Source organism: Equus asinus, chromosome X (genome assembly GCF_041296235.1).
Source record: "Equus asinus isolate D_3611 breed Donkey chromosome X, EquAss-T2T_v2, whole genome shotgun sequence".
NCBI lineage: Eukaryota > Metazoa > Chordata > Mammalia > Perissodactyla > Equidae > Equus > Equus asinus.
The window spans coordinates 120,552,070-120,840,427 of record NC_091820.1 but is presented as its reverse complement, the minus strand read 5'-3'; the positions used below and the strand labels follow the sequence as shown (position 1 = coordinate 120,840,427).

The 288,358-nt window shown below is 38.8% G+C and overlaps 1 long non-coding RNA gene across 2 annotated transcripts; it reads left to right on the top strand.

The window, feature by feature from the left end:
* The first annotated feature begins 114,366 nt into the window (after positions 1-114,366).
* LOC139042686 (uncharacterized) lies at positions 114,367-272,943 on the top strand. 2 transcript variants are annotated; one of them, XR_011499716.1, is made up of 4 exons: positions 114,369-115,026; positions 131,831-135,030; positions 186,238-186,298; positions 270,655-272,943. It is a non-coding gene; the product is annotated as an uncharacterized lncRNA (long non-coding RNA). The 2 variants fall into 2 exon arrangements; XR_011499715.1 differs by lacking the exons at positions 186,238-186,298; positions 270,655-272,943 and having other exon boundaries at positions 114,367-115,026; positions 131,831-154,598.
* Positions 272,944-288,358: the final 15,415 nt, after the last annotated feature.

Here is a 288,358-nt window from a genome sequence, read left to right as displayed (position 1 = left end):
TCTCAAGAAAACAGTTCTAGTCAAAGGTGGCAGTTAAAAACAGGAAAAAAAAACTGGCAGTTGAGACCAAATAGGAAGTGACTATGCCATCAGCTCACACTGAGGAAAAGGAAGTTGTTGCCAGGACCTCTAAGAAAGGCAGTTGTGTAAAATTACCACCCTTCAACTCGCTTGCTGAAGTTCTGTGGTAAAAGCTGCCATAGTTTTGTTGCTGCTGTACTCAAGAGAACGTGAAAAGAGCAAGGGACTAACAGGCACCCCTTGCAGGACTGTTATCAGGCACCACCAGAAGTTTCTAGGGGCAGAAACAACAGTGTAGACAAGCAAAGCTCCCACCCTACTCATTTTTTTCCTGTGCCAAATCAATATTTTAAGATTAGTTAAAATTCAGTGTGTTTATACCATAAGGCCCACTCCAAGGGTTGAACTGTAGACTGTAACAGAATTTTTGCTGAGAAACAGAAGACAGAATGTCATTTTATACTTTCACTTGGGCCCCAGAGCCAGTCTAGGCCACACTACCTTTCCCCTTTTTCTTCCCTTTCTCCTCCCTTCGTTTCTTTCTCACATATTTCTTGAGCACAGTGCCGGGAACTCTGCTAAGTGCTGGGAATACAAAGAAATGCAAGGAGTTTGCTTTCTCGCAGGAGAACACCATAAAAAACAGGGGGCACTCAAAATGACCCATGATTATAGTAGCAGGATATTACAAAGTGCTACAATAGCAGGCACCAGAGAGCAATTCATTTCACCTGTGTAGATCCTGGAAGGCTTCACAAAGGAGGTGATATTTGAGCTAAGCCTTGCAAAATGGGTAGGAGGTTGCCAGGTAGAGAATTGGGGAAAGGGAGTGGAGAAGAAAGGGCATTCCAGATATAAGGAGGAGCATGAACAGATGCCTAAGCCAGGCATGTGTATCCCCTATCACCTAATGACCTGATTGAAATAGATACTGTGCTCCATTTGTACAGATTCTGATTTTGTAAGTCTGAGATGGAGAAAGGGCATTTGCATTTTATTAAAAAAAAAAAACTCCCAAGATGATTATGATGTGTCCTCTTGGTTATGAACCACTAGCTTGGAGAAATGACAAGCTTTCTTTGAGGACTAGCTGGTAGTTGGTTTAATAGGCGGAAACGTATAGTACATGAGGCATCCCACCAATGAGGTTGGAAGAAGCGAGGGGCAGACTGTGAGCCTTGTATGCCATACTGAAGACCTTGGACTTGATCCTGTAGGCTCCTGGGAGTACTAAGTGGTTTTAAGGAAAAGAGTAATTTGCTCCAGATTTGTATTTTCAACAAAACAAAACAAAACAAAACACCCAACACCAAACTCTGGTGTAGAGGATAGATTGGATATGGGAGCGACCGGAAGCAGAGGGACCTATAAAGAGGCCATTGTGAAAGTACAGGAGAGGGCCTGAACTAAATTAATGGCTATGAGAATGAAGAGAAGGGGATAGATTCCAGAAACAATTTGGTTGATTGGATATGGACCAGAGGGAGAGGTTTGAAATGCCAGAGACATCTAGCTTAGGGAAATGGGTAAATGTTGTTGCCTGGAACTGAGCCAGGGAATACCGAAAGAGGACCAGGTTTGGGGAAAAGATAAGGAGTTCAGTTTGGGTACACTGAGTTTGAGGTGCTTATATGACATCTAAGTGGAGATGTCCAGAGGCAGTTGAAAATGACAAGAGGTCAGATTGCAAATATAGATTTGAGAATTGCAGAGAGAAATCCTTTGTAACCTCACCGCAAGGTGTCAATAAAGGACATAAAAAATAGAAACCAAGTTGGAACCATTCACTTCTTATTTAGAAAATCACTTCTTAAATAATTGTCCTATGTTTTGGTCCGGTCAATGCTGGCTGTGCCTGCTGACATCATATCTATCTGCAGAAAGCATACCATTTTCTTCAAAGTCATCATTGTTAATCTCATGTCTATAAGATTGTATTACTAGATATTTCTGCTGTGTTCCCACATACATAGATGGCCCTTTGAATGCAAGATTATGACAGTAAAGAAAGGAATGGAGTAAGGGACAGAAATGATGTGAAGAGATCTGCATGCTGTGTTGCCAGGTTTTCTGGGATGGTTTTCTTGCATGCAACTGTAAAATAGATTATTGTGCACCAGAGCAGTTTGTATTATATTTCCCCTCCTACACTCAAAAGAAAATGAGGTGGGAGATGACATGCATGCCTGGTTTCATGAAGCCAAGTTAGTGTCTTCTACAATGGAAAGAAAAACAGGAACAATTTATTGCAATCTAAAGCACAGATTACTGGCAAAGTCATGATATTTGCCTGCTGTGAAAGTACACAGCAACTTTAGTTAATATTTCTTCAATTTTTCGGAGTAATTCATACTGTTCTGGTTCTTCCATTCTTTCTGTGCTATTGACCTGTTATGAAACTTCACACATCCCTATAGTTTACCATGTGTGAAGGTAAGCATTCAAATGGCTAAATGCCAACTTGAAATTAACATAGATAAATCATGCTTTTCACATAAATTGTGAAAATAGTGATAGACATTTACAATCTGAGATCATGAAAGCAGATACAAATAGATTATATTTTAAATGTTTTGCACAACGCATTTTATTATGTGTTTGGGTTTTTCTCAGGTGTTACAGGAAACTGAAATATATCAGCTCTTAAATTTTCATGTTACTTTTGCATCTGACAATATACAGATTCCTGCTATGCAAATATAAAGAAATGAGTGCTTACTGTGTTGTGAAGGATAGATTTAGTTCATGAAATATATACTTAAAAAAGATATTTTCTCATTTTCTTCCAGACTCCCAAAGCATAAAAAGGTTATTGCTGTATGGAAAGGTAATTTATATGAACAATAACAAAAGAAACTGTGTCTAGGTTGTAAAATGCTGAGTTGTTGAATATGTTTCCTAGTGAAAAAGTGAGGTATTCAATGTAAGTATGCTTAACAATACACTTCAGTATCGCTCTTCTGCGTTGGTTCTGCACATAGTAAATGAGGTATAAAGTAATTCTTTCGTTGTCCTTCTTAAAATGAAAGCCCAAGCCAAACTCATATTAATATAAATGGAGGAATTAGGTAATTATAAGAGCTATGATTTATATTGTTCTTACTCTGTGTCAGGCATGGTTGTGATTTACATATATTCTCATGTCATCCTCTCCAGAACTCCATGAGCTAGGTACTACTATCATAATATCATTCCTGTTTTACAGTTGACAAAACTGAGGCACAGAGATATTAAGTAACTCATACAAAGTAGGATTGTGAGAGAAAATACAGGATGCCCAGTAAAATTTGAATTTTAGATAAGTGATGAATAATTCTATGTGAGACATACTTATACTTTCAAAATTTTATGTATCCGAAATTCAAATTTAACTAGCTCTCCTGTATTTTTATTTACTAAATCCGACAACCCTCAAGCCAAGGGCATATAGTTATTAAGGGGTGGAGCCAGAATTTGAACCCGGGGTGTGTGACATCAGAATTCATGCTTTTAGCCACTATACTTCTACTGATTATAAGGAAGGGAGAGTAGAGTGCTTCATTGTCTATATCTGGAATACTGAAAAAAATCATGACTAATGAATATCTCATTGGTAGGATCATAGGTCTATAAGTTTGAATTTCTTTTAATTTAATAGTTAATATCATTTGGTCACAGTACTTTGGTGAGAACTTTTGTTTTAAAAGTGATAAGATCTGTAACATTTTTGAAATAATTTTTCTTTCAATGCTCTCCCAGGAGAGAGATTAAAGAAAAAGTGCGATTCACTGTAATGAGTGGAATTAACTGATCAGTACTGTTGTTCAAAACAACTTTCTCTTCCTTCACAATGCAGCTTTGTGTTGTTTGTAAAGAGTAAGAGCTTTCTTTTAGTAAGAGCTTTTTAAAAGAAAAATGTGTATTTACTCACACTATTTTCTTCTCTCTTCCTTTGATATTTTTACTGTAAAACAGGCAAAGGGGCATCTACTTTTTGAGAGGTAGTGCAATTGAATGGAAAAAACATAGGTTTTGGAGCCAGACAAACCTTGTTAGCTCTGTGAACTTGATGTCTGAGCCTCATTTTCCTCATCTGCAAAACGGGGATTATCAATGCCTCCTTCGAATGGTGATGGTGAGAATTAAATGAGATAATGAACATGAACTGCTCTAATGTGATATCTGGTACAGAAATGACACTTCACAAATAGTGAGAGTTCCTTTCCTCTGTCCATTTGCCTCTTCCTCTGAGCCTCTGCTACTCTCAGCAACCCTCATGAATCTTTGAAAATCTAACCCTTATTTATGAAAGCATTTTGACTTGCCCAGAAGTTACATAGCAATCGGAGGTATAGTCAATTGGAACCCAGAGTGCCTAAAATGTTTTCCTTCCTTCCGTTATCTTTTGAATCCCTAAAATGTTTAGGTTAGAACAAAAGACTACAGTATGATTTCTGCTCTTAAAGATTAGTAGAAGGAGTTTTAGGGTGCTTTTTTTTTTTACATTGAGAGTGTTCTTAGAGTTTCAAGTTGGGGTTTATATACTTTAGTTTCATGGGAAAACTCACCGTGGACATCTCTGAGGGACACAGGCATAAAAAGAGATGACAAGAGCAAGGAAATTATGTCATTACAGCATTTTTTTCTGTGTGTACGTGTGTGCATGTGCACTGAAGCAAGGGGTGGTGATATATAATGAGAGGAAATACAAAAGTAAGTACAGTTAGGGTCAAATACAAAGTCATTGTAAGATTGGAAAGCAAATATCGTTGGTATTTGAAAATATCAATTCTGAGAGGTGGTATGCAGTATGCTAATTAAGAACATGAACCGTGGAGCGAGACTACTTAGGTTCAAATCCCAGTCTTGTTTACATACTAGCTCTGTGATCTTCAGCAAGGTATTTAGTTCTCTGTACTTCAGTTTCCTCATATGTCAAATATAGGTAATAACAATACCTATGTAATCAAGTTGATTTAAGGGCTTAAAAGAATGTTATTTTTTCATTAAACGTTTACTGAAGTATGACATATATACAGAAAGTTGTGCAAATAATAAGCATCAAACAGCTCAATGAATTTTCTCAAAGTTAACACTCATGTATCTGTCACTCAGATCAAGAAACAGAACACCCCCTGCACCCCAGAAGTCACCTTGATGCCAAATGGATCCACTTCCTTGTCTTTGAACATTATGGATTCGTATTGTCTACCTTTGAACTTTAAATGAGGATCTATGTAATACACTTAGCACAATGCCTGGCACATGGTAAACATGGTATAAGCTTGACAATGTGATTTTAACAATAACAAGAAAGCAGGTATGTTTTGGGGGTAGAATTCTTAATAGGAATAACAAGATAAAAATCTAACTTGTGAGCTAAAGCATATGACAATAAAGTTAAATGTAACAAGCTTATTTTTTAAAAATGTTAGAGTTCTTAAAAATATTTTGCTTCTATAAATTATGTCTATTTTGTATTCCATGGTAAGAAAAATACATTTCATTTGAGCTATCAGAGAAAGCATATGCCCAAACATTTTACCACAATCCAGAATAAGAATTTTACTCAAATTGTTAAAAGACTAATAAATGAAAAACAATTTTGTCAGAAGGTCTCAGTTTCCTCAATGTAAAATGAAGAGAACTGGGCCATCTCTAAGGTTCGTGCTAGCACTGACATTTAATGATTATATTAAAAAAATTCTTAAAAAGCAAAATCTGGAAATCTCTGAACCATTGTTTTATAGCCAAATAATAAATCTAGAGTCACAGTCAAACATGACCTTTCAGAAGGAAGGCAGCAGGGTTTCTGTGAGGGAAAATCATGTCTGACTAATCTATTAGTGCTCCTCAAGAAAGTAAATAACATATGGACAAGGAGGAACCAGGGGATAGAATTTACATAGACTTTTAAAAAAGCCTTTAACAAGCTTCCACACTGTCAATTTTTTGTTGTTGTTAAATGAGTCCCTATGGGATTTGGGGAAGCTTTTTCTCATGGAAGGTGAGCTAACTTACAGAATGAGATGGAGCATAGGAAAAAGTAGGTGCTTCTCTGGATAGAGAACTGTCAGCATTAAGATTCCCATGGTCCCAGGGTTGTATAAGCGTAATAAGTGGTGTAAAATAAGCTATATATGGTGGTATTCCTGTGTTTGTAGCTGGCACTAAACTCTTCTCAGTAGTGAAATAGCAAGCTGGTAGAATAAATGGCAAGAAAATCTCTCAAAATTGGGAGAATGGGAAAAAAGGAACAATAAATTATCTCAGCAAGGTAAAGCATTTACAGAAAAAAAAAAAATCCTAACTACACAATACAAATAATAAGATCTGTTGTTACTTATGGCTCTGGAAAGAGATCTAGGAGTTGTAGATATTTCTGGAACAATTTCACCTCATTGTGCCATTTTGGGTGGAAAGGTCAACAAAATGCTGTGCATCAGTAGAAAACAAACTAGAAACAGGATACCACATTATCCTATTTTGGGGGGCCGGGAGTTGGGGGTAAGATTAGGCTCAGCTAGTGTCTGCTGCCAATCCTCCTCTTTTTCGTGAGGAAGACTGGCCCTGAGCTAACATCCATGCCTATCTTCCTCTACTTTATTTATTTATTTGTTTGTTTTGAGGAAGATTAGCCCTGAGCTAACTACTGCCAGTCCTCCTCTTTTTTGCTGAGGAAGCGTGGCCCTGAGCTAACATCCATGCCCATCTTCCTCTACTGTATATGTGGGACGCCTACCACAGCATGGCATGCCAAGCAGTGCCATGTCCACACCCGGGATCCGAACCGGTGAACCCAGGGCCGCCGAGAAGCGGAACGTGTGAACTTAACCGCTGTGCCACCGGGCTGGCCTCTATCTTCCTCTACTTTATATATGGGAAGCCTGCCATAGCATGGCTTGATAAGCGGTGCTTAGCTCCGCACCTGGGATCCAAACCAGTGAACCCCGGGGCGCCGAAGTGGAGCATACAAGCTTAACCCCTACGCCAGCGGGCCGGCCCCACACATTATCTTATTTTTGAAAAAAAAAAAAATTAAAACCTAGTGTGGCCATATCTGGAACATAATGTTTAATTCAGGGAGCCATAAATCAGAAAAGGCAAAATGAAGCTCAAGGAGGTGTAGAGATGGTCAGCAAGAATGAAGGAATGAGAGGGAGCTATGCTGAGACAGATTCAAAGTGTTAGGATTCTTTAACCCAGAAAGATGAAGATAAAGGCAATGGCCAAAGTTCATACTAATACTTGTACTACTCATAATCACCACTTACTTAGTACTCACTCTGTGCCTGGCACAGGTCTATGCACTTGACATGTACTCAATCATTCAATACCTGTTAACCCGATATGGTAGGTCCCTCATTATAAAAGCATCAAAAAGGGTGTGTACAGAGTAAATAGAGATCTAAGCTATTTACTGGCCAGAGCTCAGCGCAGACCCTGAAACTCAAAAGGGTCAAGTCCAGGACAAACAAAAGGAAGTGAGACTTTATACAGTGGGCAGTAAAACCTACAGAACTCACCACCTCAAGCAACAGTACAAGTTGAGCTGAAAAGACATTTGAGATAGATTTAAACTGTATTTGTAGAAGATAAAACCAAGACAGCTTACTAAGAGAATCTTGAGAAATGTCTTTAACCTTTGAAATTGTCATTAAGGAGGACAACCACACAATCTCCACTCCTACTGCCAACATGTCTACAGTCCGCCCCTAAAAATTCTGGGCTGGATGGACCAGAAATTTGAACAAGTCTGACTTTTCCTTTTTAATTATGACATAAGTAGAGGAATGGTATTTGAATTCCTTGTGGATATTTCAATATGGTTGTAATTTATGCTGTGCTTGAATCTGTTTTCATTGATAGCCTGAATTACACAGACTCCTGTTTAAAGCAAAGCTTTGCCCTGTAGAAATGGAATCTTTTTAAAAATTACTTGCAGAAGAATGAATTGCCACAAAGAGAACAGGTAGAGGGTTTTCCCTTTAACATCCATCTTCCAGTCAGCATTTGTTTGGGGTTATTTCATGGCCATATTTCTTTAAGAAATTACATTACAGAGAAAATACATTTCATACAAGGAAAAACAGGAAGGTTGCTTGAAAGAGTCTCCCTGTGTAAAAACCATCCCATGAAAATTTGCATAGTGCTTTTCTTGTCACAGCAATCCTCACAAAACCCAAGGACAGACCCATCTAGTGTTGCTTGTGGCTTCTTCTGTCTTGTTGGTGTAACACTGCTAGTTTCCACAAAATGCACCAATATCCTCACTTGGCTTGGTGACCTCCACCTTATTGAAGCATTGTATGTGCTCTGGGTACATCTTGAAAAAGAAACAGAAGAGAAGAAAGAGTAGGAGTGAATGTCTAGTTTACTAACCTTATCTGTGGGAAGGAAGTATGAAAAGAAAAATTAAAAAAATGGAAAAGCTGAGAAACAGAGGAAGGGGAAAGGGACAAATGAAAAGACAGGATTGTTCTGAAGTATATTATACTACAATTTAAAAATTGTTTAAAAAGATACAACTAAATGTGGATTTAAATGGTAATATGGATAATTGGGCCATAAGCAAAATGGTAAAGCTGCCCAACCCTTTGAACTCTCCTACTTCTCATAGTAGAGTCTCTGCCCTCTCTTCACTTTTCTCACCCTGACCCTGTGCCCTCTGGCTGCCCAAAGCCCATTTGGGCGGCTAGTGGCTAAGCTAGTACTCCCCTATGTTCTAGGCCATTGGTTCTAGGCCATTCCCACCCCTCTTGGTCAAAATCTGTGTTCTACCCATTTTGTTACCCTGGTCTGAGAACATTTTCATCTTAATAGAGAATACTTATTAAATATGGCTCTCTACTTCTAGTTGCAAGTAGAGATATTTTGGGAGGAGAGGCCTCCTTGCACCCTGAAATAACAGGTGGAAGGCCAACAGTTTTTGTCTAAGTCGGGCAACCACACTGACCTTATGTTTCCTCATCTGGAGAATGGAGATAATAATACCTTTCATTTCTATTGCAGTTGCCAACACTTTCATATACATTTACTTACTTGATCCTCACAGCCACCCTCTGAGGTGAGGAGTATTTCTCCATTTTACAGAAAAGGGAACTGAAGCTCAGTGAGGTTAAGTAACTTGTCCTGGGATATGTGAAAGGGTCAGTGCATAAGGAGACGAGTCAGCTAGCCAAGACAGTGAGTTGACAAGCTCACTATCTTGACAGAAGCTGCCTAGATGATGGTGCCTTGCATGGGAGCTATGTGGCAGTGTGGAGGCAGTATGGAGTCGAGGTTATGCGTGTGGGCTTTGGAGTCACAGACACCTAGGTATGAATTCTGGTCCCGCCCCTTATTTCCTGGCATCCCTTGGGCAAGTCACCTTCTGTGAGTCTGCATTTCCTCATTTGGAAGATGAAGATAATAATGCCCACCTTATAGAAGTGTTGTGAGGATTAAGTGAAACATTCACAGTGCAGAACACGTGAGAAACAGGCAAAAACTGTGGAAGTCCTGGAATGATTAGTAGTAGTAATACTTGGTGCACGTGCTAGCCCAGAATGTGGAGTCCACTGGCTGAAAGGTAGAGTTAGCCACTTGTGAGCAGGCCGTAGGCAAACAGAACCAAACATGGTTGACGCAAGGAAACAAAGAGGAGGCTAATGTACTCTGCAGGGGGAACTGTCAAGGCTGCCCAAGAGTAGGCTGCAGTTTCCTTAGAACAGTAGTTTTCAAACTTGAGCCTGTGTTAGAATCACCTAAAGGGCTTGTTAAATGACAATGGCTGGGCCTCATTCCCAGAGTCTCTGATTCAGAAGATCTGGGCTGGGGTCTGAGAATTTGCGTTTCTAATGAGTTCCCTGGTGTTGCTGATACCGTTGATCTTGGGAGCCCACTTTACATATCATTGTCTCAGAATAAAGAATCCTGTCCAGTTCTAGCCATCAGAGTTTCCTTGCTTTTGTTTCCTTCTTAGTAAAAATCCACTTAAAAATGCCAACCCTGTTCTGGTATAACAAGGGGAATTGCCCACGACTGGTTCAGGAGAGCTAAGGCAATCAGAAGCCTGCTGGAAACCTGGGATGGTGGTGGCAATGACTGCCTCAGCTAGAAGGCTGGGGAGATGCCTTGGAGCAGAAGAAAATGCAAAACTCAGACGGGAAAGAGTCAGAGACAGCTGTGATTTCTGAGCCTTTCCCAGCTTGGATTTTCCCTCACAAGCTTTTTTGTGCTTAAGCTTTTTATCCCTTTTATTACTACGACTATATTTTGGGGGGTGGGGGAAAGATTCACTGTATTTTCCTTTTGCACTTTTCCTACTCCCTTGTTTTACTCTTTGTCAATCACAAGGTCAACATGAGCTTCTTGGAGAGCCCAGAGCAGAAAGCACAGATTATAGCAGCCTGAGCAAAAAGTTGAGCGATACGAAATTAGACATCTCTCTTGAAGTAAAATATGTGCTCTGTGCTCTGTATCATGTTACAGCAAATTTGAAAACCAAGGGCTGTGTTCCAAGTCACCGCCTGGCAGTTGTCAGTAACTAAGCCTCTGCTACCTGTTAAACACAGTTAATGAAGCAGTCTGTGTTTATAAATGAGAGGATTTGTCTTTGAAAATAGTAACCTGATAGAATGAGAAAGATCGCCTTGGACTTAGACTTCTGGATTAGAAATCATCTGTCCCATGAATTTCAAGGGGGAGAAAGAACTTGTGGTCTTACGTATTGGAAATATGTATTTCTATGGCACATTTTAGGAAACCGAAACAAAAATAGGAAACTGCTATAATTATAAGAATGTAAGTTTCCTTAGCTCTTGAGGCAGAGATACTTTGTATTAGGGACTCCACATAGGGTGTCTAGGCCTGTTTAGTGCCTTTAAGCTATCAGGTATTTGCCTGTACCAACCTGCCCACGCTGTGTGAAAACAGGCCTCCCTCATTCTTTCAGAATTCATGGCTTCTGTCCTGAACCATTCACCCCAGCTTATCTCATATTCTTTCCTGACTCTTCCTCAGTCTGTTTTAATTTCTGACCTCGTGACTCATTTTTCCTCTCACCACCTTGCCTCACCCTAGGTCCTGGCACTTGGTATTACTTCTCCAACTTGAACTTTTTGCAGTCCTCGTTGGCCAATAATCAAATTCCCCACTTGGCTAGACTGCTGTTGGCATTCACGGATGAGTGTCCCACTGGGACCAACCTGCTCCCTGGGATCTAATACTTTTACACAGGCCCCTGGAAGGCAGCGGCCTGATACACCAAGTCCTGGGAGCAGAACTCAGACTTGAGAGATTTGTGGCTCCTTGATACTGCTCTCAGAAACAACAGGAAAAAACATGGAAAGGAAAGAGTTTGATTGCCCAACGGCTATATACAGAGGAGCCAATTGAATTTCTATATTGTCCAAAGTAGAGAAGGAAAAAAAGTGATGGTTTATAGTATATACTATTTAGTAATTCTTAATTCTCAGACATGAAGAATTACTATTCATTTTTTCCTTTCCTTCATATCCACCTCCCCTCAACAGCCCACCCACCGATTAACTGCCAAGACTTATTAATTCTACCCTCCATAATGTCTCTTGAATCCATCACCTCTTGCTTGAGCTGTTTAGTAGTATCCTAATAACTGGTCTCCCTGTGGCCAATTTCTCTTTCTCCCCTGGTCCCACTCTAACATGCTCCTCATCCCCTGCCAATTCAGTCTCCACATTTCTTCCAAAGTAATCTTTCTAAAACCCAGCTCTGATCATGTTACTCCTCTTCTTAACACTTTTCAGTCCCATGCATGTGTCGGATTGTTATTGTATATATGATTCTTATTTTCTAGAAGAAAGACTTTTCTAATTATGACAATAGTATTCATCTGCTATGTCTGTATTGTGCTTTAGAGTGTTGTCACTGCTATTATATAATTTTTAACAGTAGTCCTATGACATAGATATTATTTTATCTCTATATTTGAGGAGACAGTACAACTTTTATGCATAGTGAATGGTGTATAGTATGCAGTAGATATATTAAAAATTAAATATGTATTGGATCTATTTGGCTGAGTAGATTAGGTACTCCTAAAGAAAATTCAAACTTTTGGTTCCAGAGAATGAATTTGTTAAATATTATTCGAAAGCTGGCAAATCTCAGTTGTTTAGAGCATGCAATTATGGAGGTCAAAGTTGGTGGTTCAATTCCCATTTGTTTAAGTTAGCCTCATTCAGTTTCATGGACATAGTTTGTAACCATAACCTCAGCCAGCTATTTCACAATTGCAGGTCCCAGTGGAACATGGGTAACAGAATATGGATAAATCTACACCATGACTCCATCCTTGTTACTTGAAAACTCAAATATAATGGTAACTCCTCAGTGTTATATAGATTTTTGTGTATGCAATTAAACAAAGAAATTTTAGTAATCATCATCTAGACAAACAGACAGTGTGATTTTCCAAAATGGTACTTTGAGGACCCTAAAGGATGCTCCATAAATATCTCGTTCCAATAGTAGTTTCCTAATTATGCAATTCCTGTCTAATAATGCTAGCTCAATCTCTACTGGTGACTTAGGTAACAATTATTAAGGTAAGTTCAGATAAATCTTATAACAATTCCACTTATTAATTTCTACATTCTCTCTTAAATGAATAACAAAATATTGTACAGATTATACTTGCTTTTTTGTTCACAGAGATGTGATGAGCATCAGGCTGTACATATGGCATTACAAATTACCTATATAGTAGCTCTGAAAAGACCCTGACCTGAAATTTTCAGGTCCCCTCTTATTTACTCTGGGTTAAGGATCCATTGTTAATACGGAACAAGAATCCTTTGTTAAGATGCAAATATCTCTGAAAGGAGTAATAAATTATTGTCAGTCATTAGCACCCAGGGATGAATTAATTTGTCAGATCCCTTCCACCTAACACTTAACTAAAAGAGATGCCTTAGGGAAGACACCTGACTGGAATATTTTGATGGTAAGATAGTAGAGGCAAAGGTTCATATTCCCAAAGAGCAGACTTAGGTCAGATACCGAGGACATATGAAGGCACAGGATGGGACTCATGGGGGTGCAGTAGGGATGTTCCTAGAAGAGAGAAGCAGAACAGTACCCGAAGGCAAGCTTCCCTTCCATTCCTGTTTAGCTTTAAGCCAGCAGTAATAAGAATACATGAAATGGTATGGTATTAACAGCATCCTTAATGGTTAGAAACCAAATTCTGGCATCAGACAGACTTGGGTTCAACTTATAGTTCTGCCACTCTCTAGCTGTGTGGCCTTAGGCGGTTTCCTAATTGTTCTGAGCCTTAATTTGCTGATCGTTAAAAGTAATAATAGTACCTACCATACAGGTTTGTCTTGAGAATTAAATGGGATAGTTCATTTATGGGAAATGGTAAGTGATCACGAAATGTTAGCTATTACTATATAAATAAAAATTTAAAGTTGCTTATTCTCACGTATATATAATATATTCTCAGTGGAAGACTACTTTAGTGGAGTCACATTTATACCACCTCAAAATAAAAACTCAGGCAAATTTCTTTGATGCTGGAAAGAAATAAACTTGATTCAAATAACATAAGAAATAAGCTCAAGAAATACATGGGGATGGAAGGGTCCCTGTGTTCCAACAGAGACCCAAAAGCCATACTTTGGAAGGATAAGATCTAATCAAATGTATATAGTTGGCAAGTGAATCAGTACTGTGGGAACTCAGATCAGTGTACAAGGTTAGCAGATGAAACAAAGCTGGAAGCAGAAGCAAACATTACCCATTCACCTAGAAACTGTGTATGATCTCTGGCCAACCTGTAAAAACAAGACATAGTTTTCTTTATAAAAACAATTTCGAGGAAGAGAATGAAGATGCAACTCCTTTTCATGATGGGAGTTTGAGGGCAAGACATCCCTGATGACCAATTCAAAGGTCATGTTTATTATTATTTATGTAGACTTTTAATTGACAGTTTAGAGAAAATAACATTTGTGTTTGTGTCTTCCTTGGGCCCAAGTACATTTTTTTTTGGTTCCGAATCCGCTGACTAGCTGGTATAAACAAATCTCAAATCACCAAGTTACAACTGTTGCTTTTTTAGGACATAAACAATGAGTCCTTACCTATGTGACTAAAAGCAGGCCAAAACACTAGGTTTGATGGAATGTTAAAAGTGTGGCTGTTAACTGTCACCTGTACAATAACCCCTGACAGCCATTTCCTGCTTGGCAGCATAGGAGAGACGGCTGTGGAGTGTGGGTAGCTGACTTGTCATTTTGACTCGTCATTATGACTTGAATAATCCCTTCTGCCTACGTGTCCTACACAAGCAACGTTTTCTTTAATTATGAGAGACATAGTGTCAATAACTGGTTCTAAGGAAAAACATCATGGTCTGGTTCTGCTAGATTCAAGAAATGTGAGTTTTCAAGTTAATGGAATAACAATTAACATTTGTGTATAGCACCTTCCAACATATAAAGCATATTTTCATACATGATTTTATTTAAGTCCTACAACAGATCTGTGAGGTAAGTCATAGCTATTTTTGCTTCTACTGTGAAGAAACTGAGTTTCCACGCTGAAAAGTCTTGCCCAAACCTTACAGCTGATAAGTGATGAACGTTCTAGCTTTGACTCCAAATTCTAAGCTCTTGACATCATGATCTCGATTAACACCATTACCATTTACCAGGGTTCCCAGTCTATAATCCTTTTGTCTGACCTCTCCTTCTCCAAACGCTTTCTTCTAGTTGTCATGAGATGCTGTTCATTTTACCTCCGTAATGCTTCTCAAATCTATACACTATTGAATTTCCTATCTGCACTCTCATGGCCCTAGCCCAAGCCATCATTATTTCTCATCTGGACTTCTGCAATTGTGTCCTAACTGGTCTACTCATGACCTTCTGATCTGCCCTACATGTTGCTGCTAAAGTGGGCTATTTAAAAGTGGAAATCTGAACATGATACTCACCTGTTTAAAACCCATCAATTGCTCCTCAACACCTTCCGAATGAAATCCTAATTCCTTGGTGTGGCCTTCCCTCATCGTTTCCTCTCCTTCTTATACACCCTATGCTCTGGCTAGAACTAGCTCTCTTCTCCTCCTTGAACCTCTCATAACTTTTCTTGTTCCTGTGTTTTTCATTCTATTGGAAAAATTTATTCTTCTTGTTGTCTACCTTATTATGTAGGAGCAGCCTATAACAAATGTCTTTAGTGAGATATTCTAATCCTGATGTAGTGCTCCCATTCATCTTCATATAAACTCCTGTTATGACGTTTAACAAGTTTGGTTGTAATTATTGATTTACATGTTTATCTGACCCACTAGACTATGAGATGAGGGCCAAAGACTTGTATTATGAAACATATACCCAGCCTTTTTGCCTACCACAGTGTTTGGAACATAGCAGTGAGTAAAAAATGTTTATTGTGTGAAACTCATAAGCAATGATTAATTATCTACCATATACCCAACTCTATAACACATAGGGAGGTCCTAGTTCCAAGCCTTACTGAAAATAGAAGAATTATGTAATTCATTCTGCTAAGGAACCACATAAGATATTTTATAATTGAGATATTGTGTGGTACTGACTGAAAGTGGTAGTTCAGAAGAAGATTTGAAACTAGGGAGGCACCTCTTTCCTTTAGAAATGATGACTTATGAAGGGCCAACAGCTATTGAATATTTGCCATCTGGCAACTGTCACAGTGCTCATTGTAAATCAGATTTAATAAACCTAAGTCCTTTTAAAGATGAAGGTGTTTTGTGTTATTTAGGGAGAAATACCATCCCCCAGGAGACTGACTCAAGGAAAGTACTTAGAGACTGAAACTGAATTCCTCCGAGTGTTAGCAGGCAGAATTCTACCTGGCTGGGATGTGATGTGGTTGGAATACCTTCTTTAAGGGAATTCATTTCCATTATTTTCTTGAGGAGAAGAAAGCACACTTGCTTTTCATGTAACCAAAGTTTGAATAAATCAGGGTGGACATTTGATGCTACCCATTGGGTTGCCTTTCCCAGGCCAGCACTGACAAGTCTCCCCTTACACTCAAACAGAATGTGACGCCAGTGGTATTCATGTTTCTGGCTTGCACTCTCTGTAATAATGTAGCACAACCTGTAGAAATGTTTCTCTCCGCTATCAGCTGGCTAACTGGAAAGCTACATGTCTTCCCTTAAAAGTGATTTTGAACAGCCCCCCAACCCCCAATACAAAGAGTTGCAAGTAGTTGTTTTCATTTATAAATGTGGGGCCTTAAGTATTTTCCCAGTAAAGTTGGAGTAAATTGAAATTGTCTTTAAAACACAGATGTGCATTATGGAGCTCTAAATGGGGGATATTATTCAAAAACCCAAATCAAATTTTTATTGAATATTGGCTATTTGTAAAACCCTGTGCTTATTGCTTTGTAGGACATGTGGAAGCATAAACCGTGGTCCTTGTTCTTAAATTGTTTAGTTAGGTGAGAGTGATCCCTTAGCTAGATCAGGGATGGGAGGCGGTGGTAAAGTTGACCTTCATTTGGTAAGTCATGAAGAATTAATCGTGGCATTTTAAGAAAACTAACAGAGTAGACAAGCTATGATAGGAGAATGTGGGCTGGGGGACAGAGATTGGCTGAAGAGGTAAGAAAGGAAAAAAGGAAGATCCAAAGCAGAGGATCCCAGATGCATGGGGTGGTTAATGCAGGGCAGAACCTCCTAAGACAGAAAAGTACATAGAAAAGTTCATGGAGAGAAGAAGGCCTATGCCCTGGGCTGGGGCAGAGAGGTAAAAAGAAGCAAAATTCATAGAGCAGAATAGTAAGAATGTATCAGTTGTGTTGGTGATGAAGGTGCAGACTGTATGCACAGAAATGGGTTCTACCAGAAGCAAATGGCTTCCACCTAGAGTTCAAACAAAACAGAACCTTACTCCTCCAGAAACCAGAATGAGAACCAAAGATAATAGCTCCACCCTCAACTGGAGGGGGGAAGTAAAGTGAACCAACCAAAATCCCGTCACTTTAAGAAAAGATCTGTGGATTAAAAAGTAATGCCAGCAGATGGATCCTGAATAGAATCCACCCATGGCTTATATCTGTGCAAAGTGAGTCAAATGAGCTGTACTTCGGAGAAAGTTTATGGGCACATAATACATAGCTTGGAATTTCTTTATGTTGGAAGGAGATTTTGTTAGATGTTTAAATTACTTGAGCTGGTCCTCAGTGGACAGGGTGGAGGGAGAGGAATGCTCCTGGAAAATCCGGACAGTCTGGTGAAAATGGGGAACCTATACCTGAATAAAGAAATCTCCAGCCTCATCACAAATAGCATCTTAAGAACCTGAGATATGTCAAATTGCGGAAACCATGCCTCAGGGTCTGAAATTCCCACCATTAGATTCTATCTTTCATGGCCTTGTGGAAACAAACACTTTAATTGAACTACGATATTGTTACCTGGGAGGAATAACACTTTATCTGATTCATTAGTTTTGTCTCCATTCTTCAACAAACATCGAGGGCCTGGCAGAGTGCTAAGGGATGCACATATGTGTAAAACCTAATCCCTCCCATCAAGAATCTCACCGTTTAGCTGAGCCCAGGCCTTACATGAGGACGGCATAGGAAAATTCGTCTTATGATTAGGTGTAAGTGGGATGAGGTTACATGGGAGAGAGAGAGAGAATTTGCAGGGGGCCAGGAAAAGTTCAGTGGCTGGAGTTCTGTGGGGGATGACAACCTAAGTGACTGGGGAGGTGTAAAGAGGATGATAGCAAAAAAAAAAAAAGGGCTTAGGTGGGAGGATGGTAAATTCTATGGATTGGAAGACAGATAAGAAAGAGAGAAAAAGAAGCCCAAACTGGAGGAAACTAAGTTTTCTGAGTCTAAGTTTCTGATGGATAGAATGTCTATCATTTCAATATAATTCCTCTGGGGTGTGTGTGTGTGTGTGTGTTTGTGACAGAGAGAGAGAGTGAAACAGAGACAGAGAGGCAGAGAGAGACAGAAGAAGACAAAGAGAGAGAGAAAGAACTGGCGATTCTGTCAGCCTTTTGAACCATTGGTAACAGGGTGGAGACTGTAACCACTAAAACAAAAGCAACTAGATCAGTGAGCCTAAATTGAACTTTAAAAAAGAGGAAGTGAGGAAAGTTTGTTTGTGAGCTCTGGTGGCAGGAAATCCTGTGACTAACCTTATTTCACACATCTCAGATTATTCAAAGGGATCTTAACTTTCTTAAGAACAGTAACTTAAAATGGAAGGGGTTGTCTCAGAGGCACTGATGTCTGAGAAGAGCTGACACCCTTGCTAAATAAACTAATCCAATTTGAGTTGCCCTTTACTGTGTGAAGTGATGCTTTAGGGAACACGGCCCCCTGGTATTTCCAATCAATAGAGTAAGGCAGCATTAACAAATGGGATTTGACTGTATTGAAAAAAAAAATGCCAACACGTTGGAAACAAAATCAACAGATGATCTTCTTTTTACATGTGGAAATGTTTTTGTAGAGCTGAAAGCGACCATTATATATGTGCTATAATCATTTTAAATAGCGTTGGTGGAAGTATGGACTATGATAAGGCTGCAAGGGGCTGAAGAGCTGGTGAGGAGGGGAGAAGATGATGGTCAGAGTTAGGCAATTACAAAACAACAAGCATCCAGGCAAGTGATGACATGTGCTTCTGCAAAGGCACAATAATGGAAAGGAGCCCCTATGCTGGGCCAGGCTGGCCCATTAGCAGGGAGAGTTAGGGTTCCAACCACCTGGAGCTTTCATTTCCAGCTGAAGACGTAAGTGGAGCAAGAAGGGAGCCTCAGACTTATCTTTCATCAAACATGAGTGAAAATGTACCTTAGGCAAACACAGAAGCACTTTGCTTTTTTATATTCTGGAAGTGTATATAAAGCATGCTCAGTTTTCTGAAAACAATAAGAGAAGAAAGTGTGAAAATTGTTTACAATATATGCTGACGGTTGATATGGTTCAGGACAACTGACTGGATTTTCTAAATAGCCGGTAGGACCCTCTTTACAATACATCACATCATTGCTGTCCTTGATGGAGTCAACAGGACTCTCACCAAGAGTCTAATCTCTCTTTCAAATAGAATCACATATCTAGAGGTGCAAAAACCATGTCAATACTCATCTTACCACCTCCTGTCTGGGCCATGTTTCTCTGTGGGGGTGTGTTGCAGGGCTGCATATCTCTACAGAATCCTGTTTACAGGCCTGACTTGCCATTTCACTTATGGACTGATGAGGGCAGGATTTTTTCTGTGCTATCAGAAATCATTTGGGGGAAACTGCTGTGTTCAAAGAACTCAAAGAAAAGGCAGGATGAATGAATAAGTTAGATATTTGCAGGCACACACTGGAAACCAGGCATCCAGCTGACACAGACATGCTGGTGGTGACCTCTCAGGGCTCTCTGCCTCCTTATCAGGCTCACACTGGCCAGACACCAGATCTGAGGGGCCAGGTCAAGGTTGGAGACCCTAGTAGGCTGAAATAAATACTCCCAGCTGGTATGGAGAGCAGAGACTGGAGACTGGGGCTGGAATTACATCTGCACCTGGATCAGGAAAGGTTCAGGAATCTGAGACAAGAGCCAGGCAGAAGCCAAGACATGGGGGAGAGGGGTATCCTGGACCAAGGGAATACTATGAACAAAGGAAGAGTCAGGAAGGCATGGAGCACTTCTGAGGAATAGGGAAGATCTCTTGTCAGCACCCAGGAACATAAGAGGAGATGGAAACTTGAGGACCTATGAATCAAGCTTCAAGACCCAGAAGAACACCTTGAAAATTGCCCATGGCTAGGGAGGGAGGGTCAAGGAAAGAGTGTCTCATCATTGACTTCAGAGAGGAGAAAGCAATTATTTCAAATCCTGGTGATTGGGTTGATTATAGTTTCAAGCTTAAGTGAGGGCCTTGGGGCTGGAAACCAGTCAAAAGGAAACTTGGGACTCAATTCAATTCATTTATTGAAAGCCTACTATGTGCAAGGCACTCTGTTAGGTTCTGATTCAGGAATGTGATAATTTGGAACTCGAAAGCTATATCAAGAGTGTAAACCATGCCAGATTTGATTCTGTCAAAAAGTCAAGCATATGGAATCTACAGGTCTGATTAGACACATGATGTGCTGTTGACTCATTATGAATGTGACAGCTATAATTTATGAATCCCAGATCAGACACGTGATCTGACTAAGGATTTATTTCTCACGATGAATTTATTTACAGTTACTATAAATTATTATAAAGTTTAAACATTATATCACATTTAGTCCTACATTTTACAGTTGATCTTTATTGAAAGTAATAAACACACATGAAGAAAAATACAAACAGCAGCAATAAAAATGTATATGAGTGAGAAGCAAAGAGGTAAATTAGAAAATGCATACACTTTGGAGTATAAAAACCCTAGAAGACTTGTTCGGCCTTTCTGTGCCTCAGTTTCCACATGTGTAAAATGGGGGTAGAAAATAATACCTTTTAGAGTTATTGCGAGGATTAAATAAAATAATGTACATAAAATATTTAGTGAATTGTCTATACTTAAGTAAGTGCTCAAAAAATTTTTATTTGTGTTGATTTTGTCACCCATCTATTGTTGAAGCTAATAGCATATTGTTCCATTTATATTTTCTTTTTAAATGTATTCAGCTCATTCCAGAAATCTGTATCCTTAATTTTTTCAAACAATTTTTTCAAACAAATCTTGGCAAGCATTTGTGTGTTCGTTGGGATTATTCAGAGAAAGTTTACATTTTTTAGTGATCAGGAGTAGCTTTTCCTAATCCCCTTAATTTGCCAATTTGTGAAATTGACCCTTGGTCCCAATATTCCTACTCCATAGTAAAATGATGATTTTCCACATCACTTACATTTAGAAAGTTTGATCTTCTCAAGAGGAAATTATTTAACCATATTATACTACATCTGATCTATACTTACTCTATATCCCATTTGGCTAGTAAGTTCTCATTAGGCTATGATTTAAGAACCAAAAGTTCATTATAGAGATTAGTGTCAGACAAGATAGCAAACACTTTGGGAAAGATGCTATCTCATTCGGGGCTCTTTATTAACTGACTCAAGGATAATCATGGAATCTTAGCTTGGGTTCTCCAGAAATCAGACCCTGAGACAAGGATTTGAATGAAAGTAGTTTGTTTGGAATTGAAGATAACACCTGTAAGGGAACGGGATAGTTATAAAGGAAATGAAGGCAGCCAATAAAGAGTGTGTTATTAAGCCAGCTACCACAGTGGTGGACTGACACTTGATCATATGAGGAAACTATGGAAAATGGTATAACACACATACTTCAGAATTGTCCTACCCAAGGGGCAAGGGAGCTGAAGTATTTATACATCAATTTACGAGCCACATCTCACCTCTCCTGGGGGGGTGTTACTTCATTGGCATTTTTTAGATTGTTGCACATGTAGACAGCACAGAGATCTGCAGTTCTGAGAAAAGAGTCCTCAAGCAGTCACACCGATACTGGCAGTTGGAACTTGGTCTGAGCACATGGAAAGGTCCACTGGACATAGGTGGAGCTCTAACAAAATCTGTTATAGCAAGAGAATCTCAAATGGGCTTTTATTTTGTGAGAAGCAGGGCTACTGGGCTAAGGTTTGGTCTAAGCTCTGACTCTGATTCTTTCTGTTACTCTGATGCCTTAATCTTTTAATCTACTTGCCACTGGCTCACATGTATTTTCTTGCTACCAGAGTAGTAATATGTAAAATTGAGGATAATCTTAGGGGGCAAAGATGGAAAGGGAGATTCAGAGAATCAGAGCAAGGGTATTTTCCCCTATACCTAGAACCACTAGCCCCAGTCTTTCTGCATCCCTGCCCTCTTCTTATCTCCTTACCTCATGGAAGGAATCAAGCCAAAAGAGAGAGAGAGAGAAAAAAAGAGGGAGACAAAGAGAACAGAGCTGATACCTGTCTGACTTCATGGAATCAAGCAACTGCTTGGAGAGGGGATCCCAAGAGAGAGGCAGACTCTTAAACTCCTAGGACAGTGGACCAACACAGTGTCCTAGAATTCAATGACTCTATTGCTATGCTACTTTTCTTCAGTACGGATGGCAGGTGTTGGGAGAAGAGAGAAGTTGGTCAACATTTATTAAGATTTGTCTTCCTAAGGTCTAGGTCAGTAGTTTTCACACTACCCTCCCAGGCATAGTAGACATTTGCCATCATTTGGCTATCCAGCATATCCTCCTTCTTAATAGTGCCCCAGTCTCTCTTTTAGGGAAATTTCCCATTGTATGGTCTTAGTGCGAGGCAGTGCTTACCTTTCATCACAGTATGCCAAGGGCCAGAGCCTTGCTCTCCACAACATTTTACAGCCATGGAACAGGCATGTAACTGTCAGAAAATTCCTGGAATTAATTTGCACAACTATGGAAGACTTGGGGCATAGGATAGCAACTGAAATGAATCTATAGTCTTAGAATCAAAGGTTGAAAGAAAGAAGCTTCTTTACTTCCATGGATATTATAAGTGGAATGTTTCAGAGTTAAACAGAAGGAACTTTCTGTATAAGGGTCATCTGGACAGTTTCATCACACTGGAGCAGGAATAATGCTGCTGCTGCTGCTGATAATGTTGGTGGTGGTGGTGATGGCTAACGTTTACTGAATGCCTATTCTGGGTCAGACACTTCACATGGGTGATAGCATTTATCCTTACAACAATCCTGTGATCTAAGTGCTATTATGATCTCCATCTTCCAGAAAAGGAAACTGATGCTTGGAGAAGTTGAGTAACTTGCCAAAGATCATACAGCTAGCAAGTGGGCTTCAAATCCAGTTCTGTCTGATGCTAGAGCTTGACCACCTTGCCATCATGCTGGGCTGCTGCTTCCCATAGCCAGGAATTCAAGTTGTTGGAATGAGTTTAGGTGAAACTCATGAACAGAAGAGTCCAAGGTAGCGAGGAGTGTACCATTAAATTAGCTGACCACAGAGTGTGACCTGGGAAGGGAGGCTGTTGTGACTAAATCATGTGGTCATAATTCAAATGAAACAGGAGGTACTGAGTGATTAGATGTTGTAGGGAGGGTGAAGAACCGGTTTAGTGACTACAAGGAGTAATGAAGAAAGCAAGGAAGAATGATGAGAATAGACATGGAGAGTGCTGTGTGGAAAGCGGCATGTGCTGTTCCATGGCTTATGTGAATTTAAAGGAGGCAGCTCCTCTATCTCCTGCCATTATCTCCTTCAATATTCTGTTAATTTCCTGATTTTACAAAACCCACTGGAGACTTGACTTCACAGTTTTGTTCTCCTCCTGGTCACTCAAGTACGATTTACAGTAAGTTGAAATCTCTGTTTTTAAACATTCTCCCATGCAGTTCTGAGTCTCATTGGGACAAAATTCAGGTAATGATTTGGGGTGAGTGTGTGTGTGTGTGTTTGTGTGCATGTGTGCACATGCCTCCTTGCATAGTGTGTCCCAGCTTATTTCTCTTTGTTTCATATATCTGTATTAATAGGGAAATTATATTCAAGGATGCTCAGTTCAAATATATGTGATACTGCATGCTTGAGGGGTTCTAATAATGGTGATTTGCATATTTCAAATGTAAAAAAAGTGACTTTTGAGGTTCTTTTTTTCTTTTGTCTGAGAGTTTCTAAAGATTTAGAGAAGCTGCTTTTGGGTATGGCATGATAACTGTGGCCTTATGCTGGTGTGTGTGTGCGTGCATGGGTACACGTGTGCATGTTTCTCCCCAACCCTGTGCTTTGCTGTGATTGAAACATCACAGGGAAGCCCAGAGCAGGAAGCTGGCAGATACCCTGAGGGCTACTAGTAGTGTGATATTCTCAGAGTTGTGAAAAAGAAACTTGAGAAATCATGTTGAAAAAAATATTTTTCATCTACTTGAGCCTTAGGGGGTATAATAATATGGATGGATATAAAATTCACACAAGTATCAACCTTCAGCATAAATTGGAAAAGATGAGATATAATACCCCTCCCCCAACATACTCCTCACAAACACTTCCCAAGGGCCTTTATTTACATTACTTATTGGGGAAATGTGCTTTCACATGAGGGGCAGAAAGGGTTGGAGGAGAAAGAGTGTGTGTTCAGGTGTCTCAACAGCTGTGTGGGGGTCATACTTGCTTGTGAAAGTCAGTTGTTTGCCAAAGTCCAAGGCTCCTACATATATCTAACTATACCTCCCCCTCCCCTGCTGCTGTGAAACTCCCCGCTGGTGAGAGTAAGCCTGGCAGGCTTGCAGACTGGCTAAGCCCCAAATCAGAGCTTCATTATTGTTGAAAGGAACCATAGAGTTTATCCAAATTACTGAGACAAGGGTCATAATGGGAACCAAATCCAATTTTCTATTTTGGGAACTTTGTGATAAGAAGGGTAACCTACCAGGAGTCTTATTTGCATAAGGGCACGTAGGCCTCTTGGGGTAAATGGTGAAGGCTCTCAGCATAGCAGGATTAAAAATGTGGACAAAGAAGGGGAGACAAAGACTGTTCCAACTTCAGGCATTGACAGGAACTCACTTGAAAGTAGGAGAGAAGTGAGGTTCCTGGGCTCATTCCTGTGACACCAGTTTGAGAGTATTGAGAAATGCCACTAATGGGATGCTGGAGGGCGACCCTCTCATGCCCTCTGGCCTGATCCTTTGGACCTTATTCCACAGCAAAGGAAAGAACAAAACCTAAATAGTCAGGATTTCCTAATACAGGATAGTATGCATATGAGAACAGATCACATTAGGCTGGCCAAGAGAGTGTTACTGAAAGGAAGAGATGCTCCCCATTGGGAACCCCTGTAGAAATTGTGGTGGCAGCAACTGTGGCGGTGGAATGGTGACAACCGCATTAACAGAGTGCTGAAAGCAGTTAGTGGTGTGCCACAAGTATTAATAGTAGTAACTAGCACTTCTTGAGGCTTACAATGTATCAGGCCTCTTTCACACGTTATATTAATCCTATGGAGTAGGTACTAGCTTATCACCGATTTACATATGAGAAAACAGAGTCAGAGAGGCAGCCAAAATTCAAAGATTTTAACCCCAAACCCCATGTTTTTAATTACTGGGCTATACAGTAGTAAGAGTTGCCAAAAAGCATGAACTTCCTGGTACTAGACTTGGAGTCCCACAACATTTCTGATTGGAAACTCTAAGTGGTCTCCTCTGCAAGGCTGCAATGACCCGACGAAAGAAAGGCAGCGTGATTTGATCCTTCCTTTCTCTGGGGGCGCATTTGTCCATGAGGAAACTGAGATCGGGGCAGAGCAGTGGTTCTCAACAGGGCTAGTACTGCCCTCTAGAAGAGGTTTCGGAAATTTGTTGGGGCATGTTTGTCTTCTGGTGTATTTCTGCCCACGTCTTTACATATAGAAATAAATCTTGTTTTATAATAGATTACTTTCCCTCCTTTATATCAAAGGACATTAATTTTTTTAACTTTCTGTTTATTTTAAAAATTATTTTTACAAATGTGCCTTTTAGTTTTTAATTACATGTGTAGGCAGGTGGAATCACCTATGTTTTTCATTTCAGGATAATGGGAGGAGTTAATTATTTTTATTAAAAAGAAGCATTAGGCTAAGAACCACTGTTCTAGAAAGTTTATAATAACCTCTCCAGTTGTGATAGCCTATGGTTCAAAATCAGTCTTGGGGCAAGTGAAGCAATGCAGTGCCCAGTATCAGAAGTATTGGGATGACCCGACAGCCAAGGCCGGCCTCCCTGGTGTAGATGTACCTGGATCGCCTACACCCAGGGCACCCTGCAGCTAAGGTTCTCCTGCTACCATCTAAGGTCATAGAGGTTCCTCCACAAAAGATCACATGGCTTTGGGCGTTGGCCTCTTTTTTCCTCTCCAGTACTAGCCTCTGGCTGCATCACGAGGTTACAAGGAGGACGGTCTTCTTTGCTACTTTGGGCCAGAAGGATGGGATGACAGAGGAAACCCATTAAAATAAGTTACAAGTGTTTCTCCTGACTTCTCTTAGTTTAGCTCAGGTCACGCTGATCAGGTTCAGACCATAGATTTTCTGTTCTACGCACCTAGCTCCACCTCTCTAATCCATCCTGGTGGGCTGTTCCTTACTCCTAATTTAGGGGACTCGCTATCCTTTCTTCTTAGTCCAGCCCCAGCTATAACCCTTGAGTTTCAGTCAAAGGTTTCAACCCTTGAGTTTCAGCTCATTAGACAGGCAGCTAAACTCAACTCCACAGTCCTTCCAAGGCTTTGGCTGGCATCTCTTAACAAGTCTCTCCTTAGAGCCTTCCTGCTAGTCTGCCAGAGTTGCCTCCAGAAGCTACTTCCTCTTCCAAGGCCTTTCTGAACGACTCCTAGCTCACTGCTTCCCCGAGTCATTCCAGCCTGAATCAAGTCCTTGATGGAGTTATGTGACCTCAGTTTCTCTGCACAGCATGTTTTCTCTCTGGCATGGTCTCTGTTGAGTTCAGTCATCTTACCTCGATCATCCTCCCAAACAGAGGGCGTCTCAGTTGTCTTACTGGTGATGAACATGCTAAACAGGCAATTCCATGAGGATAGGGATGCATCTGTGATACTCACTGTTATATAACCCAAGTCTACTAGCACAGATCCTAGCACTGAATGGGCACTCAGTTAATGTATTGTAAGGCATTGACTGACTGCAAAGTGCATATTTCCTTTTCTTATTAAGTGTAATAGGGGCCATGGTATCTGCTTGGTCCCTAAAACACTATTACATCTCAGAATGTTCTATGAGGAGCTATGGATACTGACCAGTACTGGGACCCTGTATGGTCCTCACCAGGGGCCTAAAAATCTCGTGACCTAAATTCACAAAATCTTTGCCCTAGATCAATTTCTAGAGAGTTCCACAAATCACAAAGAATAGTTCAGCCAGGCCCACACGAAGTATTTGCGAGAAACAGCTTGACTTGTAGTGGAGTGAGAAATGAGAAGGGGCACTCCTCCATTTTCATTCCTGTCTCTCCCAGGCTGCAAGTAAAGGCCAGCTTAGACCTTCATTGCCCTGGTGTTTCAGAGCTGCCCACAGCTTGGAATTCAGTTTAAATAGGTCTCTCTAGTTAAAATTTGATTCAAGCCACACAGTGTCTTTTTCTCCTCAGAAAATGGGAAAATAATACTGGCCTGTGAGTCATATGTGGAAAGTGTTCATCATGATGCCGTGAAAAACTATTTCCAAAGGGCGTCCAGATATTGCTGTTGTTTCCACTCTGCCCCAGTGGCCAAGGAGGGTGATGTGCACCCTCAGAAGGAGACAGCAAAATTTCCTACTATGTAGGACCCTGCAGGGCTTGGCAAGGTCCTCACTCTGCTTTTCTAGCGTATACCAACAGGAAAGTAAGGGAAACCTGTGACCTTGGGCAAGGTCATACATGCTCTGGGCCTCAATTTCTTCATTTTTTTAAAAAGGGAATTGGACCTATTGAGGTCTCAGTTTCCCTCAAAGAGATAATATGGAGAACATATGGGCTTTGAAACATAAATATAAATAATAAAGATAAATGTAGATTTCATTCACGTTTCTGCTACTTCGTGGCTGTGTAATGCTAAGCAAATCAATTAACATCTCTCAACCTCAGTTTCCTTATCTGCAAATTGGAGATAAAACCTATTTCATTAAATGAGAGAGCATAAACGAAAATACCAAGTACAGTGCTAGAACTCAGCAAATATTACTTTCCTCCTCATCTCCCTTCCTTCTTTCTTCCCTTCTCTGTGGAGCCAAAAATTACTGTCAATGGAGTGTTAAAAAAGAGCATAGTGATGCCACCTCCCTGTGCAGTGTCTGGAGACTCAGAGTAAGGCTGCTTCCCTTCGCTGCTGAAAGGGCAAAGAACAGTGCATGCTCCAGATCACGAGAATATTATCCTCTGGAAGCATCTGGCCATGAACCCAGCAGCATTAGCAGGATTCCTGCCTCAGTATGTTTTCTTAGACACAGTACAGTATATCTCATTTTCAGCTGATCAAAGCCATAAGATTCGGATTTGCCCTCTCAGTGGCTGGTGTTTTATAAATTTTGGAGATTAGAATTCACTTTATTGACTGAACGTGAGAGGTCAAAGTCTCCCTTAAGTCCATTTCAAGAATTTCTATTTCTGGGCCTATCCAACTAGGAAATATAGAGTGAGTGTCAGCAACTCTATATACTTACATAGTCTCATCATCCATGGAATGTACATTCTTGGTGCTTAGAGTAGATTGTAAATGCCATCAAAAACCAGGGCTTGTTTCGATGGATTTCGGTAATTCCCTATGGTATGTGCTTTGGTGCTCTTGCTGTAACTAGGAAGCATATAGTGCCTGCTCAATTGCTGACTGTTGGGCAGTAGAATTTAATGGTTAAGAAGGCAGCCCTGGGATCAGATTTCCTGAGTTTGAATTCCTGCTCTGCCATCTGACTAGTTGTCTAATCTTAGTCAAGTTAATTAACTTTGCCTGAGTTCCTTCACCTCTAAAAGAGAGATGATAATAGCACTTGCCTCATGTAATTGTTGTGGGAATTAAGTGAGATAATACAGGTGAATCACTGAAAACAGTGCTTGACCTAAAGCAAGCACTCAATAAATGTTAAGTCTTAACTAAGATTGTCGTTAGCATTAACATTACTATTATTATTAAGACCTTTTACGAGGGTATAGCTAATTCTCTATTTATTTAGACTCCATCCTGTTTTATAAAGTGGAGTTGTGGAAAAATACTTTATAAATTTTATTTGCAATGAAATTTTTAGCAATGAAGTAAAAATTTACCCCCAAGTGTTTGTTCGTAGCCAAAATGAAGCTTGTAGTAGCTATTGGGCTGGTTGGACTGCTATCCCTACCTCTGTACAAAATCCATTCTGAATGAGCACCCACTTGTTTCAGGCAGATTTGTAATTTTCGACTTTATCATATAGTTATATAGTTTCACAATTTATGGTTCTATTTCCCATCACCTTAAATAGTATTATTTTAAACAACATAACACTTGTATTGGGGTTTGAGGGAACTAATAAATATCTCTGTGCTTCCTATCTGAGGTTAGAACCAATGGAGAAATAGAGCCAGGGGTCAGAAAAATGGAAGTCAAAATAATCAGCTTTACTACTCATACAGTTTATGGGTTTGAGGACTTGACCAATACTACTTGCCGTGCCCTTAATTGAAACTATCCCCCACAACATTTCAGGTCTACCTAACGGGGCCATAGCCTGCCCCATCTAGCCTATGGGAAAGTGGAGCAAGCTGACCAGAAAGCACCTTCCTGTGCAGGCAGGCAGATCCCAAAAGAGAAGAGAGGAGGAGGCCAAGGCAAAGATGCCCAGCTCTTCATCCAAGCTCACCAATTAATTAAATCCCTTCTCCAATAAGGAACGATGAGTAAGAGGTGAGGAAAGTAGCCAGGAGTGATTAAGAAATCTCTTCACATGGAGCCGTGAAGGGTGGGAGATGAAGTGTGCCCTCAACTTTCCTTTGCTTTTTGTTTTATTAATCATTAAACGTGTGGCTAACCAGGGATACAGCTCTCCCCTATGGGAAAGGAGATCAGTGGCCTATTGAGATTCTCTCTTTCATGAAGCCACTTTCTCAACCACTTCTCTCTGGAGGTATCCTACTGGATTAATGGTGAATGATGTTGATTTTTTTGCTTCTAGAAATGGTTAAGAACCATACATTAATTATATGTAGCCTGAAATCTGGATGAACGTGGCTGGAGAAAAACACACAACCCTGGGGGATTATCTCACTTATTCATGGCAATGAACCTCAAATGGGCCCTTACTGCTGCTGCCAATTATAATACATTTCCTTAGTCCATTCGTCTCTCCCACCTCCTAGAGAACTATTTCATACCTTGTCCTCTTTCCTCAAACTCCAACATCTTTCCCATCCTCACTCTTAGCTGATGGTCTTGCTTGTTATTTCACTGAGAAAATGGAAGCACTCGTAAGAGATTTCTTATAGGCTCATATAATTCTATGTACCTATCTACAGGCATCTGTACCCATTATACTCTACCTATTTTCCTGTTACTGCGGATGCACTGTGCATGCTCCTAGCAAAGCCTCTCTCCTTGTACACTAGGGCCAATGCCCTCTCTCCTATTTAAGGATATTACTCTAACAATTCTTCGTACTCCTACATCATCAATTTTTCTGTCTTTGATGGAGGCTTCCCATACTCAAACATCTCTCCTATCCTAAAATCGTAAGAAAGCAAAAATCTTCTCTCTGTTCCTCCCTCTATTTACTGCCCTCTCTCTCTCTCTCTCTCGCCTGTTTACAGAAAAACTCCTTTGAGGAGTTATCTATATTCCCTGTCTCCAATTCCTCTCCTCCTGTTCTCTCATGAACCCATTCAAATTAGTCTTTAGCTCTTATTCCTCCATCGAAACTGCACTTATCAAAGCCATCAATGACCTCCTCATTGCCAAACCCAATGATTGATTCCCAGTTCTCATCTTATTTGTCCTATCAGCAGCATTTGACGACATTTATTACTTTCTCCTCCTTGAACTCTCTCTTCACTTGACTTGCAGGACACCACATTCTACCTCTCCTGCTGTTCCTTCTCAAACACCTTTCCTATTTCCACCATATTTTCCTAATCCCTAAATTTTGGAGTTTCACAGGGCTCAATCTTGGGACCTCTTCTCATATGTAAGTGCCAAACTCGTGCTAATAATTCTTACATTTATATCTCCAGCCCAGACCTCTCTATGGAACTCCACACTCATATATATCCAACCACTTCTAGATATCTCCACTTGGATGTCTAATTGACAACTCAGACTTAACATGTCCAGAACTCCTGATCTACTCCCCTAGAAACTGCTTTTCCTAGTCTTCTCTATCTATCTCAATAATACCAACTCCATTCTTTCAGTTGCTCAGGCCCTTTATATCTTGGAGTCATCCTTGATTGCTGTCTTTCTTTCATGATCTTAAAAAAAAAAAAGGTTTATCAGCAAACCCGATTGGCTCTACTTTCAAAAGATATCCATAATCCAATCAATGCTTACCACCTCTTCTGCTTCTACTCTAGTGGAAGGCATCATCATTTCTTGCTTGCTTTATTACAATAACCTATTAGCTGGTCTTTATGCTTTTTCTCTTGTCCCTCATCTTGTCCCCAGAGTTTACTTTCCACATTGTAGCCAAAAGTGATCTTGTTAAAACTTAAGTGATGTCATGTCACTCCTTTGCGTAATCCCTCCAATGGCTTTCCATCACCCCCAGAGTAAAACATAAAGCCATCTCTCCAATTCAAGGCCTACATGATCTGGTTCCCCATTACCTCTCTGCCCGCATCTCCTACTGCTCCTCTTCTTGCTCACTCCTCTCCAGCATCACAGGACACTTGGCTGTTTCTGAAACTCCCTAGGCCTCATCTCAATGCCTATGCACTTATTGTTCCCTCTGCCTGGGTCACTCTTCTCCCATTTATCTCGATGGCTTGCTTTCTCATCTCCTTTAGATCTTTACTCAAGTGTCACCTACTCAGTGAGGGCTTCCCTAACTACTCTATCCAAAATATAACCACCCCCCCATTCCTTATTTCTGCTTAGCACTTACTACAATCTGACTCACTGTGTATTTTACTCATTTGTCTTGTTTATTAACATTCTCTGTCTCCTCCTCCCAAAATATGTTACTTTAGGCATGAGGGCAGGGATTTTTGTCTGTTTCTTCACTACTCTATCCTTACTATATGGCATATAGTACATATTTAATAAATATATGTTTTATGAATGAACTCAAAGCTTAAAACCCCAAGACCTTAAAACTTATTCTTTTTCCCCTAAAAATTTTTATCTAGCCAGGTTAAGCAATATAGTTTACCAGAGTTTCTACAATGAGATTAAACATCGAAATGAAGAGCCAACAGCATAGAGATGCTCTGAACTGAAATGCAAATATCCTTCCATTTTGAAGATTCTAGGAAAAATTAAAGTCTAAAAAGTAAATATGCTTGTTAAAGTACACAGAAATAAAAGTCCAGAAGAATTAGAATTAGACATCAAATTCATTTTCTTTTGTGAGTTAAAATCTAAAGAAATTAGAGTTCCACGACCTATGAACTTAAACCCAATTGGGAATTCAAGTTCTGACCAAGATGGAGTAAAGGGGTTCAGATTTACTCTCCTGCTTGAAACAACTAAAAAAACCACACAAAGTATATGAAACAATGTTTTTCATGAGACTGAGTATCAGGCAACAAAGAACAGGGATCTCTGAGATAGGGGAAACAAGTAAGGTAAGCCATATGATATCCCCAACTTGCTGCCTTGACAGAAATTCCAGATGGTGCCAGGACGGGCAACACACCAGAACCTTGCAGACTCCCCGAGTTGAGGAAATGGAGCTTAGATTCCTGGGAGACCATGATGGCAGGGCAGAGTACTGGAGAGGAGAGAGCTGCGGAGAGAGAGAGAGAGAGAACCATTGAGATCTTCAGAGGGTCTTCCTCATGTATTCAGTAGAGTATCTATCAGCGCATGCATATGTGGAAAGTAACCAGGGCCAAGGAAAAAACCTCCTGAAAGGATTAGAAATAACAGTGCTTGGCTGTCACACAGGGCCAGGATCGTACCTGTTCTCAACCAGTCAGACTAGAAAACTTCATAATTCACAGGGCATTGAGTAGAGGTACCCAGAAGGGTCTTGCCTCAGCAGTGGGGAAGAATTAGCTCTAGACTAAACACTGCTCTGGATCTGCCCAACAAATCATAAAAGCAAGACCCAAAAGGATAGTTGAATTTTCTCCTTAAGTTTTTCATTCTTTTCAACATCGCTGTGTGCTGGATCTGAGTGCCTTGCTTCCTTTTACTTTCTTTTTGCTTTCTGACTTGGACATTTTTAAAAACACACTCTTCTAGGTTCTTTCTTCTTGGGTCTTCCTTAGTGAGACATGTAGAACATAAATTGAGGTTCTTCCAAAAGCATCCACTGTGCAGATCTTGTCCACCTTTACCTCCTTAAATTGTATAGTCCCACTCAGGAGTTATTTTCCCATCAAAACCAGACTCTATTATTGCCCTGGCTGGATCCCCTTTAATATGACTCATCTTTACAATGCCTCTCCTTAGAGCCATAATCTCAAATTTTGATAGCATATTTCTTTAGGATACAGTTAATCACTTCCTGTTGTCTACAAAACCTTTGTCATCCTGAAACTTACCCAGTAACTCTTGGGGTATTTGATGCTAATCCTCCTTGTCTTTTCCTCTCAATTCAGTCCAAATTTTCTGAAATCACTTCCTACAACCACCCTTCTCTTCAGTGATGTTTCCCAATTCTTTTATGGTTGTCATGCAAGTTGCTATAGCACTAGTAACACACATTGTAGCTATGATAGAATTTATTGAGAATATAACTTACACTCAAAGAAGTAGCAGAACTCACAGGATCCCCTGGGCCCCCATAACTATGGAATATCTATTCCATTGAAGGATGTGTCTGAGCACATAAGAACTGGGAGATACTAGTAGAGGAAAATTTGCTGTCATGCATGTGTTTGTTTGTTTTTTTAACATGTGTATAGGCTTGGATGAAAGGGAGTCTTTTTTTAATAGAACAAAATGGGGCTTCCTGGCCCTGGAAGTATTTTTGAGTAACCTCTGAGACTCAACTAGGATGTTTGCATACCAACCTTGCAGTATCATCCTCCAGATTTCTCTTTAAGCTAGCTCATTCCTTCAGAACCAGTTCACCTTGCCAGGTAAAGATGATAGAAGACGGTAACTTTGAAGAACAAAGATCTGTCTCTTCTCAACAATGGACTCACTAGTTAGACCTGGGTGCATATCATTTTTCCCTTTATAAATGTCTCATTTTCTCACACACACATGTATATCGCCTATGTTCTAAGATCTCAGCCTTTTTTAAACAACGTTTTTCTTGTCCTTTAGCTGAAATCACTCTATCTTTTATTCATCTTCTGTTTTTCTTTTACTTGATTTTAGGACTGAAGCATATATTTCAGACCATGCTGGGTCCTCATTGATTTCATGAGTGAAACTGATTTACAAAAGTAGAATATTCCAGGCACGGGCTTTTTGTTTTTTGAATATAATTAAATTCATTTTTTAATTGTCATACAGTGAAACTAACTTTTTTGGTATGCAGTTCTGTGAGTTTTGACACAGGTAATTCATATAGCCATCACTACAATCAAGATATAGAACAGTTTCATCATCACCCAAAACTCCCTTGTGTTATCCCTTTATAGTCACACCCTCCCCTCGCCACTAATGCTGGAAACCACTGATCTGTTCTCTATCCCTGCAGTTTTGCCTTTTCTAGAATCAAGAATGTAATATAAATGGAATCATTACATATATGACATTTTGAGATTGTGTTCTACTCAACCTAGTGCCTTTGAGATTTGTCCAAGTAGTGTGTATCAATTGCTTGTTCCTTTTATGACTGAGTAGTATTTCATGGTCTGGTTGTACCTACCACAGTTTGTTTTTCCACTCACCCACTTAAGGACATTTGAATTATTTCCAATTTTTGGCTATTATGAATAAAGTTGCTATAAACATTCAGGTACAGGGTTGTTTGTGAACATAGGGGTTGGTAAGACATACACAGGTATATATTTAACTTTATAAGAAACTGCCAGACTGTTTTCCAGAGTGGCTATGCCATATATATTAAAGCATTTCCACCAGCAATGCATGAGAGTTTCACTGGCTCAGCATCCTTGCTAGCGTTTGGTATTAGTAATTTTAATTTGAGCCATTCTAATAGGCACATAATATTATCTCATTGTTGTTTTAATTTGCATTTTTTATGCTTAATGATGTTGGACATATTTTCATGTGTTTATTTCCCATCCTTATATCCTCTTTGGTGAAATGTCTGCTCAAATCCTTTGCCATTTTTTCAGTTGGATTCTTTGATTTCGAACTATTAAGTGTTGAGAGTTCTTTATATATTCTGGATATACAATATTCTTTGTTGCATATATGATTTGCAGATATTTTCTGTGGTCTATAGTTTGTCTTTTCAATATTGTGTCGGTGTCTTTTGCAGAAATAATGTTATTTAACTTTTTTATTGTGGTAAAATACATATAAAATTTACCATTTAAGTATTTAAAATGTGCAATTTAGTGGCATTAAGTACATTCAGAATGTTGTGTAGCCATTACCATTATCTAGTTCCAGACTTTTTCATTACCCTAAATGGAAACCCATCAACCACTTACTCTCTATTGCCCCTCCCATCAGCCCCTGGCAACCATTAATCTGCTTTCTATCTCTAATGGATTTACCAATTCTCAATATTCCATATAAATGGAATAATACAATATGTTGTCTTGTATTGGGCTTCATTCACTTAGCACAATGTTTTCAAGGTCCACTCATAAGGTAGCATGTATCAGTACTTCATTCCTCTTTTTGGCTGAATAATATTCCATTGTATGGCAATACCATATTTATTTATCCATTCATCCATTGATGGAAATTTGGGTTGTTTCTACCTTTTGACTATTACGATTAGTGCTTCTAAGAACATTCATATATTAAGTTTTTGTTTGAAACCTATTTTCACTTCTTTTGAGTGTATACGTGGCCATCCTAGTGTGCAGGAAGTGATTTCTCATGGCGGTTTTGGTTTGCTTTTCCTTAATGACTAATGACATTGAGCATCTCTTCATGTGCTTCTTGGCCATTTGTGTATCTTATTTGGGGGAATGTCTATTCAAGTCTTTTGTTCATTTTTAAATTAGGTTGTTTGTCTTTTTTTGCTGAGTGTTAAGGGTTCTTTTTATATATTCTAGATAGTAAGCCTTTATCAGATATATGATCTGAAAATATTTCCTCCCATTTCATGAGTTGTTTTTCACTCCCTTGATAGTGTCCTTGGATGCACAAAAAACTTTAATTTGTTAATGTCCAGTTTGATATTGCTTTTGCTGCTTGTGCTTCTGGTGTCAGATTAAAAAACCCATTGCCAAAACCAATGTCATGAAGGTTTACCACTATGTTTTCTTCTAAGCGTTTTACAGTTTTAGCTCTTCCATTTAAGTCTTTGATCCATTTTTAGTTTTTGTATATGATTTGATATAAGTAAAATTTCATTCTTTTGCACGTGAATTTCACTTGTCACCATTTGTTGAAGAGACTATTCTTTCCCCATTGAATGCTTTTGATATCCTTGCTAAAAATCAGTTGACCATTAGTAGATGGGTTTATTTGGACTCTCACTTATATTCCAGTGATCTATATGTCCACCTTTATGTCAGTACCATACTCTGGATTACTATAGCTTTGTAGTAAGTAACAATAGTAAGTTTTGTAAGTAAAGGATGTAAGCAGCAGTAGTGACTTTTGAAATAGGGTAGTGTGAGTCTCCAACTTCGTTCTCTTTTCCAAGATTATTTTGGCTATTCTGGGTCCCTTGCAATTCCATATCAATTTTAGGATTGGCTTTTCCATTTGTTCGTAAAAGGCCTTTAGGATATTAACGAGGATTGCATTGAACCTGCAGATTGATGTGGGGCACATTTCAATCTTAACAGTATTAAGTCTTCCAATCCATGAACATGGCATGTATTTCCATTTAATAAGTTTTTGTTAATTTATTTAAACAATGTTTTGTAGTTTTCAGGTATAAATCTTGCACCTCCTTATATAAATTTATTTCTAAGTATTTTATTATTTTGACGCTATTATAAAGGGAATTGTTTTCTTAATTTCCTTTCGGATTGTTTGTGGCAAGTGTGTAATGTATATTGTATGCAGCCAATATTTGTGTGTTTATTGGTACCTTCAACTTTGCTAAATTTGTTTAGTAGCTCTGTTTGTTCTGTGGATTATTTAGGATTTTCTGTTTATAAGGTCATATCTCCTGTGTATAGAGAGAGTTTTATTTCTTCCTGTATAATTTGGATACCTTTTATTTCTTTTTCTTGCCTAATTGCTCTGCTGGGAACTTCCAGTTCAATGTTGAATAGAAGTGGCAAAAGTGGTCATACTTGTTTTTTTCCTGATCTTACAGGGAAAGCTTTCAGTCTTTTACCATAGAGTATGATGTTAGCTGTGAGTTTTTCATATGTGCCCTTTTTCATGTAGAGGAATTTTTCTTCTATTCCTAGTTTGTTGAGAATCTTTACCACGAAAGGGTGTTGGAGTTTTACAAATGTGTTTTCTGCATCTATTGTGGTAATTATGTGTGCTTTTCCCCATTATTCTATTAATGTGGTGTATTACAATGACTGAATTTCTTTTTGTTTGTTTTTTGAGGAAGATTAGCCCTGAGCTAACATTTGTCACTAATCCTCCTCTTTTTGCTGACAGAGATTGGCCCTGAGCTAACATCCATCCCCATCTTCCTCTACTTTACATGTGGGACGCCTACCACAGCATCGCTTGAGAAGCTATGCATAGGTCCACGCCTGGGATCTGAACTGGCAAACCCCGGGCTGCCGAAGTGGAGCATGTGAACTAAACCACCATGCCGCTGGGTCGGCCCTATACAATGACTGGATTTCTTATGTTGAACTACCTTTGCATTCCTGGTTAAATCCCACTTGGTCGTGGTGTATAATCCTTTTAATATGCTGATAGATTTAGCTTCTGGTGTTTTGTTGAGGATTTCTGCATCTATATTTGTAAAAGGTATTGGTATGTAGTTTTCTTATGATGTCTTTTATTTATTTATTTTTACCTTTTTTTTTCAAGGAAGATTGGCCCTGAGCTAACATCCGTACCCATCTTCCTCTCCTTTCTATGTGGGATGCCTGCCACAGCATGGCCTGCCAAGCGGTGCCACGTCCGCACCCGGGATCCGAACCTGCGAACCCTGGGCGGCTGGAGCGGAACATGTGAACTTAACCACTGCGCCTCCAGGCTGGCCCCAATGTCTGACTTTAGTATCAGGGTAATGCTGGCCTCATAGAATGAGTTAGGAAATGTTTCTTCCTCTTTTTCTGGGAATAATTTGAGAAGAATTGGTATTAATTCTTTAAATGTTTGGTAAAACTAACCAATGAACACTTCTGGTCCAGCACTTTTCTTTGTGAGTAGTTTTTATATTATTAGTTCAATCTCTTTACTTGTTATAGATATGTTCAGATTTTCTATTTCTTTTTGAGTCAGTTTTGGTTATTTGTATCCTTCTAGGAATTTGTCTCTTTCATGTAGGTTATATAATTTATTGGCATGCAACTAACTGTTCATAATATTCTTTTATAATCCTTTTCTGTTTCTGTTAGGTCAGTTGTAAAGTCTCCTCTTTAATTTCAAATTTTAGTTATTTGTGTCTTCTCTCTTTTTCTTCATCAATGTAGCTAAAAGTTTCTCAATTTTGTTAATATATTCAAAGAATCACCTCTTGGGTATGTGGAGTCTCACTATTGTTTTTCTATCCTCTATTTTGTTTATCTTTGCTCTAATGTTTATTATGTCCTTCTTTCTGTTTGCCTTGGATTTAGTTTGATCTTTTTCTGGATCTTTAAGTTTCAAACTTAGGTTATTGATTTTAGATCTTTCCCTCTTTCTAGTGTAGGCATTCACAATTATAAGTTTCCATCTGAGCACTGCTTTCACTGTGTCCCATTAAGTTTTTGTGCATTGGGCTCTTGTTTTCAGTTGTCTCAAGATGTTTTCTTTTTTTAATTTTATTTATTTATTTATTTATTTGGAGGAAGATTGGCCCTGAGCTAACATCTGCTGCCAATCCTCCTCTTTTTGCTGAGGAAGTCTGGCCCTGAGCTAACATCCATGCCCATCTTCATCTACTTTATATGTGGGACGCCTACCACAGCATGGCTTTTGCCAAGCCGTGCCACGTCCGCACCTGGGATCCGAACCAGTGAACCCCCGGCTGCCGAGAAGCATAACGTGCGAACTTAATTGCTGCGCCACGGGGCTGGCCCCTCAAAATATTTTCTAATTTTCCTTCTGATTTCGTCTTTGTCTCATTGGTTGTTTAAGAGCATATTGTTTCATCTCCACATATTAGTGAATTTTCCAGTATTCCTTCTGTTATTGATTTATAGTTTCATTCCATTGTGGTTGTGGAAGAGAGTTCGTATGATTTCAGTTATTTAAAATTTATAAAGACTTGTTTTGTGACTTAACATTTCTTCTATCCTAGAGAATGGTCTATGTGCACTTGACAATAATAGGTAGTCTCCCTGTTGGGAGGACTGTTGTGAACATGTCTGTTAGTTCTAATTGGTTTATAGTGTCATTCAAGTGTTGTATTTCCTTATTTATCTTCTGTATAGTTGTTGTATCCAGTAATGAAAGTGGGGTATTGAAGTCTCTAGCTAGTATTATAAATTTTCTATTTCTCCCTTCAATTCTGTGAGTTCTTGATTCATATATTATGCAACTCTGTTGTTAAATGCGTATATGTTTATAATTATTTGTTCTTCATAGATTGATCTTTTTATCAATATATAATGTCCCTCTATGTCTCTTGTGACAGTTTTTTACTTAATGTTTATTTTTTCTGAAATTTCTATAGCCACCATCACTTCCTTCTGGCTGTTGTTGGCATAGAATATCTTTTTCCGTGCTCTCACTTTCAACCTATTTGTATCATTGGATCTGAAATGAGTATGTTGTAGACAGCATATAAATAGATCATGATTTTTAATCCATTCTTTTAATTGGAGTATTTACTCCATTAACATTTTAAGTACTTATTGATAAAAAAGGACTTCTGTCATTTGTTTTCTATATGACAATTTTTTATTCTCAATTCCTACATTATTGCCTTCTATTATATTTTGTTTGTTGTACTGTACCATTTTAATTCCTTTTTCGTTTCCTTTTGTGTATTTTTGAGTGGTTTTCTTAGTCATAAACTGGATAATTACATTAACACGTTAAACTTAAAATAATACAGTTTGAATTAATACCATCTTAGCTTCAATAGTATACAATGACTCTGCTTCTGTATATTTTCATTCATCTCTCTCCCTGTGTGTTACTGTTACAAATTGCACCTTTATACACAACAGACCTAATAATGCATATGTTTAAGTATTGTTTTATACATTTGTCTTTTAAGTCGTATAGGAAAAACGAGAAGATACAAATTAAAAGTATAAGACTGGTTTTATATTTACCTATGTAGGTACCTTTATTAACATTCTTTATTTCTTTGTATGGCTTCAGCTTACAATCTAATGGCCTTTTATTTCTTTTTTTTTGTTTACTGAACAAATATATATATTTTTTATTTTTAAATTATTTGTTCAAGTCATTATATTCACAATCTCATCAGAAAAGGTAATCATTGTTGTTCTATGAGAAGTCCCTTATGGTTTTGTTTTGTTTTCTTTATTATTTTTACTGCGGTAACTTTGGTTTATGACGTTATATAAATTTCAGGTGTACATCATTGTATTTCGATTTCTGTGCAGATTACATCGTGTTCACCACCCAAAGACTAATTACCATCCATCGCCACACACGTGTGCCTAATCACCCCTTTCACCCTCCTCCCTTCCCCTTCCCCACTGGTAACCACCAATCCAATCTCTGTCTCTATGTGATTGTTATTGTTTTTATCTTCTACTTACGAGTGAGATCATACAGTATTTGACTTTCTCCCTCTAACTTATCTCTCTTAGTGTAGTACCCTCAAGGTCCATCCATGTTGTCACAAATGGCCGGATTTCATCATTTCTTATGGCTGAGTAGTATTCCTTTGTGCATATACCACATCTTCTTGATCCATTCGTACCTTGATAGGCACCTAGGTTGCTTCCAAATCTTGGCTATTATGAATAATGCTGCAGTGAACATAGGGGTGCATGTATCTTTATGCATTCGTATTTTCAAGTTCTTTGGATAAATACCCAGCAGTGGGATAGCTGGATCATATGGTAGATCTATTCTTAATTTTTTGAGGAAACTCCCTACTGCATTCCATAGTGGCTGCACCAGTTTGCACTCCCACCAGCAGTGTATGAGGGTTCCCTTCTCTCCACATCCTCTCCAACACTTGTTGTTTCCTGTCTTGTTAATTATACCATTCTGGCGGTAGTGAGGTGATATCTCATTGTAGTTTTGATTTGCATTTCCCTGATGGTTAATGATGTTGAACATCTTTTCGTGTGCCTGTTTGTCATCCATCCATATACCTTCTTTGGAGAAGTGTCTGTTCAGATCTTTTGCCAAGTTTTTAGTTGGGTTGTTAGTTTTTTTGTTGTTGAGATATATGATTCTTTGCATATTTTGGATATTAAGCCGTTATCAGATATATGGTTTACAAATATCTTTTCTCAATTGTTAGGTTGTCTTTTTGTCTTGTTGATGGTTTCCTTTGCTGTGCAGAAGATTTTTACTTTGATGTAGTCCCATTTGTTTATTTTTTCTATTGTCTCCTTATGTTTTCTTCTAGAATTTAATGGTTTCAGGTCATACATTCAAGACTTTAATCCATTTTGAGTTGAGTTTTGTGCATGGTGTAAGATAATGGTCTACTTTCATTCTTTCGCATGTGGCTGTCCAGTTTTCCCAACACCATTTATTGAAGAGACTTTCCTTTCTCCATTGCATGTTCTTGGCTCCCTTGTCGAAAATTAGCTGTCCATAGATGTGTGGGTTTATTTCCTGGCTCTCGATTCTGTTCTGTTGATCTGTGTGTCTGTTTTTGAGCCAGTACCATGCTGTTTTGGTCGCTATAGCTTTGTAGTATATTTGGAAATCAGGGAGTGTGATACCTCCAGCTTTGTACTTTTTTTCTCAGGATTCCTTTGGCTATTCAGGATCTTTTGTTGTTCCATATAAATTTTAGAATTCTTTGTTCTATATCTGTGAAAAATGTTGTTGGAACTTTGATAGGGATTGCATTGAATCTGTAGATTGATTTAGGAAATATGGACATTTTAACTATATTAGTTATTCCAATCCAAGAGCATGGAATATCTTTCCGTTTCTTTGTGTCTTCTTCAATTTCTTTCCACAATGTTGTATAGTTTTCAGTGTACAGATCTTTCACCTCTTTGGTTAAGTTTATTCCTAGATATATTATTCTTTTTGTTGCCATTCTAAATGAGATTGTATTCTTAACTTCTCTTTCTACCACTTTGTTGTTAGTGTATAGAAATGCAACTGAGGGGCTGGCCCCGTGACCGAGTGGTTAAGTTTGCGCGCTTCGCTGCAGGCGGCCCAGTGTTTCATTGGTTCGAGTCCTGGGCGTGGACATGGCACTGCTCATCAAAACCACGCTGAGGCAGTGTCCCATGTGCCACAACTAGAAGGACCCACAGCGAAGAATATGCAACTATATACCAGGGGGCTTTGGAGAGAAAAAGGAAAAAAATAAAATCTTTAAAAAAAAAAAAAAGAAATGCAACTGATTTTTATATTTTGATTTTGTATCCTGCAACTTGGTCATATTTGTTTATTACTTCTAGAAGTTTTTTGGTGGATTCTTTAGGGTTTTCTATGTATACAATCATGTTGTCTGCAAATAGTGACAGTTTCACTTCTTACTTTCCAATTTGGATCCTCTTATTCCTTTTTCTTGTCTGATTGCTTTTGCTAAGATTTCCAAAACTATGTTAAGTAAGAGTGGTGAAAGTGGGCATCCTTGTCTGGTTCCTGTTCTTAGAAGGATAGCTTTCAGTTTTTCTCCATTGAGAATGATATTAGCTGTGGGTTTGTCATGTATGGCCTTTATTATGTTGAGGTATTTTCCTTCTATATCAATTTTATTCAGAGTTTTTATTCTAAATTGATGCTGTATCTTGTCAAATGCTGTCTCTGCTTCTATTGAAATGATCAGGTGATTTTTATTCTTCATTTTGAGATTGTGGTGTATCATGTTGATTTATTTGCTGATGTTGAACCATCTTTGCATCCCTGGAATGAATCCCACTTGATCATGATGTATGATCTTTTTAATGTATTGTTGTATTCGATTTGCTAGTGTTTTGTTGAGGATTTTTGTATCGATGTTCATCAGCGATATTGGCCTGTAATTTTCTTTTTTGTGTGTTGTCCTTGTCTGGTTTTGGTATCAGGGTAATGTTGGCTTTGTGGAATGATTTAGGAAACTTCCCCTCCTATTCAATTTTTTGGAAGAGTTTGAGAAGGATAGGTATTAAGTCCTCTTTGAATGTTTGGCAGAATTTACCAGGGAAGCCATCTGGTCCTGGACTTTTATTTTTGGGGAGGTTTTTGATTACTCTTTCGATCTCCTTACTGGTGATTGGTCTATTCAGCTTCTCTATTTCTTCTTGTTTCATTTTTGGAAGGTTGTATGTCTCTAATAATTTATCCATTTCTTCTAGATTATCCAATTTGTTGCCATATAGCTTTTCATATTATTCTCTTATAATCTGAGGTGTCTGTTGTAGTTTCCCCTCCTTCATTTCTGATTTTATTTATTTGAGCCTTCTCTCTTTTTTTCTTGGTGAGTCTAGCTAAAGGTTTGTCAATTTTGTTTATCTTTTCGAAGAACCAGCTCTTGGTTTCATTGACTTTTTCTGTTTTTATGAGTCTCTATTTCATTTGTTTCTGCTCTGATTTTTATTATTTACTTACTTGTACTGATTTTGGACTTTGTTCTTCTTTTTCTACTTCCTTTAGATGCAATGTTAGATTGTTTATTTGGGATTTTTCTTGTTTGTTGTGGTAGGCCTGAGTTGCTATAAACTTCCCTATTAGAACCACTTTTGCTGTATCCCATAGATTTTGGCATGTTGTATTTTCATTTTCATTTGCCTCCAGGTTTTTTCTTTTTGAGGAAGATTAGCTCTGAGCTAACCTCGACCATCATTCATCCTCTTTTTGCCAAGGAAGATTGGCCCTGACCTAAATTCTGGGCTCATCTTCCTCTATTTTATATGCAGGACACCCACCAGAGCATGGCTTGATAAGTGGTGTAGAGATCTGCACCTGGGATCTGAACTGGCAAACCACAAGCCACTGAAGTGGAGTGCGTGAACTTAACTGCTACGCCACCATGCCAGTCCCTGTCTTCAGGTATTTTTTTATTCCTCCTTTGATTTCTTCATTGACCCAATTGTTATTCGGTAGCATTTTGTTTCATCTCCACATATTTGTGGCTTTTCTGATTTTCTTCCTGTAGTTGATTTCTAGTTTCATACCTTTGTGGTCAGAAAAGATGCTTGGTATTATTTCAGTCTTCTTAAATTTATTGAGACTTGTTTTGTGGCCTAATATGTGATGAATCCTGGAGAATGTTCAATGTGCATTTGAAAAGAATGTGTATTCTGTGGTTTTTAGATGGAATGTTCTATATACATTCCTCTGGTCTAATTTGTTGTTTAAGACCAGTGTTTCCTTATTGATTTTCTGTTTGGATGATCTATCCATTGGTGTAGGTGGAGTGTTAAAGTCCCCTACTATTATTGTGTTACTGTCTATTTCTCCTTTTATGTCTGTTAATAATTGCTTTATATATTTAGGTGCTCCTTTGTTGAGTGCATAGATATTTACAAGTGTTATATCTTCTTGCTGGGTTGTTCCCTTTATCATTATGTTTGCCCTTCTTTGTCTCTCGTTACAGTTTTTGTTTTAAAGTCTGTTTTGTCTGATATAAGTATTGTTTCCCCAGCTTTCACTTCATTGCTATTTGCATGGAGTATCTTTTCCATCCCTTTGCTTTCATTTTGTTAGTGTCTTTAGGTCTGAAGTGTCTCTCTTGTATGCAGCATATATATGGGTCTTGTTTTTTTATCCAATTGGCCACTATATGCCTTTTGATTGGAACATTTAGTCCATTGTCATTTAAAGTAGCTATTGATAAATATGTACTCATTGCCATTTTGTTATTTCTTTATGAGTGTTTTAGTAGTTATTCTCTGTTCCTTTCTTCTACCCTTGCTCTCTTCCCTTGTGGTTTGGTGGCTTTCTTTAGTATTATGTTTGGGTTCCTTTCACTTAATTATTTGTGTATTGATTATAGGTTACTGGTTTGTGATTACCATGAGGTTCATTTATAATAATCTACATATATAGCAATCTATATTGAGTTGATGGTCTCTTTAGTTTACCTCTTGCTAAAAATTCTACTATCTTACTCCCCTTCTCCCACATTTTATGCTTTTGATATCATATCTAACCTCTTATTTTGTGTGTGTATCCGTTACCGTCTTATCATTGAAATAGGCAATTTTAGTACTTTTGTCTTTTGACCTCCATATTAACTTCACAGGTGGTTGATCTGCTACCTTTGTTGTATTTTTGCCTTTACCAGTGATTTTATTGCCTTTTTTGGGATAATTTTCTTATTCCTAATTGTAGTTTTCTCTTTCTCACTAAACAAGTCCCTTTAACATGTCCTGTAAAACTGGTTTCTTGGCAATAAAGTCCTTTAATTTTTACTTGTCTGGGAAACTCTTTATCTCTCCTTACATTCTGAATGATAATCTTGCTGGGTATAGTATTCTTGGCTGTAGGTTTTTCCTTTCAGCACTTTGAATATATTGTGCCACTCCCTTCTAGCCTGCAAGGTTTCGGCTGAGAAGTCAGCTGACAGCTTTATGGGGTTTCCTTTGTATGTCACTTATTGCCTTTCTCTTGCAGCTTTTAGGGTTCTCTCTTTATCTTTAATTTTGGACATTTTAATTACAATATGTCTTCGTGTGGGCCTCTTTGGGTTTCTTGTTTGGTGTTCTCTGTGCTTCCTGTATGTGGATGTCTGTTTCCTTCTTTAGGTTAGGAAAGTTTTCAGCTATTATTTCTTTAAATAGACTCTCTACCCTGTTGTCTTTCTCTTCTCCTTCTGGGACACCTAAAATACGAATGTTAGAACACCTGATGTTGTCCCAGAGATCCCTTAGACTTTTCTCCTTCTTTTAAATTCTTTTTTCTTTTATCTGTTCAGCTTGGGTCATTTCCTCTAGTCTTTTGCCCAGCTCACTGATCTGTTCTTCTGTATCATCTTCTCTGCTATTGAGTCCCTCTAGTGAATTTTTCATTTCCAGTATTGTGTTCTTCATTTCTGTTTGGTTCTTTTTTATATTTTCCAATTCTTTCTTGACATTCTCAGTGTGTTCATCCAATCTTATTGCAAGATCAGTGAGCATCTTTATGACTTTTTGTTGGAACTCTTTGTCAGGTAGGTTGTTTATTTTTGTTTCATTTAGTTCTTTTTCTGGGGTTTTCTCCTGTTTCCTTGCTTGGAATGTATTCCTTTGCCTCCTCATTTTGCTTCTTATATCTATGTATTAGGTGGGTCAACTATGTCTCCTGATCTTGGAGAAGTGGCCTCATGTAGGAGATGGCTTTTGAGGCCCAGCAGTGTGCTTCCCTCTTGTCAACAGTTCCAAGTGTTCCAGGAGTGACCCCTGAGTGGGTTATGTGTGTCTTCCTGTTGTGGCAGGGTTGCTCTTGCTGCAGGTGCCCAGGGAGTCTAGACTGCCCCCCTGGCTGGCTGGTTGTAATGTTCAGCTGCGTATGGCTGCTATGGACCCTTCAGTCACATTGTCAGGTTTGGGGAGTCCTAGCACAGTTGGCTGCAAGGTCTAATATCGCCTTCCTGTTGCAGTTTTTCTGTTAAGTGAGTAGGCTCCCAGTGTGGCTGGTTGCTAGGCTCAGGGACTTATAATTTCTGTAGGCCTCCAGCCTGCAAGGCTGTTGTCAGCTCTCTCAGGATTGCAGCTGAGTGGGGCTGGCCCTAGGCATGGGAGCACCCAATTGTTTCAGGCTTTGGAAGGTGGTGCACATCCCATATGTGGCTGTTTGTGAAGCACAGGTCTGTTGCTGATAAGCCCCACAGCCCACAGGTCCACACACACTGTGAACATAGTCCTGGCCTGTACACACGTCCCTGCCCCCTGGAGCGTGCCCAGTCGCCTGAATACAGAGGCCTCCACACATTCCACCCATTGCCCCACCCACTCCAATGCTTCTCACACATGCCTGGCCTACAGAGGTGGGGCACCTTGCCTGCCTGCAGTGGATCCAGACACCCAGTGTATGCTGGTTGAAAAGTTTCCCAAGGGGTTGCTGATGGGTGGGGCCAGTCCCTAGGGCAGGTTGCCTATCCTGGCTGAGCTGGATTAAATTGGCACTCTAATGGATAAGGCACACCCCTGGGCTAACAGGCCAGGGGAAGAACTCCAATGGCGTCTGTCAGTGTCTGTGTCAGCAGCCCTGTACTACGTCACAACAACGGCCACCACCAATTTCTCAGTCCCCGGAGAGGTCTCACCTCTCACCAAGATGCACCCATAGCCTATCAAGTGAGTCTCTTTTCACCAAAGGACTGTGCACCTTTCTGTTGATTTTAGATTGCTTTCTAAAACTGGTGTATTTGTGGGTAGGCTCTTGAAGAGCAGCTTTTATTCCCCTTTGGTCTGATAGCTTTTCTAGGGGTATTGCCTGTTCTAGTTACTAGCCAGGAAAGCCAGATATTATGAGACTCGTCTCAGTTGTGCTGAGTCTGAAGGATGCTTATAGCAGTAATATTCCCCAGTTCAGGTCCCTAGTTCTCCAGGGAATGCTTTGTACCTTAAGGTTGCTCCCACCTGGCTGTGAAGCTCCGCAGCTTGCCAAGGTGGCTTTTTTTCTCTCCAGAAGGAATGTCTGCCTCTTCTGCCTCAGTCAAAACTGTCCCTTGATGCAGGACTTCTTTTTATGCAGCTTTCACCTCTCTCTGAGGATAGTTGTTCCAAAAATAGTTGTAGGTTGGTTGTGTTCGTGGGAGGTGTGTTCAGAGTCTGCCTACATCGCCGTCTTGACACCAACCTCTTGACCTTTTATTTCTGACTAAAGGACTCCTTATAGCATTCCTAGTAGAGCAGATCTACTAGCAATGAATGATTTCAGCATTTGCTTATCTGGGAATGTCTTAATTTCTCCTTCATTTCTTTTTCTTTTTGAGAAAGATTATCCCTGAGCTAACATCTGCCGCTAATCCTCCTCTTTTTGCTGAGGAAGACTGGTCCTGAGCTAACATCCATGCCCATCTTCCTCTAATTTATATGTGGGATGCCTGCCACAGCATGGCTTGACAAGCAGTGCCATGTCCGCACCTGGGATCTGAACCGGAGAACCCAGGGCCACCAAAGCAGAATGTGCAAACTTAACCGCTGTGCCACCGGGCCAGCCCCTCGCCTTCATTTTTGATGAATAGTTTTGCCATATATAGAATTTTTGGCTGACAGTTTATTTCATCACTTTAAATATGTTATCCCACAGCATTCTTGCTTTTATGTTTTTTAAAAAGTATTTTATTGAAGCAATTACATTTATTTTTTAATTGAAAAATTATTTTATTTTTTCCCCTAGCTATATTGAGGTATGATTGACAAATGAAAATTCTGTACATTTAGGTTGTGCAATGTGATTTTTTTAAAGGTATACAACATCCTGATTTAATATACATAAACATTGTGAAACGATTACCACAATCAACTTAGTTAACACATCCATCACCTCACATAGCTGCATGTTTTTTGTAGTGAGAATGCTTAAGATATATTCTCTTAGTAAATTTCAAGTATACAATATAATGTTATTAACTATAGTCACCATGCTGTACAATAGATCCCCAGAACTTATTCATCTTATAACTGAACTTTTGTAACCTTTGACCAACATCTCCTAATTTCTCCCAAACCTCAGCCCCTGGCAACAATCATTCTACTCTCTGGTTCTGAGTTCAACATGTTTCAATTCCATATATAAATAAGATTATTTGGTATTTGTCTTTATCTCCCTGGCTTATTTCACTCAGCATAATGTCCTCCAGGTTCATCAATGTTGTCACCAAATGGCCAGATTTCCTTCTTTTTTAAGGCTAAATAATATTCTTTTGTTAAATATACTATGTTTTCTTTATCCATTCATCTGTTAATGGACATTTGTTTTCCGTATCTTTGGCTATTGTGAATAATGCTGCAATAAATAAGCGTGGATATCTCTTCAATACCCTTAAATACCCTGTTTTCATTTCCTTTGGATATATACCCAGAAGTTAGATTGCAGGATCATATCGTAGTTATATTTTTAATATTTTTGAGGAACCTCCATACTGTTTTCCGTAATGATGTGTCAATTTACATTTCCACCAACAGCGAACAAGGGTTCCCTTTTCTCCAAACCTTCACCAACACTTGTTATCCCTTGTCAGTTTGATAATAGCCATCCTAACAGGTGTGAAGTGATAATCTCATTGTGGATTTGATTTTCACTTCCCTGGCGATTAGTGATGGTGATCACCTTTTCATATATCTGTTGGCCATTTGTATGTCTTCTTTAGAAAAATGTCTCTTCAAAAAAACATATAGAAACAGAGATTTGATTGTTGGTTACCAGAGGGGAAGAGGGGAGGGAGGAGGGCAAAAGAGTTGATTAGGCACATGTGTGTGGTGATGAACTGTAATCAGTCTTTGGGTGGTGAACATGTTGTAATCTACACAGAATTCAAAATATATTACGATGTACGCCTGAAATTTATATAAAGTTATAAACCAATGTTACCACAAAAATATTAAATAAATATTTAAAAAAAAATAAAAATGCCTATTCAGATCCTTTGCTCATATCTTAATCTGGTTAGTTATTTTTTTGCTATTGAGTTGTGTGAGTGCCTTGTATATTTTAGTTATTAACCTCCATCACATATATGTTGTGCAAAATTTTCTCCCAATCTGTACATTGCATTTTCATCTTTTTTGTTGTTTCTTTTGCTGTGCAGAATCTTTTTAGTTCAAAGTAGTCTCGTTTGTTTATTTTTTCTTTTGTTGCCTGTACTTTTGGTGTAATATCCAAAAACTTATTGCCAAGAACAAATCAAGAAGCCTTATCCCTATCTTTTCTTCCAGGAATTTTTGCAGTTTCAGGTCTTACATGTAAGACTTTAATCCATTTTGAATTGATTTTTGTGTAAGATTATGGTATAAGGAACCAGTGTCATTCTTTTACATGTGGATATCCAGTTTTCTCAACACCATTTATTTGAAGAGACTATCCTTTCCCCATTGCGTATTCATGGTGCCCTTGTCAAAGATCAGTTGACCATATATGTGTGACTTTATTTTTGGACTCTCTGTTATGTTCCTTTGGTCTATGTGTATATTTTTATGCCAGTACAGCAGTGTTTTGATTACTATAGCTTTATAGTATAGTTTGAAATAAGGAGGTGTGATGCCTCCAGCTTTGTTTTTCTTTCTCAAGATTACTTTTGCTATTCAGGGTCTTTTGTAGTTCCATACAAATTTTAGGATTGTTTTTTCTATTTCTGTGAAAAATGTCATTGAAGTTTCGATAGGGGTTGTGTGGAATCTGTATATTGCTTTGAGTAGTATGGGCATGTTAACAATATTCATTCTTCCAATCCATGAACATGGGACATATTTCCATTTATTTGTGTTTTCTTCAATTTCTTTCATCAATGTCTTAAGTTTTCAGGGTACAGATCCTTCATTTTCTGATTAAGTTTATTCCTAAGTATTTCATTCTTTTTGGTGCTAATATAAATGAGATTGTCTTCTTAATTTATTTTCCATATAGTTTGGTGTTAGTGTATAGAAACAGAACTGAATTTTGTGTATTTATTTTGCATCCTGCAACTTTGCTGAATTTGTTTATTGTTCAAATAGCTTTGGTAGCATCCTTAGGGTTACCTATGTATACAATCATGTTATCTGCAAACAGAAACAATTTTACTTCTTCTTTTATGATTTGGATGCCTTTTCTTTTTTTGCCTAATTGTTCTGACTAGGACTTCCAGTATTATGTTGAATAGAAGTGGTGAGAGTGGGCACCCTTGTCTTGTACCTGATCTTAGAGGAAAAACTTTCATCTATTCACCACAGTATGATGTTAGCTGTGTGCTTGTCATATGTGACTTTTATTATGTTGAGGTACATTTCTTTGGTACCTAATTTGGTGAGATTTTTTTTATCATGAAAGGATGTTGAATTTTGTCAAATGTTTTTCTGCATCTATTGAGGCAATTATGTGGTTTGGTGTTTTATTCTGTTAACATGGTGTATCACATTGATTGATTTGCATTTATTGAACCATCCTTGCATCTCAGGGATAAATACCATCTGATTGTGGTGTATGATCCTTTTTATGTGTTGTTGAATTAGGTTTACTAGTATTTTGTTGAGTTTTGCAGATGTGTAGACAAATTCCTTTCAGGGGAGAGCTGGAGACTTGGTTTTATCATTGGGGCAAGCTCAGGGGGAGAAGATTTAGGTTATTTGCATACACCCATTCAGGCTCCCAGATGACTATAAATTATGTACCCCTTCAACTCCTAGGTGCAGGCTAATGAGAACCTTGACTCTCAGGCATCACTTATAAAAGTATACGGTCAAACCTCTTCCAGGGAGAAATTGAGAGCCTTGCCTATCTGCCTGTTCCCTTTGTGCTAAGCCCAGGAGGATAATTATGGGAAGTACTTGCACTTCTGTATTAAACCATCTCTTGGTTTAATGTGGTCCCAGGGGACTCAGAAATACTGAGCCCTGTCAGCTCTCAGTGCTAGGTGATTTGGGGGCCCATTCTTCAGGTGGCATCTATAAAAGTTAGGGTGCTAGATGTGTGTACAAGCTCCTTCCAGGGAGGAACTGGGGGCTTGGTTTCATTGTTGGAGCAAGCCGGAGGGAGAAGGCAGGAGAAGTGCCCACAGGCTCATTCAGGCTTCTTGGAAGAGCTTGGTCAGCACTCAGATACAGGCTGATTAGAAGTTGGACACTTGGGTTTCAGCTGAGAATGTATATAGTCATGCTCCTTCCAAGGAGAAACTCAGACATGGGCATTTTTGCCTGTTCCTTCTGCAGTGAGCCCTGGGCAAGAGCTGTGGGAAGTGCTCTCGCACCCTTTTAAAAACTGCATCTTTGTCTAACGTGGTCCTAGGAGACTCACAAATGTCAAACCCTGTTGGCTCTCAGAACTAGGTAATTTGAGGACCTGTCTATCGGGTGGCAGCTATAAAAGTTGGGCCACTAGATGTGTGGAGATCTCCTTCCAGGGAGAAGTTGGAGGCTAGGTTTCATTGTTGGAGCAAGCTGGAGGTAGAAGGTGAGGAAAGTGCCTACTGGCTCTTTCAGGTTCCTGGGAGGATCCCAGTCAGCACCCAGATGCATGCTGATTAGAAGCCAGACCCTTGCGCTCCAGCTAGGAATGTATGCTGTCAAACTCCTTCTAGAGAGAAACTGGGAGATGAGCATTTTTGCCTGCTCCCTCTGTAAAGAGCAGATGATTCTTTTGAAATGATAGGCTCTCTTTGTTCATTTTTGAGGAAATATCTGCAAAGTACTCAAGTCTGAATAAACCATAGTTTTCCTCTCAATTATTCTTTCAATCAAAAAGGACATTTTCTGAAAAACGCTAGTTCGACTTGCAACTCAAAAAAATGCACAATGCTTTTCTTCGATTCAACCATCATGCTTTAATATGCATCAGAAGTACTTTATGTGAACTCCTTATTTTGTCACACAGAATATTTAAAAAGATGTGCATTCACACAGAATATTTAAAAAGATGTTAATATTAGTAAAATTAACTTCTTCATCAAGGATAATCTTAACTGAAACAGACTTTTTCTTCTTTCAAGTGTGTGGTAAAGAATACCGTGACTAGCTAGTGCGATTTGATGCTGCTGCCTTGATTTGTGCTAAGGCAGCAGCAGTTTTACCCACCATTGCTTTTGTACCATCAGTGCAAATGTCAACACAGTGAAAAAGGAAATTGACTTTGTACTATTATTATGAAGAGAGTCTGGACCTTGTGGAGCCCTGAAAGAGTCTTGAGAACTGTCAGAGATCTATAGACCACACTTTGAATTCCACTATTCTAGTATTACCATTAAAGGAATAATAAAAGAATGGATACCTAATAAACTGACAAAGGGGTAAAGAGAAATAATTTTTAAAATACTTAATAAGGCAAGAAAAGAGAGAAAAATGAATGCGCATAGTAGAACACATAGTACAATGGTAGATTTAAACTCTTAAGATCAGTTCTTTTTTTTTAGATTAAGGTGGGTTTTATTTTCTCTCTTTTTTTAAATTTATTTTTATTGCAGTAACATTGGCTTATAACGTGACACAACTTACAGATGTACATCGTAATATGTTTCGAATTCTGTGTAGATTACATTATGTTCACCACCCAAAGACTAATTGCAATCCAAAGATCAGTTCTTTCCTTGGTCTCCCATATAAGTAGAACCCAACAGGTACTCCAAATCATTGTCCCAATGTTTTCAGACAGACTTGTGTCTTAGACAGACTTACACTACAGTTTAGCCTTAATCTGAGACTTCTGCTTCAAATGAGCAGAATGAATGGTAGAACTAAGATCGCCATTTAAAGACACTTGAGCAACAGGTTTAGAAAGGAATATGTTGTAAAATAACCTTTACTTTGCTAAATGAAGACAGCAACTCATACCAATTTACTTGAGAATGTAGATTCAACCCTGCAGATAAAGATGCGCACAGAGTGTGTTAAAGAAAGGAAAATCGTTTCAGTAACATAGTATCTAAGCTTGAGGAGAATTTTGTGATTGGCATATTCATTTGCTTTCTATTTAAAAGCAAATCCAAGGACAAACAGAAGGAGGTAAAGAAACATCCTCTAAATTCCCCTTCCCCAAAGACAACTATCTAGTTCATTGGACTGGAAGTTGCTAGGAATTCATCAATAGTGTCTTCACCGTCCATCTCCATTGCACAAGTGTGTCTATCTCATTGATTGGTTGTCCATCAAATCTGAATCTAATCTATCTCATTGATAGGCCTTGTCTCTTACAATATGCCTTCATTAGTTTGTTGAGTGGTGTTTGTCATTTATTTTGAGCTGAATCACAGATCCATCATAGAATTATAAAATAAAAGAATTGGAAGTGACCTTTCCAGTCATTTCTTCTAACCTTCTACCTGGTGGAGAAATCTCTCTACAGTATGCATGCCTAACAGTCATTCAGCAGGTCCTTAGATACTTCTGATAACAAGGAGCTCACTTACGTGTGAAACAGGCCATTTTGATTATAGTCAGCTCTATTTCTTAGTAACTTCTTCCTTATATTGAACCAAGACTCCTTGGAATTTTCATCTCAGCCTAGATACTCATCTGATGTTCACAGAATAAGAATAAGCTTACTGGTGTTTTTCCAGATAGCCTGCTACTTTAGAATTAATATAGAAAGTCTTTGGTTTTGATCCTATATTAAGATTTTCTTTGGAAAAGTAGGTACTGATGCTTCCAGTAGGTGACTTTGAAGAGTCTGTGGTAGGGCCTGAGGAAGAGAGATACACCTGCATTGATTAAACATCATTGTAGTGGATGTATGAAGATATACCATAGTTGGATGGCTATCTAGTATCCATTCTCACCCTTCCTATTTAATAACAGATCCCTGATTTTATTCAGATGTCCACCATCCACTCTGAAATCACACTAACCCAAGTGACCCAGGGGAAAGTAATCTTGTCTTCAGTTCTAGGAGCGAATCTTGATTATTTCAGTCAGTCTAGGTAATCCAAACCTCTTTGCTAGTGATTGGTTCAGAAATAAAGATTAAGCTAATAGTTGCATGACATACATCTAGCAACTATTATTGATACAGGGTGGGCATGTGGTTTTGATCCAATAAAATTGAAGAAAAGTACTTTTTATTTTATTTCATTATTATTATTATTTTTGGTGAGGAAGATTTGCCCTGAGCTAACATTTGTTGCCAGTCTTCTTCCTCTATTTCCTATGTGGCTGATGAGTGGCGTAGGTCTGCGCCCAGGATCTGAACCTGCAAATCTGGACCACCAAAGCAGAGCACACTGAACTTAACCACTACGCCATGGAGCTGGACCCTACTTTTTTGTTATATGACCAGGGGAAAGATTTCTCTCTTTCTGTCATTGAACATGAACAAGGAAGTATATTTCCCCAGTGGATTTAGGCAGTCACCTTGTGACCATGAAGGAAGCTAGCCTGAGATCAAAGTGGACACACATAGAGGAAGGCTGAGTTGAAAAAATTGAGAGAAATTGAACTGGGGACCTGCTTGTACCATGCCCAGAGTGCACACCATTTTTGGACTTCCAGTCATGTGAGATAAAGTTTTTCTTATTGCTTAAGTTAGTTTATGTTGGCTTTTCTGTTACTTGTAGCTCAAGACACACAAATACAATCATCTACTTCCTCAAGGTAGAGTTTCTGACTCTGATGTAGAATTGGAGGGTTTACTCCACTGGGTTGGTGCAAGTGGGCTAGAAATTGAGGTAAAAGGAATGAGGGCTTTGTTTACAGAGGAGTAGAACCAATTGTAAATTTGGACTTTGGCTATAACCCTAGATTTTCTTTAGCCTAGTGTTAAGAAAGGAAACTAGCATTTGTTGAATGGCTATTATATGCCAGGCACCTTTCTATAAGCCAAGTCATGCAATCCTCACTGTGAAGCAGGTACAAGTTTCCATTATGGAATGTGAGGCTCACTGAGGTTAAACGAATTGCCCAGGATCACACAGCTAGTTGGTGGTAGAGTCAAGATCCAATCTTGATCTGGTTGCCTCCAAGTCCAGGGTTCTTTCCATTACATTCTTGGCAGACAATTCTTTCCAGACAATTCTAGTCCCTATGCCAGAGAAGCTGTTCAAAGTCTCAGACAAAGACTCTTCTTCTACAGTGGTAGTATTTTATAGTGGTTAAAAGTATGGAGTATGAACTCACATGGTTTGGCTCAAATTCTGGTACCAATTATTCAGTTCAATTTTTCATAAAGTTCTTCTGTATACTGAAGCAAGCCTACACCATTCACTATTTTTTTGATGTTGTGTGAGTTACCTTCTCTGAGCTTCAGTGTTTTTCCTTTGTAAAATTAAGATAATTAGCTCACAGTGTTGTTGTGAGGATTAATGAGGCAATGCCAATAATGTTCCTGGAATATAGTGGGTGTAGTGGTGAATCAAGAATGAGATGGTAGGAGTGGTCTGCTATAAAGCAGAAGAGTATTTTATAACTGAATTTGTTTAGAATTTTTAGATCACAGTGATAATAAAATGCATACCAAGTTTTAGTCAGTATTACTTATTTTAAATTCTCTACAGATAATTCACTCCTTTATTGCCTGCACTGGGGACATACCACTCTGAAAGCCCTGCTCTTGGTAAGCCCTTTAGTGAGTATATGACACCTATTATTATTTTTAAGGCCAAAATAGGAAAAATCTTGCAGTGAGGATAGGAACTTCAAACTTAGTCTTTGCAGTTTAGATTAAAATGCATTCATTCCATTGGGCATAGTTTTTGGCTTAGATTATTAGTTGAATTTTTAAAATATAAACTATATAGTTGATATAGTAGAAAGAAAGCACTGTGTATCAAATGAGTGTTATCTTCCCTCCCAACCGTGGGATCTTAAAGATGAGATTTGTTTAACATTCTCCCATGTTTAGAGTTTGGCCCTGTTTACAATGGCAGTCCCATTGCATGGGGCACAAGAATAATCATGTGGATTTACGTTGGGAAAGGTGGGCAGGGAGGGCTTTACATACATAATCTCATTGAATCTTCATGACAACACTGTGAAGTGACGGTTGAGGTAAGGGTATTATCTCACTTTCGCTGAAGAACAAACTGAAAATTGTGGATGATGTTTAAGCTCTTGGTAATAGGATAAGGGAATTTTATTTCTCTGATCTCTCACTTTCCAAGGTAGGGGAGGGCTACTAGTTTGCTTGAAACTCAGAAATGCCTTTAATTATATACTGATTAGAGGCATTATGTGATTCAGTTTAGCTGGGCCATCAAAGCCTGTGAAATAAGAGTAGATACTTGTGAACTGGTTTGAATAATTTTCTACTCCTAGTTCTTAGCTGCATTACCAGCTGCCTCCACTAAACAGTGAGGTCTTTCTGAGCCAGGGCCTATACTATTCATCTCTTTATTCAAATTGTTTAGTAGGATTTTGTATAGTGTCCATGGAAACATTAATCTTTAAGTGGAAGGGGTACTAGGTAGGAGAACAGAAATCTTTAGTTCATTCTTCAGCCTCACATCCCTCTAGTCTCTCAGATATTGGAGCCTCTCTAGGCATCAGTGAGAACCCAGTATGGGTCTATTTTTTCTTCTGTTCTCTATTTCATTTATGTCTACTCTAGTGTTTATTAATTCATTCTTTTTATTTCTTTGGATTTACTTTGCTCTTCTTTTTCTGGTTTCTTAAGTTAGGAGTTTGGCTGTTGATTTGAGGTGTTTCTTCTTTTATGCTGTAGCCAATTAAAGTTATATATTTTTCTCTCACCAATGTATTAGCCTCATTCCATAGATTTTGGTATGTTGTGTCATCATTTTTATTCATCTGAAAGTAATTTTCAAATTCTCATGATTTCTTCTGACCCATTGGTGATTTAGTAGTTTATTGTTTAATTTCTACATATTTGTGAACTTCCTAAATTTTATTCTGTTATTGATTTCTAATTTAATTTCATTGTGGTCAGAGAACATACTTTGTATGATTTCAAACCCAAAATGACCCTCCCCCTCTTTAAGGTGGACAGCAGAGGAAGGTGATAGCTCCTGGTCTTTTCAGCTTGCCCCTTGCTGAATGAATTCTCTGCATTATGAACAAACTGGGGCAGATGTGATTTGGGCCAGTATTATTGGCCTCCTACACCTAGAGTAGAGCTTACACCCTAGAAGTGAAGGCTGGGTAAGGGAAGAGACACAAAGGCCTCCCTGCCGTGCCTGCCTGGACTAGAGCTTCTGCAACATGGTGCTGGGAGAAATGAGAAACAGCAACCTGACATTATGGGTAAAAATATATCCTCAAACTGGAAGCTGGAGGAGAAGGAGCCCCTGTCTTCCTGGTTGCATTTGCCCAGGGTATACTTTCCATAACAGAAACTGGTAGAAGAGAGTGAGTAATGGAGTGAGTTGTGACTCAAATGCCACAGACTCTCACTGTCCCTACTGAGATTTAGTAGATTTTCTTGAATTAATGTTTTTCCATTTTCTGTATTCCCTTAGGAAAATTTTCAGAGTCTTTGTTTTTTAAAATAATTTTCATTACTTAAATTGTTGTTTGGCTATGGCTATGGAGAGGGTAAGCTGGACTCCTTACTGCATTATTCCAGAAGTCCTGCCTCCCAAATAATATTTTTAATACATGGAAAGTTACCTGAAAAGTTGTCTTCAACTTGTCAGCTTTCCTTATTTAGACAAGATTGAATATGCTTAGAAGGTGCCCACAGACCCATGCTCCCTAGAAGTGGTCTAGAAGTTCAGAGATCAGGTGATATGTATAGCAACCTCAGAAAGTGACTGTATTGTGTCAGTGGTAGTCCTATGAAGAGAACACTTTTTCCCCATTCCCCAAGGCCACGGAAGACAAAATTTCTATCAAATCTTCTACCTTTCAAAGATAGTTCAGGAGAAGGAAATCCTGCCCCTCTATCCATTCATTACTGGCTTCTGCCTAGTGAAGGAAGGATAACTAATATGATTGGTGATTGCCTCACATCCATTGAGCCACACTCAACAAATGGATAGAGTAATAGTGAAGAGAATACATTGCAGAAGAACATTTCTGCTATCCTATCTTCAACAGATATCCAAAACACACCCTGGCTCTGCTAAAAGTGAGGATTGAGTGGATGTTTAGAGCTAGTCCTCTCTCTAGAGTATGTCATTTGGTTTTATGGTTCTGGATGTGATTTTGAGATGAGTGTTAAAAGAAAGAAGTTTCTATCTAGGTTAGCATGGAATCCTAACAACCCAAAAGGATGAGCCAAGTCAAAACAGAGCTGATCCTCAAAAACTGAGTACCATAATAGTCATGAGACAAGATGTTTCCTCCAGGCTTTTAATATTGCCTTATGTTGTGTGAGCAATTCCTGCCTGCATCTATTTCAACCACAAACAGCTTCCATAATCAACATGCACTCAGACCCAGATATTTTTCCTAGGGATTCTCTTGCACAAAAGGATGGCTCACTGTGTTGTGTTTGAGGTATCTATCTCTATTCAGTAAGGGCAAATTAGATTTCAATGAAATTTGTTGAAGGAAGGGTTGAAGAGAATCTAGAGATATTTAAATGCCTCAATTGCTGCTGGCATCCAGCAGAAGTTGGAAGAAGTAAGAAAGTATTCTTCCCTAGAGTCTTTGGAAAGAGCACAGCATGGCTGGCACCTTGATTTTGGACTTCTAGCCTCCAGAACTGTGAGAGAGTAAATTGTTGTTTTGATCCACCTAGTTCTTGATACCTTTGTTACAGTAGCCCTAGGAAACTAATACAGAAAGCATGTACCCACTTTCCCAGGTAGAGTTCTGTGGAAGTGGCAAGAATGCAGAAAATAAACAACTGTATGGTATATCTAAGTGGAAGAGACCTTGACAGTCTCACAGAGTTCCTTGTGCATGGGAATGATTTCCCTGAACATGAGAATAGCACAGAATTTGGGGAAACAAGATGTGTTAAAAAAGTTGTGAGTGAGGAGTGACGTCAGCATCATGGTGACGTGAGCTCTTCCCTTAGACTCTCTCCCCTAAGATACAATGAAAAGGAACTTCATATAGCAACAGAGGACATTCACACAACACAAAAGACATCTGAGAGACCCATGCAGCCATAGATCTGAAGGTGGAGGTGCTGGACACCCCAGAGTGAGTAGAAGGTGGTAAGGGGATCTCCTCTCCCTCCCCCAACAGCAGCAACCCTGGGCTCCAGACTGTGCAGCTCTGAGAGGAGAGGGGGTAGGGGCAGCCCTCCATGGGAAATTGTTTGCTCTCCAAGTTGCCACACAGCCCCATGCAGAGGTGACTAAGCTATCGCAGGGTGTATTCATCAACCAAGCACCCCAGGAGAGCAGATAGTGAGGGGAGAGCAAGAATGCCCCTGGGACTGCATAGGTGAAAGAAAGCACCCCTCCCCCAACCCAGCACTTCAGCTCAGCCAGTCAGCCAGAGCGCCCACATGGATAGAAAAGCAGCAGCTATGTACGAGCAGGCTGCAGATGGCAGTGGGATCAGAGTACATAGCTCTTGACCCACACCCAGTGGCGGCAGGTGGAAGCTGTGACCAGATACTATCACTATGCAGAGGTGCAAATCCATGCCATCAAACAGTATGAAAAAATATATTAAATCTCCAGACTAGAAGGAAAATGACAAGCACCCAGAAATTAATCCTGAAGGCACAGGAATTTATAATCTAAATGACAGAGAATTCAAAATAGCTATCATAAAAAAACTCAACAAGTTAAAAGAAAATACAGATAGACAGTTAAATGAAATCAGGAACTTCTTCACAAAAGAGATTGAACCTATAAAGAAAAACCAATCAGAAATGTTGGAGATGAAGAACATAATGGATGAGATAAAGAAAAATATGGACTTCCTGGATAACAGAGCTGATATTATGGAGGAGCGAATCAGCAGTATGAAGGACTGAAATATAGAAATGCTTCAGATAGAGGAAGAGAGAGGACTAAGACTGAAAAGAAATGATGAAATTCTCTGGGAAATATCTGACTCAATTATGAAATGCAACATAAAGATTATAGATACTCCAGGGGGAGAAGAGAAGGGGAATGGAGCAGAAAGCTTCTTCAAAGAAATAATAGCTGAGAATTTCCCAAACCTTGGGGAAGAGCTAGAAATATAAGTGAAAGAAGCCAATAGATCTCCTAACTATATCAATGTAAAAAGACCTTCTCCAAGGCATATAGTAGTAAAGCTGGCAAAAGTAAATGACAAAGAAAAAGATACTAAGGGCAACAAGGCAGAAGAAAATAACCTACAAGGGAACCCCTATGAGGCTTTCAGTGGATTTCTCAGCAGAAACATTATAGGCTAGGAGAGAGTAGAATCATATATTCAAAATTCTGAAAGACAAAAATTTTCAGCCAAGAATACTCTATCCAGTGAAAATATCCTTCAGATATGATGCAGAAATAAAAGCTTTCTCAGATAAACAAAAGCTAAGGGAAGTCATTGCCACAAGACTTCCCTAGAAGAAATGCTCAAGAAGGCTCTCATACCTGGAAAAAAAAGGAGAGAGTTACAAAGACTTGAGTAAGGAGATAAATAGGTAGACAAAATCAGAAAATTGCAGCTCTCTATCAGAACAGGTTAGTAAACATTTAATTATAACATTAAAGATAAAGGGAAGGAAAATATCAAAAACAAATGCAATTTCATGATTTTAACCACAAACTCACAACACAAGATGGACTAAGTTGTGACAATAATAACTTAGAAGGGGAAGGGGAAAGGGATAGAATCAGCTTAGTCTAAGGAAATAAGAAGCTATCAGAAGATGGACTATCTCATCTATGAGGTTTTTTTAAATAAAAACCTCATGGTAACCGCTAAACGAATAATCAGAACAGAGACACAAATGATAAATAGGTAGTCCAAAAAACACAGGACCAGAAACAAAGGAAATGCAGAAGAACTGGAAAACAAGTGATAAAATGGCAGCATTAAGCTGTCATACACCAATAAGCATTCTAAGTGTAAATGGATTGAATTCTCCAAAAAAAAGACAGAGTGTTAGGATGGATTAAAAAACAAGACCCAAAAATATGCTCCCTCCAGGAAACACATCTCAGCTCTAAAGACAAACACAGGCTCAGAGTGAAGAGATGGAAGATGATACTCCAAGCTAATGGCAAACGAAAGAAAGTAGGTGTTGCTATACTTATATCAGACAAAGTAGACTTCAAGATAAAACAGGTAATGAGAGACAAACAGGAGTAGTATATAATGATAAAAGGGATCCTCCACCAAGAAGACATAACACATAAATATATATGCACTCAACAGAGGAGCACCAAAGTACATAAAGCAACTATTAACAAACCTAAAAGGAGATATCCACAATACCACAATAATATTAGGGGACCTCAACACCCCATTTACACCAATGGATAGATCATCCAGACAGAAAGTCAACAAGGAAATTGTGGAATTAAACAAAAAACTAGACCAGATGGACTTAATAGATATATATAGAACACTCCATCCCCAAAGAGCAGATTACACGTTCTTCTCAAGTGCACATGGAACATTCTCAAGGATAGACCATATGTTGGGAAACAAGGCAAGCCTCAATAAATTTAAGAAGATTGAAATAATATCAAGCATAGTTTCTGACCATAATGCTATGAAACTAGAAATCAACTACAAGAAAAAAGCTGGAAAAGGGACAAATATGTGGAAACCAAACAACATGCTACTGAACAACCAATGGATCATTGAAGAAATTAAAGGAGATAGCAAAAAATATCTGGAGAGAAATGAAAATGAAAATAAACCATACCAACTGATATGAAATGCAGCAAAAGCAGTCCTAAGAGGGAAATTTATTGCAATATAGGCTCACCGTAAAAAACAAGAAAAATCTGAAATAAGCAATCTCAAACTACCCCTAACAGAATTAGAAAAAGGAGAACAAACAAAGCCCAAAGTCAGTAGAATGAGGGAAATAATAAAAATTAGAGCAGAAATAAATGAAATTGAAACAAAAGAAGATAGTAGAAAAGACAAATGAAGCAAAGAGCTGATTCTTTGAGAAGATAAACAAAATTGACAAACCCTTAGGAAGGCTCACTAAGAAAAAAGAGAGAAGGCTCAAATATATAAAATCCGAAATGAAAGAGTAGAAGTTACAATGGATACCACAGAAATACAAAAATTATAAGAGAATACTATGAAAAACTATATGCCAACAAATTGACTAGAAGAAATGGATAAATTCTTAGACTCTTACAACCTCCCAAAACAGAATCAAGAAGAAATAGAGAATCTGAATAGAATGATCACAAGTAAAAAGATAGAAACAGTAATCAAAAACCTACCAAAAATAAAAGTTCCAAACAAGACATCTTCCCTGGAGAATTCTATCAAACATTCAAAGAAGATTTATTACCTATCCTTCTCAAACTATTCCAAAAATTTGAGGAAGATAGAACACTTCCTAACACATTCTACAAAGCCAACATCACCCTGATACCAAAGCCAGACAGAGACAACGCAAAGAAGGAAAATTACAGGTCAACATCGCTGATGAACATAGATGCAAAAGTCCTCAACAAAATATTGGCAAACCGAATGCAGCAATACATTAAAAATATCATACAACATGATCAAGTGGGACTGATACCAGGGACATAGGGATGGTTCAACATCTGAAAATCAATCAATGTGAAACACCACATTAACAAAATGAGAAAGAAAAACCACATGATCATCTCAATACTTGCATAGAAAGCATTTGACAAGATCCAACAGCCATTTATGATAAAAACTCTCAATAAAATGGGTATAGAAGGAAAGTATCTCAACATAATAAAGGCCATATATGACAAACCCACAGCCAACATCATACTCAATGGGGAAAAACTGAGCGCCATCCCTCTGAAAACAGGAACAAGACAAGGGTGCCCACTCTCACCACTCTTATTCAACATAGTACTAGAGGTTTTGGCTAGAGCAATTAGGCAAGAAAAAGAAATAAAAGGAGTCCAAACAGGCACGGAAGAAATGAAACTCTCACTGTTTGCAGATGACATGATTTTATATATAGAAAACCCCAAAGAATCCATTGGAAAACTGTTAGAAATAACAACTACAGCAAAATTGTAGGGTACAAAATCAACTTACAAAAATCAGTTGCATTTCTATACTCTAATAATGAACTAAAAGAAAAAGAACTCAAGAATAGAATCCAATTTACAATCACAACAAAAAGAATAAAATATCTAGGAATAAGTTTAACCTAGGAGGTGAAAGACCTATACAATGAAAACTATAAGACATTACTGAAAGAAATCGATGATGATATAAAGAAATGGGAAGATATTCCGTGCACATGGATTGGAAGAATAAACATAGTTAAAATGTCCATACTACCCAAAGCAATCTACAGAGTCAATGTAATCCCAATCAGAATCTCAATGACATTCTTCACGGAAATGGAACAAAGAATCCTAAAATTCATATGGGGCAACAAAATACCCCAAATATGTGAAGCAATACTAAGAAAAAAGAGCAAAGCTGGAGGCATCACAACCCCTGACTTGAAAATATACTACCAAGCTATTATAATCAAAACAGCATGGTACTGGTACAAAAGAGGCACACAGATCAATGGAACAGAATTGAAAGCCCAGAAATAAAACCACATGTCTATGGACAGCTAATCTTTGACAAAGGAGCTAAGAACACACAACGGAGAAAGGAAAGTCTCTTGAATAAATGGTGTTGGGAAAACTGGAAAGACACATGCAAAAGAATGAAAGTAGACCATTCTCTTACACCATGCACAAAAATTAACTCAAAATGGATCAAAGACTTGAAGGTAAGACCTGAAACCATAAAACTCCTAGAATAAAATATAGCCAGTACACTCTGTAACATAGGTCTTAGAAGGATCTTTTCAAATACCTTGTCTACTTGGACAAGGGAAACAGAAGAAAAAATAAACAAGTGGCACTTCAACAGACTAAAGAGCTTCTGCAAGGCAAAGGAAATGAGGATCAAAACGAAAAGACAACCCACCAACTGGGAGAAAATATTTGCAAATTTTATATCCAACAAGGTGTTAATCTCCCTAATATATAAAGAACTCATACAACTGAACAACAAAAAACGAAATCAAAAAATGGGCAGAGGATATGAACAGTTGTTTTTCCAAAGAAGATATACAGATGGCCAATAGGCACATGAAAAGATGTTCAACATCACCAATCATCAGGAAAATGCAAATCAAAACTACACGAAGATATCATCTTACCCCTGTTAGAATGGCTATAATCACCAAGACAAAAAATAACAAATGTTGGAGAGGTTGTGGAGAAAAGGGAACCCTCATACTGCTGGTGGAAATGCAAACTGGTGCAGCCACTATGAAAAACAGTGTGAAGATTCCTCACAAAAATTAAAAATAGAAATACCATATGACACAGCTATCCCACTACTGGGTATTTATCTGAAGAACTTGAAATCAACAATTCAAAGAGACTTATGCACCCCTATGTTCATTGCAGTATTATTCACAATGGCCAAAAGGTGGAATTAACCCAAGTGCCCATTGACTGATGATTGGATGAAGAAAATGTTGTACATATATACACTGAATTACTACTCAGCCACAAAAAAAAGACAAAATTGACTTATTTGCAAAACATGGATGGACCTTGGGGGTGTTAAGTGAAATAAGCCAGACAGAGAAAGACAAACACCATATGATTTCACTCATCTGGGGAAGATAAACAAAGACACAGACACAGAGGACAGTCTAGTGGTTACCAGGGGGAAGGAGATTGGGGGGTGGGCACAAGGGATGAAGGGGTGCATTTATATGATGACTGACAATAATGTACAACTGAAATTTCACAATGTTATTAACTTTTACGACCTCAATTTAAAAAAAAGAAAGCAGGGAAAAAAAGTTACGAGCTTCCGATAGCACCATAGTTTCCTATTCTTGATCATTGGAGCAACAAAAGAATTCTTAGGCATTGGAGAGGAAAAAGAAGCATCAGCGACAGTTGCCAGATCTAGAGGGTTTTTTAGACAAGCAGGCAGTCAGTTCAGCAGAACTTGAATGACAAAGGTCAACGGACCAGATGCAATGGTCAACATGTCATTGATGCCAGATAATACAGAGACAGATAATTCTGAAAACCAGATTCTCACTGTACCTCCCACCCTAGAGCCTTTGTACCTTGTACACCCCTCCAAACTTAAATATGACCTTTCGTGAAAGAGGAGGACACTCCAAATTAGTTCAGTTTGTGGTCTCAGGTCCATTTATTTATCTGTTTTTGGTGCATGGGATACCCTGAAGGAAGGTTGCGATGTGTCTTAGAGGGTATACAGGAGGAATACTCATGAGATCCCAAACCTCACTCATTTATAGCTCTTTGTACAGTTCATCTAAAAGGTGGTGAGAAACAAAGATATCATACCATGAAAACTCCAGTTCATTGTCTCTGATCATTCAGATGGAATGTAAATGAGTGAGCTATGAGCAAGCTCAGGAAAGGGTGGGTATAAGAAGTTGGGGGCTATATGTAAATAAATGAGGAGTTGGAAGTGGAAGATGATAGATTTTGTAACCTACTTGACTTGGAATGGACTGGGACTGGTACTTGAGTTTCCTGCAAGGTCAGATGAAGTGGATGTGACAGAATGATCTTCAGTCCAGCTCAAGCTTATCCCGTAGATCTTGTGGCTCCTCCTGATGCAGACCAGTGCTTGGTGTCAAAGTGATGCTGACTGGTGTGGAAACATAGGGGTGAAATTTGTAATGGGTTTGAAAGAGGGAGCTCCTTGTGGACAAGTGCAGGGAAATCTCTATGTCCTTCAAGTGCTATATTTAGTTCACACGCTTCCTCAAATCCCTCATGGATATTTAGATTTGAATTTGGAGGGCCTTAAAAGTCTATCCTGCAAGCCCAGGATAATTTCAGATGGTTCAATCTGATGCAAACTCTGGTCCAGTAAGAAATAGCCTAAATAACAAATGAATTACAAGAGCTAATGAATATGTGCTTGTAAGAACCAGAGTATTACATGTGGGTTGAAGGGTTAAGATCAGAAGGTGACAGAATATAAATGTGGAAAAGAAGAATTCATTGTCATGGAGGAATTGACCTATGCATTGGAACATTTTTAAACTTTCATTTTGACATAATTTCAGAATTAAGAAAAGTTGAAAAATGGTGCAAAGAATCTTCAGACTCCTCAAATGTTAATATTTTTCCACATTTGCTTTATCATTCTCCCTCCCCTGCATTCCCTTCCTGCTTCTGTTTCCCTCTTTCTTCCCCCCTCCTCTTCCCCCTCACACATCCATACATATTAATTTTTCTGAACTATTTGAGGGTGAGAGATATTTTTCCCTTTACCCTAAATACTTCAATGTATGTTTCCTAAAATCAAGAACATTCACATACAACTTCAATACAGATATCAAAATTAAGAAATTGACATTAATGCAATATTTTTAGCTAATGTATTAACCTTATTCAAAGTCCACCAACTGTCCTAATGATGTCCTTTATAGGGAAAGAAAATCACAGATCACAAGTGGCATGCAGTTTCCACATTCCTTTAGTGTACTCTGTTTGTGAATTCAAATTTAATATTCTGGTAAGGCTACCTAGAGCTGGTCCTAATATTTATATGAATGCCTCTTTGAAGCCTGATCATGTTGATGGCCTATGGTAAACAAGGTAGAGATACCTAAACTTTCTTGGAATGCTTACAAGGTTGGAATGGATTTAAAATCCTCCAAATGACTTTGTACCTTAGGAAGGCCAGAGGCCACTCCTTTAAGAAGGGATGCACTAGTGATAGAAGCACTAGTATCTTTGAGCTCAGTGATGGTTGTTTTCTGTTAGGCAGGGGTGCATAGCGTGAGATTCTGCCATGGAAATGGGCTCCATGATATCAATGTGAATGATGAGGTTCTGGAATTGCAGAGGCCAGTTGGTAACTCTGAGCCACCAACTATTATTAATACAATAAATAGCAAGGATAAAATGGTAATCATAATGCCTGGATGCACAGAAATCTATGGCAATCAAAATAGATCAAGGTGTTCCTAAATTGAAAGCCAACTAGGCTGTTGCCCAATTTCATTATAATTTAAAAAAAGGAAAGCTATTAATCAGAAGGTTGATGTCAGATGCCACAATGGAAATTGCACTCCCTCTGACAGTTTCCAGATTTAAATCAGTTCACAGACCTATTTATTCAAGGTGATGCAAGGTGATGCTGGTTCACCTCACATATAAACAGTGAATCTTCCTTTGATGTTTCCCCAGAAAGGCCTTCAGCCATTTTCCAGGATAGTTATATACTGGGCAAAAAGGAATATATAGGGTTTGAGCTGACACTGATCACAGAGGACCTAAAACATCATCATGTTCCTCTGATTAGTATGGATGCTCTCAGAATCCACATAAGAAAGGGAGTTTTGGCTCAAGCCCATCTCATTGTGGATCAATAGGTCCACACACCTATGTCATGGCTCTTTCTCTGGTCTCTGAGTATGTAATTGGGATACACCTTCCTAGATGTCAGAAGACTTCTGCCATTGTTTCTCTGACTTGTGGATTAAGAATCATTATAGTAGGAAGGACCAAGTGAGAGCCCCTCAACCTTCCCCTGACAGAAATTTAAATTTAAAAACTATCATATTCCTAGAGGCACTGCAGAAATTAGTGTCACCAAACAAGATTTGAAAGATGTGGTCTCTTCTCTCAGTGTTCTCATCTGGTCTCTGTAAAACCAGGTGGTTTGTGGCTAATAACAGTGATTACTGTAAACTTAACAAAATGGAAGCCCTGCTTGCAGTTGCTGTGCTGGATATAGTATCTTTATGAAAGCAGTTCAACCTAGTTTCTAGCATTTAGTGTACAACTATTGATTTGGAAGAATGCTTTCATCTTGATGCATCTCAGCAGGGAGGATTGAAAGCAATTGATATTTACGTGGTAAAGACAGCAGCTTTAAACTCTCTCTTGCCTCAGCACCATGTTAACTCATGCTCACTGACATAATATAGTCTTATAGAAACCTTGAATATGTCAAAATTCTTGAGAAGTTATTCCTGTCCACGTCATACTAATTGGACCTGCTGAACTACAGTGGCAATACCCCAAGATAACTGAGCAAGACATTTGAATGCCAAAAGGTGGGAGATAAACCCCACAAAGATTCACGGTCCTATCATACTGGTGAAGTTATAGGATGGTCTAGAACCTGCTGGGATATTTTTCCCAAGAGCAAACTGTTGCGCCTTACCTCCTACCACCAAGAAAGAAAGACATCACTTAATTTTACCCAATAAGAGAGTAACAGTACAGACCTCTAGGGCTCTGGAGCAAGATCATGCCATTCATAGCCGAGAAATGCTCTGTTCGAAAATAATTTCTGATATGCTACTGGAGCCTAATTGAAACTGAGTACAAGCTATCAAGACACTTTCAGATGTGCATCATGACCTGGGCATCCAGTTATTGAGATTCAATATGTTATCCGATCCAACATGTCATAAGCTTAAGTAGTCATAGCAGCTAGCCATTTCATCTCCTGTACGATGAAGTAATACATTTGGATTATTGGATGGGCTCAAGCAGGTCCTGAAGTTATGAACAAACTACATAAATAGGTAGCCCAAATGCCCACGTCACCTAACTTTGTTGCATTATTGTCTCTTAATCAACTCATTCCAAGCAATGATAAACATAAAATTTAGGATAGAGAGTTCAGAGCTACCAATTACAAGTAGATTTTAACTATGTGCCTTGCATGAGAACATCACATCTAAGGGGGAGCCATTTGCATAATAAACATCTTATCCTTTTGATTTTTTTCTCACTTTTCTTACAAAATTGTTGACTCCAAAACAGGCCATTTCTGTATTTATTATAATAATTATCCACACATTGAGGTAAATGCTCTTGTTCTAACAAAATCAGTATCTGTAAACAGTTGGTCTTCTTGTAATATGAAAGATACATATTGTTCTACTGAAATTTACAACTGAGAGTGAAGTTTGATGATGGAAAGACCTTGGTGACCTAATAACAACTAAAATATCCTCTGCGTCTAAACTAAGAACTTGTAAACAAGATATAGATTCTAGAATTCAAGTCCAATGTATAACTTCAAATAATATCCACACTTACATTTATTTTATTGGTAATAATTGATATGATGTTTTAAGTAAAATTAACATTAAATGAAAAATGATAAAGGAATAAAAATCCTCTGTGCATTATTCCTTTGAAAGCATCAAAAGAAGTAAATTATTCAAGAAAGCAATGGGGTATTTTTATGAAATTATATTCTTGATGCCAGACAAATTGCAGTCTCTTTTTTTTTTTTGAGGAAGATTAGCCCTGAGCTAACTACTGCCAATCCTCCTCTTTTTGCCAAGGAAGACTGGCCCTGAGCTAACATCCATGCCCATCTTCCTCTACTTTATATGTGGGATGCCTACAACAGCATGGCTTTTGCCAAGCAGTGCCATGTCTGCACCCGGGATCCGACCCGGCGAATCCCAGGCTGCTGAAGCGGAACGTGTAAACTTAACCACTGTGCCACCGGGCCAGCCCCTGCAGAGTCTCTTGATACTGATGCCTACTTCTCCAATGAAGGAAATACCAGAAAAAGAAGTAAGAAGCCTCATTTTGACCTCAAATTCCACAATCAGCCCCTTTATAATCCAAAAGTAAATGTCAAAATCAATTTATGTTTTTCTAAATTAGATATAAAATAGCATCTTTAAAACAAAGATGTACAATAATGTACTAATATTATGGCCTTTTTGATGTTCCGGACTAGTGATTTGATAAAATGAAGACTGTTGAAATTATATAAAAATTATACTTGAAATTTCCCAATGAATATTGTAAGGAATGTGATATAGCTTGAAGATCATTGTGTAAGGAACTAACTCTCTTACGTTGTATTCTAATATCTAGTATGATCGACCTGTACATTTTCAAATATTTTTGTGTCTGATTATATTTAATTTTTCCAATATTGGTCATCAGTGAAGAATATAGCACCTCAAAATTAATACTTAATAAAATAATTTTTAAAATATTACTTAAGGAATGCAATATTATAAGAAAGATTATAAGATCTATTGACCACTTCTATTGAAAATAAGATATTGGAGGGGCCAGCCCGGTGGCTCAGCGGTTAAGTACACACGTTCCACTTCGGTGGCCCAGGGTTTGCCACTTTGGATCCTGGGTGCGGACCTATGCAACGCTTGGCAAGCCATGCTGTGACAGGCATCCCACATAAAACAGAGGAAGATGGGCATGGATGTTAGCTCAGGGGCAGTCTTCCTCAGCAAAAAGAGGAGGATTGGCGGCATATCAGATGTTAGCTCAGGGCTAATCTTCCTCAAAAAAAAAAAAGAAAGAAAGAAAACAAGATATTGGAGCAAATAAGCTTCCAAATTCTCATATGATATTCAATTTCATGAAAGCAAGACGTGTTTTTAAAGAAATTTTTATGTCATAAAGAATTTGGTTTTCTAATAGCTATAATTAAAACTTCAAATCACTTCTGATTTCCTGATTTTTATTTAATAATTTGAAATAATTTTATTTATGTAATTTGTACTGAACACAGTCATATTGTTATTTTTGATAAATAAATTTGCTAACTGAAAAAACCTACTTGGGGAATGGACATCTCTTTCTAATTTGCATAAAAGCTCTAGTGCTTGGGCTAGTGGTGGCCTCGAGTGGTTACCTTTGGTGAGGAAGATAGGGGGATTGGATAGGGGAGAAGAACATGGGTAGATGTAAATTGCTACTAGTATTCTAGTTCTTTTCTTTTTATTTTTTGAGGAAGATTAGCCCTGAGCTAACATCTGCCGCCAATCCTCCTCTTTTTGCTGAGGAAGCCTGGCCCTGAGCTAACATCTGTGCCCATCTTCCTCTACTTTACATGTGGGACGCCTACCACAGCATGGCTTTGCCAAGCAGTGCCATGTCCACACCCGGGATCTGACCTGGCGAACCCTGGGCCGCGGAAGCGGAACGTGCGCACTTAACCACTGCACCATCAGACTGGCCCCTATTCTAGTTGTTGCAGTATTCTAGTTCTTGTTTGGGTGGTAGGTTTACTGGTGTTCAATTATAAGTAGACAGCTAATAAATAAATAAAATACATTCATGAACTAGTGATGATAAATTATCATGAACTAAAAATCATAATTCAGTTCTATGTACCGGAGATCTATCAAAAATATGTTTGTGGAGCAATATTAAAAGAAAATTTAGTCCATGTCCAGCAAGAGAAATGATATAGTACACAGGAAATTGTTGTATCAATCTTAAAAGTTTAGACTTTACCTTTCCCCTCCTTTTGCCCCAGTAGAGAAGGATCTAAATGCAGAGCAGTTTACAAGAAGCCCACCAAGCAGCCTGGGGGGATATTTATGGAATGTGGGTAGCTCACGGGCCTGTATCTGGCAGGCAAGGGAAAGTGTGCCAAAGGAGTGTCAAACTGGAGAGGTGAACTAAGAAAAGAGCCAAAGAGAGTAAGAAGGATTTGTGGATTGGTACCAGGACAACTAGACATAGGAACTAATTAATCTATTTCAGGGATGGCAATATGTGGCATATATATCTTATTCCCATGGCACGTATCATTAATCAATCATTGCATTTTTATCCCACTGAGCTTGAATGTGGCTTGTTAATTCTTTTCAATGTAATACGGCCACTAGCAATTGATTAGAGTTAGTAAATGAGATGTAACCTATTTGCCATCTTTAGTCTGTACAAACCATATCAGAGTATTACTCTGAAGAGATGATAAACCAAGCAGCATGCTAGCTAAATCTAGGATGTTGGAAAGTCAGGAAAATTACACAGAGCATCAAACTGGAGTAGTGTAGCAGAATAGGGGTCAAGGAGCAAGGAAAATTGGTTTCAATTTCGCTAAAGAAAAGGACTGGCAGAAATGGAAGTTTGGATATTAATTGGGACAAATTTAGCTTTAGCTCCCAAATCTTTGAAGTAGATTATAAGATCACGGGACCATGGTGGGTTAGTGCTGTGTATTGTTGTAAAAAGTTTTGAAATATAGAGGGCATGTGCAGGACTGAGAAGGGACCTGAAGATGATAGCCCTTCTTTAAGTGTGATCTCGTTGGGAATTCCTAAATGAGCCCAGTAATCTCCACTTGAGCAGTATCTTATCTTGTAAAGATTACATAAAATTCACGGCCACACTGAGGGAAAAGTATGACCTAGCATCAACATGTTTTCCTTCCTCCATCAAGAGAAGATGACTATCAGTTACTACTCTTCAGAGTTACACTGTTTATCCAGAATTAGGCTTATAACTACACTACACTACAGGTGCAGTTACAAGAATTCTCTAGAACCGTCTAGTACAGGCTAACTTATAAAGGAGATAACGTTGATCAGGGGAGGTTGAGGGTGTTAGAGGGGACATTCCTCAGTGAAAATGGCCAAGTGGGCAGAGCCTATATATATGTGTATATATTTATATCTATCTATCTATCTATCTATTGCCTCTATATATAGTCTCTCTCTATATATACATGTATATATATACATATATATATTACACATATTACATATATATATGTATATGTAATAGGGAATATATATATATATATGTAATAGAGAAGCTGAAACTCTGTAGCAGTGCTCTTCAACAAAACTTTCTGAGATGATGAAAATGTCCTATATCTGTGCTGTCCAGTATGATACCCACTAGCCACATATGGCTATTGAGTACTTGAATTGTTTCTAGTGTGACTGAGGATCTGAGGTTTTAATTTTATTTAATATCAATTTTAATTTAAATAGCCACCTGTGGCTAGTGGCTACACATTATTATTAGACAACACGGCTCTATAGAGAGTCATAACTAGTATCTTCAATCCTCTTCACTTTGATCACCTTTATCACCTTTTCCTAAGAGGACCCCGATGGGCTCTCTGGGACCACTAGGATTCTGGTAACTGAGTTATAAAATCACTGATGTGTACAAATATGCAGTGCCGTGTAAGTATTTTGATGATTTACTTTGCTTATCCCATGTTTTCAAAATGGTAGTCACCCTAACTATCCCTTCCCTTCAAGAGTATTCACAACTTCATGTTTAATTTATTCATCTTGATATTTCACCTGACAAACCTCCCAAAGAATGGTAGAAACTTTGCTGTGGCCAAGGCATTTTAGCAGCTATAGATGCTGCTTACCTTTTCTGCAAACCTAGCTCACGGTAACCTGTCTTTTCTACAAAGCAGAGACAGATGTCTCTAACAGGGAAGCATTGGTAATGTTTTTATAAGAGGATCTCTAGAGACTTCAATCCATGTGTGTATATCTTGAAGGAGCTGTTTCCAGCTGTAATCAACTACCCTGTATACGAATGGGAATTGTTGGTTCTAAAGATTGAAGGAACCATTTCTAGGAGGTTCAGCACTGGTGACCATGAAATCAGAAGACAGCAGCCTGGAAAACTTCCAGATATTGTGGAAGTTCAGCCAGTGCCAGATGTGGTAGACCCCATGTTTGAGAACCCCACAGCTGCTTTTATTCTTTTGAGCATGCTTTCCCTTCCTTTTGGTAGACTACCAGCTGTCTTATGTGCCTCAACTCAAGTTACAACAGCAAAATTCACTTCAGCTTTGGGAAACTGATCTCCCTTAGCAAGTCCATAGCAAATTCCTAAGGAGATGACCTCAATTACAAACTGTCCCAGTTAAAGTGGTCTTATTGGGCTTGCTTAGAACAAAACTGTAACGGCTTCCATTGCATCTGTAAATGCTGTAATTTGAGGAGGGACTTTTCATAGTGTGATTTCTGGGACTCTGATTCACAGAGTGTAATGAGAGGCATAGCCACCTACCCAGGGTTATTTGGAGGGCAGTCCCTGCAGGCACTAAGTGGCAGGTGTGATCTCAGTGACAGCTGCCCCTCAAATACACAGTGTCCACAAGACTATATGCATACTATTTAGAAATTTACTGAATGCTCCTCTTTGTTCTCCACTAAAATCTTAAAATTTGCCCGTGTTATCCTGGACATCTTCTTCTATGTTAATAATTGGAAGTCATTAAAGCAATCCCTCAAGGATGTTCTTAGGTCTTTAATTATTGTTAGCATACAATCTCACTCATAGAGATATTGTATATATCCACTCTGTACATAGTGAAGTTTGAGGGGCCTTGACTGCTAAGATTTTGCTTATGAAAGACTTGCTTTAGTGATGGAATTTGAGGGGCTTTTGTGAAATATGAGTCATAAGTGGGACTGGTGGGGTGGGAGAGTGGTTTTGTCTTTAGATTTAAAGGAAGCAGCCAGCCCCCTCTGCGTGAAATGCAGTTTGTGCCCAGTCCAGTAGGACCTATGTTAAAATTTGGAAATTATGGAGAACATTAGCATGTCCCCTATATCCACTGTACAATGTGATTTGGGGAGCACATGATGCCATGGTCTGGGTTCAGGCTAACATATAGAATATAACATTCTCTATACAGGCATACCTCATTTTATTGTGCTTTGCAGTATTATGTTTTTTACAAATTGAAGATTTGTGGCAACCCTGCATTGAGCAAGTCTATGGGCGCCATTTTTCCAACAGCATTTGCTCACTTCGTGTCTCTGTATCACATTTTGGTAATTCTCACAATATTTCAGAGTTTTTCATTAATATATTATATTATATTATATTATATATTATGATGCTCTGTGATCAGTGATCTTTGATGTTACTATTGTAATTATTTTGGGGCACCACAAACCACACCCATATAAGATAGTGAACTTAATCAATAAATGTGTGTGTTCTGACTGCTCCACTAACAGGCTGCTCCCCATCTCTCTCCATCTCCTTGGGCCTCCCTATTCCCTGAGACACAACAATATTGAAATTAGGCCAAGGAATAACCCTACATTGGCCTCTAAGTGTTCAAGTGAAAGCAAGAGTCGCACATCTCTCACTTTAAATCAAAAACTGGAAATGATTAGGCTTAGTGAGGAAGGCATGTTGAAAGCCAAGATAGGCCTAAAGCTAGGCCTCTTGCCCCGAACGGTTGGCCAAGCTGTGAACATAAATGAAAAGTTCTTAAAGGAAATTAACAATGCTACTCCAGTGAACACATGAATGATAAGAAAGTGAAACAGCCTTATTGCTGATATGGAGAAAGTTTTAGTGGTCTGGATAGAAGATCAAACCAGCCACAACATTCCCGTAAGCCACAGCTTAACCTAGAGCAAAGCCCTAACTCTCTTCAATTCTGTGAAGGCTGAGAGGTGAGGAAGCTGAAGAAGAAAAGTTTGAAGCTAGCAGAGTTTGGTTCATGAGGTTTAAGGAAAGAAGCCATCTCCATAATATGAAAGTGCAACATGAAGCAGCAAGTGTTGTTGTAGAAGCAAGTTATCCAGAAGATCTAGCTAAGGTAATTAATGAAACGAAGGTGGATACACTGAACAACAGATTTTCAATGTAGACAAAACAGCCTTCTTTGGAAGATAATGACATCTAGGACTTTCATAGCTAGAGAGGAGAAGTCAATGCCTGACTTCAAAGCTTCAAAGGAGAGTCTGACTGTCTTGTTAGGGGCTAATGCCACTGGTGACTTTAAGTTGAAGCCAATGCTCATTTACCATTCCAAAAATCCTAGGGTCCTTAAGAATTATACTAAGTGTACTCTGCCTGTGCTCTATAAATGGAACGACAAAGCCTGAATGACAGCACATCTATTTATGACATGTTTTACTGAATATTTTAAGTCCTCTGTTGAGATCTATGGCTCAAAAGAAAAGATTCCTTTCGAAATATTACAGCTCATTGACAATGCGTCTGGTCACCCAAGAGCTCTGATGGAGATGTACAATGAGATTAATGTTGTTTTCATGCCTGCTAACACAACATCCATTCTGCAGCCCATGGATCAAGGAGAAATTTTCACTTTCAAGTCTTATTATTTAAGAAATATATTTTGTAAGGCTATAGCTAGCATAGATCATGATTCCACTGATGGATCTGGGCAGTGTAAACTGAAAACCTTCTGGAAAACATTCACCATTTTAGATGCCATTAAGAACATTTGTGTAGGGCCAGCCCCTGTGGCCTAGCGGTTAAGTTCAGCATGCTCTGCTTCAGCAGCCCGGGTTCCATTCCAGGGCGTGGACCTACAGCACTCTGTTAGTGGTCATGCTGTGCTGGCAGCCCACATACTAAAAAATAGAGGAAGATTGGCACGGATGTTAGCTCAGGGTGAATCTTCCTCAGTAAAACAAAAAAGAACATTTATGATTTGTGGGAAGATGTCAAAATGTAGACATTAACAAGAGTTTGGAAGAAGTTGACTCCAACCCTCATGGATGACTTTGAGGAGTTCAAGACCTCGGTGGTGGAAGTAACTGCAGGTGTGGTGGAAATAGCAAGAGAACTAAAATTAGAAGTGGAGCCTGAAGATGTGACTGAATTGCTTCAATCTCATCATAAAACTAACAGATGAGGAGTTGCTTCTTATGTATGAAGCAAAGTGGTATCTTGAGATAGAATCTACTCCTGGTGAAGATGCTGTGAAGATTGTTGAAATGACAACAAAGGATTTAGAATATTACATAAACTTAGTTGATAAAGCAGTGACAGGGTTTAAGAGCATGCACTCCAAGTTTGAAAGAAGTTCTACTTGGGTAAAATACTATCAAACACCATCGCGTGCTACAAAGAAATTGTTTGTGAAAGGGAGGATCAATCAATGAGGCAAACTTCACCATTGTCTTATTTTAAGAAGTTGTCACAGCCACCCCAACCTTCAGCAACCCCATGCTGATCAGTCAACATGATGGCCAGACCCTACACCAGAAAAAGATTACAACTTGCTGAAGGCTTAGATGATGGTTCGCATTTTTAGCAATAAAGTGTTTTTAAATTAAGGTATGTACATTTTTTAAGACATAATGCTATTGCATACTTAATAGACTACAGTATAGTGTAAACATAACTTTTATATGCACTGGGAAATTGAAAAATTCATGTGACCCACTTTATTGTGGTTTTTGCTTTATTGTGGTTGTCCAGAACTGAACTCGCAGTATCTTTGAGGTATGCCTGTGTATGAGAATGTAACACATCCTCATATGACATGTAGAAAGATATGAGGTGCATTTGTGCATACAACATGATAACAGTTAACACGTGATCTAACAAGCACTCTCTCTGTGGTGTGGTTTTAATGGCTATCCAAATACGGCCTGGATTGAGGGATAGCCCCCGCCATTGGTATGAATCTAGGGAGAGCTGGCTCAATAGTGGGACTAGAAGCAGGGAGGATCCCTTATACCACACGACTTTAGTGTTTACAGGTGAGACCTAATTTCTGTATTTGGGGACATAGGACAAAACATGTACATAATGAAATCACAAGAAAACAACCTTTAGTTGACATTAGCCAGGTAAAAATAAGGGGCTTGGGGCATTCAGAAGGCAAGAGTTACCCACTTAGTTTAATATGGAAGCTTTTATACATTGGTGGGGTAAACTGATATGCAGTTACTTATACAGCAATATTTGGGGAGTCATCTGCCTACAATGACAATTAAGAGTTTGCCTGGTATGACTTCAATGAAAAAAAGGCAGGAGCATGCTGTGTCACTATGAAGGCGGTCCCAGGAGGGCAGGAGGGTCTGGCAAAAGCATTGTATGGGCATGCACAAGCAGCTACTATCTGTCTATTTATTTGATTTTCCAGCTTTAATGAAATATAATTGACATATTGTGTAGGTTTAAGGTGTGCAACGTGTTGATTTGATACACATATATTGCAATATGATTACCACCACAGCATTAGCTAACATCTCCATCAGGTCATATAATTACTATTCCTTTTTGTGGTGAGAACATTTAAAATCTACTCTCTTAGCAACTTTCAAGTATTTAGTAATGTATTGTTAACTGTAATCACAATGCTGTGCATTAGATCCCCAGAACTTATTCATCGTAGAACTGGAAGTTGGTGCCCTTTGACCAACATCTCCCCATTTCCTCCACCCCCTGCCTCTGGTAAACACCATTTTACCCTCTGTTTTACAAGTTCAGCTTTTTTAGATTCCATATATAAGTGAGATCACATAGTATTTGTCTTTTTCTGTCTGACTTATTTCGCTTCGCATAATGCCTTCAAGATCCATCCATGTCACAAATGGCAGGATTTCCTTCCTTCTCGTGGCGGAATAATATTCCATTTTATATATATATACTCACATCTTTATCCATTCGTCCATTGGTGAACACTTAGGTTATGTCCATATCTTGACTATTGTGAATAATGCTGCAATAAATATGGGAGTGCAGATTCTCTTTGATATCCTATTTTCATTTCCTTTGGAAGTAGACCCAGAAGTGAGATTACGTGATCATATGGCAGTTCTAGTTTTACTAAATTATTAAGGAACTTCCATACTCTTTTCCATAGTGGCTATAGCAATTTACATTCCCACCAACAGTGCACAAGGGTTCCCTTTTCTCCACATCTTCGCCAACACTTATCTCTTGTGTTTTTGATGATAACAGCTACCATTTATTGAGTACCAACTAGGTGCTGACATTTCATTTAATCTGCTATTCATTTGCATTTCATTTAATTTGCTTCCCCTCCATATTTGCAGCTCAACACACTTCCAGCAATTCAACCAGCTACCTTCTTTAATTCTCCATACCTGGGCTGCTAAAAACTACTTGAGAAAATTCTCAAAAACCTGTCGGTTGGTATTCAACCTCAGCTGAGTTCTCTTTACATATCCTGTTACATTTCCTGGCAATTGTTTTCTAAATCTCTCAGCCAGCGGGTCTCAAAATGTGGTCCCCTGGGCCAGCAGCATCAACATTACCTGGAAACTTGCTAGAAATGCTAATTCTTGGGCCCCACCTCAGACTTGCAGAATCAAAACTCTGGGGGTTGGGCCCCATATTTTCCTTTTTAACAAGTCCTCCCAGTGATTGTGATGCACGCTCAAGTTTGAGAACCCTGTGGTCCAGCTTAATCAACTGTTTTCCCCCTTTCCCTCAAAACCTATTTCAAACTTTCGTAAGTCTCCCCAATCTCCTTATCCTCAAAACTCCTTCTCTATTTTCTTAAAAAATGGAGACCTTCGAGCAGAGGATCCCACACTTTCTATCCCCATAATCACAGAATTTCTGTATTTGAAAATATCCTTTTCTCCTCCCCACTTTCCTCAGTGGAAGAAAACACCTTTCAACTACTCCCAAAAAATCCATCTATGTATATACTTTGAGTTCCACCTCCTCTTCTCTCCTCAGTGACCTTGTTTCATCAATTAACAACATTCGGATAAGCTTTGAATCTATCTATTGACTTTTGCTCCTCAGACCATAAATATTCTCCAGTCTCTCCTATCTTAAAAGATTCCCCTATATTCCCATGTCACAAAATCCTGTAACTTCTTCCATTTTATAGTCAAGAGAAGTACATTAGCTATTTCCAATTCCTCACCTGAATTTGATCCAAACTTCATAGCAATCTGACACTTTACCCCTATACTTCTTTGAAACTGTCTTTCCAAATCACCAATCACAAGAATGCCAAGGAGGGAGTTGCAGATTTTAAATAAGTTGTCAGGAAAAGCTTCACTGAAAAGGTGAAGAAATCTTTCCTCCTGTCTCTAACCACCTTTACTCATTCTGCTTTCTGAAGCAGTTCCTCTGCCTGATCCTTGAAGGTTTATGTTTGCCAAGATTCTGTGGTTGCATCCTCTTCTCTTCTCATTCCTTCCAAATTTTTATTGGTAGCTTAGGCCTCTTTCTAGAACTGTAGGCAAATATGTTGGTTCAATATAAAAACATTTGAGTACCTATTCCCTGCCTCAGTATGATTTCACTAACCTTAGCCCTAACCCCTGAGAGTCATTTTTGAAACTTCCCCCCCACCTTTTTTTTTTTTTTTTGAGGAAGATTAGCCCTGAGCTAAGTACTGGCAATCCTCCTCTTTTCGCTGAGGAAGACTGGCCCTGAGCTAACATCCATGCCCATCTTCCTCCACTTTATACCTGGGACGCCTACCACAGCATGGCTTTTGCCAAGTGGTGCCGTGTCTGCACCCAGGATCCGAACTGGCGGACCCCAGGCCGCTGAGAATCGGAACATGCCAACTTAACTGCTGTGCCACTGGGTTGGCCCCCTTCCCCCTCTTTATATCCAATATCCCCTTGGAGAGGAGATTTTGCACATTAGAGTTGGATAAGACATGAAGAAAATTCACAAAGGGGAATTAGGATAAAGATTGAGAAGGTCTGGTCAAGAAAGATAGCGTTCACTCAAGAAGAGACTGGATTAGTGTTAGGGAAAAAGGAATGGGATAGAGCGGGAAGGAAGAGACCCCAGTTTCAGGTAACCTGTGAATACGGCATGTCAGAAGTCATCGGGAGCTAGTTGGCCAAGACAACAGTGAAAAAGATTAAATAAGTTACATAATGTGTATGAGATCTCATGGGAAGAAGAAGAAAAGGAATCACAATCTTGGCCATGACTCTCAGGGAGAACAGAAATGCTAAACTCAGAAATGTGTACAAGGATTGAGAGCAAAATTGGCCAGAAGGGTTGCTAAAGCACACCATGAATGAGAAGGCAAAGAAACAGGAGCAGGGAAAGAATAACAATTTCAATTTATACTTTCTATGAAAAATTGATGTGATGGAAATTTAATATTTGTAAAAGCAATGTTTGAGAAAACACTTATTAATATTTATTATATGTAAAATACCTTAAAATAAGAAATCGTAAGTATAAACAAGAATAATTTATGCACTAGTACTTCTAAAATGATAAAGTATTTTCATTACAAAAGATAATTCTTATCATGAGACAGAATCACCTTAACATGGGATTTGAGGGTCTATTGCACATTAATTCAAAGAGAGTGGCTGCATATAAAATGAGATCCAAGGAAGAAGTCCTACATTATGGTAGCGTAAACCCTATCTTGTGTATTAATTCCATTCATCTTGTGTGACAAGTACCAAGAAGGTGTAGATCACAAAAAATTGCAGTTCATACCTTGAAGAACTTCTCAAAATGGGCTGCTATGGTGGTTCTACCCAGCACTATTCTTTCTCTGTGCACTATCTTGGGCACACTTGTGGTTTTAGGGCCTAAAGTGGTTTCCCAAAGTGCTTATATTCTGTGATTAAGCAAGATAAATACTAATGAGTTGCTTGTTCCATTCTATCCATGAGTTTCTAGGATTTGTAACACTGTGTTAGACTCTACTGTACATTTGTACAATTGCTTGAATAAAGGCTTCCTTTTCTTTTCAACTTAGAACCTAAGGAGCAAGGGAAAGCTGATAAAGTTGTTCAGGCTATCGGATTCTGAAGGAAGGTACTAAAACTAGGTTACATTATGTCAATATCTCTGGTCAATTCAATCGAACATATAATTAAATAGTCCTATTATTTTCATAAAATGACATAACTGGGTGATTGACTAAACCTTTGACAGAAAGAGGTAGCAGTTTTATCTTTGCATATATGCCATATCTCCCCACAAAATTATTTTGCCAGTTTTTAAATAAATTGGCTGACTAATCCATACGTTTTTGTAAATTTAAATTGAAACAACCAGTTATGATGTCAAGTGAATGTCTTGAATTACCTTTTTTTTTTTGGTGAGGAAGATTGGCTCTGAGCTAATTTCTGTTGCCAATCTTCCTCTTTTTGCTTGAGGAAGATTGTCCCTGAGCTAACACCTGTGCCAATCTTCCTCTACTTTGTATGTGGGATGCTGCCACAGCATAGCTTGATGAGTGGGGTGTAGGTCCACGCCCAGGATTCGAACCTGTGAACCTCAGGGCCACGGAAAAGAAGCATGCAAACTTAACCACTAAGCCACCAGGCCGGCTCCTACTTTTGCTTTTTAACCAGTTTTCCAGCTGTCATTTTAGACACATCCTAATATGTTAATTAAATTATCTATATGTTGCTAAACAACCAATCAATTCAGGGAAAACCAAACTAGTTAAAGTGGCATGAAATAACCAAACTTCTGATAGATTTACTGAATTCGCACTCTTTGCTCAATTGGTCTGCCATCTGTCTTCGATCGACAAAGACTTTACATATGTAGATCCTCCATCTCCATATAGGTCTAAGCAAAGTCTGATTAATCAAAATGACTTCACAAAGACAATGGTTACCAGAAATTATGAGGTAGGACTAGGCAAGTTTGGAGATGCCTGTTCCCAGAAGCCTCTAGAAAAAAGTAGGACAGACCCAATCAGTTTTGCACGATTTAGGTAGATAATATAACAGATAAATCATTGATGACTCTTTTAGTTTTAGAATTTTCTTATTTAGACATGGCATCAAATCTGTATAAGTTGTAGATAAATAAAATGTGGTGTGCAAAGGAATACTATTCAGCCATAAAGAGAAAGGAAGTTCTGATATATGCTATAATGTGGATGAACCTTGACAGCATTATACTAAGTGGAAGAAACCAGTCACAAATAGACACATAATGTGTGTTTCTATTTATCTGAAATGTCCATAATCAGAAAATCTATAGAGACTGGAAGTAGATTAGTGGCAGTTTAAGACTGGTGGGAGGATTGGTGACATGGAGGTGATAGTTGAATTGGACATCTTTTTGAGGCGATGAAAATATTCTAAAATTGACTGTGGTGATAGTTACACAAGTCTATGAAAATACTAAAAACCATTGGATGGTACAATTTCAAAGGGAGAATTGTATGGTATGTGAATTATTTCTCAATAAAGCTTTTATTTTAAAAATCCCTATAAGTTATATAGTTGTAACAACGCTTTGTCCAAGGGTGTTCTTCTAGGACTCCAGCGGCTTTATGGTCAAGTGGAGAAAGAAAACATAAGAGCTTTGCAGTCATTGGTAGCTGGTTTCTCCTACCTGCTCAGTTAGTTACTAACAAGCTGCACAATTTTGAAAAAGTCAATTTCCTCATATATCAAATGGGAATATCACATAACCTCTTGTAGGATTTCTCCAAGAATGAAATGAGATACTTTCAATAAAGAGCCTAGCACAGTGCTTGGCACATTTATAGCCACCCAAGAAATGCTAGCTCCTTTTCCATTTTCACCTCCCTGTAGAATTTCTCATCTGCTCAAATTTCATCCCTGTGAGCATGTGCCAAAATTTCATTTCATCCCATCCTGCCTTGTGAGTTTAGCATGTTACCGTCAAACAAAGCAACCTGAAGTCTTAGGTTTGAACAACTAAAGAAAACTTGACTGTGTAAGTCATTAATATTTATCTCTCTATAAGTGGGAAAGACAAAAAAAAATGATGAAAATGAGGACTGGAAGATAGCAAGGGAGAAGTGCACCTCATTCATAACAGAAACATTTTGCAGTTGGCGACACCCCCACAAATGACTAATCTCCAAGAAGAAATTTGATTCCTTCAACTGCAAGGAAAAGAACTTTAACACAAGCAGCTGTGGTAATAAATCTTCCTATCAGTTGTGGTTATATGGCTGGAAAATCTTGAGTTAACTGTGCTGGTGAATCATGCACATTTATTTCTACTTGTTTAAATATATTTTTCTTTTATGTACACAGAGCTGGCTTGTAATAAAGCTACCATTAAATACTGGTGTCATAAACTCACCAAAGAGAATTCATTTTCTAGCATCCATGATAATAATATAGATGCCAGTTTGTGACATGCAGTTTTCTTTTCTCTGTACAAATATTAAAATAATATTTCTACTTGCAGTGTTGAAGATATTGTTTCCCTGATCCAAGCCACAGAAAAATAGATTAAGGAGAGGACTTTCTGATTATATGTGCAAATTTTTAAGATATTCATATTTGCCAAAAATGTATAGTCTACTGAGAGACCCCAAATATTTAACTAGCTTAAAAAGAAAGAATCCACAATGTAAGTACAACTGTGGAAAGTCTTGTGGTGATTTCAAATCCATAGCGTCAGTCTCGAAGTAGTTCACACTGCAGGAACGTAAAGGAACGTGTTCTTGCTTCTCAATTCAGTTGCCTGGTGCAAACGGGTTGGGAGTGGGGGAGAGGAGAATACAAAGGCGGTGGAAGACTAGACAGTTGCTATGTTTACCGAACTAAAACTAATGTTCTCTTTCACCCTAATGTGTTTATTGAGAATTTCTGAGAATGGTTACTTCAGCAATGATTTGGGGAAAACAAGATCTGATCTTCTAAGAGGAATTTTTTTCTCTTTGAGTAGTTTTTGATTCATTTATTCTCTTCTCAGAGTGTATGTGTTTACGTAGTATGATGAGGAGGTTTTCTCTTTTTCTGCACTTTTTTCCAGCTTTATTGAGATATAATTGACATATAACTGTGCAAATTTAAGGTTTGCAATGTGGTGGTTTGATATATTTACATATTGCAAAATGATTGCCACCATAGCATTAACTAACCCCTCCCTCATGTCACCTGATTACCATTTCTTCTTTATGGTGAGAACATTTAAGATCTACTCTCTTAGCACCTTTCAAGTATGTTAATACAGTATTGTTAACTATAATCACGACGCTGTACATTACCTCCCCAGAACTTAGTCATCTTCTAACAAGAAGTTTGTACCTTTTGACTTCCCCATTCCCCCCACCCCCGAGCCCCTCTCAACCACCATTCCACTATCTGTGAGTTTGGCTTTTTTAGATTCCACCTATAAGTAAGATCATATAGTATTTGTCTTTTTCTATCTGATTTATTTCGCTAAGCATGATGTCCTCAAGATCCATCCATGTTGTCACAAACGGCAGGATTTCCTTGTTTCTCATGGCTGAATAATATTTCTATATATTAATTCTTCTTTATCCGTTCATCCATAGACAGACACTTAGGTTGTTTTCATATCTTGGCTACTATAAATAATACTGCAATGAACATAGGAATGCAGAAATCTCTTTGATCTTGATTTCATTTCCTTTAGATATATACCGAGAAGTGGGATTGCTAGATCATATAGTAGTTCTGTTTAAAATTTTTGAAGAATCTCCATACTGTTTTCCATAGTGGCTGTACCAATTTCCATTCCCACCAACAGTACACAAGGGTACCCTTTTATCACAGCATCACCAACGCTTGTTATCTTTTGTCTTTTTGATAATTGCCATTCTAACAGGTGTGAGGTGATAGCTCATTATGGTTTTGATTTCCATTTCCCTGATGATTGGTGATGTTGAGCATATTTCAATGTATCTGTTGACCATTTCTATGTCTTCTGTGGAAAAATTTTCATTCAGGTCCTCTTATTTTTTAATGATTGTTTCTCTTGCTATTGAATTATATGAGTTCCTTATATATTTTTTGATATTAACCCCTTATCAGATAGATGTTTCGCAATTATTTTCTCCCATACCATAGGCTGCATTTTCTTTTTTGTTGATTGTTTCTTATGCTGTGCAGGTGCTTTTTAGTTTGATGTAGTCCCACTTATCTAGTTTTGCTTCTGTTGCTTGTGCTTTAGGTGTCATTTCCAAAAAATTACTGCCAAGATCAATGTCAGATTTTCCCTATGTTTTCTTCTTGAAGTTTTATGGGTTCAAGTCTTATGTTTATGTCTTTAATCCACTTTGAGCTACTTTTTGTGAGTAGTATAAGATAGGGGTCCAATTTTATTCTTCTGCATGTGATTATCCAGTTTTTTCAACATCACTTATCAAGAAGACTATTCTTTCCCTGTTGAGTATTCTTGGCTCCCTTGTCAAATATTAGTTGACTGTATATGTGAGGGTTTATTTCCAGGCTCTCAATTCTATTCCATTGGTCCACATATCTGTTTTTATGCCAATACTATACTGTTTTGATGACTATAGCTCTGCAATATAGTTTGAAATAAAAAAAAATTTGATGCTTCCAGCTTTGTTCTTTTTCAGGATTTACAGTGGCTGTTCAGGGGCATTTGTGATTCTTTGCAAATTTTAGGATTTTTTTCTATTTCTGTGAAAAATGTCATTGGAAGTTTGATCAGGATTGCACAGAATCTATAGTTGGCTTTGGATGGTATTGACATTTTAACAATATTACTTCTTCAAACTGTCAATACAGGATATCTTTCCATTTATCTGTGTCTTCTTCAATTTCTTTAGTCACTGTTTTATAGTTTTCATTGTACAGATCTTTTACTTCCTTGGTTAAATTTATTTCTAAGTGTTTTACTGTTTTTTATGCTATTTTGAGTGGTATTGTTTTCTTTGTTTGTTTTTCAGATATTTCTCTGTTGGTGTAACTGATTTCTATATGTTGATTTTGCATCCCGCAACTTTATTGAACGTCTCTTCATTCTAACAGTTTTTTGATGGAGTCTTTAGGATTTTCTATACATCAGGTCATATCATCTGCAAACAGAGACTATTTTACTTTTTTCCTTCTGATTTGGATGTCTTTTATTTATTTTTCTTGCCTGTTTGCCCTGGCTAGGGCTTCCACTACTATGTTCCTGATGTTAGAGGAAAATTTTTCAATCTTTCAACATTGAGTATAATGTTAGCTGTGAACTTGTCATATATGACCTTTATTATGTTGAGGTACATTTCTTCTATACCCAATTTGTTGAGAGTTTTTATCATGAATGTATGTTGAATTTTGTCGAATTCTCTTTCTGCGTCAATTGAGACATCAATTATTCCTGACTTAATCAACAGAGTCTACAAAATCCAAGCCAAAATCCAACCAAGTTATTTTGTGGATATCAACAAACTGATTCTAAAATTTGTATAGAGTGGAGAAAGACCTAGAAGAGCCAACGTAATACTGAAGAAGAGCAAAGTTGAAAGACTGACATGACTCAACTTCAAGACTTACTATAAAGCAACAATGATCAAGCCAGTGTGGTATTGGTGAAAGAACGGAAAAATAGACAAGTGGAACAGAATGGAGAGCCCAGAAATCGACAAACACAAATATTGTCAACTGATCTTTGACAAAGAAGCAAAGACAATTCAATGGCGAAGGGATAGACTTTTCAACAAATGGTGCTCAAACAACTGGATATCCATGTGTAAAAAACACAATCTAGAGACAGATGTTATACCCTTTACAAAAAATAAACTGAAAATAAACCAAAGACCTAAATTTTAAAAATGCAAAGTATACAATTTCTAGAAGATAACATAAAAGAAAATCTATGTCACCTTTGGTTTGATGATGACCTTATAGATGCAATAGCAAAAGCATGACACATGAGAGAAAAATTTGATAAATTGCACTTCATTAAAAGTAAAACTTATGCTCTGTGAAAGACACTGTTCAGAGAATTAAGTGATAATACACAGAATGGAAAGAATCTTTGCAAAACACATATCTGATAAAAGACTTGTATCCAAAATATATAAATAACTCTTAAAACTCCGTGATAAGAAGTAAACAACCCAATTAAAAAGTGGGCAAAGGATCTGAAAAGACACCAAAGGAGATATACAGATGACAAACTTAAAAAAGATGCTCAACATCGTATATCTTTAGGAAATTGTAAATTAAAACAACAATGATATACCACAACATATCTATTAGAATGGCTAAAATCCAAAATACTGACAACACCAAATACTGGGCAGATAGGGAGCAACAGGAAGTCTCATTCGTTGCTGGTGGGCAGTGAACTATTATTTTGTATGATATTCTAAAGGTGATACACGACATTATACATTTGTCAAAATCCATAGAGCTGTATAATACAAAGAATAAAACCTAATGTGAACCATGATCTTTAGTTAATATATCAATATTTTTTCATCATTTTTAACAAATGTATCGCAATAATGCAAGATATTAATAATAAGGAAAATTGTGGGCCAGAGAGAAGAGGAATATGGGAACTCTCTGTATTTTCTGCTCAAATTTTCTGTAAACCTAAACCTACTTTTAAAAAATAGCCTATTAAAGCAACAACAACAAACATATAGCACACCAGATTTGGCCTGCAGGCCATAGTTGGTCAACACTGGTTTTAGATAATTCAGAAGCACCTTAAAAGAAATATTCTCATCCCTGTATATTTTAGTCCAGAAATACAGTTTCTGCCCACTACCCTTCCTTCTCCTCTGTTAAGTTTTTCTATTACTGAGCTTCAACACTATAGGTTGGAATTCCTTTAACCTTTCTTTTATCCTGGCTTCCTTTCAGGATTATTTCTTTCAAACGTTCTCTTTTATGATCTGGAACAGGGATTGGCTAACTTTGTCTGTAATCAGCCATATAAGGAAATTTTAGATTTTGCAGGCCACGAAGTGTCTGTTGCAACTACTCAGCTCTGCCATTGTAGTGCAAAAGCAGCCACAGGGATTATGCAAATGAATAAGCATAGCTGTACTCTAATAAAACTTTAGCTACGAAAATAGGCAAGGGGCTGGACTTGGCTCACATGCTGTAGTTTGCCAGCTGCTGATCTAGAAATGTGGTGATTACTCTTGAAATCATATTCTCTAGCCTGGACACCACCTTGCGTTTGTGTTTGGCATTATACTGATCATAGACCACCCATCCCCTACAGGTCACTGCAAACAGTAGTTCCTTAGGCATCCACAGGTCTTGTGTCCTATGTCTACGGGCACTCCTTTGTGGTTCTCTGTGCCCTCTGAATCCCTCACAGACCTAAGGCCTAGAAACATCCTGTTGATCGCACAGTCCCCATTCTCAGAGTCCTCTGACAGGGCTGCTTTTAAGCCTGCCAGTTTTCATATCTCCTGCCCCTGAAGTGAAATTTATGCCAATCTAATTACAAGGTGATAGCAATTAGCGGGAATTAGCACCCCTCACGTAAAGTTCAGATTTCCTCCAGTGAAACCAACTCATATCCAGACGCATTGACAGTCATCTGCCAAAACAGTCTAACCTCCTTTTGCACCAGAGGTTATGAGCATCCCTGGATGACTGAAGCCACTGTTGGCAGTGGGCATTTGGGAAGAGCAGATGACTGAGAGGAGCAACTAGAGAGTAGGGCAAGGGGGATCACGCAAGATGCTGAGTCCAACTGACTATTCTATCTAAAAGAAAGTGCAATCTAGCAAATGTATTAATTGTCCGCGTAAAACTGCATCTGTCCACTTGACTTTAGAATGACTGCTGGGTTTTAAATCGAACAGAATTCTTATTTTACCCAAATTTTAAATTACTTGAAAAATAAAACTCTAAATTCACATCATCAAAACAGAAAAAGACAAATACTGCATGATCTTACTTATATGTGGAATCTAAATAAAGCCAAACTCATAGAAACAGTAGAATGGTGGTTACCAGGGGCTGGCGGGAGTGGGGACGGGGGGGCGGCGGGAATGGGGAAATGTTGGTCAAAGGGTACAAGCTTCCGCTTATAAGATGGGTATTTTCTATGGATCTAATGTTCAGCGTGGTGACTATAGTTAACAATGCTCTACTTTATACATGAAAGTTGCTAATAGAGGAGATCTTAAATGTTCTCACCACAAAAAAGAAATAGTAACTACGTGACATGAGGGAGATGTTAGCTAATGCTATGGTGGGAATCATTTTGCAATATATGTATATCAAATCATCACATTGTACACCTTAAACTTGGACAAATTTATACAAAGTGTCAATTATATCTCAATAAAGCTGGGGAAAAAATAAATAAATCCACATCTTCCTCAAATCTGAATTCAAAGAACAATGTAGTCTAAAAGTCCTGAGGCCAGATTTCTTGTCCTGGTTTTGCCAGAATACACTGCACCTCAGTTTTCTCTTCTGTAAAGCAAATGAATCTCACTAGACAATTACTGTTTTTACTCAACATTTTTTTCCCAATCAATGGAGAAAACATGCAAGCTGCAGAAAACTATAGGTAATTGAACAAGAATCATAGAGAATCCCACGGTTTAATCATGACCGTTAACAACATTTGGGCTCTTTCCCTATTTGTATGCCTAAGTATTTTTGCAGTCATTATGTCACACTGTAGAAAATGTTGTGACCTGCCTTACCACTCAAGTATTTTCCTGTGGCATTAGACAATCATTCAGGACCCTTCTAGCTCTATGATTTCAGGTATGTTTGTTTTTTTATGATCCATATAAAGACCATCAAAAATCACAGTGAATATATTTGATTTTTTTACCATTAACAAGTTGATATAAAGCTTTTCATGGAAACTAAATGTAACAACTGTAAAAACAAATTACTTATAAACTTAGAAAGAATTGTTATAATTCTTTATTTATACTGGTTGGCCCTCAATTTGATAGTAGCCTAAAAAACAGTCCAGCATGGTGAATTGAAGAACCAATATTACCATTTCTTTTTCCCTCAGAAGAAGCATGTGGTCCACAGTCCAGAAGTTAGCTTTTATGAAAATTACTGGACATGAACAAATATAATAGTTTTTTTTTGAGACGGTTAGCCCTGTGCTAACTGCTGCCAATCCTCCCTTTTCGCTGAGGAAGACTGGCCCTGAGCTAACATCCATGCCCATCTTCCTCTACTTTATATGTGGGACGTCTACCACAGATGGCGTGCCAAACGGTGCCGTGTCTGCACCTGGGATCCGAACTGGGAAACCCCAGGCCGCCGAAGCAGAACGTGTGCACTTAACTGCTATGCTACTGGGCCGGCCCCAAATATAATGTTTTTAAAAAAACAAATTCCTCTGAATTAAAAAGTTAAGAATATAATTTTTAGCACCTGGTAAAATAGTGTAACAGTATTGTTGTGTGGAAAAGAATGAAGATGGCTGACTTTGAGAATGAATTATGACAGGCTTTATGTGACAATAAAACAGTATTGAAAGATCAATAAAGCAACATTGGAATTTCGGATGTTGGCCAAATATTGAACGAGCAGCTCTTACATACAAGGCATTGGCATTGGCACAAAGCATCTGAGGAAAATCAAAACACTGTTGTTGCCTATAGGAACTCATAGTTGGGTACGGGGGTGTGAGGTGACATTTGGACACCAACTGGCTATAAGTTTGGGTACAAAGTGGTAAGTGTCCTAGTAGACAGGCAGTTGAGGTGTTACAGGAATCCTTTCTTCTGTTGATCTGGAGCAGTGTTCCAACAGATCTTTCCAGCCGAGGAAAGAATCCTTGGGGTGAGTAGCGTCATATATCAACACAGAACACACAGTAGGCCTTTCCTTTCCATCCAGTAGAGACCTGATTTGAATCCAAATGTAACTAGAAAGGGGCAGCCCCTTTACTAAATGGAGAGAGGAAGATTCTCAAAGTCCATTTATTCGAAAGGCCCGGGAAGGAGGTGGAATCACACCTGCTAGGGGACACAGTATCAAAGGTTTCAAAGCTGCAAAGGGGAACCATTTCAAAGCCTCAAGGATCATGTTGAGAGAGGCAATGAGAAGGCCATTAACATGAAAGAGTTCAGAAGTACTTACAAGAACATGCCCAAGAGAAGGAGTTTGTTTCTAGATTATTAACACTAAAGTTGCTTTCCCCTTAATTAACTCTCTAGATCTTGGGAAACATAAAAGATTTCATTTCCTTCCTGGCAACTTTTGGCTCTGAATGCCCTGGGAATCCACCACACGTGCGTGTAAGTGGTACCAAATGCCAGGATAATAGGCAAGCAAATCTACAACAGTCACCTGGGTGATTCTAAATATCTGGATGGTTGATAAAAAAATTGTTTAGTTTGGTGCCAACATCACTTCCTTGGAGTAGCACACCTTGACTCCTCAGGTGGAACTGTGGTTCCCTGTTCTCATGCTCGCACTTATCCCTCTGTATTTTAATTTTCCGTTCACTTGCGTTTCTCTAGCACTGGGTCTAGTTTTGGAAGGAGAGACACTGTGTCCTTCTTGCTCACTGTTGTTTTCCACAGTATCTAGCGCAGTGCCTGGAACGTTACTACACTCTCAGTAAATATTAGAGAAGTGAAAGAACTCTACGACAACCCGTGGTGGGCCATCACTTAGTGGAGTGTGCTGTGGTAAGCAGTAGAGAGAGAGCTCTGCTAAGGGTCACCCAATCCCTTAGAAATTTGCCTAAGTGGGTTGCACAATGACTAGGGCTGTACGTCTGTGCAAGGACTTTTTCCTCATGTCAGTCGGGGAAGTTCAGGAATAGGGCTGGGGCAGCCACCTTTATATTCTGATACCATTTGTGTATCCGCTTGAAGACCTTGGAGCCCACCTGGTACAGCTCCCACATTTGAAAGATGGAGAAACTGTGGCACAGAAGGGAACAGCTGCTGTCCCTAAGGCACTAGCTGGCAGAGGAGACTTTCATACCTGTGTCTGCAGACATCCTGGTCAGTGCTCTTCCCTCTGCAATCAGCTGCCTCTCCTAGGAGCTCTGCAACTCAACAGGCCAGGGTTTCAATGGCAGCTCCACAAAGGAAAAGGAAGTAGCTGTGTGGCCGTGGGAGATCACTTCCCCCTTTTCCCACCTCAGTTTCTGCATTGGGAAAATCGGCTTTATACCATATGACTTCCAGGGCCATTGTGAGCTAGCCTTCGAGGAAACAGTGCATGTAATATTCCTAGCAGAGTGCTGTTACCTAATTCGTTCCCAGCTCAGCTCCCTTCTCTTCCTCCCGGGCATGTTAGGCATTTTAGGACAAGTAAAAAGGAAGTGTCCTTAGTGCTCAAGAAGTGTCAGCTATGCTGAGGGTCTCGGCTGCTTAGCACATCTCATCCCTCAGCAGATGAATTCAGCGCTCGACCCTGCATCGATGTGGTCTTGCTCTGGAGACTCTCCTCCCTGCTCACTCCTAACATCCCCCAAGGAAATGCAGCCTTCAAAACACAGACTTTCCAATTTTCCTAGTAAAATGAATGAAACAACCTTCTGGGGAATAAAGTGATTTCTTTTTAACTCCACTTGTTTACTTTTCCATAAGCTCCCTAGATGGCTTACATGTTAGCTGTTAATCACACCATCTGTTCAAACAGTACTTGAGTAAATGATTCAATTCATACTTTTCTTCTAAAAGAATCTTTTTAAGGACAGTGTTTATGTCTCTGTTATCCTTCATTTGGCAACGTAGCATGAGCTATTTTAATTTTTCTATCGTTGTAAACACATATTGAATTTCCCATTTCTTAACTGTGCAGAAAACAGGACAACTTCTCTACATTTGTTCCTCTTGACTCTAGGAGTGTGGTGGGGGTGGGAGTGTAACAAGACAGAGATTCTGTATTTTCTAAAAAGAAGTAAAGAGTAGGACAAGAAGTTACAGACAATATTTCCTCTGATATCTTGAATTTATATATAAAAGTAAGTAGGTTTAACTACTTGAGACTATTCAGGCCAACCAAAGTTGAACAGGGTATCCTTAGTGATTGGAAAAGGTCAGCTATGATGAGGGGTCCAGCTGCTCACATCCATGTCATCCCCCAGGAGTCAAAATCACTGGTTTAGAAGGACTTCTGGGAAGAAGGGCCTGGCCACCCACTCCCACCCCAGCAAATCCAGGCCCAAAGCTCTGGTGATCCCAGCCCTCGGGAGGAAGCAGAAGGGCTATTGTAGCTTTGGGCTGAGAGGCTGCCCTGGAGTTAAGTTTAGAAGAGTAGGAGAGTAGAGGTGGACTTCTTTTGCTGCTAGCTGTTCTGCAGATCTCTGAAGGCCGCATATCAATGAGAATGTCTGGGGAAGTCCACATAGCAACATGGATGTCCTAGCACCCGCCCATATGAATGCCACTCTTTCCTGCTTTCTAAGACCTTTAGCCACATAGGAAGCACAGTATTGTAAAGTCGTGTACAAAGAGTAAGGGGTTCACAAAGGAAGCAAATGTAATTCATACGTGGGGACCCTAATGAAGGAGGGACTGACTCTTCAGGCCTTCTTAAAGCTTTCCAAGATCTGGACCCAGCCCATGTGAATGGCCTAACCCTTGCTTATCCAGCCATACAAAATTATTGCTGTTCCCATAAACATCTCATTTATTTCCAACTCTGTGCACATGATTGATGTGGTGTCTGCAAAATACATGTGGTTCTTGACTAGTGGAATTCCTATTCAACCTTGGAAACCCGGCAAGAATTTCTCTTCTAATATGAGCCTGCTTCAACCCCCTTTACCTGGGCCTGAAGAATCAATGCCTCCTTCATCAATGTTCACAAATTGACCTATCAAATGCATTTGCCAGCCCCCTGATCCTCATCAACAGATAATAGGAAGTCCACCTTTGAGAGAACAGGAGAAACTGCTTGACTTCCTTTCTTACTATGTCAACTCTCCTGCTCTCTGTCACAACAGAGTCTAGAGGGGTCATCATAATTTTGATATCGCAGAGATCATTGCACAGGACTCTTACAGTGATGACATCATGCTAACTGGAGCTGATGACAGAAAGCAGAAGGCATGCTAGATACCTTAGAAAGACACATGCATGCCAGAGCATGAGAGATAAACCCCATCAAACTCGGGGGCCTGCCTCATTAATGAAGTCATTAGGGGTCCAGTGGCCTGAAATAAGTTGCCATGTCTTTGCAACACTCACAGCCAAGAAAAGAGCACAATACTTGGTAGGTTTCTTTGGATTTTGTAGAGAACAGACACCACATTTAGGTGTGCTGCTCCAATCCTTTACTAGGAAAGCTATAATACTGCAATTTTTGACTGGGGCCAGAAGGAAGAAAAGGTTCTGCAGCAAAGCCAGGCTGTGGTAAAAACTGCCCTTCTGCTTGTTATGATTCAGCAGACCCAAGGGTGTTAGAATTGGTGAAGTGTCTGTCACAGACAGGAATGCTCTGTGTAGCCTCTGGCAAGCCCCAGTTGGAGAATTATTACACAGACCCCTAGAGTTTTTGAGTAAGGCATGGCCTTCTTTGTCAGCAACTCTCTGTTAAAAAAGCAGCTCCTAGCTTGCTGCTGTGCCGTATTAGAGGCTGAACATTGGATTATGGAATACCAAATAACTATTGAACCTGAATTTCCTATCATGAAGTGTGTGTTGTTAATCCATCAAACCATAAAATTGGATATATATAGCAGTATTCCATTGTAAAATGAAAATTTGATATAAGAACAGAGCTGAATAAGTATGAAAGGTATTAGTGAACTGCATGAGCAGATGCCTCAGTCTTCCAGTGTACATGCTGCACCACTTTTCCCTCAGCCCTCATAGAGTTTCCAATGACCAGTTAACCAGGAAAGAAAAGATAGGTCTGGTTTACACATAGATCTGCATGGTTTGCTGGAACCAGCCGGAAGTGGATGGGTGGTGAATTGCAGCTTCACTCAGGGTTAGCCCAGAAAGACAGTACTGTAATAGTACTACTGGTCAGAACCAGTCCACTTGAAGGAGAAATGGCCTAGAATATGGATCTATTCATGGACAGTAGTTAATAGCTTGATTAACTTGTTAGGAACTTGGAAAGGGCAATATTAGAAAACTGGTACCTAGAAAGTGTGAAGAAGAGATATATAGGTAGACCTCTCAGAGGGGGCACAGAGTATAAGATATTTGTGTCCCATGTAAACGCCCACCAGAATATATCCACTTTAGAGAAGGCTCTCAGTAATCAACCAGACAAGGTGTGATAGATTGCAAAATGACCACAAATTATTCCCATTCCTAAATGCATGACTCTTAGCAATGTGACTTTGCCACTTTTCCCATCAAGAGATGGAGCCTATTACTCCTCTCCTTGATTTGAGGCTTGACCATGTAACTTGCTTTGGTCAGTGGTGCTTTAACAAATGTGATGCATTCAAAGTGCTAATGAATTGGTGCTTTCTCTCTTGCTGAGTTTGGAACCCTGAGAACATCTTCATGTAAAAGAGCCTGAGAAAATTTACTGAAGAGGCCATGTGGAGAACTGAGGTGCTTCAGTCAACAGCCTGCCAATCACTAGATATGTGAGTTAGGCCTTCCAAGATCATTCAGCCTCACTGCCAACTGACCTCAGAAACGATCTGAGGTAGCCCAAACCAGAAGGATCCCCTAACTAGCCCACTATTTTGTATAACTCTATGTAAATAAATTTTAATATATGGATAATTTTTATTATACTTCAACTTGCTAAGTTGACCCCAGTAGAGACAGAAAGTCTAGTAGGCCAAGTGCAAAGGAAAATTAAATAAATTTAGATGAAGATCTCCCTCCCTCCAATAAATGGTATCAGATTAAGAAGGCTTTTGTGAATTGTGCTGCAATGAACATAGGGGTGCATAAATCTCTTTGGATCATTGATTTCAAGTTCTTTGGATAAATACTAAGTAGTGGGATAGCTGCATCGTTTGGTACTTCTATTTTTAATTTTTTGAGGAATCTCCATACTGTTCTCCATAGTGGCTGTACCAGTTTGCATTCCCACCAGCAGTGTATGAGTGTTCCCTTTCCTCCACATCCTCTCCAACACTTATTGTTTTCTGTCTTGTTAATTATAGCCATTCTGATGGGAGTGAGGTGATATCTCATTGTAGTTTTGATTTGCATTTCCCGAAAGTACACCAGAAATTACACAATGTTGTAAACCATTACAATCCCAATAAAATTACTTTAAAATAAAAGGGGGGAAAGGGTGAAAAATGGTCTAGAATGAAGAAAAAAAAGAAGGCTTCATGGGGAATTCTACAAAACCTTCAAAAATAATATGATTTCAGTACTTCTTAACTTCAGAGCATAGAAAAATACTTTCATATTCATTTTTTAAACTTTTTATTTTATTTATTTATTTATTTTTTCTGAGAAAGAGTTGCCCTGAGCTAATGTCCATTGCCAATCGTCCTCTTTTTTTGCTTGAGGAAGATTAGACCTGAGCTAACATCTGTGCCAACCTTCCTGTTTTTGGTATGTGGGAATGTGGGACACCTCCACAGCATGTCTGGTGAGTGGAGTAGTCCATGCCCAGGATCTGAACCCACAAACCTGGGCCACCAAAGTCAAGTGCGTGGAACTTTAACCACCCAGCCACAGGGCCAGGCCCTAAACTTTCTATTTTAAAATTATCTCGCCCTGAAATTTTGCAAGAATAGTACAAAGAATTATCATATACCCTTCACCCAGACTTTCCAATTCATTGCCCAGGATCATGCATTGCATGTAGTTGTCATGTCTCATTATCTTTCTTTAATCTGAAACGGTTTCTCAGTCTTTGTCTCTTTTTTTTCTCCGCAAAGCCCCAGTACATAGCTGTATATCCCAGTTCTAGGTCATTCGAGTTCTTCTATGTGGGACACTGCCACAGCATGGCTTGATGAGTGGTGCGTAGGTCCACTCCCAGGATCTGAAGTGGTGAACCCTGAGCCAACTGAGGCTGAGTGTGCGAACTTAACCACTTGGCCATGGGGCTAGCCCCTCAGTCTTTGTCTTTTATGACTCAAATTTTTGAAGAATATAGGTCAGTTATTTTTCAGAATATTCTCTCAATTTGTGTTCATGTAGTGTTGCCTCATTATTAGATTCAGGTTGTCCTACCCTTTTATTGTTACTACTTTTTGAGTACCACAGAAGTTATTTTGTTTCCTTTTCATTACATAATATCAGGAGGGACATGATGTTTTGTTCCAATAATAATGATGTTCCCATTGAATGCTTGCTTATGATGATGTATGTCGTGCATTCAAATTGTCATGTCTCTTTACTTAGTCTCCTTTATTCTGGATCAATTCATCAGTTTTTCTTTGTCTTTAATAATCTTGAAATTTTTGAGGAGTACGTAGCAGTTATTTTGTAGAATGCACCTCAGTTTGGGTCTGTCTGATGTTTTCTCACGATTAGATTCTGGTTATGTAGTTTTGGCAGGTATGACAGAAGTGATATGTTCTTCTCAGTACATCATATCAAGAGGCAAAAGATGTGAATTTGTCCCATTACTGGTGTTGTTAACTTTGCAATCATTTTGTTAAGTTGGTGTCTGCCAGTTTTCTCCATTGTGAAGTTATAATATTCCCCTTTGTAAATAATAAATATCTTCTGGAAGGTATTTTTAGACTGTGTAATCAATCAGTTGTACATCAAATGTTTACCCCTAGTTTTAGCATCCACTGCTGATTCTTGCCTGAATAAATTATTATTATGATGGTTGCCAAATTGTGATTTTCTAATTCCATCATTTATTCTACACATTAGTTCATATTCCATTGTATGAAGGTTTTTCCTTCTTCCACAATTATTTATTTATTTCGGTATAATGGATTCTTATTTTTTTCAATGGATTATAATGTTACTGCTGTTATTCATATTGATGCTCATATTGTTAGTGGTTTGGCCATTGGTGCACACTTTAAGCTGGCTTCTCTGTCCTTTTGACATGTACCTACCATTCTTTGACCACTTTCTTTTTTTCTCAACAACATGGTGGTGAAAGCTGGTCATATACTTTTCCATTCCCAGCCCTGGGATCAGCCAGTTCTTCAAAGAACCTTGATTTCTTGTGGTAGAGAATGGTATTTCCGAAATAAGATCTGAACACTAAATATGCTCATTGCTGGGCTGGTGTCACGTTTCTAAGCTCTCTCCATGGACAAGGCTAGGAAATATGTGTATGTATATACATGTATATACATCAATGCTTGTATATGTAACTGTATATAAATGTGTATATGTTTATAGACATACATCTACATCGCTTTCTATATCTGTCATTCTATCATTCTATCTATCTATAGTTACTTCAAAATTGAATTTTGTGTAGGTATCCCAGGTACGTTTCTTTTTTACAGTTATGCATTATCAATTCTGAAACTACTTTCTGTGAATTCTAGTATTAAGGAAAAAAGTAAATATATTGTCGATAATGGAGGCCAGGTTTCTTATTGTCAGAGAAGGTCATTACAAATATGAAAAGGGGAACACTAAATAGAACCATGTTTTGTTAGATTGGGATTGGAAGTATTAGTATGAAATCATGGTTTAATAGAAGATAGATAGTTTCAATTGCTATCTTGTCTTTGAAGAGTTCACTAATCTTTTGTCACAGTTAAGATGATGTTAATCTTATCCAGTAAAGTCTTACTTTTTTTTTTCCTGAGGAAGATTAGCCCTGAGCTAACATCTATGCCAATCTTCCTCCATTTTGTATATAGGCTGCTGCCACAGCATGGCTTGATGAGTGTTGTAGGTCTGCGCCCAGGATCCGAACCGTGAACCCGGGCCACTGAAGCAGGGTGTGGGGACCTTTAACTACTCAGCCACAGGGCCAGCCCCTAGTCTTACTTTTAAATATTGTAGTTTTCATCTATAGGATTTTGATTTGGACTCTTTTTTTATCTTCCATGTCTCTTTTTATCCTTTTAAACACAGACATACAGTTATAATAGTCATTTTAACGTCCTTTTCTGTCAATATTAACATCTCTGTAAGATTCAGGTCAATTTCAATTGGTTTCTCCCTCATTATGGGTTGTATTTACCTGATTCTTTGTATGCTTGTAACGTTTTGTTGGATGCCAGACACTGACTTTTACCTTGTTGGATACTGGATATTTTTGTATTTCTAGAAATGCTTTTGACCTTTTTACTAGGATGCAGTGTACTTACTTGGAAACAATTTGATTCTTTAGATTTGTTGGGTAGCACCAGAATGGTGTTTATGCAAGAGTAATTATTCCCCACTACTGAGGCAAGACCTTTCTGAGTACTCTACCCAATGATCCTGAATTTGGATATTTTCAAGTCTGGCAGGGAGGAATAGGTTCTATTCTCGGCCCTGTATGAGTGCTGGGTACTGTTCCCTCTAGTCCTTTTGGATAGCTGTTTCCCCAGTCTTGGGTAGCTTCACACACCAATTATGTATCCCTGCAGATCTCAGTATTTTCTCTGTGCAATCCCCTTCCTGGTACTCTGTCTAGCAAACGTTAGCCGCTTCATTCTTCCCAACACTGCTTTCCATCTCAACTTAGAGAATCGCTAGGCTCTTCAGATGAGACCTGAAAACTCTTTCAAGGCAGTAAGTTGGGACAATTGTCTTTCAAGGCAGTAAGTTGGGGAATACTTGTCTGTTGTCTACCTTTAAGGGTCACTATCCCTTGTATCCTAGTGTCCAGTGTCTTGATAACTATTGTTTCATTTACTTGTAGTTTTTGGTTGTTCTAAACAACTTCTAGTTTAGTGAGCTCTCCAGTGGGCTGGTTTGGAGAAGGTGCCTAGTTCTGCGCTGAGGCTCTGCCCATGTGGGACTGACTTCATTCCCAATTCTCCTAGCTGTAATTGAACTAGGACAGGGAACAACTCAACACAGTTAACATACAGAGCATTTAAAACATTCCTGAATTTTTGGGTAGAAAAGTAGTTGAATGAGGGAATCTGGGAGCTGTGTAAGTGCTCGGTCAAATAGAACTGTGTACTTGAGTGGGTAGGGCACAGTACCTGCTGGGTGGAACCTTAACTTACTGTCCCAAGAAGAGTATTTTATGTATGGGCCCTAAAGCTATGCCCCTAGGGACAAATATTGACACCAGAGGGGAAGGGTTTTTATCTGTAGGTGGAGAGAGTTTCTACTTTCTCTCATGTATTCCCAGAGAACACTGAGACTCTAGTAATATACTGTCAGGCCTGTCTCAGTCCAGAGCATCACAGCAGCAACACCAACAACAGAGCTTTGTAGAAAACTAGGACCAAAAAGCAGTTAGTAAATGCCAGACACAGTTGATGAAGCCGAGGACAAAGTCTCTAATCAAAAACTAGCAGCCCAAATGGGAAATGCCAAAAAAAGGATCATTACTGAGGGTCCAAGATAAATTAGAATAGCTAACATGTATCGAGTCCTTAGTATGTGCCAGGTATTGTCACAAGTGTTTGAGAAATATTGATTCATTTCATTCCCATAATAGCCCCATGAGGTAGGGACTATTATAATCCTCATTGTATACCCGAGGAAACCTACGCTCAGATCAGTTACATAACTAGCTCATAGTCTCACAGCTGCTAAGATGTGACCCATATCCTTAGGCAAGCCTACTTAGTTGTTGGTTGGGTTATGCTGAGGTCAAAGGTGAATCTGGGACCACCAGTCCTCCACGACGTGGGGAAGGCAGACAGGAGGAATGGAGAACGCAGGGACAGCCAAAAACAGCTACATTTGCAGCACCTATCCTGTCCGATTTTATCAGCGGAAGTATCACTCATACTGTGTGATCCGGCAGGGGAGAGGATTGCGAAGGGAGAATGTCCCAGGGGTGAGCAAGGAGTGGTTTTCAGCCTTCGTTCACTCAAAGACGTGTGTGAAAGGCGAGGGGAAGATGTGGGGGTACTGCTTTGTCCTGAGTCCCAGTTTCACTCACCAGGGTGAGGACAAACTTGGCCTGTGAAAAGGCTGCCCTCAGCCCTAGAAGCTAAGGTGAGGCGTCCTGCCGGGATCTCTGTCGGCATCTAGCGGTCACTGGGGCACACGACACCCAACGCAGAAAGTGCGAGTGTGAAACTGCAGAGGAGAATAGAGAGCAGGGGTTCTTAACTTGGGGGTTCAGGGGATGGGCGGGGAAGTTCTGTGAAAATAAAACCCCTTGAATCATATGTAAAAGCAATTCTGGTGCATTTCCCCATAGCTGTCATCAGCTCCGCAGTGGGCTTTGTGACACACACAATTTAAGAACCACAGCTGGAGGGTCAGGAAGTGGTGTCCCAGAGAGGCTGGCTCCAGGCTGAGGGATCCTCTCATTGTGTCATAATTGGGGTAGAGAGGCCGCAAACGGGGCCCCAGCACTGTGCTCTCTGCTCACAAAGGAACGACGCTGGGTGGAACTGCACCAATGGGAACTTCTTGATGGCATTTAGTCCCTCTTGTTATTCAGAGGACAGAGGCAGGCCCGCCCTGACTGAGGCCTCTTGGTCGCCGCCACCCCCCCGCACCCCCCCCCCCCGCAACCGTCCATTTTCTGGTCCATCAGGGCCTGGCCTGGAAATCCTCAGAGCCTTTCTTCTGCGCAGCAGCCTGGGCCTGCTCTCAGGTCCAGCTGGTCCCTGTCCCCCGCCCCCGCTCTCCTTCCCTCCCGTTGGTGTAAGATCAGGACCCTGCCTCTTCCCCTTTCTGTAGCTGCCACCTCCTACCGCACTCTTTGGCTTCTCTTTGCCCAGAAGCATCGCTGCAGAGGGGGCTGCTGCCACCACAGCTCCTCCCTTGGGCCCAGATGGCCAGCACACTGACCATCCTGCTTTAAGGGCTTCACTCTGGATGGGGCAGGATACATTCAGGGCACACCCAGCAGGGCTAAGACACGCAAGAGCCACAAACAGCAAAGAACCCTCCGGTGGTCTCCAAGTCACCATTGCTGCTCTGCAGGGTCCTTCTCCCCTTGCCTCAGTGCGGATACCTGGAGGCCCACCTGGGCTCCTGCCCTCTGCTTTCTTCTCTGAGGGTTGGCTCACCATATCATCCCCTGCTTTAGTTTGCTGCCTCAAAAGGTAATCATGCCCTGGCTAGGATATCCAGACGGGATGCAAACTGGGTGCTACCTGTCTCCAGTGTGCAGTAGTTATCTCCGGTTTGGATGAAGGAAGACTCCAACAGCCCACAGGAATAGGTGGTTGAGACCCTGTAGGCAAGTGTCAATGAAACTAGAAAGTAATTGGAAGCAGGAGGCAGAAAGCGGGCATTAGGTTGGTGGTTCTCACCTGTGGAAAATTTTCTTAATACTAATGCCAGGACTCCATCCCAAACTAATAAAATTAGAATTTGGGGAATGGAGTAAAAGGCTTTGGTGTTTTTAAAAATCCCCCTGTGTGATTTGAAGGTACAGCCAGGGGCAAGAACCCTTGCCCTAGGTGATCAAATGAACCCTTAATTCAAGGTGTAGGAGGAGGTCTGGTTAGGGAGTTGTTGAGGGTCAGGGCACCCGAAGACATTGACATAGATCCTGAATACTATGACGGTATGGTGACCGGCGATACAGCTCTGCTCAACCCTTCTCTGAAGCCCTTTTGTAGTACCTCTCCCTTGGACACCCTAATGTAGAGCTTTGAGAGTGTCCATAATGAGTGTGATAACTGGGAACAGGAAGCTTCTTTGATATGTGGCAGCTTCCAAGGCCCATCCTCTTGGCCCACACACTGTCCAGTCTCCTAGGTGGTAACTTGATGTGCAAGAATACCTCTCAGTGTAATGAAAAGATAGAATGTTTTAAATGCTAGCAGGACATTTGGACTAATTGCAATGGCTGTATGTAGACTGCCACAGAAAAGATCAAATCACTGTATTATTTCTCTCATGATTATCAAGTAGTGTGACAGTCTTATCTCCCCTATCATACCCGTGTTCAGTACCTAAAGTTCAGCCTTTTCTCTATACCTTCCTCTCACTGCAGCTTCTACTCCATTCCATTTCCAAACCTTGACTTTACCTGAGGTGCCTACATCATCTCTTTGTAAAGAAATAAACAAAAACACTATTTTATTACTGATGGATGTGCAAAACAATTTTCCTAACACCTGTTCTTCAATCCTCAAGCCATACACGGGCCTCCCCCATGCCTCACCCTCGCTTTACCAAATATCTGCCCCTCACTTTGTCTCTGAAACCCACCCCATTCCTCATCCTATATAAAATGACTTTTTCGAGACATATAAACGAATAAGGTGTAAACCAGATATCCCTAAACCTGACGTTCAAGCTACCTATAATCTTCAGCATCTCTCTCACCGTCTACCCACTGAGTCCCTCGGCCTTTGGGTTGTCATTTATTTATTTTTTAAAATAGACTTTTAATTTTAGAATAGATTTATATTTACAGGAAAGTTGCAAAAATAGTACAGAGTTCCCAAGTTCCCTGCGTGCAGTTTCCCCCATTGTTAACGTCTTACTTTCATATAGTGCATTTGTCACAATTAAGGAACCAATTATGATCCATCATTATTCACTAAAGTCCACACTTTATTCAGATGTCCTTAGTTTCAACAGAATGTCCATTTTTGTTCCAGGATCCCATTAAGGACATCATATTACATTTAGTAGTCATGTCTCCTTGGGCTCCTCTGGACTGTGACAGTTTCTCAGACTTTCCTTGTTTTTGATGACCTTGATAGTTTTGAGTAACACTGATCAGGCATTTTGCATAATGTTCTTATATTGGGGTTTGTCTATTGTTATTTTCATGATTAAACTGAGGTGAAAGATTTCGAGGAGGAAGATCACAGAGGTAAAGTGCCATTTTCATCACATCATATCAAAGGGTCCATACTATCACCCTGACTTAGTGTTGAAGTTAACCTAATCACTGGCTGAGGCAGTGTTTGTCAGATTTCGCCACTGTAAAGCTACATTTTTTTTCTTTCTCTTCTATTGTACTTTTTGGAAGGAAGTCACTATGAGCAGCCCACACTTACAGAGCAGAGAGTTGTGCTATACCTCCTTGAAAGCTGAGTATCTACATAAATTACTTGGAATTCTTTTGCATGGGAGGTTTGTCTCTTTTCCTTCATTTATTTATTTATTCAATTATTTTTATCAGTATGGACTCATGAATATATTTATTTTATACTTTGGGATATAGTTCAACACTACTTCATTTTGTTGCCGATATTGTTCCAGCTTTGGTCATTGGGAGCTCTTTCTGTTGGCTCCTATGTCCCTTTGACAAACCTCCATCAGTGCAATTTTTGGGGAGCACTTTCTTACCCTCTGGCACTGCAAGATACTCCAGGTTCATCTTGTGTATTTCCTGCCCTGCTCCTAGAATCAGCCATTTCTCCAGGGAGTGCTGGTTTCTTTCATTGGAGAATAGCATTAAAGACCAGGATCTCGGTACTAGGTGTGTTCATTGCTACTAGACTGTTCACTTTATTTTTTTAACAAGTAATGCACAATGAAGATATCTCTGACCCTGACCTCAAACCATCCCTGACCCTCCATCTATTCTGTAATCTCATTCCAACGTAGACCCCAAGCCCACCCCTTATGTAAAATCAGTGCTTTCTACTACCGAATAATACAACAAACATTTCTGATACGTATTCCATCACTAAGAGAGTACCCTCTGATTATATGTAAGAACCTCTATATTTCATGGCCAAGTAGACACATATCCCCATCACTCCTTCCCTGACCCCACCCTATCTGTACTGTGTACTGTTTTTCTGACGAAGTAATTATAAAGTACTCATGCTTAGTACATCCCTTAATCTAAGGCTCTTTGCCCTCTCATCCACTGCTGACTTCACCTCTATCCCTGACTTCAATCCAGTACCTTATCCTATGTAAGATCACTACTTTCAATGATCAATTATATAGGAAATAGAAATCCCCCAACCCTCACAAAATTCCTGATCCATTCCATCCCTAACTCCTATCCTAATACTCATATAATAATCATCGTAATACAAATGCTGTTTTATGAGCAGCTAATATGAAAAATGGACATCACTGACACTCACTTGATCCATTACTCCGACCAAACCCCTTTTCAGCTATAGATCACTCTTTTTTGATGTCCAAGTAATGTTCAAAATAAACACCCCTGCTTTCATCACAGCACTGACCTTGATGCCAACCTTACCTTTCACCAACTATTTGACACACACGTGCTCCTTTATCCCCTGTAATTCTGGTGATTGTGTGATGAGCAAGTAATATGAGAAAGAAATATCCTTAATTTTGAATTCACCCCTAACCATCATCCTATTTAAAATTGCTCTTTTACTATTAGTAATGTTATAAACACAAATCTCTGATCCTCATTCATGCTATTGACAGCTGCTATGCAATTCTTTCATTTAAGTAAAACTACTACTTTATGTTATCAAGTATCCCCCCCAAAAAAGGTCTGTGATACGCACCATATGCACAATCCTTATCCATCACTATCCCTTAATCACATCTGTCACTCAGTTTTCCTGATCTTTATGTCATCTCTGATAACCCTGACATTCTATGGCTTATGTAAATTCCCTATTGTCCGAAATTACCAAGTAATGTAACGAACAGAAGCGATTCTTGTATACCTCGTGCTGACTTCATCCTAGCCCACATCATCCCTTACTAGAAATAAAATCCCCATAGTTTTAAAAGTTAAGTAATGTGAGAAACAAGCATTCCTGACCCTTACCACGTCTCCAAAACAAACGTGATCTTATACTCTCTGTAAAAATCACTTTTTTTTTTTTAAAGATTTTATTTTTTCCTTTTTCTCCCCAAAGCCCCCCAGTACATAGTTGTATATTCTTCGTTGTGCATCCCTCCAGTTGTAGCACGTGGGACGCCGCCTCAGCGTGGCCCGATGAGCAGTGCCATGTCCGCGCCCAGGATCCGAACCAACGAAACACTGGGCCACCTGCAGCGGAGCGCACAGACTTAACCACTCGGCCACGGGGCCAGCCCCTGTAAAAATCACTTTTTAAAATCAGCAAGGAAAATGTGAAACAGTCTTCCTCAACTCTTATTCAATCCCTGATCAATTCTCCTTTTCTGACACTCTTCATAGCTCTTCTTTATCATATCATTCTGCTGACAAAACCCCTCAACCTCATCTCATCCTTACTCAGAAACTCCTACCTAAATCCTCTGCACTATACCATATCTTACAGTATTAAAAAATTACTATTCTTAACTACCAAGCAGTTTGAGAAGCTGTCCTTGATACACACCTAATCCAAGACATTCGCCCTAACGCTGACCCTCTTACCTTGGAATAGTATTTGTTTCCAAAAATAAAAATAAGTATGAGCAAGGGAAATCTTTCATTCTATGAAAAATCCCAGTATCGTTACCAAGCAATATGCATTATAGTCCAGAGACTTGTAACGAGGATTATAACACGAGGTCCGAAGCAGTGCAGGTGCTCAGTAAGTGTTAAGTGAATGGAAATAAATAGACAACTGCACTGATGAAATGATTGATTTCATCCACTGGAGTCAAAGGTGGCACTTTCTGCAGAGTTCTCTGTTGGCATTTGTGATCATGGATGGACATAATTTAGCTACATAAACACGAATCAGAAAAAGAAAACAGATCACCCTGGGAGAATGTGGTTAGAGGTGTTAATGAATGTGTGTGTGTGTGTGCGCGCGCCTGTGTAGGGAGCTTCACCATTTTCTTCCTCTCTCCTTTCTCTTCCTCTCCTTTACACTTTTTTCCCCTGTAACTGCTGTTTCTAACTGTCCTTTGTGGTTCCTCACCCTTGTCTTCTAAAACCTGGCTGCAGAGGGAGGAACAATAGCTCGTCCCCACTCCTCCCTTCCCTGGGACCCTCAGATGACCAGAACCTGGACAATTATTATTTTAAGGATACGGCTATTGACCACGCTGGGAAACAATCAGGGCATAGCAGGGCTATCACTTGCAGAAACAAGAGATTTAAAAGAACCTAACAGAGTTCTGAAAATCGACATCCTGTTTCTGTGGTTCCCAGCTTCATTTTGACTCCATGATAGTCCCTGAACCAAGATCCCAGTGGTCTCTTGCATTCTCCTTGTTTTCCCCTCCTCTCAGCTTGCTGTCTTTTGAGAAACTAAGACCCGAAGATAGAAAGTAGTTAGAGCTCCAGGAGGTGCCCCTCGATTCTGTGTGATAGTGGTCCCAGAGGCTCTCCGGAAAGGGCGAGCTCCTACCCTCAATTCACTAGGCCTCTGCCTTTTATTCAGGAATGATTTCAGTTGGTTTCATGTAAGATCACATCATAGATAAGGTTATAACTTGTGCCTAGAGATCATTCTAATATACTTCTGGTGCCTGGCCTAACATAAATACTAGTCTGGACCATCACATACTTACTTCAGTGAAGCTATCCCCACCGAGAGGTAGTACACGTTTGACCACAGTGAGGTTTCTTGAAAATGCTCTTTCTCTAACTAGAAAATAATGTGGGTGAAGATATCTTCAGTTCTAGAGGTAGGGGTCAGCAAACTCTTTTTTTTCTTTTTTTAAAGATTTTATTTTTTTCCTTTTTCTCCCCAAAGCCCCCGGGTACATAGTTGTATATTCTTCATTGTGGGTCCTTCTAGTTGTGGCATGTGGGACGCCGCCTCAGCATGGTTTGATGAGCAGTGCCATGTCTGCGCCCAGGATTTGAACCAACAAAACACTGGGCCGCCTGCAGCGGAGCACGTGAACTTAACCACTCGGCCACAGGGCCACCCCTGCAAACTCTTTATGTAAAGGACCACATAGTGAATCATTCAAGCTTTGCAGGCCATATATGGTCTCTGCTGCATGTTCTTTATTTTTTTAACAACCCTTTAAAAATGTAAAAACTGTTCTTAGCTTTCAGGCTTTACAAATATAGGACACTGGTCAGATTTATTCTGTGGGCCATTGTTTTCCAACCCCTGTTTAAAAAATCAGTCTTATTTCATAAATCCATCAAAGCCCTCCACCCTTCGTGGGCTTTCCATAGTGCCAGTGCAGGTTTATGACGAATTTGCCTTCTCTGATGCCCTGAAAAGAGACTATGAGGGAGGAGTAAAGTTTCGTTTGTACACATGCATACCCAGTAGTCCCAAGATGCTTATTGAAAAGGCAGCCATTTCCCCATAGATTTGAAAGGCTACCACTGTCATATATTACTTGTCTCATTCAGATAGCTATGGATTTCTCATCAGTAAGTATGGAGGCTAGAAGACAATGAAACATACTCTTGAAAGTGCTGACAGGAAAAAAATATCAACCCAGAATTCTGTATCTATTGAAAATATCCTCCACAGATGAAGGTGAAATGAATATTTTCAGACAAAAGAAAACTAAGGTTTTTTTTGTCAGAAGCAGACATGCGCTGAAATAAATGCTATAGGACATTCTTCAGGCTGAGGAAAAAAGGACACCAGAAGATTACGAAGATCTTCAGGAGCCAATGAAGAACATCAGAAATTTTGAAAATCTGGTAAATACAAAAGACTGTATTTCTATTCAGTTACTTTAAAATACACAGGAATGATTAAAACAAAAATTATAGCATTATTCTGTGTGAAGTTTATAATGTATATAGATGAATTACGTATGACAATTATAGCATAAAGGATACTGGGGCATGGTAAATCGATCATCATTGTTGTCAGGATGCTATATTATGCATTAAGTGGTAAAATTTCAACTCTAGGTAGATTATGAAAAGTTAAGGACACATATTGTAAGTTCATTTTTTTCATTATTTGTCCATTTTCTAATTTATTAATTTTTGCTCGTATATTTATTATTTATTTTCTTCTGCTTACATTGGGCTCTTGATTTTGGAGCTCCTTAAGATGGAAGTTTCAATCATTGGCTTTAAAACATTCTATTATTCTAATATAACTGTCTTAGAGCTATACATTTATATCTGTATATTGCTTTACTTACCCCTCACAAATTTTGATGTATTTTTATTTTTTTCAGTTCAAAATATTTTAAAATTTCCCTTGTATTTCAATTTTTTACCCCATAAGTCACTTAGAAGTGTATTGACTAATTTCAAAATATTTGGAGATTTTTCCAGATATCTGTTTTTTTAATTTCTAATTTAATTTTGGTGTGGTCTTAATAATTTGGATCCTTTCAAAATTTATTGACACTTGTTTTTATTCCCAAATATATGGTCTTTATTGGTGATTGTTTTATGTGCACTTAAAGAGAATGCATATTTTTCCATTGTGTAGAGTGTTTCTATAAGTCCATTATAATGATTTGGTTGATACTGTTGTTCAAGTCTCCTCTATCCTTACTGATTTTCTGTCTACTTGCTCTTATAATTACTGAAAGAGGAGTATGAAATTGCCAACTATAATTGGGGATTTGTATATTTCTTCCTTTAGTTCTGTCAATATTTGCTTAATTTTTCATTTCATATAATTTTTCAGTTTTAGGATTTCCACTTGGTTCTGATTTATAGTTTCTATTTGTTTATTTAATTTTCTATTTTGCTCTGTTATTATGGTCAGATTTTCCTTTAAATACTTGAATGTATTTATAAGAGCTCTTTTATAATCCTTTTTTATTCACTCAATTTATTCAGCTATATCTGGGCCAGGTTCTGTTGACTAATTTTTCTCTTGGTTATGGGTCATATTTTCATGCCTCTATGTATAGCTAAAGTTTTGGATTGCATACACACACATACTCCTACAAACACATAAGGGAATCTTCTTCAGACTTCATAAAGACTAAACTCCAATCTCTATATCTCACCTCATTGATTTAGAGGAGAAAATCAAATTATCGGACCTTGGAGATCAAACCCTCTCAGGCTGCTAAGAAAAAGAAACAGAAAATGAAAGACTGTTTTCTCTACTTTACCTACAACCATAAACACATTTGATTCTGAAATGTGAATATGAACAAAGCGAAGTTTCTGTCTTCTAAGAAAATTACTAGTAGGATCTACTTCTCAAGAATACAAGGTAAAGCCTACATGTTTTAATTATGCCTGTCTTAAGGATCCAAATTTTGAAAACAAATATGTAAGTTTTGAAATTCACAGAAAATTAGAAAAAATGGTCTCAATATAAATTTAATGAAACTGCAAGTTATAAAGCATGATTTATTGGAAGACGCTATTTTTCCATAAAAATAGACACAGTTCTATGTACATGCTGGAATGATTAAATGTTCTACCTTTAATGGTCATAGAAACAAAAGCTGTGGGCAAATTATTACTTAACATTAAAATCCAGCCTTCTTAGGTGTATTTAATGACATTTGAAGTGGCCTTGCTATAAAAGACCTGAGAAAAGCATGGAAAAAGGAAAAATTTCAAACCACAAGAAAATCCCATATATAGATCATGTCAGTTGAAATTTATAACAAAACAACCCAGTGCACAAGCACAGAAACACACATATACACACACATACACATGCGCACAAACACAATGCATATAGAAGAAAGGGCAGAATGCAATAGATTGAAATATCAATTGAGTTTATGTCATCGAGAGTATCCGCTCTTTCCTGTTTTATAATTCCTGGGTTTATCATTTCTTTTCCAGATGCACATATTATCATTAGAATTTTTTTGTCAAGAACAAGGGAAATTTATGAGTATTCATTATCCAATGCTGAGTGAAGAAACAGTGACACAAAACTCCACCTACAGTATAACCAGGATATAATTGAAGAAAATAAATAATGATGTGTTGATCTATGGATGAATGTTTGTGTGTTTCTAGCACCTTGTGAGCAAACAGAGGAGTTTATTGATGAGCAGTAGGCTATATTTATTTAGTTAAATAATATCAGCTACCATGGATGGTCGTACATCTTGTTTACAACAGTTGAAGACATACACCCATTAAGGCTGCCGTAGTAGTTCCTTTGGGATAAATTGATTTGAGATGAAGTGTTTCCATATGTCTTTCAGAGATTTGTGTATTCTGCAAGATTCTTCACAATGTTTGTATTATATTGTAATTCAAGAGCAAATACAGAATAAATATGTGCAGAAAAAATGATTGGTGACAACTTGCTGTGTTGACCACACGAAACCTAAGGAATATGTATCTCTGAGCATGCGCAACAGGAGGACTGAAGATACGACAATATTTTACAAGTCCTTGTCTGTGTGAGGTGGCATTACCTGTGACTTCCTTGTACTTCTTTGTAAATGGCTGTTGTACCTCTACTTATTGTTAAAAAGCATGTCTGATTTTGAGAAATTTCAAATGTAAGAGGCTACTCTTTAAAAAATAACCGGTATTTCAAAAAATATCTAATGAAGTTGGGAAAGTGCTCTAGCCACAGTCAGTGCAGAAGATATATTTGAACCCTGGAGGTATGAAGGAATTTGAATTTTATTTTTTAAAAGTAGTGTATTATATAAGTATGAGGTAAGAATGAGATTTTAAATGTCTTTATTCTTGTTGGGATTGAATTGCCATTATTTTTGGCCTTATGATTTCTGAAAATTTGAACAGTTTGCCTGCAGTAGGTATTTCTTTTGTAAATCTCTTGGATCATAAGGCTCTTCCTACAGGAGAATAAAGAAATTCCAAGTTCTCCAAATATATATATGCATGGAAATACGTATATGGAAATTATATAAGATAATGACGAAGATTTTCTTTAAAACTACCTTCAGTATGCATTCAATTATGTTTAAAACGAAACAAACATACATGTTAGTACATTCGTATATATCCATCTATATGTGTACACGTGTCAAAATTATATATTTTAAATTATGGTGATTATTACAATAAGAGTGCAATTAAACTTCACCCAAACTGCACTTTTTGTGTCCATATATGCATGTGTGTGAGTTTGTGTTCTGTATGTATGTATCTGTGTTTGTACGTGTATGTATATATGTATTCATATACAAACTGGCATTTAGCGTCACACACAATGAGTTTACATTAAAATGGGATTTATTCAGGTGTCATGGTTTGGATCCTATTTTCACTTCTGTTTCCTGGACAGTTTGTCATATTCATGAAAAATTTTCAAGACAATTTTTAGTAAACAAATAAATATAAAGGGAAACATTGATGAAAGATTATTGGTGACTATAAAAAATCTGAATGCTTTCACCTTGAAGCTTTGCTAGAATACACACTTGGATCACAATGTTAGACATAAACCTTATCTAGACAGTAATGTAATCTGTTGTTATATTTTTTGATAATAAAATGTTGAGATTAAATTTTAGATAAAAATGTAGGTTACATTTTTGAGAAGGGGAAAAAACGTTATTTTCTGAAGCAAACATGGGCGGTTGTGATTCAATATTTGTTTAAGAATACATATGTACACATGTTAGCATAATAATGATTAGAAAATATAGGTCTTCAAATCATGATACCCAAAGAGTGTCATCATAGGCATTAAATTTCCAGTTGTTACATAAGTGTCTTATGAACTGTACATTTCTTCACTGAGATTCTAATATTTTTAGTGAATGTGGCAATCAAAAATCTCTTTGCCAATGTTTTATTTACTAAAAATCAGGTCTTGCAAATTTTTCATGAACGTATGGTCCAAACCACAACATACAAATAAATCTCATTTGAATGTAAACTTATGGTTGTGTGTGAAGCTAAATATACACATTTGTATGTGTACTTTGAAATGAGTGCATGGGGATATGGAAACTGAGTTTGCATGTGTATGTTGAAACATAATCCAAATGTTTATCAGTGGTCCTAACAGGTACTGTTTGTGACAGTGCTTACTCTTGATCAGCACATGATTATTTTCTGAATCCTTCGCAAGCACCGTGTCTTAGTTACTTATGAGAAAACATTGTATGACTGATTCCTAAGACATAATCAGTGACACACACACACACACAATAAAGTCATAGGAAGCCACTGAAGGTCCGTAATGATGTAGGTACCTGCCTGTTTTCTAATGTTACATGATGAAACCGTGAGGCTAAATCATGTCCCCTATGGCTGGAACTTATACATATTTGAGTGTTTGTATCATTCCAAGTGGGCACTGTATAGCACGCACTCTTGAGAACAATCTAGAGACTTCTCTTAGGGTTCCAGACAAATAGCTGCTTCTCTCTAAATATACCTAGGCCTAGTGCCCAGGCCAGAAAATGGAGGACTCCCAGGGAACCACGTGTACTGGTGCCTAGATTTGCTCTTCTCCAAGCCCTGAAACCATTTTCTTTTCCATCTTAGGTCTGGATCCCCCAGCTTTTCCCCTGATATCCCAAGACAATTGGATACCAAGAGAAAACACTGGCAATATAATGATGAGTGAAGAGAAAGTAGAACTGCACAGACTAGGTAAGTGTAAACTGAGTTCTTGAACCGAAAAGATGCCTGATGAGAATATAGGTTTAGATCCCAGTTTGACTGCAGATAGAAACCAAAAGCAAAATCACAATAGTGCGTGCAGGTTTCTTCAATCTGGGCAAGTAGCAAGGCAGCCATATTTCCTGCCGCCTCTGTCTCTTGGTCGCATTTTTTTCAGACCAGATGGGCGGGAGAAGAGGGCATGGGGGCAGTGTTAGATTGAATTTCTGGAGCAACACTGCCATCGTGAGGAAATCTCAGGAAAAAGCCCCAAGGATTCCTCTCTGAAACGACTTTTAGTTTGGAAAGGTCCATTCTGTGGGGAGGCTAATGGGCCAGGCCCCAAGCCAAAGGTCAGTGCCTCCTCCAGAGAACTACCTGGGGCTCTGGACAAAGTGTGGGATCCAGGTGTGGGAGCTTGCCAGTGGGGAGGCAAGACAGCCAGCAGCTGCCAGGAAGTCCAGGCACAGGAAGTCATGGGGTGGGGTCTTGGTATTCTCCCAGTGTGGGCGGGACCAGAGGAAACCACTTAGAGACAAAGTACTGGGCCTGTGAGTATTTTTCTCTCTCCCAGCCCTTCAGAGCACGTGGTGTTCCTGTGCTCTGGGACTTGGGCCCTTTTTGGTAGCAGAGTCTGAGAATAGAGGACAGGACAATTCCTGGTGGCTTATAGCAAGACCCAGTGTGCTTGCTGGAGGTCTCAGGTGCACCCAAATTGGACCTGGGAGAGCCTGAAGAGAAGTGGAATCACCCAACCAAGCCAAGAAGTACTTCTGCTAGGAGAGCAGATCTCGCACAAACAGACGGGAACCAAAAACAGGTGAAGAGGATTGAAGATGAACCTACATTTTAAAAGTCTGTCTGCCGGAGGTGGCATTACCTGTGACCTCGCTTCACTTCTTCATACATGGCTGTTGTAGCAGGTACATTGTAAAGAAGCATGATTATTTCTAGAAATGCAAAAACAGGTGGCAAAATTTTAAAACGTGTCAGAATTCCAAAGACTTTTATGATGCTTCAAAAAGCATTCAAGCTACAAGGTAGGAAGACTTGTTTTAATGATCAAAGAGAATTTGAATATTGTTTTTTAAGTCAAAGACATTTTTTAAGTGGTTATTTCTTCTGGTAGAGGTACCATTTGTTTTCTACTTTAGAATTAGTCAAAATTTGAATGCTTTGCCAGCAGCATGTATAACTTTTGTAATTTCTTGGAATAGAAAGATCTTTTAGAGTAAAATATAAAAACATTTTCAAGCACTCAGAAGTATATATTGATATGCAAGTATGCAAACGATATAAGGTTGTGCTGAAGACTTTTTGCAACACTGCACCCATTATGTGTCCAATTATGTTTAAAGAGAAGCAAACCTGTGTGTGTGTGTAAACATTTATATAGATATAAGTATGTATTTTTATATAATATGTATATATATGTAAACAGTTTCAAATGTTACATATTTACGATGATGGTCAGTGTTGTAGTGAGTATGCTTTTCAACTTGAAATTCTCAGTCGACTATTTATATTTAAAGGAGACGTTAATGAAAGATTATAGCTGCATGTAAAGGGTGTGAATGCATCCACCTTAAAGTTTTCTTAGGATACACATCTGGGTAACTGAATTTGAGAGATACCAATTTCAACCTTAATTTATTGAATTCTGTTTTCTAAAATAAAGTTTCCTAAACTTTAAGATAAAAATTGCTGTAAATATTGAGAAGTATAAAAAGGAAACCCTAATGTTCTGGGACATGAGTAGTTAGTGTCTGTTCCAATATTAGAGTATGTATATGTCATTGTATTAATGATTAGGTAAGGCAAATTTCAAAATCAAGATTCCTGAGGGTGGCATTATAGGTTTTTTATGTCCTGTGTATGAATTGAAAAAGATGAAGTAAGCTAATTAATATTCTTTAATTAATGGGTCAATCAAGTAGTTCTTTGCAAATGTTTTATTATGTAAAATCCAGGTCATGCAAATATTTCGTAATAATTTAAAGCTACCCCGGAATCAGAAGTGAAAATTTGGGATGTAAAACACGTTGCATTTATAAATCCAATTTAAATGTAAATTTATTGTAGTTTCTTACTGTAAATATAGAACTATGTGTGTGTTGAAAGAATGGGAGTAAATATGCAAAAGGTTATCAGTGCTTAATGCAATATTTTATGACAGCACTTTTTCTCTTGATCAGTACATGGTTGTTTTTTTTTAATCCTTTGCAAGCACCGTGTGTTGGTTACTTACGAGAAAACTGTAAGACTGATCGTTAAGACTTAATTAGTGGCATACACATACATAATAATAAAATCATAGGAAACCATTGAAGGTCATATAATCACAAGCATGGAAACATACTTGTGTTTCAATGTTAAATGATGAAACCATGAGACAAAATCATGTCCTTTCATCCTGGAATTTATATGTTTATGTATGTGTTACTCCAGGTGGGACATTGTATGGAATTCAGACTTGAGAGATATCTGGACCCTCCTCTTAAGGTTCCAGCCAAATCGCTGCCTCCCATTCATTACACAAAGCCTAGAGCCCACTCAGAAAATAGAGGACTCCCAGGGAACCAGGCAGTGAGATAAATCAAGAACCACATGGCCTGGTCCCTAGGTTTGCTCTTCTCCAGGCCCTTATTTCCATTATTTTCTTTACTCTTAGCCCTGGATTCGTGAGAATTGCCCATTGAAGCAAATAACATGGGAAAATGTTGGGGATCAAGGCTGAGTGAAGAAGAGCAGACCTGTGGTAGAATGGAAATGGAATTCTTGAAAAGAAAACATGGCTGATGAGGTTAAGTGGTTTAGGCCTCAGTTTGATTTCTAGGGAAACCAGGAGCAAAAGTACATCTGTTTGAGCAAATTTCCTGCAAACAGGGCAATTAGCTGGGCAGCTTTGTTTCCTGACTCCTTTGTCTCTTGGCTTTTTTTCATATTGAATGGGCGGGAGTAGATGGGAAGGGCTGGGTTAATTGGCTTTTCTAGAACAATACTGCCACCAAGAGGAAGTTTTTGACAAAACCCAAAGTTGTTAGAACTCCTATGGGGCCTAGCAGTTGATAAAGGTTTGGCCTTTTGTGAGGCTGAGTGGACGCTGGCCCTGAGCTGGGCCTCCTTCACTTCAAATCTGAAGCAGTTGGGTTTGGCTCTCCTCGAGGCCATTTTTGGTTAAGGGCAGCCAAAGAGGATTTGGAGACATCTGAGAAAGCATGACTCAATGGTCTGGTACCCTGTGAAGATATAAGGTGACCACTGACCTCTTCACCCAACTTCAGCTAAGCAAATAGCGAAGAAATCCTCTATCAGATGAGCTAAGCTGCCTACATTATTGTAGTAGTTTGATTTGACCATATTCTAGACTGGGGAGGCTAGATGTGTGAAGACAGTGCCCCACATCTGAAGTTAGAACTGTATGTGACAGAAGAGGTAGCCCCAGTCCTGGAACTCCTCAGGCTCAAGAATTTTGGGTTCACATATTTTCGTTTACATTAAGACACTACATTTGGCCAGGGAGTGGATGGATGCCTAACACAACAGCACCTTTCTGAGTCCCAGGAATTTAAGCATGACACCATGACCAGTAACAAGAGATTGTAGCTATTGCCAACCCTAACTACCGCTCAACCATTGACACTCATCTCAGATCAAAAGCTGTTTGAAAATGAAAAGTTAAAGAAAAAACCCACCCAGTAGGAAAGGTAGCAAAGGAAAGAGCAGACACTTCCCAGACAATAAAAGGCCGTGCAGCACAAGTCTATGAGCAGAGATTTTCAAATTCACCAGTACCAAAGTAAATTGCAATTCAACATGTTCTCCTATAATACCCTTCACTCTTCATCATAACCCTGAGCAAGCCTCTGAAAATGAAGCTATTAATATCACTCAGTTTGTGTAATGACTGTATAATTGGGCAAGCTGCTGCCAGGTGAGGAGCATTGTGAATTGGCTCAACTCTTTGGAGGTCAACTGGTCAACATCAGTTAATCTCTCACATGGGAATACCCTTTGTCCAGAGACTCTGCCTCTCAAAAGTGATCATACAGCCATATTCCCACAGTACAGCAGAGAGGTGGGGCCAAGGAAGACCACTGAGGTTTCCTTTGCCATAGTGGATAGTGGGTAAGGGTCAAGGGTCCATTTTTCTGGGTTCAGATTTAGCTACAGCAGGCAGTCTTCGTAAGCCTTTGGAAAGATTCAAATCCATTCTCTTGAGTCCTTATCAGGAGAGTTGTCCATACCTTTGACTCAGGGAAGAAAAAACAGTGTTGGAACTTTAGAATCAAACTATCCTAGGTGGCTAATACAAGGAAAATGAAATGGAAATATAAAGTCTGTCTTTCTCTACTTACTACATACATGCTTAATTCGAGTCGAACACACAAAAAAGTATGAATTCAAAAAAGTGAATAGGCACAAGGAAAGTATCTGCACAGCAAACAACCAAACAACTAACAGTGTCTAACTTTCTAGAGTGATGTTCCCAATGGCGTGCCTTCAAGTTTTAACCTTAGACTTGTCTGATCTGGAAATGTTCAAAGCGAGAAAAGCTTGCATTTGAAATTTTAAAAAAAATCAAGAAACCAACATCATCCCAATATGCAATTAAAAGAGTATATGTCTCAAGATCTATTTTTCTTTTAAAAATGTGTACAGGTCTATGTACCTGCAAGATTTAAAGGCTACACTCTTAATCGTTAGGAAAACAGAATGGTATTTCCAAATTCTGCTTAACAGACCATCCCGTTTTCTGAAGCATATTTAATATTATGTGAAGAGACTTATGTGATGATATAAGACCTAAGAAAACAATGATTGAAGGAAGCAACTCAAACTGCAAGGGTATTCCATATGTATCATGTAAGTCAAAATCCATAACAACAAACCCTGACAGCCTTTACGCATGTGCCCACATATGTACAATTATACAATAAACATAACATAGAAAAATCAGAATGCAATAGATCAGGCATCAATGATATAGCTATTGTGTTCCTATGAGTTAGAGTATCATTTCTTTACTGCTTTATATTTGCTCAATTTACGGATTCTTTTCCAGATGCATATTATTCTTATGATTTGATCAAGAATAAAGGAATGCTATGAGGTTTAACCATAAAAAACTATCATGTTGATCGTGAATAGTTAATGATATTGGCAAGTGCCCACTGTCCAGTGTTGACTCAAAAATTCGTGGCACCAAACTCCATGTGCAGTGTGACTAGGATGGATTTGAAGAAGAAAAGTGGAAATGTTTAGTGTGTGTGTGTGTGTGTGTGTGTGTGTGTTTAGCTCAGTGCTGAGGAATATAGGGAGTATAATGAGGACATGTAGACTAAATCTATTTAGTTCTCATGAATAGTTGTATATCATTGTTATAGGATTTAAACTGACATACACATCAAGCTGTTAATAGTGGGTCCCTTGAGAAAGAAGGATTTGGGATAAAGTGTTTCCATTTGTTCTTGATAGAGTTGTATTCCAAGAGATTTTTCAAGAAGCCAATAATATATTTGTAATTTGAGACACTCCCCCCCCCCCAACCACTCCCAGTAAAGTCATAGGAAAGCAATGAAGGCCATTTAATGATATAGGAAAGTGCTTGTGTTCCAAATGTTAAACGCAAGCATGAGACAAAACTCTGAGTAACCTCTGATGGTATATATATCCTGCGTGTGGGGCGTTGTATGGCATATAGTGATGAAAGCTATATGGGCCCTCCTTTTAGGGCCCCAGTCAAATGGTTGCCAACAGTTCAACACATAAGGCCTACATCTTTACCCAGAAAATGTAAGAGAATTCCTTGAGAGCTGTAGAGATGAGCCTGGCCAAAGACACATGGGTTAGTACCTAGAGATGCCCCCCTGGTTGAATTTCCAGCATTTTCTTTTTCTGTTTAGGCCGGGATCTTTGAAACTTGCTCCCAGAAGTAGACAACTTGGTAACTTGGGAAAATACTGGAGATGTAATGCTGAGTGAACAAGAACAGAACTGTGAAGACTAGGCCTCGTGGAACTGAATTCTTATAAAGACAAGATGCTTGATAAGGTTGGGTAGTTTTAGGCCTCAGTTTGATTTCAGATGAAAAGCGAAAATGCCACAGCGTGAGCAGGTTTTCTCAGCCTGGGCAAGATAGGCGGCAGCCATTTTTCCTGGCGCCTTTGCCTCTCGATAGCGTTTTTTCGGACAGGATGGGCGGGTGAAGAGGGCCTGGGGGGCGGAGAGGAACCTAGTTGTTGGCAAAGCTGATGCACTACTGCCATCGTGAGGAAATAGTTTAGAAACAACTTATACTGTTATTGTTTTGTTTCCATGAGGACTTTCGGTTTTAAAAAGTCCATTCACTGGTGAGGTTAACCAGGCGATAGCCCCAAATTGGGCCTCACTGGCTTCTCCGAGTTCTTCCAGGAGCTCTGGCCAAAGGCCTGATGCTGATATGACAAAGGTGAGGTCCAGGTATAAGAGCTGGCCAGTGGGGAGGCAGGACTGAGACATCAGCTGCCAGGAACTCCCGGCACAGGAAACTGTTGGGCGAAGCTTTGGTTTCCTTTCGGTGTGGGCAGGACTAGAGGAAGCCTCTCAGAGTTCACTGCAGGGCTTGTTGGCATTTATCTCCTGTCTCTGCCCCTCAGTGGATGAGGCAAGCCTGCCTACAGTGTCCTGCAGCCTTAGAGTCTGGGCTTCCTGTGGTAGCAGCATCACAGCACATAAAACAGGCTAATTTGAGGTGATAGAACATACACAGCAGCATATGTGCTTGCTGGGGGATCTCAGACACAACAAAAAGTCTGGAACCACTGCTTTGAGCAAGGAGGACAAAAGGAGAAGCATTGGGGGCCACTCTGCCAAGCCAAGAAGGGCCAAAACTTCTGCTAGGAGATCAGAGACATACACATAGAAGCCAAAAACTACAAGGCAGGCCAGAAGGAATTCTCTGAGCCCAGAGGCAGCAAAGGCAGTTGCTTGCATCTTATTTCTGAGGTTCTACTCTCATCTCAGATCTCTCGCTGGGGTTGCAGGTGGGCTTATATCTTTAGTTATTCTCCCAGAGGATGCTGAGATCCTTGAAGCTTAGCTATTCTCATACTTACACTTGTTCTTCTCTGTCACTGCTTCATAGGTTCCAGATAAAGATGCCTAGTAAGCTTGACAAGATGGCCACTGGGTGTTGAACACCCTCGGACCCATATTTCTTGCTCCCAAGATAGTGAAGGATGCCTAGAATTTCATGGATTCACTGCATACTTGAGGACCATCCTGGTGCCTCTCTACTTTCCACACTCTGTCAGCATTTGACCTCTTAGAGTAGTTGAAGGTGATTTTGTCTTGTGGTTGGATATGAGCTTCTTGTGACTAAATATATAATCATTTCTGTTTCTGTTGCATTTAAACCAGTAGTAAAATGGGTAAAGAAATTAAACAGGCAATTTATAAAAGAAGAAATCTAACTGTTTAATACATAAATGAGAAGATACTCAAATTTACTAGTTTTAGGGAGCTGCAATAGTCAACAAATATCATGTTTATGTATATATCATTAATTTATAACTATATGTGCCAATGTTTGTACATATTTATGCATACATATCTATGTTATATGTGTATATTATATATTACATATGTGTATGCATATTATACATAATTTTTACACACATATGCGCACACACAGTTAAATAAGTCTGTTCAATCTTTTTTCCCCAAGGCCTAGAGAAATGTCTGGGACTTGGTAGGAATTAGATAAGAAAATTTTGAATGAATATATGATTGTCTACACACACCGAGAGATCTAGAATGAAAAACACCAAAGTACAAATAGTAGTTGCCGTACTACCATATACTGTTAGGAATGCGTGTTCATGCCTCTTTTTTATTTAACATTTTTGAAAAGAAAGTGTGTGTTTTTAAAATTAAGAAACATCTATTGTTTCATTATACTTAAAAATAAAATTCTAGGTTATTAAATATCATAATAATGAGTCATTTTTTTAAATGCATTATCTATTTTACGCTTGTCTGTTTCTCTTATATATAAATTTTAACAGTTTTAAAAATTGTTTTGCATTTTTTAACAAGTTGTCTTCTGAAAACTAATAATATTGTGAAAAGTTAATGATGTCAAAAGAGAGTGTAATATATGAATTGAAATTCAAGACTGCCCCACATATAGTATACATGTAACCCACCCATAATATATAAAAGTGTAGAGCAAGACAAAACCCCTCAGTGCTTATATTGAGATTACAGGATCGAGGGTGTTCTTTGCTGCTTGGTAATAACTCATTTTATTATTCTCACGTTGCCTGTATTACATGTGCAATTTAGGCAAAAAGTAAAGCCATTTCCAAAATAAAGGGATAAAAAATTATCAACCTTATAAAGGGTATTACATGACTTAGGAAAGTACTCATGATACCATGATAAGGAAGTAACCAAGGTAAGATTTCCAGGTAATGTGGCAAGCTGAACACTGGCATCTAATTTTATTTTCTCCTGATTCCTTTCCAAAGTAGAGGCAAAGAGATTTTTCTAAAAGGTATAAAATCGCAGGACAGAAAAAATAAGAGAAGACACAACATCAACAATATTTAGAAGCGGAAAGCAGATGGAAAACAACAAATGAACAGTAGACAAGAGAAAAATTAGTCCTGATATAGCAGAAGGGAAAGTAGAGAACCACCCTGATTTAGAGCAAACCCCCATGCCCGAAGGCTTAGGAACTGGTTTCACCTGATACAGGGGTTTCTCCTGGTAATGGAGGTGGCACTAAAATGTGAAGGATTTTGGTTTTAAGCTATTTAAGAAGCCATCAGGGACTTGTGGCTTTGCCTGGGATGTAGAAAGCCAGAAAACGTGATATTTCCATCCTAACAATACAAAAAAAATAGTAGAACTGCTCACCTTAACGTAGTGACTTTAACTGTATTCAAATTATACCTCAACAAACCTAACAACGCCCTTCCCAAAGAAGGAGGAGGAGGAGGAATAAGAAGAAGATGAAGAAGGAGAACAGGTGGAGAAAGAGGAAGAAGGAATGAGACTCCCTAATGACCTCCTCCATTCTGTGCAGCTGGGCCACTACGCCTTCCCACCTAAACAAAATACAGGTGATTATTCTCCAAAGAGGCTAAAATAAGGATTCTCGGCACTGAGGACCAGCACATACAGTGGCAGGCAGGGTCACCCTACTGAAAACAGGAGATTAAGTGAAGATGTGCATACTGGATGCTAATAAAGCCAGCCCTCTTCCCCATTTGGTTTCCAGAACACTAGTAGCAAAGCTTTTGCCCTCCAGTGGGAGCGATTATAAATGCCTTCTCTGGGGAATTGAACTTCCAAGCCAGATCATTCCACAGTAGAGGCCGGAAGCATTATATAGTCACTCAGAGTTTCCAAACAGCATTTAAATCAATCTAGGATTGAGTACAAAACCGGATTTCCAGATCCTAAAGAGAGCCCTAACATCAAAGATAAAGCCCAAAACATAGAAGAACTATATTGGAAAAGACCAACTTTAAGGGAGAAGAGAACTTTAAAAAATAATTCTTATCAATATCAGACAAACAAGAGATAATATTGCAATTGTAATAGAAGAAAAGGATACAATGAAAAAGATAAAGTTACAATAAAAAAACACTACAATTAAAAATAACATAGCAGAAATACAAAACTCAACAAAGAGTTTGGAAAATGACTTTGCTTGTAAGGTAATACAAAAAGTGAAAAAGGAAGAAAACTAAGAAAATTGGAGTACATCTATCAACATGATTCATTGTCCAAATAATAAGATTTCCCCAAAATTCAGAGATGTGGAATATGTTATTCCAGATTGAAAGGGGCCACCAAGTTGCCAGCAAGGTGGATGAAGAGACCTCCCTGAGAACATTGTGAAGTTTCAGGACACTGGTCACACAGGGAAGATCATATAACAAGCATACAAATATGAAGACTCAGAATGACTGAACTTCTGAACATCAACACTGGAAACTAGAATGCAGTAGAACAATGCCTTCAAATTTCTGAAAAAAAATTATTTCTAACCTAGAATTCTATACACAAACTTTCAATGAAGTGTAAGGGTAAAGATATCCTCATATATACAAGGTCTTAAAAATTTACCTCCCATATAGCCCTTTTCAAAAAGTTACTTTTAGCCTGGCTTAAAAAAAAAGAAAAAGATTTAGAAACAATTAGAAAAAGGAAAATATAGATTTCATGAAACCAGAGATCCAACAGAGGAGATCTGAGAAGGGAATCTCCAGAATGTTGATGAAAGGAATACCAGAATGACAGTCAAGTACCAGACAAAGGGGAAACCAGGACACGGTGGAGGAGATCAGAAAATTATGAGAGAAATTTTGCCAAGTAGATGTAATGTTACAAATACTTAACATGAATAAGACTCTAGAAATATTTTAGACAGCTTGTATACTTCCATAGAAGAGTATATGACAAATTCGCTACACTCATTATGCATGAGCAAAATAGAATTTTAAGTAACATCTGTTTTTGTCATCATATATATGAAGTATGTGGATATTTCATAAATAACCATGATAAATTAATTAAACAGTTAATTAACGTCTAGAAGGCAAACCCAAGAATACAAAACATTTTGGCAAGATCTTTATTATACAATATGTGAACAAAGAATAATATAAAAGTATATATTAAATAGAAACCTAGTTTATCAATAAAAACTTCATATTATATCCACATGGGACAGAAAAGAGCCATTAAATTTAAAAAATTCTTATTATATATAAAAAGTAGAATTATGAAAATTGATTAATTTCTAATTCATAATCTTTAGTTTTGAATATTTTAAGGCAGCATGTATCACTTTTATATATGTAGGAAAATAAAGGTATTCTCATAGTAAAAAATTAAGAAATTGGAAATTATATAAGGATATGGGGCCATGTAAAATAATGTGTTAAAGATATAGGACAAAATTAGATTCAATATGATCCAACATATATTTAAAAGAACTCACATATAGTCAAACATAAACATATCCACTAAATAAACACATTTATATTTGCAGAATTATACAGTTGATACCAATGTGTGAAAACATATTACTAAACAAATATGTATGAAAAATAGCATTATACATAAAACGTAGTAGTTCCACCTGAAAAGCAGACATTGGAAACAACATGAAAATTCAAAATATAGACAGAAATACAATTGAAATCTTAAGGTCCAATAATATGTTCCCAAGATTCACTAGAAACAGAATAATCTGATATCTATTCTAAAATACGGAAGCAGAAATTAGTTCCTGCTATAGAAGTGATAGAATCATGGGGAAAATAACATATACAATTTTTTTAATTAAAAAATAAATATAGGGGCCAGCCTGGTGGCGCAGTGATTAAGTTCGCACATTCCGCTTTGGCGGCCCGGGGATCGCCGGGTTGGATCCTGGGTGCGGACATGGCACCTCTTGGCACACCATGCTGTGGTAGGCATCCCACATATAAAGTAGAGGAAGATGGGCACAGATGTTAGGGCCAGGCTTCCTCAGCAAAAAGAGGAGGATTGGCAGTGGATGTTAGCTCAGGGATAATCTTCCTCACTAAATAAATAAATAAATAAACAAATATAAAGGTATATTTGGTACTCCATGTAGGATGTGTCATAAACCAATAAGAGTTATATAGACCTCAAGAAAAGAATCTCAGGAGCTGAGGCAACCAATAGCCCTCCATCAAACACAAAAGAACTAGCGTGTCCTAGAAAATGGATGGAGGCTCCCTAGGAAGCTAGGAGGCCATACAGAAGACCTTGAGGACTAGTAACCAGAGATGGCCTCCTCCAGGCCTGGAACTTCCAGCACTTTCTACTATTTAGTCCTGATAGCCTGCGACTTGTCCCTAGAAGACAACTTGATAATTGTCAAAATGCTGGAGAACTAATGTCAAGTGAAGAAGAGCTAAACTGTTACGCCAAGATCAGGTGGAAAGGTAATGGCAAAAGAAGATGCCTGATGATGCTGAGTGGTTTAGGCTGCAGTTTGATTTTAGATGGAAATGGAAAACACTGTGGTGTCAGCAGGTTTTCTCAAAATGGTCAATATATGAGGCAGTTCTGTTTCCTGCTGCCTTTGCTTTTTGTTAGCATTTTTTTCAGACCGGATGGGCAGGAGAAGAGAGCCTGGGGGTTGGGACGGCAAGGCTGGTTGACATTTCTGGAGCACTACTGCCATCATGAGGAAATTGTTTGATGAAGCCCCAAGCTGTGGGTATTTCCTCCCAGTAGACCCAGAAGTTGAAGAATGTTGGACCTGCAGGAAGGTTGAGTATCCCTTGGCTCCAAGCATTGTGTCCTTGCCGTCATCTCTTAGGCTTTCCAGGATACGTGGACAAAGGCGTGAAATAGTTGTAAAAGCTGGCTAGTGAGTAGCCAGGACTGAACAGGCAGCTACCAGGAAGTCCAGGCACAGGAAGTCATGGGGGCGGAGCCTCGGTGTCCTTGGTGTACTCCCAGTGAAGGCAGGACTAGAGGAAGTTGGGGGAAGAGGGAAAGAATCTCACTGTTTATCATCGAGCATATATTGAAGAGTATATTTGGTGCTGAGAGGCCATAACTCATCATTGATAAGGTATCGTAAGCTCTCAGGAGCATCTTGGAGACATTTGGCAAAGCATGCCACAATGATCCCAGGTGCCTTGTGAAAGTGAAAAGTGACTGCTGACCTCCTGAAATTATTTCAGCTAAAAGAGACCAAGAGAAAAAGCCTGGACCAGATGTGCTGGGGTGCGTGCCTTGGAGCAGCACTTTGACTTGGCCATATTCTTGGAGTAGAGTAGACAAATGCTTGGAGACAGAATTGTGGACAACGCCAGAGGTAGCCTCAGCTCTGGATTTCCTCAGGCTCAAAAACGTTCCGTTCGTCTCATCCCAGCTGTCCTTAACAGAGGCCAAGTACACTGAGAGAGGATGGAAGCCTAAGGTAATAGCTTCTAGCTGAATTTCAGTGTTTTAGGCATAATAAGAACAGCAAAAACTGGAAACCAAGAACAACGATTTTCAGCGTTTACTGCCCTTCAACCATTGACATCCATTATAGATCATTAGCTGTTCCGAAATAAAAAGCTAAACGAAAACAATCTAGCAGGAAAGGGAAAAGACAATGGAGCATAAACTTCCCAGAAGAAAAAGGCCATGAAATAGAAAAGTCTATTGGCAGAGGTTCTCAAATTCCGCTGTACCCAAGTAAATTACAATTCAAGAAGTTCTCAACTATCTCCTCCTCCCTACGAATATATCCTGAGCAAGCTGCTGAAAACGAAGCCATCTATATTGCCTAGTTTATGTGGTCATTTGTAGAAACAGACCAGCTCCTATAAGTTGGGAAGCATTGTCAATTGGTTCAACTCATTGGAGGGCAATTGTGTGCATCAGTTAACCTTTCACATGAGCAAGCCTTTTGCCCAGAGACACTGCCTTTCGAAAGTGATCACACAGTCACATTCTTGTAGGAGACAAGAGAGTAGAGAAAGTAGGTTCATTGAGGAGGAGAAAAGGACCTATTGTTCTCAGACAGGTTGGCTCTCACATGGTTCAGCTATACCAGGTAGTCCTCTTAAGTCCCAGCAAAGACTGAATTCCATTCTCTGTGTCCTGATCAGGAAAGATATCTCACATCTTTGATTAGGGATTAAAACAAATTGTTGAATCTTTAGGATCAAACCATCCTAGTTTGCTAATACAAGAAAAGAGAAAGGGAAAAATGAAGTCTCTCCTTATTACATGTACTGTTACCTTAAAGTGGAATACATAAATATATGTGAATTCTAAAGAGTGAATATGCACCAGGGAAGGCTTCTAAGCAAGCTACTCATCATGTCTACCTTGCTGGAGTAATTTTTTTAAGGTTATACTATCAGGTTTTAATTTTATACATGTCTGAATCTGAAATATTAACAAGCCAGGTTTACATGTGAAATCAAGAAACCAAGGTATAGCCCTCAGGCTTTGAAATAGCCTCCAGTGTAAGATATTGTTTCTCTAAAAAGATTGTATAGTTCTATTTACATATGGGAATGAAAAAGGCCACTTTTTATAGTGAAGAAAACAAAATCTTTGGGCAAACTTCTAAGTAACGCAAAATCCAATCTTCTGAAGGATATTTAATGATGTGAGGTGGCCTTGTGATATAAGGACTGGGAAATGCATGATAGAAGGAAAACACTCAAAACCCAAAGATATTCTCACACTAAAGTCATACTAACAATCTCATGGGAGCTACAAACACACACACACGCACACACACTCGTGCAAACATTCAAATGAAATAGATTTAGAAGAGAGAGCAGAAGAAAGAAGATCAAAATACCTATGCTTGTTTCTATGGATTGCACAGCCGTTCTCTAAAGGGTTATATGCTAAAATCATCTCGGGTACAGAAGAGTGAGTGGCACTAAAAGAGGCAAGTGTTCAGGGGTCCCGATATGTTCAGCTTGCCAAAGGAGGATATCTTGTCAAGCCTACAAGGAATCTTCATCAGTAAAAGGCTAAGAAGCAGGCACAGAGAATAATACTTGCTGATATGAACAAACAGTTAGGTCCCAAGCCTCAAGGGTCTCATCTTCCTTAGGGGAAAGCCAACCACTAAAGAACCCAGTTCTGTCCCTTATGAGAGCTGAGATGAGAGCAGGTCCCTCTAAGTGGGCAGGCCTTCACACTGAGCTCTAGAAAAAAGCTGCAAAGTCACTACCTACTGGGTTCAGAAAATACCTCCAGGCCTTCTCCGTTCTTGGTTTCCATCTGCTTGTGTACATTGACACTCCTACTGATGTTCTGGAGTTTACTGGCTTGGCATGGCAGGGTGTCACACACTCCTCCTTAGGCCATCCTTGCTTCAGGCAATGGGGGCACCAGACTTTTGGGTGTCCATGAGAACTCCAGATTGTAGACTGGCTGCTGTTAGATGTCACATGGAATGAGATTTCCAACCCCAACCCTAACTCTGACCCTGTTCACACAGGGGGCCCAGGCCCCAGAGTACAAGGACACCTTGTGCCAGCCCAACTACCTCATTCTCTAAGGGGCAAGGACAGGAGACAAATGCCCAGAAACTCTGCAGAGGCTGTGAGTGGTTTCCTCTAGTCCTGCCCACAGTGGGAGGAAACTAAAGCCCTGTCACTGTCCTGCCCCTCTCAGCAACTTCACCAACATTCTTCCTTTGTCTGGAGTTCCTGGAAAGGCTCAGTGTTCAAGTAAAGGAGGCGCAGCTTGGTCAGGGCGCATTCAGCCTTTGAATTAGCCAAATCCTTCTTAACTGCTAGATTTGAGGGTAGTTCATGCTAACAGCTTTGACTTTCGTAAAACTACTTCCTCGTGATGGCAGTATGGCTCCAGAAAAGCCAACCAGCCCTGCCCCCAGGTCCTCTTCTCCCGCCCATCCAGTCTGAAAAAAACCGCCACCTAGAGGCAAAGGCGCGGGCAAACCTGGCTGCTTTGCCTCAAAAGCAGATTGTGGAAACCTGCCCACAGTGCTACATGTTTGCTTTTGGTTTCCATTTTAAATCGAAATGCGACCTAAAACCACCCACCCTCATAAGGCTTCTTTTCATGAATTCCCTTTCCACTAGACCAAGAATTTGCAGATCTCCTCTTTCTAAGTCAACATTCCATCTGTAGGATTTTCCGTGTTTGCAAGTTTTCTGACGCAGGGCTCAAGTTTCAGAGATCCATGCATGAGGAAAGAAAATTGCTGGAATCTCAAAGCTTCCAGGAGGCCATACAGATGGCCATACAGACATTAGACTTTGTGGTTCTTGACTTCGCTCATTTCTCAAGGTCCTATGGAGTCCTCCATTTTCTCACATATTTTAGAAAGTAACCAAAATGGCATCTCTTTCCAGATAGAGAGCTCACTCGTAACTTTCAAAATGTCTTTCCAGATGGCGATCTAGTAACTATTTCAGTGGTAACTATTCACTAGTAACTATTTCAGTGGCTCAAACATGATGCCCAAAATAAATATTCATATTTAGTTATTTTCATTTAAGGAAATTAGAGTCAAGCTCTACAGAGGTTTTGAACTTAGATGTTAAAACTGAACTTTATCATCTTTTTTTTGTATGTTTACACTTTTATGCCTCATATTCTTATTTTAATTTTGGCATAAGCATTAATGCTTCATAAGAATACAGAAATGATGCATTTTTAATAATGAATTTGGTGGCTAAGTAAAGAATATAAATTATGTACTCTACTTAAGGGATTATATAATTTATTGTCCAAGTTGGAAAACTGCTGTAAATTGTGACTTCCCAAGGCAAAGTAAGAGGAATGTTCACTTTACTGGTAATTCCACAATCTTGGGACAAACACTGATCACATCTTTATCCGTTCCCTACCATGTTTTATATTTACCTAAACATATTGATACATTTCAATTTACATATATACACACATGTTTACAATAATTGAGTATTTTCTTGCATATTTTTTCATTTTATACCCTTTTCCCTTTTGTATTTTATGAGCATTTTGACAGCATACTTTATCTCAAAATATGCTTTAAATATGAAAAAAGGTATTTTCCTATTTATGAAAAATAGCCTTTTTTCAGGATAGAGTATTTAGTTAATATGGAATTCAGATAAGTGAACACAAAGTGACCTATAATGTTACTATAATCTGTATGTATTTTTTCTTTTAATACAAGTTGGATAACAATGTATGTTGGAATTTTTTTTCTGCTGGCTATCTTTATTTCCTTCTCTCTATCCAGTCTTCATTTTTCTCCACTTCTTCCCTGTGCCTCAAATGGCTGACCTGTATTGACTACATAATCTGGTTACTTTGCTCTATGAGTCCTGGTTATGTCCTGCCATACAGTGTTCTGGTAGGATTTCAGAGATGGTTTAGGGTATTTACGTAATCAGATCTGTGGGTTTGGCTCCATCCCTTGGCCAAATATCACTGAACTCAACAGTATGCAGGAGGAGTAATGGAAACATTTGGTAAATAGCCAAGATGAATACCATGATAGCATACTGAAAAATACAGAAGTAATATCAACACACATGTACCCATATATACAATTAAACAATATCAACATTTTCCTGATTTTTGAAAAATTGGGATCTGAATGTGACTCCATTCCTCTCCACTCCCAATTCTAATTTATCTGCTCTTTCTGAGCCAAAGGAGTCCTTGGATCTACAGGTAGTGTAAGTGGGGCCGTTGTAGGAATTTCTTTCTTGGGCTGCTTAAGCAAAAGAAAATCAACTTACAGGGGCTTTGGGAAGTTTCAAGGCTTGCAATGAAAAGCAACAGATTGTGGAAAGGGCTTCACCTTAGAAACAAGTGAACTAATGACTGGAAGGTCAACCGAGTCTGTCTCCTTTTTACCCATTGTTCCTGTATGCCAAGATCCAAGATAGAACTGAACTTGTTACTTGAGTCCTTCCTGCACCTGAGGCTTGGAGAATGCAAGAGAACCAGGAAAACCTGGGAGGCTTCCTCATTGTGCCACTAAAGTGAGCTTACAGCTTACCTCCCATGTGCTTAAGGTTGTGAGCTCTGAAGTCTGGCTAATCTGATTTTAAAATTTTTCTCTAACTATCATTAGCTCTGTGACCTTGGAAAAGGTATTTAAACTTTCTATGCTACCTTTCCTCATTTATTAAGCGGCCAGAATCATACTAGTTATCCAGAGAGATGTTGTGAAAAATCAATGTGTCAATCCTTATCAAGATCCTTGGAATATTCACTGGGACATCTATTGTAAATACTCAGTAATTGTTAGCAATTGTTGTTGCCTAGAAATACCCTAATCCTGCTCTTGATTTTCCACAATTTTCTTCTTCCTCTTAGGCTTGGCTCCTTGAGACTTGCCCTCAGAAACAGGCTACTTGATATCTTGAGAAAATGCATGAAATGCAAAGCTGAGTGAAGAAGAGTCAAGTAGAAATCGAGTTCTTGCAAAAGAAGATGCTCGATCAGGATGAGTAGTTTAGGTATCAGTTTTGATTTCAGATGGAAACCAAAAGCAAAAGAACAACAGTGTGAACAGGCTTCGTAAAACTGGGCAAAATACAAGGCAGCCATGTTTCCTGGTAACTTTGTCTCTTCATGGCGTTTTTTCAGACTGGTTGGGCGGGGGATGAGAGCGCAAAAACAGGGCTTGTTTGCACATATGGAGCACTACTGCCATCGTGCGGAAGTAGTTTGAAAACAGCATAAACCATTACTTTACCGTGAAGCCAAAAGTTGAGAAAGGTCAGACCTATGGGAAGTTGGAACAGGCTTGGACCCAAGCTGGGGCTCCTTGCCTTCTTCTCTGAGGCCTTACAAGGGACTTGAACACTGGTGGGATCTTGGTGTACAACTTGGAGAGTAAGGAGCTGGAACTGAGCCAGCAGCTGCCAGGAGGTTCTGGCACAGGAAGTCATGGGCAAGGCTTTGTTTTCTACCCAGTGTGGACTGGATTAGAGAAATCCACTGAAAGACAAATGCAGGCTCTTGTGGGCATTTGTCTCCTGTTGTTCCTCCTTGAAGTGAAAGGTAGCAGGCTTTCAAGTGCTATCCTGGTGTTATGTGGCACGGATCTCTTGTGGCAGCAGTGTCAGAACACCAAGGATAGGCCAGTTCCAGGTGGCATATAACAGAGGCAAGAGTGCTTGCTGAAGTTCTCAGATACACTCAAATGTTTAAAGGCCCATTACCTGGAGTTCAGAGGGCCTGAAGAGGAGTGGGACCCCCAAGCCAAACCAAGAAGTGTTAAAACTTCTAAGGGAGCAGATGTAAAAAAACAGATAGGGACCAAAAGAGTGAAAAGGATTGAAAATAAATACACATTTTAAAATCCTTCCCTGCCAGAGGTAGCATGACCCACGACCTTGCTTTACTTCATGCACGTCTTTCATAGCAGGTACGTTGTAAAAAAGCATGACTATTTCTAGAAATGAGAAAACAGGTGACAAAAATGATGCCACTGAAGATGGTGAAGTAGGAAACTCTAGTGCTCCATCCCTCCACAAAAGCAACTATGAGCTGACAAAAACTGTCAGAAAAATCCAGAACTCTAGATCTAGTTGAAAACTTATGAAAACCAAGGAAGGCTTGGTGGAGAAAAAAGTGACTACTTTGCAGTGAGAGAGTGCTGTAGTATTTTAAATTCCCCATTTACCATCTCCCAGTCACCACACTGACTTAAAGATGGCCTCTGTCCTCCTGGTGAATGACGTTAGTGCCCAAGGGAGCAATACGGACTTTATTCTCAAAGAACTGTGGTTGTCCATTTTGACCTGTCTTGAGGTTCTCTCAAGGACTGGTGCAAGAGCTTGCCTTCAACTTACCTGGAGTGTTTCCAGGGCTGTTGTGTCTTCCAGAAAGACATTCACTAAAATAATTTAAAGACATAAGTATTGGCCAGAGCAGCCTGGAGCAAGGGACAATAGTCAAGACAAGCAACAGACAGATGGAAAAGCATAGGAAGGAGGAGACTGTGAAAGAAGATTTGTGGGAAAACAAGGAATTTTAAAAGTTCTTGCATGTACTGGAGAAACGAGAAAACCACAGACGTGTCCAGAGCTGGATAACTGCTCAGAAAATGTCTGAGGAGACCCTAAGCTCTCAAGTTCCACTAGTCCTTAGGTTCCCTGCAAGCTGGAAGTGAAGGATTAGGTAGAGTTGTGAACAGTCTGTATAATTGTTGAGACAGTTCCCCAATATAAAACCAATCTGCAAAAACTGAGAATATTTTTCTTAGGTTTCAGACGTTTAAAGAAAGTCTGTTAGAACATTAAGTGATCACTAAGCTAACAGAACATAGACTTAAGTGGCCAAACATGACAAAGAATATAGACTTTACAAAAATAATTGAGGAAAGTCACCAAACAAACAAGAACTCATAAGTAGAATCAACAAAACCTGTGGTAAGGGAGGTTAGAAATCTGATTTCCAGCATTAATACATTATAACATTCAACGTGCCTAGTTTGCAATAACAAAAAATGAGTCAGGCAAACAAGAGTATGGCCCATTCATAGGGAAAAAAGGAATTAATAGAAACTATCTAGAACAAAGCCTATGCATTGGACTTACTAGAAAAGACTTTAAATCAACTCTTAAATATGCTCAAAGGGAGAAAGGAAACTAAATACAAAGTAGTAAAGGAAACCAGAAGAACAATATCTCACCAAATGGAAAATATCAATACAGAGATAGAAATTATAAAAAAAAAGAATCAAATAGAAATTTTGGAACTGAAAAGTACAATAACTAAAATGAAAAACTAACTAGAATATTCAAACAACAGATTTGAACAATCAGGAGAAAGAATCAGTAAACTTGAAGCTAGGTCAGTTGAGATTGACCAGTCTGAGGAGCAGAAAGGAAAAATAATGAAGAAAAATAAACATAGCCTAAGAGACCGTCTAGTATATCATCTTACACATAATGAGAGTTACAGAAGGAGGGGAGAGACAAAGGGGCAGAAAGGATAGCTGAAGAAATAATGGCCCCAAATCCAAATTTGATAAAAGACATGAATGTACACATCCAAGAAGCTCAACAAACTCTATGTAAGATAAACACAAAAAGATCCACAATAAGGCACATTATAATCAATCTGGCAAAAGCCACAGCCCAAGCAAGAATCTTGAAAGCATCAAGAGGATCTCACCATATACAAACTATCTTCAATAAGATTAACAGTTGATTTCTCTTCAGAAACCATGGAAGCCAAAAGGCGTTGGGATAACATTTAGCATTCTAAAAGAAAAAAAAAACCTGTCAACCAAGGATTCCATATCCAGCAAGACTAAGTTTCAAAAATGAAGGAGAAACTAAGACATTCGTAGAAAAGAGAAACAGATGGAGTTTGGTCCTAGTAGACCTCCCATGCCAGAAATGCAAAAGGGAGGCCTCCAAGGTGAAATGAAGACACTAGACAGTAACTCTCACTCATGTGAAGAAATAAAGAACAAGGAAAAAGGTAGCTACATAGATACATATAAAAGCCAGAAGTGCTGTAGTTCTGTAACTCCTTCTTTGCCCTATATGATTTAAATGGTAAGTACCCAAGCAATAATTATAAATGTTAATGGGCATATAATGTTTGAAGATGTAATTTGGGAAAACAACATAAAAGATGTTGGAGCTGTAAAGGAGCAGGTTTTATATACTATCAACACTAATTTGTTATTTAATCAAAATGATTGTTATAGTGTTAAGAAATTAATTGTATTCCCCAGGGTAACTGTTAAGGAAAACATTTCAAATATATGGAAAAAGAAATGAGAAGGGAATAGAAATGGTACACTAGAAAAAAACCAATCAATCACAAAAGAACATAGTCATTGGAGAGTTGAGGAAAAAAATGTGTAAGACATATAAGAGAACAAATAGCAAAATGACATCTTTCATTACCAGTAATTACTTTAAATGTAAATAGATTAAAATCTGCAATTTAAAAACAGAGATTGGCAAAATGTTTCTAACAAACTATAGTTTGTTAGCATACAGTTTCCAAATATATGCTGTCTAAAAGAGACTCACTTTAGATCCAATTTACACATAAGTTAAGAATAAAAGTATAGAAAAACATATTCCATGCAAATAGTAAACAAAAGAGTTAATAACAGACAAAATATGCTTTAAGACAAAAATTGTTCCAGGAGAGAAAAAGGGACATTATATATTAATAAAAGTTTCAATCTATCAAGATGTAACAATTATAAACACACACACTTCATGAAAAAGTCCCAAAATTTATGAAGCAAAAACTGTACCAAACTGAAAGGAAAAACAGAGTTCTATTAAAACAGTTGGAGCCTTCAATACTCCACTTTAAATAATGGCTACAAACTAGACAGAAAGTCATTAAGGAAATAGAGAATGTGAACAATATTCTAAGCTAACTAGACTTAACAGATTATATATGAGCAAAATACACGTTTCTCAAATATACACGGAACATTCTCCAGGATAGACGGAATGTTAGACTAGAATACGTCTCAATAGAGTTAAGAAGATGGAAATCATACAACGTGTCTTCTCTGACTACAGTGGAAATCAGTAACATAAGGAAAACTGGAAAATACTGAATTAGACTTCTCCAGAGAAACAGACGAATAATATATATATATAGCATACACTATATAATATTAATACTGTATAATACTATATATAATACTGTAGTATATAACTATATACTATATATGTATTTTACCATATGACATTAAATATTATGTATAGTATTATATAACATATTATATATATTTTGTCAAGTAGAAATTGAAATTTGGAAGAGAGAAGATGCCTGATGAGGGTGGGTGGCTTAGATCTCGGTTTGCTATCCCGTGGAAACCGAAAGCAGAAGACTAAGAGGATGGGGAGGTCTCCTCAAACCTAGCGATATTTTCCAGGCTTCGTTTTTCTCTTCATGGCGTCCTTTTCTCTTCATGGCGTTTTTTCAAACGCGAAGGGCGGGAGGACAATGCGCGGAGCGGAGCCGGTTGGCTTTTCCGTGACCATACTGCCATCGTGCGGAGGTAGTTTGAGAATCGCAAGCCCTGAGTGGCTCCTCCGTGTGAGGCCTAGCTGTTGAGGGAGGTCGGGCTAGTGGGAGGCCGAAGAGGTCCTGGACCCAAGCCTGGCCTCCCTACCTTCTTCTCTGTGGCCTGCAGGAGCAGTGGATAAAGTCAGAGTCTCGGCGTAGTGTCTGGTAGGTAAGACGCCAGGACCCAGCCAGCTGCAGCCAGGAAGTCCAGGCACAGGAAGCAGGGAGGCGGGGCCTCAGTTTCCTAACAGTGTGGGCGGGGGTTAGAGCCGCTTGTGGACCCGGAGGGCGTTTGTCTTCTGAGTATGCCGTTTGGGGGTTTAGGCAGGCTGGTTATCCCTGTGTGGTAGGGCCTGGGCGCGTTGTGACAGCAGAGACAGAGCACAATGGACAGGCCAATGCCGAGTACCATATGTAGGCAAGGTTACTGATGGAGTTGAGGCCCACCAAAAGTCTAGAGTACCATTGCTTGGAGCAAGAAGGACCTGTATAGAAGGAATGGGCATACACTGACATGCCAGTGTAGGCCAGAATGCAGAAGGGAATTGCTCCAGAGGATGAAAACCACGAATGTAATGAAGACCTTGAGGGATTCTCTGAACGCAACAGCTAGCAGCTCCGGTGGCTTTGTAGGCTCATTGTACAGCCCAGGCTTAATTCCTTTGTCCTGACAGCACCCTGATGTCATCTCAGCTCTTGAGAGGAGGGCAGAGAGATGGCCTGTTTTGGTTGGTATTCTCCTGAGAGGGATGGTACGTTTCAGGCCTGAGGAAACCATTATTTACCTCATACTAGTTAGTGTTCTTCTCTGTGCCAGCTTCATAGGTAGTTCCTATGATGAAGCATGAAGGTTCCTCAATGACCTTACAAGGTATCCACCCTTTTGGTATGCAGACCTCCAGATACCTCATGACTCATAATCTTAGAATCCAGAAAGGTGCCTAAAATTTCATGGGTGCCTCTCTTCTCATGGTATTCCTCTTACTTTCTCTATGTCCATATCTGAATTCTTAAAGAAAGGCAGTAATGTTGGTCTGGTGCTCTGCTGTGACCTTCCAGTGGTTCAAGATCTTTTTTAGGTCTGGCCTCTCCTGGAGTCTGAGGACCCAGGCAGGCATTCCACTTTGAAAGATAATCTTCCATTAAAACCAGGGGTGGAGAACTGGCTTTTATGACATCCTCGCCTGTGCCTAGCTTTCCTTGAGGCTGGTCATGGTTGAGTTCAGTGATGGTGTGTGGACACTGGTGCCACTGGCAGGCAGTAGTGCTTTGGAGCTCCTCTGGGAAGCGTGTCTCAATGGCTGTAGGCCTTGTGAAAGACAGAAATGACCTCTGACCTCCCCTCCTATTTCAGCTGAGGTAGACTTGGAGCAAAAGCCTGGACCAGATGAGCTGGGCCGCCTCCTATGGAGGAATAGTTTGACCTGATATATGGCAACTAGACTTTTGGTGGTGAACACAATGTAATCTATACAGAAGTTGAAATATAATGATGTATACCTGAAATTTATAAAACGTTATAAGCCATGTTACCTCGAAACAAAATAAAATGAAACAAAATAAAACAAAAGGCTATCAATTACCATCACATGCTACAGAGAAATCATTTGTGAAAGGAAAAGTCAATCAATGTGGCAAACTTCAGTTTTGTCTTGTTTTAAGAAATTGCCACAGCCACTCCAACCTTCAGCAACCCCCACCCTGTTTAGTCAGCAGCCATCAACACTAAGGCAAGACCCTCCACCAGCAAAAAGATTATGACTTGCTGAAGGCTCAGATGATGGTCAGCATTTTTTAGCAATAAAGTATTTTTAAATTAAGTTATGTACATTTTTTAAACATAAAACTATTGAACACTTAATAGACTACAGTATAGTGTAAATATAACTTTTATATATACTAGGAAACCAAAAAATTTATGGGATTTGCTTTATTGCGATATTTGGTTTATTGCTCTGGTCTAGAACAAAACCTGCAATGTCTCCAAGGTATGCTGTGTTTTATAAAAGTACAGATAATTATGTGCATAGGGAAGGCATAATAATACATGGCAAAGACATTTTAAAAGTGATTATTTCTTTTCACTGAATGGCCTACCGTGTGTTTTTGAGTGTATAATTACTTCATGTTCTAGAACAAAATAGAAGAAAATTCAAGCATTCAAAAATATAGATTGATGTGGACATATGTAAATGATATAAGGTGCTGCTAAAGACTGTGCAGAAGTAGAAACAAGCTCTGTGTCTTAGTTACTGACGAAAAAGTATCATGACTAATCTTTAAGCAAAAATCAGTGATAAACATACACAGTAAAGTTATAGGAAACAGTCTAAGGCCATTTAACAATATGGAAAATGCTTGTTTTCCAATGTTAAATGATGACACAATGAGACAAAATTATGTGTCCCATCTGATTGGAGCTTATATAGTCATTTAAACACGTGTCACTCCAAGCAGGGCATTGTCTAGCATTCATTCTTGAGAATGATCTGGACCTTCCTCATAGAGCTCCACCAAATGGCTGCCTCCAACTCAACATACAAGGCCTAATCTATAGAGACTCCAGGGAACTTGGCAAGTGAGACAATAACCACGTGGTCTGTTCCCTAGATTTGCTCTTCTTCAAGCCCTTAGATATAATCATTTTATCTTCCCTGTTAGGCATGGATCCCTAAGGTTTGCCCTGTTACCGTTACCATGAATCAATTTGATAGTATGAGATAATACTGAGTGAAGAAGAGCAGATATGGGAAGACTTGGTCAAGTAGAAATTGAAATTTGGAAGAGAGAAGATGCCTGATGAGGGTGGGTGGCTTAGATCTCGGTTTGCTATCCCATGGAAACAGAAAGCAGAAGACTAAGAGGATGGGGAGGTCTCCTCAAACCCAGCGATATTTTCCGGGCTTCGTTTTCTCTTCATGGCGTCCTTTTCTCTTCATGGCGTTTTTTCAAACGCGAAGGGCGGGAGGACAATGCGCGGAGCGGAGCCGGTTGGCTTTTCCGTGACCATACTGCCATCGTGCGGAGGTAGTTTGAGAATCGCAAGCCCTGAGTGGCTCCTCCGTGTGAGGCCTAGCTGTTGAGGGAGGTCGGGCTAGTGGGAGGCCGAAGAGGTCCTGGACCCAAGCCTGGCCTCCCTACCTTCTTCTCTGTGGCCTGCAGGAGCAGTGGATAAAGTCAGAGTCTCGGCGTAGTGTCTGGTAGGTAAGACGCCAGGACCCAGCCAGCTGCAGCCAGGAAGTCCAGGCACAGGAAGCAGGGAGGCGGGGCCTCAGTTTCCTAACAGTGTGGGCGGGGGTTAGAGCCGCTTGTGGACCCGGAGGGCGTTTGTCTTCTGAGTATGCCGTTTGGGGGTTTAGGCAGGCTGGTTATCCCTGTGTGGTAGGGCCTGGGCGCGTTGTGACAGCAGAGACAGAGCACAATGGACAGGCCAATGCCGAGTACCATATGTAGGCAAGGTTACTGATGGAGTTGAGGCCCACCAAAAGTCTAGAGTACCATTGCTTGGAGCAAGAAGGACCTGTATAGAAGGAATGGGCATACACTGACATGCCAGTGTAGGCCAGAACGCAGAAGGGAATTGCTCCAGAGGATGAAAACCACGAATGTAATGAAGACCTTGAGGGATTCTCTGAACGCAACAGCTAGCAGCTCCGGTGGCTTTGTAGGCTCATTGTACAGCCCAGGCTTAATTCCTTTGTCCTGACAGCACCCTGATGTCATCTCAGCTCTTGAGAGGAGGGCAGAGAGATGGCCTGTTTTGGTTGGTATTCTCCTGAGAGGGATGGTACGTTTCAGGCCTGAGGAAACCATTATTTACCTCATACTAGTTAGTGTTCTTCTCTGTGCCAGCTTCATAGGTAGTTCCTATGATGAAGCATGAAGGTTCCTCAATGACCTTACAAGGTATCCACCCTTTTGGTATGCAGACCTCCAGATACCTCATGACTCATAATCTTAGAATCCAGAAAGGTGCCTAAAATTTCATGGGTGCCTCTCTTCTCATGGTATTCCTCTTACTTTCTCTATGTCCATATCTGAATTCTTAAAGAAAGGCAGTAATGTTGGTCTGGTGCTCTGCTGTGACCTTCCAGTGGTTCAAGATCTTTTTTAGGTCTGGCCTCTCCTGGAGTCTGAGGACCCAGGCAGGCATTCCACTTTGAAAGATAATCTTCCATTAAAACCAGGGGTGGAGAACTGGCTTTTATGACATCCTCGCCTGTGCCTAGCTTTCCTTGAGGCTGGTCATGGTTGAGTTCAGTGATGGTGTGTGGACACTGGTGCCACTGGCAGGCAGTAGTGCTTTGGAGCTCCTCTGGGAAGCGTGTCTCAATGGCTGTAGGCCTTGTGAAAGACAGAAATGACCTCTGACCTCCCCTCCTATTTCAGCTGAGGTAGACTTGGAGCAAAAGCCTTGACCAGATGAGCTGGGCCGCCTCCTATGGAGGAATAGTTTGACCTGACCATTTTCTTGGAAGAGTACAGCCACATACATGGAGAGAATGTCTCATATCTGAAGCTAGAAATATGGTTGGTCCTAGTTTGGAATTTCTTAGGCTCAAAACTGTGGTGATCATCTCTTGCTGACTGTCTTTAATAGATGCCATGTGCCTGGCAGTGGATGCAAGTGTAAGGCAATCCCACCTAGCCAAGTCCTGGTGGTAGAGCTTAGAAGTTTCGTTATTGTTTCCTTTGCAAGAGTGGATAGTGTGGAAGGGGAGTGAGTATACAATCTTTAAAAAAAATGCATTCAGTATAGCTACACCATGCATTCCCTTCAACCCTCACAGAGCCTGAATTCCTTTGTCTTTGTCCTGATAGAAAGAGACATTCTCTGCCCGTGATTTGGGGAGAAAACCAAACTGTTGGGCTTTGAGGGTCAAACCATAAAAGTTTGCTGACAGCAGGTAAGAGAAATGGCAAAACAAATTGTGTTTTACTCTACTTCTAACACGTGTGATAACATTGAACCAAACAAATGCATGTATTCTGGAGAGCCAATATGCACTTTCAGTTGTATGTATAAAAATTTGAACAAAATAAAAACAGTGTCTTTCTTTCCAAATCAATCTTTGAGGATGTACTTTCAAATTTATGTGTATATATACACTTATTATATATATAAGATATATAAATATTGACCAACAAGGCTTGTTATTGATAACATTCATGTAAATTCATTCCCCTCAATATTTTTTAAACACCTGGTGTGATCCAAACCACACTGTAAACATAAATCCAATTTTAATACAGACTTATTTTCTGTGTGAAATGAAATCTAGCAATATGTATTTATATGTTGAAAGATATGATACAAATAATCCAAAAGATTGTCAGTTGTCTTAGGTCTTAAGAGAGGGCTCTTCCTCTTGATCATCACATGTTTCTTTTCTGAATCTTTGGCATGCACCATTCCCTAATTTACTAGAGAGAAAATATTGTAAGCCTTATACCTAAGAGATAAAGTGTAATACATACAGGCATATAAACACACACACCCAAGCACCATGAAGTCACAGGAAGTAGTTGAATAATATTTAATGGCCTCAGAAGACTGTGTTCTAATGTTAAATGATGAAACCGTGAGACAAAACTCTGAGCAACCTCTAAGTGGAATTTATACATTTGCTAGTGTACTTCTCATGCCATATATGGCATGCAGTAATGACAGCTGTGTGGTCCTTCCTCTTAGGGCTCATGTTAAATTGTTGCCTCTAATTCACCACACAAAGTGATGAAAGGGGGATATATTTCCAGGTTGTCTAGGGGGTGATCCAGGTCAAAGACCACTTGGATTTGTGAATTGTTGGCTTGAGAAGATCTCTAGGCTTCAGGCAATTTCTTCTCCTTTTCTGTCTGGATCTACTCAATTTAAGCCTTGAATGAAACAATTTGATGCCATGGGAAAATACTAGATGTGTAAAGCTGGGTGAAGCAATTCAGAATCTCATACACAAGATCAGGTGGGAACTTAATTTCTGAAAGAACAATATGCCCATAGAGGGTGGGTGGTTTTAGGCCTCTGTTTTATTTCAGATGGAAATCAAAAGTGTAGTAGCGTGAACAGGTTTCTTAAACTGGACAAAATGCTAGACAGCCATGTTTCTTGGTTCTTTTGTCTCTCTGTGGCATTTTTGGTGGGGACTGGAATGGCAGAAGAGTTCTTCCAGGACAGGCGCTTTGACATATCTGCAGCGCTACTGCCATCGTGAGGAAATAGTTTCAAAACCCCAAGTGGTTATCAGCTTCCTTCCTGTGAGGCCAACCAGTTAAAGAAGGTCTGACCTATGAGGAGCTACAACAGGCTTGGGTGCCATGTTGGACCTCCTTGCCTACTCCCCAAGGCCTTACAAGAAATCTGCACATTGACAGTATCTGGATGTAGAACCTGGAGAGTGAAGGGCCTGGAGTGAGTCAGCAGCTGCCAGGAGGTCCAGGCATAGGCCATTGTGGAGGCCGGACTTAGGCTTCCTACCAGCATGGACATGGACAGGATTAGAGGAATTCACCCAAAGACAAATGTAGGCTCTTGTGGGTATTTGTCTCCTGTTCCTGCCCCTTGCAGCAAGTTAGCAGGCTTTTACATGGTGTCCCAGTGCTATGGGGCTTAGGTCCCTTGTGGCTGAATTGTCAGAGCGCAATGGACAAACTTGTTCCAAGGGAAGTTTAGCAGTATGTGGTATGCTTGTGGGTTACAGATCACACAAAATTCTGGAACTGAGTGTAACTTTCACTAGCAGAATAGATGCACACATCCAAATGGGGTCACCAAATGGAGAGGAAGACCAGGAAGAATTGTCCATTTCTAGAAGGAGGAGGCAGCTACAGTCGATTTGTAGCTGATTTTTCAGGCCTGGATAAAAGGCTTGATGGAGTCTTGATCTTGTCTCAGGTATCACAAGAGGACAAGCCTATGAGGCAGCTGCATCTTTAACCAAGCAGGAACAGAGAACATTGATTAGTATGTGATTAGTTTGTGACTATTGATTAGTATCTGATTAGGTCCCAGGCTTCAGGGACTTCAGTTTCCTCTGGAAAAGTCAAGAAATAGAATCTTATACCCTCTCCTCTTGTGACACTTGAGAGGAGATTATGATTCCATCTGGGGTAGGTCTTTTTTCTTTGACTAGCCAAAATTAGACTGGGCAGCTTAGCCTCTATTCATTCTAATCAGCCCCTCACTTGCTCCAGGCAATGGGGTTCCAAAATTTTGTGTGATCTGAGACCCATAGCAATCATACTAAATGCTGTTAAACTTCCTTGGAACAGGCCTGTCCATTGTGCTCTGACAATTCAGCCACAAGGGACGCATAGTGATGAGGATTTTTAGGCTGCTTAATTTTAAAATGGCTTATGATGAGGATTTTTAGGCTGGTTAGTTTTAAAACTACAGATGAGATTCAGGCTCCAAGGAGTGGAATTTGTTTGCCCCTTTGTTGGGAAACATTTACATTTCTAAGGGAAACCTCTATCTGTGAAGATGCCTCCCTCTCTGTGCCAGGAAGAAGGGGGGATGGTCTTATCTCTAGAAGCTCTTAATCAATGCCAGAGGCAAGAACTTAAGTTGGTTACTGCCTGGCAACCTCATGTAACTGACACCCCCGCCCCCCACAAATCCTCCTTTGTCTTTAGCCGAGGATAAAATTCAAGCGGTGACTTCTGCCATTTACTCAATCGGTTTGATTCTTATCTAAAAGTTGTGGGACCACCAAATGGCCAGACCACACGGGCACTGATACCATTTTAACTTTTTTACATATTCTTTGTCTTGTAAAGAGATAACTCACATACCTATGCCTTAAATTTAGCCCTAACCCTCAACTCGGGGCAGCAACAGGAGCTCTGACTGCCCGTGGGTCCTGTCCCCACGCACCAGCTCTGCCTGCCCATGGGTCCTGTCCCCATGCCAGCGGGGGCAGCAGAAGTGGCGGCAGCAGAAGCTCTGACTGCCCATGGGTCCTGTCCCCATGCTATTCCACACTATTCTCTAAATAAAAGAGCACTACTGCCAGATCTTGAGAGTCTAAGAAATCTTTCTTTCGACTCCTCGGCTCACCGACCCCGCATCACATAGCATCGGGGTTCCATGTGAAAGCCTGTTAACTCTTGCTGCAAGGGGCAGGAACAGGAGACAAATGCCTACAAGAGCCTACATTTGTCTTTGGGTGGATTTTTCTAGTCTTGCCTTTATTGGGAGGAAACCTAGGCCCCGCCTCATGACTTCCTGTGCTTGGACGTCCTGGCAGTTGCTGGCTCACTCCAGGCACGTTGCTCTCCAGGTTCTACACCAAGATGCTGCCAACATTCAGGTCTCTTATAAGGCCTTGGAGGAGAAGGCAAGGAGGTCCAGCCTCAAGCCCAAGTTTGTTCTACCTCCTAATAGGTCGGACCTTCCTTAACCAGTTGGCCTCACAGAAAGGAAGCCATAACAACGTAGGATGTTTTGAAACTCTTTCCTCACGATGGCAGTAGTGCTCCAGATAAGCCAACAAGTCCTGCCGCCAGCCCTACTCCTACCCTTCCTGTCTGAAAAAAATGACACCAATAGACAAAGGCGCCAGGAAACACAGCTGCCTTGCATTTTGCCCAGTTTGAGGAAACTTGCTCATATTGCTACATTTTTGGTTTTGGTTCTCATCTGAAATCAAACTGAGACCTTAAACCATCTGCCTTCGTCAGCTGTCTGTCTTTCAGAAGAAAAATTTCCACTCTATCTAGCCTATGTATTTCTGCTTTCCTTCACTCAGCATTTTACATCCAGCATTTTCCCTTGGCATCAAGTTTTCTGCCTCAAAGGATAAATCTGAGACATCCAAGTTTAAGCGAGAGGAGAAAATGCTGGAAGTTCAAATCCCAGAAGAGGGTATCTCTAGCCATCTCTGAGGCTTTCAGAGATTCTGATTCCATTTTCTATCCTAGCACTGATCCTAATAGTTTGTGGGAAGTAGCCCTTTTCTAAGCCCAACAATAGGGCCTCGTTAATGCTCTTTATTCAAAACAGTGCCGTACATGGAATGAGACATTTCTATACACTCCTTCAATAGTGAATATGTTTTTTATGTAGTGTATGCTTGGTGTGGGTCTCATTTAAGATTGTAACAGAAGGACTTTCCAATTACATTAAATAGCTTTCTCCTTCTATATCTTAAGATTTTATTTTTTATTGATCTATGTGACCTTTTTTCAGTAGAAAATAACTCTTATTTGTAAATGGATTGAGGAAATAAAGGAATGTTCTGCAAAAAAATCACTGATATAGATGGACCATGTCAAAATAAGCACTTATTAAATTTATAGGTACTAATTTCTGACTGTTTTGCTTTACACATACAGCAATCTTTAGGTTCTTGTCAAAGACATAGAGAACTGAATTATTCAATCAGTAAACATGAATTACTTATTAAATATAACATCTTTCATCCCCCTATTAGAGATTGAGAATTTTTAATAAATTCTTGTTATACTTATATAAATTAGTCATTTTTGTTTGGCACAAAAATTATTTAATATATTAAAATCATAGGAATTTTGCAGTCCACATTGTCCATAGTCCGATAAATTTAGAAATAATTAATGAAAAATTACCAAATCTTACCTAATTTGAAATTAAGGAACATCTTTTAGATTTCCTTTGACTCAACTAGGAAATATAAAGGGAAGTTACATAACATCCAGGAAGGAATTAAAGAAGACATCAAATCAAATCCTATTATTCTTGTAGATGCTTTACTCAGAGGAAAGCCTGCATCTATAAATACCTTTATAAATTGTTTTTTAAAATTAAAGAAATAAGAGAGAAAAGAATGAACGCATTTTACTAAATGTTAATAATCAATCAAAGCCCCCCCCAAAATGGAAAGACCAAGTCAGTCATTATAAAAATCAAGTCAAAGAAATAGAAAGCCAAAAATGCAATAAAAATAATAAATGAATTCTGAACTGATTCTTGGAAGACATCAATAAAATATAACAACTTGTTGTAAGTTTGATTAAGGAATAAAATAATTAGTATTCATAAAACATTATTCAAGGGTAGGTCTCCTTAAATATCAAGGTTAACTTTGAGAAAGGCACTTCCGGCTATGGCTGGGTGAGGATGTTGGGAAATCCCCTCTCCAAAGAGCAACTACAAAGCTGTACAAAATGGATGAAAACAATCATTTCTGTGCTCTGGAAATCAGCTAAAAGCATACAACAGTATTAGTGTCTGGGTAAGAAAGGTGGAAATCTGTTCCTGTGGCCTATGGCTGTTCCCATCTGCCTCCTGCTGAGTTCCATCTATAAGGAAGTTCTGCCAAGATGAAATAAAGACCTTCCAAGATAAAGTCAGAGAGAATTCCATGCTAGCAGACCTGTATTACAAGAAATACCAAAGGAAGTCCTTCAGGCTGAAAGGAAATAACTGTAGATTGTGACTTGAATCCACAAGGAGAAATTGAACAACACAGGAAATGATAAATAGCTGGGTTAATATAACAGAATCTATATTTTTCCTCTTAAATTATTTAAAAGACGTGAGGCTATATAAAGCAATAATTATTACACTGTATTGTTGGCTCTATAACATACATAGATGTAATATATGATAATAACAGCACAAAAGTTGTGGGGTATGGAACTATATAGAAACAATCTTTCTACATTTTACTGGAAGTATGTTAGTATTAATCTGATGTATATTTTGATAAGTTCAAATACATACTGTTACACCTAGAAAAACCACTAAGAAAATTTGTTAAAATATAGTTAAAAATCAAAAGACGGGCTGGCGTGGTGGCATAGTGGTTAAGTTGGCATGCTCTGCTTCGGCAGCCCGGGGTTTGCCGGGTTCAGATCCTCAGCATGGACCTACATATCACTTATCAAGCCACATTGTGGCAGCATCCCACAAAGAAAAAATAGGGGAAGATTGGCACAGACGTTAGTTCAGTGACAATCATCCTGAAGCAAAAAGAGGAAGATTGACAACAAATGTTAGCTCAGGGCCAATCTTCCTCACCAAAAACAAAAAAGAAAACAAAAAGAGAAGTTAAAATGGAACATGAAAAAATATTTAGTGGACACGAAAGAAAGCAGTGAAGGTAGAAAAGAGGAACAAAAAAAGCATTAGACATATAGAAAACATAACAAAATGGCAAATTTAAATCCAAATATATCAATAACTACATTAAATTTTAATGGTTTGAACACCCAAATTAAAAGGCAGAGATAATCAGATTGGATAAAAAAGCAAGATTCATGTATATGCTATCTATAAGAGGCCCGCATTAAATTCAAAGACACACATAGTTTGAAAGTAAAAGGGTGTAAAAAGACATATCATGTCAATGGTTATCATAATAGAACTGGAATGGTTATATTAATATTTGAAGAAATAGATTTAAGACAAGACTTCAAGACAAGGACTATTATAAAACACAAAGAGGGAAATTACATAATAATAGAGTCACTACAAAAGGAAGATATAACAATTATAAATGTACACCATGCCTAACAACAGAACCTCAAAATTTGTAAAGTATAAAATGGAAGAAATAAAAGGAAGAAGAGACAATTCAACAATAATAGTGGGGTATTTTGATACCCCATTCTCAATAATTGGAAGAACTAGACAGAAAACCAACAAGGAGATAGAATACTTGAACAACATCAACTAGCGTAACTGACCACAGAAAGCCTGCAGCATATACATTATTTTCAAGCACATGTGGAACATTCTTTATGACAGAAGATATGGTGGACCAAAAAGCAAACCTCTGTAAATTTAAAGATTGAAACCATACAAAGTACATTCAGTGACCACAGTGGAAATAAGTTAGAAATTAACAAAAGAAAGAAATATAAGATATGCATGAATATCTGGGAATTACACAACACATTTCTAAATAACTGATGGGTCAAAGAAGAAATCTTAAAGGATACTAGGGAGTATTTTGAAGGTAAGACAAAGCTTAGAAAGAAATTTATAGTTTTAAAGACCTTTATCAGAAAAGAAGAGGGGCCAGCCCCGTGGCCAAGTGGTTAAGTTCGCGCTCTCTGCTTCGGCAGCCCAGGGGTTCGCCAGTTCGAATCCTGGGCGTGGACGTGGCACTGCTCATTAAGCCACGCTGAGGCGGCGTCTCACATCCACAACTAGAAGGACCCACAACTAAAAATACACAACTATGTACCAGGGGGCTTTGGGAGAAAAAGGAAAAATAAAATCTTTCAAAAAAAAAAAAAAAAAGAAGAAAGGTTTTGAATCACCAACCTTGTTTGACCTTTAAAAAACTAGAAAAAGAAGAACAAACTAGGCCCGATGCAAGCAGAAGAAAATAAATAGTAAAGATTAGAGTGGAAATCAATGAAATAGAAAATAATAAAACAAGAGGGAAAATCAAATAAAAGTTGATTCTAAGAGGAAAAAAATCTACAAAGTTGACAAATCCTTAGCTAGACAGATAAAGAAAAAAGGAGAACAGGCACATATTACCAAAATCAGCAATGACATTGGGACATCACTACTGACCTTACATAAATTAGAAGGATTGTAAGGGAATATTATGATCAATAGTATGCCGGAAAACTAGACAACTTAGATAAAATGGACAGATTCCTTGAAAGATAAAAATTATGAAGATATATTTAAGAAGAAATTAAAAATCTGAATAGACCTATGACAACTAAAAGTTTAAATTGGCAATCTAAAACATTTCCACTAAGGAAAGTCCATACCCAGGTGGCTTAACTGTTGAATTCTATTAAATATTTAAAATAGAAATAATACCAGTACTTAATGAACTGTTTCAGAAAATAGAGTAAGGGAACATTTCCCAACTCATCCTATGAAACCAGTATTACTCTAACACCCAAGCCAGACAAAGTCATCCAAGAAAAAGACTACAGACCAATATATCCCTCATGAACATGACACAGCAATACTTAAAATATTAGTAAACCTAATCCAACAACATAAATAGGATGATATACCATGACCAAGTGGGATTTATCCCATGAATGTGAGGTTTGTTTAATATTCAAATGTCAATGTACTGTACAATATTAATAGAATAAAGGATTAAAATCCTGTGATTTTTTTTAGTAGATGCAGGAAATTTTTGGATAAGATCCAACACACATTAAAAATAAAAAGGCTCAAGAAAGTGAGGATGGAAGGAAATTTCCTCAATCTGATAAAAGGCATTTATGAGAAACCCAGAGGTAACATCATACTTCATGTTGAAGGAATGTATTGTTTCCCCCTAAGATTGCTAACAAGGCACAGGTGTTCACTTTCACCACCTCTGTTTCCACATTTTACTGGATGTTCTAGCCAGTGCAATAGAAAAAAGGCATTAAATGCATCTGGATTTGAAAGGAAGAATTGAAACTGCCTTTGTTCTAGAAAACATCAAGGAATAGACAAGAAAACTACTAGAACTAATAATTGAGTTTAGTAAATTCATATGATACAATATTGATTGTATTTCTATATATTAGCAATTAATCTGAAAATGGAATTAAGAATACAATTCTATTCACAATAGCATCAAAAAGAATAAAATACTTAGGGTTAAATTTGACAAAAGCACAAGAATTGTGCACTGAAAACTAAAAACTGCTGAGAGAAATCAGAATGTCTCAATAAATGGAGATACATTCCATATTGATTGATGGAAATACTCGTTATTGTTAAGGTGGCAATCATACCCAAATTGATCTATAAATTCATGTCCATCCCTATCAAAATCCAAATAGAAGTTAATAGGATGATCCTAAAACATATGGAAATGCAATGACCTAGAAAAGCCGGAACAAATTGTAAAGAGGGCAAAGTTGGAAGACTTACACTAACTGATTGCAAGTTACTATAAGACCACAGCAATGAGGACGATGAAGTGTTGGTGATATTATAGGCATATGGATCAATGGAATTGAGTTGAAACTCCAGAAATAAATCCTTACATCTACATTCAACTGATTTTTGGCCAAGATGCCAATACAAATAAATAGGGAAAAAGGTGGTTTTTTTGATGAATGGTGCTGGGACATTTGGCTATCCACATGCAAAAAATGATTGTATTTTATCTTTCTTTTCTGCTTTTCCTCCCCAAATCTCCCCAGTACATAGTTGTACAGTTTTTAGTTGTGGGTCCTTCTAGTTGTGGTATGTGGGATGCTGCCTCAACGTGGCCTGATGAGCGGTGCCATGTCTGCGCCCAGGATCCGAACTGGTGGAACCCTGGGCTGCCGAAGTGGAGCACGTGAACCCAACCACTCAGCCATGGGGCTGGGCCCCCCAAAAATGAATTTAAACCCTTACCTAATATCACAATCACACAGAAAACTGAGAATGGATCATAGGTCTAAATATATGAGCAAAATATATAAAACTTCTGGAAAGAAACAGGAGGAAACCTTTGTCTTTGGGTTAAAGAAGGATTGACAAATTGAACTCGGATTTCATCGAAATTAAGAACTGCTTTTGAAAAGACACTGTTGATAGAATGAAAAGGCAAGCCACAGTCTAAGAAAATATTTCCAAGACATATATTTGATAGAGGACTTGTATGCAAAATATATAAAGAATTCTCAAAGCTCAATAAGAAAATTTTAAAAATTCCTTAAAATAGGTATCTTAACTCAGGCTGCTGTAACAAAAGTAGCACGGACTGGGTGGCTTGAACAACAAACATTTACTTCTCACAGTTCTGGAGGATAGCAAATCCAAGATCAAGGCACCACAAATCTGGTGTCTGATGAGAGCCTACTTCCTGGCTTGTAGATAGCCACCTTCTTGCTATATCCTCACATGGCCGAGAGAGACATCGTCTCTCTTGTGTCTTTTATAAGGGCACTAATCCCATTCATGATGGCTCCACCCTCGTAATCTAATTGCCTCCCAAAGGCTCCATCTCCAAATGTCATCACATGGAGATTAGGCTTCAACATATGAATGTGGGGGAACGCAAATATTCAGTCCATGGTAATGAGCAAATAATTTAAATGTTTTACTAAAGAAGATATATTCATAGTTAACAAATACATAAAAATATGCTCAAATGTCACCAGTCATCAGGGAAATGCAATTTTAAACCACAATACAATGCCACTACAGACCCATTAGAATGGCTATAATTTTTAAAAAGATAATTCCAAGTGTTGATGAGGATGTGGAGAAACTGGAACTCATACATGTCAGTGAGAAAATGAAATTGTCTTGCCACTTTTGCAAACAGTTTGACTATTTCTTTAGAAAGGAACATAGTCAACAAAAGCTAAAATAAAGAAGTGGGACTACATTAAATTAAAGAGTTTCTGCACAACAAAGGAAGCAAGAAATTGAAAAGGCAACATACAGAATGGGAAAAAATATCCACAAACCATATATCTGATAAGGAGTTAATATCCAAAATATATAAAACACACAACTCAACAGCAAAAAAAAAAAAAAAGCAAATAATCCAATAGAAAATGGAAAAAGGACCTGAAAAGACATTTTTCTAAAGAAGATATACAAACGGCCATAGGTATATGAGAACATGCTCAACATCACTAATCATTATGGAAATGCAAATCGAAACCACAAGGTGATATCACCTCACACTTGTTTAGAATGGCTATTATCAAAAAGGCAAGAGATAAATGTTGGCAAGGATGTAGAGACAAGCGAACCCTTATATACTGTTGGTAGGAATGTAAAATGGTACAGCCACTATAGAAAACAGTATCGTGGTTTCTCAAAAAATTAAAAATTAAACTACCATATTATTCAGCAATCTCTTTCCTGGGTATATATCTGAAGAAACTGAAATCAATATCTCGAAAAGATATCTGTACCCCCATGTCCATTGCAGCATTATTCAGAATAGCCAAGATATGGAAACAATCTAAGTGTCCCTCAATGGATGAATGGATAAAGTAGGTGTGGTATATTTATATACAATGGAATATTATTCATCCATGAGAAAGAAGGAAATCCTCTCATTTGTGGCAACATGGATGGAACTTGAAGGCATTATGCTAAATTACATAAGTCAGAGAAAGACAAATACTGTATAACTTATATGTGGAATCTAAAAAAAGCCAAATGTGTGAAAACAGAGAGTAGAATGGTGGTTGCCAAAGCCTAGGCGATTGCGGAACTGGGAGATGTTGAAAGGTACAAGCTTGCAACTAGTAGATAAATAAGTTCTGAAAATCTAATGCACAGCATAGAGTTCTGTGCTGGTCTCAGCCTATCTATAGTGATACTATGGCTAGAAATACCTAGGGGCACTCACCTGGAACCATGACAAGTCCCCACAGATATCTCCCCTTTTGGAACCAATGTTGTGGGTGGGCTGGCCCATGTGGTTCTTATTATGATTGCAAGATGTATTTCAGCAATAACCATCAGGGAACTTTGGAGAAAAGCAGGTTTATTATCAACAGGTCCTGGAGGTACATGGCACACTTGGGGCCACACAACGAGGTTGTGGGGAGAGAGAGAGAGAGCAAGAGAGAGCACAGGCCTGGGGTTCTGCTTTTACTGAATTCAAGGGTCGGGGCTTAGGATTTTGCAGTTTCACTGTTTGTTGGTGAATTTAAAACATAAGAGTGAGAATTAAAGAATGGGAAGGGAAAAGCAAGCAGTCAAACTGTCATTTATCTAAGTCAACCAGAAATCTATAAAACAAAGGAATTCAGGTTTGAGGCGGCCTGGCTCTTTATGTAGTTGTGTAGCTGGCAATGTGTTTATTCAAGATAGCTATCTCTGAAGTGGATGCCTTGGCAATCGAAAGCTCGATAGATATCAGGCACTTGCATTACAATAAAAAACCCAACTGTCAAGCACTTACATTACACATAGTTATTATAGTCAACAATGCTGTATTATAAACTTCAACATCGTTAAGAAACTAGATCTTAATTGTTCTTACCACAAAATATGAATGATAATTATGTGACGATAGAAGTGTTAGCTATCCCTGTGGTGGTGTCATATTGCAATATGTAAATATAACAAACCTGTACACTGTCTACCTTAAACTTATTCAATGTTATATGTCAATTATATATCAATAAAAGATAAAAAGAAAACATGAACTTAGGATATGACCTAGCTATTACCTTTCAAGGTATCTATCCAAGCTAAATGAAAATATATGTCCACACAAAGATACACAGCCATGTGTTGTTAGGTGATTTCATCATTGTGCAAACATCATAGAGTTCACTTACACAAACCTAAATGGTATAGCCTACTACACACCTAGGCTGAATTGTGCTAATCCTATGGGACTACTGTTGTATATGTGGTCCATCATAGACTGAAACGTCGTCATGTGGTGCGTGACTGTACATAAATTTTCATAACAGCATTATTTACAGTAGCCCCAAAGTGTGAACAATCCAAATGTCCATCATCAGGTATATGGATAACCAAAACGTGGTGCATGCATACAATGGAATATTATTCAACAATTGTAAGGGATGAACTACTGGATATATGCTACAGCATGGATGAACTTCAAAAACATTACACTAAGTGAAAAAACCCCAATTCAAAATAAAGCATATTTTATGATTCCATTTTATGAAATGTCCAAAACGGCAAAATTATAGTGACAGAAAGCAGATTAGTGTTTCTGTATGGATGGAGTTGGGAGTGAGGGAGTAATTGCAAACAAGCATGAGAAAACTTTTCAAGTGATTCAAATGATCTAAAATTGGATTGTGGTAATAGGTGCATAACTATAAATTTAATAAAAATTCCTTGAATGTTACACTTATAATGAGTGAATTTTCTGGTATGTAAATTATCCCCTGATTAAGCCATGACAAATTTTAAAATGAGGAGCCAGTCTGGTGGCACAGTGGTTCAGTGCACGCACTCCACCTCAGTGGCCTGGGGTTCCTGTTTAGATCCCATGCACAGTCTCACACCCCGCTCATCAAGCCATGCTGTGGCAGCATCCCACATATACAATAGAGGAAGATTGGTACAGATGTTAGCTCAGCAACAATCTTCCTCAAGTAAAAAGAGGAGGATTGGCCACAGATGTTAGCTCAGGGCCAATCTTCCTCACCAAAAAATAAAAAAAATAGAAATGAGAAAGTAGAATACACATACAGGAAAGATAAAAGTGATAAGTGATTTCCCTAGAAATTTTTGTCACTGTATCTGAAAACGTAGAGGCAAAGAACCTGTTGAGGAGTTCAGTTCTTGGCCAAAATTCTATGTGTGATCTCTCAAGCTCAACCATTAATTACAAAGACTTTACCTGGTAGACCTCTTGTGGGAAAGCTGCCCTCCCCACGCCAGACTTGGTATACAACCAGTCTCCAAAAGGAGTTTCCTTCAAGATCTCAGGCTTCCTTGGCCAGCTATGCTTGTAGACCTATCTGCATTCCTAGCCCAGGTGTCTGCATTGAGAAGCCTCTTTATCAGGAATCCTTGGCTGAAGTCTCTCTGAGAAGCGCCTCCCAAGACTGCCCAACAAGTGGCCTTACGACATTTTTCTCCACTTTGATTCAGCACTCAGTACTTTTACACTCCTACCCCCTCTTGATCTCCCCTGGCCCTGGGTCCATAAGATGGCAGGAGCCTTTTGTTTGGTGTTCCCTTGACAATGAAAGAATTCCCCATCTGCACTGATATATCTGATCCTCTTCCAGTGCTGTTCTGTGGGAAAAATTGGACACTGGGGGAGTCAGAGCTTTCTCCTTTTGCTTATCCAATTGTAATGAATGAATAAAGTGAATTGTTATTTTTATTTTGCCTTGTTGTCTTAATTAACTACTGTAGCACCTGGCAGCTCAGCTCTCTCCAGCTCATCTCAGCCTCTGACATCTACATGAAGAAAAGTATAGAGTAATATTGACGGATTTTGTATTTGAACAAATGTGAGGACATATTCTTGGGTGGGGGTATTATTTAATAAAAATGTCAATCTTCCAAAACTAAGACACAAATTTTTTGGAATTCTAGTTAATATCCCAACAGAATATTTATTAATAATGTATTTTTAAAGTTGATAAGGGAACATTTTAAAAAGGCAGACAGGGAAACAATATAAAAGAAATAGACTTGATATTGGAGATATCAGGATATGATTTAAATCACAAAATAAAATTATTGCAATGAAATTAATAGGTTGTAAAGAAACAGCTAAAGAGAAAACTAGAATTGGAGCAAGCCTCAAAGACTGCCCTTGAAGACTCTGCCTGCAAAGTGACTGACTAATTGGATCACACTATGGAGCAATTTATGCCTGAGAGCATTGTCAAAAAAAAAGAAGGGCAATCACCTAGCAATTAGTGGAGACTAACAGCTGGGTGTGAGACCAATATAGGCAGATCAGACAGAAGATTAACAGGGAGATCATGGAAAGAGACAGTCAAAAACACCTCAGCTAAAACCATAGTTATCCTCCTAGATCTCCATGTAGGTCTATGGTATCTCCTTGGGAGGAGAGGCTGTGAGCATTCTCATCCACCCCAGCTTCAAGTTACAGAGGCTAAATTCCAGGCAAGTGCAGCTGAGATGTCTAGGGCTCTCTTCTTCCATTAAGCCCTGACTCATAGGGCAGAGGCTTTACCCAAGGTATGGCAGGCCCAAAATACTGGGGCTCTGATCACCCTTGCCCCAGCTTGCTCATAGTGTGGAGCTTCGATAACAGGACAGGCAAGCCAAAATGATCACAGGCTACTTTCCCAGGCCAGCACCCTCCTTGTAAATCTCAGGGGTCACTCCAAGAGAAGTGGGCCCTATTCCTACCCCCAGCTCTGGAGCAGTGGCTCAGATATTTTGCCCAGTGCGGAAGGTGAGTTGTAAGAATAGAGAACTGTGAAGCTCTTCCTAAGTAGACTGGCTTTATTTGAAACAGATTGTAGGGAGTGTTACATCTAAAGATGGTGTAAAAAACAAAGGAGATTTTGAAGGCAAGCAATTAAGAAGTTGCTAGCTCCTCTTAATTATGAGCCATAAGCTAAGCCATAAACCAGCTAGTTCATCAGAAAGAACCAGGAAAAGAGAACTAAGAGCTCTCCTGAGATCAGAAAAAAGCCTCAAAGTCTTCTCAAAAACTATACCTGCAAGCAGGCCTAAGAATAAAGGGATCAAACTGTGTAGCAACTTATGCCCCAGGGAATCATTGAAAAGAATAGATCAGCTTGCAATTAATGGAGACTTACAGCTAGATGTGATATCAACAGAGGCAGACAGCTTAACAGAGAATGAAGTAAAAGAGACTGACAAAGAGAGCCTAGCTAAAAACTGATGTCATCCTAGGGTGACTGTGTGCTCGCCCAAGGCTGAGCCTTTGAGGGAGTTATGTCACAGCCTGCACATTGCTGGAGGAATAGACTTCACTGAACTAGTCTAACCAAAGCACCAAACAAAATAAGTAAACAACAATAAGTAGCCCCAATTTGTGTGTGTGAGATCAGTATACAGGGTTGCTACAAAATATTATCTAAAGTGTCCAATTTTCAACAAAAATTACAAGACATGCTAACAAACAGGAAAGTGTAATCCATGCATAGGGAATAAAGCAGGCATGAGAAACTGCCTTTGTATGGGCTCAGATGTTGGACATATTAGGCAAAAACCTTCAAAGCAGGTATTAAAAATGTTTAAAAAACTGAAGAAAATCATGTTTAAAGAATTAACAGAAGGCATGATGACAATGTCTCATCATAGAGAATATCAATAAGGAGAAATTATAGATAAGATCCAAAAGGAAACTCTGGAGCTAAAAAGTACAGTCACCAAAATGAAAAATTCACTAAAGTAACTTAACAATAGATTTGAGCTAGCAAAAGAATGAATTGGAGAATTTAAAGATAGAACAATAGAGATTATGCAATCTGACGAGCAGAGAGGAAAAAGAGTGAAGGAAATGAACAGAGCCTCAGAGAAAAGTGGGACACTGTTAAGTACCAATAAGCATACTGACATATACATAACAGAAGAACCAGAGGGAAAGGAGAGAAAGGAATAGAAAAAACGTGATGAAATAATAACTGATACTTCCTAAACTTGATGAAAAACATTAATCTACGTGCCAAGAAGGTCAGTGAACTAGTAGGAAAATCACAAAGAGATCCACAGCTAGACACATCACAGTCAAAATGTTGAAAACTAGAGACAGAGAAAATCTTGAAAAAGGCAAGAGAAAAATGACTCTTTATGTACAAGTGAACCCCTATAAGATTAACAGCTAAATTCTCATCAGAAAATGAAAATGCAACAAACAAGATCTCATGGCATGCACCAAAAACAGTTTTTAGAAGGAAACATACATCTGTAAATGATTATATTAATAAAGAATATGCTCTCAAATCAGTAACTTAACCTTCAACCTTAAGAAACTGTAAAAAGAAGAGCAAACTAAACTGCATCGAGTACAAGGAAGGAAATAAAGATTAGAGCAGAAATTAATGAAATAGAGAATAGAGAAATGATAGACAAAATCCATGACACTAAAAACTGTTCTTTGAAAAGATCAACAGAATTGGCAAACCTTCAGCTAGACTGATCAAGAACAAAAAAGGAGGTGACTCCAATAACTCAAAGAATGAATGACAGGACATCAGTACTAACATTACAGAAACAAAAAGGGTTATAAGGGAATACTATGAACAGTTGAATGCCAAGAAATTATGTAGCATACATGAAATAGACAGCCTTTAAGAAAGACCTCAAAGACTGGAACTGGCTGTAGAAGAAGTAGGAAATCAGTAAAAAGTAAAGAGATTGAATTAGTTACCAAAAAACTTTATACAAAGAAAACCCCAGACCAAGAGGCCTTCACTGGTGAATTCACTTAAAGAAGAATACCAAAATTTCACAAACTCTTCTAAAGAAAAGAAGAGAAGCGTGACACTTCCCAACTCATTCTATGAGAACAGTATTACCTAGATACTGAATCAGAGAAGATGACACAAAAAAGTAACCTAAAGTCCAATATTTCTTGTGAATATAGATATGGAAATACTCAACAAAATACTAGCAAACCAAATCCAGCAGCATATTTAAAAAGGGTTATACACTGTGATTGAAAAGTGGGATGTATCACAGGAATGCAAGGTTGGCTTAAGATATGAAAATGAATCAATATAATACACCATATAAATATAGAATAAACTAAAAAAACAATGTGATCATCTCAATAGATGCAGAAAAAGCATTTGACAAAATCCAACATCCTTTTTTCTTTTTGGTGAGGAAGGGTGGCCCTGTGCTAACATCTGTTGACAATGTTCCTCTTTTTGCTTGAAGAAGAGTGTTGCTGAGCTAACATCTGTGCCAACCTTCCTCTATTTTATATGTGGGACACCTCCACAGGATGGCTTGATGAGTGGTGTGGATGTCTGTGCTTGGGCTCCGAACATGTGAACCCCAGGCCACTGAAGCAGAGTGCACAAACTTAACCGCTACCCTGCTGGGGAGCTCCCCCCCAACATTCTTTTATAATAAAATCATTCAACAAACTATGAATATAAGGAAACTTTCTTAACCTGATAAAAGGCATCTATGAAAAATTCACTAGTAACATATTTCATGGTGAAACACTGAATATTTTCCCCTCTAAGATCAGGAAAATAACAAGGATGTTTACTCTCACCACTTTTATTCAACATTGAAGTGCAAGTTCTAACCAGGGCAGTTAGACAAGGAAAAGAAATATAAGTCATGTAAATTGGAAAGGGAGAAGTAAACCTATCTCTATTTGCAGATGGTGTGATCATGTATAAAGAAAATCCCAAGGAATCCACTAAAAAGATCTGTTGCTCTAATAAACCAGTTCTACAAGATTGCAAGACCTACATGAAATATACAAAAATCATTTTGCATTCTTTACACTAGCTATGACATTCTCAAAATGAAATTAAGAAAGCAATTCCAGTTACAATAGATTAAAAAAATTAAATAGTTATAAACTTAATAAAAGAAATGCAACACTTGTACACTGAAAATTACAAAACCTTATTGAAAGATATTAAAGAAGACATAAATAAATGGAAAGTCATCCCATATCCATGGATTAGAAGATTTAATATTGTTAACATGACAGTATTCCCAAAATTGATTTTCAGATTCTAAATGATTACTGTTAAAATCCCAATTGACTTTTGTGTAAAAATTGACAAACTGATTCTAAAATTCATATGGAAATGCAAGTTACCCTCAATAGCTAAAACAATTTTTTAAAAGAACAAAATTGGTAGATTCACACTTCCCATTTGAAAACATGCTATAAAGCTACACTATTCAAGAGAGTGAAATATTAGCATAAGTATAGACATATAGATCAATGGAATAGAATATAGAGTGTGGGAAAAACTCTTAAGTTTATGGTCACTTAATTTTTGGCAAGGATGCCAAGGCAATTCAATGTGGAAAGAATAGTATTTTGACACATGATGCTGGGACAACTGGATATCCACAAGCAAAAGAATGAGGTTGGAAACTTAACCAAGGAGGCAAAAGACCTTTACACTGAAAGCTTCAAAATGTTACTGAAAGAAATTAAAGAATATATAAATTAATGGGAAGACATCCCATGTTCATGGATTGGAAGACTTAATATAGTTAAGAAATCAATATACAGATTTTGTACAATCCCTATGAAAATCCCAAAAACTTTTGCAAAAATAGGTAAAATCATTCTAAAAATTTATGTGGAATCTGAAGGGATCCTGAATAGCCAAAATAATCTTGAAAAAGAAGAACAAATTTGGAGGTTTCACATTTTCTGATTTGAAAACTTATGACAAAGCTACAATAATCAAAACAGTGATACTGGCATAAAGACAGGCACATACACCAATGGAATAGAATAGACAGTCCAGAAATAAACAGTGTATGTGGTCAATTGATTTTCAGCAAAGATGCCAAGAACATTCAATGGGGAAAGGTCAGTCCTTTCAACAAATGGTGTTGGGAAAACTGGATATCCACATGCAGAAGAATGAAGTTGGATCCTTACCTAGTACCATACAAAAATTAACTCAAAATAAATCAAAGACCTAAATGTAAGGCCTAAAACTGTAAAACTCTTAGAAGAAAACATAAGGGAAAAATCTTTATGATACTAGATTTGGGAAAGATTTCTTGGATATAACATGAACAGCATAGGCAACAAAAGTAAAAATAAATAAATTGGACTGCATCAAAATTGAAAACTTCTGTACATCAAAGAACACAATTAACAGTGAAAAGGCAACCTACAGAATGGGAGAAAATATTTGCAAATCATATATCTGAAAAGGGGTTATTATCCAGAATATATATAGAAATTCTAAAACTCAACAACAAGAAAATGAACAACCCAATAAGAAAGTAGGCAAAGGATTTGAATAACATTTCTATGAAGAGGATGTACAAAAGACCAAAAAGCATATGAAAAGATACTCAACACCACAAATTATTAGGGAAATGCAAATCAAAACCACAATGGGAAAATTGGACAGCCACATGTAAAAGAATGAAAATTGACCATTCTTTTTCACCATTCACCAAAATAAACTCAAAATGGATCAAAGACCTAAAGTTGAGACCTGAAACCATAAGGCTTCTAGAAGAAAACATAGGCAGTACACTCTTTGACATCAGTATTAAAAGGATCTTTTCGGACACTATGTCTTCTCAGAGACGGGAGACAATAGAAAGAATAAACAAATGGGACGTCATCAGACTAAAGAGCTTCTTCAAGGCAAATGAAAACAGGATTGAAACAAAAAAACAACCCACTGACTGGGAAAAAATATTTGCAAGTCATATATCCTACAAAGGGTTAATATCCATAATACATAAAGAACACTTACAACTCAACAACAAAAAATCAAATAACCTGTTCAAAAAATGGGCTGGAGACATGAACAGACATTTCTCCAAAGAAGATATACGGATGGCCAATAGGCACATGAAAAGATGTTCATCATCACTGATCATCAGGGAAATGCAAATCAAAACTACACTAATATATCACCTTACACCCATTAGAATGACAAAAATATCCAAAACTAATAGTAACAAATGTTGGAGAGGTGGTGGAAAAAAAGGAACCCTCATACACTGCTGGTGGGAATGCAAATTGGTGCAGCTACTATGGAAAACAGTATGGAGATTCCTCAAAAAATTAAAAATAGAACTACCATATGATCCAGCCATTCCACTACTGGGTATCTATCCAAAGAGCTTGAAGTCAGCAATTCCAAAAGTCCTATGTACCCCAATGTTCATTGCAGCATTATTTACAATAGCCAAGACATGGAAGCAACATAAGTGCCCATCAACAGATGAATGGATAAAGAAGATGTGGTACATATATACAATGGAATACTACTCAGCTGCAAAACAGAACAAAATCATTCCATTTGCAATCACATGGATGGACCTTGAGGGAATTATGTTAAGTGAAATAAGCCAGTTAGAGAAGGATAATCTCTGTATGACTCCACTGATATGAGGAATTTAAAAATGTGGACTAAGAGAACAGATTAGTGGCTACCAGGGGAAAGGTGGGATGGGGGGTGGGCACAAAGTGTGAAGTGGTGCACCTACAACACTAATGACAAACATTAATGTACAACTGAAATTTCACAAGATTGTAACTTATCATTAACTCAATAAAAAAAATTAAGACACAAACACACACATTAGCCTAGGCCTACACAGGGTCAGGATCATCCGTATCACTATCTTCCACCTCCACATGTTGTCCCACTTGAAGGTTTTCAGGGTCAATAACATGCATGGACCTGTCATCTCCTATGATAACAATGCCTTCTTCTGGAATACCCCCTGAAGGACCAGCATGAATCTTTTCTTGAAGAGGTGTCACTCTTTTCAGAAATATGTCCATGGTGTTTTGCTTGGTTGGTTTCTTTTTTTTCATCACAGATTTGCTTGTAAGCCGATAATGCACCAGGAGCATTTCTCTCTGTTAATGAAAACCTTTCGTTGTTGGGGTCCATGTATTCCAACTTTTTAAGGAGCTTGTTGAGGTCTGCAAAAGCTTCTGCTAAACTCTTCAGTGTGAAGTTTCCTGGAGGTTCTTCTTTTTCTTCTGCAGTTTCCTTTTCACTTGCCTCTTCAGCTATGTGTTCCTGTTCCAGTTCCAACAACTCCTCATTAGTCAGTTCGTCAGGAGCCACCTCTAGGAGTTCCTCAATGCCGCCCTCATCCACACCTAGCTTAAAGTTGGTTGCCATCTCAACCACAGCCTTGTTGATTTTTTTCAACCTCTTCACCCTTTGGCAAATCCTTTGAAGTCATGGATGAACCTCTTCAGTGCCTTCTTCCAGATGCCATTCACACTCTCCTTGATGACATCACCCAAGCCCAGCAAGGTTCTTGATGCAATTGTAGATGTTGTAATCCTTCCAGAATTTCATTAGTGTCTTCCTCAGTTGCAGCAATAGCCTGGGCAAAGGTCCTCCTCAGGTAGTAGGCCTTAAAAGCTGCTATAAGTCCTTGATCCATTTGTTGGTTCAAAAAAGGTGATGTTTGGAGGGAGAAACACTGCTTTGATATTGGGATGAAGATCACCAATAAAAGGAGGATGTCCAGGAGCGTCACCAACAATAAGGAAAATCTTTTTTTTTTTCATTTTATATGATTATATGTTGAAATGATAACATTTGGGATATTTTGGGTTAAGCTACATTATTAAAATTAGTCTCTTTTTCCTTTTTTAAAACTTTTTATTGAGATTATGATAGTTTACAATCTTGTGAAATTTCAGTTGTACATTATTGTTTATCATTCGTGTTGTAGGTGCATCACTTCACCCTTTGTGCCCCCCCCCCCACCCCCGGTTTCCCCTGGTAGCCACTAATCTGTTCTGTTTGTCTACATGTTTAACTTCTACATATGAGTGGGGCCGTACAGAGATTGTCTTTCTCTATCTGGCTTATTTCACTTAACATATACCCTCAAGGTCCATCCATGTTGTTGTGAATGGGACGATTGTATCCTTTTTTATAGCAGAGTAGTATTCCATTGTCTGTATATATCATATCTTCTTTATCCAATATCAGTTGATGGGCACTTACGTTACTTCCATGTCTTGGCTATTGTAAATAATGCTGCAATGAACATAGGGGTGCATGGGACTTTTGGAATTGCTGATTTCAAGTTTTTTGGGTAGATACCCAGTAGTGGAATGGTTGTGTCATATGGTATTTCTATTTTTAATTTTTTGAGAAATCTCCATACTGTTTTCCATAGTGGCTGCACCAGTTTGCATTCCCACCAGCAGTGTATGAGGGTTCCTTTTTTTCCACAACCTCTCCAACATTTGTTACTTTTTGTTTTGGTTATTTTTGCCATTCTACACCCATACACGTGGGTGTAAGGTGACATCTTAGTGTAGTTTTGATTTGCATTTCCCTGATGATCAGCGATGATGAACATCTTTTCATGTGCCTATTGGCCATCTGTATATCTTCTTTGGAGAAATGTCTGTTCATGTCCCCTGCCCATTTTTTGATCGGCTTGTTTGATTTTGTGTTGTTGAGCTGTGTGAGTTCTTTATATATTATGGATATTAAGCCTTTGTCAGATATATGACTTGCAAATATTTTTTCCCAATTGGTGGGTTGTTTTTTTATTTCAATCCTGTTTTCCCTTGCCTTGAAGAGGTTCTTTAGTCTGATGGAGTCTCATTTCTTTATTCTTTCTATTGTTTCCCTTGTCTGAGAAGACATAGTGTCTGAAAAGATCCTTTCAATACTGATGTCAAAGAGTGCATTGCCTACGTTTTCTTCTAGAAGTCTTATGGTTTCAGGTCTTTCCTTTAAGTCTTTGATCCATTTTGAGTTTATTCTTGTGAATGGTGAAAAAGAATGGTCAATTTTCATTCTTTTACATGTGGCTGTCCAGTTTTCCCAGCACCATTTGTTGAAGAGACTTTCTTTTCTCAGTTGTATGCCCTCAGCTCCTTTGTCAAAGATTAGCTGTCCATAGATGTATGGTTTTATTTCTGGGCTTTTGATTCTGTTCCATTGATCTGTGTGCCTGTTTTTTTACAGTACCATGCTGTTTTGATTACTGTAGCTTTGTAGTATGTTTTGAAGTCAGGGATTGTGATGCCTCCAGCTTTGTTCTTTTTTCTCAGGATTGCTTTAGCAATTCTGGGTCTTCTGTTGCCCCATGTGAATTTTAGGATTCTTTGTTCTATTTCTGTAAAGAATGTCATTGAGATTTGGATTGGGATGGCGTTGAATCTGTAGATTGCTTTAGGTAGTATGGGCATTTTAACAATGTTTATTCTTCCAATCCCTGTGCATGGAATGTCTTTCCATCTCTTTATGTCGTCATCAATTTCTTTCTGGAAAGTCTTGTAGTTTTCGTTGTATAGGTCTTTCACTTCCTTAATTAAGTTCACCCCATGGTATTTTATTCTTTTTGTTGTGATTGTGAATGGCATTGTGTTCTTGAATTCTTTTTCTTTTAGTTCATTATTAGAGTGTTGAAATGCTACTGATTTATGTAAGTTGATTTTATACCCTGCAACTTTGCTGTAGTTGTTGATTATTCCTAATAGTTTTCCAATGGATTCTTTGGGGTTTTCTATATATAAGATCATGTCATTTGCAAACAGCGAGAGTTTCACTTCTTCACTCCTTATTTGGATTCCTTTTATTCTTTTCTCTTGCCTAATTGCTCTGGCCAAAACCTCCAGTACTATGTTGAATAAGAGTGGTGATAGAGGGCATCCTTGTCTCATTCCTGTTCTCAGGGGGATAGCCCTTCGTTTTTGTCCATTGAATATGATGTTGGCTGTGGGTTTGTCATATATGGCCTTTCTTATTTTGAGGTAATTTCCTTCTATGCCCATTTTGTTCAGAGTTTTTATCATAAATGGCTGCTGGATCTTGTCAAATGCTTTCTCTGCATCTGTTGAGATTATCATGTGGTTTTTATTCCTCAGTTTGTTGATGTGGTGTATCACGTTGATAGATTTGCGGATGTTGAACCATCCCTGTGTCCCTGGTATGAATCCCACTTGATCGTGATGTATGATCCTTTTGATGTATTGCTGAATTCAGGTTGCCAAAATCTTTTTGAGAACTTTTGCATCTATGTTCATCAGTGATATTGGCCTGTAGTTCTCCTTTTTCATGCTGTCCTTCTCAGGCTTTGATATCAGAGAGATGTTGGTCTTGTAGACTGTGTTAGGAAGTGTTCCATCCTCCCTAATATTTTGGAATAGCTTGAAAAATATAGGTATTAAATCTTCTCTGAAAGTTTGGTAGAATTCCCCAGGAAAGCCATTTGGTCCTGGTGTTTTATTCTTTGGGATGATTTGATTGCTGGTTTCAATCTCTTTCCTTGTGATTCATCAGTTCAGACTGTCTGTTTCTGCTTGACTTAGCTTTGGGAGGTTGTAAGAGTCTAAGAATATATCCATTTCCTCTAGGTTATCCATTTTGCTGGCATATAGTTTTTCATAGTGTTCTCTTCTAATCCATTGTATTTCTGTGGAGTCTGTTGTTATTTCTCCTCTTTTATTTCTGATTCTGTTTCTTTGAGCTTTCTCTTTTTTCCTTTGTAAATCCAGCTAGGGGTTTGTGAATTTTATTTATCTTCTCAAAGATCTAGCTCTTTGTTAGATTGATCCTTTCTACTACCTTTCTTTGTTCCAATAGCGTTTATTTCTGCTCTGATTTTTATTATTTCTCTCCTTCTGCTGACCTTCGGCTTTGTTTGTTCTTCTTTTTCTAATTCAATTGGGTGTAATTTGAGATTGCTTATTTGAGATTTTTCTTGTTTGTTAAGGTGTGCGTGTATTGCCATGAATTTCCCTTTAAAACAGATTTTCTGTATCCCATATGAGTTCGTATGGCATGTTGTCATTTTCATTCGTCTCCAGAAATTTTTTTATTTCCTCTTTAATTTCTTCAATGATGCATTGCTTGTTCAATAGCATATTGCTTAGTCTTTAGACAAAGACATCTTTGTCCCTTTCTCAGCTTTTTTCTTGTAATTATTTTCTAGCTTTATAGCATTATGATCAGAGAAGATGCTTGTTATTATTTCAATTTTTTTAAATTTATAGAGGCTTGCCTTGTTTCCCAACATATGTTCTAACCTTGAGAATGTTCCATGCGCACTTGAGAAGAATGTGTACTCTGCTGTTTTTGGATGGAGTGTTCTATATATGTCTATTAAGTCCAACTGTTTCAGCTTTTTGTTTAATTCCATCATTTCCTTATTGATTTTCTGTCTGGATGATCTGTCCAATGACGTGAGTGGGGTATTGAGGTCCCCTACTATTTTTGTGTTATCTTTGATATCTTCTTTTAGGTTTATTAACAGTTGCTTTTTGAACTTTGGTGCTCCTGTGTTGGGTGCATAGATATTCATAAGCATTATTTCTTCTTGATGTAGTGTCCCTTTGATCATTATATATTGCCCCCTTTGTCTCTCTTTACCTGCCTTATCTTGAAATCTACTTTGTCTGATATAAGTATTGCGACACCTGCTTTCTTTTCTTTGCCATTAGCTTGGAGTATCATCTTCCACCCCTTCACTCTGAGCCTGTATTTGTCATTGGAGCTGAGATGTGTTTCCTGGAGGCAACAAATTGTTGGCTCTTCTTCTTTAATCCATCTTGCCACTCTGTTTGTTTTTATTGGAGAGTTCAATCTGTTTACATTGAGGGTGATTATTGATGTATGAGAGCTTAATGCTGTTGTTCTGTCACTCACTTTCCAGTTTTCCTGCATTTCCTTTGCTTCTCATCCTGTGTGTTTTGGTATACCCATTGATTTCTGCAGTTTCTTATGCTGTGTTTCTTAGTTTTTTCCTTATTTATTTTTTTGTTTCTCTGTTCTGCTTTTTAGTTTAGTGGCTATCCTGCAGCTTGTATTCAGAATCTCGTGCATAACATAGTCCATTCTCTGATGGCCTGTTATTTCCTTAGTCTAAACTGATTCAGTCCCTTTCCTCCTCCCCTCCTAAGTTATTATTCTCTTATCTTATTCCAACTTGTGTTGTGAGTTTGTCATTAAAATGACAAGATTGTCTTTGTTTTTGGTGTTTTCCTTCCCTTTATCCTAATCCTATAGTTGAATATTTGCTATGCTATTCTGATTCTAGCTATTTGTCTCCCTACTCTGTGTTTTGTGACCTCTCTCTCCCTTTTTTCCTTTTTTCAGGTATGAAGGACTTCTTGAGGATTTCTTGTAGGGAGGTCTTGTGGCTATGAAGTCCCTTAGCTTTTGTTTGTCTGGGAAAGATTTAATTTCTCCCTCATACCTGAAGGATATTTTTGGTGGATAGAGTATTCTTGGCTGCAGATTTTTATCTTTTAAAATTTTGAATATGCTATTCCAGTCTCTCCTAGCTTGTAAGGTTTCTGCAGAGAAATCTGCTGAAAGTCTGATAGGGGTTCCTTTGTAGGTTATTTTCTTCTGCCTTGCTTCCCTGAGTATTCTTTGTTTCTCATTCATTTTTGCCAGTTTTCCTACTATATGCCTTGCAGTAGGTCGTTTTACATTGACAAATCTAGGAGCTCTGAGAACTTCCTCCACACACATTTCTCTCTCATTCCCTAGATTTGGGAAATCCTCTGCTATTATTTCTTTGAGCATGCCTTCTGCTCCATTCTTCTTCCCTTCACCTTCTAGGATACCTATAATTCTTATGTTGCATTTCCTCATTGAGTCGAATATTTCTCGGAGACTTTCTTCATTTCTTTTTTTTTTGTTTAAGACTGGCACCTGAGCTAACATCTGTTGCCAATCTTCTTTTTTTGTTTTTTGCTTTTTTGCTTTTTCTCCCCAAATCCCCCCAGTACATAGTTGTACATTTTAATTGGGGGTCCTTCTAGTTGTCGCATGTGGAACACTGCCTCAACATGGCCTGATGAGTGGTGCCATGTCCACGCTCAGGATCCGAACCATCGAATCCCTAGGCCACCAAAGCCAAGCATGTGAACCTAACCACTCTGCCATGGCGCTGGCCCCTCTTCATTTCTTTTTAGTCTCAGTTCTCTCTCCTCCTCTGTCTGGAGCAATTCAACATGTCTGTCTTTGGTTATGCTGATTTGCTGCTCTATGGTGTCCACTGGAGCATTCAGGGAATCCGTATTTTCTTTTATCTCTTCCTTTGTGCTTTCATCTCTAGTATTTCTGATTGATTCTTCTTTATAGTTTCAATCTCTTGTGAAGTAGCTCCTGAAGTCGTTGAATTGTTTCTCTATATTCTCTTTTACCTCATTGAGTTTTTTTGATGATAGCTATTCTGAATTCATTATCATTTAGTTTACTTATTCTGAGTCCTCAGGACATAGTTCTGGGTATTTATTGTTTTCCCTCTGGTCTGGAGTTTTGATGAATTTTCTGATGCTGGAACTATGGGGTGTTCCCACTGTGATATTTGGTTGTAGTTACAGCCTATCGCCACTAGATGGGGGGTTGAGAGCTGCGTATTCTGAGCTTTCCACCTTTAGCTGAGATGGCGCTGCACAGCACGGGTGAGGGGGTGGCATTTTCTCTTGCACACAGTCCCCGGTTTCCTGATGAGCTCTCACTATCTGGTCTCCTGGGGTGCTAGTTTGATGAGGTCACCCCACACAAAAGCTTTTGCCCTGTTACAGGGCTTCCCTCTAGGCTGCAAGGGTGCTAGAGAGTCCTGGGTGATCCTGTGAATGCACGACCCCTCCCCCACTCCTTCCCTCATGGAGCCTCCTGCGGCAGTGATCGCAGTCTTTAGGGGAGGGAGCGAAGTTCTCTCTTACCCTGTTCTACCTCCTCCGAGGAAGCTCCAGCCTCTCTTCCCTCCGTTGTTTGGCTCTTGTGACTCTCTGAGGATTCCTGTGCTATTAGGATATTTTCTGTTGGAATATAGTTGCTCCTTTTTGTTGTACGTTGGAGGGGAGAGAGTCCCAGGCAAGCTCACTCCACCATGACACTGACGTCATTCCAATAAGCAACATCTTGAAAGGTATGTTACACTCCGAACAGTGCTTCTCCATTTCACTGGCATAGCAATTCAGAAGGGCATCCTGGAAGAGGAGCTGGGTCATCCATGACTTCTTATTTCTCCTGTAGTACACTGGCAGTGTGTGCTTATTGATATTCTTGAAGGCCCTGGGATTCTCACTGTGCCAGATTACAGAGTTTCAATTTGTAACCTGCAACATTGCCCCCAAGCAAGACTGTTATCCTGTCCTTAAAAGCCTTGAAACCTGGCATTGACTTGGCCTTCTTGTGGATGAAAGTCCTTTCAGGCATCCATTTCCAGAATAGGGTGGTTTCATCCATACTGAATTTGCTCTGGCAGGTAATGTTCCTCCACAGTCAGCTTATCTAGAGTTCCCAGAAATTCTTCAGCTGCCTTCACATCAGCACTTGCAGACTCATCACTCACTTTAAAATTATGTAATGAATACCAATTCTTGAATAGTTTAAACCACCCAGAGCTGGCAGTAAAGTCAGCATTGTAGTCGGGTCCAGCCTTTTATTTCAGCATCACAAACAAACTTTTTTCTTTGACCATGGTTGTCATGGTGCTGAGAAGGATTTGCCTCTGTGTCTGGTCTTCAAACCAGGTCATTAGAAGTTTCCACATGTCTGATATAGATCCTTCTCAAATTTTTGTTAATCTCATTGCCTTCAATTAAGCAGATATGAATTTTTCAGCTCCATTGTAATCTTATGGGACCACTGTTGTGTATGTGGTCAGTCATTGACCAAAACATCGGTATACAGCATGTGACTGTGTATAAGTTATCTAGAGTAGTCAGACTAATAAAAACAGAAAGAAGAATTGTGGTTGCCAGCAGCTGAGGGGGAGAGAGAAATGGGGAGTTGTTGATTAATGGACATGAAAAAGTTCTGAAGATTGGTTGCACATCAATGTGAATATACTTAACACTACTCAATTGTACATTTATAGTAATTAAGTTGGTAAACTTTATGTTATGTGTATTTTACCACAATTAAAAAAAATGTTATTCTTATACATCAGGAATGGTGAATTTAAATCATATTCAGGAGATACATATTATGTTGCTAGCACAGCAAGGTGATAGAATTGCTTGACCACTTACTTTGTATTGTTCACTCCAAGTATATATATTGTTTTTTCTGTATTATGCATTATTTTGTAGAATCAAATTTCAATCAAATTCTTGTTAACACCTAAGATGTAAACAGTAATTAAAATCATCAAGTCACTTGATCTGAAATAAAAGGGACCACAGTGAGTCATATTCTTCCACGGAATAACTCACTCCCTGAAAGTATTTACAACCCTTTATACACCGCTCCAGCTCTTGCAGACTCAGAATACAATAAAAAAAACATAGACAAGTAGATTAGTGGAAACAAATAGAAATTTCAAATATGGATCCAAGTATATATGGATTAATATATGAAAAAGAGGTGTTTTGTGTCTGTCAGCAAAGGATGGTTTATTTATAAATGATGCTAGGATAACTGGATATTCATGGAATAAAACTGAGAGCCTCTTTCCTTATACCTTGTACAAAAATAATATACAGATGGATTAATGCTTTAAATAAAACAAAACAATATTAGAAGAAAATTGGAGATGCTATTGCATAATCTTTGTATAGGTAAGACCTTTGTAAGACAGGTGACCCTGAAGTCACAAGTTATAAAAACATTGGCACGCTCAAGTCCATTAAAATGAACAAATATTGTAAATCAAAAATCACTAAAGACAAAACCAAAAGAGAAACAATAAACTGAAATATATGGTATATATGTCACACAAAGGTTAGTATATCTTTATCAGAGCAAAAGCAAATAAACCAATAGAAAAATGCATAATGAACAGGCAATTCCCAGAAGAGAAAGTACAGATGTCCAAAAAGCATATTAAAATATTCTTAATTATTGGTGAGGAAAATGCAAAATGAAGCAACAACAACTAAAGGAAACAAAACATCCCCTGCCAGTGAAAATGGGGAGGGAAAGAGCCATTGACACTCACTATTGTTGTGTGTGTGAAGGTAAGTAGCTAAAAGCTTTTTATTAAATAGTTATGATAATGTCTGATAATAGTAAAAATACACATATTCTTCTACTCAGCACACTCACTTTGGGGAATCAGTCCTTTGGGAATAAAAGCACAAATGCACAAAGATATATGTACAAAGTGTTTATTTCAGCTTTATTTGTACTGTCAAAACACTGAAACTAAACTGAAGGTTCACCTAGAAGAGAAAGGAATATTTGAATAAAGTATGGTACATTCCCTCTATCAATTAGTATGCAACTGTTAAAAACAAAGTTTTATATATATCTATATATCTATATATAGATATAGATATGTAAATCAGTTGACTTGGATGGATGCTCATCATATAGTAAGTGAGGAAAACAAGTCACAGAGTAAATGATTGCACTTTTGTAAAAACAAGCAGTAACCACCCATTTGTTTATATAGCATTATGTTGATCACTTCAAAGGAATGGAGAAATGACTTTTTCTTCACACATCTTTTAAGCATATATACTTTTAAACTATTTTATTGAGTTCATATTGGCTTATAACATTGTGTAAATTTCAGGTATGCATTATTATATTTCAGTTTCTGTGTAGACTGCATTGTATTCACCACCAATAGTCTAGTTTTTATCTGTCACTAGACATATGTGCCCCTTTATCCCTTTCACTCTCCCCCTACCTCTTTCTCTGGTAACCACTAATATGTTCTCCTTATCATTGTATTTGTTTATCTTCCACATATGAGTGATATCATATGGTATTTGTCTTTCTCTGTCTGACTTATTTCGCTCAGTGTAATACCCTCAAGTTCCATCCATATTGCTGCAAATGGCAAGATTTTGTCCTTTTTATGGCTGAGTTGTATTCCATTGTATATGTATACACCACATCTTCTTTATCCATTCATCATTTGATGGGCGCTTGGGTTGCTTCCACGTCTTGGCTATTGTGAATAATGCTGCAATGAACATAGGGGTGCATAAATCTCTTTGAATTGTTGATTTTGTGTTCTTTGGATAAATACCAAGTAGTGGGATAGCTGGATCATATGGAATTTCTATGTTTAATTTTTTGAGAAATCTCCATACTGTTTTCCATAGTGGCTGCACCAGTTTGTGCTCCCACCAGCAGTGTATGAGTTCCCTTTTCTCCACATTCTCTCCAACACTTGTTATTTTTTGTCTTGTTAGTTATAGCCACTCTGATGGGTGTGAGATGATATCTCATTATAGTTTTCATTTGCCTTTCCCTAATAATTGGTGATGGTGAACATCTTTTCATGTGCTTGTCAGCCATCTCTATATCTTCTTTGGAAAAATGTTTGTTCATATCCTCTGCCCATTTTTTGATTGGGTTCATTTTGTTGTTGTTGAGTTGTATGAGTTCTTTATATATTTTGGAGGTTAGCCTTTGTTGGATATCTGATTTTCAAGCATATATACTTTTGTAATTACATTTTTAAATAAATACAATGAAATGTTAGATGCTTGTCTTTATGTTTCTATTTCTTATTTTTTGCAAGGCAGAATTATCATTTACTAAATTTAACTTTTAGCTACTCATCATAATTCAGTATTTCTCCAATGGAGAAATGTGTTTGCAGCTATGCATCAAATCACCTGAGAAGGGTTTTTAGTTTTTGTTTTTGTTTTTCTTTTTTTAAGTGTAACTGTCTCTGTCTTTTCCTCCTTGCCCCCCTTACAGGGATGATGGGTGTAAGTGAGCTTGGCATGTATATTTTTAAGTTTCACAAATGTTTCTGATATTTCCCCAGTATTACTTTGCCACCACCCCTGGCTGAGAACTACTCAGTCTATAGCTACTGAGGCCTTGATTGAAGCTGAAAATTGTGGCTAGGTTTTAATCAAAGAATGCATTTTCCTAAGTAAGAAAAGCCATGTCTTATTTTTCTTGAAAGTGAAGTCATTCTCTGGGGAGGAAAAATGCCTTACAGTTTCCACATATTTGTTTTATAATTTTGTTCTCCAAGAGACCGTATGGCATTTCTTTTTTTGGTGAGGAAGATTGGCCTGAACCAACATCTGTTGCCAATCTTCCTCTTTTTTTTTTTCTCCCCAAAGCCTCAGTACATAGTTGTATATCCTAGTTGTAAGTCTTTCTGGTTCCTCTACATGGGATGCTGCCACAGCACAGGTTGATGAGCAGTGCATAGGTCCATGCCCAGGATCCTAACTGGTAAACCCTGGGCTGCTGAACTAGACCATGTGAACTTAACCACTCAGCCATGGGGCAGGCTCAACTTTATGGCATTGTTTTTTGAGGAACATTAGCCCTGAGCTAACTACTGCCAATCCTCCTCTTTTTGCTGAGGAAGACTGGCCCTGAGCTAACATCCATGCCCATCTTCCTCTACTCTATATATGGGACACCTACCACAGCATGGCTTTTGCCAAGCGGTGCCATGTCCGCGCCCTGGATCCAAACCAGTGAACCGTGGGCTGCCAAGAAGCAGAACATGCTAACTTAACTGCTGCGCCACCAGGCCAGCCCCTTTATGGCATTTTTTTTTTTTTTGGAGGAAGATTAGCCCTCAGCTAACTACTGCCAGTCCTCCTCTTTTTGCTGAGGAAGCCTGGCTCTGAGCTAACATCCGTGCCCATCTTCCTCTAGTTTATACGTGGGACGCCTACCACAGCATGGCTGCCAAGCAGTGCCATGTCCGCACCCGGGATCCGAACCAGCGAACCCCGGGCTGCCGAGAAGCGGAACGTGCGAACCTAACCGCTGCGCCACCGGGCCGGCCCCCCCTTTATGGCATTTTTAAAGGCACTATAGAAGAAGTACCTTTTTTGTGTGTGTGAAAGGAAGATTGGCATGACCTAACATCTGTGCCAATCTTCCTCTATTTTATGTGGGATGCTGCCACAGCATGGCTTGATGAATGGTTCTAGGTCCATGCCTTGGATCTGAACCTGCAAACCCTGGGCCTCCAAAGTGGAGCAAGCAACCTTAACCACTAAGCCACTGGGCTGACCCCTGGAGAAGTTCTTTTTAAGCATTAACCAAATTGAATCAGGAAATATATTTCTGAATCTTACTTTTTATAAAGTTACCTTCAACATTTCTCAACACTGGATAGTTGGCACCACATGAGAAGACACCTCTGACTCCCTTGTAGGGTTAACAATCTTCTTCTCATTCATTCTGACCAGTCCTTTCCTCCCTACTTATTTTGTAATCTTTCTGCCTTCTGACCTGAACATTCCATTCCACCCGTTTACAGCCTCCGCTCATTACCTGAGCTTACATCACACCTGATGTTTCATATGGATTTGTAAGTTCTGATCTTTGCCTTTTCTCATCCATTATGGTTCATACTTGCCTACTTGGTTACATTGGTTCTAGGCATATTGTGAAAATACCTTGTCTATTCAGACAAGCTCCTAAAGTCTTTCACCTCAACCTTAATACTCTGACTCATGCCTTAAAACTCTGACTTTTACCTGGATTTGCCCCAGATGCACAAACAGTATCCAGACAGATGTGACCATTGGGTGGCTTGAAGTTGGTCTTGCCCATACTAGTAATTGTGAGAAAGACGAACTAGAACTTCTCTTAGCTCTAGATCTTATGAAAATCAATTTCTGTCCAGTAAGGGGCAGATAATTTCATCTGAGAACAATTTTCTCAAGAAGTTGAGGAAAGGGTCCAGGTCTCCGGCACAGCCCCATGTGAGGTTGGCTTACACTCCAGGTAGAAGCATCTGTCTTTAGGTATGAATAAGTCAGGTTAACATGAAGCAGAAGACAGAAAAGGTTAGGAGGATCTGGAGTTAGGGAAAAGCCTCAGAGGATCAGGAGAATCCTTCCTTCTTTAGGAAGAAAGATGGAGTTGGAGTCAGAAAGTTCCCCTCAAGGAAGCAAACTAAAGCAGGGGAAGATATGGTGAGCCAACCCTCAGAGAAGAAAGCAGAGGGCAGGAGCCCAGGTGGGCCTCCAGGTATCAGCACTGAGGCAAGGGGAGAAGGACCCTGCAGAGCAGCAATGGTGACTTGGAGACCACCGGAGGGTTCTTTGCTGTTTGTGGCTCCTGAGTGTCTTAGCCCTGCTGGGTGTGCCCTGAACGTATCCTGCCCCATCCAGAGTGAAGCCCTTAAAGCGGGATGGTCAGTGTGCTGGCCCTCTGGGGCCCAACAAGGGAGGAGCTGTGGTGGCAGCAGCCCCCTCTGCAGCCATGCTTCTGGGCAAAGGGAACCCAAAGGGTGCAGTAGGAGGTGGCACCCTACAGAGAGGGGTAGAGGCAGGGTCCTGATCTTACAACAAAGGGACGGAAGGAGAGCAAGGGGGACCAGCTGGACCTGAAAGCAGGCCCACACTGCTGAGCAGAAGAAAGGCTTCGAGGGTTTCCAGGCCAGGCCCTGATGGACCAGAAAATGGGATGGGGGGGTGGTGGGTGGAGGTGGCCAAGAGGCCTCAGTTAGGGAGGGCCTACCTCTGTCCTCTGAATACCAAGAGGGACTAAATGCCACCAAGAAGTTCCCATTGGTGCAGTTCCACCCAGCGTCGTTCCTTTGTGAGCAGAGAGCGCACTGCTGGGGCCCCGTTCGCGGCCTCTCTCCCCCAGTTATGACACAATGAGAGGATCCCTCAGCCTGGAGCCAGCCTCTCTGGGACACCACTTCCTGACCCTCCAGCTGTGGTTCTTAAATTGTGTGTGTCACAAAGCCCACTGCGGAGCTGATGACAGCTATGGGGAAATGCACCAGAATTGCTTTTACATATGATTCAAGGGGTTTTATTTTCACAGAACTTCCCCGCCCATCCCCTGAACCCCCAAGTAAAGAACCCCTGCTCTCTATTCTCCTCTGCAGTTTCACACTCGCACTTTCTGCGTTGGGTGTCGTGTGCCCCAGTGACCGCTAGATGCCGACAGAGATCCCGGCAGGACGCCTCACCTTAGCTTCTAGGGCTGAGGGCAGCCTTTTCACAGGCCAAGTTTGTCCTCACCCCGGTGAGTGAAACTGGGACTCAGGACAAAGCAGTACCCCCACATCTTCCCCTCGCCTTTCACACACGTCTTTGAGTGAACGAAGGCTGAAAACCACTCCTTGCTCACCCCTGGGACATTCTCCCTTCGCAATCCTCTCCCCTGCCGGATCACACAGTATGAGTGATACTTCCGCTGATAAAATCGGACAGGATAGGTGCTGCAAATGTAGCTGTTTTTGGCTGTCCCTGCGTTCTCCATTCCTACTGTCTGCCTTCCCCACGTCGTGGAGGACTGGGGGACCCAGGTTCACCTTTGACCTCACCATAACCCAACCAACAACTAAGAGTACTGTAGGCTTGCCTAAAGATATGGGTCACATCTTAGTAGCTAGGTGACTTTGAGCTACTTACTTAACCTCTCTGTGCTTATGTTTCCTCAAGTATACAATGAGGGTTATAATAGTCCCTACCTCATGGGACTATTATGGGAGTGAAATGAATCAATATTTCTAAAACACTTGTGACAATACCCGGCACATATTAAGGACTCGATATATGTTAGCTATTCTGATTTGTCACCTTGGACTCTTGTAGTAAGGTCTCAGGAATTATCTATTTTACTAGGCAGTTCTCATTTAGAGCTCTTAATTTTCAGTTGTGGATGGTGTCCCTGGCTTCTTCAACTGTGTCGAGCATTTGTTCAACACTTTTTGATTTCAGTTATCTACGCAGCCTTGGTTTTGGTGGTGGTGTTGTTATGCTCTGGGTTGAGACAGACCTGGCAGTATGTTACTCAAGTCTCAGTGTTCTCTGGGAACACATGAGAGAAAGTAGAAGCTTATCCCTCTACTCACAGGTAGAAAAACTTCTTCTCTGGCATAAATATTTGACCCTGGGAGCACAGGTGCAGAGACGTGAAGAAAATGCTGCCCTGCTGACACTAGCCAAGGTTCTCCCAGAAGATCCTGTGCCCACCCAAGTGCACATTGCTGCTTGATAATGACCTTTCATAGGCCCCAGGGTTCCCCAAAGGTTGACCTGCCACACATTATGGAGCACAAAGTTCAGGGTGGCCCAAAATTTCCTTCTTGTATCTGTCCTGCATTTTCCTACTTGTTTTTTTTCTTAAATTGAGATACAATTCACATACTATAAAGCTCATCCTTTTAGAGTGCACAATCCAGTGGTTTTAAGTATATTCACAAAGCTTTGCAACAATCACAACTATGGAATTCTAGAACTTTCCATCACCCCCCTCCAAAAAATGCCATACCCATTAAGTACTCATTCTCAATTTCCCACCCCTACTCCCAACTCCTGACAACCACTAATCTGCTTTCTATCTCTATGGATTTGTCTATTTTTGACATTTCGTATAAAAAAATCATACGAATATGTGGCATTTTGTGTCTGAATTCTTACATGTGGCATGATGTTTTCAAAGCTCATCAGTGTAGTAGCATGTATCAATACTTCATTCCTTTTTATGGCTGGTGAATGGATAAACAAAATGTGGAATGTCTCCTTGTCATTTTCAGGCATATGAGCAGGTAGGACAAATTTAACATTCTAGGATTGATGGAACAAATCTGTATATAGCATATCCCTTCTGTATCAAGAGCAGGACCCCATGTTCTCTCAATCTTGCTATTTTTAGATGGGAGTCCTTTTGTTTTCACACAACTGTGATATGGCAGCTCAATTACTCATCTCCACCCAAATCGCTTATTATTGCCATTGGGAAAATATGGCAGAGACTTACCTGGACCCTCTTCTATGAGTTCTGGAATGGCCTAAACTTGAAATAAGTCACTTTCTCAGTCCAGCTCCAGCTCAGAGATGTGCCTTTGTAAGCAGAGACTAGGCTGCTGAGGCCCCTGCCTGTGGTCAGTGTACCCACCAAGTCATGGGACAAAGCCAGCAAGATGGGAGCCAGTCCTTCCCTTAGAGAACATTTGCTGCTCCCCTGGCCCAACCTCCCACTCACCACCAAGCTTCTTTTCTCCTCTCACCCACCTGTAATTGTGAATTGCTCTTCCTGTCATATTTCTGGGATTGAATGTCATGTGCAATGATGACCACAAGATGCCGATAGAGGGCTTGGCTGGAAGTCTTCCCTTTTGTCAGCTGGGACTGAGAGCAGCTGTTTGATTGGACTCAATTTCGTTCATTCCACAATACCTGTGAAGCACCTACATGTCATGGCTCTTTGTGAGGCTGGGTCACAGAATTCACAAAACGATTCAAGCTACAATATGTGAGATCTGAACTCTTTATAAGTGAGTGGCTTCCACATCCCACAACTTCATTCTTTTCTCTGAAAGGATAAACAAGAGAAATGGAACCTCGTACAGTGAGCATTGTAAGACCCCTGAGCACACCTAGGTCACTTTTCTTTTCCACAAGCTTATCCCCTCCCTACAAAACTACATGTCATGGTGTTCTCCATATCACATCATGTCTAGTTAGCTCTCCTAATTAGCTTATGTACAACTGTGGAACATGATCTTGTCCATGGGCTAAAGACAGATTTTTATGAGGTTCAAATATTGTATACTGCAGTATTTTCAAGGGCAGGGGTCGTACATTTGTCGTATTTTATTTATATATTATGTCAATATTTTTGATTACCTACTACTTGCCAAGCACTGTGTTAATTATGTATATACAATAGTGAGTTCAAACAGCATCCTGACACTCATAGAGCCTGTTGTGTTTCCATCTGTGTTAGGCACATTCTTAGTGTATGTTAGAAGTTTAGTCAATGTTTGCATGATCATTTGTTTTTCTGAAAAATTGTAATTATTTTCAAGATGTGACAATGATTTGAATTCTTGCCTATTCTATGAAATTGTCTGAATGGCAAAATACATTAATAACACTTACAGTGAGCTTCAAAGATTCGACTGAAGGACATATATTTAATAGATTTAAATGTTAGTAAATCCTACTAAGAGGATTACCAAGGACAGTTTCAAAAGATTATGATATAGGGTTACTGAGGGAGGTGAAGGATCCTTAACATCGAAAGTAAAGACATTTGTAATGCTTGGTACTGCTGTCCTTAATGTACTAGAAATTCAATACATTGGCCAGTACAAATCGAAACTTTTCTTTAAATTAGAGGGCTTGTTTAATATTATTTTATATTAGAATGGACTTACTCTGATAAAGTACAACTTTGGGTCTATAAATTTCTGCCCAAGCCTGACCATCTTTCTAAAGAATTCCACAGATAGTAGGTGTTTTACCTCGCTCCTGTGACAGAAGTATGAGAAAATTCAAAATTGTTCTTAATATTTCAACTTATTTCACAGAGAAACCACCAGATAAGCCAATATATACACTCAGAGAAAGCATTGGGTCTTGTATAAAAATATTTGAGTTCAAGCCTTGCCTATTCCACTTACTAAATGGGTAACCATGCTAAGAATAAATATTTTACAGAAATATTGAAAGGACAAAATGACATGATTCATGGGAAAATGTTTTGTAAAATGGCAAACTTAGGTCTAAGATCTGTCATTCTCAAGAATTGTACCATATTAATTCAGCAAATATTTATCAGGTACCTACTCTGCACCATATCCTGTGCTCTGTAACAGGCACATGGTAATGATTTCAACATCTTAAACTCTAGCAAATAGTCTATTTTGGAGGCACTCATCTGAGCAAAGAGGGTAATCATGCATTGTCAGTGCTGAGACAGAAAGACGTAAAGAATGCAACATGCCTGGCCAGGCAAAATTAGCTGATGCCAAGGCAGGAGAGTGTGATTGTTAAGAGCACAGATACTCATTTAAATGCTGGACTGCCTATGTGGCCTAAGCTCTCTGTGTCTCAGTTTCCTTATCTGTGAGGAAGGCATAATAATTGTACTTAATTTATGGGATTTTTGTGAGAACTAAGTGAGTGCATCATGTGCAAAGCATCCAGGACAGTACCTGGTACAGAGTAAGGGCTACATATGTGTTAGCTGTGTCTTTTTCTTATTCTATCTCTCCAGCAGCAGTGTCAGGTACAGCTTCATAGAGAATCTGACCCATGAACCTTATCTTGAGTGATGAGTAGTTTTTTACCAGGTGGACATAGGGAGCAAGGGGGATGCTGTGAACAGAGAATGGTGAACTTAGGAGGTTCATGAGAAGATGTATAGAAGGAGGCATACAACATCCTGCAAGTGGATCATGGTTACTGGGGGGAAACTTACAAGGAGGCAAACCACAGGAGAAGTGGTTATAGAGATGGCGGGGGCTGCAGCATGGAGGTCATTGCTTACCATGTTTCAGTATTTAGACTTTGCCAGGTAGGTGATAGGGAGTAGATATGAAGATTGAGTAAGAGAGAAATGTCTAGGAACAAGCTCCAGGTTTGTGACCTGTGAAACTGGAGTTATGGCGCGAGTGACCAAGAGATGTAAGAGTGTGTCTTAGCCTGAGTTCACTAGAAAACAGACTGAAGCAATGCTTTTGTGCTAAGGGTTTATTGAGGGCTGCAATTATAGAGCAGTTAGAATGAGCAGAGAAAGGAAATGAGGCACGTAAAGAGAGAAAGCAAATACAAAGCAGCACATTACAGAGATTTCTACAGTTCTGTGAGAAAACACAGATGGTAGCTTGTTCACATTGACTGTGTCTGGATAAGCACTATGAAACCACCTTGTTTCAGTTGATTAACTCCCTTGGAATCCCAGGTTGTGTCAACTTACCTCTTCAAGTAGTTACCAGAAAGTCGGAACCTACAGCCCATGGAATGGCATTTCATTTGAGGCTGGAAGAAGTTGGAAAAGCCAGAGCTTTCATGAGTCTGATAGGTCAGACCTTTTGATGGAGCTGCTGAAGTAGGCGTAAAGGAGGATCTACTGGAGCCTCGATCTCAGCCCAAGGGAGACGATGAAAGTTGGTGCTATTAGGAGACAAGACCATAGTCGTGACAGTCAGGGATCTCCTTTGAGCAGGTGTCTGAGGAACTGGCAAGCCAAGGACTCCTCTTATGTAAACCTAAGAGGGGCATAAATTCAGGATGATATGATTTATCCCTTGATGCTATCATTTGGAGCATCCATTTTTGTGAGAACAACATGTCTTTATTTCTTTCCTGGATGAGGCAGCAGTCCTTCAAATTAGTGGCCAGTTATACTCTCCTAAAAAAGCCTAATGAGGGTTATTACACCACGATACAGTTCCTACTATTGTATCTGGTCCCAGAAGCATGATTTATATTAATCATTTCCCACTACAGCCACTATTTTTAAAAAATTTTTTTAAAGCTTGGCCCTGAGCTAACATCTGTTGCAAATCTGCTTTTTTCTTCTTCTCTCCAAAGCTCCCTGGTACCCTCAGTACATGGTTGTATATTCTAGTTGTAGGTCCTTCTAACTCTGCTATGTGGCATGCCACCGCAGCATGGCTTGATGAGCGGTGCTAGGTCTGTGCCCAGGATTCAAACCAGCAAAACCCTGGGCCGCCAAAGCAAAGCATGTGAACTTAACCTCTTGGCCACGGAGCTGACCCCTACAGCCACTATTTTTATACTTTCCTCACAATAAGCTAGCACCTTGGCTAATTTAAGTTGCTTACTTGGTGGGGTGACCCCGACCTTTATCCCAGAGGGGTCTGAGCACTCAGTGGCCTTTCCCTTTTTTGGCCATGGTTGCTGCAATTGGCTATTCACAGTTATCATTGGGAATAGATGCATTAAGAGATGCCTCAGTGGATCCCCTGAGTTTCAAACATAATGCTCCCTAACTCTGTGTGTAGTAGCAACCCTAACTCTTAATAGAAATTAGGATTGCTTACCTCAGTAAGGATAAGAATTTCTTTCTTTGCCTGTTTTTCCACTGGCATTGGAGCCCAAAGTTTCAAGATGGGCGTTGCAGCTCTGGTTCATTGAAGCATTTACTGTGTCATCAAGCGGAAGTGCCCCCCTCCAACCTTGGAACCAATATCTCAAACCAAGCATAGCTTAGGTTTGCAGGAACGGGGAAGTACAAATTCCACAAGTGGGTCATTGGAGTGATGGTCATTGGGGTCACTGCTACAACTACCCTTTGGTTCCTAGACCTTAGTTATCTAGATATTCAAGAAAATCATATATTGACTATGGCTTCAGTGATTATACTACATCTCAAGATGTGACTGAGCTGGTGCCTTAAGTCACTCTTCAGCAGGTCTATCTACCATTGTTTTACACTTGCTGATTCTGGCTGAGAAGAACCTTGGTAACTCCAGGGATTCTCATGTTCATGAACCCATTGTTACAACTCCTTTGCTGTAAAATGGGTTCTTTAGTATTGGACATTATTGTTCACAATACAATGCCAATGGATCAGGAATTTTCTTAGCCCTTGCATGGTAGGGATGATGAGGTTCTGCAGACAGAGAAAGCAAACATATATTTTCAGTATGTATCCATTTAGATCGAAATGAATTGCTACTCTGCCCAAATTGGAAGGAGTCTGATATAACTGACCTTCTACTAGTTGTCTGGCTAACCTACCTGAGTAAAGGTGCCATATTGGGAATTTATTGTTGATTTCTACTACTGGAAGTTTGGAATATTTAGCAGTTACAGAAGGATTAACATTTTTGAAATGGAACCTGTGTGGTTTGGCTCATGCATAACTGGCATCTCTTTTTCCGTAAGCACACTGTGCCAAGTGCTGGGGTAGCGGAAGAGAGACACAGGCTGAGATTCACTCAGTGAGTCTCTTGTCTACATGGTTGTTGAGATTTCTCTGCAATGTATGTCATCTGGTGAATATTAACTTGAGATATAAATATCTGTATGTTTTGTGTCCATTCCCATAGATCCATCCATATACTTCTCCCTTATACTCAATCTTCCAGTTTTGGCCATATGAATGGGGTTATAATGTGGCAGCAGCAGTCCGTTTCTGGCTAGTGCCAACATACTGTGCTGACCTATCTGTGAGTCAGGCCCTTGTGATTTCCTTCTCTGTTGGTTGGTTACAGAGATCTCAGGAGATGATTGGTGTGAGTTGAAGAATAGGAGTTAATGCAACAAAGTTAAGTGACATGGGCATCTGGGCCACCTATTCATGTAATTGATTCATACTTTCTGGAACCACTTGATCCTAGTCCCAGATGTATTACTCTGCTGTTCACGGGGTTAAGTGGATAGTTGTTATAGCTACCCAAACTTATGATATGTTGGATCTGATAACACCATAATGTTATCATGATGAGTATATTTCTTTGCAAAGTCTCTTAATAGCCTGTGGTCAGGTACCCAACCTTGACTAGGGCATAGTAATATAGCAGAAGATATTTTGCAAACAGAGAGTACTTCTATGCCGTGGAGGATTTGTTCTTTCTCTAGAGTCCTAGGTGTCTGTTTTATGACTCTCCTATGGGGGCTAAATAATTGCTGTTCCTCTCTCTTGGTGGTAAGAGTTACAAGGTGCAACAACTTGTCTTTTACTTTAGAAAAATGTTACAGTATCTTCCTAGACATCCCTTGTCCCTGCTATAACTTCACCAATATGGCAGGCCCCGAAACTTTATGAGGTTTATTTATCACCTTTTGGCATACAAGAGAACCCCTAAAAATTTCAACAATACAGCAGGTTTATAAATCTTTATAGAACTTATTTGCCATCTTTTGTTATATAAGTGTCTTATTCAGGCATCTAGGGTATTTTTCATTTCCAGCTCAACAGGTCCAATTAAAATGAAGTGGACCAAAATGATGTTCTGAGGAATTTTAAGATATTCAAGGTCCCTATGGATGATATTATGTCAAAGAGCAAGAGAGTTAACATAGCACTCAGGCAAGAGAATGTATGTACTCTACTATTTTTGACATACAAAAGTGAATTGCTTTCAATTCTCCCTGCTGATGTGCGTCACGGAAAAGTATTCTGCCACATCAATAGCTTTATACTAAGTGCCTGAGATTATGTTGATCTGCGTTCGTAAAGATAGTGCATTCAGCATAGCAACTGCACTCAGGAATTCCATTTTGTTAAGTTTACTGTAGTCCACTGTCATCAGGCATGAACCATCTGATTTTGCAGAGGCCAAACTGGAGAATTGAAAGAAATGTAATAGTATCTGTCTAGCCCACCTTTTAAATCTTCGATGGTGACACTAGTTTCTGCAGTGCCTTTAACAATGTGATGTTTTTTCTGATTTAGATTTCTGGAAGGGGAAGGTTCAAGGGCTTTCACTTGGCCCGTCCTATTATAATGGTCCTTAATCCACAGGTCAGAGAAGCAATGTGGGAGATCTTGCAGCATCTAAGAATGAGCATTCCAATTATAGATTCAGAGTCCAGAGAAAGAGCTACAGTGTGGGCGTGTGGACCCATTGACCCACTATGAGATGGGTATTACTTTCTGGACCAGGGTTTGCATTAGGTTGAATCATATGAAATTATCCTGGCTTGAAGTGTTCACTTTTAAGTCCTACAAATTCATACCTAAATATCCATGACCTCAACCCTCAAACCAATGCCCAGAGAAAGTGAATTAAATATAGCACTTGAAGAGCATATACATTCCATGCCCTTGTCCACAAAGGATCTCCTCTTTGAAAGCCACTATGAGTTTTATACTTGCATTTTCTACACCAGCCAGCACCACTTTGACATCAGGCACTGGTCTCTATCAGGAGGAGCTACATGATCTACAGGATGACCTTGAGTTGGACTGAGGACCTTTCTGTGGTTTGTATCTACAAGCACTGCCAACCAGTGTAAACCATCAAGTAAGAGACTCAAGCTGGTTCTTCTCTCACATCTCACCTAGCCCTGTTGGAAACTCTAGGGCCAGTCTTACGTCCATTCAAAGTTAGACAGGTTACAAAACCTATCACATTCCACTTTCAGTTCCTCATTTCTTTACATATAGCTCCCAACTTCTAACCGCCATTTTCAGAGCTCACTCATTTCTCACACATTTATATTCCACCTGAATAATCAGAGACTACAAACTGGAGTATTTATTGCAGAGTATCTGTTTCTTGCCATCTTTAAGACCCAAGAGTGAAAGGACTGAAACTGATATGAATAGTGATGTTGATTCTCAAGATAATTCTACTAAGGTATGATTTGTGTCGTACTGCAACTATCCATTTCAGTATGAATCTCAATCCACACCCTACCAGAAATATAACTATTTGTAAAATAAATAATTCAACTTTTTTCTACTTTAAACTCTCATTTTGACAGAGGGTCAGAAACGTAATTTTAGTTACTTTGGGGTTTGCTCCCCCTTTCCCCGAGATTGCGTTTACGTTTGGAGAGGTTTCTATGCAATGGGTAGGAGACTAGTCTTAGTAATAATTTTCTGACTCTTGGTTGATTGTCACTCAGGCTTTTGCTGAGTAAACCTCATTACTATTTTTAAGACCCCTCCATATCTGGCAACTCTTTGTGCTACATTTTATGCATTTAAATACATTATATGCATTTAATTGTGACAGTAAGAATACAATAATTATTAATACTCAGGTTAATAATTCATAAGTAATAATGATACTATTTGTAAATTTATTTTTCTGTGTTATCTTGAAAAGAACTAATTAGAAGTTGGCTGATTAAACTAGAAGAATATGATCCTCAACAATATATGGATGCAAATGAAATCCTCAAAATATTTAAAAAATTTTTTAATTGTGATAAGAAACACGTATCATAAAATCGACCATCTTAACCAGTTTTAAGTGTACAGTTCAGCACGTTTAAATGTGTTCCCATTGTTGTGCAACAGATTTCCAAAACTCTTTTCATCTTGCAAAACTGAAACTCTATACTCATTAACAAATCTCCATTTTCCCCCTCCCCCAGGCTCTGGTAATCACCTTTCTATTTTCTGTTTCTGTGAATTTGACTACTCTGGATACCTCAGGTAAGTGGAATCAAACAGTATTTGTCTTCTCCAGACCAGATTATTTATTTATTATTTATTTCCCCCCTTCTTTTAATTGCAGTAACATTGGTTCATAACATTATATAAATTTGTGGTGTACATGATAATGTAGTTCAAATTCTGTGTACATTACATTGTGTTCACCACCCACAGACTAATTACAATCCATCACTTCACACATGTGCCTAATCCCACCCCTTTCGCCCTTCCCCCTCCCCCCTTCCCCTCTGGTAACCAACAATCCAATCTCTGTTGCTATGTGTTTGTTTGTCGTTGTTTGTCTCTTCTACTTATGAGTGAGATCATACAATATTTGACTTTCTCCCTCTGACTTATTTCACTTACCATGATACCCTCAAGGTCCATCCATGTTGTCACAAATGGCCAGATTTTGTCACTTCTTATGGCTGAGTAGTATTCCATTGTGTATATATGCCACATCTTCTTTATCCATTTGTCCCTTGATGGGCGCCTAGATTGCTTCCAAGTCTTGGCTATTGTGAATAATGCTGCAATGAACATAGGGGTGCATGTATCTTTATGCATTTGTGTTTTCAAGTTCCTTGGATAAATACCCAGCGGTGGAATAGCTGGATCATATGGTAGCTCTATTCTTTAATCTTTTGAGGAATCTTTATACTGTTTTCCATGGTAGCTACACCAGTTTGCACTCCCATCAGCGGTGTATGAGGGTTCCCTTCTCCCTACATCCTCTCCAATACTTATTGTTTCCTGTCTCGTTAATTATAGCCATTCTGATGGGAGTGAGGTGATATTTCATTGTAGTTTTGATTTGCATTTCCCTGATGTTAGTGATGTTGAATATGTTTTCATGTGCCTGTTTGCCATCTGTATACCTTCTTTGGAGAAATGTCTGGTCAGTTCTTTTGCCCAATTTTTAATCGGGTTTTTAGTTTTTTTGTTGTTGAGATGTATGAGTTATTTGTATATTTTGGATATTAACCCCATATCTTATACACGGTTTAAAATATCTTCTTCCAATTGTTGGGTTGTTAATTTGTTTTGTTGATGGTTTCCTTTGCTGTGCATAAGCTTTTTACTTTGATGTAGTCCCATTCGTTTATTTTTTCTATTGTTTCCCCTGCCTGGTCAGACATGGTATTTGAAAAAAATGCTGCTAAGACCAATGTCAAAGAGAATACTGCCAATGTTTTTTTAATTATCATTATTGATTGGCACCTGAGCTAACGTCTGTTGCCAATCTTCTTTTTTTTCTTTTCTTATTCTTCTCCCCACAGCGCCCCGCCCCCCCCCCCCCCCACAGTACATAGTTGTATGTTCTTGTCGTGAGTGCTTCTGGTTGTGCTATGTGGGATGCCACCTCACGTGGTCTGATGAGCAGTGCCATGTCCACGTCCAGCATCAGAACCGGTGAAACCCTGGGCCGCCAAAGTGGAGTATGCAAACTTAACCACTCGGCCATGGGCCAGCCCGTGCCTATGTTTTCTTCTAGAAGTTTCATGGTTTCTGGTCTTACATTCAAGTCTTTAATCCATTTTGAGTTGATTTTGGTGCATGGTGTAAGATAATGGTCTACTTTCATTCTTTTGCATGTGGCTGTCCAGTTTTCCCAACATCATTTTTATATTTTTTGAGGAAGATTAGCCCTGAGCTAACTACTGCCAATCTTCCTCTTTTTGCTGAGGAAGACTGGCCCTGAGCTAACATCCATGCCCATCTTACTCTATTTTTTATATGTGGGACGCCTACCACAGCATGGATTTTGCCAAGCGGTGCCATGTCCGCACCCGGGATCTGAACCGGCGAACCCCGAGCCGCCGAGAAGCGAAACGTGCGAACTTCACTGCTGTGCCACCGGGCCGGCCCCCCACAAGCCCAACACCATTTATTGAAGAGACATTCCTTTCTCCATTGTATGCTCTTGGCTCCCTTGTCAAATATCAATTTTTCATATATATGTGGGTTTATTTCTGGGCTCTTGATTCTGTTCCATTGATCAATGTGTCAGTTTTTGTGCCAATACCAAGCCATTTTTGCTACTATAGGTTTGTAGTATATTTTGAAATCAGGGAGTGTGATACCTCCTGCTTTGTTCTTTTTTCTCAGGGTTCCTTTGTCTATTTGGGGTCTTTTGTTGTTCCACATAAATTTTAGGATTCTTTATTCTGTTTCTGTGAAAAATGTGGTTCGAAATTTGAGAAGGATTGTATTGAGTCTGTAGATTGCTTTGGGAAGTATAGACATTTTAACTATGTTAAATCTTCAAATCCAAGAGCAGGGAATATCTTTCCATTTCTCTATTTCTCCAATTTATTTCCAGAATGTGTTATAGTTTTTGGTGTAGAGATGTTTCACCCCTTTGGTTATGTTTGTTCCCAGGTATTTTATTCTTTTTGTTGCAATTGTAAATGGGCTTGCATTTTAATTTTTATTTCTGCTACTTTATTGTTAGTGTACAGAAACACAACTGATTTGTTGTTGATTTTGTATCCTGTAACTTGACTATATTCATTTATTATTTCCAAAAGATTTTTAGTGGATTCTTTAGAGTTCTCTATATAGAAAATCATGTCATCTGCAAGTAGTGACAATTTCACTTCTTCTTTTCCAATTAGGATCCCTTTTATTTCTTTTTCTTGCCTGATTGCTCTGACTAAGACTTCTAATACTATGTTAAATAAGAGTGGTGAAAGTGGGCATCCTTGTCTGGTTCCTGTTCTTAGAGGGATAGCTTTCAGTTTTTCTCCATTGAAAATGATATTAGCTGTTGGTTTGTCATATATGGCCTTTATTATGTTGAGGTACTTTCCTTCTATACCCATTTTATTCAGTTTTTATGATAAGTGAATTCTATATCTTGTCAAATGCTTTCTCTGCATACATTGAGATGATCGTGTGCTTTTTATTCTTCATTTTGTTAGTGTGGTGTATCACGTGGATTGATTTGTGGATGTTGAACCACAGCTGCATCCCTGGAATAAATCTCACCTGATCATTGTGTATTATTTTTTTAATGTATTGTTGTATTCGATTTGCTAGTATTTTATCGAGGATTTTTGCATCGATCTTCATCAGTGATATTGGCATGTAATTTTCTTTGTTTGTGATGTCTTTGTCTGGCTTTGGTATCAGGCTAATGTTGGCTTCATAAAATGAGTTAGAAAGCTCCCCTTCTCCTTCAATTTTTTGGAAAAGTTTGGGGAGGATAGGTATGAAGGCTTCTTTGAATGTTAGGTAGAATTCACCAGGAAAACCGTCTGGTCCTGGGCTTTTATTTTCTGGAAGGTTTTTGATTACTGTTTCAATCTCCTTAATGATGATTAGTTTGTTCAAATTCTCTATTTCTTCTTGATTCAGTTTTAGAAGCTTGTATGATTCTAAGAATTTATCCATTTCTTCTAGATTATTGAATTTGTTGGTCTATAGCTTTTCATATTATTCTCTTATAATCTTTTTTATTTCTGAGGTGTCCATTGTAATTTCTCCTCTTTATTTTCTGATTTTAGTTATTGGAGCCTTCTCTCTTTTTGTTCTTGGTGAGTCTAGCTAAAGGTTTGTTGACTTGACTTTTCAAAGAAGCTGCTGTTGCTTTCATAGATTTTTTTCTATAGTTTTTAAAGTCTCTATTTCATTTATTTCTGCTCTGATTTTTTATTATTTCCTTCCTTCTACTGATTTGAGGCTTCGTTTGTTCTTCTTTTTCCAGTTCCTTTAGGTGCACCGTTAGATTTGTTTATTTGGCATTTTTCTTTTGTTGAGATAGGCCTGTATTGCTATAAACTTCCCTCCTAGAACTGCTTTTGTTGTATCCCATAAATTTTGGCATGTCGTATTTTCATTTTCATTTGTCTCCAGGTATTTTTTGATTTCTTCTTTGATCTCTTCATTGACCTAATCGTTGTTCAGTAGCGTTTTGTCTAATCTTCTCATATTTGTGGCTTTTCTTATTTTCTTCCTTTAGTTGATTTCTAGTTTCATTCTTTTGTGGTCAGAAAAGATGCTTGGTATTATTTCCATCTTCTTAAATTTATTGAGACTTATTTTGTGGCCTAATATGTGATCAGTCCTGGAGAATGTTCCACATGCACTTGAAAAGAATGTGTATTCTGCAGTTTTTGGATGGAATGTTCTATATACATCTACTAAGTCCATCTGGTCTAATGTGTAGTTTAAGGCCAATGTTTCTTTATTGATCTTCTGCCTGGATGATCTAACCATTGGTGTCAGAGGAATGTTAAATTGCCCTACTATTATTGTGTTACTGTATATTTATCCTTTTATGTCTGTTAATAATTGCTTTATATATTTAGGTGCTCCTATGTTGGGTGCATAGATATTTACAAGTGTTATATACTCTTTTTGGATTGTTCCGTTTATCATTACGTAGTGCTCTTCTTTGTCTCTTGTTACAGTTTTTGTTGTAAAGTCTATTTTGTCTGATATAGGTATTGCTACCCCAGCTTTCTTTTCTTTGCCATTTGCATGAAATATGTTTTTCCAACCTTTCATGTTCAGTTTGTGAGTGTCTTTAGGTCTGAAGTGTGTCTCTTGTATGCAGCATATATATGGGTCTTGGTTTTTTATCCAATTCGCCACCCTATGCATTTTGATTGGAACATTTACTCCATTGACCTTTAAAGTAGCTCTTGATAAATATGTACTTATTGCCATTTTGTTACTTTTTATCTGGGTGTTTTAGTAGTTCTTCTCTGTTCCTTTATTCTGCTCTTGCTCTCTTCCCTTGTGGTTTGATGGCTTTCTTTAATATTATCTTTGGATTGCTTTCTCTTAATTTTTGGTGCATTTATTTTAGGTGTCTAGTTTGTGATTACCATGAGGTCCATGTACCATAATCTAAATAGATAGCCATCTATCTTGAGTTGATGGTATCTTTAGTTTGACCTCCTTATAAAAGCTCTACCCTTTTGCTCCCCTCCTCCCACATGTATTTTATATCATATCTAACCTCTTTTTTTGCATGTGTGTATCCATTAACCACTTATTGAAATGGCCAAGTTTAGTACTTATGTATTTTGACCTCCATATTATCTTTATAGGTGGTTGATCTGCTACTTTTACTGTATTTTTGCTTTTACCAGTGATTTTAATGCCTCTTTTTGTTTTTTTAAAAAGAATTTTCTTGTTCCTATTTGTGGTCTTCTCCTTCTCACTTAAATAAGTCCTTTGACATTTCTTGTACAACTGGTTTCTTGGTGATAAACTCCTTTAATTTTTGCTTCCCTGGGAAACTCTTTATATCTCCTTCCATTCTGAATGATAACTTTGCTGTGTAGAATATTCTTGGCTCTAGGTTTTTCCTTTCAGCACTTTAAATATATTATGCCACTCTCTTCTAGCCTGTAAGGTTTCTGCTGAGAAGTCAGCTGATAGCCTTATTGGGTTTCCTTTGTATGTCACTTGTTGCCTTCCTCTTGTGGCTTTTAGGATTCTCTCTATTTCATTAATTTTGGACATTTTAATTATAATGTGTCTTGGTGTGGGCCTCTTTTGGTTTATCTTGTTTGGTGCTCTCTGTGCTTCCTGTACCTAGATGTCTGTTTCCTTCCTTAGGTTAGGAAAGTTTTCAGCTATTATTTCTTCAAATAGATTCTCTGCCTCTTTTTCTTTCTCTTCTCCTTCTGGGATGCCTATAATATGAATGTTAGTGTGCTTGATGTTGTCCCAGAGGTTACTTAGACTGTTCTCATTCTTTTTAATTCTTTTTCTTTTATCTGTTCAGCTTGGGTGATTTCCTCTAGTCTTTTGTCCAGCTCGCTCATCCGTTCTTCTGCATCATCTACTCTGCTATTGAGTCCCTCTAGTGAATTTTTCATTTCCAGTATTGTATTCTTCATTTCTGATTGGTTCTTTTTCATATTATTCTATTCTTTGTTGACATTCTCACTGTTTTCATCCATTCTTCTCCCAAGATCAGTGAGCATCCTTATGACTTTTTGTTTGAACCCTTTTTCAGGTAGATTTTTTATTTCTGTTTCATTTAGTTCTTTTTCTGGGGTCTTGTCCTGTTCCTTTACTTGGAACTTGTTCCTTTGCTTCCTCATTATGCCTCTTTTTCTGTACTTATATCTATGCATTAGGTGGGTCAGCTATGTCTCTTGATCTTGGAGAGTTGATCTTATGTAAGAGACTCTTTTTGAGGCCCAGCAGTATGTTTCCCTCTCATCATCAGTTCCAAATGTTCTGGGAGTGCCCCTGTGTTGGCTTCATGTGTCCTCTTGTGTCAGGGAGTCTAAGCTGTCCCCCTGTCTGGCTGGTTGTAATGCTGAGCCTCCTGTGGCTGCTATGGATGCTTCAGTCAATTTATTGGATTTGGGGAGCCCCAGGACAGAGGTCTAATAGCACCTTCCTGTTTCAGTTTTTCTGTTAAGTGAGTAGCTCCCTAGTGTGGCTTGTTCCTGGGCTCAGGGGCTTACAGTCGCTGTAGGACTCTGGCCTGCAAGGCTCTTGTCATCTCTCAGGATTGCAGCTGAGTGGGGCTGGCCCCAGGCACGGGAGCACCCAATTGTTTCAGGCTTTGGAAGGTGGGGCCAATCCCCTATGTGGCTGTTTGAGAAGCACAGGTCTTCTGCCACTGATAAGGCCCATGGTCCACAGATCCATACACACTGTCAACATAGTCCTGGCCCCTGGGCAAGTCCCAACTCCCGGGAACATACCCAGTCACCCCACTGCAGTGCCCCTACACATTCCACCAATGCCCTCTGAACTTCACCCACTTCTCATAGAGGCCTTGCCACACAAAGGTAGACCCACTTGCCTGCCTGCATAGGATCAAGGCACCCAGTCTATGCAGGCTCAAAAGTTGCCTGAATGCTTGCTGTTGGGTGGGGCCACTCCCTAGGGCAGGCTGCCTGCCCTGGTTGGATTAAATCAACACTGCAGTGGGCGGGCAGACCCTGGCCTAATAGGCCAGGGGAAGAACTCCAATGGTATCTGCCAGCATCTGTGTCACCATGCAACCTGTACTAGGTAATAATAATGGCTGCTGACAATGTCTTAGTCCCTGGAGAGGTCTCACCTCTCACTGAGATGCACCCATAGCCTATCAAGTGAGTCTCTTTTCGCAAAGGACTATACACATTTCTTTCTGGTGATTTTAGATTGCTTTCTGAAATGGGTGAATTTGTGCATGGGCCCTTTAAAAGCTGGCTTTTTCCTGCTTATGTCCAATAGGTTTTCTGGGTTATTCTTCGTTGTAGTTAATAGCCAGCAAAATCAGATATTATGAGACTCATCTCAGTTGTGCTGAGCCTGAAGAACGCTTACAATGGTAATGTTCCCCTACTCAGGTGCCCCACTCCTCCAGGGAAGGCTGCATACCTTAGGATTGCTCCTGGCTGGCTGTGAAGCACCACAGCTTGTGAAGGTGGCTATTTTCTCTCCAGAAAGGAATGTTCCCTCTTCTGCCTCAGTCAGGACTGTCCCTTGTTGTAAGAGTTCTTTTTATCCAGTTTTCAATTCTCTCTCTGGGGAAATTGTTCCAAGACCAGTTGTAACTTGGTTTTGTTCATGGGAGGAGGTGAGTTCAGAGTTGCCTATGTTGCTATCTTGACACCAACCCTCACAGTAATTTTGTTTTTAATTTCTTGAGGAACCTCCATACTGTTTTCCATAATGGCTATATAAATATACATTCCAACTAACAGTGTACAAGGGTTACCTTTTCTCTACATCATGTCAGCACTTATGTCTTGTCATTTTGATACTAACCATTCTAACATGTGTGAGGTGATACCTCACTGTGGATTTGATTTATATTTCTCTGATGATTGAACATATTCTCATATACCTCTTGGCCATTTGTATATCTTCTTTGTCACAAATTCCACTCAAGTTCTTTGCCCATTTTAAAATCAGATTATTTGTTGTTTTGGTATTGAGCTGTGCGAGTTGAGTGCTGGTTGTTGTAAGCCCTGCCCCCTTTCGCAGTCTCTATCTGATCCCTAAATGTTGAGCCCCACAGATTCTCCTAGTGATCCCCATGAAGTGAGACTTGAGTGGGCCTCCTGGGTAGTGTCTTGCAACACTGGGGGAGCCAGATGTCTATGCTGGGCTCTCTTTTGCCAGTGGAGAAACTCTAGGCCCATGGGGGACCTCTCAGTGTAGTACTGTGTCAGCCTCAGGAAGGAGTGATGTGGTGAAAGTGAAACTGCTCCTCCTACCCTTCCTATACTGTCCTTCTCAGTCTCTGTGATCCAGGGAGGTACTTCAGACTCACCACTGGGTTCTAGGAATTTCACAATGGGCTCTTTTCTATGAATGGTTGTTAGTTGGTCTTCTTGTAAAGAGGACTGAAATCATAAACCACCTATGTCACCATCTTGATTATGTCACCTCTACAGTGACTCTTTTTACAGCACTGAGTAGCTCAGTCCTAAGGATGTTTACATAGGAGAGAGGCAATACAACACAGCAGTGTACCATTCTGAAGATTCTTTTGGCACAAAACTGTTTCAATTGCGAATGGATGAATGGCCCTGTGGGTCAGGGCATTTCATGCTTGGGTGATGGAGGGAAAAATCCCATCAACTCTCAAAACTTGTTCTTCTTCTTTGAGAAGTTAGCTAGTTGGATAGTGACACTAAGAAAGTTTGTGATAACACTCTGTCAGTTGATAGTAGTATGGCAAATTGAGAAACCTCACGGCAACCTTTGATGGTTGGCTGGGGAGAAGCAGGTCCATCTAAGATTTAGCTTGTATCACTGTTACTTGAATCACTTTCACCTGCATCATTCAGTGTGGAAAATATATGTGCCACAGGGACTTGACTCAGGCTGCTCAAAATGCATGTTTCTTCTGGTTGCCATGGAGATGGTTGCAGTGAAGCCAGCTCAGGTCATGTACATAGCTGTATCTGGGGAGTGTATTAGAGTTGTGACTGTGACCAATTCCATTCCTTTTCCGAGAGAGGGTACATTACTGTTCTTTGGTGATAGAATAGTTGGGGGCATAGGAAAGCCCAAAAGGCATGCCTTGGTTTTTGAAATACCCAAGCCTCCTCTGAATTGAAGGAGAACACTTGTCAGAATACAGACATAAAGCAGGAAGACTGAGAGCTGGAAAACAGAATAAATTTTGTTATAAACTGGAAAAGCTAAGCAGGAGAGGAGCCACAGACTGTGAGGAGCAGCGTGAGCAATAAAGTACCCAGAGGCTTAGTGAGCAAGGGATCACCCTGTCTGAATTGCCTCAGAGATACCTGCTGCTCATTGGAGAAAGGAACATTTAGGGCACTGCATGGGTTCCATCTTCTAGATGAGAAGAGGAGCTTTTAAGGGGCATAGGGTATACAATCAGGGTAGCAGTAAAGAAATTGGGGGTGAGAGAAAGGGGGGAGTTCCACCTACTGTGGGCAAAGACCCATCTCAGAGGGAAGTTTGTAATGATAGAGAAATGAAACGGTAAAAACTCTGTTCTGTAACCCACAGATATTCCCCCAGGTATTATGTTTGATGTCTTCTATTTTCCAGCATGATCTTTGGTAAAACACTTAAAGAGGAATGATTCTGTTTTTGAGAAAGGGGAAACTGCAGTATCTCTGGCCGTACTTAAAGGGAAGGCAGTAGAACTACAAGCATGAAAGTGAAAGAGAGAAGGCATGGAGAGAGAGAGAGAGACAGAGAGAGAGAGAGAGAGAGAGAGAGAAAAGGGAGCAGACTAAGAACCTGAAGGTCTTTAGCCAAAGAAGGAAATGTAGCCAGAGACTGTAGAGCAGGATAAAAACCTCATGAAACCACCCCAATAGTTGATTAATAGTAGAAACATGAGACCAAGCTACTACAAATGACATAGAAGAGTCAATCTGGAACTAGTTTTTCTGAACACAAACTAAAAATATTTTCCTTTTATGGATGGCCTATGGTCTTTGATGTGCTGAGGAGGAGCTTCTAATAAATCTATGCGAAAGTAGACACTAATGTGAAGCCAAACAGCTTCAAATTTGCTATTTTATTGAATCCCAAAAACTATTCTGGGAAATGGATACTGTATTCATATTCTCACCTTGGATATGAGAAAAAAGTGAGTCTGAGATAGGTTAAGTGGTTTTTACCATATGTGATATTATTAATAAGTGAGAGAATTGAGCTATTCTGGACATTTTTCTCTGGATTCCTGATTAAGTTCTGTGTCCTTTTGACCACAGCTTTCTCATGCTTTTCTCTATAGAATTTCCAAATGAAAAAGACATTTAATGAAGGGAAGTTCCAAATGGTGTAGGTGGGCAGGTTGGCTACCAAGACAGGTTATCATAAGAAACTGTTGCCTGGTTTTTTTCATGTTAGCACTTTGCCTTACCCCTTAAACTCAATGATGGGTGGTGATTTTCAGGCTCTGACCTCTAGCTTCCCTCATTGACCATAGTTTAAAGTTTTCTTCACTGCTCTGCTTTAGGCTGCTCTGGGTAAACACCTCATTGGATCCAGACAAGTCTCAGAAGACTACAACATAAACATACTGGCTCCTTTGGACATGGCCTCTGCTGGATTCACTACAAACCCGTATGGAGCACTTATAGAGTTACCGTCTTGGGTAACTTAGGTACTTGAGTTGTTCTTGTCTATGGTACTGAGGTTTCTGAGAATAATGAGGTAGACACCCTCTCCATGGCTCCATAATTAGTCAGGGATAGCTGAGATTTGTTGTGGAAACAGATCAAGCTCATCAACAAGGAATTAGAACGCTAGAGGGATGAACATGAGCAAAGTTGAGGGGAGGGTGTTTAAGAAGGAATGAAGCAGGTTGTTATATTAATACAATGATACTGTAGTTGATGCTGTGTGTGCTGTCCATATACCCCATTTCCAGTCTCAGGAACAAGGCACTTATTACCCCAGCTGCCAGTAATCTTGCATGTTAACAGCTCATAGCTAAATTCTTCCTCAAAAATTGCCTTTAGGCAAACGGAGCTACTTGATCTAATATTATGACTTCCTTTCTAGGGGCAGCTTGTATCCACTGATTGATTGAAGTAGGAGTATATAGGTCCAGGCCCCTTACCTCAATATGTGTTAACTTTCCAAGTCCATCCCAGCTCTAGAGCTCCCCACAGGATTGGCTGGGTCTTTCATTGTGACTGCATCACAGTTCAGCTTTTCTCTCTCCTCAATCTTATTTCCTTCACTCCCTCACAAGTCTTGCTAAGAGTATTTCCCAACAAACATCCTACTTGCGAGTCACCTTTTCAGAATCTGTATTCTGGGGAGCCCGTCTTGTGGGACTTAGTTCCAGTTGTGGTTCTGGGAAGCAGCACTAAAATGGAATTTTTCATCTGGACCCTTGCTGACCACTCGACAAAGAAGAACCAATCACTGATGGATAGGTAGAGCACTGATAGCCTCTGTCACGCATTTGTTGAAACTTTTAGTGGTGGTGAACTGGGATGGGATATCAATGCAAGGCACGTGCTAGTAGGTGCCATGTCTTTAATGTTTGAGAAATATGGGGGAAATAGTAAATATGAAGACTCAGAAATTGGATGTCTGTTATTGGGGCTATTGATGTTTTGGAGAAAGATATTGAAAAGCTGAAGATGATTAAGCACTAATTAAAGGCTGTGTGCAAGCCAGAGATCCTTTTAACAGCATATAAAGATACTCTCATCTCATTCAGCCTGAGGACTGATGAAAACTGAAGATCAGGCTCAGTACTTAATTATAAAATAGCAGAGCAGAGAATGTTAAATTTTCAGCCCTGGTAAATCTGCTACGCCAAGGTCAGACCCCTGATTCAGAAGGAGTGAAACCCTGAGAATTGGAATGGGGATATCAGGATCGACATACACATAAAATGTTAAATCTCAAGATTCTTCTTATCATTCTGAGTCTGCAGAAGTGACCCAATCCTCCATGTTAAGGATTGATGCTTGAGGACAAGCAAGGAAGGCAAACTATGCCCACTCCCCTCACCCCTAGAATCTACCCTCTCCTCCTCTCCTTACCACCAGACCAATAACTAGCATTAAGTCACAACATGACCCAGCCAGGGAATTACTAGGCCTGCTAGGATAGAGAAGGAACTATACCCCAAAGCAGTTATAGTACTTAGTCAACATGTTGGTAGGAGCTAGGAGAGAATGTATGGGGCTGGATTCTGAGGATGCTGGATAAGGTGTAGGATGGAAAATGCAATTAGATAAGGGAGATTTTTAAAATATGGGCATACTCCCATGTTACAGGCTTTAATATCTTGGCAAAGACTCCAAAGAACAGTACTAAATTGCTGCTAGGTTGGCTTTTAGTAGCTTGAATAAAGCAATGTAAAGGAAAAAGGCTTGAACTGCTGTGGTAGACTATGAAAAAAGGAATAAAAAGCTCAGAGAAGTGATCATGCTAGAGTATACTCTATGTATACTCTGAAGTATACATACTATAAAGGCTGGAAAACTTATCATATAGTTATGTTCCTTAGGAGAGCCTTGAGAACACTCCATCAACTAAAGCAAAAAGAGTTGCACCAGCAGCGATGAAAAACTCAGTTGTGGCTTTCTTGACTAGTTCAGAGACACAATAGATTATGCTGTTATGGAACCGGGCTCTGGGGTGTTGGGGTCCTTAAATAATAGAGGACAAGTGGTGGCTTTTAACTGTCAGAAGCAAGGTAGATGAAATTATCACAAAGAGCAGCAAGGTCAGAGTGGGAATCTGACCTCTAGAGATCTATAGATATGGTTAATATAACATGGTATCCCTAGGAGGCAAGAATGATGGGCATTACTAAATCTATATAATCAAAAGAAACCAAGGATAGGTGGCCAGGAAGCCGTAAAAATCCACCTCAATAAAAAGTCACAATTTCTTGCCCAGTTTCTGGATATGAACCAGTTTACAGACCCAGAACCCACTGACTGAAGAAGTGACTTTCTAGGAGAAAGTACGTGGAAACCCTACAGAAAGTGTGTCATAATGATTTCCCCAATTCTTCTCCAAAGAGAACTATGGCTATTTACTCATGTATCTGTACACTGGGAAAAAGGGATTACTAGATTTCAAGGACTGTTAGATACAAGATCTGAGTTTATATTGATACCTGGAGAATTGAACCACCTTCATGGAGCACTTTTAAGTGTGGGAGCATATGGGGACTAAGTATTAAATGAAGTCTCATTCTAGGTTTGGCTCATGGTAGATCCACTAAGTTCACAGATCCACTCGGTGGCCATTTTCCCAGTCCTTGAATGTATTATTAGAATGAACACCCCAGCATTGGTACTTTGGTCTGTAAGACAAGAGCTATCACAATGGAGAAGGCCAATCGGAAGCCTCTGAACCATCCCTCCACCAGCCCCATGACTAAGACGTCAAGTAAAAAGCAATATTGTATCCCTGGGGAAGGGTAGAGATTAGTGTCAACCTTAAAGACCTAAAGGGTGCAGGAGTGGTGGTCCCCATCATATCTCCATTTAATTTACCGATCTGCCTCCTACAAAACACATGGAGGATGACTATGTATGGATTACTACAAACGCAACAAAGTAGTAGCTCCCACCGTAGCCAGCTGCTGTTGTACATATGGTATCTTTGCTACAGCAGATTAACACTACCTCAGGCACATGATAAATGGCCAGTGATCTGGCTAACACATTATTTTCTGTCCCGATCAGATGAGAGGATCAGAAACAGTTTGCATTCACTTGGGGCAGACAACTATACATTTACAATCCTACACCAGGGCTGGACCATCTAGACATTCCATAAAATATCATATTGTTCTTATGTATCTTATAAAATTATCTTATGTATTGTATCTTATGTATCTTATTGCTCTTGTATCTTATGAAATCACGTTGAAATAAGATGATGAGCAAGAAGCAACTAGTATTTTGGCGACCTTGTTAAGACACATGCACTCCGAAGGCACAAGATTAATCAGGGACAAGGGAATCTGGGTAAATGGCATTTGGATGTATCTATGAAGTGAAGTTTTTTGCATCACATGTCAATGTCCACCAGGAAACATACAATACAGAAGAGGAACTAAACAACAAAGTTGACAGAGCAAATGGGCCATTGATGTCAGTCAGTCTCTGTCACTGGCTACCCTAATCTAGCATAATGAGCTCATGAATGGTGTAGCCATTGTGGTAGGGATAGATGCCATGCGTGGATTCAACAACATTGATGTTCACTCACCAAGGCTGATTTAACCTCTTCAGAAGGTCCAATTAGTCATCAACATGAGCCATTGTTGATATTCTAATATGGTACCATTCTTTGAGAAAAGACCTCCCAGATGCTTGCTACAAATTGATAATGTTAAACCCATTCAACTCTGGAAAGGGCAGCAAATAATTTTTACTAGAAATGATGCATATTCTGGGTATGGATTTGCCTTTCTTACCTAAAGGCTTCAGCTAGCACTGCTGTTCAAGGACTTATAGAGTGTCTGATTCACTAGCATGGAATCTTTCATAGTATTACACAAGATCAGGGGAAATGCTTTACAATAAAGTAGATGTGATGATGGGCACATGACCATAGGATCTACTAGAACGATCACATAGTGTACCACATAGAAACTGCTGGCCTGATGGAATGATGGAATGGCTTGTTGAAGGCATATTTTTAAGGTCAACTTGTAGATGATAACTTGCAAGAATGGTGCATCATCTCCTAGAACCCTAAGTTAATGATCATAATAGGGTGCTGTGTCCACAAAAGGTACAGTGTGTGGGTCTTGGAAATGTGTGTGTGTGTGTGTGTGTGTGTGTGTGTGTGTGTGTGTGTGTGTGTAATAGCGGCTCCTCATATCATCACTCTGAGGGAACCACTTATGAACTTTGTGTTTTTCAACATCCTGGCGGGGGAAATTTATTCTGATCGTGAAGAAGAGGTGGAGTTGTTGTCATACAATAGAAGGGGGCAGGGAAGAGTATGTTTGACAGTCAAATAGTCCACTGCGCTGTTTCTTGGTATTCTCTTGCCCAGTTTTAAAAATCAACCTTTATTGAAGTAAAATTTAAATACTGCAAATGCACCCATTTTAAATATACAGTTTTATGAGTTTTGACAAATGCGTGCAACTGTGTAATGACCACAATCAAGATGTAGAATCAAGGTGTTTATCATGACTTAAAATTTATTTCCATGCTTCTTTCTTCTTTTCTAATGTAATCAATAGAAAGCCCAGAAATAAACCCACACATATATGCCCAACCACTCTTTGACAGGGTGCCAAGAATACACGATGGGGATAGGATAGTCTCTTCAATAAATGGTGTTCGGAAAACTGGATATTCATATGCAAAGATTGCAATTGGACCCTTATCTTACACAATATACAAAAATCAACTCAAAATGGATTAAAGACTTAAATGTAAGACCTGAAACCATAAAACTCCTAGAAGAAAATACAGTCATGTGCTGCATAATCATGTTTCAGTCAACAGCAGATTACATATACAATGGTGGTCCCATAAGATTAGTACTATATAGCCCAGGTATGTAGTAGGCTATATCATCTAGGTTTGTGTAAGTACACTTTATGATGTTCACACAATGATGAAATCACCTAATGATTCATTTCTCAGAATGTATCCCCATTGTTAAGCAATGCATAACTGTATAGGGAATAAGCTCCTTGACATTGGTCTTGGCAACAATTTTTTGGATATGACACTAAAAGTACGGGTAACAAAAGCAAAAATAAACAAGTGGGACTGCATAAAACTAAAAAACTCCACAGCAAAGGAGACAATCAGCAAAATGAAAAGGCAACTTATGGACTGGGAGACAATACTTGCAAACCACATATCTGATAAGGGGCTAATATTCAAAATCTACAAGGAGCTCATACAACCCAATCACAAAAAAAATAGTCCAATTAAAAAGTGGGCAAAAGACCTGAATAGACATTTCTCTAAAGAAGACATACAAAGCCAACAGGTATATGAAAAGATGCTCAACGTCACTAATCATCAGGGAAATGCAAATCAAAAGCACAATAAGATATCACCTCACTCCTGGTAGGGTGACTAATTTAAAAAAGATAAGAAATAACAAGAGTTGGCAAGGATATAGAGAAAAGGAAACCCTGTACACTGTTGGTGGGGATGTAAATTGGTATAGCTATTACGGAAAATGTTATGGGGATTCTTTTAAAAATTAGAAAATAGAACTACCATATGATCCAGCAATCCTGCTTCTGGGTATATATCTGAAAGGAATGAAATCAGTATCTCAAAAAGATATCTGCACCTCCATGTTCATTGCAACATTATTTACAATATCCAAGACCTGAAAACAACCTAAGTGTCCACTGATGCATGAATGGATAAAGAAAATGTATGTATATACAATAGAGTATTATTCAGCCTTAAAAAAGAAGGAAATCCTGTCATTTGTGACAATGTGGATGAACTTGGAGGTTGTTATGCTAAGTGAAATAAGCCAGACACATAAAGACAAATTGATGATCTCACTTATATGTGGAATCTAAAAAAAGTAGAATCTGGAGAGACAGAGTAGAATGGTGGTTGCCAGAGCTTTTGGGGTGGGGGAAGTGGGGAGATAGTGTTCAAAGGACACAAACTTTTAATTATAAGATGAATAAGTTCTAGAGATCTAATGTACAGTATTGTAACTATAGTGAATAATAATGTTTTTTATATTTGAAATTCACTGAGAGTGGATCTTACATGTTCTCACCACACACACACACACACACACACACACACACACACACACACAATGGTAACTATGTGAGACGATGGATATGTTAATTTGCTTGATTGTGGTACACATTACACAAGATGTACTTACATCAAAACACGACATGGTACACTTCAAATATATACAATTTTAAATTGTCAATCATACCGAAATAAACGTAGAAAAAAAGCTTTTAGACCTACAAATTTCCCTCCAAACACTGCTTTAGCTACATACCACAGTTTTCAATATGCTGTGTTTTGATTTTCATTGTGTTTACATAATTTTCTAATTTTCCTTGTGATTTCTTCTTTGTCCCATGATTCATTTAAAAGTGTGCTAATTTCATAATATTTGAGTTTTCTAAAAGATATATTTCTATTTATTTCTAATTTAATTTGGTTGTGGTCAGAAAACATACTTTGTATAATTTCAGTCCTCCTAAATTTATTGAGACTTGTTTAATGGCACAGCATGTGGTCAGTCTTACTGAATTTTCCATATGTACTTGAAAAGAATGTGTATTCTGTTGTTATTGTATGTAGTGTTGTAGAAATATCAATAAGGGCTACTTGATTGATAGTATTGATCAAGTCTTCTATATCTTAATGAATTCATGTCTTCTTGTTCTATTAATACTTATATAAGAGTACGACATCTCTATATTTGTGTATTTGCTTTATCTCCATTCAGTTTTGCCAATTTTCACTAGATGTATTTTGAAGCTCTGTTTTTAGTTGCATACACATGTAGCATTTCTATGTATTATTTATTAATTTACCCCTTTGTCATTATGAAATACCCTCTTTATCTCTGGTGATAATTCTCGTCTTGGACTTCATTTTGACTGAGATTAATCTAAACACTTCAACTTTTTTTGAATGATAAGGGTATGCATAGTATATATTTTTCCATCTTTGAAGTTTTAACCCATCTGTGTATTTGTATTTAAAATGTGTTTCTTGTAGATTGCATATAATTGTCTTTTAAAATCCAATCTGAAAATATCTACCTTTAATTGAAATGTTCAGAAAATCTACACATAACATCATTATCTACATTGTTAGTTTAATTCTTACCATCTTGTTTCTTTCATAATGTTCTGTATGTTCTTTGTTAATTTTTCTCCTTTTCTTCACTTTTTTTGAATTGACTATTTTAGTATTTCATTTTATCTCAAATTGGGTTATTACCTATGCCTCAGTGCTTTGTTTTTTAGTGTATTTCTAGGGATTAAATATGCATCTTTAACTTACACAGCCTGATTTCAAATACTATGATACTATGAAACATCATATATAATGTAAGAAACTTGAAACAGTATAATTGCCATTTCCTTCTTCATATCTTTTGTGTTATTGTGCAATTTATATTTACATAAATTACAAATTCAACAATAAATTATTTTTAGTTTTCATGTAAATAGTCAACAAAATAAAAAACCTATTTTTATATTTACTCACATATATTACTTTTGGTGCTGTTCATTCCTTTGTACAGATCTGAGTTTTTAATATGCTATCATTTCAGATGAAAGGACTTTCTTTTACCATTGTTTAGTTCAGGTCTTATTGTATCAAATTGATTCAGCTTTTGTTCATCTGAAAAATCTCTTTTGCCTTCACTTTGTAAAATCAATTATATTGTTGTATAATTTACATACCACGAAATAAATCCATTTAAAGAGTTCAAAGAGTTTTGATAAATGTATATGCCTGTGTAACCAACATTACAATCAATATATGGTAAATTTTCATAATCCCGAAAAGTACCTTTGTGCCTATTTGCAATCAGTAGCACCTCCCAGACCCAGGAACGCACATCCACTGATCTACTTTCTGTCATTATAGATTATTCTTGCTTTTTCTAGAATTTCACATGAGTAAAGTCATTCAGTATGTGTAGTCTTCTTTTGACTAGTTTCTTTTACTATACGTAATGTTTTGGGATCTATCTATGTTGTTGAGTGTATCAATACTTGTGATAGATAGAATCATAAGATGTGTCCCCAAATTCCTGCTCCCTGGAGTACATACAATTTCTCCAAGTTATGCAATCAAGCCCTGATCTAGGTGCTACTGTGAAGGGATTTTGCAGATATATTATAAAGTCCCAAATCAATTCACTTTAAGACAGAATGATAATCCTGGGTGAACCTGTATTTTATTTAAATTCCATTTTCCAATTGATTGTTGCTAGTACAGCCATGTGTCACTTAACAAAGGGCATACGTCCTGAGAAATGTATCATTTTGTTGTATGAACATCATAGAATGCATTTACAGAAACCTAGATGGTATAGCTTACTACACACCTAGGCTATATGATACTAATCTTATGGGACCACTGTGGTATATGTGGTCCATTGTTGACCAAAATGTCATTATGTATATAAAAATACCATGGATTTTTGTATATTGAACTTGTACCTTCTGTCCTTACTGAATTCACTTATTACTTCTAGGAATTTTTTTCTAGATTCTCTAGAATTTTCTACATGCACATCATGGTGTCTGCAAATAAAGACACTTTACATTTTCCTTTCCAATCACAATGACTTATACTTCTTTTTCTTGTCTTGTTATACTGGTTAGGATGTCCTGGTGAATGTTGAAAGGAAGCAGTGAGAGTGGACATTCTTGTTTTTTCTGATTAGGTGGAAAGCATTGTCTTTTATCATTAAATATGATGTTAGCAGTAGGGTTATTTTTGTGTCCTTTATGAAGTTGGAGAAGTATCCTTACATTCCCGGTTTACTGAAAGTTGTTGTCAGGAATAGTTGTTGAATTTTCTTTAATTATTCTTTCATCTTTAGAGATAATTTTTCTCTGTTAATATGGTTGTCTTAGGCAGTTCGAGCTGCTACAAGAAAAATACTATAGACTGGGTAGCTTATAAACAACAGAAATTTACTTCTTATAGTTCTGGAGGCTGGGAAGTTCAAGATCAAGGCGCTGGCAGATTTGGTGTGTAGGGAGGACTCAACTCCTAATTCATAGATGGCCATCTTTTCACGGTGTTCTCACATGGCAGAAGGGGCAAGGGAGCTCTCTGAAGTTTCCTTTATAAGGGGACTGATTGCACTTATGAGGCTTCCTCCCTCGTGAACTAATCACCTCCCAAAGGCCCCCACCTCTTAATACCATCACGTTGAGAGTACGTTTTCAACAAATGAATTATGAAGGAACACAAGTATTCAGTCTATAGCAATGGTGAATTACACTGATTGATGTTTTGTTTTTGTTGAGATAGAATTGACGAACCATAAAATTAACAATTTTATTGTACAATTCAGTGCGTTTAGTATATTTACAATGTTGTGCAAACACTATGACTAATTCCTAAATATTTTCATCACGCCAAAAAAGAAAACCCATACCCATTAAGTAATCACTCCCCATTCCCCCTACCTCCCACTCCCTGGCAACCACTAATCTACTTTTTGTCTTTCTTGGATTGCCAATTCTGAACAAATCATACAGAAGAAATAATACATTAAATGGTCTTTTAAAATTTAAATTTATTTTTTATTTCTTTTTGACATACAAATATATATATGACTTGATGTGTTTGGAGGTAAATATACACCCATGAAACCATCACCACAATCTACATTTTCTTTATCCATTCATCTGTTAATGACCATTTAAGTTTTTTTCAATATCTTGGCTATTGTGAATAATGCTACAATGAACATGGGAGTGTAGATATCTCTTCAAGATCCTGAATTTATTTCCTTTGGATATATACCCAGAAGCGGGATTGCAGGATAAAATGATAGTTCTAATTTAAATTTCTTTTATTATTTTATGTTTTTATTGCTGTAGTGTTGCTTTATAACATTATATAAATTTAAGGTGTACATCATTATATTTTGATTCCTGTGTAGATTACATCATGTACACTACTCAAAGACTAATTACAATCTATCAGCACACACTGTGCCTAATCACCCCTTTCACCCTCCTCCCTCCTCCCTTCCGCTCTGGTAATCACCAATCCAATCTCTGTCTCGATGTGACTGTTTGTTGTTTTTATCTTCTACTAATGAGTGAGATCATACAATATTTGACTTTCTCCCTCAGACTTATTTCGCTTAACCTAATACCCTCAGGGTCCATCCATGTTGTCACAAATGGCCAGATTTCATCATTTCTTATGGCTGAGTAGTGTTCCATTGTGTATATACCACATCTTTATCCATTTGTCCCTTGATGGGCACCTAGGTTGCTTCCAAGTCGTGGCTATTGTGAACAATGCTGCAATGAACATAGGGGTGCGTGTATCTTTATGCATTTGTGTTTTCAAGTTCTTTGGATAAATACCCAGCAGTGGAATAGCTGGATCATATGATAGTTCTGTTCTTTAATTTTTTGAGGAATCTCCATACTGTTTTCCACAGTGGCTGCACCAGTTTGCACGCCCACCAGCAGTGTATGAGAGTTCCCTTCTCTCCACATCCTCTCCAACACTTATTGTTTCCTTTCTTGTTAATTATAGCCATTCTGATGGGAGTGAGGTGATATTTCATTGTAGTTTTGATTTGCGCTTCCCTGATAGTTAATGATGTTGAACAGCCATTCGTGTGCCTGTTGGCCGTCTATATATCTTGTTTGGAGAAATGTCTGTTCAGATCTTTGCCCATTTTTTAATTGGGTTGTTATTTTTTGTTGTTGTTGAGCTGTATGAGTTCTTTGTATATTTTGGATATTAACCCGTTATCAGATATATGATTTGCAAATATCTTCTCCCAATTGTTAGGTTGTCTTTTTGGTTGTTGGTGATTTCCTTTGCTGTGCAGAAGCTTTTTAGCTTGATGTAGTCCCATTTGTTTATTTTTTCTACTGTTTCCCTTGCCCAGTCAGACATGGTATTTGAAAATATGCTGCTAAGACCAATGTCAAAGAGCATATTCCCCATGTTTTCTTCTAGAAGTTTCATGATTTAAGGTCCTATATTCAAGTCTTTAATCCATTTTGAGTTAATTTTTGTGTATGGTGTAGGATAATGGTCTACTTTCATTCTTTTGCATGTGGCTGTCCAGTTTTCCCAACACCATTTACTGAAGAGACTCTCCTTTCTCCGTGTATGCTCTTGGCTCCCTTGAAGATCAGTTGTCCATATACACGTGGGTTTATTTCTGGCCTCTCAATTCTGTGCCATTGATCAGTGTGTCTGTTTTTGTGCCAGTAGCATGCTATTTTGGTTACTATAACTTTGTAGTATGTTTTGAAATCAGAGATTGTGATACCTCCTGCTTTGTTCTTTTTTCTCAGGGTTCCTTTGGCTATTCGGGGTCTTTTGTTGTTCCACATAAATTGTAGGATTCTTTGTTCTATTTCTGTGAAAAAATGTTGTTTCAGAGGGATTGCATTGAGTCTGTAGACTGCTTTAGGAAGCATGGACATTTTAACTATGTTAAATCTTCCAGCCCAAGAGCACAGAATATCTTTCCATTACTTTGTGTCTTCTTCAATTTCTTTCCACAATGTTTTATAGTTTTTGTGTACATATTTTTCACCTCTTTGGTTATGTTTATTCCTAGGTATTTTATTCTTTTTGTTGCAATTTTCAATGGGATTGTATTATGAATTTCTCTTTCTGCTACTTCGTTGTTAGTGTATAGAAATGCAACTGATTTTTGTATGTTGTTTTCATATCCTGCAACTTGACTGTATTCATTTATTATTTCTAAAAGGCTTTTAGTGAGTTCTTTAGGCTTTTCTATATATAAAATCATGTCATCTGCAAATAGTGACAGTTTCACTTCTTCCTTTCCGATTAGGATCCCTTTTATTTCTTTTTCTTGCCTGATTGCTCTGGCTAAGTCTTCCAATACTATGTTAAATAAGAGTGGTGAAAGTGGGCATCCTTGTCTGGTTCTTGTTCTTAGAGGGATAGCTTTCAGTTTTTCTCCATTGATAATTATATTAGCTGTAGGTTTGTTATATATGGCCTTTATTATGTTGAGGTACTTTCCTTCTATACCCATTTTATTCAGAGTTTTCATCATAAATGGATGCTGTATTTTGTCAAATGCTTTCTCTGCGTCGATTGAGATGATCGTGTTCTTTTTATTCTTCATTTTGTTAATGTGGTATATCATGTTGATAGATTTGTTGATGTTGAACCATCCCTGCATCCCTGGAATAAATCCCACTTTATCATTAGTGTATGATTTTTTAATGTATTGTTGTATTTGATTTGCTAGTATTTTTTGAGGATTTTTGCATTGATGTTCACCAGTGATATTGTCCTGTAATTTCCCTTTTTTTTTTCTTGTCCAGGTCTGGTTTTTGTATTAGTGTATTGTTGGCTTCATAGAATGAGTTAGGAAGCTTCCCCTCCTCTTCAATTTTTTGGAAGAGTTTGCAAAGGATAGCATTAAGGCTTCTTTGAATGGTAGGTACTGTTCACCAGGGAAGCCGTCTGCTCCTGGACTTTTATTTTTGGGGAGGTTTCTGATTACTATTTCGATCTCCTTACTGGTGATTAGTATATTTAAATTCTCTAGTTATTTTTGATTCAGTTTTGGAAGCTTGTATGATTCTAAGAATTTATCCATTTCTTCTAGATTATCAAATTTGTTGGTGTTTAGTTTTTCATATTATTCTCTTACAATATTTTTTATTTCTGAGGTGTCTGTTGTAATTTCTCCTCTTTAATTTCTGATTTTATTTATCCGAGCCTTGTCTTTTTTTCTTGGTGAGTCTAGCTAAAGGTTTGCCAATTTTGCTTATCTTTTCAGAGGACAATTTCTTGTTTTCAAAGATTTTTTCTGTTGTTTTTTTAGTCTCTATTGCATTTATTTCTGCTCTGATTTTTTTTATTTCCTTCCTTCTACTGATTTTGGGGTTTGTTTGTTCTTCTTTTACCAGTTCCTTTAGGTGCACTGTTAGATTGTTTATTTGGGATTTTTCTTGTTTGTTGAGATAGGCCTATATTGCTATAAACTTCCCTCCTAGAACCACTTTTGCTGTATCCCATAAATTTTAGCATGTTGTATTTTCATTTTCATTTCTCTCCAGGTATTTTCTGATTTCTCCTTTGATTTCTTCATTGACCCAATCGTTGTTCAGTAGCATTTTGTTTAATCTCCAGATATTTGTAAATTTTTTTGATTTTCTTCCTTTAGTTGATTTCTAGTTTCATTCTTTTGTGGTCAGAAAAGATGGTTGGTATTATTTCCATCTTCTTAAATTTATTGAGACTTGTTTTGTGTCCTAATATGTGATCAATCCTGGAGAATGTTCCACATGCATTTGAAAAGAATGCTCATTCTGTAGTTTTTGGATGGAATGTTCTGTATATATGTACTAGGTCCATCTAGTCTAATCTGTCTTTTAAGGCCTATCCATTGGTGTCAGAGGAGTGTTAAATCCCCCTACTATTATTGTGTTACTGTCTATTTCTCCTTTTATGTCTGTTTTAAATATTTAGATGCTCCTATGTTGAGTGCATAGATATTTACAGGTGTTATATCCTCTTGTTGGATTGTTCCCTTTATCATTTTGTAGTGCCCTTCATTGTCTTGTTACAATTTTTGTTTTAAAGTCAATTTTGTTTGATATAAGTATTACTCCCCCAGCTTTCCTTTCATTGCCATTTGCACAGAGTATCTTTTTCCATCACTTTACTTCCAGCGAGAGTGTCTTTATGTCTGAAGTGTGTCTCTGGTATGCCGCATATATATGGGTCTCATTTTTTATGCAGTCACCCTATGTCTTTTGATTGGAGCTTTTAGTTCATTGTCAATTAAAGTACCTATTTGTAAGTATGTACTTATTGCCATTTTGTTACTTTTCTTCTGAGTGTTTTAGTAGTTCTTCTCTGTTCCTTTCTTCTTCTCTTGCTCTCTTCCCTTGTGGTTTGATGGCTTTCTTTAGTATTAGTTGGGGTTCCTTTCTCTTCATTTTTTGTGTATTTATTATAGGTTTTTGGTTTGTGATTGCCATGAGACTCATATATAATAACCTACATATATAGCAATTGTATTAAGTTGATGGTCTCTTTAGTTTGACTTCTTTCTGAAAGCTCTACTCTTTTACTCTCTTCTTCCCACATTTTATATTTTTGATATCATATCTAACCTCTTTTGTGTGTGTGTGTGTGTGTATCCATTACCCTCTTATCATGGAAAAAGGTAATTTTAGTACTTTTGCCTTTTGACCTTCATATTATCTTCATAGGTGGTTGATCTGCTATCTTTACTGTATTTTTGCCTTTACCAGTGATTTTTCATTGCTTTTTTTTGGTTAATTTTATTATTCCTATTTGTGGTCTTCTCTTTCCCACTTAAATAAGTCCCTTTAGCATTTTGTGTAAAACTGGTTTCTGGGTGATAAATGCCTTTAATTTTTGCTTGTCTGGCAACCTTTTTCTCTTTCCCTCCATTCTGAATGATAACTTTGCCGGGAAGAGTATTCTTGGCTGTAGATTTTTTCCTTTCAGCACTTTAAATATATCATGCCACTCCCTTCTAACCTGCAAGGTTTCTGCTGAAAAGTCAGCTGATAGCCTTATGGGGTTTCCCTTGTATGTAACTTGTTGCCTTTCTCTTGCAGCTTTTAGGATTCTGTCTTTATTCCTTAACATTTTAATTATAATGTGTCTTGGTGTGGGCCTCTTTTGGTTTATCTTGTTTGGTGCTTTCTATACTTCCTGTACCTGGATGTCTGTTTCTTTCCTTAGGTTAGGAAGGTTTTCAGCTATTATTTCTTCAAATAGATTCTCTACCTCTCACTTCTCCTTCTGGGACATATATAATATGCATGTTAGTGTTCTTGATGTTGTCACAGAGGTCCCTTAGACTGTTCTCATTCTTTTAAATTCTTTTTTCTTTTATCTGTTCAGCTTTGGTGATTTCCTCTAGTATGTTGTCCAGCTTATGGATCTACTCTTCTGTATCATCTACTCTGCTATAGAGTCTCTCTACTGAATTTTTCATTTCCAGTATTGTATTCTTCATTTCTGATTAGTTCTTTTTTATATTTTCCTATTTTTTGTTGACATTCTCACTGAGTTCATTCATTCTTCTCCCAAGATCAGTGGGCATCCTTATAACTTTTTCTTTGAACCCTTTTTCAGGTAGGTTATTTCTGTTTCATTTAGTTTTTTTTCTGGGGCTCTGTCCTGTTCCCTTACTTGAAACTTATTCTTTTGCTTCCTCATTTTGCCTCTTTCTCTGTGCTTATATCTACGTATTAGGTGGGCCAGCCACATCTCCCAATCTTGGAGAGGTTCTTTCATGTAAGAGATGCCTTTTTAGGCCCAGCAGTGTGCTTCCCTCTCATCACCAGTTCCAAAATTTCTGAGAGTGACCCCTGTGTGGGCTATGTGTGTCCTTCTGTTGTGGCAGGGTTGCTCTTGCTGCAGGTACCAAGAGAGGCTAGCCTGTCCCCTGGCCTGGCTGGTTGTAACATTCCACTCTATGTGGCTGCTATGGATCCTTCAGTCACTTTATTGGTGTGGGAAGCCCCAGCACAGATGGCTTCAAGGTCTAATATCACATTTCTGTTGCAGTTTTCTGTTAAGTGAGTAGGCCCCCAGTTTGGCTGGTTGCTAGGCTCAGGGGCTTACAATTACTGTAGGCTTCTGGCCTGTAAGGGTCTTTTTCAGCTCTCTCAGGATTGAAGCTGAGTGGAGCTGGCCCCAGGCATGGGATCACCCAACTTTCTCAGGCTTTGGAAGGTGGGGCCCATTCCCTATGTGGCTGTTTGAGAAGCACAAGTCTTCTGCAGCTGACAGGGCCACACACACCATCAACACATTCCTGTCCTGTGTGTACTTCCTGACCCCCTGAAGCAGACCCAGTTGCCTCACTGCAGAGGCCTCACACACTCCACCAACTCCTTCCATACTCCACCTGCTCCTCATGCACACCCTGCCATTCAGTGGTAGACCCACTTGCCAGGCTGCAGAGGATCCAGGCACCCAACATATGCAGGCCCAGAAGTTGCCCAAGGGCTTGCTGTTGGATGGGGCCAGTCCCTAGGGCCAGCTGCCTTCTCTAGCTGAGCTGGATTAAATTGGTGTTCTAGTGGATGGGCCAGACCCTGGGCTAACAGGCCAGGGGAAGAACTCCAATGTCATCTGCCAGCATCTGTGTCAGCATTCCTGTACTAGGTCATAATAATGGCTCCTGCCAATATCTCAGTTCCTGGAGAGGTTTCACTTCTCAATGAGATCGCCCTAGAGCCTATCAGGTGAGTTTTTTCCAAGAAAGGATTGTGCATCTTTCTTTCTGATGATTTTAGGTTTCTTTATGAAATGCGTGAATTTGTCTCTGGGCCCTTTGAGAGCCAGCTTTTTTTCCCCATGCCCAATGGTTTTTCTGGGGGTGTTCCCCGTTGTTACTAGTAGCCAGCAAAGCCATATATTATGACACTCCTCTCAGTTGCACTGAGTCCAAAAGATGCTTAAAGTGGTAAGGCTCCCCCCTCAAGTCCCCCACTCCTCCAGGGAAGGCTGTGTACCTTAGGATTGCTCCCCACCAGCCACGAAGTGCCAGGGCTTCAAAGATGGCTTTTTTTTTTTCTCAGAAAGGATTTTCTGCCTCTTTCACCTCTGTTAGGATTGTCCCTTGTTGTGGAGGTTCTTTTTATCCAGTTTTCAGTTCTCTCTTAGTGTTTATTGTTCCCAGAGTAGTTGTAAATTTGTTGTGACCATGGGAGGAGGTGATTTCATAGTCTGCCTATGCTGCCGTCTTGACACCTCCCCTATTTTTAAGTTTTTGAGGAACCTCTATACTGTTTTCCATAATGGCTATACCAATTTACATTTCCACCAACAGTTTACCAGGGTTACCTCTTCTCCACACCCTTGCCAACACTTGTCATCTTTTGACATTTTAATAATAGCCACCCTAACAGATGTGAGGTGATATCTCATTGTGGTTTTGGTTTACATTTCCCTGATGATGAGTGACACTGAGCATCTTTTCATATATCTGTTGGCCTTTTGTATGTCATCTTTGGAAAAATGTCTGTTCAGGTCTTTTTTCATTTTGAGGGGAGGAGAGGGTTATTCCTCCTATATATTTTTCTTGAACGTGGTTGATTAGCTATTATAACCATTACATTAGTATTGAATGACCAATGTATTCTGGTTATAAATGTGGATACAATATACACAAAAGAATCTGCTAAGCAGTCAGCTCAGTATATCATTATACTACAGACTTCACTATGGGCTATTTTGAATGAAAATGGATACTTCAGAAATTCTCAGTTAGCTTTGGCTTCTTGCTAGAGTAAAATTGACCTTCTTTATTTTTTTCCTGGCTTTCTGGAGATATAACTGACCCATAGGGTGTGTAATTTTAAGATGTACAATGTGATGATTTTGCATACAGATATATTGTGAAATTGTTATGACAATAAAGTTAGTTAACACATCCATCACCTCATCTAGTTACCTTTTTTTTGCATGTGGTAATAGCTTTTAAGATTTACTCTTTAGCAACTTTCGAGTATAAAATATAGCATTGTTAACCATAGTCACCATACCATACGTTAGGTCCCCAGAAATTATTTGTATTATAACTTGAATTTTGTACCGTTTGACCACATCACTCATTTCCCCCTCCCCTTGCTCCGGGTAATCACCATTCTACCCTCTGTTTCTATGAGTTTGAACTTTTAGATTCTACATATAAGTAAGATTAGACAGTATTTATCTTTCTTTGTCTGACTTATTTCACTTAGCATAATGCCCTCAAGGTCCATTTAATTGTCACAATTGGCAGGATTTCCTTCTTTTTTATGGCTTAATTTTAAATACATGTCGCATTTTCTTTATCCATTCATCCATCGGTGGACACTTAGGTTGTTTCCACGTCTTGGATATTATACATAATGCTTTAAGGAACATGGAGGTGCAGATATCTCTTTGCAATTGTGACTTCTTTTCCTTCTGATATGTGCCTGGAAGTGGGGTTGCTGGATCATATGGTAGATCTATTTTTAACTTTTTGAGAAACCACCATATTGTTTTCCTTAGTGGCTGTACCAATTTACATTCCCACCAACAGTGTACAGTGGTTTTCTGTCCATTTTTTAATTGGGTTATTTATTTTCTCGTTATTGAGTTGTAAGAATTCTTTATATATTTTGGTTTTAATCCCTTATTAGATATGCAGTTTGGAAATATTTTCTCCCATTCTATAGGCTGCCTCCTCATTTTGTTGATTGCTTTATTTGCCATGCAGAAACTTCAAGCTGATGTAGTTCCATTTTTTTGTTGTTGTTGCCTGTGCTTTTGGTTGGAGATTGAAAATTGAGTTCCTTATTTTGGAGTGGTAACTGAGCTAATTTTTTAAAATAAAGTTTCAATCTTTGGTTGAAGTTCACATTTTTCCCTAAAGATTTCTGATTGCTTCAATACCATTTGTTTTTGAAAATGCTATCTTTCCTCCATTTCACTGCTTTTGCACCTTTGCCAAAATTGGTTGGACATGTTTGTGTAGATCTATTTCTGAGTTCTCTATTTTGCTTCATTGCTCTATGTGTCTATAACTCTGCCAATACCACATATTCCTTACTACTGTAGTTATGTAATAAATCTTGAAATTGGATAGATTGATTCCTCCCACTTTGTACTTTTTCAAAACGAGTTTTTAGATGTTCTAGTTCCTTTGACTTTTCATATAAATTTTACAATAATTCCTACGAAAAACTAGGCAAGATATTTTGTAGGTATATTTTTTATATATCTATATAGTCAATATAGATAGTCTACAAAAAATCTTGCTTGGATTTTGGTAAGAATTACATTACATATGTATATCAATTGGGGAGAATTGACATCTTTACTATTTTGAGTCTTTCAATTCATTGACATGCTATGCATCTCCACGTATTTAGATCTTTTTTGATTTCTTTCATTGCATTGTTTTCAGCATACAATTCCTTTACATGTTTTGTTAGATTTACATCTAATTCTTTCACTTTTTGAGCACTTATAAATGGAATTTTATTTTTAAATTTCAATTTTGTTGTCCACCTGTTCACCAGCTACCTGATGGCAGGTTGATTATGAAAGAGAAAGTGTTTTGTCCTTTCTGGAATAGACACTTACTCTGGATACAGTTTCCTTTCCCTGCATGCAATGCTTCTGCTATGGGCTTACATTCTCCATGGACTTACGAAATGCTTTTTCCACTGTAATGATATTTCACACATCATTGCTTCTGATCAAGGAACACATTTCTCAGCAAAAGAAGTGTGGCAATCAGCCCATGCTCGTGGAATTCACTGGTCTTACCATGTTCTCCAACATCATAAAGCAGCTGGCTTTATAGAATGGTCAAATGGCCCTTTGAAGATTCAGTTACGTGCCAGCTAGGTGGCAATAGCTTACAGTACTTGGGCAAGGTTCTCTAGAAAGTTGTATATGTTATGAATCAACATCCAATATATGATGCTATTTCTCTGATAGTCAGGATTCATGGGCCCAGGAATCAAGTGGTGGAAATAGGAGTTGCACCATTCACTATTACCCGTGGCAACCCACTAGCAAAATTTTCCTTCCTGTTCCTGTGTGTTGACCCAGGAGGGAAAGCTTTAGTGTTTACCAGTCTAAGCTACCATCTGTGTTCTCCCCTAGCTTACAAGACTGTGGTGGAACCACCCAAGTTCTAAGATTGGCAGAACAGAGGTCAGTCCTCTGGGGAGCCCTTCCAGAGAAGTTGGGGCACTGTATGCCTGGTTTTACTTTTTTCTCAAGGAGAAGCTGAGAGCTAGGACTTTTGTTTGCTTGCTCTGTGCTGAGCAGAAAGGGGAACTATGGTGTCTGCCAGCCCAGGCTGCTGTCTCCATTCTTCCCCAGGCTGCTAGACTGTGGTGGACCCATCCAAGCTCCAACATGGGCAGGGTGGAGGTAAATCCTCTGGGGAGCTCCCTCAGAAAAGTTGGGGTGCTGGATGCATGGACCGTCCACTTACTTCCCCTTCTCAGGGGGAATTTCCCTCCCTCCTCTGAGAAAAGCTGGAGCTAGGGGGTCTCTTTCTGATCATATGGCATTGCATTGGGGCCAGGGACTCTGGTAAGAGGGTGTCCTGAATTTTCCCACCAGCTTCAGTGAGTCTGGTTTCCCAGTCACTTGGAGTGCAGGAGCCTTTCACTCAGCTTCTGGCTTTCTCATAAAGATAATTAGTCCATGAATTGTTGCTAAATTGGTGTGCTTGTGGGGAGAAGGATGGTCCGGGGCTTCCTGCTCTGCCATCTTGCTGATGTCACTTTCAAGCCTTTTTTAAAAAACTTATTTTATTGAGGTCATATTGGCTTACAGCATTGTATAAATTTTGGGTGTACATTATTATATTTCAGTTTCTGTGTAGACTGCATCGTGTTCACCACCAACAGTCCAGTTTTTGTCTGTCACCATATGTGTGTGCCACTTTACCCCTTGTGCCCTTCCTCTAGCCCCTCTCTTCCTCTGTTACCACTAGTCTGTTCTCTTTATCTATGTGGTTGTTTGTTTATCTTCCACATATAAGTGAAATCATATGGTGTTTGTCTTTCTCTGACTTATTCTACTTAGCATAATACCCTCAAGGTCCATCCAGGTTGTTACAAATGACACAATTTTGTCTTTTTTAAGGCTAAATAGTACTCCAGTGTGTGTGTACATATATATGTGTGTGTTTCTCTATATATACACACACACAATTATATGTGTGTGTGTGTGTACTTATATATACACATATATATATGTCACAACTTTATCCATTCATCTGTTGATGGGCACTTGGGTTGCTTTCATGTCTTGGCTATAAATACCCAGTAGTGGAATAGCTGGATTATATGGTCTTCTATTTTTAAGTTTTTGAGAAATCTCCATATTATTTTCCGTAGTGGCTGCACCAGTTTGCATTCCCACCAACAGTGTATGAGGATTCTCTTTTCTCCATATCCTCTCCAACACTTGTTACTTCTTGTCTTGTTAATTGTAGCCGTTCTGCTGGTGTAAGGTAATATCTGATTGAAGTTTTGATTTGCATTTCCCTAATAATTAGTGATATTGAACATCTTTTCATGTGCATATTGGCCATCTGTATATCTTCTTTGGAAAAACGTCTGTTAATATCCTTTGCCCATTTTTTCATTGAGTTGTTCATTTTTTTGTTGTGGAGTTGTATGACTTCTTTATGTATTTTGGAAATTAACCCCTTGTCAGATACATAATTTGAAAATATTTTCTCTCAGTTAGTGAGTTGTCTTTTCATTCTGTTGGTGGTTTCCTTTGCCGTACAGAAGGTTTTTAGTCTGATGTAGTCCCATTTGTTCATTTTTTCTTTTGTTTCCCTTACCTGAGTAGACATGGTATTCACAAAGATACTGCTAAGACTGATGTCAAAGAGTGTATTGCCTATATTTTTGTCTAAGACTTTTATGGTTTCAGGCCTTACATTCAAGTCTTTAATCCATTTTGAGTTTATTTTTGTGCATGGTATAAGATAATGGTCTTCTTTAATTCTTTTGCACATGGCTATCCAGTTTTCCCAACATCATTTATTGAAGAGGCTTTCCTTTCTCCATTATACGTTCTTGGCTCCTTTGTTGAAGGTTAGCTGTCTGTAGATGTGAGGTTTTATTTCTGGGCTCTCAATTCTGTTCCATTGATCTGTGTGTCTGTTCTGTGCCAGTGCCATGCTGTTTTGATTGCTATAGCTTTGAGGTACATTTTGAAATCAGGGAGTGTGATACCTCCAGCCTTGTTCTTTTTTCTCAAGATTGCTTTGGCTATTCGGAGTCTTTTGTTGTTCCATATAAATTTTGGGATTCTTTGTTCTATTTCCATGAAGAATGTCACTGGGATTCTGATTGGGATTGCATTGAATCTGTAGGTAATATGGACATTTTAACTATGTTTATTCTTCCAATTCATGAGCATGGAGTATCTTTCCAATTCTTTATGTCTTCGATTTCTTTTGTTAATGTCTTATAGTTTTCAGTGTATAGGTCTTTCACCTCCTTGGTTAAATTTATTCCTAGGTATTCTATTCTTTTTGTTGCAATTGTAAATGAGATTGTGCTTTTTATTTCTCTTTCTGCTATTCATTGTTAGCTAATAGAAATGCAACTGATTTTTGTATGTTGATTTCATACCCTGCATCTTTACGGTATTCATTGATTACCTCTAAAAGTCTTTTTGGTGGATTCTTTAGGGTTTTCTGTATATAGAATCATGTCATCTGAAAATAGTGACAGTTTTACTTCTTCCTTTACAATTTGGATAAATTTTATTTCTTTTTCTTGCTTAATTTTCTGGCTAAAACCTCCAGTACTGTGTTGAACGAGAGTGGCGAGAGTGGGCATCCTTGTCTTGTTCCTGTTCTAGAGAAATAGCTTTCAGTTTTTCACCATTGAGAATGATGTTGCCTGTGGGTTTGTCATATATGGCCGTTATTATATTGAGGTACTTTCCTTCTACACTCATTTTATTGAGATTTTTCATAAACGGATGTTGGATCTTGTCACATGCTTTCTCTGCATCTATTGAGATGATCATGAGCTTTTTAGTCTTCATTTTGTTAATGTGGTGTATCACATTGATTGATTTATGGATGTTGAACCACCTCTGCATCCCTGGAATAAATCCTACTTGATCATGGTGTATGATCTTTTAAATGTATTCTTCTATTCAGTTTGCTAATATTTTGTTGAGGATTTTTGCATCTATGTTCATCAACGATATTGGCCTGGAATTTTCCTTTTTTTTTGTTGTCCTTGTCTGTTTTTGGTATCTGCGTAATGTTGGCTTTGTAGAATGAGTTAGGATGCATCCCATCCTCTTCAATTTTTCAGAACAGTTTAAGAAGGATAGGTATTAAATCTTTGAATGTGTGATAAAATTCACAAAAGAATCCATCTGGTTTTGTTTTTTGGGAAGTTTTTGATTACTGTTTCAATCTCTTTACTTCTGTTTGATCTATTAAGATTCTCTATTTCTTCTTGATTCAGTTTTGGGAGATTGTATGGTTCTAAGAATTTATCCATTTCTTCTAGGTTATCCAACTTGTTGACATATAGCTTTTCACAGTATTTTCTCATAACTCTTTGTATTTTTGTGGTGTCCATTGTAATTTCTCCTCTTTCATTTCTGATTTTATTTATTTGAGTCTTCTCTCTTTTTTATCTTAGTGAGTCTGGCTAAGGGTTTGTCAATTTTTCTTATCTTCTCAAAGAACCAGCTCTTAGTTTTGTTGATCCTTTCTAGTATTGTTTTAGTCTCTATTTCATTTATTTCTGCTGGTATTTTTTTATTTCTTTCCTTCTACTGACTTTGGGCTTTGTTCTTCTTTTTCTGGTTCTCTTAGGTATAGGGTAAGACTGGTTATTTGAGATAAGCCTGTATTGCTATAAATTTCCCTCTTAGCACCACTTTGCTGCTTCTGATAAGTTTTGGTATGCTATGTTCTCATTTTCATTTGTCTCCAGGTATCTTTTGATTTCTTGTTTGATTTCTTCCTTGATGCTATAGTTGTTCAGTAGCATGTTGATTAATCTCCACATATTTATGACTTTCCCAGCTTTTTTTCTTGTAGTTGTTTTCTGGCTTCATACCATTGTGATTGGGAAAGATGCTTAATATTATTTCAATCTTCTTAAATTTATTGAAGCTTGCTTTGTTTTCCAACATACAGTCTATCCTTGAGAATGTTCAATGTTCCCTTGAGAATAATGTGTATTTTTCTGTTTTGGGATGGAATGTTTTCCACATATCTATTAAGCCCATCTGGTCTAGTGTTTCATTTAAGTTCATTGTTTCCTTCTTGACTTTCTGCCTGTATGATCTATTCATTGATGTAAGTGGGGTGTTAAGACCCTCTACTATGATTGGGTTGTTGTCAATTTTTCCCTTGAGGTCTGTTAATAGTTGCTTTATATAGTTTGGTGCTCTTGTGTTAGGTGCATATATATTAATAAGTATTATGTCTTGGTGGAATGTCCCTCTTATCATTATATAATGCCCATATTTGTCTCTTTTTCTCTTTTTAACTTGAAGGCTATTTTGTCTGATGTAAATATGGCTATACCTGGTTTCTTTTGCTTGCTGTTTCCTTGCAATATCATCTTCCATCCCTTCATTCTGAGCCTATGTATGTCTTTGGAGCTGAGATGTGTTTCCTGGAGGCAGGATATTGTTGGGTCTTGTTTTTTAATCCAGCCAAGCACTCTGTGTCTTTTGATTGGAGAATTCAATCCCTTTAAATTTTGAGTATATATATGATATATGAGAGCTTAATAGGGCCATTTTATCTTTTGTTCTTTGGTTGTTCTATATTTCCATTGTTTATTTTCCTTGTATTTCTGTCTGCCATTTAAGTTTGATGGTTTTCTGTGATGTTTTTCTCCATTTTCTCTTTATTTATGATTTGTGGTTCTGCTCTGATTTTTTGTTTTGTAGTTACCATGGGGTTTGTATAAAAGATCTCATAGATGAGATAGTCCTTTTTCTGATTACCTCTTATCTCCATTAGCCTATGTAGGTTCTGTCCCTTTCCTCTTCCCCTTCTATGCTTTTGTTGTCACAAATTATTCTTTCTTCGGTTGTGAGTTTGTGGACAAATTGAGGTGGTAATAGTTATTTTTGATACCTTTCCCCCTTTATGTTATAATTAAGTGTTTACTAAGCTATTCTGATATAGAGTTGCAATTTTTATATTCTGTTGATCTATTTATCTCCTTGCTCAAGGCTTTGTAAACCTTTGCTTTTTTGTTTCAGATAGGCAGGCTCCTTTCAACATTTCTTGTAAGGCAGTTCTGGTGGTGATGTACTTCCTCAGCTTTTGTTTGTCTGGGAAAGCTTTTATTTCTCCATCATATCTGAAGGATAATTTCGATGGATAGAGTAATCTTGGGTAATAGATTTGTCTTTCAGTATTTTGAATATATTATTCCACTCTCTCCTATCCTGTAGGGTTTCTGCTGAGAAATCCACTGAAAACGTGCTGGCAATTCCTTTGCAGGTTATTTTCTTCTGTCTTGCTGCCCTTAATATTTTTTCTTTGTCTCTGAATTTTGACAGTTTTAATATTATATCCCCAGAGAAGATCTTTTTGCATTCAGGTAATTAGGAGTTCTATTAGCTTCGTGTACTTGCATGTCCAACTTCTTCCCCAGATTTGGTAAGTTCTCAGCTATTATTTTTTAAATGAGCTCTCTGCTCCTTTCTCCCTCTCTTCTCTTTCTGAGATACCTATAATCCTCTGTTACTTTTCCTAATTGAGTTTGATATTTCTTGAAGAATGTCTTCATTTTTTAAAACTCTTAGTTCTCTCTCCTCCTCCACCTGAATCATTTCTAGGTTTCTATCTTTGAGATCATGAATTCTCTCCTCCATAGAGTCTGATCTATTTTTAATGTTTTCTATGTCATTTTTCATCTCATTAACTGTGTTCTTCATTTGCAGAATTTCTGTTTGTTTTTTTTTAAAGTTCAAGTCTCTTTGGTGAAGTACTCCTTCTGTTCATTAGTTTTATTCTTGAGCTTGTTGAATTGCCTTTCTGAGTTCCCTTGTAACTTGTTGAGCTTCTTTATGACAGTTATTTTGAATTCTCTGTCAGATTGTAATCTTCTGTGACTTCAAGTTCAGTTTCTGGAGAGTTGTCATTCTCCTGCTGTTCCATTGGGTTACTGTAGTTCTTCATGGTCATTGATGAATTGATCCTCTGCCAGCACATTTGTGTTAGTAACTACCTATCTCTATTGGGTAAAGCTTTGGTTATTTTTGTTCTGAGCTGCTTCTGGTTTTATTTGAGAGCCTGCACTTTACACCCCACTGCCTCTGTGAAGAGTGTCATCAATGCCCTCCTTTTCCCGCTTGTGCCTTTGAGACTGCTGGTGCCTTGATGCTTACAATATTACTTCAGTCTCAGGTGTTGCCACTGGGGTCACCAGGCTGTGAACACTTCTGCTGGCTTCAGGATTGCCTGGGTCTCATGTTCCTCCGCTGGCTTTCCCTGGACTTGGATGCTGCCGCCCCATGCACCATTCTATGCTGCTTGCTCCTGGGTTGTCTGACTGTGTTGGTTGTACCACTTCCAGGAGTGTTGGCTTTACAGGCAGGATTGCAGAGACCCAGGAAAATGTATGCAGCCCCCACTGTTGATGAAGCTGGTGTTGGGGGTGCCAACACTAGGGGCTGGGTTGCTGGTTCTGCTGTGCTTCCTGAAGCCTCTGGTCACAAATTCCAACTGCCACTGCAAGGAGGGTGCAGGGGCTAAGCAGGGGAAAGTTTTTATTGCTGCTCACTGTGCAGCCTCTGGTCTATGTTGCTGTCTCGTGTGTTTTGAAAATTCGGGTCAGGGTGCCTTTCCCCAGCCAGGAAAGTCCAAGTCTTGTATAATATCCCAATTTTTGGAAAGAACTGTCCACTGCCAGGGGATTCGAGGGGGTGTGCATACAGGATTCACTGGGAGAGGGGCAGGGAGAAAGACATCCATGTTCTCTGCCCCCACCATGACTACTCTCAGGCTTGCCAGCTAGATCTGTTGGGAGACAAGCAGGAGGACAATCGTACCTGTTTTCTCCACCCCTGCCATGATTGCTCACAGGTGTGCTAGCTGGGTCCACTGGGAGACCAGCAGGAAGCAAGCCATGTTTACTTTCTCTGCCCCCACTGTGACCAATCACAGGCATGCAGGCTGGATCTGCTGGCAGGTGAGCAGGGAGAAAGCTGCACCTGTTTTGTTTTTCTGCCCCCACAGCGACCACTTTCAGGCATCCAGGCCAGTGTAAGGATTTGTACACTGGATTGCTGCTGCCAGAGGAGGAGGAAGGGGCTGTTCCCCTAGTTACTGGACTCCCAGGGGTCCAGTCCACCCACTTTCAGATGTATAGATACGTGGATGTATTAAGCATCCTGTTGTGTTGTGTAGGGAATTCTCTGTTGGTCAATGGATGTCTGATTGGTTATATCTTAGAGGGGAGAGACAAATGGAACAACTGACTCTGCCGTGATGCTGGCGTCACTCTTCCCAAGGCTTTGTTAGGGTGGATCAAATATAAGCCTTACTCTAGGGTTAATTTAGCCTTACTACTAAGGTATTTTTGTAGGCTGAAAAAATACTCCCCCTCCAAAGATATATCCACTTCTATATCTCCAAAACCCATCAACATTACCTTTTATGGCAAGAGAATGAATATTACTGCATATGTAAAAAGTGTGATTAAGTTTGGGATCTTGAAAGGAGGAGCTTGCCTTGACTTCTCTGGGTAGGCTCTAAATGCAATCACATGTATTCATATAAGAGAGAGGCAGAGGAGTATACACATATACACACAAACACACACACACACACACACACACAGAGGAGAAGGTGATGTGAAGATGCAGGCAGAGATTAGAGTGATGCAGCCACAAGCCAAGGAATGTCAAGTCATCCATCAGTCACCAGTAGCTAGAAGAGACAAGGAACAAATTTTCCTCTAGAACCTCTGAAGGGAGTGTAGACCTGATGGCACATTGATTTTATGCTCCTAGCCTCCAGAACTGTGAAAGTATAGTTTAATACTTTTTTAAGCCATCAAGTTTGTGGTAATTTGTTACAACAGCCACAGGAAACTAATCACTCTGAAATCTCTATTAAGTGCTCCGGGTTTCAGTAAAATTTAAGCACTTTAGTCCGATGGAAGTCAAATGTCTCTCATCCCTGTGTGAGTGCTAGAAGTTGTTCAACCCAAATCTTTCTGGTAATTGTTATTTACCTAGCCTTTTGTTATTTCACCATATGTGTGCACATCTTAGTATTCAGCAAAATAATTACAGGAAACCCTTAGCAGATTTATGGGATGCTTTCTCTGCATAGTTCCCCCTCTCTTGTACTCTGCATTGCAAATTCCAACCACCTCAGCTTCTGTAAAATCCAGTCTCTGTGTTCTCAACTTATTGATACTACATTGCTCAACTGGTCTTCCTGCTTCATGTGTGGTGCTTCAGAAAGTGCCTGTAGGCAAACTACTACTGCTACTACTACTACTATGATTATAGGGCTCATCCTCAGGATCAGTTGGGGAACTGACCTCAGTATTATAGCTTGAAAATCAGCACAGAAAGGATCATAGCAGAGATATGCAAAGTCATCTTAAAGAGAAAATATATGCAGAGAACTTACTCAAGGCGTTAATGTAGTTTAAGGAGAAAAATGTTTCAACCAGGAGGTAGTTTGATCTTGTTGAAAGCACCCAAAATAAGATGAGTTACAAAGGCGAATGTTGGCAGGAACAATTCTAAACTTGTCCAGGGGAGAATGTGTCCTAAAATTATATATTACAACTCCTTGTGGTTGTAACCAAAATGAAAAACCAAGAGCTTTAGGAAGCAAAAATAGCTAATGCAAGAGCAAGTTACTTGAGCTAGAATTCAGATGCTTGCTGTGTCTCTATTTTTTTTTTTGCAAATCTCATTGACCAAGCCATAGACATGGTAAGTAGTAGTCAATTATTTTGACATTACCATACTACTTCATTACCCTCTTCTTTGGAAAAGGTAGGTTAGGGTTTTGACCTATGGAAAAACAGTGCCTTCTGGAAGATTTTTCTGGAAGTGTGTTTCCATGGCTGCTTATGTGGACTATAATCTTTTCAATTGGTTTGGTAGTTTTCCTGCTGAAAGTCTAGCCATTTCTCTCTGATGTACTCTGCTTCTCCATCCTAGATTGCTGGGTCAGTGTGGAGTTGGGGAGCAAACCTAGTTGCCCAGTGAACAGACATTCTAGAGAATGGTGGGAAATGGAATGTATACAGATGAAAAGGGCAGTTTAAATCAAAAGATCATGGTAGTTGACAGTCTGTGACCTCAAAAGGTCCCAAGTAATCATCCTTAAGCATAGGTGGTAGGTGCTTGCCTTTATGCAGGCATATGGAATTTCTCATATGGGTATCCTCCCACAATATATATCAGTTCTTGAATTCAATCCCTTGTGAAGATCTTGCAGTTGTCGTAGTACTGACCAGTTAGCAGGTGTTAGATGGTCTGTGAGTAGAAAACATGGTTGCTTTTAAAGAGGTTTTTCATGTGAATGTTTTATGTTGCAGTCAAACTCTACTAAGTAGGTGAAAGTATTGAGTTTTCAGTAGGTAGAACATCAGAAGTATTCCTCAAAAAATTGGTTATGCTTCATCTAGCCATTAATAGTGGATGCCGTTAGGAAGGGCCTCCAATATTACTCTTCAAAGTTGATGTCAGAGTTGGAATCATCAAAGATTCTCTAAACAAAATAGATCGATAATTTATGGATGTATCCACATATTAAGAAACAGAATAAGGGGAAAAATGTGCCATTTTTAGCGAGGAATTCCATAATCAACAGATAGAAGTTATGACAGTGGAAAAAGAGCTAGTTAGAGATAAACTTTAATGTTGTAGAAACCTAGAAACATATATAGGGGCTGAGAGTGGAATATTGTTTCCTTGAATTATCAACAGTATTTCTTGTTCTGGCCACGGGACTCTCAGATGGTATTATATTGGAGAATCTTACAGTAGATATGGATACTCCAAAAGTCTCTGTAAACTTTAACCGTGTCTTGAATGATTACTGGATGTAAAACTGTCATTGCATAGGCACAGTATTTGAGGGCAGGCCTCCCTAAATGGAGGCCAGCTTATTATTCTGTACTTTCCATTTTTGTTTCTGAGTATAGCTGACTTTCAGTCCAGCACCAGCATGCCTCAGTATCTGCCTACTTCCTCTGCCAGATAATTTTGCTTAATTATATTTGGAAATGGATGGCCCTAAAGGTATCACTTTAGACAATCTGCCCGGTCATGTTTGTTAGGGCAGATAGTATGGCCTTAAAATCTGGTGATTTGAGCTGTCCAGTAAAATAAAAAAAATTACAAGCATGTTATCTTCCCAATGTACCAGTGCTTGATACATGGTAAACACTTGGTAATAATTGTATACTTGGCACAAGCTGAGCTTCTAGGTCTGCCTTAGGTGTTCTCAGCTATGGAGTTCTGAGTTAAGTATCAAAGAAAGCCTTCATGGTGAGTTCTCTAAGTCCCATAAGATATAGTTGACTTAATGTAGATCCAGCTCCTGAAGAAATAGATGTCGAGGTGGATGTCCCCAAAGAAGGAGTCTTCTGGGGATAGGATGATCCTCATTGACCAACTGTGTAGTTGGAGACGTTTTTCTTTACGGTATAAGACCATACTGGGTTAGAGTAGGCTAGTGTTAGGGCCAGGGAAAAGAATTAGGTATAGGAAAGAGAAATTGGAATTCTCATCTTTATCTGCTGGATGACTACACCTATGGTGGAAGATGAAACTAGTGCTCCCCAAAAAGTTCATGTTATAGTGCACATAGAAAATGATATCTATATAGCATACTGGGGAACTGGAGAAGATTATTTATGATTGAAGGCAACTGGCTCCCATGCTCTGGATATTCCAGGTCTTCTTGGCCACTTTAAGGGCTGAGAGGATCAATATTTCACAAACCTATAACCCAGTACGTAGGTAGGTAGGAAAGTTGCCGATGAAATAAATCCTCTCCTTTTCTTGAAGTCAGTTATTGGGCTAACTAGAACTGTGGATAGAACCTGGGCAAACTTCGGCAACTTCAGGACAAATTGTATTTACCCAGGGTATTCCTAAGATTAATATGATTGTTGCATTAGGGAATATCATGTGAACATATTGGCTGTACAGAATACATAGGCCGTGCTCCAATAATTCTACTTTTGAACTTTCAAATAGGCCTTTTTCAGAGTTGTTCCAAAAGTAGTGCTACTTTAGGTAACCAGGAAACTCTGTAATCTCATTATCAGGAATAAGAAGCAAGATGTCATTAAGATATACCATGATCTCATGATTAGATGGTCATGTGGGACCTCATTCATCAGTTTCTGAAAATAAATATTGAATAAGACAGCAGAAAAATATTGCATGAGACACATCTGCTGTACTGTCTTCCACACATCACTCTCATTCATGTTGAAGACATAACCCTAGTTCTATAAAATTGATGGTTCAAAAATTTTGCAAAAGAAGATATAGCAAAGGCCAACAAGTACATAAAAAGATACTTAACATCATTAGTTATGAAGGAAACGCAAATTGAAACCACAGTTGGATACAGCTACAAATCCTTTAAAATGCCTACATTTAAAAAGACTGAAAACTGCAAATATTGACAAGACTATGGAGCAACTGGAGCTCTCATGCATTGTGGTGAGATTGTAAATTGGCTCAGCCACTTTAGAGAGCTTGTCAATTTCTCATAAAATAACATATATTTACCTTTTGACCCAGCAAGTCAACTCCTAGGAATTTACTTGAGAGAAAAGAAAACATAGTCTTCACAATGAATTGCACATGAATGTTCATAACAGCTTTGTTGAAAATAGTCAAAACCTAAAAACAACCCAAATTTCCATCAATGGCTGAATTGACAAAAAATTGTGATATATCCATCAAATGTAATACTACTTAGCAATACACAGTAATAAGCTGCTGCTATATTCAAGAACATTAATACATCTCAAAAATGTTATGCTAAAGAAGATAGACACAAAAGAGTACATAGTGTATACTTTTGTTTATATGAAACTTCAGAAATGACCAATCTATTCTAGATGATGAAAGTATATTTGTGGTTGCCTGAGGCTTGGAGTCAGGGGCTGGTTAGCTGGGATGGGCAAAAAGGAACTTTTTGGGGTGATGAAAATCTTTTATATTTTGATTGTGATATTTGTTACTTCCAGAGGGTATATAAACCTGTTAGAACTCATCATAAAGTACAGTCATGTGTCACTGAATGGTGGGGAGATGTTCTGAGAAGTGCACCGTTAGGCAATTCATTGTTGTGTGAACATCATAGAGTGTACTGAAGGGGAACAAAATTTGCTGCCACAAAATGTGTCTCATTAACATGAGGATTATTTTAGGCTGATTATTTTTAAGAAATAGAAGACTGAGAAAGCTTTTATTGTTACCTCCTCAACTGCCTAAAAGAATTCAATTTAAAAAAATCTATCTCAGGAAGTGAGCTACCTCCTTAGCATAACATGAACTAGCTTACAGTAGACAGGGAGGAATCTAGAAAAGCCTGTTTATTGGACTCCTCTCTGTGTTCTTCTGTTTCTGTGTGGCCCAACACTTGTTTTCCAGATGTTTGTTACTTTGCACCTACCTGTGGATTGCCTTCCTTCCCTTTGAGGTCCCTGACTCTCCCTGTCTCCAACATCTTCTTTTGTCTTTAGCTGAGGATGGTATTTAAGGTGTGGGCTTCGGCCATTTTGGTGAGTTGCTCAGTTTTCCTGGGCTTCTCCCATATATACATGTTGTTAAACTTTTATTTTTCTCCTGTTAATCTGTCTGATGTGAATTTCATTCTTAAACCAGCCAGAATAACCTAGAAGGGTAGAGGAAAATTTCTTCCTCCCCTACAGTACTTACGCAAACACACATGGTATAGCCTACTACGCACCTAGGCTATATGGTACTAATCTTAGGAGACCAACATTATATATGTATGGCCCATTGTTGATGGAAACATTATTATGTAGTGCATGACTTTACACTCAAAAATGGGTGAATTTTATTGTATGTAAGCTATATTTAAAAAAAAATGATTGTTTAAAGAATCTATGCTTTTCCAAGATGATCTTGGAGGTCCTGAATCAATAGATGTTATCAAAAGGTTATTGCTGTGAGGCTGAGGTAATGCCTGGAAGAGGAAGAACGCTCCATTTTATATAAGACTAGTACAGGGACCTGATGTACTTCTGCCATAAGTTTTCATCTATATATTATTGGAAGGACTTGGCCTTAGGCTTAGAGAAACAATTCAAGTGCTTGACATAACCATGAGCCCCAGATCCCAGATTAATCATATTCATGCACAGTTTTGCCTTCAATTCTGAAAGTGCCTTCTAGTAAGTGGCATACTTGTCTGGATTCCCAGGTAAGGAAGTGATAGATGGTATAGGGCCATAGTGGGCATAGCTGGAATTTAAAGCAGAAGTCTCAAATAAGATGAAGAACATAGGTTTTCTTAGGATATAGTGAGTCACTTGGATCTCCATCTGTAAAGGCAATAGACCAGGAATGGGTATGAGCAGTAACATGCTGATAATACTGGGGGATTTTTTTTTCATGTTATCTCATAAACATGTCAATTCGATTATCTCTATCACTCGCAACATTATGAAATGCCCTCTTTACTGTCTTTTGTAGATAAGAGTAAAAGATGAACTTTCCGCTCTCACCCTGGGACCCTGGTTAGTATACCAAGGAGTTTCCAGTGGTGAAGGTGGTACCTGTGAACAAAGTGGTTAGCACTGCTTTGGTACTTATTCAGAGGCTAGTGTGTCCAGGAGGCCAGTGGCATGGGTTCCTCTATTTCTCTAGTTTTGCAGACACATCTGTATTCATACCCTGAGGCTTATAATTTCTGAAAATATAATAGGACTCTGACAAAGCATCTTGTAGCTTCCCCTGAGACTTGCTGAGAACCCAGACTGCAGGGCCTATTCTTTCCATTCAACAAATGACAGTATAAGCTATCTACTAACTGGTGGGGCTACTGAAAAATACATTGCCTGACAGTCATACTTGCCCAACTCTCCTCATGCACTGCCAGAATCTGAAGTACCTAGAGTTCCACCTAATCTGGGTTTGCATGTTGCTAGTGAATTTTCCCAGAAGTGAGAGTGACAGGGCAGTGGTGCTGGTTGAAAGCAAAGGTCCCTAACTCTGTCATAACTCTTTGCCCCTGAATGCATTGTGCTGGACACTGGAGGGCACCCTTGTGCTGTTAGAAGTTGAGAGCTGTGAGTATCAGTAGAAGCTGCAATAACTGTTTGGGACGCAGAGAATTTTGCCCACTCTCCTGAAGGATTTATCACGTGGTGCCACTGGGGCCTGGGCTGGGTTAGAGGACATGAGGAATAAGATTAAATACTGATTAGGAATTCAGGAAATGGTGGCCTAAAGTTTTAGGCAGAGCTCACTGGGCCATGGGCATGAGAGGAGACATTAAAGGAGCCAACCAAAAGAGACGTATACTTTGAACTACCATCTGTATGCAGATTCCAAAATCTATATTTCCAGATTTTTCTTCTGAGCTTCAGACACATATCCAACTGGCTACTAGATATATAGCCACTTGAATATTTGTAAGACACCTTAACTCAAAGTTTTCAAAATGGAACTAATATTTTGCTTACTCTCCTTGATACCTGCTCTTCTCATACTTCATCCCATGTGAAAACCTCACCTACAACCCCTTCTCTGCCTCACAAACTTGCTCTTTTCCAAGTATTCCCCACCTCAGTAAGTAGTACCACCTTGTTGAAGTCATCAAACTGGTGATATCATCTTTGACACATTCTTCTTTCGATCTTCTCTCTCATCCAATTACCCTGTCTTGTTCATTCTACTTTGTAAATATCTCTTGAATTTACACAATTTTCAAAACTTCTCATTCCTGGCCACTATTTTCTCTCACCTGGATTACTGTAATGGCTTTATAGATATTCTACCCACATCCAGTGTTGACTTCTTTTATTTATTCTCCATCCAGCAACCAGAGTTTATCTAAAATCTAAATCTAACCATGTTACTTCTCTGCTTGAAACCATTTAATGGATGTTCTTAGCTTTCAGAATAATATTTAAATGCCTTGGCATGGGATTCATTCATGCTTCTTTTGGAGCATCTATTCTGTGCTATGTAATATGTTGGAGACATTGGGGATGAATTCATGAATGAAACCTATACAGTCTCTGCTTTGATGAAGCTTAATTATTAGAATCATAACATACGTGGAGCTTACAGTTTAGTCCCATGGAGGGCCATGCGTGGTCTGGTTCCTGCTCCCTGTTTCAGTCTCTTACCTTTCCATTCTCTCCTCTGCTCTATCTTGCCTTTTCCTCATTACCCCTTCAAACTCTATAGTCTAGCCAAGCAGAGCCACTTGCAGTTTGCACATGCTTCTCTTTCATGACTTGACTCCTTTGGATAGGCTATTTTATTTCTGTGTAGAATACCTGCCCCAACTTCTTCATCAGGTAAAATTCTATTCATCCTTCAAAGCTCATTTCAGATGTTGTGTCTTACAGAAAGCCCTCCTTGGTTACTCTTATCCTCTAAGCCTGTGTTAGGTGTCACTATGTATAATCTCATAGAATCTTGTGTTTACCTCTATCACAGCATTTTTCATACTGTATTATAATTGTGTACTTCTTTGTCTCCCTCTTTTGTGAGAACCCATTTCACAAAGCCCTTACCCCAGAGTATAAGTACAGGGCCACATTAAGTTGCTCATGTTTGCCATCTCTCATTTTCTTTGTTGCCAGCTAGTAGTTGGCCTTATCTGATTCAAGATCTTTAACCCAATTGTAACTTGTGGCCCTTTCTTTTTTAGCTATTTCTCCCAGCACTGTTCTTTAGAAGTACAAGGGATAGACCAATAAAAGTTGAAGAAGAGGTTCATCTGCTATCCTTTCAACATTCTATGCTGGGGACACATTGCTCAACCACTTGAAATTGAACAATGGTAATGTAGGACTGAAAATGGCACTTCTTCATCTCTGACTTCCTGGACAAGCTGGGGGACCCAGTTATTCTCCAATTTGAACTTTCAGGTAGACATACAATGATTTTCTATACTCAAAAGACTAAAGATGAAAACAGACTTTGCCATTTCAATTACTGTGTCATATTCTTTGGTTTATGCAGGGTTCCAGTTATATTTTAGTATTTCTTGGATAATATTCCATGTGATCTCCTAGAATTTGGACAAAAGTTATGTTTGAATGACATACTCACTAAAACTCCCATGTATAGCCTCATACTACCTTCTGTTCTGGTTGGTTCCATTCAGTTCACCAATAGAAAGACCAATTTTATGTCTGCCATCAGAAGCAAATCTTTCAGTGTTTAAGTAGTTGAATTTCTGGGTTCCAGCTACTCAAGCCAGTGTACTCATAAAATGCTGGAAAAGGTTTGATGATTCTGGAGTGGAAGTGCTATGTAATTTTATAGATATTAGTGCTTATTTAACTTTGTCCCACAGAAGGGACACATGGTTTGACCTGAAATGAGGATAGAGAATCACACTGAGTAGAAACTCACTTCTCTATTTCCCTATAGGACACTGCCTTGTTTTTGCTTGTTACTTACTACTTATACACATGCATGCACACACACACGTATACAAACACACATGTAGACACCAGAAAAGCCAGAAGAGCCCATTTTATAGCAACACACAACCACTAAGTTGTGTTAGAGTTGTTTACTTGTGTGTGTAAATGCTTCAAACTCATCATTATGCCCAGGTGCTTTGCACTGTACACTAGCAAGAGATGAAATGAAATAGCCTGTACTTGAAAGTTGCTAGGCAGTGATAATCTAGGTCTGATGTGCCTCAAGGGCAAGGAAACACTGTGGGCTAGGTGAAAAGCAGCACAAGCCTTCTTAGGACTAGAGTGGAGACATTTCCTTGCCATAGCCTACCTCTCCTTGCTCCTGCAAGTAACCCTGTGGATTGTTTTTTGGCTGTTGTTTACAGAAATGTATTAAAATTACTAAAAGAGTATATTTTCATCTCATATCACATAAACATTCAATCAGCTGCTCTTCAAATAGTAAGATGACTGGGAGCTGCTGTCATAAATGTCCTTGAAATCTCTAGGCTAACAGAAGGTCTATCTGCTTTTATCTGAATGTGTATTCCTAATTTGTTGTTTAAAACTCCTTGCTCCTTCCATCATGGCCAAGTAGGCTCTTCACACTTTTTAAAGGTCTCCTTCATGTGGCTTTTTTCTCTATGAGAGCAGCCTTGTGGATAATTGAGGATGAGATGTGGTTGGGACCAGTACTTGATAGACCACGTTTCTCCCCTGTTCTCACAACTCCATTTTGCCCCAAATCTAGGAAATTGCAAGTCGTTCCACAGTACAATGAGGAAAACATGAGCATGAAGAACGCCCTTGAGCCCAGTTCTCAAATATCTGACTGAGAACATTGTCAAGAGCACCTAATAAGGTCTTATCAGAGGTCTTATTAATTTAAAGCCTTAGGGCTGATGCTCAAGGAAAATTTTGGAAAATCCCTGACGTTTTGATTTCCTTTCATGCACAAATGGTTTTGTACCTCTAACTCAGGTTATCACTTAAAGTTGAACCTTAGTTCTGGAAAAATGATCCTTTTGAGCAACAACTCAGTCGATTCCTGAGGAAAGAACACAAAACATGCTACTTTTGTTAAAGGAACCATACTGGACTTATTTAGAAGAAAACAGTAAACTACTTTGATTGTGTCTGTACATGTGTAATCCTCAGAGAGCCACTATGTGGCAGAATTTCTGTCATTCACAGGGTATAATTAGAGGCACAAACACATACAAAGGTTATTTGAAGGGCAGTCTCTGTGGGCAGCCCTTCAATTGGCAGATGTCATTTCAGGAACAGCTGCCCATGATGCAGTTAGAGGGGTCTTGGCTACTAAGATTTTGCTTTTGGAGGAGCTCCTTAAGTGATAGAATTTGAGGGTCTCCTTCTGGTTAGTACTTTTTCAAGTAGTTTTATGTGAGGCATGACTGGGAGAGTACAAATACAACATATTCACATATGAGATATAGAATGATATGAAGTTTATTTGACATAAAATATGGCAGCCATTAAACATATGATTTGAGAAGCCATATTTGTGTGGTATGGTTTTATCTGCCAGCCAAATACAGTCATATTTGAGGCGCAGCCTCTGCCGTTGGTGTGAACCTAGTTCTAGTTGGCTCAGTAGTGGGACTAGAGGCCGGGAGGATCCTCCACACTATGTGACCTGAAGAACATAGGGTGCTTAAAGCACAGTGACTTATTTAACAATATTTGGGGAGTCACCTGTCTACAATGTGACTTGGTATGACTTTAGTGCAAAGAAGGCAGGCACAGGCTGTGACACTATGAAACTAGCCCTGGAGAGGACAGCATACCTGGCAAAAGGACTACGTGAAAATTAAGATAATAAGAAAGATATTAATAGCAACAAAACAATGGAAACAGAACTAGCTACCATTTCATGAACCTTTACCATGTACCAGGAAGCGTTCAAACCACCTACCTTCTATACATGTTTTCAGTATTTCACTTAAAACTTGCAATAACTCTGGAAAATAGATACGATCCTCATTTTACAGAGGAAAAACCTAAAGCTCAGTGAAGTTAATTGTCAAATCATGCAGATATTAAGTGGTGAAACTGGATTTAGAATCCAGGACTGCCTGCCTCCAAAGCCCATGCTCTTTCCATTAAACTGCTCAAATCTCAAGAACACCCTGTGAGCTTTACATACATTTAGTCCTAAACTTGTTTCTCTTGGCTCCTACCAGAGGAAGGATCACTTATTAGCTGCAGAGTGGAGTAATGAACTAGGATCTGCAGGGAGAGATACAACAATTAAATTAAACTAAAATCCCATTTAGTCACCAAGTTTTCTGGAACCTATCCTCAACCAAATGTCTCTGTAGCTCTCTCTAGTCCATTTTCTCCTCTCTGTGCCCACTCCTGTGTAGTTCCTCTCATCTATACTATTGAAATAACCTCTTAAATGGCCTCTCTGCCTCCAACATCTTCTCCTATTCAATGCTCCACAGATGTTCCCTAGTGATGTTTTCAAAATGCAGATCTGATAAAGTCATTCTCATGCTCAAAACCTTCAGTGGATTCCCATTGTCAAAGGAACATGAGAACATCTGTTACTAGGTCCCTAATTACCTTTTCCAGGCTTGTATACTATGCTCTCAGCCATAGCAAACTCCTGTGGTTGTTCAAGCACAGCACACTCACTTGGGACATTGAAATCCATCCCTATCTCAATTTCATCTGAATTAATTCAACTCTTTTCCTGCATGTAGGCTGCCAAGTATTGCTAAGATAAGATCTCACAACTATGTGGATTTACGCTTCTACATATTTATGGCTTTCAAGCTCTCTTTGACCTTCCATTCCGTCTGATAACCCAACTGTTTTCCTAGAATGCCCTCTCCTCCATTTCCCACAATAGCTTGCTGGAACGTCCGTGAGTCTCCTCCTATCTTCTACTCCATCACTTTTACCTTTACGCTCAGTAGTTGACCTCCCTACTACCCCAGAAAATAGAAGTCATCAAGTTAGAACTCTTAAACTTCCTGTCTCTTCCTCCTACAAACATGTGTGTGTTCGCTCCATCACTGACTCCTTCACTCCTACCTCACTGAAACTTTATCCTCACTATGCCTAAGAAAAGTCCTCTACCTGTGTTCTGGATTCCATTTGCTTCCGTTTGCTCTAGAATCAAAATATTGCCTCTGTTTTGTTTTATTTTTAATACTTCATTCCTTTTTTCTAATGACTCTTTTCCCTTATCCTGTGAACATGTTCAAGTTTTTTCCCACTATGCTATGCCTTCTCTGGCTATTACTTTCTACCACAGTTCAACCTCTTGAGAAATGTAGTAATCACTAGCTATAGTTTTCATTAATTAAGAAAGGTCTGTATGAAAAGGAGTTAGAGGTTCAGGAACTAATATGTATGGATGATGGGTTCATGTTGAGGGCTGGAGTAAAAATGCGTGTTAGGTAAGGGTAGAGAAAGGAGTAAAGGAAAAAAGGAAAAAGGCAATGTGTGGTTGCTGCATAAAAATATCTGCAAAGCAGGAAAGAAGGAGGAGAGAGACACACACAAGAAAATAAATACTGCAGATTCCCTGAAGATGGAGTCCAAGACACAGAAGTAGGAGAAATAGAGAAATGGATAATAGAAATTTAGAGTGATCAGAGAGAAATAAGATCTGTTTGCTCCTTTCGACTTTAACTCTTTCCTCTATCTAAATCTATACTTTTTTTCTGCCTCTGAGGAAGAAGCTCCCACCTGTCCTCTTGCTGAGCTCACTACTACATGTGCATGGCTAGCTGATTCCACCTCGTCTTGATTTTTCAGGATCTTGCTTCAGTAGTTATCCTCACTTTCCATTCTACCAATTTTACCCTGTGTTTTCAATCCTCTCCCTTCTTCCCCTCCCTCCCATTTTCTTCCCTTCCCTTGCCTCTTTCCCTCCCTCTTTACTTGCCTCCCTTCCTGTATCTCTTTGAATTTTGTCCTTTCCTTATGCCTACAATCATATAGAGGTTTCTCCAAATCTAAGAAGATTTATCCCTTAACTCTGATAAATTCATGAGCTGTCTCATTTCTTACCTTCCCTTTATCATCAATCTTCACCAAAAAGTAGACTACAGTTGCTGTCTTTACTTTCTCATTCCCTACCATCTAGCTTCTGCACCTTTCGTTCTACTGAAACATCTTATTTGAAGGTTTCTGATGAATTCCTAATTGTCAAATCTAATGCTTCTTAGAACTCATCCTCCTCTGTATCTCTGAAACATTTGGCATTGGTAATCACCCCCTTCCTTTAAATTCTTTCTTCCTTTGGCTTCGATAATATTTCAGTCTGTGGATATTCTTATAACTCTGAAACAATACCCTTTTTTCTTTAACTCGCTTCTTTCTTTTCCTACCCTATAAATGTGGATATTCTTCATGGATACTCCTTCTGATATTTCCTCTGACTTTGGGAATGATGATTTCACTCATCTCTACCATTTTAACTATCCTCTCTATGTGGTAGCATTTAAGTCTTTATCTGTATGTCCAATCTTCAGAACTGCGTATCCATGTATTTGATGAACAGCTTGATTTGGATGGCTTTCAAGCACCTTATGTTCAATTATATCCAAAGCTGACCCGTTTCACTTTGATCAGAGGCAGCAGGTCCCCTTCTTCCCTTCCTTTGTTAAGAGCATTGCTGTCTTCTTAGTCACCCAGATAAAACATTTTGGGTTTATCTTTGATTCATTAATTCATTCACTATTTCAGTAAAGATTTGAGAGTCTATTATGTTACTGCTGTTTTAAAAACTTCCAGTGACTTACTCTTTATTATAGAATAAAACCTAAACTTCTTAGGTGGACAATAGGCTCCACAACATGCCTCCACCTTACCTTTCTTGATTTATGGCACTTGTAGCCCATCTTTCAGCAAAACACGAATTAGCCGTCTTGAAAATACACCATATGACATGCATTTACACTTGCATGTATTTTTTTCTTGCCATTTGGAATATGGTCATGTCCCACAACACATTTTGCTTATTAGAATCCTACCTATGCTGCCAAACCTAGCTAAAATTTTTCCATCTTAAAGAAATAATCCACATTTCTTCTTACCCACAAATAATTTATCTGTTTTCTCTATATCCATAACATCTCGTTGCTGGCTTATTGTACTTGTACATTATTCATATGACATGGTTTTGTTTGAGTTTCTTATTGTTGAAAAAGAGGAAGAGACTACAAAAGAGAGGAGAATTTTTCGTAAAATATCATCATGCTAATGTTTGAAAGATAGGAGATGTGAATTGGAAGACATGATCAAGAATACCAATTGAGGAGGAGAACAGCTTGGGTTTGTAAATTAAGGATGCAGTGCCCTTTCTTCATTCTTCATAAAGTAGAGTGGTTTTGGAGTAGAGGAATATTTCAATTACATCTCAGAAAAGAGGATAAGGCCAGAGATAATTAGAAATTGACCAGTGAAGCTGAATGCTTAGAAAATTATATGCAAAAATGTAACTTGAAAGATTATTTGGAAGCATATGCTAACACTTTGCAATATGCTTACATAAAAGAGAAGAGATCCAGTAGGGTTGACAGGATTTATGTGCAAGAGAGAGTAGAGGTCCAACATATAAAATGAAAGATAGCACTTTTCCTGATCATGCAATGGTAATAGCTGAAATTAATTTTTTAAAAGCCTGGAAATTTGGCAGAGGTAAATGGAGGATGAGCAAATTCATATGAGTAAAGAGAAGACATTGAAAATGATGAGGAATGGTCAAGGGGGGAGAAGCCCAGCTTTCATTTCAAGCTGTCAGAGAGGATTGGTACAGATGAAAAAATAATTTGAAGAAAGCTCTTAAGGAAAGAAATGAAGCCAAATGCTTTGAAGAGAAAAATGGGTATTTTCAATTTTAGAGCAAACTAATGGACAGCACAGAAAAAGAGTAGAGAAATTAGAACAGAAGTAGGGAAAATCAAACAGCAAATGACAAATGTCTTCAATAGATTGAGAGAGTCTGGGTAATATAGGGAAGAAGCAAAGCCAAGCAAAGCTACTGACATTTTCTCATGTTCAGGAAGAGAAGAAGGTTGCCATGTGTTTCAGAGATTACAGACAGATAGGTTAAGGTGACGTTAAGTCAGTTATGAGAGCCCTTTATGGAGCTGTAATGCAGGAAAGAATGCAGGCTAATTTGGGTATACACAAAAACAAGCAGAAAATGAAAGAGTGACTCAGCAACAGACTTCACAGCTCAAGTGTAAGTGAACATCATGAACAAAATGCTGTTGAGAGAACCTGAATCTGCTGCCCTTATGGATGCAGCATAATGGAAAATCTACTAGCTTTGGGGTCAGAATTGGGTTTTAGTTCCACTTCTACCACTTACTAGCTATGCAACATTGGGCAAATCTTTTCAGCTTCCAGATCCTTGAGTTTCTCATCTATAAAGTGACTTAACATTGTTGTGAGGCTCAAAAGAGACAATATTTGTCAAAATATCTTAAACAAAGTTTAGATATTATTCTTCTAGGACTTGTTTGCATGCGGTGAGCAAACATTTATTTGTGGGTTTCTTTCTTTTTTCTCCTCAGCTTTATTAAGATATAATTGACATATAACCTTGTGTAAGTTTAAGGTGTACAGTATGGTGATTTATATATATATGGTGTATGGGATAAGAAAGAAATGGCCAATATGATAAAAAACGAAGAGGGTTAATGATATTTGAGCAAAGAAAAACTTAGAAACTGGAAGTCACTGACTTTACTGAACAATGCTTTTAGGAATCTTATTAAGGCTCATGGTGGCACTATTTATGATGCATGAGAAGCAACAGTATGTCTAAAGGAGTGACAGATGATCGGTGAACTTCAGAGATCATACAAGAAGCCAGAGGATATTTGTTATCTTTAAATAAACGTTTTATTTGAACAAAATACAATATTATATGCCATACAAAGCTATTCTGGGTCAGAGAAGGGGCTATAATATATGAATAAAACACAATTACGTGACTTTGGAACTTACTCTTTCTGTATCTTTCTGTATTCATTGAATGTTAGGAAAGAAATGAATGACGTTGAGGATGAGATCACCCGACCCCTAAAGCCCCTTTTTATATCTGTACTAAAGACCCTGCTTCTGAGAAAATACATTTTGAATGTGAATGAAATTGCGTGTAAACATAAAAAACGAAGGGGCACTGTAATGATCTAAGTTTCTTCCAAATCCCTATTGCTACAACCTTGGCTCAAGTCTGCATCAAGTCTCAGATTACTGTTAACAGCCTCCTAATTGGCCCTGTGTTCAATCTTATGCCTCTTCAGTTTTACACATTTGTTATGAAAATGAGCTTTTAAAATTTAAAACACAATTCTGAACATGTTACTCATCTGCTCAAAAGTATTCAATGGTTACCTACCACCTACAGCAGGGCTCAGCAAAATTTTTCCTGCAAAGGGCCAGATAGTAAATATTTCAGGCTTGCCAGCCACACAGTTTTTATTGAATAGTCTTCTTTTTCTTTTTTACATCTCTTAAAAATTGAAAAACCGTTCTTAGCTCATGGTCTGTACAAGCCAAGGGCTAGATTTGGCCCTTCAGGCTGTGGTTTGTTGACCTATACAATAAATAAAGTGCAAGTTCCTTAATATGGCATAGGAGTGCCCCCATAATCTGGCCTACTGCTTTCTTCTCAAGTTTTATATATTGCCAAAACACTTCCCACACCCTCTGCTGTGGGAATTGAATTGTTGCCAGTATCTGGAAGTACACCAAGCTGGGTTTTGTGCCTCTGTACTTGTTCACATGGCATCCACTAAAATTGTCCTCCCTCATCCAACTGGCAAGCTACTCCTCTCTTAAGACTCTACTAAAAGTGTCATCTCTTCTATTAAGTATTTCCTGACTGCCCAGTTAGAACTGGTCTCTGTAACTTGTACAAATATGGATCACAGTATCTGTAGCACTTCACTGTGCTTATTTACTCCCCAACTCCAATGTGAGTCTCTCAAAGGCAGAAAATGATTTACTTGGATTTGTATCCCTAACATACAGTAGCCACTTAGTAAGTGTTTGTGGAATGAATGGCCCCAGGCATTGTGTTAGTGTCATCCAACACCAGTAATAAAATAAAAGAAATTAAGAGAGAATCAGCAGTCCTCTGAATTGTGTGTGACCCATACACAGAAGCAAGTTATTACTTTTGTAGTCTCTAGAGAAGCTTCCCGAGTCCCACTCTCACATCTTGCAGAGGTTTCTTCATACACCCATCAGGGAATGAGGGTGGTTGCACAGATCCTCACGGCAGATTTTTTTTTTGAGCAGTAATGCCATCTAACAGTGCCTGGGTTTTTAGAATCCAAATGAGTACTCGAAATCTATCTTCCAATAAACATACTTTAAAAAATGCTCCTAGGGCCTTTAGTATTATTAGTGATAGAATGATGACCTAAATACATGTTGGTGAGGTGCCCTTGGAATATAGCTACTGTCTTAGTGGGGAAAACGTGCTCTGAGTTCCAAGCTGATGACTTATGAGTTAACTTTTGGACATAACTCATTCCTAAGTTTGGGCCTGTCTCTACTTAAAATATATCAAGCATAGGTCAGAGGAACTGGAATAGGAGTCAACCAGATTAAGAGTAAAGCCATAAAAGTGAGAGCCAAAGGGAAATATGATATTTCTGTGTTTCTAAAATTAGAGAATGGGCTGGTGAGGCTCCTCATTGTACACTCTGGAGAGGAGGATGCATAAAGAAAGTCGACTTCAGAAAACAAAGGAGTATTTGAAAGGTTTCAGAAAATAATAGTAATATCTAACATCTATTGGGTGCTTACCATGTGCCAGGAACAGCTGTAAGAACTTTAGATTATCAATTTAATCTTTCCAACAGCACAAGAAGGAGAGTACTATTATTATCTTTATTTTATGGGTGAAGAAGTTGATGCACAGAGCAGTTAAGTAACTTGCAAAAGATATCATAGCTAATAAATAGTGGAGCTTGAATGTAAACCCAAGCTTTCTGACTCTATTGCCCACAATCCAAATAGCTTTGATTGTACACATGGAACCACCAACAAAGTGCAGTGTGGAACTGATGGGGAATTTTACCTGGCCCTCTTACAACCTAGGAAAACGGATTCAGAAGGAAATCTGTAATGGAGAAGGGTCAAGCTTGGTTGATGGAGAATTGTCAATCCAATTTCCAATGATTTTGCTTCTCAATCTTTGGGCAGAAAATCACAACAATCAGGGAGTAAGAAGCTTCACACACCTTTTTCCCATGGTAGTGGTAAAAGATTTATGGGGAATAAATCATTTCTGTATAATTCTGTATATATATATCTCCCAGAAATGATCAACCTTTAGAAAGTGAGGAAAAATGCCAAGGATAGAGAATATTGTGACCAGATAGCCATCCACAGAAGAGAAGGCTATGGGAAGAAAGGAAATCTTAGAAGCAAGACATACCTACATTTTGAATGTGCTATGACAGAAGAATTCTGGAGTCAGTCAAAGTTAAGATGAGAAAAAGAATCAACAAGTTACAATAATACAAAGTGTACAATAAATGTTGGCTGCCAACAATAGATGCCAACAATATGGCATCTTATTAAATGGGGAAGAAGGAGAAAAATAATCACAATCTTGGCCATGAAGATTCTTGGGTAGAGCAGAAATGCTAAAGCTTATGAATGTGTATGAGAAGTGGAAGCAGAAATGGCTGCAGGACCACTAAAGCACATCATGGAAGAGAAGGCAGAGAAATAGGAGAAGGCAAAAGCATAACAATTTCAGTTTAGATATTTTTATAAAAAATTGATATGATGGAAATTTAATCTTCGCAGAAACAATATTGGTTGAGAAAAGATTTATTAATATGTATAATATGTAAAATACTTTAAAGTAAGAAATTTTAAGTATAAACTAGAATAATTTATTTAAAAACACTTTTTAAAAGATAAAGTACTTTACATACAAAAGATACCTCTTGTCATGAGATGTTGTCGCCTAAATGTGGGAATTGAGGGGTCATTTGTTCATTAGATTCAAACTGGGACAGACACCCATAAAATGTGATATGAGGAGCAAATGCTATACTAAAGTTTTGTAACCATTGTCCTATACATGAATTTTATTCACCTTGCGTGGCAAGTACAAAGATGTTTGGTCACAAAAACTTGTGATTTATACCCCTCAAAAGAACTTCTCCCTGATGGGCTACTATGGCTGCAGCATTCACCTTTACATACCTACTACTGTCCTCTCTATGAACTATTTTGGGCACACTCATGGCTTTAGGTCTTAGCATGGCTTGATAAAATGTTAACATTCATTGTAAACTTGTTAATGAGTGACTAGTGGTGACCATGGAGAGAATGCTCACTAAGATTTTTGTTGTTGTTGTTTGTTTTAAAAATGTAAATTTAAATATTATGGACCAAGTTTTCATTGTTTTTCCTGCGCATTGGAGAGGTTTAAAGAGAGCCATTAGGATTTCTCATTTCTTTTGGCTAACTTCCTAAGTGCACTTTTTACATCCTTATTTCTGAAGGTGTAAAGGAGGGGATTTAACATGGGAGTAATTGCTCCATAAAATATTGAGAAGACTTTGTCCTCTTCCTGAGATTCCTTTGACTGAGGTTTCAGGTACATGAAGATGGCTGTCCCATAAAATATGGTGACCGCAGTTAAATGGGATCGACAGGTGGGGAAAGCTTTGAGTCTGGCCTCCACAGAAGAGATCTTCAGCATGGCAACCACAATGCAGAAGTAGGAACTGTGGATGAAAGTGAAGGACAGGGGCAGTGTGAACACACTGATAACAAGATTCAGAATCAGACTGACAGGGTGTCTGATCAGACGAACTTCAGCAGGGCCTGGATATCACAGGTAAAATGGTTGATGACATTGTGTCCACAATAATGAGCAGGAATTACAATGATTGGTGTGACTGCTAGTGAGAAGGCACTGACCCAGGTTCCCAAGGCCAACTGTATGCAAATCCGATTGTTCATAATGATGGTGTAACGCAGGGGATTAGAGATTACAGCAAACCTGTCATAAGCCATGACGGCAACGAGGAGACACTCTGTCATCCCCAGAAAGAGGGATGTGATCATCTGGGCATAACAGCTGGTATGAAATGGTGGGGAAGTCCCTGAAGCATTGGTCCAAGATATATGGCTCCCAGCTGGTGGAGTAACAGATATCAAGGAAGGATAAATTACTGAGAAAAAAATAATGGCAGTATGAAGTGGAGAATCCCATCTTACTGCAACAACAAAAAGGCTGTTCCTAAACATTGTGAGCAGGTAGAAAATCAGCAGTCCCAAGAACAAGGCAGCCTGGATTTGAGGCTTTTGGAAAAATCCAGTAAGGATGAATTCAGTCACCTCAGAGGCATCGTCTCCCTTTAGACTGCCCATTTAGTCATCTCAAGTAGTAGGAAAGAAGACAAAACATAATGTCACCTGCATGAGGAAATAAGAGGAATAGCATCTCAGTAGCCTGTTAGAGTTCATTTTCTGGAGCTCTGATTAATTATTGTGCGTCATTTGTTTTACTGGGTTAGGCTCAGCTGTTCAAGTAACCAATAATGGAAATATAGATTCGTTTTGCTTTTCCATCTTGTAGAACCTTATATGATCAGGAAAGGCCTATTAAGTTGTTTGAACTGTTAGAGCTCCATTAGAGGTACTTATATCTGATCAAGTAAGACAATCATTAGCGGTAGGTTAAACGGAATTATTACACTCATAAAGGAGCATAGCTAGATGATTGACTTTATTCTTGAACAAAAAAGAGGCGAATATGCTACATCTCCCCACCGAAAACGCACATTTATAGCCAGCTTTATTTAAGTTGTTTACTAATTAATAAGTAATAATTTTTAAGTTTAAGCTCAAAGATCCAGTTGTGAATACTTAAAGTACTTCTTTGGTTTTGAACCTATTTTTTTGTTCTTTTATCTCATATTAAAACCACTTATGGATGGTAAATTACAAAGTGTATATGTAACTAAAACAATCAGTCAATTCAATGGAAAAACAACTCTAGCCAAAATGACATGAAATAAACCCAGCAACTGGTGGATTTACTGAAATCTCACTCTTTGTTGAATTGTTTTGACATATATCTTCAATTGACAGAAGCTTACTATGTTCAGATCCTGCCATTTCCATATAGCTCCAAGTAAGAGCTTATAGGGTGTTGGGAAAATCTTATTAGATAAAAGGATTTCATGAAGACAACAGTTACCAGAAATTGTGAAGAGTGACAAGGCAAATTTTAGAATACATGTTTCCTGAAATTTAAAAAAAAAAAAAAGAAAAAGACAGCCCTATCAGTTTTGTGTGATTTTGGTAGCGAGTGTAACAGACGACTCGTTGAAATCTCTTTTGGCTTTAAGATTTTCCTATTTAGACACAGAATCAAATCTTTCCATAATGTATAGCTTTATTAGTGCTGTATATAACTGGGTAATTCCTCATACCCAAAAGTTTAAGCTCATACCCGAAAAGCAGAATGATGAAATACAGAAAGAAAGCAAGGGAAATGCTTTCTGGTTCAGCCACCAATAAGCTGCACAATCTTAAGAAAGTCAGTTTCCTCCTATGTGTAATGGGAATATTGCCTCTTGTAGGATTGTTCCAAGAATTAGATGAGATTATTTCTATAAATAACCTAGCACAGTACCCGGCACAATTATAACCGTCCAAGACACGTTAGCTCCCTTCCCGTTTTTACACCCCATGTAGACTTCCCTTCAGCTTGAATTTCATCCTTGTAAACACGTGCCAAAATATCATTTCATCCTACCTTTCCTTGTGAGGTTATCATGATACCAGAAGCAATACAATCTGAAGTTTTAGGTTTGAGTAACAACTGAAGAAAGTTTCACTGTGTAAGTCATTAAAATTTGTTCCTGATGGTAGGCGGGAAAAGACACATAAAGAGATGAAAATTACTCGGTGACTTAGGACTGGAGGACAGCAACAGAGAAGCGCACCTCATTCATAACAGAAGCATTTTGCAGTTGGCGACACCCCCACAAATGACTAATCTCCAAGAAGAAATTTGATTCCTTCAACTGCAAGGAAAAGAAGTTTAATACAAGCAGCTGTGGTAATAAATCTTCCTATCAGTTGTGGTTATAAGGCTGGAAAATCTTGAGTTAACTGTGCTGGTGAATCATGCACATTTATTTCTACTTGTTAAATATCTTTTTCTTTTATTTACACAGAAGTGACTTGTAATAAGGCTACCATGAAAGGTTGGTGTCCAAAAAACAATAAAAAATATTCATTTTCTAGCACACATAATAATAATATAGATGTCAGTTCTTGACATGCAGTTTTTCTTTGCCGGTACAAATATTAAAATGATATTTCTTCTTGAGGTGTCCAAAATTCTGTTACTTTGTTCCCAGACACAGAAAAATAGAGATGTCCTTTCTGAATACATTGAGTTATTTTTAAAATATTGGCGTTTGCCAAAAATGTATAGTCTACTTACAGACCAGAAATGTTTAGGTAGTGTTAAAAGAATCCACAATTCAAATGCAGAAAGGAACTTGGGAAATTTGGATAATCTTACGGTGGTTTAAGAATTCATAACCTCAATCTTGAAGAACCGTTTCCACTTTTGGGACTTCAGGGTATCCCTGCTTTGTAATGAAGTTACCTAATACAAATAGGGAGAGAGAAAACAAAGAAAGAGGAGGAAACATCTACTATATTTAGCTCATTAAAATAATGCTCACTTTCCTTCTAACTTGGTTAAGGAGAATTTCAGTGAATGTTCTCTATTGAAATGATTCTAGTCAGTAAATATGCTGGTGGTGGGGAACCAGGGCTGGTCCTCCTCGAAGAGAAACTTCATTTTGTCTGGGCAATCCTCCATTCATTTACTTTCTCTTCTGCTGGCATGTTAAATGTTCAGGTAGTGCTATGAAGAATTTATGTTGAGGAATTGTGGAGATCCAGGTGTACATCATAGTATGATTATGTAACAACTTTTGTGCTTGCTGGATCCTGTGAATGATATGCTATGTTAGTAAATCCAGTTGTCTCCCACGTATGATTGTGAGTTCAACAGAGATTAGATGAAGTTCTATTTTTATTTAGTTTTTTTTAACTTGAGGAACTTTAGACCCTGCATAGTGGAAGTAAGTCTGCGTGCACACTTTGGAGTCATTGATTGAGTCATCTCTGTTTTCTCTACGTTGCACAGAGGAAACTCTTGAAGGGTATTTGCTGAAATAAAAGCTTTTCATGTCACTTTGACTAAATGGATTCTTCCATTTAGGTATTTTTATATTGCATTTAATCATACTATCTGTTTTTGACTATCTGACCCTCAATAACTTTTCTCCTGAAATTTTTACTCGTCAATTCCTTGGTATAAAAAAATGCGTCAACTGACAGAGCAGTGCTCTGTAGAAAGACAACAAACGAGGAGGACTTTCAGCCGGACAGTCACTTCAGATTGGGCTTTTGTGGGTCACTCCTTCCATGGAGGGTTGATGGTAAGGTTCTCCCTATGTGAGATACTTATTCCTCAAGAATTTTCTTTGTGATTACATCCTTGGGACCTTCTCACCCTTGTATATTAAAAATACATTAAGCCTGGGTGGACATCCAGAAAATATGAAAAAGAATAAGATGGTGAACATTTTCAGGAGCATACAAATTGGGAGAAATTGCAGTCCCATCAAGGAAATATTTCACAGAGGACGTGGTTGATGCTTCCCTAATGAAGATTATAGAACTGGCATGGAGGCAAGCTACAGTAAGAATGGAAGACTTCAGCTGCCCAGGCATCTAATGGAAGTCTCATTCTGCTAAAAGCAGGGCATCTGATAAATCTGGAATTTGCCTTGCTGACAATTTCATTTCTTAGAAGGTTAAAGAAGCATTGAGGGGAAATGATGCTATGGAGTTAATTATGGTGGAATAGACTAGAATCTTGGGAGAAAACAACTGTTTCGTCTGGGAGTTCATAATAGAAAGAAACTCGATGGCCAGTATTTCTAAAAGGGAAGTTGGCTGTGAGGCCATAGATATCTTTTCTCCAAATCTTTTAATTTCAAGTTTATTGAAGTCTTTGATGATAGTTTGACCAGAGACAGAGAATTTCAGAAATTTATGATGAAAATAGGGGCCAGCCCCGTGGCCGAGTGGTTAAGTTCGTGTGCTCCGCTTCGGCGGCCCAGGGTTGGCATCCTGGGTGCGGACATGGCACCGCTCATTAGGCCATGTTGAGGCGGCGTCCCACATGCCACAACTAGAAGGATCCACAAGAAAAAATATATATATACAACTATGTACTGGAGGGGGCGGAGTTGGGGAGAAAAAAGCAGGAAAAAAAAAGAAGATTGGCAACAGTTGTTAGCTCAGGTTCCAATCTTTAAAAAAAATAAAAACCAAAAAAAGATGAAAGTAGATCTTTCTCACTTTGAGAGCACAGCACAGAGCATGCACAGAGCACAGAGTCAGGCTCTCCTGAGTGTAGACAATACTTACATAGCAATCTCATAAGGCCTAATTGACAACAACTTTCTTGTCTTGTAATCAGAGTCTACTAGACCCATTCTCATGGCATACTGATCTGTGAAGCCTAATCTGAAAGTTTACCAGGTACCTGCGTTTTACTTATCTTGTGGATATTTTTCTCAGAGCTTTTTGGTGTATATATGGGAGGATTCAATCTTCAATCTAGGCTTCATGGTCATGCAGAATCATTCATTCATTTATTCAACAAGTATTTATTGAGTTCTTACTATGTGTCCAGCTCTGTGCTGGTTGCTGAGGATGCAGCAATGAACAAAAGAGACAAAGCTTCCTTTCTTATTTAACTTACATTTTATTGGGATGAAACAGATGACAACAACAAGTGAAAATAAAGCAATTTAGATAGTAATAACTGTTATGAAGAAAATAAAACAACGTGATACGAAAGAGAGTGGTGGAACAAGATTGTTATTATAGATGTTTGCTTTCAAGGAAGGTGATGGTTGAGTTGAGGCGAAAATGACACAAAGGAACTATGTGAAAATTTAGGGGAAAAGAGTTCTTAGGAGAGAGAACAGAAAGTGCTAAGACCCTAGAGCAAGAACAAGTTTAACTGTTTGCTGAATAGATAGGAGATAAGTGTGACTGGAGCATAGTGTGGGGTAACCAATCACTCTGGCTTGTCCCAGACTTTCTCAGTTTTATCAGTGAAAGTCTTGTGTCCCAGGAAATCCATCATTCCTGTGTGGGATTTGGGATTTCTACAGAAACTTACTAATGACATTAACCTGACAGAGTATTTTTCTCCAAGTTAAGCATGCTGTGGTGCTTCCACCCCAACTCAGATAATACAGTTAGTTCCAAGACCTTTCAATCACAAACCCAGATCTACTCCTGAGAATATACTTGAGTTTTTTTCCACTGTCCTCGTGAAGAGTGGCTCTTTGAACCAGACACTCTCTGAAAGCATGGAACGACCGATGTCCAGCATGAGGAAACTACAGATTGTGGCAGCATTCTTATACGAAGTTATCCTAAGATAGCCAGCTACTTTTAGTAGTATCATGCTTAGCAGGGAAGTAAGGCCACTAACCCTGATTTTTCCATAACTACTCTCAAGCCAGTTAGTCCACTTTCTGTAATTGTACAACAGATTTTCTTTTAACCTCAAGGCTCAGCTTTACCGTTTGCTAAGCAATGCTTCATCTTGTTCAGTTTGTCTCAGAGTTCCCTTCCATTGAGGTCTTTTAGAATGCTAATTCTAATACCCAAAACTTTACCTAAGCACTTCTTACTTTCTTCGTGTCACCAAAAATTTGGCAAATTTGCCTTCTGGGTTTTTATCTAAGTCATTTGATAAAAATGTTGAACAAAAGAGGGCCCTGGGCAGGTCACTGGCGACATTCTTCCAATAGAGCATTAATCAATTAGTCAATACATTAGGGGAAATTTCTTTAAGCAGATACTAAATATGAAAATTTCAAGCTCACTGTGTTACCCATGATTTGGGATATGGCGTGTAATCATGAGGCCAAGATACTGCCTGAAGATAAACTTCCTCTCATTTGCTCTTGCAGATTACTGGGAATCATGGATGATAAGACTGTAAATGTGGCTGGAACAGATGGAGAAATTAGGCAAATCTGGGAGGGAGAAAAAAGAGCCCTCAAAGCTTATTCAGAAGCCTTACAATTTGGGAGAGACAAAAAGAGGAGGGAGCTTGAGGAGAGGTGAAGAGTTAAATGTCTTGGCTTGTTATTAAAGATTTTTATAATAAAGCTATAACCACAGAAAATATATTAAAAAATGGGTGTGATTGTGTTCCAATAAAACTTCAGTTGCAAAAATACGTGGTAGGCCAGGTTTGACTGGCAAGCTGTAGTTTGCCAACATCAGCTTTAGATGATTCAGCATCACTCTTATAGAAATATTCTCATACATGTATATTTTATTCTGGGAATGCAGTTTCCCCTACCTTTCCTTCTCTATGTTAAGAAGCTTTTATTACTGAGCTTCAACACACTACGTTGGGATTTCTTTAACTTCCTTTTATCCTGGCTTCCTTTCGGGATTATTTCTTCCAAATTTTCTCTTTTATGACCTAGAAGAGGGGTCAGCTAAGTTTTTGTGTAATCGGGAGTATTTCAGATTTTGGAGCCATAGGTGTCTGTTGCAACTACTCAGCTCTGCCATTACAGCACAAAAGCAGCTACAGGGATGTGAAAATGAATGGGCAAGCATGTACTGCAATAAAACTTTAGCTACAAAAACAGGTAATGGGCTGGACTTGGCTCACATGCTGTAGTTTGCCAGCTGCTGATCTAGAAACGTGGTGATTACTCCTGAAATCATATTCTCTAGCCTTGCATTTGCATTTGGCATTATACTGATCATAGACCACCCATCCCCTACAGGTCACTGCAGACAGTAGTTCCTTAGGCATCCACAGGTCTTGTGCCCTATGTCTACGGGCACTCCTTTGTGGTTCTCTGTGCCCTCTGAATCCCTCACAGACCTAAGACCTGGAAACATCCTGTTGATCGCACAGTCCCCATTCTCAGAGTCCTCTGACAGGGCTGCTTTTAAGCCTGCCAGTTTTCGTATCCCCTGCCCCTGGAGTGAAATCTCTGCCAATCTAATTACGAGGTGATAGCAATTAGCGGGAATTAGCACCCATCATGTAAAGTTCAGATTTCCTCCAGTGAAACCAACTCATATCCAGACGCATTGACAGTCATCTGCCAAAACAGTCTAACCTCCTTTTGCACCAGAGGTTATGAGCATCCCTGGATGACTGAAGCCACTGTTGGCAGTGGGCATTTGGGAAGAGCAGATGACTGAGAGGAGCAACTAGAGAGTAGGGCAAGGGGGATCACGCAAGATGCTGAGTCCAACTGACTATTCTATCTAAAAGAAGAAGTAACCCTAGTAAGCATATTCATTGCTCATGTAAAACAATGTTTCCCCACTTGACCTTAGAATGAGTGCTGGATTTTCAAATGCGTAGAATTCTTATTTTACTCAAATTTTACATTAGTTGAAAAGTGAAATCTTCAGTCTGTGTCTTCCCCAAATCTGAATCAAAATAACAACTTAGTCTAAAGGTCTTGAGGCCAGATTTTTTCTCCTGATTCTGCCAGAACACCGCGGACTTTAGTTTTCTCTTCAGTTAAGCAAAAGGATCTCACTAGATAATTACTCTTTTTAATCGACATTTTTTCCAATCAAAAGAGAAAACATGAAAGCCACAGAACATTATAGGTAATTGAACAAAACCACAGAGAATCCCACTGTTTAGTCATGACTATTAACAACATTTGGACTCTTTCCCTATTCCTACACCTAACTATTTTTACAGTCATTATGTCACACTATAGAGAATGTTGTGACCTACTTTCCTACTCGAGTATTTTCCCGTGGCACTACACCATTGTTCATGATTCTTTTAGCTCTATGATTTCAGCATGTTTATTTCTTATGGTCAACATAAAGGCCATCAAAAATCATAGTGAATAAGGGGCCGGCCCGGTGGTGCAGCAGTTAAGTTGGAACATTCAGCTTCGGCAGCCCGGGTTTCACCGGCCTGGATCCCACATGCAGACCTATGCACTGCTTGTCAAGCCGTGCTGTGGCAGGTGCCCCCCATATAAAGCAGAGGAAGATGGGCACGGATGTTAGCTCAGGGCCAGCCTTCCTCAGCAAAAAGAGGAGGATTGGTGGCAGATGTTAGCTCAGGGCTAATCTTTCTCAAAACATAAAAAACATGGTGAATAAGACTTGATATTTTTTAACAATAAACAAGTCAATATAAAGCTTTTCTTTTTTTTTTTTAAAGATTTTATTTTTTCCTTTTTCTCCCCAAAGCCCCCCAGTACATAGTTGTATATTCTTCGTTGTGGGTCCCTCCAGCTGTGGCATGTGGGACGCCGCCTCAGCGTGGTCTGATGAGCAGTGCCATGTCGGCGTCCAGGATCCGAACCAACGAAACACTGGGCCGCTTGCAGCGGAGCGCGCGAACTTAACCACTCGGCCACGGGGCCAGCCCCAATATAAAGCTTTTCATGGAAACTAAATGGAACAACTGTGCAAGTAAATTATTATAGACTTAGAAGGAATTATTACAATCCTTTATTTACATTTGTTGTCCCATAGTTGAACTGTAGTCCAAAGAAAAGGCCAGCATGGTAAATTGAGGACTTACTGTACTGTTCCTTTCTCCCCTAGGAGAAATGCATCGTCTATAAGGCCAGAAGTTAGCTTTTGTGACACATTACTGGAGATGAACAAATATAATGTTTTAAAAACTTGAAAGATGCTCTGAATTAAGCAGTTTATAGTGTACATTTTTACTACCTGGTAAAATAATGAAAAAATATCAGTGCCATGTGGAAAAGAATAAAGATGGTTGCCTTGAGGGTGAATTATGGCAGGCTTTATGTGACAATAAAACAGTATTGAGAGCCACTAAAATGATGTTTGAAGTTTGAACTTTGGCCAAGTATTGGATGAGCACGTCCTACGTACGAGGCATTGGCACTGGCACATAGTATCTCAGGAAAACTAAAATACTGTTGTTGCCTATAGAAGCTCATAATCGGTTGCAGTGGTGTGAGGTGACATTTGGACACAAGTGGCTATAAGGTGAAGTACAAAGTGGTAAGTGTCCTAGTCAACAGGCAGGTGAGGTGTTACAGGAATTTCTTTCTTCTGTTGAACTGGAGCAGTGTTCTAATAGAGCTTTCCAGCCCATGGAAGAATCCTTGGGCTGAGTAGTGTCACGTATCAACATAAAACACACAGTAGGCCTTTCCTTTCCATCCAGTAGAGACCTGATTTGAATCCAAATGTAACTAGAAAGGGGCAGCCCCTTTACTAAATGGAGAGAGGAAGATTCTCAAAGTCCATTTATTCGAAAGACCCGGGAAGGAGGTGGAATCACACCTGCTAGGGGACACAGTAACAAAGGTTTCAAAGCTGCAAAGGGGAACCATTTCAAAGCCTCAAGGATCACGTTGAGAGAGGCAATGAGAAGGCCATTGACATGAAAGAGTTCAGAAGTACTTACAAGAACATGCCCAAGAGAAGGAGTTTGTTTCTAGATTATTAACACTAAAGTTGCTTTCCCCTTAATTAACTCTCTAGATCTTGGGAAACATAAAAGATTTCATTTCCTTCCTGGCAACTTTTGGCTCTGAATGCCCTGGGAATCCACCACACGTGCGTGTAAGTGGTACCAAATGCCAGGATAATAGGCAAGAAAATCTACAACAGTCACCTGGGTGATTCTAAATATCTGGATGGTTGATAAAAAAATTGTTTAGTTTGGTGCCAACATCACTTCCTCGGAGTAGCACACCTTGACTCCTCAGATGGAACTGTGGTTCCCTGTTCTCATGCTTGCACTTATCCCTCTGTATTTTAATTTTCTGTTCACTTGCATGTCTCTACCACTGGGTCTAATTTTTGGAGGGGAGACACTGTGTCCTTCTTGCTCACTGTTGTTTCCACAGTATCTAGCGCAGTGCCTGGAGCGTTACTACACTCTCAGTAAATATTAGAGAAATGAAAGAACACTACGACAACCTGTGGTGGGCCATCACTTAGTGGAGTGTGCTGTGGTAAGCAGTAGAGAGAGAGCTCTGCTAAGGGTCACCCAATCCCTTAGAAATTTGCCTAAGTGGGTTGCACAATGACTAGGGCTGTACGTCTGTGCAGGGATTTTTTCCTCATGTCAGTCAAGGAAGTTCAGGAACAGGGCTGGAGCAGCCACCTTTATATTCTGATACCATTTGTATATCCACTTGAAGACCTTGGAGCCCACCTGGTACAGCTCCCACATTTGAAAGATGGAGAAACTGTGGCACAGAAGGGAACAGCTGCTGTCCCTAAGGCACTAGCTGGCAGAGGAGACTTTCATACCTGTGTCTGCAGACATCCTGGTCAGTGCTCTTCCCTCTGCAATCAGCTGCCTCTCCTAGGAGGTCTGTAACTCAACAGGCCAGGGTTTCAATGGCAGCTCCACAAAGGAAGTAGCTATGTGGCCGTGGGAGATCACTTCCCCCCTTTCCCACCCCTGTTTCTGCATTGGGAAAATCGGCTTTGTACTATATGACTTCCAGGGCCATTGTGAGCTAGCCTTCGAGGAAACAGTGCAGGTAATATTCCTAGCAGAGTGCTGTTACCTAATTCGTTCCCAGCTCAGCTCCCTTCTCTTCCTCCCTGGCGCGTGAGGCATTTTAGGACAAGTAAAAAGGAAGTGTCCTTAGTGCTCAAGAAGGCTCAACTATACTGAGGGTCTCGGCTGCTCAGCACGTCTCATCCCTCAGCAGACGAATTCAGCGCTCGACCCTGCATCGATGTGGTCTTGCTCTGGAGACTCTCCTCCCTGCTCACTCCTAACATCCCCCAAGGAAATGCAGCCTTCAAAACACAGACTTTCCAATTTTCCTAGTAAAATGAATGAAACAACCTTCTGGGAAATAAAGTGATTTCTTTTTAACTCCACTTGTTTACTTTTCCATAAGCTCCCAAGATGGCTTGCATGTTAGCTGTTAATCACACCATCTGTTCAAACAGTACTTGAGTAAATAATTCGATTCATACTTTTCTTCTAAAAGAATCTTTTTAAGGACAGTGTTTATGTCTCTGTTATCTTTCGTTTGGCAATGTAGCATATAAGCTATTTTAACTTTGCTATCATAAACACATATTGAATTCTCCATTTCTTAACTGTGCAGAAAACAGGACAACTTCTCTACATTTGTTCCACTTGACTCTAGGATTGTGTTGGGGGTGGGAGTGTAACCAGACAGAGATTTTGTATTTTCTAAAAAGAAAAAAGATTAGGACAAGAAGTTACAGACAATATTTCCTTGAAATCTAGAAGTTAGTGACAATGACTAGGTTCTAGCTGCATGAGACTACTCAGGCTAAGCCAAATAGACGGTGTCGTTAGTGGTAGGGATAGGTCAGCTCTGCTGAGGATTTTTGCTGCTTAGATGCATCTCATCTCTCAAGAGGCAAAGTTACTGCCAGTTTAGAGCAATACCCGGGAAGAAGGGCCTGGGTCCCTCCACCAAGTCCAGGTCCTAATCTTGAGTGATACCAGGCCTAGGGAGGAGGTAAAAGGGCTATTGGGGCTTTTGGGGAAGAGAGAGGCCCTGGAGTTAGTAAAGTTAGAAGGATAGGAGAGTAGAGGTGCACTTCTTATTGTAACAAGATGTTCTACGGACCTCTGAAGGCCCCATATCCAAGTGAGTGTCTAGGGGAGTCGACACAGTAGTGTGGGTGTGTTCCCACTGCTGGCTCATATAGATGACATTCTCTCCTGCTGTCTAAGACCTAACATTACTTACTCTTACATTTTTCTTTACTCTTCTCTAAGTGCCTGTGAGGCTATCCTCAGTAACTCATGTTGGATCTCTCTGGTGTCAAGCGTTTTCCAGTACAACCTCTCTTAAAATATCATGTTCCCCTTGTCAGACTGGAAGTCTTCCCACGGACCTTCTAGGTGGTTCTTTCCTTTCAGCTCTTCATTACACCAAATGAGTCAAAACTTAGATTATGTCCTGTAGCAGAGATTGCTAGTTATCTACTCCATTATCCATTCTACCAATCTTCTTTGGTAATAGATCACCAAATTGTATTCAGGTGGCAACATATCTAGCTAATATCTACAGTTCCCAGCTTCTCTTGAAGCTAAGTGTGTCCAGGTGACTAAATTCCTATGAATGAAATATAAGTAGAAATGTTGTGAGAAATTCCTGGAAAGTCCTAAATAGGAGCAAATGAGCCCTCCCTTATTTTCTCCTTCCTTTATGCTGATGTTTAGAATGTAAATGTGATGTTTGGGGCTCTATCAACCTTCTTGCTCTATGAGAATGAGGGCAGAATAGTTAGCTGGAAGGAATGCAAATTCATGAATATCATAGAACCGCCACAGCTGTTCTGGACTTCTCATCTTCAGTTATCTGTTATGTGAAGCACAAAAAAATCATCCATCTTGTTTAAGCCGTTGTATATTAAGTTTTATGTCCCTTGAAGCTGAAACTGATTCTGACTGACACATGGTCCATGCCAGTTTGCTGTCTCTTTGAAGGTAACTAACTCTTGCTCCACAATGCTTCAATACTCAACATGCCTAATGATACCTCCCTACGTATGTAGGGGATGTAGATATTTACAGAATTTTCAACCCTACCCATACCGTTCATTCCTTTGCTTCCTACATACTGATTTATTATTATTCATTGTATTTGTTGTTAGTGCTGTCTAATCTATTCCAACTCCTAGCAATCCTAGGAGAGTGGAACCCTGCCTGGTCTTTTTGCCCCATCCTCTCACCTTCCGGTGCTATATCAGACAATGCTCCACTGCTATTCATAGGGTTTTCATGGCCAAATTTTTTGAAACTTGATGGCTACGTCTTTCTTCCTAGTCTGTCTTAGTCTGGGAGCTCCACTGAAACCTGTCCACCGTGGGTGAACCTGCTGGTATTTGAAATACCAGTGGTATAGCTTTCAGCATCACAGCTACACATAGCCACCACAGTATGACACCTGACAGACAGGTGATGTGGGTCACTGTCCTGGAAATGAATGCAAGCTGTGGCAGTGAGTCACCGAATCTTCATTGTATACTTGGTGATTATTGCTTTATAATTGATTTAATTCACCACCCCAAACCAAGAAGGGAGAGGACATACTATGGCATGGGTTAAACGTAGCTTTTTTAAGAGAACCTGAGCAACAGAAAATGTTGGTCAGAGCACGTTCAAACTCATGAGCACTGTCACAAATCATCATTTAGAGTAATAACAACCAAAACTCTATCTACAGCTCAGACGTCTCTTCTGAGCTCCAGTTACATGTGTTCATGGAAAATGGACATGTATTCTACCTTGAAGTTGCACAGACAAGCCAGATTGAACCATTCCAAAGCAGGAAGTTTCATCTTTCCCTTAAAGTCCCCCTTTCCTCTTGTTTTCTGGATCTCACTGAATGGTGTTACCATCTACCTGAGAGATATCCTCTAATTCTCCTCCTCTGCTACAAGCTCAAATCATCCTCAAAGCTTTGCCTATTCTACTTCTATGATAAATCTCAAATCCATCCCTATTCTCTCTTCCCACTGTCTCTCCTTTAACTCCAGCCCTCGTCATTTCTTGTTTTGACTATCACAATGATTTGAGATGGTCTCTTTAGCAACCCACTCCAATACAGACTCCACACTATGGTGTCACCCATCTTTCTGTGACGTGTCAGAGCATGTCATTCTCTTGTTTAAAATTCCTCAACAATACTCAGTCATGTGGAGGCAAAAAGCTAAACTCTTCAGTGTGACATTTAAGACTTTCCAAGATCTAAACCCAGCCCATATGGGTGTCCTGACTCTTGTTCATCCAACGATACAAACTTATTACCATTCCCATAAACGCTTCATTCATTTCCAACTCTGTGCACAGGATTGATGTGCTCTCTGCAAAACATGTGCATTCTAAACTAGTGAACGATCCAATCCTAGAAACCCAAAACAATGTTTCCTCTAATATGAGCCTTCTTCAACTACCCTTTACCACTAGGCATGGAGAGTAAGTACCTTCCTTATTGGTATCCCCACACACATTTACATGTGCCTACTTTGTACATCCCTTACATTTTGTACATGACTATACAATGCAGCATTCTAACATGAGTTACTGAGGATAGCCTCACAGGCACTTAGAGAAGAGTAAAGAAAAATGTAAGAGTAAGTAATGTTTATAAAGTAAACCAACAAAAGTGTATACACTAGGGAGGTCCATTAGTTGGTAGAAAGGCCCCAGTCACAGTATCCCAGTTCAGGGATAGGATACTAATCCATGGGTAGTGATGATGGTGAAAGACATTGACTGAAAAAGCACAGCAAGGTCTGAGTCCTAGAAGGAGTGGGCTACTAAGCAGATGTCCAAGGCAGAGACATTGGTCCAGAACAGAGAGACAAGGTAAAAGAGGAATAGGAAAAAGATAGACTGGTTATTAAGCCCCCAAGAGGGACTTTAGAACAGCGGTTTCCAAAATTTTGGATTTCGCATACAAGTACATACTTTTTTAAAAGTGAGCTTGTCATAATGTTGCCAACTATTATTTGCTAAGTAAGGCTATATTAAAAACAAAACAACCAAATATCCACAATTTATAAAACCTATTATTTTATTTAAAAGACTATTTTAAGGTAAAAACTTAAGAAACAAATTCAAAGCAAAGCAAAGTCCTTGTTCAAAATTCAAAGTGGACAGAAGAGTAAACAAGAAAAAGGCTTCCTCTTACCCTTTTCCCCTCATCACCCAGTTTTCCTCGCTGGAGGCAGCCACTGTCATCTGTTCCTTGAACATCCTTTCAGAGATATTCTGTGTATAAACAAGCAAGTACATGCGTGTGTATACCATTCTATACACACTGTTTTTACTGAAAAGGACATCTTGAAAAGCATTCTCTGTCTCTATGTAAAGTTTTCTAATCCTTTTTATGTTTGCATAGTAGTCCATTGTATGGATTTACCAAATATGTTTAACAGTCACTTATTAATGGACATTTTGATTATTTCCAACCTTAGAAAACTCTTTGAAACTGAGTTAAAACTAACCATGAACAGCTCATTACTTTACTTTTATTTCTTTTCATTTTAGCATAGACTGGTAAAAACCTTACCAGCTCCAGCACCACTTTATGTACTAACATTGGGGAAGCACTTTTCTACAGTTATCCACATCCTTGAAGTAATTAAAGTTTGTGAAATGGGCCATTTTTTTTGGCTGTCAAACACCTCTTTTTTTTTTTTTTTTGAGGAACATCAGCCCTAAGCTAACTACTGCCAGTCCTCCTCTTTTTGCTGAGGAAGGCTGGCCCTGAGCTAACATCCGTGCCCATCTTCCTCTACTTTATATGTGGGACGCCTGCCACAGCATGGCATGCCATGCGGTGCCATGTCCGCACCCAGGATCCGAACTGGCGAACCTCGGGCCACCGAGAAGCGGAATGTGCAAACTTAACCGCTGTGCCACCTGGATGGCCCCCAGACACCTCCTTGATAAAAAGGTAGAATGCATCCAAAACGGTGGTTTATTTTACCAAGCGGGGCCTGAGTTTCTGTTTTCAACTACTTTTCATACTGTTGTTTTCCCTGTGTTGAAATATTTTTCCTGTTTTGTTTCTCCTATGCAACCAGCCACTCATGTAACACACCGAGATTTGATATGGCTAGACATAGGCTAATTAAAAATGCCAAATGTAGTAACAAAAGGACAAGACGTTGAATACCACTCAAGCATTTGGGTGGATATGGCACAGGGAGAAAAGACCATCCGCAGGTGTTGGGATATACTAGACATCTCTTTTGTGCATCTTGGCTTCACCTGTACATTATTCTCTATCGGTCACTATGGCAATCAGCCGTGTGGGTTCCAACACACTTCATGCATGGTCAACCTGACAATACCTCACCTCATGTCCTCATTGTATGCCTCTCAACTCGTAGGCTGGGATTTACTAGTGAACACTACCTTGAGACCATCCCTGACACCCACATATGTACAACCTGGAAGCATGAAGTACTGGGTGAATGGGTGAACCTTTGTCCATTGGAAGATAGGAGATGGTGGCTAAATTCACCCCCCTTGTTTCCACCCATGAATGGGACTGAGTTTATATAACTTCTTGAAAAATTCAATGGGATTAAGCAAAGTCTCACTTAGCTGAGGTCAGCTCAATTATACATCCTTGAATTGGCTTTTCCTGCTTCCTTGATTCATTATCATGTCCCTTACTCTTATTCTTTAGAATTCTACTCCGAATACAACAACTGCACATAATTACTCTGCCTCAAATCCAGGCAGTTATATGATACAAGACTTTGTAGGCAAGAGGTGATTTAGGCAAGATAAACAAGTAGAGGATACACATCAGCAGTCAGAATCAGGTGTTTAGTGAAATAAAAGCTTATCCAGACATGTAGATGGGGCATGAGGATCAGAAATCCATTGTGGGGCCGGCCGGGTGGCGGAACAGTTAAGTTCACACGTTCTGCTTCTTGGTGGCCCTGGGTTGCCGGTTTGGATCCCGGGTGTGGACATGGCACCGCTTGGCACGCCATGGTGTGGTAGGGGTCCCACATATACAGTAGAGGAAGATGGGCATGGATGTTAGCTCAGGGCCAGGCTTCCTCAGCAAAAAAGAGGAGGACTGGCAGTGTTAGCTCAGGGCTAATCTTCCTCAACAAAAAAAAAAAAAGAAATCCATTGTGTATGTGGGTGCAGTACTCAGTAGTCTAGACAGGCAATCACCACTCAGGAGTTTTGACAGTACAAAGTTGTAAAGTTGTACTCTATGTCAGGTAGGATTCTAGTCTCTGGAAGGATGGTGGAAACACTGCTTGCAAGAGTAAGGCTGCTCATGAGTCCTAGAGGGCCTAGACTACTAGGCAGTTGACCATGAGCCAAAGAACTAGTTGGAAAAAGGGTAATGGAGGTCAATTGGGACACAGCTCAAATATGGAATAAAAGTTGAATGTCCTGATATTAAATCACAAAAGTATTTAGAATTCCTTATATATCCGTTGCCTAAGTTTTAGATTGCAATTGTGATGGGACTTAGTATGTAGAGAAGTGGGCAAAGTAATCCCTGCTATGTGGAAAGAAGTGTTTCAAAGACTAAAGACTGAGAATGACACAGAAATTGGCAAGAAAGGCAGCATTCCTATGCTTGATGATGCCCTCGTAGGTGGAGTGAAACAAGTAATGTACTGCTTACGCAGACCTCATGTTTCTTGGTTTAGCATTTCACTCTATGACACATATAAATTTCTTCACCAGTTTAATTAGAATTCTTGAACATGCCACCAAAATGAATGTCATTCAGGGGTTTACTTTGTAACAATTTACTTTAAAAAACATTCTTGGATGTATGATGGAAGTGACCTGACTGCAAGTTGTGCCCCTTCGTGAGTCATTTAACTTTTCTGAATCTCTTTTCTATTCCCAAAATTGGGCTAATATTTGCCCTATCTACCTCATAGGTTTGCTTTGAGTATGAAATATGATAATATATGTGAAAACAATTTGTAAATTGCTAAATGTTATGCAAATAGTTATTATTACGAGAAAATGTCTTTGGTGCTGAGGAGAATAGGGCTTCTTATATGATTTGCCTTAAACTTTGCATATGATACAAATGCAGTAAGGTTGGCTTCAAGGTGGACAAATTTCATATATTTATGATGTTAAGTTACTGAGCCACTGCTTTGTCCTTTCCAGCCTAATGCCAAAAATATGGCTTACAAGCCCCTGTCTATATAGCAAAGGTCTCATTATCCTCTAGGGAAGTTCCAGTTTAGATGTCATTTTGTAAACAACATCATTAAGGATAAGAAAAGCGTCACTGAGTCATTGTCATGTAAGCTATAGAATCCTCAATGATATCCAAGGCAGAAATGTGTTCTCAGTGGAAAACTTTATTCTCAGTGTTATAGCAAAGCATAAGAATTATAAAATAAAATGTCTAAATGTTTAAGGACTTCTGTGTTATTTTATGTATGTAACGTTTTCTCTTTCCCATCCTCATTAAAGTATTACTTGATATCCACATTACCATATCCTTGTTTTCTAGATGGATCTTCCTCACTCTTGATACTCAAATGTGTGGTCCACATACTAGTAGCATCGGAATCACCTGGGAGCTTGGTAGAAATCCAGATTTTCAGATTCTAACCATGACCTATTGAACGAGAATCTGCATTTCATCAAGATTCCCCAAGTTATTCATAAAGTTTGAAAACCAGGAATCTATAATAACCCGCTCTTTTAAGTCAACCCACTTTAATCTTCTTAACTCCTTAGGCTCTGTTCCTGTGCCTCATTCTACTTTGCTTTGGAATCCTTACATCAGTCTCTGACTCTAGACCTCTGGACTTGCCTTTCTTTTTAGTATGTGTTTCCCTACGTGTTTGAAATTCCACTTTTCTGTATGCATGTTGGTTTAACTTACCAACTTAGTGTCCCTGTTGCTTCCATTATATAAATATATGCTGTATACCTTGCAGCTCTACTTCCTCAGAACGCAATCCTACACCCCTCCTCATTCAACTCAGCCAGTACTGGGTAGGCCAGGCCAACTCCCTAGGAAGAAAGAGTTCGTGAAAGCCAATTTGGCAGTACCATAGAAGTTGCCTAGATTAGATGGGGTATACAGAGTCTTGTTAAATTTATTATTCCTGTAGTCATAGTCTTTCAGTAGTCATCTGGCCCTTTTCAAATATAAGCTCCTGGAAGATAAACAGAACTTCCCCTTTACTTCCTGGACTCTCCTTTCTGTATGTAACCAAGGAGATGCTGGGGTAGGCAAAATAAAGCAATAGCTGACCCCAAAGTGATTCTGACCTGGCTCTGGAAATTACAAACTTGTTGCAGCAAATATTTCAAGATAAATAACATACCAGGGAGAATGTGGAGAGTGTGTCTTCCTACCAAATCTTTTTCTTCCATCAGGTTAACACCATGGCTACCTTGCTGCTTCAGAGCTATTGTGTGAAATTTGTTGTTATTAGTGGGTTAGTAGCACAAGTGTTTGTTGTTATCCCTTCTCTGGGAAGGGGCAGTTTATAAGCAAGGGTATACTTTTGTTGTTGTTGTTGTTAACATCTTGTTGTTTTTTTTTTTTTTATTAATGTTATGATAGATTACAACCTTGTGAGATTTCAGTTGTACATTTTTGTTAGTCATGTTGTGGGTACACCTCTTCCCCTTTTGTGCCCTCTCCCCACCCCCCAGCCCTTTTCCCTGGTAACCACCGATCAGATCTCCTTGTCTATATGTTAACTTCCACCTATGATTGGAGTCATATAGAGTTTGTCTTTCTCTGACTGGCTTATTTCGCTTAACATAATACCCTCGAGGTCCATCCACATTGCTGCGAATGGGCCAATTTTGTCTTTTTTATGGCTGAGTAGTATTCCATTGTGTATATATACCATATCTTCTTTATCCAATCATCAGTTTCTGGGCATGTAGGTTGGTTCCACGTCTTGGCTATTGTAAATAATGCTGCGATGAACATAGGGGTGCAAGGGACTCTTGGGATTTCTGATTTCAGGTTCTTAGGATAGATACCCAGTAATGGGATGGCTGGGTCATAGTGTATTTCTATTTTTAACTTTTTGAGAAATCTCCATACTGTTTTCCATAGTGGCTGTACCAGTTTGCATTCCCACCAACAGTGTATGAGGGTTCCTTTTTCTCCACAACCTCTCCAACATTTGTCGCTCTTGGTTTTGGATGTTTTTGCCAATCTAACGGGTGTAAGGTGATATCTTAGTGTAGTTTTGATTTGCATTTCCCTGATGATTAGCGATGATGAACATCTTTTCATGTGTCTATTGGCCATATTCATATCTTCTTTTGAGAAATGTCTGTTCATGTCCTCTGCCCATTTTTTGATCGGGTTGTTTGTTTTTTTGTTGTTAAGCAGTGTGAGTTCTTTGTATATTATGGAGATTAACCCTTTGTCGGATAAGTGGCTTGTAAATATTTTTTCCCAATTAGTGAGCTGTTTTTTTGTTTCAATCCTGTTTTCCCTTGCCTTAAAGAAGCTCTTTAGTCTGATGAAGTCCCATTTGTTTATTCTTTCTATTGTTTCCCTCAACTGAGGAGTTATAGTGTCCAAAAAGATTCTTTTGAAACTGATGTCAAAGAGTGTACTGCCTATATTCTCTTCTAGAAGACGTATTGTTTCAGGCCTAATCTTTAGGTCTTTGATCCATTTTGAGTTTATTTTGGTGTGTGGTGAAAAAGAATGGTCAATTTTCAATCTTTTGCATGTGGCTGTCCAGTTTTCCCAGCACCATTTGTTGAAGAGACTTTCTTTTCTCCATTGTAGGCCCTCTGCTCCTTTGTCGAAGATTAGCTGTCCATAGATGTGTGGTTTTATCTCTGGGCTTTCAATTCTGTTCCATTGATCTGTGCACCTGTTTTTGTACCAGTCCCATGCTGTTTTGATCACTGTAGCTTTGTAGTATGTTTTGAAATCGGGGATTGTGATTCCGCTGGCTTTGTTTTTCTTGCTCAGGATTGCTTTAGCAATTCGTGGTCTTTTGTTGCCCCATATGAATTTTAGGATTCTTTGTTCAATTTCTGTGAGGAATGTTCTTGGGATTCTGATTGGGATAGCATTGAATCTGTAGATTGCTTTAGGTAGTATGGACATTTTAACTATGTTTATTCTTCCAATCCATGTGCATGGAATGTCTTTCCATCTCTTTATGTCGTCGTCAATTTCTTTCAAGAAAGTCTTGTAGTTTTTGTTGTATAGATCCTTCACTTCCTTGGTTAAGTTTATCCCAAGGTATTTTATTCTTTTCGTTGCGATTGTGAATGGGATTGAGTTCTTGAGTTCTTTTTCTGTTAGTTCATTGTTAGTGTATAGAAATGCTACTGATTTATGTATGTTGATTTTATACCCTGCTACTTTGCTGTAGTTGTTGATTGTTTCTAATAGTTTTTCTATGGATTCTTTGGGGTTTTCTATATATAAGATCATGTCGTCTGCAAACAGCGAGAGTTTTACTTCTTCATTACCTATTTGGATTCCTTTTATTTCTTTTTCCTGCCGAATTGCTCTGGCCAACACCTCCAGTACTATGTTGAATAGGAGTGGTGAAAGTGGGCACCCTTGTCTTGTTCCTGTCCTCAGAGGGATGGCTTTCAGTTTTTGTCCATTGAGTATGATGTTGGCTGTGGGTGTGTTATATATGGCCTTTATTATGTTGAGGTACTTTCCTTCTATACCCATTTTATTGAGGGTTTTTATCATAAATGGGTGTTGGATCTCATCGAATGCTTTCTCTGCATCTATTGAGATGATCGTGTGGTTTTTGTTTTTCATTTTGTTGATGTAGTGTATCACGTTGATTGACTTGCGGATGTTGAACCATCCCTGTGTCCCCTGGTATAAATCCCACTTAATCATGGTGTATAATCTTTTTGATGTATTGCTGTATTCGGTTTGCCAGAATTTCGTTGAGGATTTTTGCATCTATGTTCATCAGTGATATCGGCCTGTAGTTCTTCTTCTTTGTGTTGTCCTTGTCAGATTTGGGGATCAGAGTGATGTTGGCTTCATAGAATGTGTTAGGGAGTACTCCATCTTCCTCAATTTTCTGGAATAGTTTGAGAAGAATAGGTATTAAGTCTTATTTGAATGTTTGGTAGAATTCTCCAGAGAAGCTGTCTGGTCCTGGACTCTTATTTTTGGGGAGGTTTTTGATTACTGTTTCTATTTCCTTACTTGTGATTGGCCTATTCAGATTCTCCATTTCTTCCTGATTCAGTTTGGGGAGGTTGTAGGAGTCTAGGAAGTTGTTCATTTCTTCCAGGTTGTTCAATTTATTGGCATATAGTTTTTCATAGTATTCTCTTATTATCCCTTGTATTTCATTGGTATCTGTTGTGATTTCTCCTCTCTCATTCCTAATTTTATTTATTTGAGATTTCTCTCTTCTTTTCTTGGTGAGTCTGGCTAAAGGTTTGTCGATTTTGTTAATTTTTTCGAAGAACCAACTCTTTGTTTCATTGATCCTTTCTACTGTCTTTTTTGTTTCAATATCGTTTATTTCTGCTCTTATTTTTATTATTTCCCTCCTTCTACTGACTCTGGGCTTTGTTTCTTCTTCTTTTTCTAGTTCTGTTAGGTGTCGTTTGAAGTTGCTTACATGAGCTTTTTCATGTTTAGTGAGGTGAGCCTGTATTGCAATAAATTTCCCTCTTAGGACTGCTTTTGCTGCATCCCAAATGGTTTGGTATGTCGTGTTCTCATTTGCATTTGTCTCCAGATAATATTTGATTTCTTCTTTAATTTCTTCAATAATCCAATGTTTGTTCAGAAGCGTGTTGTTTAGTCTCCACATTTTTGCACCTTTCTCTGCTTTATTCTTGTAGTTGATTTCTAGTTTCATAGCATTATGATCAGAAAAGATGCTTGATATTATTTCAACTCTCTTGTATTTATTGATGCTTGCTTTGTTTCCCAAAATATGGTCAATCCTTGAGAATGTTCCATGTGCACTTGAGAAGAATGTGTAACCTGCTGTTTTTGGATGCAGTGTTCTATGTATATCTATTAAGTCCATCTGGTCTAATTTTTCATTTAATTCTATAATTTCCTTGTTGATTTTCTGTCTGGATGTTCTGTCCATTGGTGTTAATGGTGTGTTGAGGTCCCCTACTATTATTGTATTGTTGTTGATGTCTTCTTTTAGTTCTCTTAAGAGTTGCTTTACAAATTTTGGTGCTCCTGTGTTGAGTGCGTATATATTTATAAGTGTTATGTCTTCTTGGTGGAGAGTCCCTTTTATCATTATATACTGTCCCTCTTTGTCTTTCTTTATCTGTTTTGCTTTGAAGTCTACTTTGTCTGATATTAGTATAGCGACACCTGCTTTCTTTTGTTCATTATTAGCTTGGAGTATTGTTCTCCATCCCTTCACTCTGAGTCTGTGTTTGTCTTTGGGGCTGAGGTGTGTTTCCGGGAGGCAGCATATTGTTGGGTCTTGTTCTTTGATCCATCCTGCCACTCTGTGTCTTTTGATTGGGGAGTTCAATCCATTTACATTTAGAGTGATTATTGAGATGTGGGGGCCTACTGCTGCCATTTTATGTCTTGTTTTCCAGTTTTCTTCAATTTCCTTTGTTTCTCATCCCATAGTTTAATCTGTTCTGATGGAGAGCTGCTACTCTCTGTTGTTGTCCTTCTACTTATCTCCTTTGCTCTTGGTTTTGTAGCCCCTTTCCTTTTTTTGATTTTTCAGGAATGAGGGTTTTCCTGAGCATTTCCTGAAGAGGAGGTTTTGTGGCAATGAACTCCCTTAGTTTTTGTTTATCTGGGAATGTTTGTATTTCTCCATCGTATTTGAAGGATATTTTCACTGGGTAGAGAATTCTTTGCTGCAGGTTTTTGTCCTTCAGATTTTTGAATATATCATTCCACTCTCTTCTAGCCTGTAAAGTTTCTGCTGAGAAATCTGCTGATAGCCTGATGGGGGCTCCTTTGTAGGTTAATTTCTTCTGCCTGGCTGCCCTTAGTATTTTCTCCTTGTCGTTGACTTTTGCTGGCTTCACTACTATATGCTGTGCGGTTGGTCTTCTTGCATTGATAAAGTTTGGAGATCTATTGGCTTCTGTCACATGAAGTTCCATCTCTCTCACCAGGTTTGGGAAGTTCTCAGCCATTATTTCTTTGAATAGGCTTTCTGCCTCCTTCTCCCTCTCTTCTCCCTCTGGTATACCCATAATCCTTATGTTGCATCTCCTAATTGCGTCTGATAATTCTCAGGGAGTTTCTTCATTTCTTTTTAGTCTTACTTCTCTCTCCTCCTCTGCCTGTAGCATTTCTATATTCCTATCTTCCAAATTGCTAATTCTTTCCTCCATATTATTGGCCCTACTGTTCAGAGTGTCTAGATTTTTCTTAATCTCCTCTATTGTGTTCTTCATTTCCAGTATTTCTGTTTGGTTCTTCTTTATAGTATCAGACTCTTTTGTGACATAGCTCCTGAACTCGTTAAGTTGTCTATCTGAATTCTCTTTTAACTCGTTGAGTTGTCTATCTGAATTCTCTTTTAACTCATTGAGTTTTTTAATGATGGCTATTTTGAAGTCATCGTCGTTTAGGTTATAAATTTCATTTTCTTTGGGATTGTTTTCTGTGTATTTGTCATTTTCCTTCTGTTCTGGAGATTTAATATATTTTTTCATATTGCTTGATGTTGTAGATTTGTGCCTCTGCATAGAGATAGAGTTTAGTTACTCCTTCCACTTGTTTCTATTGGTGTGGTGGGGGAGCAGCTGTTTATACTGCACCAACGAGGAACCCTATCTGCAGTTGCTAACTGGGCCTCGGCCCCTCCTCGTAGTCACAGTGGTCCTGTGGGTTCCCTCTTCAGCTGTGGGGGCCGTCACGGGGGGGCTTCAGGCTGTTGGTGCCTACTGTTGCAGACCACCTAGACGTGCTCCCTCCTTGGGGTCTGCAACGGTGTTATGGGCTTTTCCAGTGGCCAGAGGCAGGATCACTTATATTTGCAGCTCCGTCACTGGCAGCACCCACAAAATCTCACTTGTCCACTATGGGTCACAGCAGAGCTATTGGCATCTTCTGCAGTCTGTGGTTAGCTCACCTAGCTATGCTACTTTTGTCCTGGGGTCTTCCAGCCTTGTGGCTGCCGGATGGGTGCTCTCTACTAGTGCTGTGCAGAGGCTTTCCCTGAGGCTGCTGTGAGCCTGTAGGGTTTCCCCCTAGGCTACGGAGCTGGGTCACTGGAACTCCACCCAGCCCCAGTCCTCTCCCCCAGGATCTCGGGGAGCCCTTTGCCCTGTCTGGGGGATAGCCAGAGACCTTGATTTCAGTGGCAGCTGGCCGGCTGCTGCCCTGCCTGATGGTCTCCTCTCCGGGACCCTCCTGGTGTTATGGATGCTGGGAAGGGCCTCTCCGCTAATGGCAGGTAGAGACTTTGCCTGTTGCCGGGGTGGAACTCTGAAGTATCCCCCCCAGGCCATGGAGCCAGTCGCTGAAGCTCTGGACAGCTATTTTTTGACAAGAGATCCAAGAGCATACAATGGAGAAAGGAAAGTCTCTTCAATAAATGGTGTTGTGAAGACTGGACAGCCACATGCACAAGAATGAAAGTAGACCATTATCTTACACCATACACAAAAATTAACTGAAAATGGATTAAAGATTTGAATATAAGACCTGAAACCATGAAACTTTTAGAAGAAAACGTGGGCAGTACACTTTTTGACATCGGTCTTACCAGCATATTTTCAAGTATCATGTCTGACCAGGAAGGGAAACAATAGAAAAAATAAACAAATGGGACTACATCAAACCAAACAGCTTCTGCACAGCAAAGGAAACCATCAACAAGACAAAACGACAACCTAACAATTGGGAGACGATATTTGAAAACCATATATCTGACAAGGGGTTAATATCCAAAATATATGAAGAACTCATACATCTCAACAACAACAACAAAATAACAACCCAATTAAAAAATGGGCAAAAGATCTGAACATATATTTCTCCAAAGAATATATACAGATGGCCAACAGTCACATGAAAAGATGTTGAACATCATTAATTATCGGGGAAATGCAAATCAAAACTACAATGAGATATCATCTCACACTCATCAGAATGGCTATAAATGACAAGACAGGAAACAATAAGTGTTGAAGAGGGTGTGGAGAGAAAGGAACCCTCATACACTGCTGGCGGGAGTGCAAACTGGTGCAGCCACTATGGAAAACAGTATGGAGATTCCTCAAAAAATTAAGAATAGTTCTGCTATATGACCCGTCTATTCTACTGCTGGATATTTTTCCAAAGAATGTAAAAACACGAATGCATAAAGATACGCGCACTGCTATGTTCATCGCAGCATTATTCACAATAGCGAAGGCTTGGAAGAAACCTAGGTGCCCATCAAGGGACAAATGGATAAAGAAGATGTAGTATATATATACAATAGAATACTTCTCACCCATAAGAAATGATGAAATCGGGCCATTTGTGACAACATGGAGGGAGCTTGAGGGTATTATGCTAAGTGAAATAAGTCAGAGGGAGAAAGTCAAATATTGTATGATCTCACTCATAAGTAGAAGATAAAAACAATGACAACCAATAATATAGAGACAGAGACTGGATTGGTGGTTACCAGAGGGGAAGGGAGGAGGGCGGAGGATGAAAGGGCTAATTAGGCACATGTGTGTGGTGATGGATGGTAATTAGTCTTTGGGTGGTGAACGTGATGTAATCTACACAGAAATCGAAATATATAATGATGTACATCTGAAATTTATAAAATGTTATAAACCAATGTTACTGCAATTAAAAAAAAGAAAGCACTGGCCCAAACTCCTGCTATCATCCAGATGCAAACAATGCTATTCATAATGAGTGGGTAGTGCAGGGGATTTGAGGTGGCAACAAAGCTGTCATAGGAATAACCATTTCTCTTTACTTTGCAGTAAAGAAACAAGCAGCCACTATAGGATATAGTGGGAAAGTTCTTTCAGCAATTTACCAGAACCGTGGGTGTGGAGCTTGTGGAGTAGAAGATGTCTAAGGAAGATAATTGGATGAGAAAGAAGTGCATGGGGGTGTGAAGATGGGAATCAATGTGGATAATGACAATGATGAGAAAATTACCCACCAGGATGACAGAGTAGATGAACAACATTGCCCAAAAGAAGAAGAGCTGAGATGCAGGCTGTCTGGAGATTCCCACCAGAATGAATTCCAACACATTTGTGTCATTTTTCTCACTTAGGGAAATCATCATCCTTTCTATGAAGTTAAAAAGGAAGAAAGTGTGACAAATGTGATGCAATCCTAAGAAGACATTGGAGAGAGTGCAGGGCTGAATTATGAGGGAGAACTTCACCAGAAGGAGGAAAAAAAACCCCAAACCAACATGGTTTATGCCATTCTGTCTATAATCCCTTGAATCTTCTCATAGCTGTGAATAGGTCAATGAGATCTTGTTTTTAGCTCCTCATCCTCTCACCCAGAGAAGTCAAACCTGGAGAGGCAGGACCACACCCTCTTTATAGACTGTTTATACTAAAAGGGGGTGTTTTGTATAGAGATTTGTTTGGGTGGGTATACTTGATATCATGTCTGTAACGAGTATTTTAACGGTGAAGTACAGCTCTTCGAAGGAATTTATATACTTACTAAGGCATTTACTTGTCCTAGAATGATGCTAGAAGCCTTCAGATGCAACAGCAGGTAACTCAAATACTAAACAGAACATTTCCCTTGTCTTTGTCTAGGTAACAACATCAAAATTATTTTGCTTCCAGTCAAATTCAGGTATTGAGCTTCTGTTGTTTTTAGGGAACAATTTCTTAGGTACAAGTGGGTAAAAGATACAGTAGAAGTTAAAGATATAGTCACAGAACTCAAGGAACTTGAAAAGGGGGATTTGACCACAAAGAGGAGTCAGGAATGTGCCAATGGCAGCTCTGTGCCAAATATGGGTCTTTCTTCTTGTGAAATTGCATGCAATTCTTGCCCAGCATAACTACAGTATTCTGTAGCTGAATTATAACTCAAAGAACCCGTGTGAATCATATGAAAGAGTACTGAAGTAAGGGCACTTTAGTTTTGGTTTCACCATGTACTTGCCTTGTGACCCAAGTGAGCTGCAGTTTCTTTACCTATAGAATGAGGAAAATACATACTTTTCCTACCTCACAGGGTTGTGAATTCCCAACAAGAGAATGGGTTGGGAAATTCTATGAAAATTATACAAATATGCAAATACAAGTGACTTTTGTTTCTGGAAGAAGGAATACAACCAAGATTTTCCTTCATTCAACCTTTTTGTCTCTTTTCAAGGTGTAAGGGAGCCTAGGAATTCATGAGTTACATTTCTAAGCACCTTCTCTTACCCTCTAATGCTGGGAACAATATTCAGTCAGAGGAAAGCTTTATAAAGAGTTTCTTTAAGTGTTGGAACCGATTTCCCACCATCTCTGTATTCCTGTCAAGAAACCCTTATAAGGTCATCAAAATAGCCCATTCAAGCTAAGGAGTCAGCATTTAACACAGAGGAGAGTTTAAGGAAGTGTACTGCTGAGTGATGTCCTCCAGGCTCCTTTACTCCCTGAATCGAACCACATGGATCTATAATCTTGGAAGTTATCTAAATTAGGTTTAAGAAGCTTTTTCCTACTGAGGATAACTCACTCAACTCCCACATATCAGTCAGAGGCCATAGATAAGTAAAAAGTAACTTTCAAAAGTTTAATGGTTTTGTTTGTGAAAAAAAGATGATTTTAAAATGTTTGACCTAACTTTTTCTTTGTAAACTTAAAACAGTGTTTTTTAAAAGAGGAAGCCTAACACTTCTTTATATAACACTATACAAAAAATAGTTTAAAATACACATTAATCTAAATTGTTTGCATAGCTAGAAATGTGATGTTTTGAATAAGGAGATCTCCTGAATACTGATACCTAAATATATGTCTATATTTATTTTTCTGTATAATTTAAAAAGTAAAGCCAATTTATTCAACCACTTGGTGAAACTAAGGATATTAAGCATAAAAATTAATGTTTCATTGGGGCTGGCCCCGTGGCCGAGTGGTTAAGTTCGCGCGCTCCGCTGCAGGCGGCCCAGTGTTTCGTTAGTTCGAATCCTGGGCGCGGACATGGCACTGCTCATCAAACCACGCTGAGGCAGCATCCCACATGCCACAACTAGAAGAACCCACAACGAAGAATACACAACTATGTACCGGGGGGCTTTGGGGAGAAAAAGGAAAAAATAAAATCTTTAAAAAAAAAAATTAATGTTTCATTTGTGGTTCAGGGTCATCACTGAGAGATAACAGAAAGTGACAGATGAGGATGAAGAATGGAGGGAAGAAGGCAGAGAGAAAAGAGACTGTCAATATCAAGAATGAGGTATGGGGGCTGGCCCGGTGGCATAGTGACTGAGTTCGCAGGCTCTGCTTCAGTGGCCCAGGATACTGGCAGTGGACCTACACACAGCATGTCAAGCCATGCTGTGGTTACGTCCCACATACAAGGTAGAGGAGGATTGGCACAGATGTTAGCTCAGGGACGATCTTCCTCAAGCAAAAGGAGGAGGATTGGTAATGGATGTTAGCTTGGGGCCAATGTTCCTCGCCAAAAAAAAAAAAAAAAAAAGGATGAGGTATGGAAGAAATAATTTTGTTGTGGAGGATAGAATTATGACTGGGAGAAAGTTAAAGGGATGCAGATTTCAGCTGACTAGAGGACAGGATTTCTGTCTAGATAACTAGAGTTGTCTAATATGATGGAATAAGCAGTTCCATGAATTAGTGAGCTCACTCTCTCATTGATGCAACATTCAATTTCAGCCTGGTCAACAGCGCAGTAGAAGGATCTCTTGTATTGGACCACAGGCTGAAGTAGGCCCAGTCTGTACAGCTGTGATAATCTATGATGAGAGGGAAGAACTGGGAGAGGGAAATGGGCTCATAAAGAAGGCAGGAGAGAGAAGAGACAGATCTAGGAGAAAGAGAGATCTAGGGAGTTAAATTAGGAGAACATGGAGGAAGAGAGAAAGCAAAGAAGATGGAAAGAAAGATGGAACCAAGCTTATCAAAAGGAAAACCAGGCACAGTTCAGCAAATTCCCCTCCTCACCAATTTTCTAACTAGGGTTAGTCTCATTACTTAGCTCCACTTCCACCCTCCCTGTTAACTCCTCTACTCAACGCATCTTATTTTCTTATTAATTAATTAATTAATTTATTTATTTATTTTGAGGAAGACTAGCCCTGAACTAACATGTGCCAATCCTCCTCTTTTTGCTGAGGAAGACTGGCCCTGAGCTAACATCCGTGCCCATCTTCCTCTACTTTATATGTGGGACGCCTGTCACAGCATGGCTTGCCAAGCGGTGCCATGTCCGCACCCGGGATCTGAACTGGCGAACCCCGGGCCACCAAAGCGGAATGTGAGCACCTAACTGTTGCGCCACTGGGCCGGCCCTCAATGCATCTTTTTTTAAAAACACTTTATTGATGTATTATTGACATATAAAAAGCTGTGTATATTTAATATACGCAGCTTGATGAGTTTGGAAATGAATATATACCTATGAAACCATCACCACAATCTAAGCCATAAGTGTATCTATCACCTACAAAAGTTTCCGCCTGCCCTCTTTATTTATTATTATTTCTTGATTATTTGTGATAAGAACACAACATAGAATTTACCTTCTTAGCAAATTTTTAAGTGTACAGTACACTATTGTTAACTATAGGCTCTATGCTGGACAGTAGATCTCTAGGCTGACGATCCAGCAATCCCACTTTTGGGTATATATCGAAAAGAATTGAAATCAGGATCTTGAAGAGATATCTGCACTCCCATGTTCATTGCAGCATTATTCACAATAGCCAAAACATGCACGCAACCTAACTGGCCATTGGTGGGTGAATGGGTAAAGAAAATGTGGTATATACATACAATGGAATATTACTCAGCCTTAAAAAAGAAGGAAATCCTGCTATTTGTGATAACATGGATGAACCTGGAGGACATTATACTAAGCAAAATAAGCCAGACACAGAAGGACAAATACTACATGATACTACTTATATGAAGAATCTGAAATAGTCCAGCTCATAGAAGCAGAAAGTAGAATGGTGGTTGCCAGGAACTGAGGGGAGGAGAAATGGGGAAGTATTAGTCAAAAGGTACAAAGTTTCAGATATACAAGATGAGTAAGTCAACTCACAGCTTCTGTTTCCATCACACAACTGAACCTACCAGAAAGTGACCCAGTGGACTGTTAATGACCGAATCCAATGTTCTTTTTCAGTCTTTAATTAATTTCGTCTAACGCTTCTTGAAATTTTTTCTTTCCTTGTCTCATAAGATCCCCTTTCTTTTGATTCTTCTCTTACCTCTCTGACTATTCTTTTACTATGTCAGCTCCCTTTTCTTTCTAACCTCTATATGTATGTATTTCTAGAGTTCCTGTAGCACTCAAAATAAGATAGCTTACTCTATAGCAACAAACAACCCCCAAATTCAGAGTGGCTTGAAACAACAGTAGTTTATTTCTTGCCCATGCTACATATCCATTAGTGGTGAATCTCTGTTCATTGAAGTCTTCCAGGGGCTCAGACTGATTGGGGACTCTTCTTGATGCATGATTTAATGATTACTGAGGTAGGAAAAAAGAGGCACATTGAATTGTGCATTGCCTGGAAGTGACATAAGTCACTTTTATTCACGTTTAGTTGGCTAAAGCAATCATATGCCATGTACCTGGAAGGACATGAGAACTAGAATACCTGTGAAAGACTCTACTGACCACCGTATGTTCCTTTCTAATTGTTGTAACTTGACTCTTTCCATGGATGGTCGTATCTGGCCTTATGACTTCATCTAATTCTTTGTACTCATGACTCCCAAAGCTTGTAGCTACAGACCAGATCTCTTTCTTTAGCTCAAGAGTCACATAGCCATTCGGCTTCCCAAGTCCCAGACCACTGGAAACTAAAATAAAAAACTAGAATGTGCTTTTCACCATCCTATTTTAAACTGTCCTTGTTACTTCCTTACTTCTATTAATGGCACCTGAATTTTCCCAATAAACCAGGTTGGGAACCTTAGTCATCATCCCTCTTTCCTTAAGTTTCCCATATCAGTCACTAAGGTTTGGTAATTTTTACCACTGCACTGTCTCTTCAATGTGGCTGCTCTGCCTCACCCCCATTATAGATTCCTTTGTCACAGTCTTCTGTGTATCTTTCATGGGGACTCCTGCAATAGGTTCCAAAATAGGTTTTTACCCTTTTGATCTTCCCTGGACACTTTTGCCAGAGCAACCTTATGTTTTGACTATATCACTCTCTTATCCAAAAACCCTGTTTCATTTTCCACTGCCTACAAAATCAAGTTGTAACTTGTTAGCCTGGCATTCAGTGCCCTTCATTAGCCTTCATTATCTGTTCTCAACCTAACTTTCTGCCCATTTTATTAATTGATTATTGGTTTCTCCTTCATGTATTTGCTGCCTGTGATGTGTGTACCTAATGTCCCATACACATTCAGAGTGAATAACTGTCCCTGTTTGCCCAGGACTGAGAGGCTTTCTGGGATGCAGAATTTCCACTGCCAAAACCTGGGAAATCCCCTGCAAACTAGGATGAGTTGGCTTCCATAGATTTTTGCATGCTCAACATTCCTCAGACATGCCACTTTCTATGATGTTGCTCACATCCTTCTGACCAGAATGGCTACCTGTACTTATTCTCTCCCTTAAAATTCTAGTCATTCATTGCTCAATCTCTTCCAAGAAGCCTTTCCTCCAAGTAAGAATTAATATTCTCTTCTAGTGTTCTCTCGTAGTATTTTGTATTTTTCCTCCTCTGTTATAGCACATACTACTTTCTTCAATAAATTGTAGTTAATTAAGTATATATAATGTATATTCATCTCCCTCTCTAGATTGTAAGCTCTTTGAGGGTAGGAACCATGTATCATTTATCTGCTTACCTGGCATAATGCTTTGTCTGCAATAGGGATCGATAAATACTTGTTTGATGGAAATTAGGGAGCAAAGAGAAAGATGAGGGCAAGGAAAGAAAGAAATGTGAGCATTGAGGGCATACAGAGGGAGGAAGAATGAGGAAGAGGGAGGAGATGGGAGAATCTCATGCATATCTAGCTCTTTTTTCCTGCTGTGATGTCAAATCTGTTCCTTTTTCACTGGTATTCCACCCAAACGTTTTTCCTAATAGCCATAGAAAAACAAGTCCTAATCTACTTCAGTTATTGGTTTTCATCAACTTCTTACTAATTAAATAATGCTGCTTACTGTTTGCCTCGGCTGGAAACACCAAATATTTATTTACTGTTCTCTACCAGCCAGCATTATACAACTGTCTACTTCCTATTTTCAGAGGCCCTTACCTCTGTATCACTTTTAGCTTGTCACTTTTTATCCATTCATGATAAGCATCCCCCACCCCTGTTGGGGTAAAAACACCTAAAGATAGAGAACTGGTTCTTACATTTTAATATCCTTAGCCTCTGTGTGCTGATCTTAATTTGGGGAAGTACGTGAAAGGCATGGAGGAACTTGCACCGAGAAACACTTGGTTTTAGATACTCGTTGTGGTCTTGATCCACCTCATAGGTCACGGTCTCCTCTACTGAGCTAAACGCTTCTTCTCTTTAAGTAAATTAAATTCAACAAATAGATATTGAGCATCTGTAATGTGCATGATACTGTGCTACCTTCTGTGTTCTTACAGTATTTTGCACATACTTCTATTAGAGCACACTGTATTAAATTGCAGGCTTTCGTTTTGAGTTCGATTTCCCCACAAGACTGAGACAGAGAGTATGTTTTTTTCAAGTGTATCCAGTGTCCAGTACAGTGTGAAAGACAGAAAGGATACTCAATAAATGTTGGAAAGATAAACATATAGATACTTTAAAAGAGACAGAAATAAATGAAAGGCATGGTCCCTGCCCTGGAAGAGGTCACCATCCAGCAGGTAGAAGGGGAGAGGAAGTCTGAATACCAATAACTTTAAACAAGTCAGACAAGCAAGTCTTGCCGCTCTGTTATAGAACCCAGTGAACAACTGAGGGGTTCATTTTGACCAGGGGATCTTGAGTCTATTTAAATTTGAACTCAATGAAACTTTTGGGTTTACTTAATAATGGCTTATGACAGGTTTATCTTTAGTTCTAAATTTCCTGTATTGTCTTCAAGATAGGCTTTTATTTTGTCCTAGAATTTCATGATTTGGTGACTAGTTTCATTTTTCTGCTAACCAATATTTTTTTCTCAGCCTGGAAAGAGGAACTAATATTAAAAATCCAAGCATATTTGTTGTTCTTGTTGGGAGAGGAAGAAGGAACACGATAAAGTAGAGGCATGGTAGCCAAATTTTCTGAATCTAACATTGATGTGGATATTCTGGCAAGAATGAGTCAACTTTTAGGAACATCATGATGGAGTATTAGAGGTTGGAGTTATCCCAGATAATTGAGTTATGAAGGACAATGTGGTGTTTAAGGGTATGGGCTATGTAGACAGACATGAGTTTGAATCTTGGTCCTGCCACTTTGATGTGACCTTGACAAAACTACTTAACTTCTCTGAGCTTTAGTTTTGTCATCTGTAAAATAATTTCTAGAGTGATGTTGTGAATATTAAATGAGATTATGAATAAAACATTATCTTTGGTATACAGTAAGCCTCAATAAATTTATCTTTATTCTATTATTATTACAGGAACCTGAATATGATGCTCAAGTGATGCAGGCATTGACTAGAAGTTGAACAAGATGGGCTTTTAGGTTATTCCAGGCCTGAGACTCTGAGCTTATAATTCTTTGGTTGGGGGGAAAAATAAACTTTAGTCACCAATGCTTGTTCTGATGAGATAACCTCAAAGCCCAGACGCACTGCATAATTCTCCGACAGCAATAATTCAGCTGGCAGTTCCCAGGCAGAGATGTGGGAGAAAGTCCAATATCCGGGAAGCACTAGGATCTACAACTTCCTGTGGTCTGCTTACAGAAATTTGACCAGATAAGAACAGTTAATAAGAAGCTCTAAAGATAGAAAAGCTCCTTTTATCTCTGAATGCGAATATATTGCTGTTAAATACCTGAATGGATGGAGGTTAGTTTGAATAGTCTTCTATTGTTGTAAGAAATATAGAAAAGTTTTCAGGAAAACTTGAAAAACTCTTCTTCAAACCTGTGGCATGAACTCTAGGAAGTCTTTTCTTATTCCGAAAAAGTGATGGTTCCACTGCCTCTGTAAGTGTAGAAGATTTTAAGTTAGAAATTTTTAAGGGCTGGACTCGGAGGCACCCCATTGTGGCGCCTAAGAAAAAATTCAAGTCTCATATTCTGGACCTGCCTTCTGTAACAGTTTTCAAGCCATGCCAGATTTCCATCAAAGCTGAACAATTTACCTTGATGTCCCCAAATATTCCCAACTGTAGTTAATGACTTGAATAAAAAAAAAATCATTGCAATGAAAGCATTTAAGAGCTATAAATCAATTGCCAAGAAATTCCTCTCTTTTGGATACTCAAGGGAAAAACTCCCTGGGCAATGAATTATTATTTCCCTTGCCTACTCTGCAATGATTGCAGAGACTATCTAGGTAAATATTTTGATAACCAGATTCTCCTAGTGGTCCCTCCCCATTTTCTTTCCTTGAAACAAGTTTCTAAGAGTGATCATATGCCCCTTTTTTCCCTCCCATCATGCATGGGAGAATTCACTCTAAAATGTCAGAAGCTGCATTCGTGGCTCAAACACCCTCTGTAAGCAAACCCAAGCAATGGCCCTGATAAAAACTTAGCAAAAAAGCAGCATAACTTAGTATTTGAGAGGTCTGTTGTCAGGCAATCTTGAATTGAATTCCCGGCTTTGCCACGTACTAATTGTGTGACCTCTCTGCAACTCAGTTTCTTCATCTGTAAAATGGATATGATTAGAATCATACTTATCTAATACGGTTTTTTGGGGGATAAAATCAGACAGTACACAGTAGTCACTGCTTAAAGCATTCAGTAAATGGTAGCTACTATTATTATTGAAAAGCATATTTCTTCATTAAGTTCACAAGATGAGAGGATGTAGCTGAAGTGGTAACTGTGTATACAAGTACTTTATGAAGTATGAGGCAACTTTGAGAGTGTACCATTAGTTATTTTATTGAGTTGGCATATCCTAGGATTAGAGGTGTTTGTGTAGGGATGCAACTGTAGTCCCTTAGGACCCCTTAAACTTCTGGGACAATAGCTATATCAGGGGATTCTTGGACAGTAGCAATTTAGAACACCAAATTCCTTGGTCCTTAAAGAAAAGCAGGTAAAAAATAGCCTTTAGTCATGTTACAATAAGACAGGATAAGCACCGGGGTATAATATCTTGTGCCTGTCTTACTGTTTTACTTCTCCAGCAAAAGGTTGATGGTTCCCTGCTTGGCTTTTGCATCAAGCATTATAAACCCAATGAGGTATTTGAAATGCGTTTATAGTTCTTGCTTTTGGGATATGACTTCGATAGTTGGAAAGCAAAGTTGAGGCATTCTATGAAGAGCTCCCATTCTTCTAGGAGTTGGAAACACATCTGAGGTCTGCACTTGAAGAGAGTAGAAGGGAAGCTGGAAGACACAATAAATTGGCTTTTTATATACCTGGCATTGGACTTGAAGTGTCACAAGTATGAAATTGTTCATTTTTGTTGTTAGAATATTAGTTGCCTAGTATAAAGGTGTTTGCTGAGACAGTGAGAGCTAGGTTTTTCTTTTCCCTTTTTGGCGAGGAAGATTGTCCCTGAGCTAACATTTGCTGCCAATCATCTTCTTTTTGCCTGAGAAAGATTGTCGCTGAGCTAACATCTGTACCAACCTTCCTCTATTTTGTATGTGGGATGCTGCCATAGCATGGCTTGATGAGCAGTGTGTGTAGGTCCATGCCCAGGGTTTGAGCTAGCGAACCCTGGGCTGCTGGAGTGGAGCATGTGAACTTAACCACTATGCCACTGGGTGGCCCAGAGAGATCTAGGTTTTAAGGCACCTGCACGAACTTGAAACAAAACTTTGGGCAGTCCATTTGCCTCTCTGAGACTTAGGTTTCTTCTCTTTTTCTTTTTAAAAATTGAAGTGAAATTTACATATAGTGAAATACACATATGTGAAGTATAAAACTAATAACTTATGAAAAATGTATATACCTGAGTAACCACAACCTCAGTAAAGATATAAAATGTTTCCTAAATCCTCCCAAATTCTTTTGTGTTCTCTTCCAGTCAATCTCTACTTCCACTGACAACCGTTGTTCTGTTTTCTATTTCCCCAGATTAGTTTGCCAGTTCTTGAACTTCATACGCATGGAAGCAAACAGTATGCACATTTTTGTATCTAGCTTCTTATACTTAACACAACGTTTTTAAGATTTATCTATGTTGTTGCATGTTTTAGTTGTTAATTGTTTCTTATTACTGAGGAATATGTATTCCATTGTATGAATATATCGAAATTGGTTTATCGACTCCCCTATGGGTAATATTTGGGTTGTTTCTGATTTGGGGCTATGCTGAATAGTGCTGTTGTGAACATTTGTTTACAAGTCATTTTGTGGACATATGTTTTCAGTTCTCTTGGGTAAATATCTTGGAGTCTAGTGGCTTGGTCAGAGTAGATTATAGGTTTAATTTCTAAGAAGTTTTCACATGTTTTTAGAAATTGTAAAATTTTACATCCTCACCAGTAATATATGAGAGTTCCAGTTGCTGCACATCCTTGCCAATATTAGTGGTGTTGGTATTTTTAATTTTACCCATTCTAGTGACTATATGGTAGTACCTCATTGGGTTTTTTAAAAATTATTTTGAAATAACTTTAGATTTTGAGAAAAGTTATAAAGATAGCACAGAGTTCCCATATACTCTCTTCCCCTTAAGATCACCCTCCTAATGTGGTTTTAATTTGCACTTCCCTGATAAAAAATAATGCTGAATACGTTTCATATGACTATTGGCAATTCATAATCTTCCTTTGTAAAGTATATACTCAAGTCTTTTGCTTACTTTTATTGCATTTTCTTTTTGTTATTGATTTTTAGGAGTTTCTTATATATCCTGAATATAATATTTTGTCAGATATAAACAGTGTGAATATTTTCTGCCAGTCAGTGCTTTGCCTTTTTATTTCCTTAAGGCTATTTTTTTTTTTTTTAAAGATTTTATTTTTTCCTTTTTCTCCCCAAAGCCCCCCGGTACATAGTTGTGTATTCTTCGTTGTGGGTTCTTCTAGTTGTGGCATGTGGGACGCTGCCTCAGCGTGGTCTGATGAGCAGTGTCATGTCCGCGCCCAGGATTCGAACTAACGAAACACTGGGCCGCCTGCAGCGGAGCGCGCGAACTTAACCACTCGGCCACGGGGCCAGCCCCTCCTTAAGGGTATTTTTGAAGAGCAGTTTTCAGTTTTGGTGAAGTTTAATTTATCCAGTTTTAAATGGTGATCTTTGGGTTTTTTGTGATGTCTAGGAAATCATTACCACTGCCAATGTCATAAAGATATTGAATATTTTCTTCTAGAAGCTGTACAGTTTTAGCATTTACTTTGGTCTATGATCCATATTCAATTAATTTTGAGTATGGTGTGAGGAGTAGAGATTCATTTTTTTTTGCAAATGGGTTTCTATGTTAGTGTTCTCAGGCTGTCATAACAAATTGCCACAATCTTGGTGGCGTAAAATAGAATTTTATTATCTCAGAGTACAGAAGCCAGAAATCCAAAATCAAGGTGTCAACAGGGTTCTAGGGAAGAATTCTTCCTTACTTCTTCCAGGTTTTGGTGGCTCCAGGTGTTCCTTGGCTTGTGGCAGCATAATTCCAATCATGCCTCCATCTTCATTTGGCTTCTCTGTGTGTCTCTTGTTCTCTCTTCTTCCTATAAGGACATCAGTCACTGGATTTAGGGCCCATCCTAAATCCAGTAACTTTAACTAATTACATCTGCAAAGAAACTATAAGGTCACATTTTGAGGTTCTGGATGGAGATAAATTTTGGGGGGAACAGTATTCAAGCCACTACAATATCCAGTTGTTCCACCACCATTTCTTAAAAAGACTATCTTTTCGCCATTGAATTACCTTGTAAACTTTGTCAAAATTCAGTAACTCTTATTTGTGTGGCTCCAGTTATGGACTCTGTATTCTGATCCATTGTTCTATTTGCTTATACCAATCTAAATATAGCTTTAGGTAATTAAAATCAGCTGGTGTGAGTCATCCAACTTTCTTTTCTTTCTTTTTTTTTGTTGAGGAAGACTGGCCCTGAGCTAACATCCATACCCCTCTTCCTCTACTTTATATGTGGGATGCCTGCCACAGTATGGCTTGACCAGCAGTGAGTAGGTCCGCACCCGGGATCCAAACCGGCAAATCCTGGGCTGCCAAAGCAGAATGTGCAAGCTTAACCGCTGCGCCGCCAGGCGGGCCCCTATTTTCTTTCTCAAAATTGTTTTACTATTCTAGACTCTTTGTCTTTGACATATATTTTAGAAAAAATTTTTCAATTTCTACAATTCCTTTTGGGGTTTTGAATGGATTGTATGGAGCATATAGATGAATGTGGGGAGAATTAATATCTCATAGAAATAAAATTGGTTTTCTATATAGATCTCATAGTCAGTGAACCTTATATATTCACTATTATTTCCACTAGCTTTTCATTTTCATAAATGCCTTAGAATTTTCTACCTACAAGATTATTTTGTTTGCATAGTTTTCCAGCTCAGTGTCCATTATTTCTTTTTCTTACCATATTTTACTAGCAAGAACCTCCAGTACAACGTTGAATGTAACTGCTGAGAGTGGACACGTTTAACTGGTTCCTAAACTCAAGTAGAAATTATTCCGTCTTTCACTTGAGTATGATGCTAACTGCAGGGGGTTTTGTTATTGTTATTTATTTATTTATTTTTTTGGTAGTCACTGTTAATCAGGTTGAGGATGCTCCTTTCTATTTCTGGTTTGTGAAGAGTTTTTTTTTTATCATTAACAGGTGTTAAATTTGATCAAATTCTTTTTCTGCACCTATTAAAATGATCTATTGGTATTTTTCCTTTATTCTATTTATATGGTTAAAAACATTCATTTACTTTTTTGGATATTAAATCCACCTTGCATTCCTGGGATAAATACACATAGTCATAATTGGTATCCTTTGAATATATTCAATTGTATTCAATTTGCTATTTTTTTTTAGGATTTTTGCATCTATGTTCTTGGGGGATGTTGGTCTGTTGTTTTCCCTTGTAGTGTCATTGTCTGATTTTGTTATCAGTGTAATAATCATAAAAAATATTTTGGAAGCATTTTGTTTTTTTTCTAACTTCTAAAAGAGTTTGTATAGCACTGGTTATTTTTCCCTTTAAATGTTTGGTTGAATTTACCAGAAAAGTAATCCAATCCTGGAGTTTCCCTTTTTCAAACTTTATTGAGATATAATTGACATTTAACATTATATAAGATTAAAGTGTACAGTGTGTTGATTTGATACACTTATATATTGCAATATGATTACCGCCATAGCATTAGCTAATGTCACTATCAGGCCACATAATTACCATTTCTTTTTTGTGGTCCTAGAGTTTACTTTGTTGGAGAGTTTTAAACCACCAGTTCAATTGTTTTAATTGATATTAATTTTATTCAGGTATCAATTTTTTCTTGAGTTTATTTTGGTAATTTGTCTCTTTGGAGAATATATACATTTCATTTAAATTGTCAAATTTATTTGTGTGAAGTTATTCATGATCTTCTCCTTTTCTCTTTTATTATTTTGGGAACTAAAATGATATCCCTCCTCTTATTCCTGATTGTTATTTCTGTATTGTTTTATTTTTCTTGATCAGTCTAGACAGAGATTTATCAATTTTATTGATATTTTTAAAAATTAGCTTTTGGTTTACATATTTACCTCTAAGCATTGCTTCAGCTGCTCCAACAAATTTTTATTAGTTGTATTTTAATTATGATTCCATTTAAAATATATTCTTATTTCATTTGTGTTTTCTTCTATGTCACGTGGCTTATTTACAAGTATGTTCCTTAATTTCCAAATATTTTGGTCTCTCCTAGGTATCTTATTATTGAAATCTAATTTAATTTTGTTGTTGCTAGAAAACACACTATATGATTTCAATCTTTTAAAGTTTATTATTTTATACCACAGCATATACTCAATTTTCAAGAAAAGAAATGCATTTATATTAATTAGTGTTCTAGAAATACAATTAGGTCAAGGTGCTTTATAGTGCTGTACAGATCTTGTATTTCTTTGCTAATTTTTTGTCTAGTTTTATAAATTGCTAAAAAAAAGAGTGTTAAAATCTCCAACAATGATTGTGAAATTGTCCATTCCTCCTTTTGATTTTGTCAAATTTTACTTCAGGTATTTTGAAATTCTATTATTATGCACATGTATATTTATGATTGCTATTTCTTCCTAATTTATTGAGCCTTTCATCATTATGAAATACTTCTATCTTTGGTAACACTTTTTTTTTTTGGAAGATTAGCCCTGAGCTGACATCCACCACTGATCCTCCTCTTTTTGCTGAGGAAGATTGGCCCTGAGCTAACATCTGGCCCATATTCCTCTGTTTTATATGTGGGACGCCTGCCACAGCATGGCTTGATAAGCAGTGCATATGTCCGTGCCCAGGATCCGAACCAGCGAACCCTGGGCCGCTGAAACACAGTGCATGAACATAACATCCATGCCGCCTGGCCAACCCTTATCTCTGGTAGCACTTTTTGTCTTGAAATCTATTTTATCTGATATTATTATAGCAACTCTAGTCTTCTTATTTTTACTGTTTGCATTTATATATTTTTATAACCATTTATTTTTAACCTCTTTTTTCTATATATTTAAAGTCCTTCTCTTATAAACAAAATATATTTGGGTTTTGCTTTTTTCCATTGTGAAAATGTCTGCAATTTAATTTGAGTCTTTAATACTTAACTGTTTAATGTAATTATTGATATTGATAAGATTATTGATATGTAGTCCATTTTATTATTTCATTGTTATTTTGTCACCTCTTTTTGATTCTTTTCTCTCTGTTCCTCCTTTAATAACTTATTTGGGATTATTCGAATATTTTTTAGAATTCCATTTTAATTTTGATATTGGCTTTTTAGCTGTATTTCTTTCATTCTTTTTAGTAGTTGTTCTAATGAGTAGATTCCACCTCTTTAACTTATCATAGTCCACTTATGGTTAATATTGTGTCACAACATAAAATGTAGAGCACCTAAAAACATATAGGTCAATATCCTCTTATCCTTTATACCAGGAGTTGTCAAAATGTGGCCTGTGGGCCAAATCTGGCTTGCAGTCCATTTTTGTATGGTACTGGAGCTAAGAATGTTTATACATTTGTAAAAGAGTATAAACACAAAAACAAAAACAAACAAGAATATGCAACAGAGGTACTATGTGGCTTGCAAAGCCTAAAATATTTATTACCTGGTCCTTTACACAGTAAGGTTGCCTTCCCTTGCTTTATACTATTGTTGTTACATATATTGCATCTACATGTGTTATAAATCCCCTAAGACAATGCTGTATTTTTTTTGCTTAAACAATCACATTATGATGAAAAGAGCAAAAAAAGTTTTGGTATGTATCCAAATATTTATCATTTCCAATACTTTTCATTCCATTCTGAGAACGCTTCCTTCTGTCAAAATTTCCCCTTTAGAATGAAGAACTTACTTTACCATTTCTATAGTGCATGCAGTTTTGCTGGTGAAAAATTTTGTTACTTTTATTTTTATTTGATTTGGAAATGTCTTTATTTTGCCTTCATTCTTACAGAATATTTTCACTGAATGTAGAAGTCTGGGTTGATGGTTTATTTTATTCTTTCAGCACTTTAAAGATATTGTTCCATTCTGTTTTGGCCTCCATATTTTCCGATGAGAATTCAACCCATTAATCTAATTATTTTACCCTCATATCTGTTGAGTTGCTTTTCTCTTAATTCTTTCAAGATTTTCTCTTTATCCTTGGATGTCAAAAATTTGACTATCATGTGTGTTGGCATAGCCTTTTTCATGCTTAACTCTATTTGATGATTTCAGACACCTTAAATCTATAAATTTATGCCTTTGTTTGAATTTGGAAAAATTCCAGCCATTTTATCTTCAAATATTTTTTTCTGTCCCATTTTCTGACTTTTACTACTTTTAGTGTACTACAATTACACTTATGTTGGACTGTTGGATATCCTCTAACAGTTCCTTGAGGCTTTATTCATTTTTTATCAGTGATTTTTTTCTCTATGTACTTCCTATTCATCAACCTTCAAGTTCCTTTAGTCTTTCCTATGTTATTTCTGTTGTCTTTTTGTCTACATCAGTGAATTGAATTTCAGACATTGTACTTTTCAGTTCTGAAATTCCAGTTTGGATTTCTTTCTTTGCTTCTATTTCTTTGCTGAGACTTTCTGTTTTTTTGTTCAAGTATTTTTTTCTTCATTAGAATATTTAGTTATTACTCAACATATGATCTATCTTGAAAATTACACTCACACTTCAATGTATGTGCTTTCTGAAATTGTTGGATACATCGCTTTATAATACAAATTCAGTTAACATGGCTGATAGTGTTGCAAAAATTTTCTTTACCTTTTCCCCAGATGGAATAATTTGTATCACTCTGTCTCCAACTTTGTTAGCCATTTTTCCTACCATCTCCAAGCCATTGAATTTTTGTTTCAAAAAGCATCCTTTTCATCCTAGAATTTCCATTGATTCTTTCTTGTAGTTTCAGTTTCCATGTTGCGTTACTCATTTGTCCACTTATTTTGACCACCTTTTCTTTTAAGTCCTTGAACATATTTATGATAGCTTTTTTATTGTCCTCTGCTAATTCAATATCTGGATCATTATGGTATCTATTCTTACTCACTTTTTTCTTATAACTCTGCATTACATTTTTTTCTTTATTCACAAATCTAGTAACATTTGATTGCATGGTGGATACTATTGATGGCATTTTGTAGAGATTTTTGATTCTTTTATCTTCCTCCTAAGGATATTTTGATTTTCATTCTAGCTGACAAAAATTATAGGCTGATCATCTTGAACTTTTGGAACTTTCATTTTACTTTATAAGTGTAAGTCCGATTCAGTTTTACCCATAGTCTTAGGGTAAATCCTTAATCCTTGGACATAGTCTTTATTCCCAAGGCCTGATCCTTTGGGAGTTTCAATGGAAAGCCTAAGATATTTACAAACGTCCTCTAACTTGGTGGAATTCAGCCTCCAAACTGCCTCTCTTATAGTGAGAAACTGCTAAAATCTCTGTTTCAGTTTTTCAACCTTATTTCTGCTGCTTTCGTAAGTTTTCTTCTTTTTTTTGTACATGTGCAGTTCAGGGGTCATCTAAGTATTTGAAGAGAGTTTGTACATAAAAATTTGGGCTCACCTGTCTATGATATTCTTCTTTTTGAGATTTCTCTTTTCAATTTCTAGCCACTCTGGCAAACCACAGCTCCATCTTCTGATCCCTCTAGCCAATATGACTTGAGATTTTTGCTTATGTTTTAGCCATCTCACACAAAATTTCTTGTGTGGTACCTTCAGGGAA